Here is a 287570-nt window from a genome sequence, read left to right on the forward strand (position 1 = left end):
TCCGTAAGCTCCAGGAACAGCTTTATCATCTGCGCTGGAGCACAAAGGATGTGGCTGAGCAGGCTCTGCAGGAAGGCGTGAAGCAGGCAAAGGTCCCAGGCTTTACCGGATGGGTAAGGGCACAAGGCAGAAGGATCTGCTCAAGGGTTTTATCCTCCCTCCGGCACGTATCCTGCTCCATTCCCTGTCACAGCCAGCAGGCTGGTGCTGCTGGAACAAATGCTGTCATGGCCACACTTCCTTTTGGGGAAGAGAGAGCGTGACGGGAATGACAGCTGTCTGAGTCGAACCTTCCTCTGCGCCCAGATCTCAGGTCCTCCTCAAGGGAGGGTTGGAAAGAAGGAATGGTCTCAGAGGTCCAGAGTTAAGCCAGGCCTATCTCATGCCCAGAAGGCTTGTCTGTCCGTGCTGCCTGGCCTGGGGCCTCTCCACAGGCAAAGCCCCTTCCCACAGCTCCAGCACTCAGAGCAGTGGAGTGAGCAGCCCCCCATTTCTGATCCCATCAATCACAGCAGAGCAAACCTGGGAGGCTTCCAGGCAATGTGGGCGTTCCTTCCGTCTGAGATGGGCCTTGTCCCCTTCACCTTGGCTGGCCTTGCAGGGGAGCTGCTTGCCCCGTTCCTTTCCCTTCTAACAGGTGCTCTCCTTTGTGTTCCTTCCCAGGCTGTTCAGGAGATCATCAATCAAGCCCTGGAGAAGCTGGAGGAAATCCAGGTCCCGATGCCGGATTACGCCCTGAAATCAGCAGGTGCCGTGACATTGTACAAACAAACCAGTTCCAAAGCGCTTCCTGTCCAGATTGACAAGATGGGCATTGGAATGTGCCCAGGGGTAGGAGAGAAGGGGCGAGAAGTCAAGGGTCACCTCATGCCCTAAAAGTGTCCCCACTGACAGAGCCTGTAACGGGCCAGACCCCATGGGAAGAACAGAAAGGCTGGTTCATAGTCTTGCCTATTTCCACGGCCAGATATGACAGCTTGATGACTCACTACTGTGTGTTCCAGAGGGGTCGTGCAAAGGGGAACCCACTGTAGGACATGGATGACAACTGAGAAACCTTTTCCAAGTCAACAGTGCAATATTCCTCCTGACACTGCCTGGTGATCATGCTCATGTTTGAATTTCCAGGGGCAGCCATCATTCGGTCCAAGACTTCTCCATCCCTCCGGGATGCTAAAGCAAAGGTGTTCTTGTACTCCCTTCCGGTGATGGATTACATGAGGTCCCCTGAGCTGATTCTGGAGGTAGGAGCACCAAGCAGCAGTAAAACAAAGGTCAGGAGAATGAACCACACACGCTGCTCAGAGTTGCCTTTCTCCCTGTCTTTGCTCCTGGAAGCTTCTTCTCCTGTCCCATTCTCACATGGACCTGCTCTCCTCCTGTGTCTCCCTGCTGAGTATTTCTTGTCCTTTCAGGCAGAAAATCATCCTGGCAACTGCTGGCCCTTCCCAGGGAGTCAGGGACACGTGTTCATCAAGCTGTCCGTGCCAGTCGTTCCCAGAGCCGTCACCATGGACCATGTCTCAGGGACAGCGTTCCATGGAGAAAGTCTCTCCGGAGCTCCCAAGGACTTCGCTGTCTATGTAAGTGATTTCTCTAGAGTCGGGGGCAGGGGGTTGCACAGCATTTCTAAGCAGAGGATGAAGATGGGTCAAAGATTCTGGTGGCCCAAAGCTTCCTCCTGGCTCTCAGAACAAACAGGCTCCTTGGTGTTGCTTCCTTCCCATTGTATTCCTCTTTTATTCAACGTACCACTCAAAGTTTCTGGGGCAAGATGCTACTCCAGGAGCCACAGGGAAAAGGAGCTGGACAGTGCATGGTCCTAAACCTTCTTGGCTTCCAACCCCAGTGGCATTTGTGATCCTCAGGTCACCTCCCTCTCACTGGGAGCATCTGCTCCTTTTCTGACTGCCAGCTTGGACTCGTCGAGTGGGCAAGTGTGGTGTGCTGCCCACCTGCAGCTTCTCGTCTTTCTCTTTTGCTCATTGTCCTTGGACTACATAGCTGAAATAACCCTGTACTTCACCGGCTGAAGTTCAGTATTCCATGGTGCACCAGACGCTCTTGTTTTCTCCACCCATCTTTCTGTAGGGCTTCAAGGAAGAACACGAGGAGCAGGGAACGTTCCTGGGACAGTTCACTTTCCTGGCGGCGCTGAATCCCAGTCAGACCTTCCAGCTGAAGGTATGGGGACACAGAGGGAGGAGAACTGTAGGAGAGGAGGAGAAATGCAGCTGGATGGGGAGAGGCTTCCCTGCCAAAGGGCACAGGCAGGCCTGTCCTTGAGCATGTGCCACACTGGCCTTTCTTCTGCTTTAACTTCCTGGTGGCGGATGCCTGCGCTGCCGCTCTTCTCTTTCATTTTGGGTTTAAGCTTCAGTACTTAGTAGCACCACAGTTGAAGCTGGAATCAGAAGGCCACAAGACATGTTGGGGCTGCCCATTGGGATAAAAGCCATTTTTGGAGTTCCGCATTGGGATTAAAAGGCATTTTGGGGCTCCCCATTGGGATTAAAGACAGTTTTAAGGTTCCCCATTGATCCCCATTAAACCTCATTGACTCCAATTGACTCCCATTGACTCCCATTGATCCCCACTGACTCCCATTGACTCCCATTGACCCCCATTGACTCCCATTGACTATCACAGAACCCCATTGACCCCCATTGAGAAATTTGTTGGTTTCAAGTCTCCCCAGAGCAAAATTTGTCAAATACGAGGTGAAATTTGTCAGTTTTGAGTCTCCCCAGAGAAAAAAAAAAGTCAGTTTTGAGGTGAAATTGTACACCAGCACTGGGTCTTCTGACTGTGAAAGCCTGTGCCCCAAAGCAGGCGAGAACTTTCCAGTGTATTTGCTGAGGCATCTGGTCGCTGCTTCTTCCTGTGCTGTTCTCATGGCCTGATGGGGTTGAGCAGGATAAGAATGTCTGCACCAGGACAGGTCAAAAGCCCCCGCGGGGCAGCAGGAAGGAAACTGTTGATGGAGCCCATCGCCGCAGTGCTTCTGTCAGTGCTCACGGGCCAGAGAGGAAAAGGTGACTCATTTCTTCTTGTCATTGCAGAACGAGCTCCCTGGGGTCGTGAATTACATCAGGCTGGAAGTGCTGAGCAACTGGGGCCACCCGGACTACACCTGCCTGTATCGGTTCAGGGTGCACGGTGATCCGCCCAAAGACGGGGGAGACACCGCAGTTTCATCTGTCAATAAATTCCATTAATGTTCACCCAGTCGAGTTCCTGTCTGCTTTGCCTGTGATGGTGCCTGGTCCTCCCTGAGCTCACTGGAGCTCCCCATCCTTCTCTAAATCCACCAGTTTATGGGAGACTTCAGGAGTCCACAGCAAGATTGTCCTTGTTAGGGAAAACAGGAAAACTCAGTCACAAATCTGCAGAAAGCCTGACATCCACACACTTGCTGCGACACAGGAACATCAGCAAGGCCCTGCCTGTACACCAAAGATTAAATTAATGGACAGGTTTCCTGTGCAGGAAGCAACTAAGGATGAGCTGAGTGTCACCATCTTTTGTTACCTGTTTTCACAAGAGGCAGATGCTGCTTCAGCTGCCGTCTTCCAGTCTGTTGCCGATAAGAAAATGGAAGTGTGGGTTTTTGTAAGAAGGAATCCTTAATTGGAAAGTCGGTTCATGGACTTATTTGCCTCTCTGGGCACATATCGAGTTAATAGCCAGGAGCTGTTACAGAGTCATTAGCAAAGCAATCCCAGGACACTTAAGAGATCCCATACCCACACCAGTCTGTCTTTCCTTTTCACCCGAGTTCCCCAAGCCCCAAGGCCATAGAGACTCATAGGGACCCATAGAGACCCATGGAGACCATAGAGACCCCTAGAGACCCACAGAGATCATAGATGAATGAGACAGGTAAACTGAGGCAGTCTGTAAACCTTCCAGTACCCAACCACACGATCCAACACGTCCTCACCAACCACCGCTCCCCTTCCCGCCCGTTGATGTCACACACAGACAGTTCCCCTCAGTCCATGCGCAGCCCCTGTGAAACGTCCATGAAATGTCACAACAGCCTGTTGAGCTCCCGGTGTCCTTGGCTTTGGGCTCCGTCTGTTCCGTGGCCGCTCTGGACAGCACAGGTGTCGTTCCGTGGGGTCACGGGCACCAAACCCAGCTCGGGTGGGAGCCAAGAGGGTCCCCTCGTGTGCAGGGCCCAAAGCCCCATCTGTAGCATCTGCCCGTCCTTCTGAGTGCCCAGAGCCTCCTCCTTGGGGCCAAATCCTCATGTTTAGGGTCCCAACGTGTCTTTTATCACCCACGGCCTCTGTCCAGAGCCCACAGACTCATTTCTAGATGGAGCTCGTTGCCTGGCAACGACCACCCAGAAGTCTATGGGGAGTCAGTGGACCCAGGACAGCCAATCACATTTGAGGAGGCGGGGCAAGTCAAGTGATTGATATGTAACGAGCCAATCAAGCTTTGAGGTCTGCAGGAAAGGTAGGAAGAGGTGAATGAACTGGGCAGCGTTTAGGGGCAGGCTGTGCTGGCTGTGCCAATCACGCGTGGTGGGAGTGAAGCACATGGATGATTGACAAGTGGCCTGACCAATCACTGGATGGGAGGAGCTGGGGGAAATCCTGGCCAGCCAATCAGAGGAAACATCACCTCAGGGCAGGGTGGGCCCCAAACCAGGGCAGAGTGACAGCCCAGGCAGCCAATCCCAGGCAGTATCACCTGAGGGCGGGAGACTGACAGCCCTCCCAACCAATGGTGGTGAGGAGTGATGAGAGCAGAAGGCGGCTCCGCGGGCGCCCAGGCCGAGCTCTGACATGGCGCACGTCAGGCTGCCCCGAGCTCCCCTTCCTCTCTGCCACCCTCCCCGTCCCTCCCGTCCCCCCAGCCGCCCCCCTGTTCCAGACCCCGCGTCTCCATGGCACCACCCGCTCACACAGTCAGGATCCCGGGCCGTGCCGCTGGAACGCAGCCGGGGCCATCCGGCTAATTGCCACCGCCGCCGACCGCGTCCAACCATCGTGGCCCTGCTGTACCGTGGGCCACAGCCCCCGCCGTGGGGCAGAGGCCCCGCCAGACCCAGCACCCGCCATCCTGACAGGGCCTGAAGAGGGCCCAGCATCGAAGAAGCTCCATCTCTGCTCTCTCACGGATGGTGGGAAATGCCCCGTGGCGCTGGTTCCAGCAGTGGAAGCGGAGCCGCTGGCAGCGCAGAGCCCAACCCATCTGGGCTGCTGAATCATGGAGATATTGCTGCCCGCTGGAGAACCTGCCTGTGAGAGTTTACCACGGAGAACCCACGTGCCCGAGAGTCGGTCCAGTGAAGAACCCGATCGAACAACCAGCGGGGGGATCGAGCTGCCCAGGTTAAAGTGGCTGAGATAGATTTGCATGGGCAAGATGAAGGTGAATTATTGGTGGCCCATTGGGCCCACGATGCCCCAGGTCATCGAGGAAGGGATGCAACATATACATGGGCTCATGGTCGAGGGGTGGACTCGACCACAGATGCTGCTGTTCATGTTATTCACCACTGTGAAACATGCGCTACGATCAAGCAAGACAAGCGGTCAAAGCCTGTGTGGTATGGGGGCGACGACTGGAGTGTCTGTATCACAGCGCCACAAACCTGCCACGGCAAGAGCTCCGTGCTTACAATGGTGGAAGCCACCACTTGATGGCTGGAAACATGCACTGTGCCCCACGGCACCGCCCGCAGCACTGTCCTGGGCCTTGAACAGCAAGTTCTGTGGCGATGCGGTGTCGCTGGGGAGTAATTTAGGGTTCTGCTCAGTGCAGAACAACACTTGGATTTCTTAAAGACAAGTGAAACTTCAAGAATTCAGTGGCAGGTTCACTCTATTATTTACTCCATGGGGGAAATACACCAAGCCGAATGCTGCTGGCCTTCTCTGCAGGTGCCTGTACCCGGTCACGGAGCAAACTGCCAGGATTCTTGCCTCCCTGAAAACCGTTCGCACTGGGGTCCATGCTTAAAGCTCCAGTGGCAAACTTCTCTGATTCCACGTGGGCTTTGTTGTGTTGAGCTGTAGACATCGTTTATTGTCCATAACCTTGCAGGTGCTGTTTTGCCTGGACGCAAATTCCTTTCTTCTCAGCAAAGTGCAATATAGGCCTTATCTTGAAAGTGTTCAGTGTAGTTTGTAGTTGCTTTTGGTAGATATGAGCAGAAGTTTACAGCTTAAAATTTTAGCAAATCCAGCCTACCAAGTAACATGAAGCAAAGAGTATATTAAAAATCATACAACCTTATGTCCCTAAATAATTCATTATATTTAGTGTGCATCTACTTAAGGTAAATGATTACTATTAAACTTAAATTGGGCTCATCCATTGACCTCTGAGTAGTAAAACCCTTGCCACACAGCTCACTTATTTAGCTGGGAGAGCTCAAAGCGGGCTGCTCCAGGCTGTCGCATTTATGGAGTGAAGTGGTTGATTCGTAGTCAAATTGCACACAGCAGGAAAAGTCTGCATGAGACTCCCTGTGCTCACAAGTTCCCGGCGTTCAGTTGCCGTTCTGCTTCCTTGTGGGTCTCCTGGCAGGAGTTCTTGGCCTGGTTACAGCTCAGCCCCTTCCCTCCTCTGCATTCTGGACCAAACTGCTGCGGGTTTGGCTGGGGGTGATTGGGGGGTCGAGTGCATCTGCCACACATGGCAACCCAGAGAGAACTGAGCCAGCCAACGGGATCCTTTCCGCAACATCCTCATAGACACCTGGAGCAAGGAGCGTGGCATTGAGTGTGTCTGTGACACCCCCATCGTGCACCAGCCGCTGGGAACATGGAGCGGTGCAGCAGACTGTTCAAGACTTTGCTCAGAGCAATGGGTGCTGGAGCTTTTAGAAACTGGGATGGAAACTCAGCAGCCAGGTGCGCAGGGCTGAGCTGGCCTGTGCCTCCCAAGGGACATCCTGACCCTCCCTGCCCAGGCACAGGGTCACAGTGGGGCCCTTTGTGACGTCACTTGGTGACACCCACTGCCCCGCATGTGCTCAGCGCCGCTGCGGGCCCAGCCCACACTGTCCGACAGGACGGTGACGGGACAGGGTGCGAGCACGGAGCTGGCGAGAGCCCCGAGCGTAGCCCACGTCTCTCAGAGAATCAGAGAATCTTCTTGGTTGGAAGCGACCCTTAAGATCATCGAGCCCAACCACAACCCGGCTCTAGCTGCCCCGGCAGACTCTGCTGCCCCCGGCAGACTTGGAGCAGGGAGATCCTGAGCTCAGCTCCCGTCTTTCCCCGACGAGGAGCACACGGGCGCATCCCACACCTTTCACCGCTGCCTCTGGCAGAGCTGCAGCACCGAGGAGTTTTGAGGAAGCATCCGCCTTCCCCATCCATAGTCCTTCCGTTTGTCTGCAAAATGGCGGAGAGGCCCCCCATCCAACCTAGGCTGGCCTGGCAGGAGGAGGTTGGGGGTCCCCAGGAGGTCAGATCTCCACCAGAGCCCAACCAGGTGGACGTGGTCCAGCCACTGCAGATCGGTGAGTGAGGGGCCCTGATTGTCTGGGCGGGGTGGGGCCCAGCGATCGCTCCCCGCTCCACACCAGGATCACGATTCCCCACACGCTGGCAGGGGGTTCCCATGGGTGGTGATGATGCTGCCTGAAGCCCAGGGCTGCTCCGAGCTGGGAGCCGGCCCCAGCAAAGCTTCTGCGGGCAGAGGGGACCCAGCTCCTGCTGCAGGGCACGGGCAGCGAGAGGCAGCTGGGCGGGCAGGAGGCACCGTGCTGCGGGACGGGGACCTTTCCTGCCCGTCTGAAGCGAGTTCCTCACCCACTGCACTGGGGGCTTTCCCCGTCCTGCCTGGCTCCAGCATCTCAGCCCGTCTGCCGGGCACCCTCCAGCCCCACACGCACGGGGAGACTGTGCCGGGGCAGCGGGCACCGGGATGGACGTGGGGCAGAGCTCCTTCCTCTGCTCTCTCCTGCCTGCAAACCCTCTCTGCAGCCCTCCCTGCTCTCCTCCTTTATTAGATGCTGGCTGGTTACCTGTCTACCAATTCGAAAGGAGACGCGTGGACTCCATCGTGTCCTTCGTCAGCAGCCCAGAAAAGGTAACCGTGGCCGTTTGGAGGGCGGCTGAGCCGGTGTCTGCTGACAGGGGCTCTGCTGCGGGGCTGCTGGAGGGAGCTGGCTGGGCAGAGCTGCTGCTCCCAGGTCTCCAGTTGTCACTGGATCCCCGTGCTGTGGTGCCGCTGGCTCTGTGTCCCCATCTCACACTCCCTGTTTGTCTCTCTGTCCCCTGGCTGCCAGGAGGAGAGTCAGAAGATTCCATTTCTTCAGAACATTTGTGACCTGTGCTACAAAAGCAAGCGCCACGGCCTCCCACAGGGCCTAGATCTCTTCTGCCAGAGATACGAGCTGGCAGAGAATATCAAGGTGAGGGGACACCTGGCGTCTCTGTTGAAGGGGACGATGCCCCCGGCACCCTGTGAAGACAGCGTTGGGCAGGGCCGGGGGCTGGTGGCGCTGGGTGCTGGTGGCACTGGGTGCTGGTGGCGCTGGGTGCTGGCAGCTGCCAGGTCCCATCCCGGCTGTGTTCTGCAGGTGCTGCTGGAAGAGGAGCCCAGAAACAAAGTGCGCACGGCGGTGCGGTGGAACGCCATGCTTGCCATTGCCGAATTGAGGTACCTGCCCATCCCTCCCGCGGACCCCTGCACAAGATCTCAAGGCACTGCTCCAAATACCAAAGTGTGACTGGCTCCCCTCTCTCTGCAGCGCGGTGGAGAGGGCGCTGGAGGGCAAGGAGGCAAGCCTCCTCCAAGCCTGCTTCTCTAGTGTCTTCTTGCTTCCTCCAGAAGAGAAAATGCAGGATATGGGCCGTTATCTCTTCTTAAAAGTAAGTGCTTGGTGAACTACGGGAGCCCACAGTCCCTCTGGCTGCTCCCTGTTCACCCCGTGCTGATATATAACCAGAGATACAAGGCAGGGTTGGTCTCAGCTCTGCTTTCACACCCTCGTGCCTTCGTCCGCTGCCAGTTGTCCTGGCCACATCCAGTGCCAATTGCTGCTCTGCCTGTAGCAGATTATTTGCCCCTGAGTCTCTCCCAGGCACAGCAAATCAGCACAGGAGTTGCCTCTTGCCACTGAGAGTTCAGATCAGTCCCCCGTGTGTGAAACAGATGGCAGGAAACACGGCCAAAACTCGTTGTCTTCTTGCAGGCCATGGAAGCCATGGACAACATGCTGCAGGCATTGGTGCTCGGCTCTTCAGCCTCCAGAGTCAGCGAGCTGCTCCAGAATATCTTCCAGGTCTGGCGTGTGCAAAGAGTGGGCTTCACAAGGGCTGTTCCTCACTCTGGAGGTGACAGTGCCACCCGTGCCGTGCAGAGAGCGCTGCCGGAAGGGTGCCCACCTCCCCGGGGAGCCAGGGGCTGCCCGCCAGGCTCTTCCGCAGCGCAGTGGCCACAGAGGGTGGCATCTGCCTTCCTGCCTGGCCACGGGGCTGGCCCGGGGCGTTTGTCCCAAGCCTGCGAGGGGTCCGAGGGCAGGAACCCCACTACAGGCTTTGCTCGAGAACAGAGTCCAGCCCAGGAGTTGGGCGGTGCTGCTTCTGCTGAGTGCTGGCTGCTCCCAGGGCTCACCAGCAGCTTCTCTCTTCCCAGATGCTCTTGACATACACCAGCTCTGAGAGAGAATGTGTGCAGGAGAGGGCTGTGGGGAGGATAGAGAAGATGAGCTCTGCGCTATTCAGACATCCCACGCTGGCGGTAAGGAGCCAGGCACCCTCCAGCCGGGCCGTCTCCCCATCCCTGCAGCCCAGAGCGGCCTGCAGCTCTCCCCATGCGGGGCTGCTGCCCAGGCAGCTGCTTTGGGAGCTGTGGCCGGCACGGGCCTGCAGAGCCCTGACGGCCCACAGAGCCAGCCCTGGACACGCGCTTGGGTTCAGGGCTTTGGCACCAGTATCCCAGCAGCAGCCCCAGTCCCGCTGGCCGCCAGCAAGCCCTGGTTCACGGCAGGGCCAGCACCCTGTGCCCATGAGTCCAACCCTCCTCCCTCACCCCGGGCCTCTCTTCTCATCCTCCCTGTGCAGCCACTGCCGCCCCTGCTGCCAGTTTTGCTGCGGGCTCTGCCACCAGCACCGTCGGGCATCTCTGCAGGGCTGCTGGCACTGCCTGGCTAAGCAGCAGCATCAGGGCACTCGGTGTGACTTGGCTTCACTTCCTTCCTTTCTTTCCTTTCTCCCATAGTCCTGTGCGATACACCTCAGAACTTCTGAGAGGACAGACATCGTCCTTGTGTTCATCGAGGCGATGAGAGACGCCAGCATCTTTGACAAGAAGCGGGCAACAGACTTGCTGGACATGGTCATGGAATTCCCTGACTTCTGGCTGGTGGATGTAAGTGGCCTGTGGCTGGATTGCCCTGCCAGGCTGGATTGCCCTGCCCTTCAGCCCTGTCAGGCCTTGTTCCTCCCTCCATCCCTCCCCCGCAAGCCCTGGTGTCTCAGGAATCTGAAGCCACACGAAGGTGGCAGAGAGGGATGGAAGGGGCAGCTGAGGAAGTGGCTGCACTCCAGTGGCAGTGCCATCCTGACCTCTGTCTCCTCCAGCTGCCAAAGATCATGAGATGCATCCACAAAAACCTGGACAGCATCAGCACAGCACCAGCCCGGCAGAGCGTGGCGTCCCTGCTTCTCCTCATGGCTGACAGGAGACCTGGGGAGGTGCTCACAACGCTGCTGAGGATCGCTCCACCAGGAGACAGGTACTGGCCCCAGAAGCCATGAGGGCTTGTTCACTGTGGGGACAGGGGCACAGAGCCAAGGAATCCTGCAGGACACCCCCGAGGAGCAGGACCCTCCATCCCACCACGCTTTCCAGCGCTGGGGGTCAGCCAGGCCCGCAGCAGCCACAGCTGAGCGAGCCAGCCCTGAGCCCCCCACGCTCTGCCAGCCCCACAGGAGCACCAGCTCAGCCTCTGCTGCTGCCCAGGGCATCCAACCATCCTGCAGCGCTGAGCCCGGACACGCTGCTGTGGCCCAGGCTGCCCTGCTGACAGCGCTCTCCTGCAGGACTGCCCTGGACATGTGGGACATGATGATCTCCACACCCCAGCCTCTGAAGAAGATCTTAAAGAACTTGCGTGAAAGACTCCTGGCCATAGACTCCACGTTTCCCGGAGGCGTCATCAGTGGGTCAGAAAGAGCTGACATGGTGAGCAGGGCAGCATCAAGAGGAGCAATGTTGGCAGCTGGGGCTGGGGCATTGGGGGAGGCGGTGGCTTGGCCTTGGCTGGGGGTCAGGCGGTGGCTGACAGCTCCAAATGCCCTCCCTGCCGTGCTGGGGCCTGATGGCTGCCTGGGGAGCTTTCCAGGCACGGAGTCTCTCCAAGACATCTGCCCACGGGGGCCTGTGGGAAAAGGGGCGGCTGAGCAGGGCACAGGGAGTCACTGCTTTTCTTCCCTCTCTGCCCTGGCCCTGCTCTCCTGTATCTCCGTGGCTGTGCCCATGGCCACCACCTGCCAGGAGGCTGCCACAGAGATTCCTGTGCCACCACCTGCCACGGAGCTGGACAGGAGGCTGGTGCTCAGTGACCGGCTTTTTTTGCCAGGGTGGTCTTTGACCCTTTCACAAAAACGAAACTGTTTTTCATACAGGAAAGAAAAATACAATCCCTCCTGCCACAAGTTGTGGGGTTGCTCGACTACGGCAACACAGAAATGAAAAGGAAAGTCCTGGCGTTCTTCCGCAGCGTGATGGGACATCTGAAGAGGGAAGAGGCCAGACCCGCTGTCGAGCAGCTGGAGGAAAAGCTCCTGCCCCTCTTTGATGATGTAAGGCTGATGACGGAGCCTGAGCCCTGCGGGTGGGCAGCCTGCAGTGCCAGCTGCCCTCCGGCCCAGCCCCGTGGGCAGCACTGGGAGCAGGCTCTGCTCCCCGGGACTCTCGTGGGATGGCTTCTGGGCTTTGCAGCCCAGCACAGCTCCCTGCTGCACAACCTGACCATGGAGCATCTCCCCTCATGTCAGCCCCGATACTGCCACTGCTCACCATGGGCAGAGAGCTGCTGGGATTGAAGTCCGCCTTTCTTCCTTCCTCCCAGGAGTCCAGCCAGCTGCGAGAGCTCTCCATCCGCCTCTTCCGAGAGCGGGTGCAGTCCGTGATGGCGCACGACAAGAAGAGGATGAAGAGCTACGTGCACCGTGCGCTGCTCCCCCTCTTCTTTCGTTTGAGCGACCAGAGCAACAACGTGGCCAAGGTACAGATCTGCACGCTGAGCACTGAGGCACAGAAGGGTGTGCTGGCAGCACACGGGTGGCCTGGGCACCAGGGGACAGGGCTGCTGGCAACTGGCAGCTTCCTCCAGCCCATAGGAAGGGTCCCTACAGACCCAGCACGAGTAGCAGTAGAGAAGCTGCCATGGCCACTTCCATCACCTGCCATACCTGGTCCCACAGGGCTCAGCAGCAGCCCGTGGCCACTGAGGCCTAAACAGGCGCATCCCTACGGGCTCCTCAGCTGTCCCTGCAGGCGCTGGGTCTCGAGCTTTGAGCCTCAGTCCCTGTCCCCCAGGGCTGTGCACAAGAGAGCCCCAGATGTTTGGGCCAGGGCAAGTCGCTGGCCCCAAAGGGCAGGTGTTCCAGGAACAAAGCCAAGAATAGGGGGACACCAGGTCTCCTTACGCAGACGGTGGGTGCCATGTCCCATCTTCTGCTGTCCCGCAGGCCGCCAGGGAAGCCCTCCTTGGTGCAGCAGAGCTCCTGGAATGGAAACAGCTCCAACACCTGGTGCGGACTCGGCAGACATGGAGGACTGGAGAGAGCTTGGTGAGAACAGCTAAGGCCCAGGCTGGCTGAGGGCTGCCCCACATGTCTGGGCTGTGGGCTCTGCAGATGTGCATCGCCCGCCCTGCTGCAGCCCCGAGCTGCACCCTTGTTCCCTGTCCTCAAGAACAGAGCCCCCAAGGGCTCTCCCCTCTGCCCCATGTCCGGCGGGAAGGAGGGCGCTCAGCACCCCTGGGACCACTCTGCCTGTGTCTGCCTCTCAGCCTCAGCCCTACAGGGCTCCTGGCTGGGGGGCAGGAGAGGCCTGCGGGGAAAGGGGAACCTGGGTTACTGGGAGGAGGGACTGGTCCAGCCAGCTCGGGGTGGGGTGCAGACAATGACATGCTCACACCTTTGTGCCCTCTCCAGGTGGAGCAGGACAGGAGCAGGGCTCAAGAGTTCTTGAGTCAGAGCCTGCCATACTTGAGGGATGCTCAGGCCAGCTTGCGAGAGGCGGCCGTGAGGTTCATCGGTGAGTCACAGCCCCCGGGTCCCTCTTTCAGCAGCCTGACCCCAGTCCCCGCCGCTGCCCTGGCGCAAGGAGCAGCCCTGTGGCTGCCAGAGCCCCGGCCGCCCCGTGCAGGGCCTTGGCCTCCCCTCCCAGCCCTGCCCACGTGGGTGGCCTTGGTGGCCGCCTTGCTCGGTCCCGCTATGTCAGCTCTGGGCTATCCCCTGGGGCCAGCTCTGGTGAGGGGGAGGCAACAGGGCTCTGACGGAACTCTGTGCCCAGGGCTGGCTGCGCGGCCCCTGAGGGACGGAAGGGAGGAGGAGAAGCTGGCTGAGATCTGCAGTGGTGAGTAGGGAGCTTGCTCAGGAGGGGATGCCTGGGGGTCTCTGCAGATGTGGGAGATCATCTGGGCTCTGCTCCTTTCTGTTGCAGCCCTTCAGCCCTTGGAGAAGGACAGTAAACCCTCCACCCGCTCCCTCGCTACTCAGACCATCCTCATCCTGAGCAGCCCAAGGGAGCAGCCACGATCGCGATGGTCCCTGCAGGCCCTGTGCTGCTGGCGTCGCTGACCCAGGTGGAGGAGCAGCTCTCCTTGCGGAAAAACGGCTGGATTTTAATAAAGAGCCCTTCTTGAAGCTGGGTTGGATGTCTGCCTTTCCCAAGGACCCCAGAACCTCTCTGATTGCTGTGGCACTTTTGAGAGCACAGCCCGGCATCACGGGCAAGGGTGACAGAGCAGACAGGAGCACTTGCAATGAGGGCAGCTGAGACGAATCTCACTGGGCCAGTGGGGTTTGTTCCTGGAGTCACACACAGAAATGTCAGGGTCTGCCAGGCACCCACATCTGAGCTGGCATCCTGGACTCCTTCTGCACCCAGAGATGAGCAGAGACAGAGTCTGTCCCTTTTACACACGGAGGCACGAGCCGCAGTGTCCGTCTGGCCTCCTGTTGCCACTCCCAAGGGACGGGCGGCACCTCAGCCCTGTGGTGCGTCACCCTGCTCTGCACCCGTCTGACATGTCCCACATCATGAGGAGTGGACACGCGGACACTGCTTAAAGGAACCACAACCCAGCGCTGATTTTAGGCAGTTTGCATGGGATGTTACTCCCAGCGCCAAGCGACAGTCACCTTCCTTGTCTGGCTGGCAATGCTGTGCTGGATGCACCCAGGATACGGGTCCTTCTCTGCTGCCAGGACACACTGTTGGTTCATTGTCAAGGTTTAAGGCAAGGTGACAATAAACCATGGCAGACGCTCCCTGTTATCCCCTCGTTTCCCGCGACCCCTTCCTTTAGATCAGAAAGATGATTGGGAAGAGGAAGAGAGACTTAGACTTCAAGTTGGAGAGTTTTAAAGGGTTAATACATACAAAATATACAAACCAAATGTCAAGTGCTGGATGTGGAGCTGGGTCACTCAGCAGAGCTGGGTGTGCGGGGCTGGCGGCTCCAGCAGCTGCAGGCCAGGCGCCCCGAAGTCATGGGTGGGACTGCACAGTAACCAGAACCTGGGTGCAGGGTGCCTGTAGATCTCAGGCAGACAGACAGACAGGGTCCTCTCCAGATGCCAGCCATGGCCGAAGAGAGCGTGACCCTCGTGATCACCCTCTGATATAGGGGGTATGACGATTACGGGATGGAATACTTCCATTGGTCAGTTCTAGTAAGCTGTTCATCCACCCCTCCTCAAACACGCCCCTCTCACAACAGAACGTGGGAAAACTTATCAGTCTTTTCTAGCTACCACAGTAATAAATCTAAACACGAGCTTCTTCAGCATTCTGTTGCTCTCTTATCAGCACTGAGTGCAGCATCCTAGGAAAAATATGCAGGCTAAAACTCATAAAAGTGCAGCCACCTAGAAGAAGTGAGCTGAAAGAAAAAATCACTGAGAGAGAACTGGTCTGGTTTTTAATGAAATGAGGACACCTCCCTATCTGGTTATAGTCATCAATGTCCCATTGTCATAGCAGCCAAAACCCTTAGGACACCACCAGCCACAAAGCGTGGAGTTTATGTGCATTATACATCTATTTCACAGAATCACAGAATCCCAGAATGTCAGGGGTTGAAGGGACCTGGAAAGCTCATCCAGTGCAATCCCCCCATGGAGCAGGAACACCCAGCTGAGGTTCCACAGGAAGGGGTCCAGGCGGGTTTGAATGTCTGCAGAGAAGGAGACTCCACAACCTCCCTGGGCAGCCTGGGCCAGGCTCTGCCACCCTCACCAGGAACAAGTTGCTTCTCAAATTCAAGTGGAACCTCCTGTGTTCCAGTTTGCACCCATTGCCCCTTGTCCTGTCACTGGTTGTCACCGAGAAGAGCCTGGCTCCATCCTCCTGACACTGCCCCTTTCCATATTGATCACCATGAATGAGTGCCCCCTCAGTCTCCTCTTCTCCAGCTCCAGAGCCCCAGCTCCCTCAGCCTTTCCTCACACGGGAGATGCTCCACTCCCTCCAGCATCTTGGTGGCTGCGCTGGACTCTCTGCAGCAGTTCCCTGTCCTTCTGGAGCTGAGGGGCCACAACTGGACACAATATTCCAGGTGTGGTCTCCCCAGGGCAGAGCAGAGGGGCAGGAGAACCTCTCTGACCTACTGACCACCCCCTTCTAACCCACCCCAGGTCCCATTGGCTTCCTGGCCACAAGGGCCCAGTGCTGGCTCATGGTCACCCTGCTGTCCCCAGGACCCCCAGCTCCCTTTCCCCTACACTGCTCTCTAATAGCTCATTCCCCAACTTACACTGGAACCTGGGGTTGTTCCTACCCAGATTCAAGACTCCACACTTGCCCTTGTTATATTTCAGTAAATATTTCCCACCCAACTCTCCAGCCTGTCCAGGTCTCTGATGGCAGCACAGCTTCCAGTGTCACCACTGCTCTCAGCTTGGTGTCACCAACAAACTCGCTGACAGTCACTCTGTTCCCTTATCCAAGTCATTGATGAATACATTGAACAATACAGGCCCCAGCACTGACCCCTGGGGCACTGCACTGGATCCAGGTCTCAACTGGACTCTGCCCATTGACCACGACTCTCTGGCTTCTTCCCTTCAGCCAGTTCCCAGTCCACCTCACCACCCACTCATCCAGACTGCACTCCTCAGTTCAGCTGTGAGGATGCTGTGCAGACTGTGTCCAATGCCTCACTCAAGTCAAGGGAGATCACGTCCACCGCTCTGCCATCATCCATCCACCTCGTTACGTCTTCATAAAAGTCAGTGAGGTTGGTCAAGCACGATTTCCCCTTGGTGAAGCCATGTTGACTGCCCCTAATGACCCTCTTATCCCTGGTATGACTTGAGATGGTACCAAGGATAAGTTGTTCCATCATCTTCCCAGGGGTGGAGGTGAGGCTGGCCGGTCTATAGATACCTGGATCCTCCTTCTTGCCCTTTTTGCAGACTGCAGTGACATTTGCTTTCCTCCAGGCCTCAGGCACCTCTCCTGTTTCCCACGACTTAGCAAAGATCATGGACAGTGGCCTAAAGTGACCTCAGCCAGCTCCCTCAGCACCCGCAGGTGGATCCTATCTGGACCCATGGATTTATGGATGTCCAGATTGTTTAACTGGTCCATAACCCAGTCCTCATGAACCAGCCTCCTCCAGCCTCATGGGGGAACACTCCACTTTCCCCTAATCTGCCCGAATCTGGGGGCACATGGCAGGTGGGAAGGAGGTGTCGTTTACAGTGACACCCCAGATGTCTGGGCTCCCTCAGTCACTCCGCTCATGGCCATGGTGTGGCCAGAGAGGACCCAGGTGTCCGAGTGCTGGCACAGCAGTGGGAGCATGGACACGGACACACATCCACACGCAGGCGTAGCTTTGCTGAAGGGATTTACTGATTAGGAGAGGGAAATGGCCCAGGGCTCCCATGGGGTCAGATGGGGTCATCCAGGGATGATCATCTCCTCATGCCGCTGGAGGGGGACAGGACACGGCTGTTGCCATCAGTTTCAGTTCTGAAATCAGAGCCCAAAATGAGACCTCCAGTGTCAGCTGGGACACGAGGGGAGGCTTCTCCCCACCGTCTCTCTCTGCAGAGACCCAGGGAAGGAGAGAAGAGTTGGAGCCCTCAATCAGCCCAGGACAAGACTTGGTTCTCCTGAGATCCATGTGGCACCCAGAGCTCCTTGGCCAGTGTGTCATTAGCCCCGGATGCCCCTACATCTCCCAGAACCCTGCCCAGCCCTCAGGGTGATCCTTGGGGTCTGTAAGGCCCCAGAGCCCCAGCCCGGCCTGCACGGTGACCCTCTGGGTCCGTAGAGCCCCGCTGGGTGCACCAAAAGTCATGGGGGCAGCTCTGTCCAGCGTGGCCTGGGACACAGGGCATGGACAGTCTCCTCTGTTTTCTTCTCCTAGATCCAGGTTCTGCCCACCCAGGACCCTTTGTGGGGCTGGAGATGCCCTGATGCTGCTCACCAGCAATGGAGGAGATGGGTGCACTAGCACTTCAGCATCTGGAAGATCTGGAACCTGGTGTTTCTGCTGCAAAACATCATCCACCCTGAGAGACAGAGGGAGCTGGGGAGAAAGGTTGGGTGAGGGACACACTTGGGTGCACTGGGAGGCAGGGGAAAGCGATGGGGTCCTTGGGGAAGGTGACTCCAGGGAAAATGGGGTGCGTGAGCTTGTGTGGTGGGGCACAGAAAGCAGTGGAGGTCCTGGGGAAGGGGCTGTGTCCTGGGGTATCCTGGGGTGCACTGGGCTGTAGTGGGTTGTGATGGGATGGAAGGGAATGCAATGGGAGCCCTGGGCAATGGGGCATCCCTGGGAAAACACTGGGGAGCAGGGATGTTCTGTGGGGCTGCAGGGGGTGCATGGGAGTGTACTGGGGCACACTGGCATGTTCTGGGGCACACTGGGATGCCCTGGAGTTTCGTGGCCGTGGGAGGGAGGGTGTGGGGCAGCAGAACTTGTGACACCTACCGCAGCCCTCTTCACTCGCCCCAGTTTGAGTCCCTCCTGTAGAGAGACCATGAGACCTCACTGGTCACTGGGATGTCCCAGCCCCAGCAAGGGAGGGGAGGACCAAGGTGCCCTCCAGTTCCCAGACTGGATGTCCTCCAAGTCCGCCCCACTACTCACATGCAGGAGAGACCGTCCACTTGCTTCCAGCAATGTTCCTGGAAATGCCTATGAAAGAAGAGAAAGGGGTTGGAGACAAATGGGGCTGTGGGTGGGGCACAGGTGTCCCCAGCCCCACCAAGGCCCCTGGATTCTCCCTCATCTGAGCGTGAAAATCCCTTCTGCTCCCCCCAACCTCGTTCCTCCAAGTTTCACCTGGGATACCTGTTCATGGCGGACCAGGGCTTAGGTTGGAGAAAAGGATAACATGGGAATTTGGGGCCTCCAAGGAGGACGGTGGCTGGGGGGGACCCAGAGGCAGGGCACTGTTGTGAACTCGCAGAACCCAAGGGACCGGGCTGGGGGTGCTGGAGGGACAGGACTGCATGGGATGCAAGTGAGGGGTAAAGAATTCAAGGGGAGGGGACACGGGGAATTCAGGTGAGGTTGTTGGTGGGGGCAGGAGGAAGAGGACAGCAGAGGAACAAAACGCGGGGATCGGGAAAGTGTTTGGGAGGGGGTGTTCAAGGAGGGGGATCTGGGGGCACTACCGCAGGGGACAGGGTGAAAGGCAAAGGGCGGAGTGGAAAGATGGAAAGAAAGGCGTTGGCATCCATCAAAGGGAGAGCATTTGGGGACCCTCTATAGGACACAGAGGAGATCCTGAGCAGGAGATACCTGAGGGGTCTTAAAGGATGGAATGGGGAGGCCCAAAGAAGAGGGGTGTGGGGGCACCAAGACAAGAAACCGGGAGGGGCCCTCACTGGAGCCTCACCTGCGCATCCTCTGGGGTGCACAGCAGGATGGTGAAGAGCAGGGCCACGCTGAGCACTGCGACCTTCATCTTCCTCTGCAGTGCAGCGAGTCCTGGGTGATGCCAGAAAAGGTGAGGGCACCTTTATCCCTCCCAGGAGGACTCCCTGCCCCTCCCCACGCCTCCAGACCCCAGGGCAAAGCTTGGCAGAGACACCCGCCCTGGCAACCCAGCCTTGGCACAGAGTCACTCCCACCTTGAGCACTGATCCAGCTGCCTTCCCTGGCATCAGTGCCGCTTCCTGCATGGGGCAGCTGCACGGGGAAGGGCCCAGGCATCCACAGTGGTGAGGGGGGACAGCAGTGTGTCCCTGACAGCCAGACACCCTATGGTGATGACCCACTGCTCCAACTCGAAACCATCCTGCAACAACCCCAAAAGCCTGATCCCCCCACCTGCCAGTGCCCCTCACCTCCCAGCACCACCATCTCCCAGTGCCCCTCAACTCCCAGGCCAGTCTTTCCCTATGGAACCCCCCCTAGAGATGACACCAGCCTCAAATCTGGGGTCTCTAAGCACAATTATCTCTGAGCCCTTTCCAGCCCCTTAAATAAATGAGGGGCTGGGAGTCACTCCTCTTCTTGGGGCACCAGGGACCCCAGGATTAGGGAACTCTGGGAGGTGGGAGGACAGCTGGGGCAATGTGGACAGCTGGTGACTGGGATCCTCAGTCACTGGTGGCGCTGCCAATGGGGAGCACTGGTGAATCCTGGGCTCTGGGAGAGGAGGGCTGGGCTTGGGGGAAGTGCTGGGGTGGTGTCAGTGCCCAGCTCCAGCCCCCCCCATTTCCCTTGCACCGCCAGCCCCCAACTGGTCCAGTCTGCAGCCACAGCTGAGAACAGAGCAGAGGGAACATCCCCTGCCCTGGCTCTCACCTGTCCCTGCCTGGGGTCACTGTGCCCTCCCAGACAACCCGGGTCCTGCCCTGTAGAGCTGATCCCACATGGTGGGTCCCAGTGTCCCTGTCCCCAACAAGGCTCTGGCTCCAGCCCTGTCCCTTCCTGGGACTTGGCCACAGCTCACCAAAGGCCCTTGTCCCCACCGAGTGTCCCTTCAATGCCCCCATCCTCGGCCCAGTCCAGCGCTGTCCCTGAGCAGGACGTGGCCATCCAGAGGGACGTGATGAAGCGGGCTCTTGTTCCCAGGCAGCCGCTCGGAGCTCATTGCAGGACAGAGCTCCCCTGGCACGAGGAGGGATGTTTGCTCCCACAGCGGCTCTGATAAGCTCTGTTTGCCCGGGGCCCATGGCACAAGAAGCCCGTTCACCAAGATCGGTGCCTCACAGAGTGACCGATCAGGGGATCCAGGGCAGTTAAAGCAGCCTGGAAGCCTGGGCTCCCCCAGCCCTGGCAGCGGGCAGAGCCCACAGAGAAGGGCAGTGCTGGGGCAGCGGGGAGGAGCAGGTCCTGGGGCACCCGCACGCCTGGGGCTCCCTGGCTGCCCTGGGCACAGGCTGGAGCCCAGAGGCCGGGGGGTCCCAGGGGAGCAGCTGGACAGCCGGGGTGCCGCTCTGCTTCGGGACAGCCTGGGGAGTCCTGCCGGAGTGGGGCTCAGAGCAGCTGGGGGATGGAGCTGTGTCCCCAGGGGCACGGCCTCCCCTGCCCTCTCCCCCGCCCGCCTTGCAGCTCTCCCTGGCTTTTTGCGGGGCGCGGGGTTCCCTTCACTGCACCCCTGGCCCAAACATCCCCATCCTGGGGGCCCTGGTCAGCATCCTCTGGGCACTGTGGGGCAGTGTGACAGTGGGGGAATCAATGGGTTTATAACTCCAGTCTCAGTGGCTGCTGCCCGGGCGACCTGGATGTTGAGCGGTTTCCAGCACCAGTCTGTGCTCACTGACTGGAGCAGAAGAGGGATCTCAGATTCCCAAGACCCGATTTCTGTCCCTGCAGAGCTGGCAGCCCTTCAGGGACATACCTGTGTTTGCTTTGATATTCTTCAGTGGCTGACTCTGGGCTGTGTGAGCATCTCCATGATGTACTTTTACAACCATGTTCTCCGTACAGACAGCAACACCTTGCCACAGTTCAGCAGCCTCTTGGAAAGTAAATGTGGAAAAGCAAGATGTGCGGTTCCAGCCACCTGGATGATAAAGGAAGATCAATACTAACATGACCATCTGGACAGTCAAAGACATAATACTAACATAATAACATAGAAAGGGCCTTGGACAGAGTACTTTGCAGTACGTTTCTCATAACTGTAAAAAGTTATAGCCCAGACTCGTGAGAATGGTATCTCGGGCCAGATAACCGCCCCCAAGTACATGGGATTTGTGATGTCCTTGGGCCTGGTCTGTGAACGAGTGGGAACGTAACTGAAATAAACATCACATGAGTTTAGTGTGTTTTTAATAACAATTACTGGAAAAACATCTTATGTACCATCTTAGTCCAGGCCCATATCTGTCCCCCAAGGAACGTATTTTGGTGTTGGGGCAGGGGAGGAGCACAGACAGGCAGCCCGGACCCCTGGGTCCTCTGCCCTGCTCGGGGAGGGGAGGTCGTTCCCTGTATGATGGGCTCAGCACTCCTGGGCTCACAGGAGATGTCACCCCCTCCAGAAGCCATCTGCTGTTCACAAGGCCACCAGTGCAGCAAGTCAACATTTATTTGATGCAACCAGTCTGTTAGAGCCAGTAATCCTGTGTAAAATTGATGCAAAATTACCACTGTGCTTAACTACAATGTGCCATGGAACAACCAGGCACTGACAATCTCTCTGTTTTCCCTGGGAAATCACATTTGTGGCACTTTCACCCCCAAATCTCAGCAGCAGCGTCTGTTAACACCGGTTAACAGCTTTGGGTACCCAGAGCTGCCTTCAGCTCACGTGAAAACGTCTCCTCACGCCCAGTGTGAGCCCAAGAACGACGCCTCCCCAACGCCCAAACTGAGGAACCTCAAGCAGTGCCCCCTTCTCCAAGGGCTGCGTTACAATCTGTGACAGAAAGGGGCTTCCACAGCCTGGAAAAGCTCCACAAGGAACTGGAGATTCCTGGGTCTCAGAGTAATTCTAGAGCTCAAGTGGTGACAGCCATCAGCTCCAGCTCAGACAATACATGCCAACGCCCATCACTGACCCAGGAAGGCAGCTCTTCCTGTCCTGCCCAACGCCTTCAAATCCAGCACACTTTGTCCCTCCAACAGGAGGCAGCTGATTGATTTCTAACACCACTCTTCTCTGTCTACTTCGAGATGAACCAGACATACGTTATACAAGCAACCAAGTCCCCGCCTGGAAGCACCGGAGCCTTTTGCCTTCTCCTTCCCACCCCACTTTGCAGGAGAAGGAAAACAAACGGCAGAAGAGACGCTGAGAAATTCAACCACCAAATGGAGAGGAAACCTTTGAGAGCGGGAAAACTTATCCGTACAATGGAGAGAGCTACGCTGAATGAATAACACTGAAAATGAACCCTTCTTGCAGGGTAAAGTGCACAGCAATTCAAGACCTGCTGAACAGACCCCTGCCATTCTCAGCAATAAACAACCCCCAAGGCTCAACCAGCCAGCCAGGGTCACTGCTCTAAATCCAAGCGCAGCTGCACCGACCTGAGCCAACACGGACACAGCCGCCTCCCTTGGCCCACACGAAGCTGCACAGGCCACGCGCTGCTCCAACAGGAACGTGCTGGGGACACCCGGGTTTCTCATGGCGGCCTCTGCGCTGTCACCTGCACAAAGCACCAAGAGACCGGCAGCTGTGGGCTCAGCTCCGGGGGTTCCCGGGACCGGGGTCTCCAAGGGCCCGTTCGCACACGGATCCTTGTGCGCGCGCCCCGACCGCGGGCGCCTCTCCCGCCCCCATCCCGACCCGCCGCTCGCTCCCCCGGACCCGCCGCTCGCCCCCCCGGACCCGCCGCTCTCTCCCCCGGACCCGCCGCTCGCCCCCCCGGACCCGCCGCTCGCCACCCCGGACCGGCCGCTCGCCCCCCCGGACCCGCCGCTCTCTCCCCAGGACCCGCCGCTCTCTCCCCCGGACCCGCCGCTCTCTCCCCCGGACCCGCCGCTCGCCCCCCCGGACCCGCCGCTCGCTCCCCCGGACCCGCCGCTCTCTCCCCCGGACCCGCCGCTCTCTCCCCCGGACCCGCCGCTCGCCCCCCCCGGACCCGCCGCTCGCCCCCCCGGACCCGCCGCTCGCCCCCCCGGACCCGCCGCTCTCTCCCCCGGACCCGCCGCTCGCCCCTCTGGACCCGCCGCTCGCCCCCCCGGACCCGCTCAGCAGCCTCCGCTCGCCCCAGCCCTGTAGCCGGAAATTGCGTCACCGGGAGGGGCGAGCCGAGCGGCGCTGCCGGCAGGACCCCGACAGAGCTGTCCGATTATTCGCCTGACCCGCCAAATTTTTATACGAAATGTGAATGAGTTGAACAGTTATTAAAATAACAAAGTCTCTGGCAGCCGTGCCGTCATGGTGGCTCAGTGCAGTGGGAAACCCCCTGAACTGCAGGTCAGCCTCAGCTCTCAGATGAGCTCCTCCCCGCCCTCCGCACCGCTGACCCCGCAGCACAAAGCGCGACCGGCGCGTCCCGCGGGCGGACTCGGTGTCCGCGCTCGTTCGTCGCCTCCTCGCTGGCTGCAGCGGGACTGAGGGGCTGTGGGTTCCAAACCTGCGGTTTGCTGCCCTTGCACAGAGGAGAAGGCTCGGCTGCTGAGAACAGGTTCCGTGTTAAACTCGGCTGAAGAGAAGTTTCTCCTCCTGGGATCTCAGAACAGCAGCAGCTCCAAGGAACTGACAGAGCATGGGCCGCGGGCATTTCTCAGTGTCTGTGCTGAGAGGTTTGATCTGGGCGTTGTTAATGCCAGAAAGAGGTGGAAAGATAGAGAGATAAAGATGAGGGGTCGTGCTGCACAGAGTTACAGCATTTTTGCAAATGAGGAACTGAAATACGTAGCTTACGCTTTTTCTATGGATAAACAACATTTAATCCAATTCCTTAACTGTATTCCTTGAACACGTGTTCGTTAGAGCACAAGCCAAACAGCGCTGGGTGCACGGGCGATTCACTCTCTGTACTGGACATTCACATTAACAGTGCTGATAGTGGTTACATCACCAATCCCGTGTCCATTTCCATTTCAATTTCAATTCCCCTGGTCCTTGGGTTACTCCCCAGGTTCTTTCTCCCGTCCGTGGTCCTTTAACTCAAGAGCCGTGTGTCCACCCTTTCTCTGCAGTCCGAACGGCTGGTTCTGTAGTTAATAAGGCAAGAAAAGGTCCTTCCCATCGTGGGGTCAGAGTTTCCTCTTTCCAGGTTTTAATTAGTACTTTATCCCCAGGTTGTATTTTATGAATCGGAAACCCTAAAGGCAGAGTCTGATTTAAAATCTCTTTCTCCCTTCATTTAGTTCCTGCGACTATAAACTTCATATGCAATTTCAATTAGCTGAGCAATAGTTACATCCCTCAGCTCCTCCCTTTTGTAGTTTCTTACACTAATTTCAGACCCAGATCAGTCTGTGCGCAGAACAACACTGACTGCAACACAGCTAACCCAGAATTTCACATTCACATCGCTTCCCCCTCTCATTTACTCTCATGTGTACAGATGCATCTGAACGGGGAGCGCGGTGGCACTTTAATAATGGAACCGGTTCTCATTTTGTAATTATCTCCCCAAACAAAATTCTTTTGGTACCAAATATAAACGTGCGAAGTAAAAGGCTGAGCTCAGACACGCAAACCGCACGCCAAGCTCAAATATACAAACAGATCACAATTACATTCATTGAAGACAATATCTCGATTTTAGCCTTGCGCCTTTGGGCCGCTCGCTGCTCAGCCGGGTGGAGGCACCGCTGGGGCTCCTGACAAACAGGGCAGTGCGGCTGGAGCCCCATCGGCACCCGCCCCACTGCTCCAGCGAGCTGGGCTGGGCAAGGCTTTGATTGGTGTCCATCTGGGTGATACAACTGTTATCCCAAAACCAGGGGTCTGTACTCGGTGTGCACACGGAAGAAAAGCCACATTTAGTACACCGAGATGAGACACAGCCTGTCAAAAGCAGCACGAAAAACACACGTTCTCACTGTTTTCCCTACACACTACACTGAATTCTAAACAATGTAGCCTTGTATTAACTTTCCAAACATTAACATAATGTGTTTTCCAGTAAAACATAGGCTGTGTTGTAAATCCAAAGCGAGTAATGCCATGGTTTGCACAGTTCTGATGTGAATATTGGTGTTTGTGCCCAGCAACACATTGTATTTCATTGTGAATGCGCCAGAATATTTCCGGTCTGACTTTGTGTTGTACAGATAATGGCAGATTGGTTTTAGATCGTGTGGGTTCAAGGTTTGCACAGCTGAACGTGCTGCCGTGGTGTGCGTCTGTCTGTCCAGAGCTGGTAACGTGTATGTTTGTACAGCTTGTGTGTGATTTCTGTTTCTTGCAATAACAATTGTTTGGAGTGTGGTTTTTGCCATTTTCACATTGTATCACTCAGCTCTTGTTTTTCAATGCTTTTTTTTTTTGCCTAATGGTTTTTGGAAAAGTTACCAAAAACCACTGAGAAACCATTATTGTTAAACTTGGTGCTGTTTCTTACTTGTGACTTGGGGCTTCAAAGAAATACCCAAACCAATACATCCCATATGTTTGGAAGACAGTTCTGTGCAGCTAAATGATTCCTTTTCTTGTCCTTAAATACTTGGGCATTTGTGCTAGAACTGTGTAACAGGAGTGATATTGTTGGGGCACCTCTGAGTGCAAGTTTGTCTTGGATAGATTGCCATGAATGTAGACACTGCTGCTCCACAAAGTGATGTTCTGAAGTTCTGCATTTGATCTTTTCACTTCATCTGATGAAGCAGTGGAGTTTAATCGTTTGTCTGCAAATGAAACTCCCTAAAAGGCAGTGTACGGGGAACCTGCGGCAGGGAGCTCCTGATTCCCACCTGACTCCTCCAAAGGCCTCTCTTAAAAGTGAACAAAAGTCAACAAAAGCTGCGGCCCCTCCCTCCTGGGCCACTGCGGTGGGCGCCTCCCCTGAGACCACAGGAAGGTCCAGGCTCCTTGTCCTGAGTGGTCAGGGCATCGCTGGCAGGTGGCACCTGCTCGCCTGCTCAGGGCCACTCTTGGGTGCCTTCATGGCCCAAAATCCCCGGGGATGCCACAGGGCCACCCACTTTTTCCTCGCAGAGGGCACCAGTGCCCAGGAGGCCTGGACATAGAGGTGGGCAGGGAAATGGAGATAGGCTGGTGTCGAGGGTTAAGATTGCGGGGTGACAATCAAACCCTGGCAGATGTGTTGTCAACCTCCTCTCCCCCCCACTTCCCCCTTTTGCCCCTCCCTCTCCCCCCTTCCCACTCAGCACAGGTGATTGAGAGGGAAAGAAGGACAGAGAGAAGAGAGTTGGAAAAGTTAAAGATGTTTTACTAATGCTACTGATAAGAATAGAGAAAATAATACAAATATACAAAACCAATCTTGAAAGTCTCAGCAACTGCAGGGCAGGCACCCAAAGTCCTGGATTAGACTCTGTAGCCAACCGGAGCTGGATTCAGTCTCTCACTGGCCTCAGTTCGCAGGGACGACCAGCAAGGTCCTCTCCTAATGTCGGCCATAAGCAGAAGGGAAGGAAAAAGGCAAAAGGGAAGGAAAAGGGACGAGATCCTCGTGATCTCCCGCTTTTATATGAAGTATTCACGTGAATGGAATGTTATACACAGTTGGTCATCAGTTTCTCGTTGCCCCTCTTGCGAGATGTCCATCCGTGTTTATCAATAAGTTTTCATTCCATTGCTAGGTTTATGTCCTGGTTTTGTTAAAAACAAGTTTCTCTTTTAGTGAATTTGCCTGTCAGCTCAAGCCTTCATATCAGCTGCATTTTCCTGGAGAACCCAACACATGTTTTGGTTAAACCTAGTCACTGGATAAGAACTGGACAACAGTTGTGTGACAGATCAGATCAGCTATTAGCGAGTGAATCCAACAGTCGGCAATGCAGTCATGGTGACCGTGACGAGAAAGGGGGGCTCCTGGGGACTCAGGTTATACGAATAATTCTGATGTTAGAAAGTATTGGTGAGAATGTGCACTGTTCTGAACCCCCCTGTTACTAATGATTCTCCAACACCACTCAAGTCCACGTTATCTGATGACTCGGATGAGGATGGGGATTTGCAGCGTTTTCTTCAAAAGTTAACAGGAAAAAAAGTATGTGTATATGTTGCCCCGAGATCAGATAAAAACTATGAAAGACTCAAGCAGAATTAGACCTATGCAACGTCACAGCTCTAGATCATTTAGGACGGACCGATGGGGGACTCGTTGAAAGGGGCAAGTACCCCAGCTCTTGGAAGAAACACTAATTGATACACCACGATTACAGGTGCTATTAGTTTCTGAAATCCTGAGGCAGTCAACAGACCTTGCATATCAAGCTATAGTAGAGCTATCTGAAACCAACAAAGCAGCCAAATCTTTTATAACTACTATCAGGGTCCCAGTGAGAATTACGTGCAATTTATTGATCATCTTCAAGAGACCATCAATAAGCAGGTTGAAAACTTAGAAGTTAAGGAAGCACTGGTGTTGAAATTAGCAGTGGAGAATGCTAACGTTTGCTATCAACGTGTTATCTGCGGGTTTTACAGCACATATTACGTGCTTCTGTGTATTACCCCTCTGAAAATCAAGCAGGTTGTCAGGAATGTGAGTTCATTGTTTCACTGCTTGTTGTTAGAATTGTTTCTTTGTGGTATAAGTGCACCGTAAAACTTTCTCCCCCCTTTTCCCACTCGCGCTTCAAGCAACCCTGTGCTTCCCCCCCAGCTCCCTCCATCCCTCCCTCTTCTCATGGTTATTACTTACGAGGTGGGGTCAGAAATTACTGTGTTCAGAAATCGGTATTGGGAGGTGTTTTAAAACATAGGAAAGCACTTGGAAATATGAGGAAGGAAGATCTTGTAAAATATTGTAATTAATGGTGGCTGGTGTGTAAGTTAAATGATTGGGAAAAGTGTCTGGAGAATACAATCTTGAAATATAACACTTGCAATTAATGGTTTTTTAAGGTGTTAAGAGTAGGACAAAATAAATCCCTACAAGAGATCGTTAAATCATTTCAGACAGTTTTACAGGCAGAACGGCTTGAACTTCAACAAACTGAGAGCGAGTTAACTGATAACACACAGGTCACAGTAAACTTGCCGAAGTCTGCAAGATGCTTTCCTTATTAACCTGTTTTCTTTCTAGGTATCTGTTTAAGAATATTACAGTTTAATAGGTCTTTGTCTGTTATATGGTACAGTAAGTTCACAGACTGCTACATCATGAGAATCCGTTGACTTAAAATGTGCGGTTTATGATATTACAGAAGATCACGAGTAATTTAGTTCTTTACTGCGTGAATGTGATGATAAGATTTTGTGTGTAATAGCTGTTACTTTTCTTTCTAGCACGCTAGCTTTATTCCAATATCCAGACTTGCACAACTCTGTGACAGGCTGTGTCTCGTCTCGGTGTGCTGGATTTGGCCCTTTTTGTATGCACATCAAGTAAAGAATCCTGGTTTTGGGATAACAGTTGTAGCACATCAGATGAGACACTATTAAAAGCCTTGCCCAGTCCAGCTTGCTGCGGCGGCGGGGGGGCGGGTGCCGATTGGGCTCCAGCACGCACTGACCTGTTTTGTCAGGGAGACCCAGAGGTGCCTCTACCCAGCTGAGCAGTGAGCGGCCCAAAGCTCCAATGCAAAAATTGAGATATTGTCTTGAATAAGTGTAACTCTGATCTATCTGCATATTTGAACTTGGTGTTTGTTTTTCATATCTGTATTTTAATTTGCATATTTATATTTGGTACCAAAAGAATTTTGTTTGGGGAGATAATTACAGAATGGGAACCGGTTTTACTGCTAAAATTCCACCTTGCCCACCCTTAGGATGCATCCTTATGCATTAGAGTAATTGCTTATATTGTTATCTAGTAATATTGTTATCTAGTAATTTTGAGACCAGAAAAGGATTTAAATTATTAAACTCTGCTTTGCGTTGGGGGGAAAAAAAAAAAAGAAAGAAAGAAAGAAAAAAAAACACAACAACAACAACAACAAAACCCCACAAACCACCTAAATGCTATGATGGATGTGAACTTGGTATTGTATGAGGTTGTCTTTAAAAGTTACTGGAATGTGAACTGATTTGGATCTAGGAAAATGGAATAATGGATTCATGTTTAATATTCTGTATTTTGACATCTGTAAATTGCGAAAGGTAAACGGGGCTGAGGAATGTAACAACTGTTGAGCTAATTGGAATGGTGTATAAAACTCAGCTCATTGTAACCGAGGAGTTTGCCAGAGCCTCCCACTTCGTACCAGCGATTCCGCCAGCTGCGTGGCCTTGGCTGCATCTGAACTGCAGCAAGAAGAGAAAGAAGAAGAAAAATAAAATGGAAAAGCCTCTTTTCCCACTGCTAAGCAGAGAAAGGGGGGCTTTACTCCCCCCGCTCTGTTTTTTTTCTCCTGGAGTATTGTCATCCATCCTTGTTGTGGCGCTGTGTTGCTTCTTGGCTTTGAATCAGGGGTTGTTGGTGATGTTTCTTTTTGCTTCTGTCTTGCCTCCTAGGTTTTGGTACATCTGGGGAAAGAGCTCATCATTTTACCTCCTTGCTGAAGTTGGTCCTTTCACACTGGTCAGCTTTTGGGGGTCAGAGTGCTCAGTGCTGCTCTGGGTCAGACTGGTACTGATTTGGGTGTGGAGTGCAGTCAGGTTGGTTTGATGTGGAGTTGAACTGATTTGTTTTCATGCTGGGCTGGAGATTTTGCCATCGCAGATGGGGGTGAGAGGGAGGTGTTATTCCCCCCCCAGCAATGTTACTGCTAGAGAACTGTAATACTGCATCAAGGAGTCTGAGGGTTGAAATTTAAAGGCATTACCAGTGGGTCCATAGTTCTAATGAAGCTGGGAAATTACACCAAAATATTTTTAATAGACTTATTCTGTGGTAAATGGTTGTAAGAGACTTCTTAGTAAATTCACCATGCTAGTTTTTGAGATCATGGGAGAGAATGAAAGAAAGATTGTTTTTTGAGACCAATAGAATGCCAAATTTGGAACAAAGTTTTAACACATGAATTCTTGTAGTTGCCAGAAAGCCCGACACCTCTCTTGGGTCAAGATTTGTTAAGTAAATTGTAAGCTCAAATAATGTTTTCTGAGAGTTCTGTTTAGTTGCATGTCTTACAAGAAGCTGCTTGGATGGTGCAGATCTGCTTGCTGCAAGTGAGAAATCTCCAAGGAAATTTTGAATGCTGTATTTCCACTGGTATTAACAGCCAATGTTTCGATAAAGCAAATACTACGCTGATAGATCTGAAACGGAACTTCGATCCGGTAAGGGAAAACAATATCCAATAAATATGACAGCTAAAATGGAGTTGGAAACTTTGAGGACTAAATTTATGACAACCTTGCAGGCTGACTGCATTCAGTCGGATTTACAGATTTGTCTGTTTATAGCTACAACATAGAAACAACCTGTGGCTATTGTGGGACAGTATGATGAGATTGCTAACACTGATATACCAATTGTTATTCTGATCAAGAAATGCGGGGAATTAATTTAGGTCTTAATAGGGTATGATCCTTTTGTCATACATGTACCATTTGTGAAATTTAATTTTGATTTTTTATTTGCAATCTACATCCTTGTAAATTGCACTAGCTGTTTTTTTTTTAACAGCACAGCTTTTGGCATGCCTAAATGTAAATTGATGCAGAACCTGCAAGTCTTTAACATCAGGCCACAGACCATACTTGTATCTGGTCTGATCCTTCATACTTGTACAGTTTTTGTTGATGATTCTGGGACGTCTCATAAAGCTGAAGCGGTCTGGTGTGAAGATAACAAACGGCATCATTCTGTACAAATTATTGCAGGTTCAACCCAATGAGCAGAACTTGGCACAGCTTTACATTACTTAGAGCTTTTTAAGGAGGAACCTCTGAATTTGATTTGTGATTCTGAGTACGTAGTCAAGGTCCAATGCACGTATCTGATTCTGAACTGTTTCGGTTTTGTTTTTAAACAAAAAGAGGGGAGAAGTAGGCAAAACACCACAAAACCAATTGTCAAAAGCGTTGTATGGGATGAATCACTTATATCTAAGTGGTGCAGCCTAAATTTGCCCTGTGATGGAACACTTTGCAAGTATGACCCAAAACCATGCTACATCAGAAAGAACCTACATTAGTTATGGTCAAATCACTAGTTAATGGTTAATGGAAAAGACCACATCCATTGATAACCTGGGGAAAAGGTTATGCTTGTGTCATTACAGGCCGAGGATTGAAGTGGATTCAACAAAGATCCAACGGATGCAGACGGACAGGAGGAGATAAGCTGTGAGGACTGTTTCAAATGTAGACCATGGATCCTAATTCAGTGTTATAGATGCTCACAGAGCTGGTGGTCTAGAAGCCCGTTAGCAGCAGGTGGTGTACCTTCAGTGGAGAATGGCAATTTGAGCAAACAGCAGGAGAACCAAAAGGGCGATATTACACTTAGATAGTCAATGCAAAAATGAGGTAAAATTATGAGACATTCCTACCATAGTATCTCTAGTATCTAGTGTTCTCCCTAGTCTAGCGGCTGGTAAAGCTTTAGGAGACATATCAAAGTTAAGCTATTGGTCTTTTAAACAGGCTAATCTAACTTCTGGGACACTAAATTAATAGTAGATGTTGATGGTATTAGGCATGTTATACTTCAAAATAGTGTTGCTATAGATTTTTGTTGTTATCGTAAGGACATGGTTGTGAGGAACTTAAGAGAAAGATGTATTAACTTGTTTAATCATTCTGGATCTATTCATAATACTTTAGACAAACCAAAACAGCGCGCTAATAAGATTGTCATAGTAGAATTAAGGTTTGACAAATGGTTTAAAAGCCTGGAAATAGGTGGGTAGTTGTTTAATCTTATTATGTAAGGCTTAGCTACATTATATGTAACTGTAATCGTTGTTAATCATATGTTGTATGCTACACTGTATTTCAAAGATGATTCTGCGCGTTGTAAACAAGGCCTGGCTGGTTCAAAAACAAAAAGGCGGAATTGTGGGAGATTTAAGGGAATTTCTTAAGGTTGTTGTGTGGATGGGTTTCTGTTAGATAGAGATTTATTTCTGAACTAGACAAAGCAACCGCAAGGCCGGCACGAAGGCTGAAAAACAACACCTGTTATGAGAGCGAGGTAATTCTATAATAACAAGACCTGAACATGGACAATATCCAATCAGCCAATGTGTGTTTGGAACGTGGATGCGTGATCAAGAAATAACTGCGTATATAAGGAGGCTTGTGTTTGTAATAAAGGACTTTGCTTGAATTCATATTGAATTGTGTGGAGTCCATGAGTTTTCGCCCTCGCAAGAGGGTCCATTCTGAACCTGGTGACTCAACGGAAAGGCCTCCTCCTGCCCTTTTGGATCTCCTGTCACATAAAAATAATTCAAAACCAATTCTTACGCAATTGTCCTTGACATATTCTGTCCATTAAACAGACCTTGCTGGCGAGCTCTGTTCATTCGCATTTTTCTTTGCCTTCTAAACACGAATAGGACCCCAAATTGCTTGTCCACAACACCAGGTGAAGGCCACGGAGTCCCGGGATGGTTGGGGTTGGAAGGGACCTCTGGAGATCATCCAGTCCAACCCATCTGCTAAAGGAGGTTCATCTAGAGTGAATCGCATAGCATTGTGTCCAAGTGGGTTTGAATGTCTCCAGAGAAGGAGACTACACACTGGTGTCTACTGTCTACCTTTGAAAGGTCTTGGGAAGTGGCAGAGGTTCCTGAAGACAGGGAGGAGCAAATGTTGCTCCTGTCCTCAAGAATTAAGATCCAGGGAACCGCAGGTAGGTCGACCTGACCTCCACTCTAAGAAGATGATGCAGAAACCTCCCCTGAAAACATTTCCTGAGGCATGGAAGACGAGAAGGTGGTGGGAGTGGTCATCGTAGCTTGGAGACGAGCACATTGTGCTTAACCACCAGTTTGCACCAGCTGGAGAGGAGTTTCACTGGGAAGGACCTTGGTTGTGGTGGACACAAGGTTGAACCTGAGCCAGTGTTGTGGTGAAGGCAGCCAATGCTGTCCAGGGCTGCGGTGGGCAGAGTCTTGCCAGAATCACAGAATCATTTTGGTTGGAAAAGACCCCAAAGCCCATCGAGTCCAACTGTTAACCAACCCCATCACTAACCCATGTCCCTGAGAACCTCATCTCCACATCTATTCAACCCCTCCAGGGATGGTGACTCCACCACTGCCCTGGGCAGCCTGTTCCAATGCCTGATAACCATTTTGTGAAGAAATTATCCCAAATTTCCCACCTCAACCTCCCCTGACACAACTTGAGGCCGTTCCCTCTCGTCCTATCAAAATGTTGAGGGACGTGATGCTTCTCCTCTGCTCAGTACTGGAGAAGCCATGGAGTTATGTCCATTTCTGGGGTCCCCAGTACAAGAGGGACACAGGGATACTGGAGAACATCCAACAAAGGACCATTAGGATGATGAAGGGCCAGGAGCATCTGTCCTGTGAAGAGAGGCTGAGGGAAATGAGAAGAGAGAGCTCAGGGGAGCCCATGGATGTGCAGAAACACCTGGTGGGAAGTGATGAAGAAGATGGACCCAGGGTCTTCTCAGCGGATCCCTAGAACCGGAGGCAAGTGGGCACAAATTAAATCGCACTAAATTCCCAGTTTCTGAGTTTCACAGAGTCCCACAGGCACCCCCCAAATAACCCAAATTCTCATGGTTCTCTCAGTTCCTCCCCATCAGGTGCAAGGTTCAGCTTGGCTTCTCCAGTGCTCCACCCAGAAATGTCCCTCTGACCCACCTGTTAATCACTGAAGACCTTTGATCCCTGTCATTGAATCTGTTATCAGTGGGCTATCGAGTCTGCGTCCCTTGGTGGTTTAATTTATTGCTGCCGGTTTTATTTGTTATCACTCTTGGTAGGCTGAAAAGGTCTTTGACGAGATAACGTTCGTGCAGCAGATGGTGACACCTTCCACATACTTTTCCACCAACCACTATCACAAAGCTCTACCAAAACTCCTGCCACTGATCCTTACCCAGTCCCCAACCCTGAAATCACGAGGCTGAAGCCCAAAACCACCAACCCTTCCTGTGTCCCTTGTCCTGATTGCTCCACCCTAAACTGGGAGCCAGTTCTTGTCTCAAGACCCACAGAGTCACAGGATCATTTTGGTTGGAAGAGACGCTCAAGATCGTCAAGTCCAGCCATTAACCCAGCCCCATCACTAACCCATGTGCCTGAGAACCTCATCTCCATGTCTGTTCAACCTCTCCAGCCTGGTTGGGGTTGAAAGGACCTCTGGAGATCATCCAGTCCAACCCACCCGCTAAAGCAGGGTCACCAGAGCAGATCACACAGGATCACATCTTGTTTGAATGTCTCTGGAGAAGGAGACTCCACACCCACTCTGGGCAGCCTGTTCCAGGGCTCTGGCACCTCAAACTAAAGAAGTTTCTCCTCATGTTCAGATGTAACCTCCTGTATTTCAGTCTGGGATTGGGTTAGAACTGGGTTAGGGAGCAATTAGGCAATCTGGACATCCATAAATCCATGGGTCCATATGGGATTCACCCATGGGTGCTGAGGGAGCTGGCTGAGATCATTGCTGGACCACTCTCCATCATCTTTGCCAAGTCTTGGGAAATGGGAGAGGTGCCTGAGGACTGGAGGAAAGTAAAATGTCACTCCAGTCTTCAAAAAGGGCAAGAAGGAGGACCCGGGTAATTATAGACCGGTCAGCATCACCTCCATCCCTGAGAAACTGGTGAAATGACTTCTCCTTGGTGCCATCTCAAGTCATACCAGGGATAAGAGGGTCATTAGGGGCAGTCAACATGGCTTCACCAAGGGGAAGTTGTGCTTGACCAACCTCATTGACTTTTATGAGGACATAACAAGGTGGATGGATGATGGCAGAGCGGTGGACGTGATCTACCTTGACTTGAGTGAGGCGTTGGACACAGTCTGCACAGCATCCTCACAGCTGAACTGAGGAGTGCGGTCTGGATGAGCAGGTGGTGAGGTGGACTGGGAACTGGCTGAAGGGAAGAAGCCAGAGAGTCGTGGTCAATGGGCAGAGTCCAGTTGAGACCTGGATCCAGTGCAGTGCCCCAGGGGTCAGTGCTGGGGCCTGTATTGTTCAATGTATTCATCAATGACTTGGATAAGGGAACAGAGTGACTGTCAGCGAGTTTGTTGGTGACACCAAGCTGAGAGCAGTGGTGACACTGGAAGCTGTGCTGCCATCAGAGACCTGGACAGGCTGGAGAGTTGGGCGGGAAATATTTACTGAAATATAACAAGGGCAAGTGTGGAGTCTTGAATCTGGGTAGGAACAACCCCAGGTTCCAGTGTAAGTTGGGGAATGAGCTATTAGAGAGCAGTGTAGGGGAAAGGGAGCTGGGGGTCCTGGGGACAGCAGGGTGACCATGAGCCAGCACTGGGCCCTTGTGGCCAGGAAGGCCAATGGTACCTGGGGTGGGTTAGAAGGGGGTGGTCAGTAGGTCAGAGAGGTTCTCCTGCCCCTCTGCTCTGCCCTGGGGAGACCACACCTGGAATATTGTGTCCAGTTGTGGCCCCTCAGTTCCAGAAGGACAGGGAACTGCTGGAGAGGGTCCAGCGTAGGGCAACAAAGATGCTGAAGGGAGTGGAGCATCTCCCGTGTGAGGAAAGGCTGAGGGAGCTGGGGCTCTGGAGCTGGAGAAGAGGAAACTGAGGGGTGACCTCATTAATGTTTACAAATACATAAAGGGTGAGTGTCAGGAGGATGGAGCCAGGCTCTTCTTGATGACAACCCATGATAGGACAAGGGGTAATGGGTTCAAACTGAAACACAAGAGGTTCCACTTAAATTTGAGAAGAAACTTCTTCTCAGTGAGGGTAACAGAGCACTGGAACAGGCTGCCCAGGGAGGTTGTGGAGTCTCCTTCTCTGCAGACATTCAAACCCGCCTGGACACCTTCCTGTGGAACCTCAGCTGGGTGTTCCTGCTCCAGCAGGGGGATTGGACTGGATGAGCTTTCAGTGACCCTTTCAATCCCTGACATTCTGTGATTCTGTGCCCATTGCCCCTCATCCTATCATTAGGCACCACTGGAGAGTCTGGTCCATCCTCTTGACGTCCATCCTGGAGATATTTATCACATCAATCAGATCCCTCTCAGTTTCTCCAGCTGAACAACCCCAGTTTCCTCATCCTTTCCTCATCAGAAAGATGCTCCAAATCCCCCAGCATCTTTGTGTCCCTCCACTGGATTCTCTCCAGTAATTCCTTGTTCTTCTCAAACTGGGGAGCCCAGAACTGCACCCAGTAACTCCAGACGTGGCCTCCTTCCTTGACCTGCTGCTCACACTCTTCTCAATGCCCCCCAGGAACCATTGGCCTCTTGGCCACAAAGGCACATTGTTGACTCATGGCCAACCTGTTGTCCACCAGAATTCCCAGGTTCTTCTCCGCAGAGCTGCTTTCCAGCAGGTAGACCCAACTCAATCTCCTCATGCAGGAAGCTCATTGGTAGCCCAAGTGCTCCATGGAAACCCTGAGCAAAAGAACATCAGTGCTTAATTAGCAAACACAAGCAACTGTTCAACATTCTGCAGTTCAGACCATCATGAAACTTCCTCCTACATCATATGACACCACTTCAGTTTCTGTTTGTACTCTCACTAGCAATAAAATAGATTATTATTTATTTTTTTCCACGCGCGGTAATATAAAATTCACGTTTTCTTGTCGTGTCTGCAGCGAGGTCTCCAGCACCCACCGTTATCTTTATAGCTTCATGACGAGTGGTTCCTTCAGTTCCTTCTCTGATTTGGTTGGGAATGCGGTCAATTGGTGCAATAAATCAAACTAACAAAGAAGTGTAAAAGAACCACTGAGATTCCGGTTCAGATATTGACTCTCCTAACTATAATTCTCCAGATTTGGCCCCAAAAATGCTATTTTGGCCCATTTTAAAACCCACTAAGATGCAGCTTCAGACCGTTGTTATCCTATATACGGTTATTCATATTTTGCCTAGAAAATGCTATTTTGACCCATTTTCAAAACTGCCAAGATTCAGTTTCAAACCATGGCCCTGCCATCTACAGTTCTTCAAACTTGGCCCCAAAAATGCAATTTTGGCCCATTTTAAGAACTACCAATATTCCATTGCAGACCGTGGTTGTTTTATCTATGGTTCCTCCTATTTGACCGCAAAATGCTATTTTGGCCATTTTAAAACCCACCAGCACCCCTTTTCAGACTGTGGTCCTTCTCTCTGCGGTTCTTCAAACTTGGCCCAAAAAGAGCAATTTTGACCCATTTTTAAACACACAGAGGCTTAAATTTTGGTTGAAATTTCAAGACCCAACTAGGAAAACAAATTGAAATTTCTTGGTGTAAAATTGTTCTAGAATGAAAAATCCTGATTTTTGAGCCCGGCTTCACTGTGGGATAAACCATTTTCAGGGTGAGCTGTGGGTTGGGATTAAGCCAGGCTTAATGGGCTTCTGTTTCCTTGTGTGGAAAATTAAAAAAGCAAAGTAAAAACAAGGGGAAAAAAGGATTTTCTGAAGTTTTCATCTGTGTCAGCAGGATCATTGAGTAGCTCTGTAATTAAACACATGGGAACATATCATGGTTTCTCCTCCTTGCTCTTTGCACAAGGAGGAGCCGCAAGTGTTGGGACTTTGAGTCGGGACTTTGTTCCCCACTTTTAACAGAAAAGCAGAAAATTAACCCCGAAAGTACCCGCAAAACAAAAAAAACCAGCCAAACAAAACAAATAGAAAAAGAAGATAACTATTCCATAAAGGGGGGAGTGCAGAAATAGTTTATATTTTCCTTTTTCTTTCTAATTTTATTTCTTTTTACTTTCTGAATGAAGCTTTTCAATAAAAACTGACATTTGTAATTCATTTTTTGTCGATAGAGTTTCTGAACGAGGCTTTTCGATGTGAATTGACTTTTTCTTTTAGTTTCTGCGTGAATCTTTTCAACACTAATTGACTTCTGTAATACAATTTTTAAAATTCTGTCTTTAGCTTTATTTTTTCCCTTTTTCTCCCTGGATGCCCGGGGAAGGCATTGAGTCATTTTGGTGTGAGAAAGGCAGATTTTGGGGGTAGGTGCATTGTTCCTAGTGCCTGATTTTTCTCTTGGAGGGTGGAGTTTGACCCAGGGAGGTCCCAGGAAATTTTGCTGAGTTGAAATCAAATTTTCACAGATTTGCCAGGATACTCTTGCCTCCAATTGACCATTTTTCAGGGCATAACTAATAATGATTAAGAATAAATGATTAATAATTAACAATTAATTCCTGCAAATTGAATCAGGATACAAGAAAATACCTTGGATTTTATAGCCTTTTAACTTGATTTCACAATCCCTGACTTTTTCATTCCTGAATTTTGAATGTGCAGGATTTTGATTTTGCAGGAAATTTGCGACGGGAAGAAAAGAGAACTAAAGAAAAACTCTGTTTCTGGTGACTCTGCTGAATCTGCAAAACGAAGTCGTAAATCCTTCAAAAAAACAATCACATGGCTGCCATTGGCCGATGTCGTTAGCAAGTGACGTACCTGGGTGATAACGAGATGGAATAAAAGGTGCATTTACAGCCAAGTGCAAATGCCAGAAAAGGGCAAAAGGGCCGTGAGGTATGTAGGTTATTTTACTGGTTTTCTAGGAATTTCTGTTATTTTTGCTGCCTATTTGCCCAGTGGTCAAAGAGACATTTGTAAGTCAAACATCCTTTTTTTTTAGTATTTAAGTATTTGGAAAGGAAAGAATGGAAAATTGTATTTTGTGGTGGTTTGGGGTGTGCGCTGTGGGCGAGAAAAATTGTGATAATAAAAGAAAAATAAAGATATAATAGTAAAAATGAAATAAAAATAATAAAATGAAGAACAGCAAATAACAACAATTAGAATAAAAATAAAAATAAAAACATGAAAACAACAACAGCAATAATAATATTTTAACACTTATCTTTGTCATTAATTACAGTTATAATCATTATTATTTCATTTTTCTTCCCAAATTAATGTTAATTCTTAGGGGTCCTCGTCAATATTCAGGCATTGCAGAGAAGCAGAGCCTTTTTTTTTAAATTTATATTTTATTTTTCCTTTACTTTACAAATAACTTTCTCACCCTGTAGATATAGATAGATATAGATAGATAGATCTGTATCGATCTATATGTATATGTATAGATATAGATAGATACAGATTTATATATTAGGGCCAATTAATATTCTCATTTATACAATAGGATTTTGTTTTGTTTGGAAAAAAAATCAAGCTTACAAACCCAAAATGTGCAGATCGATTCACTTTTAGTTTGGGTGTTTCAGGAAAATGAAAAAAAAAATGTTCATAATTAGAGTGGAACGACAATTTTGTTTTGTGACTATTTAAATGGATTTTGCAGAAAAGGAAAGGAAATGTTTGCACTTGGCCCTCCTGGTAATAGGGGTGTAATTTAAGATTGAAATAATTTCTAGATTTTCCCAAAATTGTAAATTTTTTTGTTTCCTCCGTCTGGACAGAGATGGAAAAGAGGAAATTTAACAAGTTGGAAATTGTATTTATCGTCCTCTTCTGCCTGGTGGTGGCTGTGGCCTGTGTCCTCATTGGGATTTTAGCGACGAGGGAACCTGCGTCCCAGAGCACCCGTAAGTGCCAAATTAAAAAAGAAATCAAATTATCTCTTTGATAGCATAAAATTACATATAAAAATACTATATTAAAATATAGTTACATATAATAGATAATAAACTACATAAATGCATATATCATTTTAATTTTACTTTTATACGTGTCTCTAAAATTATGTAGAAATGTAAATATTATAGATATAAATACAATTATAATATATATATAAATAAAATCTAAAAATTCTTTTAAATTTTAAAATTATTTTATAAACTGCAGAAATTTGGCACAGTCCCCAGGATCTGATGGGGATTATTTATATGTATGTTATACAAATAAAACTAATATGGATTAAAATACAAATACAAGAGGTATAATAGATAGAAATACAATTTAAAATTTTAACAATATTTTAAAAAAGTATTTTATAACCTGTGGAAATTGGATGCTGCCCCCAGGATCTGATTATTTTAATGCACATTGTGATCTAGGTCTTCAGGAATGTGGAAAAATCACCAACTCCTAAAAAACAAAAAAGGACAACGAACATTTTTCTTCTGCCGTTTGCAGAATTTTTTATGGCTCTTGATGTTTTATCATTAACCAAAGTTGAACTGGAGTCACGTGCCAATAACAAGGATGTTGAACTGTGGAAATAAATGAGTTACAGTGTAATTAAAGGCAAATTTTATTGTGTAATAAAATAATATTCCCCCTAAAGCTCCATTTCCTTCTGCTTCAAATTGGCAAAAGAGGAGGATGAGAAACCATTTGGGAAAATCATTAAAAGGACACCGTATAATAATAAAAATAAGAAAATAGAATAACAATAAAATAATATCAGGATTACAATTAAAAGTAAAAATAGTAGTAAAATTAAAATTAAAAGTAAAAATAGTAGTAAGACTAAAATTAAAATTAAAAATAAGATTATAATTAAAATTAGTTGTAGTAACATTTAAATTAAGATTAAAAAATAGTAGTAGTAACAGTAATAGTAAGAATAATAAAAAAATTAATTTAAAGTCTTGAGTTTAATCTCTTAATTTCTTTCCTTCACAGAATTTTCCCCAAATTGCCCCAGTGTGGAAATAACAGAGCGCATCGACTGCATCCCGGATGAAATTGCCACCAAGGTCTGAAAAATGAGAAAAATCTGTAAAAAATAATCCCACTATAGGCTATAAAACATGGGATTAATTACTCCAATAATAACAAAAGAATATCAACTTTTTAATACCAGAAAAGGGATTTTTTTAAACCATTTTTTTGGTGAGGTGCAGCCATCAACAGTCACCAGTTTAACCAATTTCAACCCAAGCTGGATTCTTCTCCTCGGAGAAATTTCCCGCAATTGGAGCAGAGACAAAAATCTATGTGTTGATTTAAATTTAAATTGTAGGCAGAAATATTGCAATATTTTCTGAAGCAAATTTTATGTGCATTGGTAGCAGAGATCAGAACTTAGACAATCGAGCATTATTTAGGTTTTCCAGCAAAAACCATTATCATACTATCATAAAATAACATTTAATACAATTTGGCTGCTGAATTCATTGATGTTTTTGAACTGTACCAAGTGACCCACATTAAATATTAACTAATAAATAAAGTTATAACAATATAATAATAGTAATAGTAATAATAATAATAATAATAATAGTAATAATTGTAATAATTGTAACAATAGTAGTAATAATAATAATAGTAATAGTAATAGTAATAGTAATAATAATAATAATAATAATAATAATAATAATAATGGTGATTTACTACTGCTTGTTTTACTGCTAAGTGGATTCCAGCTTAAATACTCCCTGGGAAAATGACGATTTATTTAAATGACATGTAAGCTCATTCCATGCAATTTATTTAAATAATTATTTTAAAATACATATAAACGACATTGAAAAAATACATTTAAATAACACTTTAAAAGACACTTAAATTACATTTTAAAATTACATTTTAAATTATTTTTTCTTTTTTTTGGGGGGGATGCAGTAGCTGTTGGGTGGGTTATATGGGTTTTATGGGTGTTTTATGGTTTTTATAGCCCGAAGAGAGTTAATGATTATTTATACAAGGTGATAAATCCTGTCAAAGCCCAGGTTATCAAAGACAGGGTAATAAAAAATAAAATTAAAATAAAATAAAATAAAATAAAATAAAATAAAATAAAATAAAATAAAATAATAAAATAAAAGAAAAGAAAAGAAAATAAAATAAGATATCCAGCTTTTATCCTGCCTTCAGCACATGACTTTTTTTCATATTTTTGCCTCTGTTACCACAATAATTCCCCAATTTCACTCATTTCTTCACCAGATTCATGTCACCTGTGGTCTTAAGAAAGACCAAATGTCCAAAATTTTCATTTTATTTTCAGAACTAATTAACAATTTTCCACTTCAATTCCCCAAACATCTCCATGCTCTTTGCCACCTGAAAAACCCATTTGAAGCTGGAGTCGAAATACGGAAATGTTACAAATATTTGATATATTTGGAGTGGGTGGGCGTTATTGTGGCATTTCTCTGTACAAAATGGGGTTTTCATCCCCAAATCTGTGTGTGCAAATGTATAGAGATATTATAAAAACTGTGGGTGGGTGTTATTCTGGTATTATTTGTCCCAAAATGTGGGTATTTTTTCCCCAGGCGGTGTGCACACGCCGTGGTTGCTGCTGGAGCCCCCTCAGTGACACCAGCGTCCCCTGGTGCTTCTTCTCCTCTGACCACGGCTACAGGGTGGACACAGGGCCACGGGACACGCAGCAAGGTGAGTCCACACCAAAACTGCTCTGCTCCGCTTTATTTCATTTTATTTTATTTTATTTTATTTTATTTTATTTTATTTTATTTTATTTTATTTTATTTTATTTTATTTTATTTTAATTATTTTTTTATTTTGTTTTGTTTTGGTTTGTTTTGTTTTGGTTTGGTTTGGTTTGGTTTGGTTTGGTTTGTTCTGGTTTGTTTTATTTTTATTTTGTTTTGTTTTATTTTGTTCTGTTTTGTTTAATTTAATTTAATTTTATTTTGTTTTATTTATTTTAAACTTCATCTCATTTCATTTCATTTCATTCTTGTATTTAATTCCATTTCTTATTTTATTTCTTCCCTTCCCTTCCCTTCCCTTCCCTTCCCTTCCCTTCCCTTCCCTTCCCTTCCCTTCCCTTCCCTTCCCTTCCCTTCCCTTCCCTTCCCTTCCCTTCCCTTCCCTTCCCTTCCCTTCCCTTCCCTTCCCTTCCCTTCCCTTCCCTTCCCTTCCCTCCCCTTCCCTCCCCTCCCCTCCCCTCCCCTCCCCTCCCCTCCCCTCCCCTCCCCTCCCCTCCCCTCCCCTCCCCTCCCCTCCCCTCCCCTCCCCTCCCTTCCCCTCCCTTCCCCTCCCTTCCCCTCCCTTCCCTTCCCTTCCCTTCCCTTCCCTTCCCTTCCCTTCCCTTCCCTTCCCTTCCCTTCCCTTCCCTTCCCTTCCCTTCCCTTCCCTTCCCTTCCCTTCCCTTCCCTTCCCTTCCCTTCCCTTCCCATTTTCAATTGGTTTTCATTTCTTTCACACTTCTTTTATTTCAGTTTCACGTTATTTTACCTTATTTTAACATCATTATTCCCCCGCCAGGGCTGGAGGTGACGCTGGCTCGTCTCCCATCGCCATCGCTCTTTGGCCAGGATGTCAGCTCTGTCCTGCTGAGCGTGCAGTTCCAGACGCAGACCCGGTTGCGCTTCACGGTGATTTGGGCACCAGTTGGAGCAGATTCGGGACTGTGGCAGAAGGGAGTGCTGGGGGGTGTATAAAGGCCAATAATTCCTCTTCTTTGCGAGAAAAATTGCAAATCCATTTCAAAAAAGATCTGATTTTGTCTTCCATTTTTTTAAACTGTCTTTTATTTATAATTTCTTGTCTTCCTGTTTCTTTTTTTCTTTCTTTACTGTTTTTTCCTTATATTTTTCTCTTTTTAAATATTTTTCTTTCTTTCCTTCTCCTTCTCCTTCTCCTTCTCCTTCTCCTTCTCCTTCTCCTTCTCCTTCTCCTTCTCCTTCTCCTTCTCCTTCTCCATTTCCTTCTCCTTTTCCATTTCCTTCTCCTTCTCCATTTCCTTCTCCTTCTCCTTTTCCATTTCCTTCTCCTTCTCCTTCTCCTTCTCCTTCTCCTCCTCCTCCTCCTCCTCCTTCTCCTTCTCCTTCTCCATTTCTTTCTCCTTCTCCTTCTCCTTCTCCTTCTCCATTTCCTTCTCCTTCTCCTTCTCCTTCTCCTTCTCCTTCTCCTTCTCCTTCTCCTTCTCCTTCTCCTTCTCCTTCTCCTTCTCCTTCTCCTTCTCCTTCTCCTTCTCCTTTTCCATTTCCTTCTCCTCCTTCTCCTTCTCCTTCTCCTTCTCCTTCTCCTTCTCCTTCTCCTTCTCCTTCTCCTTCTCCTTCTCCTTCTCCTTCTCCTTCTCCTTCTCCTTCTCCTTCTCCTTTTCTTCTCCTTCTCCTTTTCCTTTTCTTTTTCCTTTTCCTTTTTCTCTTCCTTTTCCTTTTTTCTCTTCCTTTTCCTTTTTTCCTCTTCCTCTTCCTTTCCTTTTTCTTTTTCCTTTTCCTCTTTCTTTTCATAGTTTTCTTTCATATTTTTCTTTTTCCTTTTTCCTTTTTTCTTTTCCTTCATTTTTTTCTTCTTCTTCTTTTTTTTTTTCCCCTTTCTCTAATCTCCAAATTTCCAATTTTGTTCGCTAAACCTCCTTCGTCCTTTAACCCTGCACAGCTCACGGACCCACAGAAACAACGGTTTGAAGTTCCCCACGAGCATGTGGGCCCATTCACAGCTCCGGCCGCCTCCGCCCTGACCTACGCTGTGACCATCCAGGAAAACCCCTTCGGCCTCCGGGTGACCCGGGCCAGCAGTGGAAAAGTCGTGTGAGTCATTTGGGGGCTTTTTTCTCCAAAAAACTGTGACACCAGTTGTTCACACTGGAGGTCGGTTGCCTCCGGTGCCCTTTTCTTTTGCAAACAGCTTCTTCTCCTCTTTGATAGACGGACACAACGGAAAGAAAAACAACTGGGGGTTTTAGGAGCTCCATCTCACTGGGTTTGAGTTTCACCATCTTCTTCTGATGGATGAACAGGATGGAAAAGCTCTTTCCGCATAAAATCTGGGATTTCAGCAGCTGTTTCTCATGAGTTTTGGATTTTAGCATCTTATTTTCCGCTTAAATTTTTTAATCTCTTTGTTTTCTAAAGAAAACCCAACCGCAAACCTCAAGAAATCAAAGTTGGATGAACAGCGCCAAAACCTACCAAAAGGTGGAAGCGTCAGGAGGAAATATTTATTAAATACTTTTAAAAACTGATTACTTATCTGACTGCTATAAATCCTTCAAATTTTAGTAATTAGGATTTTCTTTTTTGTTTTCCTCGTTATTTGCTTTCTTAATAGCCTCTTTACCAAGCATGGGAAAGAAGCAGTGGGTGCTCAAGACCGATTTATTTGGCACATGAATTTTTAAATGTAGTGGGATCTGTTCGAAACAGTGCTCTAAAAATTCCTCAAATTTTCCATGGGTTTTCATTGAATTTGGCAAAATAATTTGCGACCTATTTGAAAAAACGTTGGGCTGTTTGGAGATTGCTTAAATTTCCCTTAGATTTTCATTTATTTGGGGAAAAAAACAAAACAAATATTGCATTTCGTGGTTCACGATTAATAATTCACAAATAATACATTACTATTAAAAACACCCCGTATTTTCACATGAATTTGGCCAGATTAGGAGATGCAGATGACAAAAATTAGTAGTGGCTCGTGATACAAATTCTTAAATAAAAATTTGGGGTTCTGGGAGAGGGCAGTTTAACAATATGAATGAATAAAATAAAAAATTTTACACAATATTTTAACTTTTTTGAATTTTTTTTTCCCCAGGTTTGACACCACCATTGGGCCCCTTATCTACTCCGAACAATTTTTACAAATTTCCATCAGACTCCCCAGTGACAACATCTATGGGGTGGGCGAGCACGTGCACAAGCAATTCCGACACGATGTCAACTGGAAAACGTGGCCCATGTTCAGCCGAGACACCGCCCCTTCCGCTGTAAGAACTTAACTTTTTTAGATTTTCCTCCTTTTTGGGTAAATTTTGGAACTCAGCCATAGTTGGCACATCAACATCCACCAAGTTCTTTCTCTTAGATGCTCATAGAATGTGACAAAAATGTGAGATACTGCTGAAAAAAAATCCCGTTGGAGTAGACTTTTGGGAAGATTTGGATTGAATTGGTTGGAGTTTGCGGTAAATCAACAAATTGATATTCCAGCAAATTGCTGCATCAATATCCACTGAGTTTCTTTTCCTGTAAATGCTCTCCAAGTGTCGCAAAAATGTGAGATAACACAAAAAGAAAAGCCTGTTGGAATAGATTTTTTGATATATTTATATTGAATTTGTTGGGTCTTTCCTACCCATGCACTGCCACGTGCAAAATTCAGTAGATTTAGGATTTTTCCTTTTGTTGTCTTGTGTCTTAAGAAATAACCCAAACGTGCCCTTAGCAGCAATTACTTTTTTCTCCGTTTTCTCCTTTTTTCCCCCGGTGATTTCTAGGGCACGCACTTTCCAAAAAGTGTAAATGCATATTCTTCCATCTGCAATGAGACGTTTTACCCCAAATCTGCGTGTGTTTGGCAAAATATCGCTCTATCACTCCGTCAGTGTGCAAACTTTTGTGATTTAAAATCAATATTGGATTTGTGGTTGAAAGCCAGTATTTGATTTCGCATTTGTGATTTCATTCGAGTCTTTATTTCAAATCAGCTTTTATATTATTTTTCTTCGCTTATTCCTTTTTCTGACTCGGATTCGCGACAGTTTTTAGGGGGATACACTGAATTTTGAGTGATACGAATGCGATTCAGCGAGCAGCTTGACATTAATTAATGTCAGCAGCTCAGTTAATTAATATTTTAGAATTGTCTTTTGAGGCATCGTCTGTGAGCTGCAACATCTATTCTGTATTTTGAACCAAAAATTGGAACTTACCTTGAGAAAACTTGTAGAAAAGTTCTCCTTTGTTTTCTTTCCATCTTTACTCGAGATGAAATTTATAAATCTTAACTTGGAAATAATTTGTTTTCCTCAAATTTGGGCTTTTGATTTTAAGCAACTTGAAAGCATTCCCCAAAATAAGAGGAAAATAAAAATAATGAAACTCATGCCAGCGATTTAATTTTGATTTCCTTTTGACACATTGAACTTCACACGTGGGATATTTTTGAGACACCACAGCGTGCATGAATTTTGATTAAAAATGAAAAAAAGTCGTATTTTCTGTTTTCCTTTAGAACATGGATAATTTATACGGTGTTCAAACTTTCTTCATGTGTTTGGAAGACACCAGCGGCGCCTCGCTTGGCGTTTTCTTGATGAACAGCAATGCCATGGGTAAGGACATTTTCTCCATGAATATTTTTTAAAAAAAGTTGTTCAAATGATCTGCAGCACCATGGATAAGGATGTTTGCTCATAAAATATTGAAAAAAACTTAAATATATTGTGTAAATGACAATTTTTAAGGGAAAAAAAACACCTTGAAACTTCCCACCTGTGTTTAAAGTTCCAGTAACGGGTTTGGGTTTCCTTCAATATTTTTGTTAGATATTTTCTGTAATTTTTCAATCTTTCATTTCAGTATCACGGTTATTTGAGATTTAGGTAACATCCCAAATTAATTTTGTTGCGTTTTTTCGCTCTCAGAGTTTGCCCTGCAGCCGGCACCAGCTGTCACCTACCGAACAATTGGCGGAATTCTTGATTTTTACGTCTTTTTGGGTGACACCCCTGAGCAGGTGGTGCAGGAGTACGTGACGGTACGTTAGAGAATCGCTCCAGAATTTACACGTAATGAATAATCTTAGAATTTAGAATTACAGAATTATAGAAGCATTTTGGAATTTAGAAATATAGAATTACTTTTAGAATTTATAGACTCACGGAATCATTATAGAAATTATAATTTTAGAATTACAGGATCATTTTAGAATTTAGAATTAATAGAATCATTTTCAAACTCACAATTCTAGAATTACAGAACCATTTTAGAATTTAGACATATAGAATAATTTTAGGATTTAGGATTGCAGAATTATAGAATCATTTTAGAATTTAGAATTATGGAATCATTTTCAAACTCACAATTCTAGAATTACAGAACCAATTTAGAATTTAGACATATAGAATAATTTTAGGATTTAGGATTGCAGAATTATAGAATCATTTTAGAATTTAGAATTATAGAATCATTTTCAAACTTACAATTCTAGAATTACAGAACCATTTTAGAATTTAGACACATAGAATAATTTTAGGATTTAGGATTACAGAATTACAGAATCATTTTAATACTTACAATTCTAGAATTACAGAACCCTTTTAGAATTTAGATATATAGAATAATTTTTGGATTTAGGATTACGGAATTATAGAATCATTTTAGAATTTAGAATTATGGAATCATTTTCAAACTTACAATTCTAGAATTACAGAACCATTTTAGAATTTAGACACATAGAATAATTTTAGGATTTAGGATTACAGAATTATAGAATCATTTTAGAATTTAGAATTATAGAATCATTTTCAAACTCACAATTCTAGAATTACAGAACCATTTTAGAATTTAGACATATAGAATAATTTTAGGATTACAGAATTATAGAATCATTTTAGAATTTAGAATTATAGCATCATTGTCAAACTTACAATTCTAGAATTACAGAACCATTTTAGAATTTAGACACATAGAATAATTTTAGGATTTAGGATTACAGAATTATAGAATCATTTTAGAATTTAGAATTATAGAATCATTTTCAAACTCACAATTCTAGAATTACAGAACCATTTTAGAATTTAGACATATAGAATAATTTTAGGATTACAGAATTATAGAATCATTTTAGAATTTAGAATTATAGCATCATTGTCAAACTTACAATTCTAGAATTACAGAACCATTTTAGAATTTAGACACATAGAATAATTTTAGGATTTAGGATTACAGAATTATAGAATCATTTTAGAATTTAGAATTATAGAATCATTTTCAAACTCACAATTCTAGAATTACAGAACCATTTTAGAATTTAGACATATAGAATAATTTTAGGATTTAGGATCACAGAATTATAGAATCATTTTAGAATTTAGACATATAGAATAATTTTAGGATTTAGGATTACAGAATTACAGAATCATTTTAGAATTTAGAATTCTAGAATCATTTTAAAACTCACAATTCTAGAATTACAGAACCATTTTAGAATTTAGACATATAGAAGAATTTTAGGATTTAGGATTGCAGAATTATAGAATCATTTTAGAATTTAGAATTATAGAATCATTTTCAAACTTACAATTCTAGAATTACAGAACCATTTTAGAATTTAGACACATAGAATAATTTTAGGATTTAGGATTACAGAATTACAGAATCATTTTAATACTTACAATTCTAGAATTACAGAACCATTTTAGAATTTAGACATATAGAATAATTTTAGGATTTAGGATTGCAGAATTATAGAATCATTTTAGAATTTAGAATTATAGAATCATTTTCAAACTTACAATTCTAGAATTACAGAACCAATTTAGAATTTAGACATATAGAATAATTTTAGGATTTAGGATTACGGAATTATAGAATCATTTTAGAATTTAGAATTATAGAATCATTTTCAAACTCACAATTCTAGAATTATAGAACCATTTTAGAATTTAGACATATAGAATAATTTTAGGATTTAGGATTACAGAATTATAGAATCATTTTAGAATTTAGACATGTAGAATAATTTTTGGATTTAGGATTGCAGAATTATAGAATCATTTTAGAATTTAGAATTATAGAATCATTTTCAAACTCACAGTTCTAGAATTACAGAACCATTTTAGAATTTAGACATGTAGAATAATTTTAGGATTTAGGATTACAGAATTACAGAATCATTTTAGAATTTAGAATTATAGAATCATTTTCAAACTTACAATTCTAGAATTACAGAACCATTTTAGAATTTAGACATATAGAATAATTTTAGGATTTAGGATTATGGAATTATAGAATCATTTCAGAATTTAGAATTATAGGATGATTATAGAATCATTTGAATCAGAGAATTTTGTGTTATCAAACCGCCACCACTCACTATTTTGGGGTTGAATTTCCAGTTTATCGGGCTGCCGGCACTCCCGTCCTATTGGACGCTGGGTTTCCATCTCAGCCGCTACGGCTACGAGTCGCTGGAGGAGGTAAAGGCCGTTGTGGAGCGCAACCGGGCCGTCGGCCTCCCATACGTGAGTAAATATCAGGGGTTTTTTCCTCTTTTTTCACTTTTCTGTACAAATTTTAAATTTTGAACCATCTCCTCCCAGGACATCCAGTACGCAGGTATTTGTAGCTAAATTTTCCCCAATTCAGCAATGGATAGCAGTTTAAAAAAATTCTATAGGTGACCATATCCAGCTACTTTTCTGAGAATTTTTATCCCCATTTTTCACCGATTTTTAATCACAATTTTAAACAAAATTTGTAACCACAATTTTGAACCATCTCCTTCCAAGGAGTACATGGATATTTCTTGCTATTTTCTTTTCCCCAATTTAGGAACTGATAGCAGTTAAAAAAAATCCCGTGGATGTCCACATCCTTCTGCTTTTCTGGGAATTTTTAATCCAAATTTTCACCGATTTTTAACCAAAATTTCTTACTGTCTCCTTGCAGGATGTCCAGTACACAGACATCGACTACATGGAGGCCAGAAAAGATTTTACTTATGACAAAGTGAATTACAAAGACCTCCCCAGTTTCCAAAGCTTTCTGCATGATTATGGGCAAAAATACATCCTCATCCTGGTAAGAATTTAAAAATTAATTTTTCCATTTTAAATCGCATTACTTAATTTTAAATAGTATTATTATCAGTCTATATAGTTCAGATATAGCTATATTTTAATATGTATGTTGTGACATGAGACATCTTTCCATGTGGGTGCTGGGTGCTACAGAAACAGTGTCGCAAATCAAAAGTTGATGTAGAGAACAATTACATATTAAAAATATTAATATAACATGATGTAATGTAATATAATATAATGTAATGTAATGTAATGTAATGTAATGTAATGTAATATGATATAATATGATATGATATGATATAATATAACATAACATAATATAACATAACATAATATAACATAACATAATATAACATAATATAACATAACATAACATAACAAACATAACATAACATAACATAACATAACATAACATAACATAACATAACATAACATAACATAACATAACATAACATAACATAACATAACATAATGTAATATGATGTGATATAACGTGATATAACGTGATATAACGTGATATAACATAATGTGATATAACGTAATATAACGTAATATAACGTAATATAATATAACGTAATATAACGTAATATAATATAACGTAATATAATATAACGTAATATAATATAATATAATATAATATAATATAATATAATATAATATAATATAATATAATATAATATAATATAATATAATATAATATAATATAATATAATATAATATAATATAATATAATATAATATAATATAATATAATATAATATAATATAATATAATATAACCATTGCATATATTTGATATGTTTCTAATAATTTATTTTAATATTATTTTAATAAGCATAGATAATAAGTAATTATATATTATTAATTGTTTATTTTATTCCTTTTTTCTTATTATTTATTGATTTATTATTATCTGAAATTATTTCTAGGGTTTTTATTTATATATTTTTATCCCTGCTATTAACATAATACCATATATGTTGTAACATGAGACATCTTTCTGTGTTGTTGCTGGGCTCTGCATAATCAGTGGACGTTCTTTATTATTTGATGTTCATTTTCATGTTCGGACTCGCTGTAGAGAACCAATAACCAAGAGAAACCTCTTCTTTTGGGGGTGATTTTTCCCATTTTAGGATCCTGCCATTAGTACTGAGGCTCTGGCCGATGGTTCCCCCTACCTGGCCTACGAGAGGGGCCAAAACCGGAACATTTGGATTAACGAGTCAGATGGAGTCACACCATTAGTTGGAGAGGTAAAAAAAATCCATTCAATTTGAGCCATTTTTTTGCTATTTTCAAAATTTTGCAGCTTTTCGTGTTTGTTTGGAATTTTTTAATAAACTTTCTTAATATTTTGTTTGGTCTTTTTTCAAAAGGGAAAGAGATTGTGGAGTTTAGGAGACACGGGTGGTCAATATCTTTTAATTTTCTATTTCCTGCTTTGAAAATCTCTTTAGAAAAAGAGGAAAAATTTGGAAAATTTTCATAACTTCAAAATAATTTTTGATTTGAAAGCTGAATTTGGAGTTTAGAACTCATCAGTTACTGAAGCTGCTTTCTGCCTTGTTTCTGTGTGTAAATTTAAGGTTAATTTAGGGTCAGGGTTAATAACGATAACTCGTATTAATTAGAATGATAATTCATATATTAAAATGATAGATAATATTAATAATGATAATTCATATTAATTGATAATGTTAGTGGTTCACAGCTCAAAAACCTTTTTCCAGTCATGGTATCAAAGTTGTCCTACAAAATTAGTAATTTTATTCCCAAATGTTTCTCCGGTAGAACAATGCCCGGAATTTTGAAGGAAATCCGAGAATTTCAATCTTTCTGCAAGTTCATTTTTTAAATGAATTTATTTCTTTCCACTTTTTTCTTGGCAGGTGTGGCCAGGAAGAACCGTGTTCCCCGACTTCACCAACCCCGAGTGCACCAACTGGTGGGTGGAGGAATGCGAAATGTTTTACAGCCAGGTTCCCTACGACGGGATCTGGATTGTGAGTAATTCCCCCCAAATTTTCACATTTTGCAAAAAAAAAAAAAGAAAAAAACAAGGCAAATTAGTCTGGATTGATTCAAGGGAAAATTTCCTGCAAATAGCCTGAAATCCATGTGGAATTTGCGTATTTTCTGTTCAATGTGTTTGGTAAAATTCTTGGTTTTCTGGAGTCGGATGGATTTGTTAGAAATTTAATTTGAGGCTTCTTGCAGTAATTTAAAGCAATTGACTGTAATTCAATTTATCCAAGAACTGAGTCCAGGATGATAATTGCTGATTTAGCTTTTAGTTTTAATAAATACCACCTTTTGGGAGAAATTATTTCCCTCCAGAAAATAATTACAATACAATAATATATTTTATTATATACTTTAATTATAATGTATAATTATAATATATTAATTATAATAATTTCCAGGCCAGAACAAATAACATTTGGCCATAACGCAGGATTCGGGAACAATTATTTTACTTAATTTCTCCAGTTTGGATGGAGTGGTCGTTGCCACTTAAAATCAGCTTTTTGACATTCAGAAAGATTTAGTAGTAGTAGTTTAGTAGTAATTAGTAATAATTAGTAATAAGTAGCAATGTTTATTTTTATTCTTATTTTTATTTTCATTTTCACTTTAATCTATTTTATCGTTAATTTTATTGTTAATTTTGATTTTAATTATTTTAATTTATCTTTTTAGATTTAATTTATATATATTTTTTAATTATTTTGCAAATTCATGTCCTCCTTGCTGGATGACATCCCCAAATCGCTACTGGGTTTGTAACTGTATATTTGGCTGAAAGCACAGGAATTATTGTTACGCATAAATGTGATATTTGAAATTTGCAATTTACAATTTTTTCAGGATATGAATGAAGTAGCCAGCTTTGTTCCAGGCTCAACTAGGGGCTGTGAGCAAAATGACCTGAATTATCCTCCTTTCACGCCCCGTAAGGCCCTCGTTTTTAGCTGTGGAGTAAAAAAAAAATTAGAAATCAAAATAATTGTGAATTATCATCCAATCAGCTAAAAAATGTAAATTCTTTCTCAAGAAATTGAAATTTGGCACGACATGGTCAGATCAAACTGTTCGGAAATTTGGGGGTGTAGTTGTCTTGGGTAAATAATTCTTCGTAGGCAAAATGCATCTGGAAGCTGGATTTAAGTTTATTAAATCGAAAAAAATAATTAAATTCCGAAAATTAGAAACCTGTAATTAAATTTAATTTTTTTTAAGAAAAAAAAGGCAATTATATCAATTTCAACACACTGCAGATATTGTTGACAGACTCCTGTACGCCCAGACGCTCTGCATGGACGCGGTGCAGCAGTGGGGGCGACAATACGACGTTCACAACCTCTTCGGCTACTCCATGACCCTCTCGACACAACGGTGAGGAATCTGCCTGAAAATCTGGGCGAAATTTTTGTAGTTGTTCTTATCGCCATCCTTGTTGTCGTGTTTTAATTTTTCAATTGAATTTCGTTTAATTTTATTCATTTTAATGTTTGTGGTTTTGCTTTAGCTGATTATTTTGATTAATTTCCCTAACCCCGATCTCTTTCTCTTCCAGTGCCATTGAACGTCTCTTTCCAGGCAAGCGGAGCTTCCTGCTCTCACGATCAACGTTCGCGGGCTCAGGGAAATTTGCCGGGCACTGGTTGGGGGACAACACGGCCACCTGGGAGCACCTGCACTGGGCCATTCCCGGCATTCTGGAATTTGGCCTCTTCGGCATCCCATATGTATGGGAACCCCAAAACTCTTTAGAAATCGATCTCTAAAAAAATCTGAATGGGAAAAAAAAAAAAAAATCTTGAAAGGGTTGAAAAAATTTATAAATTGAAATATAAATTTATAAATTTACGATTTAGATGATTGTATGAATGGACGATGGATTAATACAGCGAAATAGAATATAGAAAGACAAAGAAAGATGCGTAGAGGAAAAAGACACAGAAAAATGAAGTCTCGGTAAATGCCTGAATAAATTATATGAATAAATATAAATTAAAATAAGATATAAAAATGCAAATAAAAAGTGCAGATAAATATATATAAAAATATAAATATAAATAAATATAAATAAAAATATAAATAAAAATTAAAAATAAAATAAAAATAACTATAACTATAACTATAACTATAACTATAACTATAACTATAACTATAACTATAACTATGACTATAAATATAAATACATATTAAAATACAAATACAAATAAAAATATAAATATATAAATATATAAATATATAAATATAAATATAAATATAAATATAAATATAAATATAAATATAAATATAAATATAAATATAAATAATCTTACAAATAAGTAATTTAATTAAAAGAAATTAGTTAATATACATCAAAATAGAATATTGAATAAAATTAAATAAAACTGTAAATACAAATAATTATATAAAACATTAAAATACATAGATGCCTACATAAATTGAAAGAATTAATATTAATTAAAATACGATCATATCAAGTAATTTATTTTTATTTTATTATTGATTTCATTATTTGCTACAGTATTGATTTTTTAATTGATCTCAGTCCATCTCAATTATTGATTTAATTACTTATCTAATCGTTGATTTTATTACTTATTTCATTCTTAGTATTTATTTTAGTATCATTTTCGTTATTCATTACTTCTGTAATTTATTTTTCTTTATAAAATATATTGGTTTTTAGATTTCCAGGCACTGGTACCTCTGATATTTGTCATTTAATGATGACTGAAGTGAGGCTCATTAAATACTCATTTAACTTTTCAGAATTCGAATTTATGTCACTTTTGGACTGCTTTGTGAATGAATAGTCAGTTTAATTCTAAATTCAATTTCAGTTCTTAAGTACAAATTATTCCAATTCCCGTTGCCGAGATAGTGTGGCTGTAAAATTAATTTCAGACCTTGGAGGCAGAAAAAAAACACAGAAAAATCTACTTCTGTTGGAAAATAATCAGAAATTCTGTGCTTCAACTAGAGGAAAATACAATGGGAAAATGTAGGTACAGACAAATGATTTGGAAGAAGGGTAGAAAGGAAAAATTGTAGAAATGAAAAATCGTAGAAATCAGATTTGGCAGAAATTAATTTTGCAGAAACGAAATTTTGTAGAAATAAAATTCGGTAGAAATGCGATTTGGCGAAAATGTGGTCGGCAAGTAGGGATAAATTGAAAAAAGATGTGCCAGACATTTCTTCTTTTTATTGTTGAGGTGGGAGCAGATATTTGCGGTTTCTTTGAGGATGTATCAGAAGAACTTTGCAGGCGGTGGATGCAAGTGGGAGCGTTTTACCCCTTTGCCAGGAACCACAACACTGAGAAATGCATCGTAAGTGGTAAATCCCGCCGCCAAAATTTCCTATTCTGAAAATCAAATTAAATTCTGGTAGTTCAATTTCAATCCCTGCTGTTTACACTGGTTCAAAATTACGTTTTGGGAAATCCTTGCTCCGGAAGGTTCGGCTTTGTCAGGTTAATTTTTGGTATCAGGAGGCGCGTTTGGCGTCATTTCAGTTTTTGAAATTCCGAAATCCTCACGTGACGACGGATTTCGAGCTGATGGTGTTTCCAACCAACAGCGAGTGCCTCATGCTTTCGGAACCACCCGCCGCTGTCGTTTCCTGAATGCGCAAGAGCAATGATAATTTTTATTCTTATTTTTCAATAATTTTAAAATTATTTTTATTTTATTTTATTTTATTTTCATTCCTTATTTTTACTTTTTTTTATTTTTATTATAGTAATATTTTTACTTTATTAATATTTTTATTACATTAATATTTTTACTTTATTAATATTTTTATTATATTAATATTTTTACTTTATTATTATGTATATTTATATTTTATTTTTAGTTATGCTTACATTTACTTTTAAATTCCAGATTCTTATAGTTTTATTTTTTCATTTTTAGTCTTGTGTTTACTTTATTTTTACTTTATTATTATTCGCTATTTTTACTTTGTTTTTATTTGTATTTTTATTTGTATTTTTATTTGTATTTGTATTTTTATTTGTATTTGTATTTTTATTTGTATTTGTATTTTTATCTGTATTTGTATTTTTATTTGTATTTGTATTTGATTTTTATTTGTATTTGTATTTTTATTTGTATTTGTATTTTTATTTTTATTTGTATTTTATTTTTATTTGTATTTGTATTTGTATTTTTATTTGTATTTTATTTTTATTTTTATTTGTATTTTTATCTGTATTTGTATTTGTATTTTTATTTGTATTTTTATTTGTATTTTATTTGTATTTTTATTTGTATTTTTATTTGTATTTTATTTGTATTTTTATTTGTATTTTATTTTTATTTTTATTTTTATTTTTATTTTTATTTTTATTTGTATTTTATTTTTATTTGTATTTGTATTTTTATTTTTATTTGTATTTGTATTTTATTTTTATTTTTATTTGTATTTTTATTTGTATTTGTATTTGTATTTTTATTTGTATTTGTATTTGTATTTTATTTGTATTTTTATTTGTATTTTATTTTTATTTTTATTTTTATTTTTATTTTTATTTGTATTTTATTTTTATTTGTATTTGTATTTTTATTTGTATTTGTATTTGTATTTTTATTTGTATTTTTATTTGTATTTGTATTTTATTTGTATTTTTATTTGTATTTTATTTGTATTTTTATTTGTATTTGTATTTGTATTTGTATTTGTATTTGTATTTTTATTTGTATTTGTATTTGTATTTTATTTGTATTTTTATTTGTATTTTATTTTTATTTTTATTTTTATTTTTATTTTTATTTGTATTTTATTTTTATTTTTATTTGTATTTGTATTTTTATTTTTATTTGTATTTTATTTTTATTTTTATTTGTATTTTATTTTTATTTTTATTTTTATTTTTGTTTGTATTTTTATTTTTATTTGTATTTTTATTTGTATTTGTATTTGTATTTGTATTTGTATTTTTATGTCTTTATTAATTTTTAATTCCCTATTTGATTTCTTCCCTTGATTTTCCCTCTATTTTATGTGTGTCTCCGTCTCTCTCTTCCCAGCCCCAGGATCCTGCCGTTTTCGGTGCCGATTCCATCCTGGTGAACTCCTCCAAGCTCTACCTGAGCATCCGCTACGCGCTGCTGCCCTATCTGTACACGCTCTTCTACCGCGCCCACACCCGCGGCGACACGGTGGCACGGCCGCTGCTCCACGAGTGCGAACCGCAAATTCACGGCAACTCCCAGAATTTCCCCGGAAATCACAAATTTACAATTTCCCCATTTTGTATTAACAGAATTATCGAATCATTTTGGTTTAAGAGACCCTCGGGGTCTCATCGAGCCCAGTCACAACCTAAATCTAGCAATCCAAATGTTAATTAAACTTAATTAAATTAAAAATCAAAATCATATTCACTTTCCAGCAGTGATTTTAGACAACCATGACCCTGAAACATTAGAATTGCTTCTGATGATATTAATTGATCTGTTATTATATAAGTGCAATTAATGCTGCTCATTTCCTATATTTTTAACAGGTTTTATTCTGATGAAGTGACATGGGATGTAGATAAACAATTCCTCTGGGGTCCTGGGCTCCTCATCACCCCTGTGCTTGAGCCGGTAATTCTCAATTAATGATTTGTAATTAATTAACCAAGACAACGCAAATTATTCCCTCTGTTTGAAACTACCTGTGGATTTTCTCGCTTATTCAGACCAGGGGTGATGTTTTTATTTGGTTTAAGAATCTGAATTCCCCTATTTTGTGCAGATGTATTTCCCTGAACCCACACTCCTGGTCTATTTTTAAAACTGGGAAATAAAATCAAAATTTTACTATAAAAACTTCGATAAGTTTTCCCTGTTGAACCCAACAAATTGCTCTGGTCATTATCTAGCCCGATTTGTCTTGGTGACAATAGGAAAGAGAATTCATGAGGTTTTACATGTATTTGTATTCATATTTTTTTCATGACCTTTCATACATCTCCAGGGGAAACACGTCTTAATATAAACTTTAATTATATCTTTCTTTCACGCATATTAAACGCCATTTTCTCCAAATTCATTACCCTTTAAATTCAATTTTTTTCTAAATTTAACACTCTCCTTGAACTTCATTTTCTTTTTAAATTTATGCATTATATACTTTTATAATATCACGTGTGGTTTTATATTTTCTTTTTATCTCTTTACATTCGTATATGTTTAAGCACATTAAACACATGCTTGTCTTTGAACTCCTTTTTTTACTTTATTTTCTACTCGCTATGAATTCACTGTTGAATTAGAAAATGTTGCCCTTTTGTACCACTAAATTTTATATTCAATTATTTCTGCTTTCTTGCCCTTTACCACATCTTCCTCTCCCTTTGCAAAACTCTGCATTTTATTTCTCACCTGATTTCACTTCTTCCCCGTGGTTCACCAAGAGAAATATATAAATTACAAATTGATGCTTTTCCCGTTGCAAAATCTTGTCCAAAATCCACATTAATTTTTGCTTTGAAAAACAAAACGTGTTGGGTTTCTTTTAATATCTGAAAAGAACCAACACGGAATAAAGAAAACTAAGATTTTACAATGTTTGCGAATAGTAATAATAAAATCAACAACGATATAAAGAATAATATTAATAGTTATAGCAATAATATTAAGAAGGAATATAATTAATGTATTAATATATCATAGTATAGCTGATAATATTAGTGATATGAATAACATCATCAACAATAACAATAACGGTTAAAGAATTTGCTGAAATTAAGGCTTGAATTTCTGGTTTGCACTGGTAGGGGGTGGAAGTGATCCAGGCCTACATCCCTGATGCGGTCTGGTACGATTACCATTCGGTGAGTAACTGGGATTAATTAGTGGGTAACGAGGGCGACGGAGCTGGGGATTGAGGAGCAACGGCTTGAATGAAACATTAAAATTAGTAATTACCAAAATATTCATTATAATATTCAAATATATTAATGATGTAAATCACATTAAATATAGCAAATATTTCAAACTCTACAAAAAACTCTATAAGAATAAATAAATAAATAGAAATTAACATATTAATAGGTCCATATTATTAATAATGCACAAAATGTTGCTTATCTCCTTTCTGGAAATGTATAGAATGTATAACACATGCATTTTGTAGATATTAAATATGTATTTAAGATTTAGATATTGAATATCTAATATCTACACATACATGAAGAAATATATTAATGTATTAAGTATATCGTTAATGTATAATATATTATATTGAATGTGTAATTAATATATAATTATGATATTAAACAATATATAGTATATATTCATAGTATTACCAATGCACAGAGTGTTGCTGTTGAAAATCCATTTCCCACCCCATGGTGGTGTTTTCAGTGAGTGGGAAAGGGCCCTGGTTCATTAGAGGCTGTCAACAGGTTGCTCATTAATTAAATAATAAGCTAGAATGAGGAGAATTAATAAGGTGAAATTCAATCGTTAGCCTTATTTATAGACAGAATTTCGTAGTTTCGTGGTCTCTGCTGGTCGGACGTTCGTGGTCGTTGGTGACACAGATGTTGCAAAAGGGCAAATGAAGAAAGAAGCGACACCTGCGGAGGGAAGCTTAATTATTTCCCCTGTTAATTAGGGCGGGCGGCTGTGGGTGCGGCGGCAGCACTGGGATCTGTACCTGCCCGCAGACCGGCTGGGGCTGCACCTGCGTGGTGGCCACATCTTCCCCATCCAGAGCCCGGCCAGCACGACTACAGCCAGGTAAGCCCTGTCGGACTGAGCTGCTGGGTAAACTTGCCCTGAATGGAGTAAATGTGATCTGAACTGGGTAAACCCAGCCTAAACTCCTGGGTAAACCCAGCCTGAACTGCTGGGGAGTGAGGGACAGGAAGGCACTGATGGCTGAGCTGCTGGGTAAACTTGCCCTGAATGGAGTAAATGTGATCTGAATTGGGTAAACCCAGCCTCAACCCCTGAGTAAACCCGACCTGAACAGCTGGGGAGTGAGGGACAGGAAGGAACTCATGGCTGAGCTGCTGGGTAAACTTGCCCTGAATGGAGTAAATGTGATCTGAACTGGGTAAACCCAGCCTAAACTCCTGGCTAAACCCGGCCTGAATGACTGGGGACTGAGGGGCAGGAAGGCACTGATGGCTGAGCTGCTGGGTAAACTCGCCCTGAATGGAGTAAATGTGATCTGAACTGGGTAAACCCAGCCTAAACTCTTGGGTAAACCCGGCCTGAACTGCTGGGGAGTGAGGGGCAGGAAGGCACTCATGGCTGAGCTGCTGGGTAAACTTGCCCTGAATGGAGTAAATGTGATCTGAACTGGATAAACCCAGCCTAAACTCTTGGGTAAACCCAGCCTAAACTCTTGGGTAAACCCAGCCTGAACTGCTGGGGAGTGAGGGGCAGGAAGGCACTCATGGCTGAGCTGCTGGGTAAACTTGCCCTGAATGGAGTAAATGTGATCTGAACTGGGTAAACCCAGCCTAAACTCTTGGGTAAACCCGGCCTGAACGGCTGGGGAGTGAGGGGCAGGAAGGCACTGATGGCTGAGCTGCTGGGTAAACTTGCCCTGAATGGAGTAAATGTGATCTGAACTGGATAAACCCAGCCTAAACTCTTGGGTAAACCCAGCCTAAACTCTTGGGTAAACCCAGCCTGAACTGCTGGGGAGTGAGGGGCAGGAAGGCACTCATGGCTGAGCTGCTGGGTAAACTTGCCCTGAATGGAGTAAATGTGATCTGAACTGGGTAAACCCAGCCTAAACTCTTGGGTAAACCCGGCCTGAACGGCTGGGGAGTGAGGGGCAGGAAGGCACTCATGGCTGAGCTGCTGGGTAAACTTGCCCTGAATGGAGTAAATGTGATCTGAACTGAGTAAACCCAGCCTAAACTCTTGGGTAAACCCGGCCTGAACGGCTGGGGAGTGAGGGGCAGGAAGGCACTCATGGCTGAGCTGCTGGGTAAACTTGCCCTGAATGGAGTAAATGTGATCTGAACTGGGTAAACCCAGCCTAAACTCCTGGGTAAACCCGGCCTGAACTGCTGGGGAGTGAGGGACAGGAAGGCACTCATGGCTGAGCTGCTGGGTAAACTTGCCCTGAATGGAGTAAATGTGATCTGAACTGAGTAAACCCAGCCTAAACTCTTGGGTAAACCCAGCCTGAACAGCTGGGGAGTGAGGGACAGGAAGGCACTCATGGCTGAGCTGCTGGGTAAACTTGCCCTGAATGGAGTAAATGTGATCTGAACTGGGTAAACCCAGCCTAAACTCTTGAGTAAACCCGGCCTGAACGGATGGGGAGTGAGGGGCAGGAAGGCACTCATGGCTGAGCTGCTGGGTAAACTTGCCCTGAATGGAGTAAATGTGATCTGAACTGAGTAAACCCAGCCTAAACTCTTGGGTAAACCCGGCCTGAACGGCTGGGGAGTGAGGGGCAGGAAGGCACTCATGGTCACCTGATGGCGTTCCTCTCATTTTCATCCTTTCTAGGTTTGCTTTTATATTTTGGAAAGTTTTTAATTTTTTTTTTATTTTAATTTTTGTTTTCTTTTTAATTTTTAGTTTATTTTCATTTTTCTTTTCCTTTTCTTGTTGTTTGAATTTTTACTTTTCATTTTTATGTTTTTATTTTTTGTTGATTATTTTGTTTTATTTTCACTTTATAGTTGAATGTTTATTTTTTATGTTAATTTCGATATTTAGTATTTTAAGTACTGTTTCTCTTCTTTGTTGTTTGGTTTCTATTTCTGATTTTTAAACTTTTTAAATTTTATTTTAATTTGGGGGTAAATATTTCATTTTAGTTTTGTTTTTAAGTAAATTTTATTTTTAAGTAAGTTTTAGTTTTAAGTTTTAGTTTTAAGTTTTAGTTTTAAGTTTTAGTTTTAAGTTTTAGTTTTAAGTTTTAGTTTTAAGTTTTAGTTTTAAGTTTTAGTTTTAAGTTTTAGTTTTAAGTTTTAGTTTTAAGTTTTAGTTTTAAGTTTTAGTTTTAAGTTTTAGTTTTAAGTTTTAGTTTTAAGTTTTAGTTTTAAGTTTTAGTTTTAAGTTTTAGTTTTAAGTTTTAGTTTTAAGTTTTAGTTTTAAGTTTTAGTTTTAAGTTGCATTTTTATTTTATATTTCTCCTTGGTTGTGTTTTCTTTATTTTTAATTTGAGGGCGTTATTTTATTTTCCCTTTTAATGTGCGTTTATTTTTTTTTAATTAGAACGATCATTAATATCATCATCCATATTAACACTAGCAGTATTATCAGTAATACCAGTTTTATTATCAGCATTACTGTGAACATTACCCCACATCACAACATCACATTATTACCAGTAGCAGTATTTATTATATACTTTAATTTAAATTAATCATGATTTATTATATTAAATTGGTTTTTTCCCTCACAGCCGTAAGAATCCCCTGGGACTCATCATCGCACTGGATGACGCTAACGAAGCCATTGGGGAATTATTCTGGGATGATGGAGAATCGACAGGTGAGTCGATGATTTGGATGAGGGAATAGAGTGCACTGTCAGCAGGTTTGCTGGTGACACCGAACTGGGAGCAGTGGTGACACTGGAAGCTGTGCTGCCATCAGAGACCTGGACAGGCTGGAGAGTTGGGCGGGGAGAAATTTAATGAAATAGAACAAGGGCAAGTGTAGAGTCTTGAATCTGGGTAGGAACAACCCCAGGTTCCTGTATAGATTGGGAAATTATATATTAGAGAGCAGTGTAGGGGAAAGGGAGCTGGGGGTCCTGGGGACAGCAGGGTGACCATGAGCCAGCACTGGGCCCTTGTGGCCAGGAAGCCAATGGTACCTGGGGTGGGTTAGAAGGGGGTGGTCAGTAGGTCAGAGAGGTTCTCCTGCCCCTCTGCTCTGCCCTGGGGAGACCACACCTGGAATCTTGTGTCCAGTTGTGGCCCCTCAGCTCCAGAAGGACAGGGAACTGCTGGAGAGAGTCCAGCGCAGCCACCAAGATGCTGGAGGGAGTGGAGCATCTCCCGTGTGAGGAAAGGCTGAGGGAGCTGGGGCTCTGGAGCTGGACAAGAGGAGACTGAGGGGGGACTCATTCATGGGGATCAATATGGAAAGGGGCAGTGTCAGGAGGATGGAGCCAGGCTCTTCTGGGTGACAACCAGTGACAGGACAAGGGGTAATGGGTACAAACTGGAACACAAGAGGTTCCACTTAAATTTGAGAAGAAACTTCTTCATGGTGAGGGTGTCAGAGCCTGGCCCAGGCTGCCCAGGGAGGTTGTGGAGTCTCCTTCTCTGCAGACATTCAAACCCGCCTGGACCCCTTCCTGTGGAACCTCAGCTGGGTGTTCCTGCTCCATGGGGGGATTGCACTGGATGAGCTTTACAGGTCCCTTCCAATCCCAAACATACCCTGATACTGTAAAATGTCAAGATGAAGGGATTATGATAATCCAAATACTAATACTTGCAAATTGAATCGTTGATCTGATTTCATGGGAGGAGCAAAATTTAAAAAATTGAAATCACTTCTTAAGCTTTAAAAGGGATTTGTTTAATTTAAAAATATTTTAAAATTAATTCATTTTAAATTTAATTATATTTTCTTTACTAGAGTTACAACAAGCTGTTATTACTACATATAGAAAGATGCAATCTTCTTCATTTCTTAAATTTTTGTTTTAGGCCAAATCATTATCATTATCATTATCATTATCATTATCATTATCATTATCATTATCATTATCATTATCATTATCATTATCATTATTTAATTGTACAAACGCACCTCAGAATGCAGGTGTTTCCAGAGCAGCAACACCAAGCAAAATATTATTTCAATTTTGAGGCAAAGAAATTTTTGGAAAATGAAGAACCTTGAATTTCTGAGGATTTGCATCCATTTTTTCCATGAGATTTAATCCGCTTTAGATATTTAAATCCTTCGGGTGCCTCTTGAAGTTTTGTCCTTTGAGATACATTCTCTAGAAAAGATCGAATATTTATATTTATTTGGATTTTATAATATGGATAATTTATTCATTTCAATTTAAGTATTACATTACATAAAGTAAATTATATATATTATAAAACCCAATTAAATTTATCATTTAATAAGTTTATAATATCTATAACTCAATTGGGTTTAATTGGAGTATTCTGTCCTTCACCTAAGAGAATTTATTGAAAGATTTGTATTGGTAGGAAGTTCATTTATTTTCTCTTCAAACGATGTTGTAAGCTGTTGCAGTCTGTCCCACAGTGGGGTGGTTTGGAGGTAGCAGGAAGGATAATAATATTAATTATAATGATATAAATAATTAATTATTAATAATAACATTAATGATTTTTTTCCTCTTCTCACTTTATTTCATACCATCTCATCCTGCCCTGGAAATACATATTTTTTCCCCACATTTTAGGCACGGTTACCAGCCAAAACTACATTTTCTATGACTTCAAAGTGTCCGGTGTAAGTATAAATATTTTTTTAAAGGATTTAATTTTAGTTTAAAATTGTAATCACTAATACTTTCTGTTGGTATTACCTTTTTTTCCTCTCCCTATTTTTCCTATTTTTTTTATTAAAAGCGAAGTACCTGAAATATTGCCATTTCAAAATATTGTCGCTCGATCAAGGAGGAAATATAAAATTTGTCTTCCTTTATTTTTTTTTTTAATATCTGGAGATTCCAAACTTTCTCCAGAACTGAAAAAAAAAACCCAAAAGAAAACAAACCAAAACCCCAGAACAGCTTTATAGAGTTTATAACAGTTTATAGAGCAGAAAAATTGTAAAGCATAAGTGGTAGCTGGGATAAGGAAGGAAATGAACGGATTGTTTGATCTCAAAAATTAGAAAATTTGACCAAAATTCTGGTCTATTTTAAAAAAATCTAGCTGAATGTCTACGAGTGAGATGAAGAATATGAATTTATTATATGCATACATATATTATGCATATAATACAGAAACATCTATAATTCACGTAAGAATTTTATATATATAACCCAGAAAAATAATGTTGCTCGCCGACTTAAATCGGGAGAAATTTTGGCAATTCGACAAAATTATTTCATTATTCCTCAGAACGTTCTAGAAATGAACGTCATGCACAACAACTACGTGGATCCCAACAACCTGATGTTCGAGGAAATCAAAATTTTGGGATTGCTCCAGGAACCAGCATCCATCACCGTGTTGCAGAACAACAATGTGCAGAGTTCGTCACATAATTTCACCTACGATCCTGTAAATAAGGTAAAAAATAGGAGAATTGGACTGATGTATTTCTGTATTTTATATATTGGAAAGGAGATTGCTTGATACTACGGCAAATGCCGCAGTGTAGGTGAGGTATTTTACTAAAATGTAAAATTATGATATTTACCTGAATAATAATAATGTTAATTATATTATTATATTAATTATATTATTAATAATATACATGATTTATTTTACTGATATACACTTTTGTTTTAATAATATACATAATAACATACAAAAGGATCTCCCCAAACATTGCATGCAACACAACTTTAATTTTTGCATTCATTTACATTCATTTATAAGGCGAGCGGCAGCCATAGGATTGTAGTCACTATTATAGGAGGGTAAATAGTATTGACATTTTTCAGCAATTATTAATTGGAAAAACGAAACACTTAACTTAAAAATTTTAAAAATTCAAATTAAAAAATAAAACACACAAAATTTAAGCTTTAAAAAAATCGGAATTTGTTTTTCCGAAGAGCACGCTCATCAGATCTTTTTCAGATGTTCCAGACAGGAATTTCAAATAGGTACGTTTGTAAAAATGAAGGTTTCTCTGTAGAGGTCCTAAGGTTTGTGTAGGGAAATTTCTTGCTTTTAAGTATCTGAAAAAACCAACCAAACAAACAATTAATAATGTTTTATCGTTTAACATTTATAGGTTACTCTCATACAAGGGCTCCAGCTGGAACTTGGAAAATCGTACTCGTTAAGTTGGACACTGGGAATCAGCAATAATGAGAAATTCGATTGTGATCCCAACCCAAGCGCATCCAAGGAAAACTGCGAACAGCTCGGCTGCATTTGGGAAGTAAGAACGTTTTCTGAAAACGAATTGGGACTCTTTGGGTTTTTTACAACAAAAGAAACCGTCCCGTTTGTCCTTTCAAGGACCTTTTCTGAAAATAACGCGATTTTCAGCAACTTCTGGTCTTCTGTAGTATGAGAAAAATAGAGGAAAAACTTGGCATTTTTGAAGTTGGTGACAAATTCGTAAAAAGCCGAATAGACTTGAGATCTCCAAGGCTTATACTCATTGAAAAATAAATAAATCCAAGTAAATAATAAATGAGCAAATAAATAACGATATTTAAACGACACAGGTTCCTCTGGAATCGAGGTTCTCAGAAGTAATCCTTGAATATTCATCCACCCTCATTGTAAAAAAGTCCCCCTGCTGAATCTTCTTTAAACCTCTATTTTTTATAAATCCAGATATTTATATGAGTTAATTTGGGGCACATTCTCTTGAAGGTGTACAAAATGGCCAGACAATAGAGATTTAAAGTTGTTTTTTAGTATTTGTTTTGGGGGTTTTTTTTTGAGGTGAAATTCACAGATAGAGGGAATATCAAATCATTGACACTTTGTGATGGGACTGAACAGACTTGAACTAATTAATTATAATTAAAATAGTCTAGAGATCAGCGGGTTCAGCACCACTTCTTCGTTGTTTCACAATAACGTGAAAATTTTGGGGCCAAATTCAAAATTAATTAGTTACCCTGTTAAAAACCAAGGGTTTGGAATTCTTGCTGCTAAATAAAAATAAGAACAAAAGGTACTTCCAAAAAGTCATCGCATCAGAAAGTTTAAATTAATTGAAATAGTCGTCAGTTAATTTATATTAATTGAAATATTGTTTTATGTTTTTATTAATTTATTTTGTTTCTATTAATTTAAATAATTAAATGAGTCATTCCCAGCCCAAAATAGAGATTCTTGATTTCTCGACCCAAATATTTTGAAGGAATTTGAGAAAGCGAATATAAATTAAAAGGAAATCATCTCATCCCGTTTCCATCTGCAGGAAGTCACCTCTGATTTTAGCATTCCCTACTGCTACTACAACGGCCCCGACAACGGTTATTCCGTTGCTGATGTCACGTATGCGTCGTCTGGTGTGACGGCCAATGTCACCTTCACGCAAGAGGACCTCAAAGCGTCCCAGAAATCCACGTCACCGATCAGCACCCTGCGCCTGGAGGTGATATATCACACCAACCACATGCTGCAATTTAAGGTGAATTTCTCCAAATTTACATTCTTCCACCGGTCAAAATAACGCGATTTCCAGAAGTAATGTTTTTGGTCAATTTTTTGTCATCTAAAGGAATTTCTCATTTTAACCAAACCGTTTTTATTACTCCTAGTTTTGAATTGACTCTCGCCAATTTCTACGATGCCGGAAGAAAATTCTCTTAAATCTGGCTAAAAATTCAACCCCGAAGTCGAAATTTATCTACCACACACAAAAATACATTTAAATCGATATATCTAAGTATTTAAACAAGCCATTTCAGGCCCAAAATAAAGGTTCGTAATTTCCCAACCCAAATATTTTAAAGGAATTCGAGAAAGTACATATTGAAAGAAAATGCTTATTTCAGGTAGTGTCATCAACCATAATTCAGTAATTCAGACGTTTTACTGTTATTGGTGAGAAAATTCAGTAATTCAAGATTTTTTATTGTTATTGGTAAGAGAAAATGGAACAATTTTCTGCGTCTGTCTCAAAGTCTTTCAGTCCGTAGATTGATTTGTATCAGCCAATAGGAGTATCTAGTGGAGTCCCTCAAGGGTTGGCACTGGGACCAGCACTATTGGAAATATTCATCAATGACTTGGATGAGGGAATAGAGTGACTGTCAGCAAGTTTGCTGGTGACACCAAGCTGGGAGGAGTGGTGACACTGGAAGCTGTGCTGCCATCAGAGACCTGGACAGGATGGAGAGTTGGGCAGGGAAATGTTTAATGAAATATAACAAGGGCAAGTGTGGAGTCTTGAATCTGGGTAGGAACGACCGCAGGTTCTGGTATAAGTTGGGGAACAACCCAGAGAAGCATAGGGGAAAGGGACCTGGGGGTCCTGGGGACAGCAGGGTGACCATGAGCCAGCACTGGGCCCTTGTGGCCAGGAAGCCAATGGTACCTGGGGTGGGTTAGAAGGGGGTGGTCAGTAGGTCAGAGAGGTTCTCCTGCCCCTCTGCTCTGCCCTGGGGAGACCACACCTGGAATATTGTGTCCAGTTGTGGCCCCTCAGCTCCAGAAGGACAGGGAACTGCTGGAGAGGGTCCAGCGCAGGGCAACGAAGATGATTAAGGGAGTGGAGATGGGAAGAACATAATGCTGTTGTCATAGGATGTAGGGAAGCAATTATGAAAGTTCCCTTCCGTTACGAGGAAAGGCTGAAGGAGCTGGGAGTCTTTAGCTTGGAGGAGACTGAGGGGTGACCTCATTCATGGGGATCAATATGGAAAGGGGCAGTGTCAGGAGGATGGAGCCAGGCTCTTCTGGGTGACAACCAGTGACAGGACAAGGGGTAATGGGTGCAAACTGGAACACAAGAGGTTCCACTCCAATTTGAGAAGAAACTTGTTCCTGGTGAGGGTGGCAGAGCCTGGCCCAGGCTGCCCAGGGAGGTTGTGGAGTCTCCTTCTCTGCAGACATTCAAACCCGCCTGGACCCCTTCCTGTGGAACCTCAGCTGGGTGTTCCTGCTCCTGGATGAGCTTTCCAGGTCCCTTCCAACCCCTGGGATTCTGGGATTCTGTGATTACAAGAAAACATTTTCACTATTTTTATCGTGAATTCTCAAAAGCGTAACTTGCTGATTTATCCATATTCTATGTGCGTTTTCCACGTATAGATTTATGATTATGCAAATAAACGGTACGAGGTGCCGGTTCCGATAAATCTCCCCACGGCCCCCGAGAGCACAGTCGAGAATCGACTTTATGATGTGGTGGTTCAGGACAAACCATTTGGCATCCAGGTCCGACGCCGAAGCACAGGGATGGTGATGTAAGCCACACTCATTTCATTCCATTTCATTTTTTAATGTAGTTTTACTAATTCTATTTTTCCTTTTGTATTTTTTTGTTTAAATTTTTAATTTTGTTTTGTTAATTTCATTTTTCTTCTATTTATAAATTTACTTTAATTTCACCTCATTATTTCATTATTTCTTCCTCTTCCCTTTTCTTTCTCCACCTTTTTCCTTTATTTTTCAATTTTCCAGCCAAAATATTTTATTGTCCCGTCTGTTCTAAATGCCACACGGCAAGCTTTTGTGTCTGTCCCGTAAAACAACCCCACCTGTCAAATATTAAACTCTTCTTTAAAATAATAAAAAATGAATTGCAAATTGACCCACTTTTTGCCAACCAGAGTAGATTATTTATTTCACAATTCAGCCTCCCACATCTATGGCAGTTGCTGGAAGAACTATCAGAGCGTGACTTAGTTTCTAACAGAAATAAATATATATTTACACCCAAGATTTCAACCTAATCTGTGCAAAAAATACTTTAAACTCTTAAAAATGTCCTAACGTTGGGAAAGTTTTCTTGATAACCATAAAAGCTTTATTCCAAATTGGGGAATAATGAGATTTTTTTAGACACTTTCTACCATTTTGTTCTATTTCCCCCCGTTTCAGCTGGGATTCTCAGCTCCCGACCTTCACCTTCAGTGACATGTTCATCCAGATTTCGACACGTTTGGCTTCCCAGTATCTGTACGGATTTGGTGAAACCGAACACACCACATTTCGCCGCGACATGAACTGGCACACCTGGGGGATGTTCACCAGGGACCAACCTCCCGGAGTATGTGGAATTTTGCTTTCTTACCTGGAATTTCTGCTTTTTTATGTGTGTTTTGAGGTGATTTTGGTGCCCCAGTGCCACCATTTCATGTTTGGAGGTGGTTCTGGCGATACCATTTTGTGTTTCGAAGTGATTTCGGTGCTCCTGGTGCCACCATTTTGTGTGCTGAGGTGATCCTGCCACCTCTGGTGCTGCCATTTTGAGCCCTGAGGTCCTGCAACTCTAGGATTGAATTCTTACTGATGAATTTAAACAAATAAATAGTCTCAGCATACCCGTGTATTGGTTTTTAATAGAATCATAAAATCATAGAAACATTTAGGTTGGAAGAGACCCTCAGGGTCACTGAGTTCAACCATAACCTGGCTCTAGCACTAATACATAATCCAAATATTGACAGTTTGCAAGGGATGGATCACGGAATAGCTGTGCATTATTACAGCTGTTATTTGTAAATGGAAACATTTTGAGTAAATGAAAAATAAGAGAAAGTCACCAGCTTGTCTTGATGATAACAGCTGACTAGGAATACTGGAAAACAACATTTTCTCCCAGGGAAGCTCTTTCAAATTGGCAATTTGAGAATCTAGAAATACATTTTCTCCCCTCCACACCTTGAGTGATCTGATACACATCGACCTCAAAATTTGAAGCTGAAAATGTTTTCTCCTGATCAATGCTTTCCAATGCATGCTCAACGTTCAACCGCCTCCGCTGCGTGCCCGACCGTTGTGTATCAGATCATTTATTAACCTTGTTATTGACAATGGATAATTTCTTGTCAGGTGTAAATAACCGGACGCTTAGGATGTCATTCCAACTGAAGATACTTTATTTCCTTGCAGTACAAGTTGAATTCTTATGGTTTCCAGCCATTCTACATGGGTCTTGAAGAAGACGGCAATGCCCACGGTGTTCTCTTGCTTAACAGCAACGCAATGGGTAAAAATAATAATAGAATTTTGCTTTATTTTCTCCATGTGTTTCACTCCAGTGTTCAGTTTTTTGCCTTACACAGGCATTCGTTGCCTTCTCACACTTTTCCAGATGTGACCTTCCAGCCCACGCCTGCTCTGACCTATCGCACAACTGGGGGAATTCTGGACTTTTACATGGTTTTGGGGCCCACGCCAGAGCTCGTCGTTCAGGAATACACCGCGGTACTGTTCTACTTTCGCAAATTCAAAGGGTTTGGGGGTTCTTTTGGTTTGGTTTGGTTCAGTTCACCTTTTCCCTTCTTCCTCCCTTCCCCCTTCTTCTTCCTCCCTTCCCCCTTCTTCTTCCTCCCTTCCCCCTTCTTCTTCCTCCCTTCCCCCTTCTTCTTCCTCCCTTCCCCCTTCTTCTTCCTCCCTTCCCCCTTCTTCTTCCTCCCTTCCCCCTTCTTCTTCCTCCCTTCCCCCTTCTTCTTCCTCCCTTCCCCCTTCTTCTTCCTCCCTTCCCCCTTCTTCTTCCTCCCTTCCCCCTTCTTCTTCCTCCCTTCCCCCTTCTTCTTCCTCCCTTCCCCCTTCTTCTTCCTCCCTTCCCCCTTCTTCTTCCTCCCTTCCCCCTTCTTCTTCCTCCCTTCCCCCTTCTTCTTCCTCCCTTCCCCCTTCTTCTTCCTCCCTTCCCCCTTCTTCTTCCTCCCTTCCCCCTTCTTCTTCCTCCCTTCCCCCTTCTTCTTCCTCCCTTCCCCCTTCTTCTTCCTCCCTTCCCCCTTCTTCTTCCTCCCTTCCCCCTTCTTCTTCCTCCCTTCCCCCTTCTTCTTCCTCCCTTCCCCCTTCTTCTTCCTCCCTTCCCCCTTCTTCTTCCTCCCTTCCCCCTTCTTCTTCCTCCCTTCCCCCTTCTTCTTCCTCCCTTCCCCCTTCTTCTTCCTCCCTTCCCCCTTCTTCTTCCTCCCTTCCCCCTTCTTCTTCCTCCCTTCCCCCTTCTTCTTCCTCCCTTCCCCCTTCTTCTTCCTCCCTTCCCCCTTCTTCTTCCTCCCTTCCCCCTTTCTTTTCCATTTTTTCTCCTTTTTCTATTTTTGCTTTTTCTTATTCTTTATTCTTAGTTTCATTTTTATTGTCTTTTTTAATCTCTTATTCTTTAATGTTTGCTTTATTTTTAATTTATTTGATTTTTCTGATCTTTTCTTTCTCCTTTGTTCGAATTTTCATATTTACTTTTTTAACCGTCGTCGTTGTTTTCCTCTGTTTTCACCTATTTGCAGTAATTACGACGATTTCTCTTCCATTTTCAGCTGATTGGGCGACCTGTCATGCCACCCTACTGGGCACTGGGATTCCAGTTGTGCCGCTATGGGTACGAAAACGACGCCGAAATCGCCACGTTGGTGGAAGACATGAAAGCAGCCGGGATACCCTATGTACGTTGAGAGTCATTACATATTGCAGCGCCGCTAGAATTTCCGGTTTTGGGGTATTATCTAACTTAAAATAGTAAAAGAAAGATTACGCTTCATGAAATGCGATTGTGATCCCAACCCAAGCGCATCCAAGGAAAACTGCGAACAGCTCGGCTGCATTTGGGAAGTAAGAACGTTTTCTGAAAACGAATTGGGACTCTTTGGGTTTTTTACAATAAAAGAAACCGTCCCATTTGTCCTTTCAAGGACCTTTTCTGAAAATAACGCAATTTTCAGCAACTTCTGGTCTTCTGTAGTATGAGAAAAATAGAGGAAAAACTTGGCGTTTTTTAAGTTGGTGACAAATTCGTAAAAAGCCGAATAGACTTGAGATCTCCAAGGCTTAAACTCATTGAAAAATAAATAAATCCAAGTAAATAATAAATGAGCAAATAAATAACGATATTTAAACGACACAGGTTCCTCTGGAATCGAGGTTCTCAGAAGTAATCCTTGAATATTCATCCACCCTCATTGTAAAAAAGTCCCCCTGCTGAATCTTCTTTAAACCTCTATTTTTTATAAATCCAGATATTTATATGAGTTAATTTGGGGCACATTCTCTTGAAGGTGTACAAAATGGCCAGACAATAGAGATTTAAAGTTGTTTTTTAGTATTTGTTCTGGGATTTTTTTTGAGGTGAAGTTCACAGATAGAGGGAATATCAAATCATTGACACTTTGTGATGATACAGATGGGACTGAACAGCCTTGAACTAATTAATTATAATTAAAATAGTCTAGAGATCAGTGGGTTCAGCACCACTTCTTTGTTGTTTCACAATAACGTGAAAATTTTGGGGCCAAATTCATAATTAATTAGTTACACAGTTCAACTTTTCCATGCACTTTGCAGGGAAACAAAATAAAAGCAATTCTGTTTGTTATACATTGTCCTGTGCTGAAAAAGCTACATTTTGGTGTGTTTTGGGGAAAATTACAAAAGCTACCCAAAGTAAGCATGGCTTTAATTTCACAAACATCAGACTTCAATGTTTTAAAAACACCCAATTATTTTGGTATGGAGTGATTCCCTTGTTTCCGAACAGCGTGTAGCAACACAAACGCGGGCAACATCTACATCAATATATATTTATACATCTGCACAAATATTTTTTGGCTCACATGTATGAATTTCTGGTTTTTTCCACCATAAATACGGTGGTGAAAGTTGAATTTCTGATTGAATGGGTTGTGGGAATTTGTTCATCTGATAACCTGAGCCTTAAGCTGCAGAAGAATCCAATTTTACACAAAAATATATATTAAAAAAAATCAGTAGCTTGCCTATTTTTGCAAATGGATGATGAACTTGCTGATGGATCGTGTCGTTCAGGAAATGACCAAAACAAGCCCTGTTTTTGTGTGTAAACTACAGGATATCCAGTATGCGGATATCGACTACATGGAACGGCAGCTGGACTTCACCCTCAGCCCGCATTTCGCCGGCTTACCCGCTCTAGTTAACAAAATCCGAGAGGAAGGAATGAGGTTTATCCTGATCCTGGTGAGCGTCTAATTCTTGTTTTAAATTACAGCTTTAAATTCCAGTTGAACTCTGGTTTTAAGGTACAGTACAGCACTGCAGAATACAGATCGTATTTAATGGTGTTTTTTTGTCTTTCGAGCATAAGAATTGTGTTTGGTTTTAAATTATTTTATTAATAAATACATTATTCTTTATTATTTAAAAATATTTTTTATTCATTAATGAATCCTTTAATTTTAGGACCCAGCCATATCTGCTAACGAAACCGATTACCTCGCCTTCACAAGAGCTTTGGAGAAGGACGTATTCATCAAATGGCCCAATACTGATGACATCATATACGCAAAGGTGGGGTTCTTAAAAAAAGAGGATTATTTAACTAAATAAACATAGTGCAAGGTCAGATGTTGGGGAGAAGACGTCTAATTTCACGTACATTCCCGAATTTAGATGACACGTTGAATGCTGCGAATGGAAATATCCTTGGTTTGCGTCACCATTGGACGACGTGGAAGTGAAGCTTTATTGCTGTTGGTCCTCATCTTTTCATCCGGTTTAATTTGATCGTTTTATTGTCTCTTTCCTCCTCCCAGGTGTGGCCGGATCTTCCCAACGTCATCGTCAACGACTCACTGGATTGGGACACCCAAGTGGAGGTAAATGCTGATTTCTTTGAGGACCGACACAAATAGAGAGGGAGCAGCAAATTCGTTAAGATTTATAGAAGTTAAATGTCCAGTTAAACTTCCTCTGCAAAGTCAGATGCAGAAAGTGCCCAGTTTTTCTACCAGAATATCCAAAAAACCTAAGTAACATCGGAGTGAGGTTAATAATGTAAATAAAATCAGAGGTCAGACTCCAACCTTTCTGTCAGAACATCTAAAAACCGTCGCAAACCCATGAATTACTTAAGAAAAAAATAAATCTGTGTTTTTTAAATAACTAAACTAACCACAACATTTTAGTAGTAGGACACTCCTGTGTCTGTGCTTCAATGACTCTTTTTTCTTTTCCAGATCTACCGTGCTTACACCGCTTTCCCAGATTTCTTCCGCAATTCCACCACCGAATGGTGGACGAGAGAAATCGCCGAAGTCTACGACAACCCCCGCAACGCGTCGCAAAGCTTGAAGTTCGACGGCATCTGGATAGTAAGTGTGGAAAATTGTTCTATTTTGGAGATTTTTCCGCATCTTTTTATTCCAGGGTTGACTCTCAACGCCTCAAAACCCTCTTCTGATGCCTTCAAGGAAGGAAGGAAATAGACGTTTAATGCTAAATATAATTTCAAATGTCTAAACACCCTTCTTTTGAACAGCATCGTTATTTCCCCTTTGTTTTCCACGTTGAAAGATTTTACTTTCTCAGATCTTCGTTATTTACTTGTGGCTCACCCAAAGGCTCTTTTGCAGTGGTGATGTTGTTCCGTGACTTCTTAAAATTGGATTTTGGTTTAGGTTTTTGTGTGTGTGCGTGCTGGTTTTTTTTAAATTTTGGGTTTGGGTTATTTTTTTCCTATTTTATTATATAGTTTTATTTCCTTTTATTTTGTTTTATTGGCAGTGAGAGACTATTTTTTTACCATTATGACTTCTGCAAGGTAAAGCGAGAGAAACAGGTTTAGCTTCCTTCTTAAATGACATGGAGTTGCAATAGCTGTAAAATCTATTAAATCATATTATATTCGATTATTAAATAATATTTCTATAGAAAACCACAAAACATCTAGAAACCCAGGAGAATATTTAGAGTTTCATGTGTCATGGCTGCAACCAGAGGATCATGGGCACCGAGGACAAGCGCCGTCATTACCAAATTCAGAGATTTTAGGAATTCATGTATCTGTAGCAATATTTTCTGTATTGATTTCACTTTTCACAGGGGAAAACCTGCCCTTTTCTGGAAATATAATTGAGAAATAAGAAACGGAAGCATCTGCCTTAAATTAATCTCCATGAATTTTGTGCTTTACTCTCTCTGGGAAATGAGAAATTGAGAATTTGCCTATGAAGTGAATTTCTCATCAGAAAAAAATACCTGTTGAACCAGTGGTTTTTACTAATGGAGAAATGCAATGAGTAGTCCTAAAAATCTGCATTTCCCTGTTCATTCAATGTACTTGGTCAGCCCGCGGGCAAAGACAATTAAATATTCAGGGCACAACTAAAATACCTGAGAGGAACTAATGTATTAAATTTAAGAGGAATGTGTTAATCTGACATTTCACTTTCTGTTTTCAGGACATGAACGAACCTTCGAGCTTCGTTAACGGTGCCGTTGGCGGCTGCAGGAACCAAGAGCTCAACTTTCCACCATATGTGCCCCGTGAGTCTGATCAATGCCGTAAAATTTTAAGCATTTTAAAATCTTTTCTTTTTTTTTTTGGCCAGATTTTTGTACCTATTTTGTATCTTGGGACTTTGCTTCGGGCACAGTCCATACTGTGCCTGTCAGGGTTTTGAAAATTAAAAAATGCAGTTAATGACTAAAACTTTCAAAAATATCCTTGTGCCTCCGCTGCTGAGTTGTTGTGATACGTGAAATTTTAAGGTCTAATTCGAGGAACGATCTTGAAATCCTTGCTCTTCTCAGAAGGGCTTTACTACTCACGTAAATTGGTATTAATTAGCAATAACTCACTGCTGCTTGGTTAGAATCCTCCCATTGCCTCCTGATGTGTTGCAAAGTAATTTCTCATGAAGCAGAATATTCAGAACGGACTTTCCTCCCAAGTTCTCTGTGTGTATGGTCTTGGTACAAAAAATTTGCGGTATTTTCTCACTCAGGATAAATTCTGTTTACTCTTTATCCTCTTCAGTCTAGAACTGAGTTGCTATTAATACGTCTCTCATGGGCCCAGGTGCTTGCATGGCATCAGAAATTTCAGAATTGCCTAAGGTTTTGCAATAGAATTCCAGAATTTCCTACGTTTCTGAAATGGAATTGCAGAACTTCCTAAACGTCTGAAATCCAATTTCAGAATTTCCTAAACTTCTGAAATCCAATTTCAGAACTTCCTACACGTCTGAAATCCAATTTCAGAACTTCCTAAACGTCTGAAATCCAATTTCAGAACTTCCTAAACGTCTGAAATCCAATTTCAGAATTTTCTAAACTTCTGAAATCCAATTTCAGAATTTCCTAAACTTCTGAAATGGAATTTCAGAACTTCCTAAACGTCTGAAATGGAATTTCAGAACTTCCTAAACGTCTGAAATGGAATTTCAGAACTTCCTAAACGTCTGAAATCCAATTTCAGAACTTCCTAAACGTCTGAAATCCAATTTCAGAACTTCCTAAACGTCTGAAATCCAATTTCAGAATTTTGTAAACGTCTGAAATCCAATTTCAGAATTTTGTAAACGTCTGAAATCCAATTTCAGAATTTTGTAAACGTCTGAAATCCAATTTCAGAACTTCCTAAACGTCTGAAATCCAATTTCAGAACTTCCTAAACGTCTGAAATCCAATTTCAGAATTTTCTAAACGTCTGAAATCCAATTTCAGAATTTCCTAAACTTCTGAAATCCAATTTCAGAACTTCCTAAACGTCTGAAATCCAATTTCAGAACTTCCTAAACGTCTGAAATGGAATTTCAGAACTTCCTAAACGTCTGAAATCCGATTTCAGAACTTCCTAAACGTCTGAAATCCGATTTCAGAACTTCCTAAACGTCTGAAATCCGATTTCAGAATTTCCTAAACGTCTGAAATCCGATTTCAGAACTTCCTAAACGTCTGAAATGGAATTTCAGAACTTCCTAAACGTCTGAAATCCAATTTCAGAAAGGCAAAAACGCCGTTTTCATTAAAATAAAATAAATGACCATGTAAATACTTCGAAGGGAAGTAAATGCTATCAAAAACAAGCAAACAGACAAGCAAAACCAAGAGAAACCACTTGTTAAAATTCTCCCTGCGTGCAAATGATTGAAACACGCGCGTTTTCATTCCATTTCTGCTAGAGCTGGGGTCACGGTCGGAGGGCTTGGCTTTCAAGACGCTCTGCATGGAGGGGCAGCAATTCCTCCCCGATGGTTCCCCTGTCCTTCACTACGACGTCCACAACCTTTACGGGTGGTCACAAACAAAACCGACCCTCGAGTAAGTAATTTTGTCATTCTTTCCAAAAAACGTTGCAAATTAATATTTGGTGTCTCTGTTCTCGTGCCAAAAAGCTTCAGAGTTATTTACTGGAAATGTATTTTTTTTCCTCATAATTTTTCTATTCATCTGAGTATCTTCGGTTCTTCAATTCAGTTGCTTGCAGGTAATTTGATTCGAGTAGTTCAAGTACACAACGTTTTTTATTTCTGCGAAAAATTGGTTTATTGTAGGGTTGATCTTCTTTTGGTCTTGCATCACAGGAAGGAAAATGAACATAGATTTTAAAATATAGCCTACAATCCAACCGTACTTATGTGAATTTCATTGAAATGGCGTTGAAAAGGGAAAATTCACTTCTGTTTTTAGCTGTTGCTGCAAATTGTAATTATTATTGTGATAATGGACTAATGTGCCCTGGGCCAGGTCGTGTAACCCTTAAAAAAATGCGTAAGTTGGGCCACATTTGTGTTTTCCCGTGAAGTCTTCAGTGGAAATCCCTAATTTAGTGACACCTGGTTTTGAAAATCCATTTTCTAACAACAACTTAGTTGCCACTTAATGGCATCGGGAATTTCAGAAATGCCTGAAGTTTTGCAATAGAATTCCAGAATTTCTTACATTTCTGGGATGGAATTTCAGAATTTCCTAAACTTCTGGAATGGAATTTCAGAATTTCCTAAACTTCTGAAATCCAATTTCAGAAAAGCAAAAACGCCATTTTCATTAAAATAAAATAAATGGCCGTGTAAATACTTCAAAGGGAAGTAAATACTATTAAAAACAAACAAACAGACAAACAAAATTCCGGAGATGCGTGGCTCATAATTGCAATTAAAAAACCATACATTTGGTTTACGGCTGCTCCTGGTCACAGGCAGAACTTCCCTACAGGAGGATGAGCCGTCAGTTTTATTTTCGGGGTCACGAGTGAGACTTTTTACCGTTATTTTTGGTTCTCATCCCGTTGGTTTCTCCTCCCAGCGCCTTGCGGAGCATCACGGGGGAGCGAGGAATCGTGGTCACCCGCTCGACCTTCCCCAGCAGCGGGAAGTGGTCGGGACATTGGCTGGGGGACAACACGGCTGCCTGGAACCAGCTGGATAAATCCATCATCGGTACCTTAGTGACAATGCCATTTATAAAAATTAATACATTTAATGAAATAAAATGAATGGAATAATTAAAAAATAATCAATAACTAATTTATTCCATGTTTCGTCTCGATTTCCTTCAATTTTTTTTTAGCCGAAATAGGCTACCCACTCAAGCAACTGGAATTTACAGCCAATTTCTACTTGACCTCTTTCTTTTCGCCTTTTAGGAAAGTTCACGGTTTCTAAGGGCACTGGGTTTGATTTGTGGGTTTGAGCAACACGTCGTCCTCAAACTCCTCATCTCCTTTTTACCCAAAATCTGCTGCTTTGCTTCTGAAGAAATAGGGGAATTCTGGAAATTATTTTCCTTTTCTCATCCTGAGAAACCCTCACTATACCAAAAAAAAGAAAAGTGTAGTTGTTATTGTAGAGTTATTTTTTATTATTGAATTATTTTCTATTTCATTGCAGGCATGTTGGAGTTTAGTCTCTTCGGAATATCTTACGTAAGCTCCCGATTTATTACCTTATATTTGTTATCTTTATTAACGAAATAGTATTGCCATTGCATTTCATTTGATTTAATTTTCAGACAGGAGCTGATATCTGTGGCTTCTTCGGAGACTCGGAGTACGAGCTGTGCGCTCGGTGGATGGAGCTCGGGGCCTTTTACCCGTATTCAAGGAATCACAATGGCGAAGGATCAAAGGTGGGAAACTTCTGTTGTTTGGTTGGTTTTATTTTTTCTCATATTTTCCCCATTTCCTTTATTTTTTAGATTATTATTTATGCCATTTTCATGTCAACACACCACACCTATAAGCATAAAATTGTTATTTTTCACGTGTTCCAATTCACAGTATCAGGGTATGTTTGGGATTGGAAGGGCCCTGGAAAGCTCATCCAGTGCAATCCCCCCATGGAGCAGGAACACCCAGCTGAGGTTCCACAGGAAGGGGTCCAGGGGGTTTGAATGTCTGCAGAGAAGGAGACTCCACAACCCCCATGGGCAGCCTGGGCCAGGCTCTGACACCCTCACCATGAAGTTTCTTCTCAAATTTAAGTGGAACCTCTTGTGTTCCAGCTTGATCCCATCACCCCTTGTCCTATCATTGTTTGCCACTGAGAAGAGCCTGGCTCCATCCTCGTGGCACTCACCCTTTATATATTTATAAACATTAATGAGGTCACCCCTCAGTCTCCTCTTCTCCAAACCAAAGAGCCCCAGCTCCCTCAGCCTTTCCTCACACGGGAGATGCTCCACTCCCTTAATCATCTTTGGTGCCCTACGCTGGACCCTCTCCAGCAGTTCCCTGTCCTTCTGGAACTGAGGGGCCCAGAACTGGACACAATATTCCAGATGGGGTCTCACCAGGGCGGAGTAGAGGGGAAGGAGGACCTCTCTGACCTACTGACCACCCCCCTTGTTATACACCCCAGGATGCCATTGGCCTTCCTGGCCACAAGGGCCCAGTGCTGGCTCATGGGCATCCTGTTGTCCACCAGGACCCCCAGGTCCCTTTCCCCTACACTGCTCTCTAATAGCTCATTCCCCAACCTATACTGGAACCTGGGGTTGTTCCTGCCCAGATGCAGGACTCTACACTTTCCCTTGTTAAATTCCATCAGGTTATCCCCCGCCCAACTCTCCAGCCTGTCCAGGTCTCTGATGGCAGCACAGCTTCCAGTGTCACCACTGCTCTCAGCTTGGTGTCACCAGCAAACTTGCTGACAGTGCACTCAATTCCCTCATCCAAATCGTTAATGAGTATATTGAATAATATCGGCCCCTGAGGCACTGCACTGGGTTCAGGTCTCCAACTGGACTCCGCACCATTGACCACCACTCTCTGGCTTCTCTCCTTAAGCCAGTTTGCGACCCACCTCACTTAAACCTACCAACTCTACAAGGTGAAAAGAGTTACTTTTAAAATGTAGTTGATTTTTAGTTCCATGTGCCACACTTACAAGACCGAAATAATCTGATGACTACACAGATTTAAAGGGGCAACACTGACCTTAGTATCGTCATACCTAATTATTAATGATTTTCCAGCAAATTAGAAAAGGGACCAGTACAATGAGACAGCTGAGTATCTAAAATTCCTGTACTTTGCCCACTTCATGCTCTAAAATATTTTATTTATTCTAAGAATAAAAGAAAATCATTGCGTACTGTGGACTGTGCTGCGGAGCGTATGATAGAAAGTTGTAAAACTGGGAAAATGGCAATAAGGGAAATAATGTTTTTATTCACATTAGAGCGTTAGGTTGAGCAGAGCTGCTTGGTTTTCATTAAAGAACAGAGAAATAGATGAAAGTACTTGGAATTGAAGGAATTGGCAAAGCTCCACCCAGATCTCCTCAGCTGTGCTTTGCTGTGTTGATTTTAAGCCATGTTTGACAATTACTGCCGCTAAATTATATGAATTGATGGGTAATAAGATGAAAACAAAAAGATGCTGAAGTTGTTTTTTCCCCCATCGCTTCCTAACAAAATAATCCTGGTGAATAACAAGAGATTATTCTGTTTAGAGGCAAGATCCCGTTGCCTGGAATTCCACGTTTGAAGGCATTTCGAGGAGCGTGCTGAATATCCGATATTCTCTCCTGCCCTACCTGTACACGTTGATGTACGAAGCCAATGCCCACGGCAGCACTGTGGTCCGGCCCCTGCTGCACGAGTACGTGTCCTGCTGTCCGTCCCCCGTGTTCTCCCAGGGAAATCCACCGGATCCCAGCCGGGGATCGACTGAACCCCAGGGAGCTGTGGATGATGCCACGTTGGGCGGGAGTGTCAATCTGCTGGGGGTGGGAAGGATCTATGGACGGATCGGGACCGGGGGACTCAGGGCTCAGAATGATGGCACCAGAATCAGCTCAGGGCTCAGAATGGTGGCACCAGAATCAGCTCAGGGCTCGGAACGGTGGCTCCAGAATCAGCTCAGGGCTCAGAATGGTGGCACCAGAATCAGCTCAGGGCTCAGAACGGTGGCACCAGAATCAGCTCAGGGCTCAGAACGGTGGCACCAGAATCAGCTCAGGGCTCAGAATGGTGGCACCAGAATCAGCTCAGGGCTCAGAATGGTGGCACCAGAATCAGCTCAGGGCTCAGAATGGTGGCACCAGAATCAGCTCAGGGCTCAGAACGGTGGCACCAGAATCAGCTCAAGGCTCAGAATGGCACCAGAATCAGCTCAGGGCTCGGAACGGGGGCACCAGAATCAGCTCAGGGCTCGGAACGGTGGCGCCAGAATCAGCTCAGGGCTCGGAACGGTGGCGCCAGAATCAGCTCAGGGCTCGGAACGGTGGCGCCAGAATCAGCTCAGGGCTCGGAACGGTGGAACCAGAATCAGCTCAGGGCTCAGAACGGTGGCACCAGAACCACCTCAGGGCTCAGAATGGCACCAGAATCAGCTCAGGGCTCAGAACGGTGGCACCAGAATCAGCTCAGGGCTCAGAACGGTGGCACCAGAATCAGCTCAAGGCTCAGAATGGCACCAGAATCAGCTCAGGGCTCAGAATGGTGGCACCAGAATCAGCTCAAGGCTCAGAATGGCACCAGAATCAGCTCAGGGCTCAGAATGGCACCAGAATCAGCTCAGGGCTCAGAATGGCACCAGAATCAGCTCAGGGCTCAGAACGGTGGCACCAGAATCAGCTCAGGGCTCAGAACGGTGGCACCAGAATCAGCTCAAGGCTCAGAATGGCACCAGAATCAGCTCAGGGCTCAGAATGGTGGCACCAGAATCAGCTCAGGGCTCAGAACGGTGGCACCGGAATCAGCTCAGGGCTCAGAACGGTGGCACCAGAATCAGCTCAGGGCTCAGAACGGTGGCACCAGAATCAGCTCAGGGCTCGGAATGGTGGCACCAGAATCAGCTCAGGGCTCAGAACGGTGGCACCAGAATCAGCTCAGGGCTCGGAATGGGGCACCAGAATCAGCTCAGGGCTCAGAATGGGGCACCAGAATCAGCTCAGGGCTCGGAACGGTGGCACCAGAATCAGCTCAGGGCTCGGAACGGTGGCGCCAGAATCAGCTCAGGGCTCGGAACGGTGGCGCCAGAATCAGCTCAGGGCTCGGAACGGTGGCGCCAGAATCAGCTCAGGGCTCAGAATGTTGGCACCAGAATCAGCTCAAGGCTCAGAATGTTGGCACCAGAATCAGCTCAGGGCTCAGAACGGTGGCACCAGAATCAGCTCAAGGCTCAGAATGGCACCAGAATCAGCTCAGGGCTCGGAACGGGGGCACCAGAATCAGCTCAGGGCTAAGAATGTTGGCGCCAGAATCATCTCTGGGCTCGGAACGGTGGCACCAGAATCAGCTCAGGGCTCGGAACGGTGGCAACAGAATCAGCTCAGGGCTCGGAACGGTGGCGCCAGAATCAGCTCAGGGCTCAGAACGGTGGCACCAGAATCAGCTCAGGGCTCAGAACGGTGGCGCCAGAATCAGCTCAGGGCTCGGAACGGTGGCGCCAGAATCAGCTCAGGGCTCGGAACGGTGGCGCCAGAATCAGCTCAGGGCTCGGAACGGTGGCGCCAGAATCAGCTCAGGGCTCGGAACGGTGGCGCCAGAATCAGCTCAGGGCTCGGAACGGTGGCGCCAGAATCAGCTCAGGGCTCGGAACGGTGGCACCAGAATCAGCTCAGGGCTCGGAACGGTGGCACCAGAATCAGCTCAGGGCTCAGAACGGTGGCACCAGAACCACCTCAGGGCTCAGAATGGCACCAGAATCAGCTCAGGGCTCAGAATGGTGGCACCAGAATCAGCTCAGGGCTCAGAACGATGGCACCAGAATCAGCTCAGGGCTCAGAATGGCACCAGAATCAGCTCAGGGCTCGGAACGGTGGCACCAGAATCAGCTCAGGGCTCAGAACGGTGGCACCAGAATCAGCTCAGGGCTCAGAACGATGGCACCAGAATCAGCTCAGGGCTCAGAATGGCACCAGAATCAGCTCAGGGCTCGGAACGGTGGCACCAGAATCAGCTCAGGGCTCAGAACGATGGCACCAGAATCAGCTCAGGGCTCAGAATGGCACCAGAATCAGCTCAGGGCTCGGAACGGTGGCACCAGAATCAGCTCAGGGCTCAGAACGATGGCACCAGAATCAGCTCAGGGCTCAGAATGGCACCAGAATCAGCTCAGGGCTCGGAACGGTGGCACCAGAATCAGCTCAGGGCTCAGAACGGGGGCACCAGAATCAGCTCAGGGCTCAGAATGGCACCAGAATCAGCTCAGGGCTCAGAATGGCACCAGAATCAGCTCAGGGCTCAGAATGGGGCACCAGAATCAGCTCAGGGCTCAGAACGGGGCACCAGAATCAGCTCAGGGCTCAGAATGGCACCAGAATCAGCTCAGGGCTCAGAACGGTGGCACCAGAATCAGCTCAGGGCTCAGAATGGTGGCACCAGAATCAGCTCAGGGCTCAGAACGGGGGCACCAGAATCAGCTCAGGGCTCAGAATGGGGCACCAGAACCAGCTCAAGGCTCAGAACGGTGGCACCACAGGTGGCAGTGTCACCTCAGGGCTCAAAACGGAGCCCAGCATTTTGTTCTTTCCCTACAAATAAACTTAATATATTCATTTGAAAGCTCATTCTCCTCATCCAGAGTGATATTACTGATACAGGTGTTTTGTTGGTTGGTTGGGGTTTTTTTTCTTTGTCTGTTTTAAGCATATTTTGAGAGTCATAAGACTTTATTTGTACCTGCTCCGAAGGGGCAATATGTGCCAAAATCTGTTCAATTCCTGAACGGTAAAATCTAATATTTACAAATTCTTATGTTCCCCTAAATAACACTGAATTGCCAATGTGGAATCCCAGCCTAATTTTCCCTAATTTAAGACCTAAGACTTACAAACTACCTGCAAAAGAAAGAAAACAACGGTTCAAATCGGAAAGTAACTGGGCCGATACTTTATTTTTGCTCTTGCTAATAGCATTAAGATTGGGTTTTTTTTGTTAAGTTTTGTGCTTTAAAATATCCTAAGTAAAAAAATTAATGTATATATGTAGATAGGCCAGCAAGGCTAAAGAAATAGCAGAAATGAAAGTTAATAAGTGGTGTTTCCCTAATGACTTTCACACGAAGATCTCAACGCACGTTTTCGCATTAGGCTGAACCCAATTTCAAAGCTCCATCTTTTTGAAATAACCTGTCTAATAATAAAATTTTATGCTATATAAAACGTATACTACGTAAGAGTATATAATATAGAGAGAATATGCAAGCATACAGTGTATATTTATAATATATACTACTTATTACATATGCACTACTTATTGTTTGCTATGTCTTATATTATTTATATTCTATTATGTATCCTACTACGTAATATTTCTTTATAATTATCACCTATTATTCTATTATAATTATGACATAATTACATTATTATATACGTCATATAATGTATTATTTTATATATTATACACTGTGAATATAATAATTACTATATGATAAAATTATATATGTCATATAATGTAGTATTTTATATATTATACACTGTGAATATAATAATTACTATATGATAAAATTATATATGTCATATAATGTAGTATTTTATATATTATACACTGTGAATATAATAATTACTATATGATAAAATTATATATGTCATATAATGTAGTATTTTATATATTATACACTGTGAATATAATAATTACTATATGATAAAATTATATATGTCATATAATGTAGTATTTTATATATTATACACTGTGAATATAATAATTACTATATGATAAAATTATATATGTCATAATGTATTATTTTATATATTATACACTGTGAATATAATAATTACTATATGATAAAATTATATATATAATATAATGTATTATTTTATATATTATACACTGTGAATATAATAATTACTATATGATAAAATTATATATGTCATAATGTATTATTTTATATATTATACACTGTGAATATAATAATTGCTATATGATAGAATTATAGATAAGCGATAACAGCAATAACGATAGATCGATTTTTATATATTATTATTAATTATAGATAATTAGAAATTAATAATCATAACTAAATATTAAGTATTATTATTGGGAGCACGCTTATAGTTGAGGAATAGGCAGGGGTTTTGAGAACAAATGCTTCAAGGAGGAAATATTTGGGGAAATGCTGATACTGAGGGTTCCATCACTTCTTGTTCTACAGGTTTGTGGATGACAAAGTGACATGGGACATCTACAAACAATTCCTGTGGGGACCAGCACTGCTCATCAGCCCTGTCCTGGAACAGGTTGAGTTATGGAAAGAGGGGAAAAAAAAGGGTGTAAAATTTAGACAAGATTAGAAATGGATGAAAATATTAGGAGCGACTTGAGCTGGATGTTATTTTGGGGCTTTAATAGATTTAAACCCAAAATGTTGTATTTCAGGGTGCTGAGGTGGTGAACGCTTACCTGCCCAACGCCCGCTGGTACGATTATCACACAGTAAGTAATCTTAAAGAATACATTTCTTAAACCCTTCCATGAAAATTATAGTTAATTTTCCAAAAATGGAGGGGAAGAAAACAAAATTGGAAATTGGAAATTGGTCTCTAAATGTAACATTTCAGGTTTTCTATTGAAAACAGGTAGTTCTGCATTAAAAAGGATTCGCAGTAACAACTTCTTTAGGATGTATTTATGTTTCTTTTGTGTTTGTTATATATTCGTGATGTATTTATTTTCTACGTTATTATGCATGTATCATATATTTATTTATTGCTATATTGTATATTTATTAAATATGTATAATATAAATAACATATAATATATATAATATTTTTAGTCTGTATTTACAACCTTTCACTCAAAACAAATTGTAACGGGCAATTCAACAAAGAGGGTATCTTTATAAAAATTCTTTTTTAAAATTGTTTTTAACTTATTAATCATAAATAGGACGAATATATTGGCTTTAGGGGACAATTTAGAGATTTATCGGCTCCTTTGGGACATATCAACCTGCACATCCGAGGCGGCTACATCCTCGCTCAGCAAAGTCCTGCTAATACCACATTTTACAGGTGGTTATTATTATTTTCCTTTTCCAAACGAGATATTTAATTAGTGGCAAATGATTTGTGTCTTAATCACACAGCGAGGGCATTTTCTTGCGCTCCTTAATTTCAACCTGGGAAAAATCAAATTTTCTGCTTTCACGTCTCCCGTTTCGTGGGAACGTTCGCAGTCCTGAGATAATAAACCTTAATTATATGATAGCTTTTATTTTCTCTTCTTCGTTTTCCTTGCTGTGGTCACATTTAAATGTTCTGGATTGGGGAAGGTTGGTACCAGCGATTGTGTAAAACGTCTAGAAAAATAATGTCTAGAGTATATAGCACCTGAAAACCATAAAATGTGATTTCCCAATAATGTTATTATTATTGTTATTATCATTATTATTTCTGTTTCTGTTTCTATTTCTATTTCTATTATTTCTATTTCTGTTTCTATTTCTATTATTTCTGTTTCTCTTTCTATTATTTCTGTTTCTGTTTCTGTTTCTATTTCTATCTATCATTTCTCTTTCTATCATTTCTCTTTCTATCATTTCTCTTTCTATCATTTCTCTTTCTATCATTTCTCTTTCTATCATTTCTCTTTCTATCATTTCTCTTTCTGTTTCTATTTCTATTGTTTCTATTTCTATTGTTTCTATTTCTATTGTTTCTATTTCTATTGTTTCTATTTCTATTGTTTCTATTTCTATTGTTTCTATTTCTATTGTTTCTATTTCTATTGTTTCTATTTCTATTGTTTCTATTTCTATTGTTTCTATTTCTATTGTTTCTATTTCTATCTTTTCTGTTTCTGTTTCTATTTCTATCATTTCTGTTTCTATTTCTATCATTTCTGTTTCTATTTCTATCATTTCTGTTTCTATCATTATTTCTGTTTCTATCATTATTTCTGTTTCTATCATTATTTCTGTTTCTATCATTATTTCTGTTTCTATCATTATTTCTGTTTCTATCATTATTTCTGTTTCTATCATTATTTCTGTTTCTATCATTATTTCTGTTTCTATCATTTCTATTATTTCTATTTCTATTATTTCTATTTCTATTATTTCTATTTCTATTATTTCTATTTCTGTTTCTCTTTCTATCATTTCTCTTTCTATCATTTCTCTTTCTATCATTTCTCTTTCTATCATTTCTCTTTCTATCATTTCTCTTTCTATCATTTCTCTTTCTATCGTTTCTATTTCTGTTTCTATTTCTATTATTTCTATTTCTATTATTTCTATTTCTATCTTTTCTATTTCTATTATTTCTGTTTCTGTTTCTCTTTCTATCATTTCTCTTTCTATCATTTCTGTTTCTGTTTCTATTTCTATCATTTCTATTTCTATCATTTCTGTTTCTATCATTTCTATTTCTATCATTTCTGTTTCTATTATTTCTATTTCTATTATTTCTGTTTCTGTTTCTATATCTATCTTTTCTGTTTCTATTTCTATCTATCGTTTCTGTTTCTATCGTTTCTGTTTCTATCGTTTCTGTTTCTATCGTTTCTGTTTCTATCGTTTCTGTTTCTATCGTTTCTGTTTCTATCGTTTCTGTTTCTATCGTTTCTGTTTCTATCGTTTCTGTTTCTATCGTTTCTGTTTCTATCGTTTCTGTTTCTATCGTTTCTGTTTCTATCGTTTCTGTTTCTATCGTTTCTGTTTCTATCGTTTCTGTTTCTATCGTTTCTGTTTCTATCGTTTCTGTTTCTATCGTTTCTGTTTCTATCGTTTCTGTTTCTATCGTTTCTGTTTCTATCGTTTCTGTTTCTATCGTTTCTGTTTCTATTTCTATTATTTCTATTTCTTATTATTTTCTTTCATTCCACAGCCGGAAAAACCCGCTGGCACTCATTGTTGCACTGAATGACAGTTCAGCCGCGGAAGGGCAGCTCTATTGGGACGACGGGGTGAGCATCGGTGAGCACCACACCCCCTTTCCACCTGCTAAATAAATTCACCTTCGACAGTGAATAAATTCCACCGTTTTTCCAACAAGAGCAGTGAACTCTCATTCTGGGATTATTGTGTGATTGCAAAACATGGCGTAAGAAGCACGAGCACAAATCAGAAAACACATTACAATACAATGATTTAACTTAGTTAATGAAACTAAAAAAAACCCACTTCACTTGTAATAATTGTGATTATTCTAGATTTACAGTAAAATGTAAAATTAAAAAAAAAAATTAAATGTAAAATGAATGCAGTGATGGTAAAATAATAATTATAGAACATATATTTTCCATAAATTAAATTGTGCCCTGGACATAAATGTTTATAATAACAATTTATTTTCAAACTTGCGGGGAATGTATCCATAGATGAATTTAACTACTTTCCTTTCTATTAATAAATTCAAATTATCTTCAGATAACACCTACCTAGGAGTCTCATAATGACTATAAATGATTCCCTGAGATTATCACGAGTAATACACAGAACTGTGATTGGTTTTTTTTAACATACGAAATGTTGAAGGCTCTGCAAAACACACATATATGTGCATATATACGTTCTTCTATTTAATTAAAAGTTCTATTTAATCGAAAAGATGAAGGTGACCAGCAAATCCATTTTGTTTTGCTGTGTGTTTGACCAGAGGCGTACGAAGCTGGGCGGTACCTGCTGACGTCATTTACGGCTCGTCAGGTAACGAATACCCAGGGTGGTTACCCCGGTATCTTTAATTAAAACGTTCTAATTTAGCATTTTAAAACTGTGTTAATATCCCAATGTGCTGCTGATCGTGTGCGATGGACGGGCTATTACCAGTGTCCTGGAAATGGTTGCAGGGGTTTTGGTTTTATTATTTTATTTTGTTTCATTTCTTTAATTTAATCTGTTTTATTTTGCTCTATTTTGTTTTCTTTTGGTTTCCTTTCTTTTCTTTTGTTTGGGTTTGTTTCCTTTTTTAAATTGTATTTCCTTTCGCTTTATTTTTGGTTTTATTTTACTTTGATTTGGTTTCTTTTTTATTTTGTTCTTGGTTGGTTGGTTGGTTTCGGTTTTTAATTTAATTTTCTTTTCGTAATTTTCTTAATTTTGGAATGAAAAAATTGTGAGCCACAAGTGGAAAAGCATTTTCTGACGAATACCTGCCCAAGCGAAAAATCACGGATCTGGTTTTATTTCGTTTCCCTCAGGACGTTTTAGAGATAAAGGTTTTGCACCAAGGTTACGCCGATCCAAATAATCTGAGGTTCACCCAAATTAAAGTTTTGGGGCTGAGCTCGACGGTCCGGAGGGCGATGGTGTCGCAGGATGGGCAAGAAATTCCATCTCCTCACGTCGTGTCCTACAACAGTGAAAAACAGGTATATCCGTTTAGTTTTCCTCCAGAATTAACGATTCTACTCACAAATCATGGTCGTGCTGTTCAGTGAGACCCCCGGTGTTAAAATCCATTGATTGTTTAATTTAACGGACTGTTGTTCAGTTACGGATTTAGGGCTCAGTGTTCTGTTGAGCTGTGTTTCCGTCTGCTTTTCAGCCAAAAGATGATGTGTTCGTATATTAAAATTCAGTGCTAGAATAAGAAAGGAGTATTGATAATAGGAATATAAGATGTAAAATCAACAGGAGCATAGCTTCATATGCTATAATATAATGTCATAATATAATATGCTATTATGGAACATAATATATTATATAATTAATGTAATTAATATAGTATAATAGGGTAGAATATAATAGGATGTAAGATAAGATGATAGGATAGGATATGATTGATGTGATGTGATATAATGCGATAGGATAGGGTAGGATAGGGTAGGATAGGATACGATATGATAGGGTAGGATAGGATGTGATGTGATGTGATGTGATGTGATGTGATGTGATGTGATGTGATGTGATGTGATGTGATGTGATGTGATGTGATGTGATGTGATGTGATGTGATAGGATTAGGATAGGGTAGGGTGGGGTAGGATAGGATATGATATGATATGATTGATATGATTGATATGATATGATAGATATGATATGATACGATATAATACAATATAATAGGATAGGATAGGATATAATATGATGTAATATAATACTATATTATATTATATTATAGTATAGTATAGTATAGTATATATTATATTATATTATATTATATTATATTATATTATATTATATTATATTATATTATATTATATTATATTATATTATATTATATTATATTATATTATATTATATTATATTATATTATATTATATTGGATAGGATTAGGGTACGGTAGGGTAGGGTAGGATATAATATGATATGATATGATGATGAGATATGATATGATGAGATATGATATGATGAGATATGATACGATATGATATGATACGATATGATATGATACGATATGATATGATACGATATGATATGATATGATATATGATATGATATGATATATGATACGATATGATACGATACGATATGATACGATACGATACGATATGATACGATACGATATGATACGATACGATATGATACGATACGATATGATACGATACGATATGATATGATACGATATGGTACAATATAATACGATAGGATAGGGTAGGGTAGGATATAATATGATGTGATAGTGTAATATAGTGTAATATAGTGTAATATAGTGTAATATAGTGTAATATAGTGTAATATAGTGTAATATAGTGTAATATAGTGTAATATAGTGTAATATAGTGTAATATAGTGTAATATAGTGTAATATAGTGTAATATAGTGTAATATAGTGTAATATAAATCATATCATATCATAAAAGATAAATTAAGAAGGTAACAAGAAGCAATCTGAAATGAGAACTGTCGATTTTTTACAACACGGCTTTTTTGTTAATTTGTTTTCCCAAGGTGCTGGAAATCACCGGCCTGGAACTTCAGTTAGGCCAAGGCTACACATTGCGGTGGAGCTAAAACCCCGCCAGTCCCACGGAGCCTCCTCATCTTCACAAATTCTTTCGGAATTCTTCGGACATTTTGTGGTAAAACCACGGACCGGGGGGTTGTTTGAAGTCATTTTGTGCGGAACAGAGCTGTGGGTTTGTGTTGGCCTCGTAATGCGGGATTTTTAAACGAATTTGACGAACTTGGTCTTTTCAAACGAAGAGATGAACGGGAAATGAGGTGATTGCCCTAAGTCAAGTTTTGTTTTGTTTTAGTTTAGTTTAGTTTAGTTTAGTTTAGTTTAGTCTATTTTAGCTTAATTTAGTTTAGTCTATTTTAGCTTAATTTAGTTTAGTTTAGTCTATTTTAGCTTAATTTAGTTTAGTTTAGTCTATTTTAGTTTAATTTAGTTTAGTTTCGTTTAGTCTAGTTTAGTTTAGTTTAGTCTATTCTAGTTTAGTTTAGTTCAATTTAGTTTAGTTTAGTTTAGTTCAATTTAGTTTAGTCTATTTTAGTTTAGTTTAGTCTATTTTAGTTTAGTTTAGTCTATTTTAGTTTAGTTTAGTCTAGTTTAGTCTAGTTGTTTAGTCTAGTTTAGTTTAGTCTAGTTTAGTTTAATTTTAGTATAGTTTAGTTTAGTTTAGTCTATTTTAGTTTAGTTTAGTCTATTTTAGTTTAGTTTAGTCTAGTTTAGTCTAGTTGTTTAGTCTAGTTTAGTTTAGTCTAGTTTAGTTTAATTTTAGTCTAGTTCAATTTAGTTTAGTCTAGTTTAGTTCAATTTAGTTTAGCCTAGTTTAGTTTAGCCTAGTTTAGTTTAGCCTAGTTTAGTTTAGCCTAGTTTAGTTTAGCCTAGTTTAGTTTAGCCTAGTTTAGTTTAGTCTAGTTTAGTTTAGTCTAGTTTAGTCTAGTTTAGTTTAGTCTAGTTTAGTTTAGTCTAGTTTAGTTTAGTCTAGTTGTTTAGTCTAGTTTAGTTTAATTTTAGTCTAGTTTAGTTTAGTCTAGTTTAGTTTAGTCTAGTTTAGTTTAGTCTAGTTTAGTCTATTTTAGTTTCGTTTAGTTTAGTCTATTTTAGTTTAATTTTAGTCTAGTTTAGTCTAGTTTAGTTTAGTCTACTCTAGTTTAGTCTAGTTTAGTTTAATTTAGTTTAGTTTAGTCTATTTTAGTTCAGTTTAGTTCAGTTCAGTTTAGTCTATGCTATTTTATAAAGATATCGGCACGAACTGAGGGCCTGTGGGGCAGCAAATCCGCCCACATTTTCCTTCCCTGCTCGTTTATGAGTTGAGACTACAGATAATTATTTACGGCCAATCACGTGGACACTTAAATGTAAAAGATTCTGCAGTTGTTGATCTCTAAAATATTAAATCGGAAGATTTGCCCGGCCTTAGGGACTCACTCAAGCGCTCCAACACCTCGATCCGCAAGTTGTGTAAAATTAAACACGACATTTGAACGTTAATTAAGAAGAAAAAAAACACAAAAAATATGAAGTTTTATCGAGGTTTTGGTTGAATTTTTATTTCACGGGAGGTGATGTTGTTGTAAATTTACCGGAATTAGCGTTTCACGCAACAGCAGGTGGGAGAGAGGAGGGAGATGTGATAGGAAAGCATTGTAGACACCAAGGTCATGTCCCATAGGACCCAAGCAGGTCCCTCAGCAGGGCAAAGCTTGTTCTCCTCAAATCCTGCTCTTGGCCTTGTGATCATCTCCCAGGAGCCTCAGCTCCACTTTCCCATCCCTAACGGTTCCATCCTGACCAACTCTTTGTAGTTTGTAAGTCTGAAGTCCCACAGGGCACCTCACCTCACTGACTCCTCAGTCACCCGTCTCAGGAAGATGTCAATGAGCTCCAACCCCTCCTGGATGATGGAGCCTTGCAGATATTCGGATATCTCAGGTCTGCTGTGAGGAAACCACCTTGGAAACGTGAGGCTTCTTTCACTTATCCGAAAGAGGCCTCATCTCACTCCTCTTCCTCATCAGTGAGCCCGTAGCTGATGTCCGGTGACAACACTGCCCATGATGTTCTGCCTTCTCATGTTGGCTCCTCAACCTTCAGCTGACATTGTCCCCAGGCAGAGCTCCACACATTGCTGCTCTCCCCTGTGACTCCAAACCTCTGACATTCTGAATATCAGACATCCAAGACCCCAAATTTCCTCCAGGAGGTGGTATTTGTAGTGTCCTGTAACTCCTCACGCTGTCCTCTTGGGAGAGACGCCCTCATCAGGATAAACCATCTCCATGCAAACATTAACAGCTGAGCAAACGGAGCTTGAGCCCAAGGAGAGTCCAGACCCTGAGAAATTCTGGTATTCACCCATCAGGAAGGTCTGAAATTTGACAAGTTGAAGTGTCCGCTTCTGTATCAGGGTGGGACAATAACCTCATCCGTCAGGACAGAGCAGGACCTGACACGCTGAGCAGAGCTTGAAGGGTGGTTTCAGAGATGATGGAGGTTTCTTCATAGTGGGAAAGAGGGTGAGAAAGAAATGATGGCCCAAAGTGCAGCTGGGGAGGTCCAGGCTGGACATGAGCAGGAAGGAATGTGACTGGAAGGGCAGTGCTGTGGTGGAGCAGGTCAGCAGAGGGAGTCTGCATCAGCCCAAGGCTTTGTGCTTCAAGGGACAGCTGGGGAGGATGGAGCCCTAACCCTAACCCTAACCCTAACCCTAACCCTAACCCTAACCCTAACCCTAACCCTAACCCTAACCCTAACCCTAACCCTAACCCTAACCCTAACCCTAACCCTAACCCTAACCCTAACCCTAACCCTGACCTAACCCTAACCCTAACCCAACCCTGACCTAACTCTGACCCTAACCCTAACCCTAACCCTAACCCTGACCCAACCCTAACCTTAACCCAAACCCAACCCTAACCTTAACCCAAACCCAACCCTAACCTTAACCCAAACCCAACCCTAACCCTAACCCTGACCCTAACCTAACCCTGACCCTAACCTAACCCTGACCCTGACCCTAACCCTGACCCTAACCTTAACCCTAACCCTAACCCGACCCCGACCCTAACCCTGACCCAGACCCTAACCCTGACCTAACCCCGACCCTAACCCTAACCCTAACCCCAACCCTAACCCAACCCCGACCCTAACCCTAACCCTAACCCTGACCCTAACCCTAACCTAACCCTAACCCTAACCTAATGCTAACCCTGACCCTGACCATAACCCTTACCCAACCCTAACCCAACCATGACCCTAACCCTGACCTAACCCTACCCTGACCTAACCCTGACCCTGACCCTAACCCTGACCCTAACCTAATCCTAACCCAACCCTAACCCTAATCTAACCCCAACCTCAACCCCGACCCTGACCCCAACCTAACCCTAACCCTAACCCTAACCCCAACCCTAACCCTGACCCTAACCTAACCCTGACCCTAACCCTAACCCGACCCAGACCCTAACCCTGACCTAACCCCGACCCTAACCCCAACCCTGACCCTAACCCTAACCCTAACCCCAACCCTAACCCAACCCTGACCCTAACCCTAACCCCAACCCTAACCCTAACCCTAACCTAACCCTAACCCTAACCTAACGCTAACCCTGACCCTGACCATAACCCTTACCCAACCCTAACCCAACCATGACCCTAACCCTGACCTAACCCTACCCTGACCTAACCCTGACCCTGACCCTAACCCTGACCCTAACCTAATCCTAACCCAACCCTAACCCTAATCTAACCCCAACCTCAACCCCGACCCTGACCCCAACCTAACCCTAACCCTAACCTGACGCTGACCCTAACCCTAACCCAACCCTAACCCTAACCCTAACCTAACCGTAACTCAACCCTAACCCTAACCCTATCCCTAACCCTAAGTCTAACCCTAAACTTAACCCTAACCTAATCCTAACCCTAACCTAACCCTAATCATAACCTAACCTTACCCTAACCCAACCCTAACCCTAACGTAACCCTAACCCTGACCCCTTGGAGCAGTTCTGGGTCCCTCCCGGACTCCTTGGTCCCTACTGAACTCCTGGTTCTCTCCCAAACTCCTGGGTTCTTTCCGAACCCCTGGATCCCTTGGGACACTGCTCAGTCCCTCTTGGACTCCTGGGTCCGTCCCGAACTCCTTGGTCCCTTAGGGCACTCCTGGGTCCCTCGTGAACTCCTGGATCCCTTTCCCTTTTGAACTCCTGGATCCCTTTCCCTTTTGAACTCCTGGATCCCTTTCCCTTTTGAATTCCTGGGTCCCTCCTGAACTCTTGGGTCCCTCCCAAACTTTTGGTTCTCTTCCCAAAGTCCTTGGTCTCTTGGGGCACTCCTGAGTCCCTCCCTGAACTCCTGGGTCCCTCCCTAAATCCTGGAACCCTTGGGGCACTCCTGGGTCCCTTGTCGAACTCCTGGGTCCCTTGGGGACTCCTGGGTCCTTTGGGGAACTCCTGAGTCCCTCCCTGAACTCCTGGGTCCCTTGGGGCACTCCTGGGTCCCTCCCTAAATCCTGGAACCCTTGGGGCACTCCTGGGTCCCTTGTCGAACTCCTGGGTCCTTCCCTAACTCCTGGGTCCTTTGGGGAACTCTTGGGTCCCTCTTGAACTCCTGGGTCCCTCTTGAACTCCTGGGTCCCTCTTGAACTCCTGGGGCCCTCTTGAACTCCTGGGGCCCTCTTGAACTCCTGGGGCCCTTGGGGCACTCCTGGGTCCCTCCCGAACTCCTGAGACCATCACGAACTCCTGGGTCCCCCCAAAAAACTCCTGGGTCCCTCCCGAACTCCTGGGTCCCTTTGGGCACTCCTGGGTCCGTCCTGAACTCTTGGGTCTCCCCCGAACTCCTGGGTCCCTTCCAAACTCCTGGGTCCCTCCCGAACTCCTGGGTCCCTCCCGAACTCCTGGGTCCCTCGTTGAACTCCTGGGTCCCTCGTTGAACTCCTGGGTCCCTCGTTGAACTCCTGGGTCCCTCCCGAACTCCTGGGTCCCCCCAAAAAACTCCAGGGTACCTCCCGAACTTCTGGGTCCCTTGGGGCACTCCTGGGTCCGTCGCGAACTCCTGGGTCCCTTGGGGCACTCCTGGGTCCCTCCCGAAATCCTGGTTGCCTCCCAAACTCCTGGGTCCCTCCCTGAACTCCTGGGTCCCTCCTGAAATCCTGGGTCCCTCCCGAACTCCTGGGTCCCTTGGGGCACTCCTGAGTCCCTCCCTGAACTCCTGGGTCCCTCCCTAAATCCTGGAACCCTTGGGGCACTCCTGGGTCCCTTGTCGAACTCCTGGGTCCCTTGGGGACTCCTGGGTCCTTTGGGGAACTCCTGAGTCCCTCCCTGAACTCCTGGGTCCCTTGGGGCACTCCTGGGTCCCTCCCTAAATCCTGGAACCCTTGGGGCACTCCTGGGTCCCTTGTCGAACTCCTGGGTCCTTCCCTAACTCCTGGGTCCTTTGGGGAACTCCTGGGTCCCTCGGGGCACTCCTGGGTCCCTCGGGGCACTCCTGGGTTCCTCCCGAACTTCTGGGTCCCGTGGGACACTCCTGGGGCCCTCCCAGAGCCCTGGGTCCTTTAAGGAACTCCTGGGTCCCTTGGGGCACTCCTGAGTCCCTCCCGAACTCCTGGGTTCCTTGGGGCACTCCTGGGTTCCTCCCAAACTCCAGGATCCCTTGCAGTACTCCTGGGTCCCTCCTGAACTCCTGGGTCCCATGGGGCACTCCTGGGTCCCTGCCAAACTCCAGGATCCCTTGCAGTACTCCTGGGTCCCTCTCGAACTCCTGGGTCCCATGGGGCACTCCTGGGTCCCTCCCAAACTCCAGGATCCCTTGCAGTACTCCTGGGTCCCATGGGGCACTCCTGGGTCCATCCCAAATTCCTGGGTCCCCCCCCCCGAACTCCTGTGTCCCTCCGGCACTCCTGGGTCCCATGGGGCACTCCTGGGTCCCTCCCTGAACTCCTGAGTCACCCTGAACTCCTTGGTCCCTCCCAAATTCCTGGGTCCCTCCCGATCTCCTGGGTCCCTCCCCAAATATGGGACCCAGGCATCCGGGATGGACCTGAATAGACCACCCAGGTGCTTGGGAGGGACCCAGGAGTTCAGGGGGACCCAGGAGTGCAGGGGAGAACCCAGGAGTTCAGGAGGGACCCAGGCGTCCGAGTTTCCCACATCTTTCCCCCCCCAAAAAAGGACCCAGGCATCCAGGTTCCTCCCCATCCCCCAAAAAGGACCCAGGCGTCCGAGCGTCCCCCATTCCCCCCCATAGGGGACCCAGGCATCCGGGTGTCCACCATCCTGCCCCCCCCCCCACAAAAATGGACCCAGGCGTCCGGGTGTCCCACATCTTCCCCTCCCCAAAACAGGGGACCCAGGTGTCCGAGTGCCTCCCCCAAAAAAGGGACCCAGGCATCCGAGTATCCCCCTCTAACAGGGAACCCATTTGTTCCCCACCCCCCAATAGGGGGACCCAGGCATTTGGGTTCCTCCCCATCCCCAAAAAGGGGTCCAGGCGTTCGGGGCCCCTCGTGTCGTGTCCGCCCCCCTTCCCCCCCGCGGCTCCACCCAAATCTCTCGATTCATTCACTAAATCGCCTCATTCCTTGATTCATTCATTGATTTCCCGCTTCATTCATTCATTGATTTCCCGCTTCATTCATTCATCTCAGGCCACGCCCCCTCCGCGCCTTCCCATTGGCGGAGGCGTGTGTGGTCGCGCTCTGATTGGTCCGCGCTAGCCGGTGGGCGGGGTCGGGGCTCTAAGGTTCTTCCCGCGCCTCCGTGGGTCCGTCCGTGTGTCCGCGCGTCCCTCAGTCGCTCTGTCCGTCCCTCAAACACCATTCACACGCGTTCTGGAACATTCTCACCCACGGGCCCGGCCCGGTTCGGTCCTTCCCCCAATCCTGGGGCCACCAGGGCCATTGCCAAGCCCGGACCCCCCGCTCTGGATGCGGCATCATCGCCAAGTGGCGACCGCAGGGCGAGCAGAGGGCGGCGGTGGCGGCCTGGGCGCCGCTGGGGTTCTGCGGGTAGCGGGACGCGGGTTCGCCGCCATCGGCCGCGTAGCGGAGCGGGACCAGCCCGGCGGCCATGGCGGAGCTGAGGAGAGCGGGAGAGCGGAACTGGAAGCGGCCTGGGGGGGGGGAATGGGCGGAGAGACGGGAGTCAGGACACGGGAGGCAATGGGGAGGGGGAACTGGGCACCCCCGCGGGCGGAATGGAAGCGGCCGCGGCGGGAACGTGAAGAGCGCGAATGGGAACGGAGAGACCGCGGTTCGATCCCCCGGTGCTCCCAGTCTGTTCCCAGTGATCCCAGCCACCTCCCAGTGCTCCCAGTCACTTCCCAGTGCTCCCAGTATCCTCCCAGTCTGCTCTCAGTGTCTTCCCAGTGCTGCCAGTCCCTCCCAGGAGCAAAATGGAACCGGCTTGGAAGAGGGGGGCGGGAAGAACAGACGCAGAGACTGCGGTTCGATCCCCCAGTGCTCCCAGTAACATCCCGTTGTTCCAAATATACTCCCAGTGCTCTCTGTCTGTTCCCAGTGTCCTCCCAGTGTCACCCAGTCCCCCTGGAACCCCAGCACTGAACTGGGATCAGCCCGGTGGCCACGGGGGAGCTGGGGAGAGCGTGAGAGCGGAACTGGAAGCGGCCTGGGGGGGGGGAATGGGCGGAGAGACGGGAGTCAGGACACGGGAGGCAATGGGGAGGGGGAACTGGGCACCCCCGCGGGCGGAATGGAAGCGGCCGCGGCGGGAACGTGAAGAGCGCGAATGGGAACGGAGAGACCGCGGTTCGATCCCCCGGTGCTCCCAGTCTGTTCCCAGTGATCCCAGCCACCTCCCAGTGCTCCCAGTCACTTCCCAGTGCTCCCAGTATCCTCCCAGTCTGCTCTCAGTGTCTTCCCAGTGCTGCCAGTCCCTCCCAGGAGCAAAATGGAACCGGCTTGGTGGAAGAGGGGCGGGGGGGGGGAAGAACAGACGGAGAGCCTGCGGTTCGATCCCCCAGTGCTCGCAGTATCCTCCCAGTATCATCCCATTGTTCCAAATATACTCCCAGTGCTCTCTGTCTGTTCCCAGTGTCCTCCCAGTGTCACCCAGTGTCCTCCCAGTGTCACCCAGTCCCCCTGGAACCCCAGCACTGAACTGGGATCAGCCCGGTGGCCACGGGGGAGCTGGGGAGAACGGGAGAGCGGAACTGGAAGCGGCCTGGGGGGGGGAATGGGCGGAGAGACGGGAGTCAGGACACGGGGGGCAATGGGGAGGGGGAACTGGGCACCCCCGCGGGCGGAATGGAAGCGGCCGCGGCGGGAACGTGAAGAGCGCGAATGGGAACGGAGAGACCGCGGTTCGATCCCCCGGTGCTCCCAGTCTGTTCCCAGTGATCCCAGTCACCTCCCAGTGCTCCCAGTCTGCTCCAAGTGATCCCAGTCGGCTCCCAGTATCCTACCAGTCACCTCCCAGTGCTCCCAATATACTCCCAGTGCTCTCAGTATCTTCCCAGTCACCTCCCAGGAGCAAAATGGAACCGGCTTGCGGGGGATGGAGAGATCGCGGTTCTGATCCCCCCGTGCTCCCGGTCACCTCCCAGTGCTCCCAGTCACCTCCCAGTGCTCCCAGTCACCTCCCAGTGCCCTCTCAGTGCTCACAGTCACTCCCAGTAACATCCCATTGCTCCCACAACAGGGGGGGCAATAGGGAGGGAAAGCAGAACCCCCCTCTGCATAGAATGGAAGCGGCCGTGGCGGGAACGTGAAGAGCGCGAACGGAGAGGCGGGAATGGGAATGGAGAGACTCCGGTTCGATCCCCCGGTGCTCCCAGTTTGTTCCCAGTGCTCCCAGTGCCCCCGACCCGTCCCTCCCAGTTCCCCCAGTCTCACCCTCGCCGTGGGCCACCCAGACCCCCATTCGTGTCCCCTCCATCCCCCGCAGCATCAGGGCCGGTCCCGGTTCCACCCGCACGGTGACGAATCGCGACTCGAAGCGGCCGGACGTGTTGGGACAAAGAGCCACGGCGGGGGGGTCACCAGGATCTGGGGGGGGGACACATGGGGTCACCATGGGGGGGGGACACAGGGGACACCCCCAGGGACCCCCCCAGTGACCCCCGTCCATAGGGGACACACGGGGACCCCAAAAAGGGGACACAATGGGGACACATGGGGGACACCCCAAGCGGACACAGTGTCATGTTGGGGAGGTCACACGGGCCTGGGGGGTCACATGGGGTCACCATGGGGGGGGGACATAAGGGACACCCCCAGGGACCCCCCCGGTGACCCCTGTCCATAAGGGACACACGGGGACCCCTCAACCCCCCTCCCACCTCCCAGCACCCATAGGGACCCAAATAGCACCCAGAGGACCCCTATGGGAGCCCCCAGGGCCCCATAGCACCCATGGGACCCCCCAAGCCCCCCATAGCACCAATGGGACCCCCAGAACCCATAGGGACCCCCATAGCACCATTGGCCCCCCCCATAGCACCAATGGGACCCCCATGGGAGCCACCAGCACCTATAGGACCTCCCAGCACCCATAAGGACCCAAATAGCACCCAGAGGACCCCCATGGGAGCCCTCAGCACCTATAGCACCCCCCAGCACCCATAAGGACCCAAATAGCACCCAGAGGACCTGCAGCACCCTAGGGACCCAAATAGCACCCAGTGGATCCCCAGCACTCATAGGGACCCCTCAGTCTCCCCATAGCACCCATAGGAACCCCCATAGCACCCACCTGTGTCCATCCCCACCCACCCCATCCATTGACACCCATTGCAAACCCTGGGTGCGAGCGCCCCCTACGGGACCCCCTCACGTCCCTGTGACCCCCCAGCACCCACGGGACCCCCATAGCACCCATAGGACCCCCATAGCACCCATAGGAACCCCCATAGCACCCACCTGTGTCCATCCCCACTCACCCCATCCATTGACACCCATTGCAAACCCTGGGTGCGAGCACCCCCTACGGGACCCCCTCACATCCCTGTGACCCCCCAGCACCCATGGGACCCCCATAGCACCCATAGGACCCCCATAGCACCCATAGGACCCCCCATAGCACCCACCTGTGTCCATCCCCACCCACCCCATCCATTGACACCCATTGCAGAATCCAGGTGCAAGCACCCCCTACGGGATCCCCTCGCATCCCTGTGACCCCCCAGCACCCACGGGACCCCCATAGCACCCACAGGACCCCCATAGCACCCATAGGAACCCCTATAGCACCCACCTGTGTCCATCCCCACCCACCCCATCCATTGACACTCATTGCAAACCCCGGGTGCGAGCGCCCCCTTCGGGACCCCCTCACATCCCTGTGACCCCCCAGCACCCATGGGACCCCCATAGCACCCATAGAAACCCCCATAGCACCCACCTGTGTCCATCCCCACCCACCCCATCCATTGACACCCATTGCAAACCCTGGGTGCGAGCGCCCCCTACGGGACCCCCTCACGTCCCTGTGACCCCCCAGCACCCATGGGACCCCCATAGCACCCATAGAAACCCCCATAGCACCCACCTGTGTCCATCCCCACCCACCCCATCCATTGACACTCATTGCAAACCCCGGGTGCGAGCGCCCCCTACGGGACCCCCTCACGTCCCTGTGACCCCCCAGCACCCATGGGACCCCCATAGCACCCATAGGACCCCCATAGCACCCATAGAAACCCCCATAGCACCCATCTGTGTCCATCCCCACCCACCCCATCCATTGACACCCATTGCAAACCCCGGGTGCGAGCGCCCCCTACGGGACCCCCTCACATCCCTGTGACCCCCCAGCACCCATGGGACCCCCATAGCACCCATAGGAACCCCTATAGCACCCATAGGAACCCCTATAGCACCCATCTGTGTCCATCCCCACCCACCCCATCCATTGACACCCATTGCAAACTCTGGGTGCGAGCGCCCCCTATGGGACCCCCTCACATCCCTGTGACCCCCCAGCACCCACGGGACCCCCATAGCACCCATAGGACCCCCATAGTACCCATAGGAACCCCCATAGCACCCACCTGTGTCCATCCCCACCCACCCCATCCATTGACACCCATTGCAAACCCCGGGTGCGAGCACCCCCTATGGGACCCCCTCACATCCCTGTGACCCCCCAGCACCCATGGGACCCCCATAGCACCCATGGGAACCCCATAGCACCCATAGGGACCCCCAGAGCTCCCATGGGACCTTCATAGCGCCCATGGGACCCAAATAATACCCATGCGACCCCCACATCCTCCTGTCCGGAACGTCACCCATCCCACCCACCCCATCCATTGACACCCATTGCAAACCCCGGGTGCGAGCGCCCCCTACGGGACCCCCTTGCATCCCTGTGACCCCCCAGCACCCATGGGACCCCCATAGCACCCATAGGACCCCCACAGCACCCATAGGAACCCCCATAGCACCCACCTGTGTCCATCCCCACCCACCCCATCCATTGACACTCATTGCAAACCCCGGATGCGAGCGCCCCCTACGGGACCCCCTCACATCCCTGTGACCCCCCAGCACCCATAGGACCCCCATAGCACCCATGGGCCCCCGCACCCACCTGTTTCGGGCCCCACCCAGCCCAGCAGCGCCAGGAGCTGACACCCATTGCAGACCCCCAGGCTGAAGGTGTCGGGGCGGGAGCGGAAGCGCCGCAGCGCCTCCTGCAGGGGCCCGGGGAACAGCGCCCCCGCCGCCCAGCCTGGGGGGCAACGGGAATGGGGGTTAATGGGGGGACTGGGGATAATGGGGGGCTGGGGGTAATGGGGGGCTGGGAGTGAATGGGAGGACTGGGGATGATGGGGGGATTGGGGGTCAATGGGGGGATGGGGATAATGGGGGGACTGGGAATGGGGGGACTGGGAATGGGGGGTGGGGATAATGGGGGGACTGGGAATGGGGGGTGGGGATAATGGGGGGACTGGGAATGGGGGGACTGGGAATGGGGGGTGGGGATAATGGGGGGACTGGGAATGGGGGGTGGGGATAATGGGGGGACTGGGAAGGGGGGACTGGGGATAATGGGGGGACTGGGAAGGGGGGGACTGGGAATGGGGACTGGGGATAATGGGGGGACTGGGAATGGGGGGACTGGGAATGGGGGGTGGGGATAATGAGGGGACTGGGAATGGGGGGACTGGGAATGGGGGCTGGGGATAATGGGGGGACTGGGAAGGGGGGAGTGGGGATAATGGGGGGACTGGGAATGGGGAGACTGGGAATGGGGGGCTGGGGATAATGGGGGGACTGGGAAGGGGGGACTGGGGATAATGGGGGGACTGGGAAGGGGGGGACTGGGAATGGGGGGCGGGATAATGGGGGGACTGGGAAGGGGGGACTGGGGATAATGGGGGGACTGGGAATGGGGGGACTGGGAAGGGGGGGACTGGGAATCGGGACTGGGGATAATGGGGGGACTGGGAATGGGGGGACTGGGAATGGGGGCTGGGGATAATGGGGGGACTGGGAATGGGGAGACTGGGAATGGGGGGCTGGGGATAATGGGGGGACTGGAAATGGGGGGACTGGGAATGGGGGGCTGGGAATGGGGGGCTGGGGATAATGGGGGGACTGGAAATGGGAGGACTGGGAATGGGGGGACTGGGAGTGATGGGGGGACTGGGGATAATGGGGGGACTGGGAATGGGGGGCTGGGGTTAATGGGGGGACACAGAAATGGTCGGACTGGGGCTAATGGGAGACCCTAAAACCTGGGGACACTCAAAACAGGGGAATCCCCAAACCAGGGGGACCCCAAAACAAGGACACCCAAAAACAGGGGAACCCCAAAACCTGGGGACACTCAAAACAGGGGAATCCCCAAACCATGGGGACCCCAAAACAAGGACTCACAAAAACAGGGGTACCCCAAAACCTGGGGGACCCCAGAAATGGGGAACCCTAAAATCTGGGGGACCCTAAAAATGGGGACACCCCAAAACCTGGGGACACTCAAAACAGGGGGACCCCAAAACAAGGACACCCAGAAACAGGGGAACCCCAAAACCTGGGGGACCCCAGAAATTGGGAACCCCAAAACCTGGAGGACCCAAAAAACGGGGACCCCCCCAAACAAGGGGGACCCCAAAATAAGGACACCCAAAACCAGAGGAACCCCAAAACCTGGGGGACCCCAAAAATGGGGAACCCCAAATCCTGGGGACACTAAAAACAGGGGAACCCCCAAACCATGGGGACTCCAAAACCTGGGGACACACAAAACCAGGGGAACCCCAAAACCTGGGGGACCCCAGAAATGGGGAACCCTAAAATTTGGGGGACCCTTAAATGGGGAACCCTAAAATCTGGGGCACCCTAAAAATGGGGACACCCCAAAACCTGGGAACATTCAAAAATGGAGGACCTTAAAATCTGGGGGACCCCAAAACAAGGACACCCAAACCAGGGGGAACCCCAAAACAAGGACACCCAAAATGGGAACCCCAAAACCTGTGGGACCCCAAAAATGGGGACACCCCAAAATATGGGGGACCCTAAAAATGGGGACACCCCAAAACCTGGGGACACTCAAAACAGGGGAACCCCAAAAACAGGGGAACCCCAAAAATGGAGAACCTTAAAATCTGGGGGACCCCAAAAATGGGGACCCCCAACCCAGGGACAGTTTGGGGACCCCCCCCGAACCCCAACTCACCCTTGGCGGAGCCCAGCGCGTCCCCATAGCTGAACCCCCCGACGAACGCTGCCCCCCGGAACCCGTCCAGGGGGGCCCCCTTGCGCAGCTCCTGCGTCGTCACGTCCCACACCTGCGGGACACACGGACGCCTGGGTCCCTCCCGGACGCCTGGGTCCCTCCCGGACACCTGGGTCCCTTTCTGGATACCTGGGTCTCTCCCAGACACCTGGGTCTTTTCCTAGACACACGGGTCCTTCCCGGACGCCTGGGTCCCTCCCGGACGCCTGGGTCCCTTTCTGGACACCTGGGTCTCTCCCAGACACCTGGGTCTTTTCCTAGACACACGGGTCCTTCCCGGACGCCTGGGTCCCTCCCGGACACCTGGGTCCCTTTCTGGACACCTGGGTCTCTCCCAGACACTTGGGTCTTTTTCTAGACACACGGGTCCTTCCCGAATGCCTGGGTCCCTCCCGGACGCCTGGGTCCCTCCCGGATGCCTGGGTCCCTTTCTGGACACCTGGGTCTCTCCCAGACACTTGGGTCTTTTCCTAGACACACGGGTCCTTCTCGGACGCCTGGGTCCCTCCCGGACGCCTGGGTCCCTCCTGGACGCCTGGGTCCCTTTCTGGATACCTGGGTCTTTTTCTAGACACATGGGTCCTTCCCGGACGCCTGGGTCCTTCCCGGACGCCTGGGTCCTTTCCTGGACACCTGGGATCCTTCTGGATGCCTGGGTCCTCTCCTAGACACTGCGGTCTCTCCCGGACGCCTGGGTCCCTTCCTGGACCCCTGGGTCCCTCCCGGACGCCTGGGTCCTTTCCTAGACGCTGGGGTCTCTCCCGGACGCCTGGGTCCCTTCCTGGACGCCTGGGTCTCTCCCAGACACCTGGGTCTTTTTCTGGACACACGGGTCCTTCCCGGACGCCTGGGTCCCTCCCGGATGCCTGGGTCCCTCCCAGATGCCTGGGTCCCTTTCCGGACACCTGGGTCTCTTCCTAGACACACGGGTCCCTCCCGGACGCCTGGGTCCCTCCCGGACGCCTGGGTCCCTTTCTGGATACCTGGGTCTCTCCCAGACACCTGGGTCTTTTACTAGACACACGGGTCCTTCCCGGACGCCTGGGTCCCTTCCTGGACTCCTGGGACCCTTCTGGACGCCTGGGTCCTTTCCTAGACACCCGGGTCTCTCCCGGACGCCTGGGTCCCTTCCTGGACCCCTGGGTCCCTCCCGGACGCCTGGGTCCTTTCCTAGACACCGGGGTCTCTCCCGGACGCCTGGGTCCCTTTCTGGATACCTGGGTCTCTCCCAGACACCTGGGTCTTTTTTTTGGACACACGGGTCCTTCTCGGACGCCTGGGTCCCTCCCGGACGCCTGGGTCCCTCCCGGACGCCTGGGTCCCTTTCTGGACACCTGGGTCTCTCCCAGACACCTGGGTCTTTTTCTGGACACACGGGTCCTTCCCGGACGCCTGGGTCCCTCCCGGACGCCTGGGTCCCTCCCAGATGCCTGGGTCCCTTTCTGGACACCTGGGTCTCTTCCTAGACACACGGGTCCTTCCCGGATGCCTGGGTCCCTCCCGGACGCCTGGGTCCCTTTCTGGACACCTGGGTCTCTCCCAGACACTTGGGTCTTTTCCTAGACACACGGGTCCTTCTCGGACGCCTGGGTCCCTCCCGGACGCCTGGGTCCCTTTCTGGACGCCTGGGTCCTTTCCTAGACACTGGGGTCTCTCCCGGACACCTGGGTCCCTTCCTGGACTCCTGGGTCCCTCCCAGACATCTGGGTCCATCCCCGGATGCCTGGGTCCCTTCCCGGACACCTGGGTCCCTTCCCGGACACCTGGGTCCATCCCCGGACGCCTGGGTCCCTGCCGGATGTCTGGGTCCCCCAGAAAATGACCCCCCTGGACACCGGGGTCCTCTGAACCACCCATCCCCGGATGCCTGGGTCCCTTCACAGGCACCTGAGTCCCCCCCGGATGCCTGGGTCCCTTCCCGGACGCCTGGGTCCGTCCCGGACGCCTGGGTCCCTTCCCGGACGCCTGGGTTCCTCACCTCGAAGCCGGCCATGGCGAACGCATCCGCCATCTCCCGGTCCCCGTTGCTGCCCTCCTCCCGCACCACGGCCACACGGGGGCCCGGGGACGCTGGGGACACCGAGTGACACCGTGTGACCCTGTGTCCCTGTCCCCACATCCCCCTGTCTCCCTGTCCCCATATCCCCCTGTCCCCATATCCTCACGTCCCCCCGTCCCATATCCCCATGTCCCTCTGTCCCATGTCCCCATGTCCCATATCCCCATGTCCCCCTGTCCCCATGTCCCCCAGTCCCCATATCCCCCTGTCCCCATATCCCCATGCCCCCTGTCCCAAGTCCCCATATCCCCCTGTCCCCATATCCCCATGTCCCCCTGTCCCATATCCCGATGTCCCTCTGTCCCATGTCCCCATGTCCCATATCCCCATGTCCCCCTGTCCCCATGTCCCCCTGTCCCATGTCCCCATGTCCCCCTGTCCCCATATCCCCCTGTCCCATGTCCCCATGTCCCCCTGTCCCACGTCCCCATATCCTCATGGCCCCATGTCCCCCTATCCCCATGTCCCCTGTCCCAAGTCCCCATATCCCCATGTCCCCATGTCCCCCTGTCCCCATATCCCCCTGTCCCATATCCCCATGTCCCTCTGCCCCATGGCCCCTGTCCCCATGTCCCATATCCCTATGTCCCCCTGTCGCCATATCTCCATGTCCCCACATCCCCCTGTCCCCATATCTCAATGTCCCCTTGTCCCCATATCCCCCTGTCCCATGTCCCCCTGGCCCCATATCCCCAGGTCCCCATATCCCCATGTCCCCTGTCCCAAGTCCCCATATCCCCCTGTTCCCATATCCCCCTGTCCCCTTGTCCCCAGGTCCCCATGTCCCCATATCCCCATGCCCCCTGTCCCCAGGTCCCCATGTCCCCATATCCCCATGCCCCCTGTCCCAAGTCCCCATATCCCCATGTCCCCACAACCCCATGTCCCCCTGTCCCCATATCTCCCTGTCCCCATGTTCCCCTGTCCCCATATCCCCATGTCCCCATGTCCCCCTGTCCCCATGTCCCCGTCCCCGCGGTGTCCCCATGTCCCTCACCCATGTTCCGGAGCAGCGGGGGCAGCTCCCGTGGGTCGAAGGTGAGGTGATATGTGGGTCCCCAGCGGTGGGACAGGTCACCCTCCTCCTGGGTGACACACTCGGGTGACGCCTGTTCCCGCTCCAGCCGGAAGCTGGTGGCTTCCCAGAGTCCCCGAAGGTCCCCAACGGGGGCACGGAGCAGGGGCTGACCCCCCACAGTCACTGTCACCTGGGATGGGGGACAGGATATGGGACATGGGATATGGGGACAGGGGGATATGGGGATATGGGGATACGGGGACAAGGGGGATATGGTATGGGGACAGGGGGACATGGGGATGTGGGGACATGGGAACGTGGGGACAGGGGGATATGGGGACAGGGGGATATGGGGACATGGGGATATGGGGACATGGGGATATGGGGACAAGGGGGATATGGGGACAGGGGGACATGGGGATGTGGGGACATGGGAACGTGGGGACAGGGGAATATGGGGACAGGGGGATATGGGGACAGGGGGACATGGGGATGTGGGGACATGGGAACGTGGGGACAGGGGGATATGGGGACATGGGGACAAGGGGGATGTGGGGACAGGGGGACATGGGGATGTGGGGACAGGGGCACATGGGGATAGGGGGACATGGGGATGTGGGGACATGGGAATGTGGGGACAGGGGGATATGGGGACAGGGGGATATGGGATATGGGATATGGGGACATGGGGAGAGGGGGACATGGGGACATGGGACATGGGGACAGGGGGACAGGGGGATATAGGAACAGGGGGAAATGGGGACATGGGGATATGGGGACAGGGGGATATGGGGACATGGGGACATGGGACATAGGGGGATATGGGGACATGGGGACAGGGAATATGAGGACATGGGGATACGTGGACATAGGGACATGGGGATATGGGGACATGGGGACAGGGGGACATGGGGATAGGGGGACAGGGGGATATGGGGACAGGGGGATATGGGGACATGGAGACATGGCCACCACCATGGTTGTCCCCATGGATGCCACCACCATGGCCACCTCCACTTCCCATGGGGACACTGGGGACACCAGGGCAATGGGGACACGGCCACCACCACGAGACCACCATGGGGACACAACCACCTCCTGTCCCACCCTGGGGACATCTCCCCTGTCCCCCCTATGTCTCCATGTCCCCACATCCCCATATCGCCCCATGTCCCCATTGTCCCCATGTCCCCTCACCTCGGCGTTGGGGCCGTAGGGGCCGCTGTGACCCACAGGGACGCAGGTGACACCGGCGTCCTGGTAACGGCGGCAAATGTCACCACTGGAGGCCATTGTCACCTCCAGCACCAGCCCCGGCTCCTCGGCGAACAGCACGGACAGAGCTGGGGACACAGGGGACGTGGGACATGGGACAGGGGACATGGGGATAAGGGACATGGGGATAGGGGGACACGGGGATATGGGACATGGGGACAGGGGGATATGGGGACAGGGGGACATGGGGACATGGGGACAGGGGGACAGGGGGACAGGGGACATGGGGACACGGGGACATGGGGACGGGGATATGGGGACATTGGGACAGGGGGACATGGGAATATGGGGACAGAGGGATATGGGACATGTGGACATGGGGACACGGGGACATGGGGACAGGGGAATATGGGGACAGAGGGATATGGGACATGGGGATATGGGGACAGGGGGACAGGGGGATATGGGGACAGTGGACATGGGGACACAGGGACATGGGGACAGGGGGATATTGGGACATTGGGACAGGGGGACATGGGAATATGGGGACAGAGGGATATGGGACATGGGGATATGGGGACAGGGGGACAGGGGGATATGGGGATATGGGGATATGGGGACATGGGGACAGGGGGACATGGGGATATGGGGACAGGTGGACATTGGGACAGGGGGATATGGGGATATGGGGACAGGGGGACAGGTGGACATTGGTACAGGGGACATGGGGACAGGGGGACATGGGGACATTGGTACATGGGGACATGGGGACAGGAGGATATGGGGACATGGGGATAGAGGGATATGGGACATGGGGACAGGGGACATGGGGACAGGGGTCATGGGGACAGGGGACATGGGACGTGACCCACGTGGCGCGTCCTCTGTGTCCATTGTGACCCTGAGGCCGCAGTTCCCAGCAAACGCCATTTCCAGCAGGGCCACCAGCAAACCCCCGTCACTGATGTCATGGCCAGCGCACAGGGACCCCTCTGGGGACACGGGGACATTGTCACCCTGTCACCCCTCTGGGGACACGGGGACATTGTCACCCTGTCACCCCTCTGGGGACACGGGGGCATTGTCACCCTGTCACCCACTATGGGGACACGGGGACATTGTCACCCCATCACCCCCTTTGGGGACACGGGGGCATTGTCACCCTGTCACCCCTCTGGGGACACGGGGACATTGTCACCCCATCACCCCCTTTGGGGACACGGGGGCATTGTCACTCTGTCACCCCTCTGGGGACACGGGGACATTGTCACCCCATCACCCCCTCTGGGGACACGGGGACATTGTCACCCCATCACCCCCTTTGGGGACACGGGGACATTGTCACCCCGTCACCCCCTATGGGGACATGGGGGCATTGTCACCCCATCACCCCTCTGGGGACACGGGGACATTGTCACCCCATCACCCACTATGGGGACATGGGGGCATTGTCACCCTGTCACCCCTCTGGGGACATGGGGGCATTGTCACCCCATCACCCACTATGGGGACACGGGGACATTGTCACCCCATCACCCACTATGGGGACACGGGGACATTGTCACCCCATCACCCACTATGGGGACACAGGGGCATTGTCACCCCATCACCCCCTCTGGGGACACGGGGACATTGTCACCCCATCACCCCCTTTGGGGACACGGGGACATTGTCACCCCGTCACCCCCTATGGGGACATGGGGGCATTGTCACCCCATCACCCCTCTGGGGACACGGGGACATTGTCACCCCATCACCCACTATGGGGACATGGGGGCATTGTCACCCTGTCACCCCTCTGGGGACATGGGGGCATTGTCACCCCATCACCCACTATGGGGACACGGGGACATTGTCACCCCATCACCCACTATGGGGACACGGGGACATTGTCACCCCATCACCCACTATGGGGACACAGGGGCATTGTCACCCTGTCACCCCTCTGGGGACACGGGGACATTGTCACCCATCACCCACTATGGGGACACCAGGTCACTGTCACCCCTATCACCCCAGCTGGGGACATCGGGTCATGTCACCCCTGTCACCCCCTCTGGGGACACCCCCCATTTTTTGCCCCAAATTCCCCCTTTTTCACCCCAAAACCCCACCCCCAAACCCCCCATTTTTAGCCCCAAATCCCCCCTTTTCACCCCCAAAATCCCCCATTTTTTGCCCCAAATCTCCCCTTGTCCCCCCAAATCTTCACACCCCAAATCCCCCCTTTTCACCCCAAATCCCCTTGTACCCAAACCCCCCATTTTTATCCCCAAATCCCCCCTTTTCACCCCCAAAATCCCCCATTTTTTGCCCCAAATCTCCCCTTGTCCCCCCAAATCTTCACACCCCAAATCCCCCCTTGTCACCCCAAACTTCCGCTCGTCCCCCCAAATCTTCACACCCCAAATCCCCCCTTTTCACCCCAAATCCCCTTGTCCCCAAACCCCCCATTTTTCACCCCAAATCCCCCCTTTTCACCCCAAATCTGCTTGTCCCCAAACCCCCCCTTTTTCACCCCAAATCCCCCTTTTTCACCCCAAAACCGCACCCCCAAACCCCCCATTTTTAGCCCCAAATCCCCCCTTTTCACCCCAAAACCCCACACCCCAAATCCCCCCTTTTCACCCCAAATCTCCCCTTATCCCCCCAAATCTTCACACCCCAAATCCCCTCTTTTCACCCCAAAATCCCCTTGTCCCCAAACCCCCCATTTTTAGCCCCAAATCCCCCCTTTTCACCCCAAATCTCCCCTTATCCCCCCAAATCTTCACACCCCAAACCCCCCTTTTCACCCTAAAATCCCCTTGTCCCCAAAACCCCCATTTTTCACCCCAAATCCCCCCTTTTCACCCCAAAACCCCACCCCCAAACCCCCCATTTTTATCCCCAAATCCCCCCTTTTCACCCCCAAAATCCCCCATTTTTCGCCCCAAATCTCCCCTTGTCTCCCCAAATCTTCACACCCCAAATCCCCCCTTTTCACCCCAAATCCCCTTGTCCCCAAACCCCCCATTTTTCACCCCAAATCCCCCCTTTTCACCCCAAAACCCCACCCCCAAACCCCCATTTTTATCCCCAAATCCCCCCTTTTCACCCCCAAAATCCCGCATTTTTTGCCCCAAATCTCCCCTTGTCCCCCCAAATCTTCACACCCCAAATCCCCCCTTTTCACCCCAAATCCCCTTGTCCCCAAACCCCCCATTTTTCACCCCAAATCCCCCCTTTTCACCCCAAAATCCCACCCCAAACCCCCCATTTTTAGCCCCAAATCCCCCCTTTTCACCCCAAAACCCCACACCCCAAATCCCCCCTTTTCACCCCAAATCTCCCCTTATCCCCACAAATCTTCACACCCCAAATCCCCCCTTTTCACCCCAAATCCCCTTGTCCCCAAACCCCCCATTTTTCACCCCAAATCCCCCCTTTTCACCCCCAAAATCCCCCATTTTTTGCCCCAAATCTCCCCTTGTCCCCCCAAATCTTCACTCCCCAAATCCCCCCTTTTCACCCCAAATCTCCCCTCGTCCCCCCAAATCTTCACACCCCAAATCCCCCTTTTCACCCCAAATCCCCTTGTCCCCAAACCCCCCATTTTTCACCCCAAATCCCCCCTTTTCACCCCAAAACCCCACCCCCAAACCCCCCATTTTTATCCCCAAATCCCCCCTTTTCACCCCCAAAATCCCCTATTTTTTGCCCCAAATCTCCCCTTGTCCCCCCAAATCTTCACACCCCAAATCCTCCCTTTTCACCCCAAACTTCCCCTCGTCCCCCCAAATCTTCACACCCCAAATCCCCCTTTTCACCCCAAATCCCCTTGTCCCCAAACCCCCCATTTTTCACCCCAAATCCCCCCTTTTCACCCCAAATCCGCTTGTCCCCAAACCCCCCATTTTTCACCCCAAATCCCCCCTTTTCACCCCAAAACCCCACACCCCAAATCCCCCCTTTTCACCCCAAATCTCCCCTTATCCCCCCAAATCTTCACACCCCAAACCCCCCTTTTCACCCCAAATCCCCTTGTCCCCAAACCCATTTTTCACCCCAAATCCCCCCTTTTCACCCCAAAACCCCACCCCCAAATCCCCCATTTTTCACCCCAAATCCCCCCTTTTCTCCACAAATCTCCCCTTGTCCCCCCAAATCTTCACACCCCAAATCCCCCCTTTTCACCCCAAATCCCCCTTGTCCCCAATTCCCCCCTCTTCTCCCCAAACCCCCCCTTTTCCCCCCAAAACCCCACCCCCAAACCCCCCATTTTTCACCCCAATTCCCCCTTTTCCCCTCAAACCCCCACCCCCAAACCCCCCACTTTTTGCCCCAAATCCCCCCTTTTCCCCCAAAAACGCACCTTGGATGAGGCTCTGGGTGACCCCAAAAGCCGCCTCCAGGTTTTTGGGGTCCTCCAGGTCGGGACTCGTGTCCCCCAATTGGCCAAAGACCTGGGCCAGGGCGCTGCCCCCCAACCGGTGACACCCGGGGCTCAACGGGACCCACAGCAGCACCCCTGGGGACCCCAAAACATAGGGGAGGTCACGGGACCCATAGGGACCCCCCAAATCCATCCCCAGCCCTCCCGGGGGTCCCAGTGTCCCAAAATGTCCCCAAATGTCCCCAGGACGTCACCACCCCCTGGTTCAAGTATTGGAGACCCCAAAGTCTAGGGGGAGGTCCCTGCACCCCAAAACTTCTTGGGAGACACCAAAATATATGGGGGGTTATGGAACCCACAGGGACCCCCCAAATCCACCCCCAGCCCTCTTGGGGGTCCCAGCGCCCCAAAATGTCCCCAGAACGCCCCAAATGTCCCCAGGGTTCATGGGGGACACCAAAATCTATGGGGAGTGTTGGGGGGCCCCAAAACATCTTGGGGGACCCCAAAATACATGGGGGGGTTATGGAACCCATAGGGACCCCCCAAATCCACCCCCAGGCCTCCCGGGGGTCCCAGTGTCCCAAACTGTCCCCAAATGTCCCCAGGACGTCACCACCCCCTGGTTCAAGTATTGGAGACCCCAAAGTCTAGGGGGAGGTCCCTGCACCCCAAAACTTCTTGGGAGACCCCAAAATATATGGGGGGGTTATGGAACCCACAGGGACCCCCCAAATCCACCCCCAGGCCTCTCGGGGGTCCCAGTACCCCAAAATGTCCCCAGAACCCCCCAAATGTCCCCAGGGTTCTTGGGGGACCCCAAAACCTCTTGGGGGACCTCAAAATATATGGGGGGTCATGGGACTCATAGGGAGCCCCAAATCCACCCCCAGCAATCCCGGGGGTCCCAGCGCCCCAAAATGTCCCCAGATGTCCCCAGGGCTCTTGGGGGACCCCAAAATCTATGGGGGGGATACCAGCACCCCAAAACTTCTTGGTGGACCCCAAAATATATGGGGGGTCATGAGACCCACAGGGACCCCCCCAAATCCACCCCCAGCCCTCCTGGGGGACACAGTGCCCCAAAATGTCCCCAGAACCCCCCAAATGTCCACAGGGTTCATGGGGGACACCAAAGTCCACTGGGGGACCCAGGACCCCAAAACTTCTTGGGGGACCCCAAAATATATGGGGGGGTTATGGAACCCATAGGGACCCCCCAAATCCACCCCCAGCCCTCCCGGGGGTCCCAGTGTCCCAAAATGTCCCCAAATGTCCCCAAGACGTCACCAACCCCTGGTTCAAGTATTGGAGACCCCAAAGTCTAGGGGGAGGTCCCTGCACCCCAAAACTTCTTGGGAGACCCCAAAATATATGGGGGGGTTATGGAACCCACAGGGACCCCCCAAATCCACCCCCAGCCCTCTTGGGGGTCCCAGCGCCCCAAAATGTCCCCAGAACCCCCCAAATGTCCCCAGGGTTCATGGGGAACACCAAAATCTATGGGGAGTGTTGGGGGGCCCCAAAACATCTTGGGGGACCCCAAAATATATGGGGGGGTTATGGAACCCATAGGGACCCCCCAAATCCACCCCCAGACCTCCCGGGGGTCCCAGTGTCCCAAAATGTCCCCAAATGTCCCCAAGACGTCACCACCCCCTGGTTCAAGTATTGGAGACCCCAAACTCTAGGGGGGGGGTCCCTGCACCCCAAAACTTCTTGGTGGACCCCAAAATATATGGGGGGGTTATGGAACCCACAGGGACCCCCCAAATCCACCCCCAGGCCTCTCGGGGGTCCCAGTACCCCAAAATGTCCCCAGAACCCCCCAAATGTCCCCAGGGTTCTTGGGGGACCCCAAAACCTCTTGGGGGACCTCAAAATATATGGGGGGTCATGGGACTCATAGGGACCCCCAAATCCACCCCCAGCTCTCCCGGGGGTCCCAGCGCCCCAAAATGACCCCAGATGTCCCCAGGGCTCTTGGGGGACCCCAAAATCTATGGGGGGGATCCCAGCACCCCAAAACTTCTTGGTGGACCCCAAAATATATGGGGGGTCATGAGACCCACAGGGACCCCCCCAAATCCACCCCCAGCCCTCCCGGGGGACCCAGTGCCCCAAAATGTCCCCAGAACCCCCCAAATGTCCACAGGGTTCATGGGGGACACCAAAGTCCACTGGGGGACCCAGGACCCCAAAACTTCTTGGGGGACCCCAAAATATATGGGGGGTCATGGGACCCATAGGGAACCCCCAAATCCACCCCCAGGCCTCCCGGGGGTCCCAGTGTCCCAAAATGTCCCCAAATGTCCCCAGGACGTCATCACCCCCTGGTTCAAGTATTGGAGATCCCAAAGTCTAGGGGGAGGTCCCTGCACCCCAAAACTTCTTGGGAGACCCCAAAATATATGGGGGGGTTATGGAACCCATAGGGACCCCCCAAATCCACCCCCAGGCCTCTCGGGGGTCCCAGTACCCCAAAATGTCCCCAGAACCCCCCAAATGTCCCCAGGGTTCTTGGGGGACCCCAAAACCTCTTGGGGGACCTCAAAATATATGGGGGGTCATGGGACTCATAGGGACCCCCCAATCCACTCCCAGCTCTCCCGGGGGTCCCAGCGCCCCAAAATGTCCCCAGATGTCCCCAGGGCTCTTGGGGGACCCCAAAATCTATGGGGGGGATCCCAGCACCCCAAAACTTCTTGGTGGACCCCAAAATATATGGGGGGTCATGAGACCCACAGGGACCCCCCCAAATCCACCCCCAGCCCTCCCGGGGGACCCAGTGCCCCAAAATGTCCCCAGAACCCCCCAAATGTCCACAGGGTTCATGGGGGACACCAAAGTCCACTGGGGGACCCAGGACCCCAAAACTTCTTGGGGGACCCCAAAATATATGGGGGGTCATGGACCCATAGGGAACCCCCAAATCCACCCCCAGCCCTCCCGGGGGTCCCAGTGTCCCAAAATGTCCCCAAATGTCCCCAGGACGTCACCACCCCCTGGTTCAAGTATTGGAGACCCCAAAGTCTAGGGGGGGGTCCCTGCACCCCAAAACTTCTTGGGAGACCCCAAAATATATGGGGGGGTTATGGAACCCACAGGGACCCCCCAAATCCACCCCCAGCCCTCCCAGGGGACCCAGTGCCCCAAAATGTCCCCAGAACCCCCCAAATGTCCACAGGGTTCATGGGGGACCCCAAAGTCCACTGGGGGACCCAGGATCCCAAAACTTCTTGGGGGACCCCAAAATATATGGGGGGTCATGGGACCCATAGGGACCCCCCAAATCCACCCCCAGCTGTCCTGGGGGTCCCAGCACCCCAAAACGTCTTGGGGGACCCCAAAGCCCATGGGGGGGTCCCAGTACCCCCAGGACACCCCAAAACCCCCCAGGACACCCCAAAACCCCCCTTGGGGTCACTGACCTTGGCCTTGGGGACACTTGAGGTCGGGGGTGACGGTGGCCGTGATGTCGGGACACACGGCGTAGGCCGAGATCACCAGGGTGCCTGGGGGTCAAAGGTCACGAGGGTCACTTGGGGTCAACAGGGGTCATGGGGGGTCACATGGGGGCACCCATGGGGATTGGTGGTGGCATTGGGAGCCATCATCACGGTGGTGGCACCCATGGGTCCCGTTGATGTCGCCCATGACCCATCTCCTGGTGGTGTCACCCATGGGTCCTGTAGATGCCACCCAAGCCCCATCCCATGGTGGTGCCACCCATGGGTCCTGTTGATGTCACCCAAGCCCCATCTCATGGTGGTGCCACCCATGGGTCCTGTTGGTGTCACCCAAGCCCCATCCCATGGTGGTGCCACCCATGGGTCCCATTGATGTCACCCATGACCCACCATCATGGTGGTGTCACCCATAACCCATCTCATGGTGGTGCCACCCATGGGTCCCGCTGATGTCACCCAAGCCCCATCTCGTGGTGGTGCCACCCATGGGTCCCGTTGATGTCACCCATGACCTGTCATCATGGTGGTGTCATCCATAACCCATCTCATGGTGGTGTCACCCATGGGTCCTGTTGATGTCACCCAAGCCCCATCTCATGGTGGTGTCACCCATGGGTCCTGTTGATGTCACCCAAGACCCACCATCATGGTGGTGTCATCCATAACCCATCTCATGGTGGTGTCACCCATGGGTCCTGTTGATGTCACCCATGACCCACCATCATGGTGGTGTCACCCATAACCCATCCCATGGTGGTGTCACCCATGGGTCCCGTTGATGTCACCCAAGCCCCATCTCATGCTGGTGTCACCCATGGGTCCTGTTGATGTCACCCATGACCCATCTCATGGTGATGTCACCCATGGGTCCTGTTGATGCCACCCATGACCCAACATCATGGTGGTGGCACCCATGGGTCACAGCACCATGGTGGTGGCACCTACAGGTGGTGATGTCACCCATGACCCATCATCATGGTAGTATCACCCATGACCCATCAACATGATGGTGTCACCCATGACCCAACATCATGGTGGTGCCACCCATGGGTCCCGTTGATGTCACCCAAGCCCCATCTCATGGTGGTGTCACCCATGGGTCCCGTTGATGTCACCCATGACCCAACATCATGGTGGTGTCACCCATAACCCATCTCATGGTGGTGTCACCCATGCGTCCCGTTGATGTCACCCAAGCCCCATCTCATGGTGGTGTCACCCATGGGTCCCGTTGATGTCACCCATGACCCAACATCATGGTGGTGTCACCCATAACCCATCTCATGGTGGTGCCACCCATGGGTCCCGTTGATGTCACCCAAGCCCCATCTCATGGTGGTGTCACCCATGGGTCCTGTTGATGTCACCCATGACCCATCTCATGGTGGTGTCACCCATGGGTCCTGTTGATGTCACCCATGACCCAACATCATGGTGGTGTCACCCATAACCCATCCCATGGTGGTGCCATCCATGGGTCCTGTTGATGTCACCCAAGCCCCATCTCATGGTGGTGTCACCCATGCGTCCCGTTGATGTCACCCAAGCCCCATCTCATGGTGGTGTCACCCATGCGTCCCGTTGATGTCACCCATGACCCAACATCATGGTGGTGTCACCCATAACCCATCTCATGGTGGTGCCACCCATGGGTCCCATTGATGTCACCCATGACCCAACATCATGGTAGTGTCACCCATAACCCATCTCATGGTGGTGTCACCCATGGGTCCTGTTGATGCCACCCATGACCCATCTCATGGTGATGTCACCCATGGGTCCTGTTGATGCCACCCATGACCCAACATCATGGTGGTGGCACCCATGGGTCACAGCACCATGGTGGTGGCACCTACAGGTGGTGATGTCACCCATGACCCATCATCATGGTAGTATCACCCATGACCCATCAACATGATGGTGGCACCTATAGGGCCTGGTGGTGACACCCAAGACCCATCTCATGGCGGTGCCACCCATGGGTCCCGTTGATGTCACCCAAGCCCCATCTCATGGTGGTGTCACCCATGGGTCCTGTTGATGTCACCCATGACTCAACATCATGGTGGTGGCATCCATGGGTCCTGTTGATGTCACCCATGACCCAACATGACGGCGGTGTCACCCATGACCCATCATTGTGTTGATGACACCCATGGGTCACAGCACCATGGTGGTAGCACCTACAGGTGGTGATGTCACCCATGACCCATCATCATGGTAGTGTCACCCATAACCCATCATCATGGTGGTGTCACCATGGGTCCTGTTGATGTCACCCAAGCCCCATCCCATGGTGGTGTCACCATGGGTCCCCCCACGTCCCCGTCCCGTGTCCCCAGGTCTCACCGGGCGCCATGACGGTGTCACCTCCCACGCGGGCGGCCATGCTGAGCGAGTCCTTCCCGCCGTCGATGGCCACGCCCAGCTGGTGCAGCAGTGTCACCAGTGCCCCGCACGCGGCCACCAGGGACCCCCCCTCCGAGCCGGATTTGGCCGCCCACATCCAGTTACCCGAGCACTTGACGTCCTGGGACAGGGGACAGGGGGACATGGGGATATGGGGACAGGGGGACATGGGGATAGGGGGATATGGGACATGGGGACACAGGAGATGGGGACATGAGGATATGGGGACAAGGGGAATATGGGGACATGGGGATATGGGGACATGGGGACAGGGGGACATGGGGATATGGGACATGGGGACATTGGGACAGGGGGATATGGGGACAGGGCGACACAGGAGATGGGGACATGGGGGCAGAAGATGAGGACAGGGGGACACAGAAAAAAGACGGGACATGGGGACACAAGATGGGGACACCAGGGACATGGGGACACAGAAGATGGGGACAGGGGGACATGGGGACACAGAAGATGGGGACAGGGGGACATGGGGACAGCAGAACATGGGTAAATGGGGACATGGAAATGAGGACATAGGGACATGAGATGGGGACAAAGGGACACAGGAGATGGGGACACAAGATGGGAAACAAGATGGGGACATGGGGACACAGAAAGTAGGGAGATGGGGACACCAAAGATGGGGACACAGAATATGGGACATGGGGACACAGGGAACAAGGAGACACCAGAGCCATGGAGGTGGCAAACAGAGATGGAGGGGACAGAGGGGACATGGGGACACAAAAAGAACACGTCAGAGCCACCCAATGTCCCCATCCCCTCCTGCCACCCACCCCACCCCAGATTGTCCCCAGGTTGTCCCCAAACTCCCCTAGCACCCCCCGCCACCCCCTGGTGGTGACACGTCCCCCATGGCCTGGTGACCCCATAAGGACAGCAGTGTCCCAATTGTCACATCAAGGTCTTGTCATCGTGATGACACGTCCCCATTGACCCAGTCACCCCATAACCGCGTCACTGTCCCCACTGTCACGTCATGGTCTTGCCATGGTGGTGGCACCTCCCATAACCACGTCAATGTCCCCATTGTCATCTCATGGCCTTGTCATCATGATGACACGTCCCCCATTGACCCAATCACCCCATAACCACGTCAATGTCCCCATTGTCATCTCATGGCCTTGCCACCGTGGTGGCACCTCCCTAACGTCCTTGTCACCCCATAACCATGTCACTGTCGCCACTGTCACATCACGGCCTTGCCACGGTGGTGACACCTCCCATAACCATGTCACCACCGTGTCACTGTCCCCATCGTCATGTTACGGTCTTGGCATGGTGGTGGCACCTCCCATAACTACATCAGTGTCCCCATTGTCACATCAAGGCCTTGTCATCGTGATGACACATCCCCCATTGACCCAATCACCCCATACCCATGTCATCCCCTTATCCCATCAACGCCAAACCCCCCACGTCCCCCACGTCCCCCATGTCCCCCGTGTCCCCTGTGTCCCCAGGGTTGTCCCCACTCACCCGCAGGTGGGTGATGCGGGCAAACACCAGGTTGGTCAAGGCCTCGGTCAGGGCCATGCGGGCTCCGGCCTCCGGGGCCACCAAGCCCTTGAGGGGCTGCTCGCCCAGCGCCGTGGCCGCCCCCACCGTGTCCCCGTGGGTCAGGGCCACCACGGCCACGTCGGCCAGCGGCGTGTGCAGGGGACCCACGCATTGCTGCTGGGCCACCAGCCCGGTCACCGAGCGGTCAACCTGTGGGGACAGAGATGTCACCAAGGGTCACCAGCCCGGTCACTGAGCGGTCAACCTGTGGGGACAGAGATGTCACCAAGGGTCACCAGCCCAGTCATCGAGTGGTCAACCTGTGGGGACACAGATGGCATCAAGGGCCACTAGGTCGGTCACTGAGCGGTCAACCTGTGGGGACAGAGATGTCACCAAGGGTCACCAGCCCAGTCATCGAGCGGTCAACCTGTGGGGACAGAGATGTCACCAAGGGTCACCAGCCCAGTCATCGAGTGGTCAACCTGTGGGGACACAGATGGCATCAAGGGCCACTAGGTCGGTCACTGAGCGGTCAACCTGTGGGGACACAGATGGCATCAAGGGCCACTAGGTCGGTCACCGAGCGGTCAACCTGCGGGGACAGAGATGTCACCAAGGGCCACCAGCCCAGTCACCAAGCGGTCAACCTGTGGGGACAGAGGTGTCACCAAGGGCCACCAGCCCAGTCACTGAGCGGTCAACCTATGGGGACAGAGGTGTCACCAAGGACCACCAGCTCGGTCACCGAGCGGTCAACCTGTGGGGACAGAGATGGCATCAAGGGCCACTAGGTCGGTCACTGAGCGGTCAACCTGTGGGGACAGAGATGTCACCAAGGGCCACCAGCCCAGTCACCAAGCGGTCAACCTGTGGGGACAGAGGTGTCACCAAGGGCCACCAGGCCTGGCATTGAGTGGTCAATGCGTGGGGACAATTGGGGCCCCATGACCACCAGGCCTGTGATTGAGTGGTCAACGTGTGGGGACAACTGGGGACCCATGGCCACCAGGCCTGGCATTGAGTGGTCAACGTGTGGGGACAATTGTGTCACTAAGGGCCATTAGGGACATTTGTGTCACCAAGGGCCACCAGGACTGGCATTGAGTGGTCAATCTGTGGGGACAGAGAGGTCACCAAGGGCCACCAGGCCTGTGATTGAGTGGTCAACCTGCGGGGACAGAGATGTCACCAAGGGCCACCAGGTCCACCAACAAGCGGTGAACCTGTGGGGACAATTGTGTCACTGCCATCAGGGACATTTGTGTCACCAAGGGCCACCAGGCCTGTGATTGAATGGTCAACCTATGGGGACAATTGTGTCACCAAGGGCCACCAGGTCTGGCATTGAGTGGTCAACCTGTGGGGACAGAGATGTCACCAAGGGCCACCAGGCCAGTCATTGAGTGGTCAACATGTGGGGACAATTGTGTCACCAAGGGCCACCAGGTCTGGCATTGAGTGGTCAACCTGTGGGGACAGAGATGTCACCAAGGGCCACCAGGCCAGTCATTGAGTGGTCAATGTGTGGGGACAATTGAGGCCCCATGGCCACCAGGCCTGGCATTGAGTGGCCAACGTGTGGGGACAATTGTGTCACTAAGGGCCATCAGGGACACTTGTGTCACCAAGGGCCACCAGGCCCACCAACAAGTGGTCAATGTGTGGGGACAATTGTGTCACCAAGGGCCACCACGCCTGGCATTGAGTGGTCAACCTGGGATGCTGGGTTGGGGACACTGGTGACACAGGGGGATGTGGGGGGCCACAGGGTGACACGGGGTGACCCAGGTGACACCGAGGTGACAGCAAGGTGACACGGGGACCCACCTGGTTGGTGAGTCACCTCTTGCTGGTCATGGTTGGGCTGGGGACATGGGTGACACAGGACATAGAGGGCACAGGAGGATATGGGATGACATGGGGTGACATGGGGAGACCCAGGTGACACCGAGATGACACCGAGGTGACACGGGGACCCACCTTGTTGGTGAGCCACCTCTTGCTGGCCACGGCGGGCAGGCGCAGCACCCGGTCCAGCGCCGTCCCCAGGGCCAGCGCGGGTGGCAGGGACAGGGGACGCAGCGTTGGGGACACTCGCTGCAGAGCAAACTCCTGGGGACACGAGGACAGCGTCACCGGGGGGACACAACCCCATGGGTGGCCCCATTGGGTGTCCCCATTGGCCTGGGTGTCCCCAACTCTATTTGGTGTCCCCAAGCACTTGGGTGGCCCCATTGGGTGTCCCCATTGGCATGGGTGTCCCTAATACCATTGGGTGTTCCCAAGCCCATTGGGTGTCCCCATCCCCATTGGGTGTCCCCATCCCAACTGGGGTGTCCCCAATACCTTGGGTGTCCCCAACCCCTTGGGTGTCCCCAGTCACACTGGGTGTCCCCATCCCAACTGGGGTGTCCCCGTTGGATGTCCCCAACCCCATGGGTGTCCCCATTGTGTATCCCCATTTCCATGGGTGTCCCCATTGTCACGGGTGTCCCTAACACCATTGGGTGTCCCCTGTCCCATGGATGTCCTCATTGGGCATCCCCATTGGCATGGGTGTCCCCAAACCCTTGGGCATCCCCATTGGCATGGGTGTCCCCAACTCTATCTGGTGTCCCCAAGCCCTTGGGTGTCCCCATTGGCATGGGTGTCCCCAACTCCCTTGGGTGTCCCCATTGGGAGTCCCCATCACCATGGGTGTCCCCACTCCACTGGGTGGTCCAAAGCCCTTGGGCATCCCCATTGGGTGTTGCCATCCCAACTGGGGTGTCCCCAGTCCCTTGGGTGACCCCATGGGGTGTCCCCAACTCCTTGGGTGTCCCCAAGCCCATGGGTGTCCCCATTGGAGTGTCCCCAACCCCACTGGATGTCCCCATCCCAACTGGGGTGTCTCCAACCCCATGGGTGTCCCCACTGGGTGTCCCCATTGGAATGGGTGTCCCTAACCCCACTGGCAGTCCCCAACCCCATTGGGTGTCCCCAAGCCCTTGGGTGTCCCCATTGGGTGTCTCCAACTCCATTGGGTGTCCCCAAGCCCTTGGATGTCCCCATTGGGTGTCCCCAACCCCATGGGTGTCCCCATCCCTACTGGGTGTCCCCATTTCCATTGGATGTCCCCATGCCCATGGGTGTCCCCATTGGGATGGGTGTCCCCAACCCCATGGGTGTCCCCATTGGGTGTTCCCATTGGCATGGGTGTCCCCAACCACATTGGGTATCCCCATTGGGTGTCCCCATCCCAACTGGGGTGTCCTCAACCCCACTGGGTGTCCCCAAGCCCTTGGGTGACCCCATTGGGTGTCCCCAACCTCACTGGGGGGATCCCCATTGTCATGGGTGTCCCCAACTCCCTTGGGTGTCCCTAAGTCCCTGGCTGTCCCCAAGCCCATGGATGTCCCCATTGGGTGTCCCCAACGCCCTTGGGTGTCCCCATCGGATGTCCCCATTGGCATGGGTGTCCCTAACCCCACTGGGTGTCCCCAACCCCATGGGTGTCCCCATTGGGTGTCTCCCTTGGGTGTCCCCATTGTCATGGGTGTCTCCAATCCCATGGGTGTCCCCACCCCAACTGGGGTGTCCCCATTGGGTGTCCCCATCCCAACTGGGGTGTCCCCATTGGGTGTCCCCATCCCAACTGGAGTGTCCCCAAGCTCATTGGGTGTCCCCTCCCCACCCGGTGTCCCCATTGTCACCTTCTGCGGCACGTGGCCCAGCACCCACTTCAGGTCCAGGTTGACGGGGGTGGGGAGCCCCTCATGGGACCCCCCCTCCCCCACCGGCGTCGCCAGGTCATCCACCAGCACAATCTGGGTGACACCGGGTGACATTGGATGACATGGGGTGACACAGGTCAACCCAAAGCACCCCCAGCCCCAGGGACACCAAATGTCCCCTGGGAACCCCCCTAAGTGTCCCCTTGACCAATAGGGACCCCCGAAAGCCACCTCCAGCATCCCCAAGTGTCCCCAGGGGCCTCCAGGTCCCTTGTGCTGGTCCCGTGGGCCAATGGCCCTGCATGTCCCCATGTCCCCCTGTCCCCATATCCCCATGTCCCCCTGTCCCCATGTCCCCATATCCCCCTGTTCCCATATCCCCCTGTCCCCATATCCCCCTGTTCCCATGTCCCCATATCCCCCTGTTCCCATGTCCCCCTGTCCCCATGTCCCCATATCCCCTTGTCCCCATATGCCCCTGTCCCTCTGTCCCCATATTCTCATGTCCCCATGTCCCATGTCCCCCTGTCCCCATATCCCCCTGTTCCCATGTCCCCATGTCCCCATATCCCCCTGTCCCCATATTCCCATATCCCCATGTCCCCATATTCCCCTGTCCCTCAGTCCCTCTGTTCCCATACCCTCATGTCCCCATGTCCCATGTCCCCATATCCCCCTGTCCCCATATCCCCCTGTCCCCATATCCCCATGTCCTCATATCCCCATGTCCCCATATCCCCTGTCCCCATGTCCCCATATCCCCATGTCCCCATATCCCCATGTCCCCATGTCCCCTGTCCCTCACCTTCCCGTCCCCCGTCACTGTCCCCACCACGCTCAGGGGACATTTCTCCCTCTCCGCCAGCTTCCTCAGCAGCTCCAGCCCCTCGGGCCGCACCAGCAGCGCGTTGGACTCCTGGTACTCGGCCGCCCAGAGCTCCAGGACACTCAGTGTGGGGTCCCCAAGCTGTCCCCAATGTCACCAAGTGTCACCAAGGGCCACCGACCCATCACTATGGCTGGGGACACCCCAGGGAACCAGGGGACAAGGGAACATGGGCGACGTAGTGGGAAGGGACTTGGAGGTCAAGAGCTCCAGGACACTCAGCGTGGGGTCCCCGAGCTGTCCCCAACGTCACCAAGTGTCACCAAGGGTCACTAACCCACCACCATGGCTGGGGACACCCCAGGGACCCAAGGGATGGGGGGGACAAGGGGACATTGGTGACGTAGTGGGCAGGGACTTGGAGGTCAAGAGCTCCAGGACACTCAGTGTTGGGTCACCAAGTATCCCCAAATGTCACCATGACTGGGGACACCCCAGGGACCCAGGGGACACAGGGAAAGGGGACACCCAGGGGACATTTGGGACAATGGGGACTCGGTGGCCCAGAGCTCTAGGACACTCATCATTGGGTCACCAAGTTGCCCCCAATGTCCCCAAGTGTCACCAAGGGTCACCGACCCATTGCTACGGCTGGGGACACCCCAGAGACCTAGGGGACACAGGGACAGGGGGACATTGGTGATGTAGTGGGCAAGGACTTGGAGGTCAAGACCTCCAGGACACTCAGTGTTGGGTCCCCAAGTGTCCCCAAGGGTCACCAACCCATCAACATGGCTGGGGACTCCCCAAAGACCCAGGGGACACAAGGATGGGGACACCCAGGGGACATTGGGGACTACGCAGACTCGGCCGTCCAGAGCTCCAGGACACTCAGCGTGGGGTCCCCAAGCTGTCCCCAATGTCACCAAGTGTCACCAAGGGCCACTGACCTACCACTATGGATGGGGACATCCCAGGGACCCAGGGGAATGGGGGGAAACAATGGGGACATTGGGGACAGAGGGACATTGGGGACATTGGGGACACTGGGGACAGGGGCAGTTGGGTGGGGGGTCCCACGGGGGTGTCCCCAAGAAGGTGGCACCTGGAAGCGACTGGCGTAGATGACAGCGCCCGCGGGGTCACAGAGCTCCTTGAGCACGTTCCCTGGGGACAATGGTGACAATAGTGACAATGGGGACAATGGGGACAGACCCAGGGTGACAGGACCCCCCCTATATCCCAGTGTCCCCCCATATCCCCATGTCCCCAATGTCCTATGTTCCCCCATGTCCCTCTGTTGTCCCCATTGCCCCCAATGTCCCCATTGTCCTCATTACTCCCATTGCCCCCAATGTCCCCATTGCCCCCAATGCTCCCATTGTCCCCGATGTCCCCAGTGTCCCCAAAGTCCCCACTGCCCCCAATGTACCCACTGTCCCCATTGACCCCAATGACCCCGTTGTCCCCAATGTCCCCATGGTCCCCATTGCCCCAATGTCCCCATTGCCCCCAATGTCCCCATTGCCCCCAATGTCCCCATTGTCCCCAATATCCCCACTGTCCCCAATGTCCCCACTGTCCCCATTGTCCCAATGTCCCCAATGTCCCTGCTGTCCCCACTGTCCTCATTGTCCCCACGTCCCCAATGTCCCCTATGTCCCCTATGTCCCCAATGTCCCCTATGTCCCCATTGCCCCCATTGTCCCCATTGCCCCCAATGTCCCCATTGTCCCAATGTCCCCAATGTCCCCACTGTCCCCACTGTCCCCAATGTCTCCATGTCCCCAATGTCCCCTATGTCCCCAATGTCCCCATTGTCCCCATTGCCGCCTGTCCCCAATGCCCCCAATGTCCCCTATGTCCCCAATGTCCCCATTGTCCCCATTGCCCCCTATGTCCCCATTGTCCCCATTGCCGCCTGTCCCCAATGCCCCCAATGCCCCCAATGTCCCCTATGTCCCCAATGTCCCCATTGTCCCCATTGCCCCCTATGTCCCCATTGTCCCCATTGCCGCCTGTCCCCATTGCCCCCAATGTCCCCATTGTCCCCAATGTCCCTATTGCCCCCATTGCCCCCAGTGTCTCCAATGTCCCCATTACTCCCATTGCCCCCAATGCCCCCATTGTCCCCATTGCCCCCATTGTCCCCAATGTCCCCAGTGTCCCCAAAGTCCCCACTGCCCCCAATGTACCCACTGTCCCCGTTGTCCCCAATGACCCCAATGTCCCCATGTGCCCATTGTCCCCAATGTCCCCAATGTCCCCATTAATCCCATTGCCCCCAATGTCCCCATTGCCCCCAATGTCCCCATTGTCCCCAATGTCCCCTCACCGTTCCCGCCGGCCCCCTGGTCGTGGATGCTCTCAATGGGGTTCCTCGCCCCCCCCTCATTTTCCAGGCACCCCCGGAGCACCCGGTTCAGCTTCTGCTCCATCTCGGGGTCCCCGCGTTGGACGGCACCCAAGTCCCTGTCGCTGGCGTTGTCACCTTGAACCTGGTGGGGACACAGGGACACCATGGTCAGACCACCCCCCGTGTCCCCAAAGCCCCCGAAACCCAAAAAATTCCATCAAAATAGCCCCAAATTCCATCAAAATAGCCCAAAATTGCACTGAAATAGCCCCAAATTGCCACCCAATCGCCAACCCCATCGTGTCCCTGTCCCCCCGTTGTCAGCGTCATTTGGGGGGGGACATTGAGGGGTCACATTGGTGACAACCCCATGGACACCCCTGAACCTCAAAATGCCCCGAATTCCCCAAAATTCCCCCCCAAATGTCCCCAAAATTGCCCCAAAAATTCCACAAAATTTCCACCCAAATTTCACACACATTTCCCCAAAATTTGCCCCCAAATTTCCCAAAATTGCCCCCAAATTGCCCCCAAATTTTCCCAAAATTTGCTCTCAAATTTCCCCAAATTCCCCCCAAATTTCCCCCAAAGTTTCCCCAAATTTCCAGAAAAAATCCACAAAATTCCCCCCAAACTTCAAATTCCCCCAAATTCCCCCCAAATCTCACCCCAAAACTCCCCCCAAATTCCCACAAAAACTCACAAAATTCCCACCCAAATTTCCCAAAATTCCCCCAAATTCCACCAAAATTCTCACCAAATTCCCCCCAAAATTTCCCCAAATTTCAAAAAAAATCCCCAAAATTCCCACAAAAATTCCATCTCCCCCCAAATTTCAAAAAATTCCCCCAAATTTCCCACAAAATTTTTAAAAATGCTACAAAATTCCCCAAGTTTCCCAAAAATTCCACAAAATTTCCCCCATATTTCACACAAATTTCCCCAAAATTTCCCCCAAAATCCCAATAAATTCCCAAGTTCCCCCAAATTTCAAAAAAATTCCCCTAAAATTCCCCCAAACTCTCCACAATTTTCCCCAAAATTTCCCCAAATTCCCCCAATGTCCCAAAACATTCCCCGAAAATTCCCTGAAAATTCCCCAAAAATTCCCCCAAATTCCCCCAATTTCCCAAAAATCCTCCAAATTACCCCCCAAACTTCCCCAAATTTTCGCAAAATTACTCCCAAATTTCCCCCAAATTCCCCCAAAATTCCCCACAAATTTCCCACAAATTCCCCCAAATTCTCCCAAATTCCCCAAAATTTCCTAGAAATCTCCCACAAATTTCCCCAAAATTCCCCACAGATTTCCCCAAAAGTCCCCCAAATTTCCCCAAAAGTTCCACAAAATTCCCCCAAAATTCCCCAAGATTCACCCCAAATTTCCCCAAATTCCCCCCAATTTCCCCAAAAATTCCCCCAAATTCCTCCAAATTCCCCCCCCCCCACCAGATCTCAAAATCCCCCCCAGGGGTCCCCACTTTTGGGAACAGAATTTGGGGGTTTTAGGGTTTTTTGGGGATGTCAGATTTTGGGGACCCCCCCCCATTACCTGGATGGACGAGGCCGCCCCTCCCCCCACGCCGATGCGGTAAACGGGGCCCCCCAGCTTCACCACCAGCAGCCCTGGGGGCGCCCCAAGAACGGGCTCAGGATTTGGGGGTGCAGGGAGGATTTGGGGGCTCAAGGGGGTTTGGGGGTGCAGGGGGGGGAATGGGGGTCCCAGGAGGATTTGGGGGTTCAGGGGATATTGGGGTCTCTGGGGGGATTTGGGGGTTCAGGGGAGATATTGGGGTGTTGGGGGGGATTTGGGGGTCCCAGGAGGATTTGGGGGTTCAGGGGGATATTGGAGTCTCGGGGGGGATTTGGAGGTTCAGTGGAGATATTGGGGTGTTGGGGGGGAATTGGGGGTTCATGGGGGGATTTGGGGGTTCAGGGGGATATTGGGGTCTCTGGGGGGATTTGGGGGTTCAGGGGAGATATTGGGGATTTGGGGGTCCCAGAAGGATTTGGGGGTTCAGGGGGATATTGGGGTCTCTGGGGTGATTTGGGGGTTCAGGGGAGATATTGGGGTGTTGGGGAAGATTTGGGGGTTCATGGGGGGATTTGAGGGTTCAGGGGATATTGGGGTCTCAGGGGGGAATTGGGGGTTCAGGGGAGATATTGGGGTGTTGGGGGGGATTTGGGGGTCCCAGGAGGATTTGGGGGTTCAGGGAATATTGGGGTCTCGGGGGGGAATTGGGGGTTCAGGGGAGATATTGGGGATTTGGGGGTCCCAGGAGGATTTGGGGGTTCAGGGGGATATTGGGGTCTCAGGGGGGATTTGGGGGTTCAGGGGAGATATTGGGGTGTTGGGGGGGATTTGGGGGTTCATGGGGGGATTTGAGGGTTCAGGGGATATTGGGGTCTCAGGGGGGATTTGGGGTTCAGGGGAGATATTGGGGATTTGGGGGTCCCAGAAGGATTTGGGGGTTCAGGAGATATTGGGGTCTCAGGGGGGATTTGGGGTTCAGGGGAGATATTGGGGTGTTGGGGAAGATTTGGGGGTCCCAGGAGGATTTGGGGGTTCAGGAGATATTGGGGTCTCAGGGGGGATTTGGGGGTTCAGGGGAGATATTGGGGTGTCAGGGAGGGATTTGGGGATCTAAGGAGGATTTGGGGGTTCAGGGGGGTTCTTAGGGGGGATTTGGGGGTTCATGAGGGGATCTGGGGGTTCAGGGGGATATTGGGGTGTCGGGGGGTGATTTGGGGATTCAAGGGGGGATTTGGGGGTTCAGGGGAGATATTGGGGTGTTGGGGGGGATTTGGGGGTCCCAGGAGGATTTGGGGGTTCTGGGGGGGATTTGGGGGTTCAGGGGAGATATCGGGGTGTCAGGGAGGGATGTGGGGGTCCAAGGACGATTTGGGGGTTCAGGGGGGTCCCGGGGGGGATTTGGGGTTCAGAGGGGGTTCCTATGGGGTTCTATGGGTTCCTATGGGGTTCTGTGGGGTTTTGGGGTTCCTATGGGGTTCTATGGGGTTCCCATGGGATTTCAGGTGAGATTTGGGGTTCTATGGGGTCCTATGGGTTCCTATAGAGATCTATGGGTTCCTATGGGTCCCTATGTGTTCTATGGGGTCTTGGGGGTCTCACCGGGCCACGGTGGATTTGGGGGTTCCTATGGGGTTCTATGCAGTTCTATGGGGGTTTTGGGGTCCTATGGGTTCTATGGGTTCCTACGGGTCCCTATGGGGCTCTATGGGGTCTCAGGGGTCTCACTGGGCCAGGGTGGATTTGGGGGTTCTTATGGTGTTCTCTGGGTTCCTATGGTGTTCTATGGGTCCCTATGGGTTCCTATGGGGTTCTATGGGGTCTATGAGGTTTTGGGTGGGATTTGGTTTCCTATGGGCTTCTATCGGTTCTATGGGTTCCTAAGGGGTTCTATGGGTCCCTATTCGGTTCTATGGGTTCCATGGGTCCCTATTGGGTTCTACGGGTTCCTATGGAGTTCTATGGGTTCCTATGGGGGTTTTGGTGTCCCTATGGGGTCCTATGGGATTCTATGGAGTTCTATGAGGTTCTATGGGGTTTTGGGTGGGATTTGAGGTTCTGTGGGGTTCTATGGGTTCCTATGGGATTCTACGGAGTTCTATGGGGTTCCTATGACTTCCTATGGGTTCCTATGGGTCCCTATGGGGTCTCGGGGTCTCACCGGGCCGCGGTGGCTCCTTGCCCACGTGCTGCTGGCTGATGACGCCTATGGGGTTCTATGGGGTTCCTATGGAGTTCTATTGGTTCTACGGGTTCCGATGGGTTCCTATGGGATTCTATGGGGTCCTATTGGTTCTATGGAGTTCTATGTGTTCCTATGGAGTTCTATGGGTTCCTATGGAGTTCTATTTGTTCTACGGGTTCCGATGGGTTCCTATGGGATTCTATGGGGTCCTATTGGTTCTGTGGAGTTCTATGGGTTCCTATGGGTTTCTATGGGGTCCTATTGGTTCTATGGAGTTCTATGTGTTCCTATGGAGTTCTATGGGTTCCTATGGAGTTCTATTGGTTCTACGGGTTCCGATGGGTTCCTATGGGATTCTATGGGGTCCTATTGGTTCTGTGGAGTTCTATGGGTTCCTATGGGTTTCTATGGGGTCCTATTGGTTCTATGGAGTTCTATGGGTTCCTATGGGGTCCTATGAGGTTCTACAGGTTCCTATGGAGTTCTGTGGGTCCCTATGGGGTTCCTATGGGTTTCTATGGGTTCCTATGTGTTCTATGGAATTCTATGGGTCCCTATGGGTTCCTATGGGTCCCTATGTGTTCTATGGGGTCTCAGGGGTCTCACCGGGCCGGGATGGATTTGGGGGTTCCTATGAGGTCCTATGGGTTCCTATGGAGTTCTACGGGGTTCTATGGGTTCCTATGGAGTTCGATGGGTCCCTATGACTTCCTATGGGTCCCTATGGGCTCTATGGGGTCTCACCGGGCCGCGGCGGTTCCTTGCGCACGTGCCGCTCGTCAATGGCGCCGATGCCACCGCTGAACATGATTGGCTTGAGCCACTCGCGGCGCTGCCCACACGGCGTCACCTGCCCGAAGGACCTCACGAAACCTGGGGACACGTCACCAGGGTCACCAGTGTCACCCATGGCCACCAACGGGGGACAACGGGCACCCCAGGGTGGCCACAGGGACCTGGGGACCCGTTGGGAAGAGGTCAAATGGCTTTGGGGTCCCCAAGGCCATAGGGTGTCCCCAAGAGTCCCCAAAGTGTCCCCAAGGCCATTGGGTGTCACCAAGAGCTTTGGGTGTCATCAAGAGGGTCCCCAAGTGTCCCCAAGAGCTTTGGGTATCACCAAAAGCTTTGGGTGTCACCAAGAGTCCCCAAGAGCTTTGGGTGTCCCCAGGAGTCCCTAAGAGTCCCCAAGGCCATTGGGTGTCCCCAAGGCCATTGGGTGTCCCCAAGAGTCCCCAAAGTGTCCCCAAGGCCATTGGGTGTCACCAAGAGCTTTGGGTGTCATCAAGAGGGTCCCCAAGTGTCCCCAAGAGCTTTGGGTATCACTAAAAGCTTTGGGTGTCACCAAGAGTCCCCAAGAGCTTTGGGTGTCCCCAGGAGTCCCTAAGAGTCCCCAAGGCCATTGGGTGTCCCCAAGGCCATTGGGTGTCCCCAAGAGTCCCCAAAGTGTCCCCAAGGCCATTGGGTGTCACCAAGAGCTTTGGGTGTCATCAAGAGGGTCCCCAAGGGTCCCCAAGAGTCCCCAAGAGCTTTGGGTATCACCAAGAACTTTGGGTGTCACCAAGAGTCCCCAAGGCCACTGGGTGTCCCCAAGAGTCACCAAAGTGTCCCCAATGCCATTGGGTGTTACTAAGAGCTTTGGGTGTCATCAAGAGGGTCCCCAAGAGCTTTGAGTATCAAGAGCTTTGGGTGTCACCAAGAGGGTCCCCAAAGGTCCCCAAGAGCTTTGGGTGTCCCCAAGAGCTTTGGGTGTCACCAAGAGGGTCCTCAAAGCCATAGGGTGTCCCCAAGAGTCCACAAGGTCATGGAGGTCCTTGAGAGTCATTGGAAGGTCCCCAAAGTCCTTGGGGTCCTCCAGACCATAGGGCAGCCCCAAGGGTCCCCAAGACCATGGAGGTCTTTGGGTGTCACCTTGAGGGTCCCCAATGTCCCCAAAGAGTCCCCAAGAGTTTTGGGTGTCCCCAAGAGTCACCAAGAGTCCCCAAGGCCATCGGGTGTCCCCAAGAGCTTTGGGTGTCACCAAGAGGGTCCCCAAGAGTCCTCAAGACCATTGGGTGTCACTAAGAGCTTCAGGTGTCCCCAAGAGCTTTGGGTGTCCCCAAGGTGTCCCCAAGGCCATTGGGTGTCCGCAAGAGCTTTGGGTGTCCCCAAGGTGTCCCCAAGGCCATTGGGTGTCCGCAAGAGCTTTGGGTGTCCCCAAGAGGGTCCCCAATGTCCTCAAAGAGTCCCCAAGTCCATAGGATGTCCCCAAGAGTCCCCAAGACCCTGAAGGTCTTTGGGTGTCACCTGGAGGGTCCCCAAATGTCCCCAAGACCTTTGGGTGTCACCAAGAGTCCCCAAGGGTCCCCATGTCCATAGGGTGTCCCCAAGACCATGGAGGTCTTTGGGTGTCATTGGAAGGTCCCCAAATGTCCCCAAGAGTCCCCAAGTCCATAGGATGTCTCCAAGACCATGGAAGTCTTTGGGTGTCACCAAGAGGGCCCCCAAAGGTCCCCAAGAGTCCCCAAGTCCATAGGGTGTCTCCAAGAGTCCCCAAGACCCCAGAGGTCTTTGGTCAACCCCAAACGTCCCCAAATGTCCCCAATGTCCTCACCGGCCACCAGCGGCTCCCCGAATTTGTTGCCGTAGTCGCTGGCGCCATCGCTGGCGCCGATCGCCACCTCCAGGGGGCGCGCGAAGGTTTTGGGGTACGGCAGCGCCACATCCTCCCAGGGCAGCGCGTAACCTGGGGACCCCGAGGGGGGGCGTCAGAGAGATTTGGGGGTTCACAAGGTTTGGGGAGACCCTGGGGTGGGGGGAACCCGGGTTTGGGGGGAAATGGGGAGATCTGGGGGTTCACAAGGTTTGGGGGTTCAGGGGGGATTTGGGCGCACCCTGGGGTGGGGGAACGCAGATTTGGGGGGAAATGGGGAGATGTGGGGGTTCACAAGGTTTGGGGGGACCCTGGGGTGGGGGAACCCAGATTTGGGGGGGAATGGGGAGATTTGGGGGTTCACAAGGTTTGGGGAGACCCTGGGGTGGGGGGAACCCGGGTTTGGGGGGAAATGGGGAGATTTGGGGGTTCACAAGGTTTGGGGGTTCAGGGGGGATTTGGAGGGACCCTGGGGTGGGGGAAACCCGGGTTTGGGGGGAAATGGGGAGATTTGGGGGTTCACAAGGTTTGGGGGTTCAGGGGGGATTTGGGGGCACCCTGGGGTGGGGGAAACCCGGGTTTGGGGGGAAATGGGGAGATTTGGGGGTTCACAAGGTTTGGGGGGACCCTGGGGTGGGGGAACCCAGATTTGGGGGGGAATGGGGAGATTTGGGGGTTCACAAGGTTTGGGGAGACCCTGGGGTGGGGGGAACCCGGGTTTGGGGGGAAATGGGGAGATTTGGGGGTTCACAAGGTTTGGGGGTTCAGGGGGGATTTGGAGGGACCCTGGGGTGGGGGAAACCCGGTTTGGGGGGAAATGGGGAGATTTGGGGGTTCACAAGGTTTGGGGGTTCAGGGGTTGGGGGAACCCAGATTTGGGGGGAAATGGGGATATTTGGGGGTTCAGGGGGGATTTGGGGAGACCCTGGGGTGGGGGGAACCCGGGTTTGGGGGGAAATGGGGAGATCTGGGGGTTCACAAGGTTTGGGGGTTCAGGGGGGATTTGGGGGGGTCCTGGGGTGGGAGGAACCCAAGTTTGGGGGAAAATGGGGAGATTTGGGGGTTCACAAGGTTTGGGGAGACCCTGGGGTGGGGGAAACCCGGTTTGGGGGGAAATGGGGAGATTTGGGGGTTCACAAGGTTTGGGGGGTCCCTGTAGGTTTTGGGGTCCCCAGGAGCTTTGGGGAGATGTTGGGGGTCCCCTGGGTGAAATCTGGGGTCCCACTGAGTTTTGGGGTCCCATTGGGTTTTGGGGTCCCGTTGGGTTTTGGCATCTCCAGGAGATTTGGGACAACTTGTGGTCTCGCCACTAAATTTTGGGGTGAATTTAAGGCGATTTTGGGGTCCCCTGTAGGTTTTGGGGTGCCCAGGAGCTTTGGGGAGATACTGGGGTGTCCCTGGGTGGGAATTTGAGGTCCCATTGAGTTTCGGGGTCCCATTAGGTTTTGGGGTCCCTGGGTGGGATTTTGGGGTCTCCAGGAGCTTTGGGAAGATATTGGGGGGTCTCTGGGTGACCATTTGGGGTCCCATTGAGTTTTGGGGTCCCACTGGGTTTTGGGATCCCTGGGTGGGAATTTGGGGTCCCATTGAGTTTCATGGTCCCGTTGGGTTTTGGGGTCCCATTGGGTTTTGGGATCCCTGGGTGGGAATTTGGGGTCCCATTGAGTTTCATGGTCCCGTTGGGTTTTGGGGTCCCGTTGGGTTTTGGGATCCCATTGGGTTTTGGGATCCCTGGGTGGGAATTTGGGGTCCCATTGAGTTTCATGGTCTCGTTGGGTTTTGGGGTCCCATTGGGTTTTGGGATCCCTGGGTGGGAATTTGGGGTCCCATTGAGTTTCATGGTCCCGTTGGGTTTTGGGGTCCCGTTGGGTTTTGGGATCCCATTGGGTTTTGGGATCCCTGGGTGGGAATTTGGGGTCCCATTGAGTTTCATGGTCGAGTTGGGTTTTGGGGTCCCATTGGGTTTTGGGATCCCTGGGTGGGAATTTGGGGTCCCATTGAGTTTCATGGTCCCGTTGGGTTTTGGGGTCCCATTGGGTTTTGGGATCCCTGCGTGGGAATTTGGGGTCCCATTGAGTTTCATGGTCCCGTTGGGTTTTGGGGTCCCATTGGGTTTTGGGATCCCTGGGTGGGAATTTGGGGTCCCATTGAGTTTCATGGTCTCGTTGGGTTTTGGGGTCCCATTGGGTTTTGGGATCCCTGGGTGGGAATTTGGGGTCCCATTGAGTTTCATGGTCCCGTTGGGTTTTGGGGTCCCGTTGGGTTTTGGGATCCCATTGGGTTTTGGGATCCCTGGGTGGGAATTTGGGGTCCCATTGAGTTTCATGGTCCCGTTGGGTTTTGGGGTCCCGTTGGGTTTTGGGATCCCATTGGGTTTTGGGATCCCTGGGTGGGAATTTGGGGTCCCATTGAGTTTCATGGTCCCGTTGGGTTTTGGGGTCCCATTGGGTTTTGGGATCCCTGGGTGGGAATTTGGGGTCCCATTGAGTTTCATGGTCGAGTTGGGTTTTGGGGTCCCATTGGGTTTTGGGATCCCTGGGTGGGAATTTGGGGTCCCATTGAGTTTCATGGTCCCGTTGGGTTTTGGGGTCCCATTGGGTTTTGGGATCCCTGGGTGGGAATTTGGGGTCCCATTGAGTTTCATGGTCCCGTTGGGTTTTGGGGTCCCATTGGGTTTTGGGATCCCTGGGTGGGAATTTGGGGTCCCATTGAGTTTCATGGTCCCGTTGGGTTTTGGGGTCCCATTGGGTTTTGGGATCCCTGGGTGGGAATTTGGGGTCCCATTGAGTTTCATGGTCCCGTTGGGTTTTGGGGTCCCATTGGGTTTTGGGATCCCTGGGTGGGAATTTGGGGTCCCATTGAGTTTCATGGTCCCGTTGGGTTTTGGGGTCCCATTGGGTTTTGGGATCCCTGGGTGGGAATTTGGGGTCCCATTGAGTTTCATGGTCCCGTTGGGTTTTGGGGTCCCACTGGGTTTTGGCATCTCCAGGAGCTTTGGGACAACTTGGGTTCTCCCCATTGGATTTTGGGTGAATTTAAGGGGATTTTGGGGTCCGGGGCAGTTTTGGGGTCCCCCCCGGGGTGTGTTTTGGGGTCCCCTCACCCGGCAGCAGCAGTTGGCCGAAGCTGTACCCCGCCGTCCCGGCGATGACGTGGGCGCCGCGCCCGGCGCATTGGACATCGCGGATGCGCCCGCCCGTCCCGGTGGTGGCGCCGGCGAATGGGGCGACGGCTACAAAGATGGGGGGGCGGGGTCTCATCAGGACACGCCCACCTGCTGGCCACGCCCATATCACCCAAGCCCCGCCCACTCGGCACCCACCGGTGGGGAAGTTGTGGGTCTCGGCGGTGAAGGTGACGTGGCGGGTGGAGGTGACCGGGACCATGGGGCTGGGTCGGGTGGGGTCGCGGGGGCACAAGGTGGTGACGGTGACACCGCGGATGGCGCTGGGGGCACAATGGGAGTCAATGGGGGGTGATGGCACCAACCAAACTCAATGTTATGGTCAACAAGGGTGGTGGCATCACCCAAACTTCATGTCATGGTCACCCATGGGTGACAGGATCACCCAATGTCTAGGTCATGGTCAACAGGGGTGGTGGCATCAACCAAACTCGATGTCATGGTCAACTGGGGTTGGTGGAACCACCCAAAGTTCATGTCATGGTCAATGGGGGTGGTGGCATCACCCAAACTCAATGTCATGGTCACCTACGGGTGATGCCACCACCCAACCCCCATGGGCAATGTTACCACCCAATGTCTATGTCATAGTCAGCCATGGGTGGTGGCATCACCCAAAGTCCATGTCATGGTCAACGGGGGTGGTGGCATCACCCAAAGTCCATGTCATGGTCAATGGGGGTGGTGGCATCACCCAAACTCAATGGCATGGCCACCCATGGGTGATGTCACCACCCAACGTCTATGTCATGGTCAACTGGGGTTGGTGGCATCACCCAAAGTTCATGTCATCGTCAACTATGGGTGGGGGTATCACCCAATGTCTATTTCATGGTCAACAGGGGTTGGTGGCATCACCCAGTGTCTATGTCATGGTCAACCATGAGTGGTGGCATCACCTGAAGTTCATGTCATGGTCAACTGGGGTTGGTGACATCACCCAAACTCAATGTCATGGTCAACGGGGATGGTGGCATCAACCAAACTCAATGTCATGGTCAACAGCGGTGGTGGCTTCACCCAAACTCAACGGCCTGACCACCCATGGGTGGTGGCATCACCCAAAGTCCATGTCATGGTCAACAGGGGTGGTGGCGTCACCCAAAGTCCATGTCATGGTCAACAGGGGTGGTGGCGTCACCCAAAGTTCATGTCATGGTCAATGGGGGTGGTGGCATCACCCAAACTCAATGGCATGGCCACCCATGGGTGATGTCACCACACAACTCTATGTCATTGTCAACCATGGGTGGTGGCATCACCCGGAGCTCATGTCATGGTCAACTATGGGTTGGGGTATCACCCAACGTCTATTTCATGGCCAACAGGGGTTGGTGGCATCACCCAGTGTCTATGTCATGGTCAACCATGGGTGGTGGCATCACCTGAAGTTCATGTCATGGTCAACTGCGGTTGGTGACATCACCCAAACTCAATGTCGTGGTCAACGGGGATGGTGGCATCAACCAAACTCAATGTCATGGTCAACAGGGGTGGTGGCTTCACCCAAACTCAACGGCCTGACCACCCATGGGTGGTGGCATCACCCAAAGTCCATGTCATGGTCAACAGGGGTGGTGGCGTCACCCAAAGTCCATGTCATGGTCAACAGGGGTGGTGGCGTCACCCAAAGTTCATGTCATGGTCAATGGGGGTGGTAGCATCACCCAAACTCAATGGCATGGCCACCCATGGGTGATGTCACCACACAACTCTATGTCATTGTCAACCATGGGTGGTGGCATCACCCGGAGCTCATGTCATGGTCAACTATGGGTTGGGGTATCACCCAACGTCTATTTCATGGCCAACAGGGGTTGGTGGCATCACCCAGTGTCTATGTCATGGTCAACCATGGGTGGTGGCATCACCTGAAGTTCATGTCATGGTCAACTGCGGTTGGTGACATCACCCAAACTCAATGTCGTGGTCAACGGGGATGGTGGCATCAACCAAACTCAATGTCATGGTCAACAGGGGTGGTGGCTTCACCCAAACTCAACGGCCTGACCACCCATGGGTGGTGGCATCACCCAAAGTCCATGTCATGGTCAACAGGGGTGGTGGCGTCACCCAAAGTTCATGTCATGGTCAATGGGGGTGGTGGCATCACCCAAACTCAATGACCTGACCACCCATGGGTGATGTCACCACCCAACATCTATGTCATGGTCAACGGGGGTGGTGGCATCACCCAAACTCAATGGTTGGTCACCCATGGGTGATGTCACCACCCAACGTCTATGTCATGGTCAACTGGGGTTGGTGGCACCATCTGAAGTTCATGTCATGGTCAACTGGGGTTGGTGGCATCACCCAAAGTCAATGGTTTGGTCACCCACGGGTGATGTCACCACCCAACATCTACGTCATGGTCACCCATGGGTGGTGTCATCACCCAAACTCAATGTCATGGTCAACGGGGGTGGTGTCATCACCCAAACTCAATGTCATGGTCCCCTATGGGTGGTGGCATCACCCAAAGTCCATGTCATGGCCACCCATGGGTGATGTCACCACCCAACGTCTATGTCATGGTCAACTGGGGTTGGTGGCATCACCCGAAGTTCATGTCATGGTCAACTATGCGTGGCGGTATCACCCAATGTCTATGTCATGGCCAACAGGGGTTGGTGGCATCACCCAAAGTTCATGTCATGGTCAACTATGGGTGGGGATATCACCCAATGTCTATTTCATGGCCAACAGGGGTTGGTGGCATCACCCAGTGTCTATGTCATGGTCAACCATGGGGGGTGGCATCACCTGAAGTTCATGTCATGGTCAGCTGGGGTTGGTGACATCACCCAAACTCAATGTCATGGTCAACAGGGGTGGTGGCTTCACCCAAACTCAACGGCCTGACCACCCATGGGTGGTGGCATCACCCAAAGTCCATGTCATGGTCAACAGGGGTGGTGGCGTCACCCAAAGTTCATGTCATGGTCAATGGGGGTGGTAGCATCACCCAAACTCAATGACCTGACCACCCATGGGTGATGTCACCACCCAACATCTATGTCATGGTCAACGGGGGTGGTGGCATCACCCAAACTCAATGGTTGGTCACCCATGGGTGATGTCACCACCCAACGTCTATGTCATGGTCAACTGGGGTTGGTGGCACCATCTGAAGTTCATGTCATGGTCAACTGGGGTTGGTGGCATCACCCAAAGTCAATGGTTTGGTCACCCACGGGTGATGTCACCACCCAACATCTACGTCATGGTCACCCATGGGTGGTGTCATCACCCAAACTCAATGTCATGGTCAACGGGGGTGGTGTCATCACCCAAACTCAATGTCATGGTCAACTGGGGGTGGTGGCATCACCCAATGTCTACATCATGGTCACCCATGGGTGACGCCACCCCCCACCCCGTGCCGTGGTCCCCATGGGTGGTGTCCCCGGGTGTCACCTGCTGTTGTCACAGAACTTGATGACGTTGTTGGGGTTGGACGAGTGCTGGGTTCCCATGATGCTCTGGAACAGCGTCTGGGGCTCCGCCCGCCCGTCAACCACCAAGCGCCCCTTGAAGAACCAATGGCGGCTGTGCTCGCTGGGACAGGGGACATGGGGACAGGGACGTCAGCGGGGACATGGGGACAGGGGACATGGGATATGGGAACATGAGGACATGGGGATATGGGATGTGGGGACAGGGGGACAGGGGATATAGGGACATGGGACATGGGGATATGGGGAAAGGGGACATGGGGACAGGGGGACATGAGGATACGGGGACTGGGGATATGGGGACAGAGGACATGGGACATGGGGAATTGGGGACATGGGGACAGGGGGACACAGGGACAGGGGGATATGGGGACATGGGGATATGGGGACAGGGGGACATGGACAGGGGGATATGGGGATATGGGGATTTGGGGACATGGGACATGGGGACATGGGGGTATGGGGATTTGGGGACATGGGGACAGGGGACATGGGGGTATGGGGATTTGGGGACATGGGGACAGGGGACACGGGGACAGGGGGACACAGGGGTATGGGGATTTGGGGACATGGGGACATGGAGACAGGGGGACATGGAGACAGGGGGACATGGGGACAGGGGGACATGGGATATGGGGATTTGGGGACAGGGGGACAGGGGGACATTGGCATATGGGGACATGGGGACATGGGACATGGGGATAAGGTGCTATGGGGACATGGGGACATGCGGGTTACATGTTCAGGATGGTTTGGGGTTCAGGGGGGCTGGGGACCCTTGGGCACCCTTGGGGACACTTGGGGACCCTTGGGGACGCCTGGGGACGCCTGGGGACACCTGTTGGACTGCGCCAGGTCGAACAGCTCCACCGAGGTGGGGTCCCTCCCGGCCTCGCGGAACAGGCGGGTGTAGAACTGCAGGTCCCAGGGGTCGAACGCCAGACCTGGGACAGGGGACACAAGGGGACAGTGTGGGACACCCCCATGGCCCAAATCCCCCTGTCCCCATATCCCCATGTCCCCCTGTCCCCATATCCCCATGTCCCCATATCCCATATCTCCATGTCCCCCTGTCCCCATAGCACCATCTACCCCGTCCCCATATCCCACTGTCCACATGTCCCCAGGTCCCCAAGTCCCCATAACCCCATGTCCCCATATATCCCTGTCCTCATGTCCCACATCCCCGTGTCCCCTGTCCCCCTGTCCCCATATCCCCATGTCCCATGTCCCCATGTCCTCATGTCCCCATATCCCCGTCCCCATATCTCCCTGTCCCCTTGTCCCCATATCCCCCTGTCCCCATGTCCCCCTGTCCCCATATCCCCCCTGTCCCCATGTCCCCTGTCCCCATATCCCCATGTCCCCCTGTCCCCATATCTCCCCATGTCCCCCTGTCCCCATATCTCCCCTGTCCCCCTGTCCCCATGTCCCCTGTCCCCATATTCCCCTGTCCCCATATCCCCCTGTCCCCATGTCCCCCTGTCCCCATATCTCCCCTGTCCCCCTGTCCCCATGTCCCCCTGTCCCCATGTCCCCTGTCCCCATATCCCCCTGTCCCCATATCCCCCTGTCCCCATATCTCCCCTGTCCCCATATCCCCATGTCCCCCTGTCCCCCTGTCCCCATATCCCCCTGTCCCCATGTCCCCATGTCCCCCTGTCCCCCTGTCCCCATATCCCCCTGTCCCCCTGTCCCCATATCCCCATGTCCCCCTGTCCCCATATTCCCCTGTCCCCATATCCCCCTGTCCCCCTGTCCCCCTGTCCCCATATCCCCCTGTCCCCATATCCCCCTGTCCCCATGTCCCCAACGTCCCCTCACCCAGTTCCCGATTGGCCTCCTCCAGCGCCTTCTCCCCCCTGCCCAGGACGTCGATGACGGTGACGGGGACGGGGGACACGGGGACGTCGAAGGTGACAAGTGGCTCCGGGTACAGCTGCTCTGTCACCGGGTCCATCAGCGCCCGGCCCAGCGCCACCTCCGCCCCCGCCGGGGGGGGACCCGCGAACTGGGGACGGGGACACGGTCACTGTCACCCCCTGTGTGGAGGGGACACCAGGGGACACCCCAGGGACACAAGGGACATGGGGACAGACAGGGATGGGGGATAATGGGAGCCCAAGGGACAGTTGGGGACATAGGGACTGTTGGGGACATGGGGACCCTTGGGGACATGGGGTCCGTTGGGGACATGGGCACAGATGGGGATGGGGGAGCCATTGGGGACAACAGGAGCACAAGGGACAGCTGGGGACATAGGGACTGTTGGGGACATGGGGATCCTTGGGGAAATGAGGGACACAAAGGACATGGGGACACCCATGGACAGTTGGGGACACCAGGGACACCAGGGACATGGGGACACCCAAGGACAGCTGGGGATACCAGGACATGGGGACACCAGGGACATGGGGACACCCATGGACAGTTGGGGACACCAGGACATGGGGACACCAGGACATGGGGACACCAGGGACATGGGGACACCCATGGACAGTTGGGGACACCAGGGACACCAGGGACATGGGGACACCCACAGACAGTTGGGGACACCAGGGACATGGGGACGGGGGAGCCCTTGGGGACACCAGGGGACACTGGGACCCTCTGGGAGTGTTGGGGACACCAGGGACATGGGGACACCAGGGGACACCAGGGGACAGATGGGGATGGGGGAACCCTTGGGGACAACGGGAGCCCAAGAGACAGTTGGGGACACAGGGAGTGTTGGGAACATGGGGATTCTTGGGGACATGAGGACACCAGGGACATGGGGACACCCACAGACAGTTGGGGACACCAGGGACATGGGGACACCAGGGACAGTTGGGGACACAAGAGACATGGGGACACTGGGACATGGGGACACCAGGGAACAGACAGGGACAGGGGGACAGCAGAGACAGAGGGACAGCAGTGACAGACAAGGACAGGGAGCTCTTGGGGACACCAGGACCCCCAGGGACAGTTGGGGACAGGGGGACCCCCAGGACAGCCCATGTCCCCATGTCCCCCTGTTCCTGTCCCCATATCCCCTTGTCCCCATGTCCCATGTCCCCCTGTCCCCATATCCCATGTCCCCATATCCCCATGTCCCATATCCCCCTGTCCCCATGTCCCATATCCCCATGTCCCCATGTCCCCCTGTCCCCATGTCCCCATGTCCCCAAATCCCCATGTCCCCATATCTCCCTGTCCCATGTCCCCATGTCCCCCTGTCCCCATACCCCGATGTCCCATATCCCCCTGTCCCCATATCCCATGTCCCCATATCCCCATGTCCCATATCCCCCTGTCCCCATGTCCCCATACCCCGATGTCCCATATCCCCCTGTCCCCATGTCCCCATATCCCCCTGTCCCCAAATCCCCATGTCCCCGTGTCCCCATATCTCCCTGTCCCATGTCCTCATGTCCCCCTGTCCCCATACCCCCATGTCCCATATCCCCCTGTCCCCATGTCCCCATATCCCCATGTCCCCCTGTCCCCAAATCCCCATGTCCTCATGTCCCCATATCTCCCTGTCCCATGTCCCCATGTCCTCCTGTCCCCATGTCCCATGTCCCCATGTCTCCCTGTCCCCAAATCCCCATGTCCCCGTGTCCCCATATCTCCCTGTCCCATGTCCCCATGTCCTCCTGTCCCCATGTCCCATGTCCCCATGTCTCCCTGTCCCCAAATCCCCATGTCCCCGTGTCCCCATATCTCCCTGTCCCATGTCCCCATGTCCCCATGTCCCCCTGTCCCCATGTCCCTGTCCCTGTCCCTGTCCCCTCCCGTCACCTCCAGCAGGACCCTGCGGCTCCGTTCCAGTCTCTGCACTGGTTCCAGTCCGGCCGCCCGGCACAGGGACACGGCGTTGGTGGAGGCGGCCGTGGTGACACCCAGCCTGGGGACACGGGCACCCATGGGACCCCCATGGCACCCATGGGACCCTCATAGCACCCACAGGACCCCCATTGTACCAATGGGACACCCACAGCACCAAGGGGACCCCCATGGTATCCACAGGACCCCCATAGTACCAATGGGACACCCATAGCACCGATGGGACCCCCATGGCACCCATGGGACCCCCTAACACCCACAGGACTTCCATAGAACCCACAGGACACCCATAGCACCCACGGGACCCCCATAGCACCCACGGGACCCCCATGGCACCCATGGGACCCCCCATAGCAACCATAGCTCCCCCATAGCAATCATAGCCCCCCATAGCACCCATAGACCCTCGTAGCACCCATAGCCCCTCAGAGCACCCATAGACCTCCCATAGCACCCAAGGGCCCCCCCTAGCACCCATGGGACCCCCATAGCACCCACAGCCCCCCATAGCACCCATGGGACTCCCATAGCACCCATAGACCCCCCACAGCAACCATAGCTCCCCCATAGCAACCATAGCCCCCCATAGCACCCATAGACCTCCCATAGCACACATAGACCCTTGTAGCACCCACAGCCCCCCATAGCACCCACAGACCTCCCATAGCACCCATAGCACCCATGGGACCCCCATATCACCCATAGACCCCCCATAGCAACCATAGCTCCCCCATAGCAATCATAGCCCCCCATAGCACCCATGGGACCCCCATAGCACCCACAGCCCCCCATAGCACCCATGGGACCCCCATATCAACCATAGACCCCCCATAGCAACCATAGCTCCCCCATAGCACCCATAGCCCCCCATAACACCCACAGACCTCCCATAGCACCCATAGCCCCCCAGAGCATCCAAAGGCCCCCCATAGCACCCATAGCCCCCCATAGCACCCACAGATCTCCCATAGCACCCATAACCCCCCATAGCATCCAAAGGCCCCCCATAGCACCCATAGCACCCACAGACCTCCCATAGCACCCATAGCCCCCCATAGCATCCAAAGGCCCCCCATAGCACCCATAGCCCCCCATAGCACCCACAGACCTCCCATAGCACCCATGGGACTCTCATAGCACCCACAGCCCCCCATAGTACCCATAGACCCCCCATAGCACCCATAGCCTCCTATAGCACCCATAGTCCTCCATAGCACCCATGGGACCCCCATAGCACCCATAGACCCCCCATAGCAACCATAGCTCCCCCATAGCACTCACAGCCCCCCATAGCACCCATAGCCTCCTATAGCACCCATAGTCCTCCATAGCACCCATAGACCTCCATAGCACCCATAGCCCCCCAGACCACCCACAGCCCCCCATACCACCCACAGACCTCCCATAGCACCCATAGCACCCATGGGACCCCCATATCACCCATAGACCCCCCATAGCAACCATAGCTCCCCCATAGCAATCATAGCCCCCCATAGCACCCATGGGACCCCCATAGCACCCACAGCGCCCCATAGCACCCATGGGACCCCCATATCAACCATAGACCCCCCATAGCAACCATAGCTCCCCCATAGCACCCATAGCCCCCCATAACACCCACAGACCTCCCATAGCACCCATAGCCCCCCATAGCATCCAAAGGCCCCCCATAGCACCCATAGCCCCCCATAGCACCCACAGATCTCCCATAGCACCCATAGACCCCCCATAGCATCCAAAGGCCCCCCATAGCACCCATAGCCCCCCATAGCACCCACAGACCTCCCATAGCACCCATAGCCCCCCATAGCATCCAAAGGCCCCCCATAGCACCCATAGCCCCCCATAGCACCCACAGACCTCCCATAGCACCCATAGCCCCCCATAGCATCCAAAGGCCCCCCATAGCACCCATAGCCCCCCATAGCACCCACAGACCTCCCATAGCACCCATGGGACTCTCATAGCACCCACAGCCCCCCATAGTACCCATAGACCCCCCATAGCACCCATAGCCTCCTATAGCACCCATAGTCCTCCATAGCACCCATGGGACCCCCATAGCACCCATAGACCCCCCATAGCAACCATAGCTCCCCCATAGCACTCACAGCCCCCCATAGCACCCATAGCCTCCTATAGCACCCATAGACCTCCATAGCACCCATAGACCTCCATAGCACCCATAGCCCCCCAGACCACCCAAAGGCCCCCATAGCACCCACAGACCTCCTATAGCACCCATAGTCCCCCATAGGACCCCCATAGCACCCATAGACCCCCCATAGCAACCATAGCTCCCCCATAGCAATCGTAGCCCCCCATAGCCCCCATGGGACCCCCACAGGGACCCTCTCCCACCCATAGGGACCCCCCATAGCACCCATGGGACCCCAGAGCCCCCTTACCGGGGCCCGATCTCCAGGAGCAGTTGGCGGCCGTGGGGCCGCAGGTGACTTTGGGGGGACACATCGGCCCCGCCCCCCAAAGGGGACCCCAGCAGCCAGCGCAGCACCCGCAGTTGGGGGGCGCCGGGGGGCGCGGGGTCTGCACCCCAAAAACGGCACATTCAGGGACCCGAAACACCCCAAAAACACCCCAAAATAGCCATGTCCCCTGTCCCCATGTCACCCAAAACACACCCTGACACCCCAAAACCCACCCAGAGACCCCAAAACCCGCCCTGACACCCCAAAACCCACCCAGAGACCCCAAAAGCCACCCAGGGGATCCCCAGGGTCCTAAAACCCACATCCCCCTGTCCCCATGTCCCCCGCATTGTCCCCAATGTCCCCCCATTATCCCTGCAATGTCCCCCCATTGTCCCCCATTGTCCCCCCATTGCCCTCCCAATGTCCCCCATTGTCCCCATTGCTCCCTCAATGTCCCCCCATTGTCCCCCCTTTATCCCCCCAATGTCCCCCCATTGTCCCCTATTGTTCCCCCATTGCTCTCCCAATGTCCCCCATTGTCCCCCTATTGTCCCCATTGTCCCCCCACTGCCCTCCCAATATCCCCCCATTGTCCCCAATGTCCTCAATGTCCCCCCAAATGTCCCCCCATTGCTCCCCCAATGTCCCCCCATTGTCCCCCCAATGTCCCCCCAATGTCCCATCAATGTCCCCCTAATGTCCCCCCATTGCCCCCAATGTCCCCCCATTGTTCCCAATGTCCCCCCAATGCCCTCCATTATCCCCCCAATGTCCCCCCAATGTCCCCCCATTGCCCCCCCAATGTCCCCCATTGTCCCCAATGTCCCTCCATTGTCCCCATTGTCCCCAATGTCCACCCCAATATCCCCCCATTGCCCCCCCAATGTCCCACCATTGTCCCCAATTTCCCCCCCCAATATCCCCCCATTGTCCTCCCATTGCCCTCCCAATGTTCTCCCATTGTCCCCAATATCCCCCCATTGTCCCCCTATTGTCCCCATTGTCCCCAACGTCCCCCCCAATGTCCCCCCATTGCCCTCCCAATATCCCCCCATTGTCCCCAATGTCCTCAATGTCCTCCCAATGTCCCCCCACTGCCCTCCCAATATCCCCCCATTGTCCCCAATGTCCTCAATGTCCCCCCCAATGTCCCCCCATTGCTCCCCCAATGTCCCCCCATTGTCCCCCCAATGTCCCCCCAATGTCCCATCAATGTCCCCCCAATGTCCCCCCATTGCCCCCAATGTCCCCCCATTGTCCCCCTATTGTCCCCCCATTGTCCCCAATATCCCCCCATTGCCCACAATGTCCCCCAATTGTCCCCATTGTCCCCAATGTTCCCCCATTGTCCCCCCATTGCCCTTCCAATGTCCCCCTATTGTCCCCATTGTCCCCCCATTGTCCCCATTGTCCCCAATGTTCCCCCATTATCCCCCCAATGTCCCCCCATTGTCCCCCATTGCCCTCCCAATGTCCCCCCATTGTCCCCCCAATGTCCCCCCATTGCCCCCCCAATGTCCCCCCATTGTCCCCATTGTCCCCAATGTTGCCCCATTATCCCCCCAATGTCCCCCCATTGTCCCCCATTGCCCTCCCAATGTCCCCCCATTGTCCCCCTATTGTCCCCATTGTCCTCCCATTGTCCCCATTGTCCCCAATGTCCCCCCATTGTCCCCCATTGTCCCCCCATTGCCCTTCCAATGTCCCCCCATTATGCCCCCATTGCCCTCCCAATATCCCCCTATTGTCCCCATTGTCCCCCCATTGTCCCCATTGTCCCCAATGTTCCCCCATTATCCCCCCATTGTCTCCCCATTGCCCCCCAAAGTCCCTCCATTGTCTCCCCTTTATCCCCCCAATGTCCCCCCTTTATCCCCCCATTGTCCTCCCAATGTCCCCCCATTGTCCCCAAGATCCCCCCATTGTCCCCCCACTGTCCCCCATTGTCCCCCCATTGTCCCCCCTTTATCCCCCCAATGTCCCCCCCAATGTCCCCCATTGCCCTCCCAATGTCCCCCCATTGTCCCCAATGTTCCCTCATTGTCCCCCTATTGTCCCCATTGTCCCCCAATTGTCCCCATTGTCCCCAATGTTCCCCCATTGTCCCCCCATTGTCCTCCCAATGTCTCCCCATTGTCCCCAAGATCCCCCCATTGTCCCCCCACTGTCCCCCATTGTCCCCCCATTGTCCCCCCTTTATCCCCCCAATGTCCCCCCCAATGTCCCCCATTGCCCTCCCAATGTCCCCCCATTGTCCCCAATGTTCCCTCATTGTCCCCCTATTGTCCCCATTGTCCCCCAATTGTCCCCATTGTCCCCAATGTTCCCCCATTATCCCCCCATTGTCCTCCCAATGTCCCCCCATTGTCCCCAAGATCCCCCCATTGTCCCCCCACCGTCCCCATTGTCCCCCCATTGGCCCCCATTGTCCCCCCATTGCCCTTCCAATGTCCCCTCATTATCCCCCCATTGCCCTCCCAATATCCCCCTATTGTCCCCATTGTCCCCCCATTGTCCCCATTGTCCCCAATGTTCCCCCATTATCCCCCCATTGTCTCCCCATTGCCCCCCAAAGTCCCTCCATTGTCTCCCCTTTATCCCCCCAATGTCCCCCCTTTATCCCCCCATTGTCCTCCCAATGTCCCCCCATTGTCCCCAAGATCCCCCCATTGTCCCCCCACTGTCCCCCATTGTCCCCCCATTGTCCCCCCTTTATCCCCCCAATGTCCCCCCCAATGTCCCCCCATTGCCCTCCCAATGTCCCCCCATTGTCCCCAATGTTCCCTCATTGTCCCCCTATTGTCCCCATTGTCCCCCAATTGTCCCCATTGTCCCCAATGTTCCCCCATTGTCCCCCCATTGTCCTCCCAATGTCTCCCCATTGTCCCCAATGTCCCCTCATTGTCCCCATTGTCCCCAATGTTGCCCCATTATCCCCCCAATGTCCCCCCATTGTCCCCCATTGCCCTCCCAATGTCCCCCTCAATGTCCCCCCATTGCCCCCCCAATGTCCCCCCATTGTCCCCAATGTCCCCCCCCAATATCCCCCCAATGTCCCCCCATTGCCCTCCCAATGTCCCCCCATTGTCCCCAATGTTCCCTCATTGTCCCCCTATTGTCCCCATTGTCCCCCAATTGTCCCCATTGTCCCCAATGTTCCCCCATTATCCCCCCATTGTCCCCAAGATCCCCCCATTGTCCCCCCACTGTCCCCATTGTCCCCGCATTGCCCCCCCAAAGTCCCCCCATTGTCTCCCCTTTATCCCCCCATTGTCCCCCATTGTCCCTCCATTGCCCCCCCAATGTCCCCCCATTGTCCCCCCAATGTCCCCCCCACTGTCCCCATTGTCCCCACTGTCCCCTCACCGTCCCAGCCCACGTAGTAGCAGATCTCGCAGGTGACACAGGTGACACTCGGCTCCGCCTCCCGCGCCACCCGCAGGGGGGACCCCAAACCCAAGGCCGGGGGGGTCCCCTCGCCCCCCAAGACGTAGAAACGCAGCACCTGCATCTGGGGACACCCCAAAATTGGGGACACCCCCAAAATGTGGGGACACCGCCCCCGGAGACCCCAGACATGGGGACACCCCAAAATTGGGGACACCCCCAAAATGTGGGGACACCACCCCCAGAGACCCCAAACATGGGGACACCCCAAAAAACGGGGACAACCCCCTGACATGGGGACACCCCCAAAATTGGGGACACCCCAAACATTGGGGACACCCCAGGGACCCCCCCAAAACCTCATAGACCCCCATGGGGACCCCAAAACCCTCTGGGACCCCCAAACTGGGACTCCCCCCAAACCCTTGGGACCCCAAACCTTGGGGACACCCCAGGGACCCCCCCAAAACCTCATAGACCCCCATGGGGACCCCAAAACCTCTTGGGACCCCCAAACTGGGACCCCCCCCAAACCCCCTGGGACCCCAAACATTGGGGACACCCCAGGGACCCCCAAAACCTCATAGACCCCCATGGGGACCCCAAAACCTCTTGGGACCCCCCCCAAACCCCCAGGGACCCCAAACCTTGGGGACACCCCAGGGACCCCCAAAACCTCATAGACCCCCATGGGGACCCCAAAACTTCTTGGGACCCCCAAACTGGGACCCCCCCCAAACCCCCTGGGACCCCAAACATTGGGGACACCCCAGGGACCCCCAAAACCTCATAGACCCCCATGGGGACCCCAAAACCTCATGGGACCCCCCCCCCCCCCCATGGGGACCCCAAACACTGGGGACACCCCAGGGACCCCCAAAACCTCATAGAGCCCCATAGGGACCCCAAAACCCTCTGGGACCCCCAAACTGGGACTCCCCCCCAAACCCCCATGGGGACCCCAAACCTTGGGGACACCCCAGGGACCCCCAAAACCTCATAGACCCCCATGGGGACCCCAAAACCTCTTGGGACCACCCCCAAACCCCCAGGGACCCCAAACCTTGGGGACACCCCAGGGACCCCCCCAAAACCTCTTAGACCCCCATGGGGACCCCAAAACCTGTTGGGACCCCCAAACTGGGACCCCCCCCCAAACCCTTGGGACCCCAAACCTTGGGGACACCCCAGGGATCCCCAAAACCTCATAGACCCCCATGGGGACCCCAAAACCCTCTGGGACCCCCAAACTGGGACTCCCCCCAAACCCTTGGGACCCCAAACCTTGGGGACACCCCAGGGACCCCTCCCAAAACCTCATAGACCCCCATGGGGACCCCAAAACCTCATGGGACCCCCCCCCCCAAACCCCCATGGGGACCCCAAACACTGGGGACACCCCAGGGACCCCCAAAACCTCATAGAGCCCCATAGGGACCCCAAAACTCTCTGGGACCCCCAAACTGGGACCCCCCCCCAAACCCCAGGGACCCCAAACCTTGGGGACACCCCAGGGACCCCCAAAACCTCATAGAGCCCCATGGGGACCCCAAAACCTCTTGGGACCACCCCCAAACCCCCAGGGACCCCAAACCTTGGGGACACCCCAGGGACCCCCCCAAAACCTCTTAGACCCCCATGGGGACCCCAAAACCTGTTGGGACCCCCAAACTGGGACCCCCCCCCAAACCCTTGGGACCCCAAACCTTGGGGACACCCCAGGGATCCCCAAAACCTCATAGACCCCCATGGGGACCCCAAAACCCTCTGGGACCCCCAAACTGGGACCCCCCCCCAAACCCTTGGGACCCCAAACCTTGGGGACACCCCAGGGACCCCCCCAAAACCTCTTAGACCCCCATGGGGACCCCAAAACCTCTTGGGACCCCCCCCCCCAAAACCCCCTGGGACCCCAAACCTTGGGGACACCCCAGGGACCCCCAAAACCTCATAGAGCCCCATGGGGACCCCAAAACCCTCTGGGACCCCCAAACTGGGACCCCCCCCCAAACCCCAGGGACCCCAAACCTTGGGGACACCCGAGGACCCCGAAAACCCCAGAGACCCCCATGGGGACCCCAAAACCTCTTGGGATCCCCTCCCCCAAACCCCCATGGGGACCCCAAACCTTGGGGACCCAACAAGGATCCCCAAAACCTCATAGAGCCCCATAGGGACCCCAAAACCCTCTGGGACCCCCAAACTGGGACTCCCCCCAAACCCCAGGGACCCCAAACCTTGGGGACACCCCAGGGACCCCCCCAAAACCTCTTAGACCCCCATGGGGACCCCAAAACCTCTTGGGAACCCCCCCCCCCAAAACCCCCTGGGACCCCAAACATTGGGGACACCCCAGGGACCCCCAAAACCTCATAGACCCCCATGGGGACCCCAAAACCTCTTGGGACCCCCCCAAACCCCCAGGGACCCCAAACCTTGGGGACACCCCAGGGACCCCTCCCAAAACCTCATAGATCCCCATGGGGACCCCAAAACCCTCTGGGACCCCCAAACTGGGACTCCCCCCAAACCCTTGGGACCCCAAACCTTGGGGACACCCCAGGGACCCCCAAAACCTCTTAGACCCCCATGGGGACCCCAAAACCCTCTGGGACCCCCAAACTGGGACTCCCCCCCAAACCCCCATGGGGACCCCAAACCTTGGGGACACCCCAGGGACCCCCCCAAAACCTCATAGACCCCCAAGGGGACCCCAAAACCTCTTGGGACCCCCCCCAAACCCCCAGGGACCCCAAACCTTGGGGACACCCCAGGGACCCCCAAAACCTCATAGACCCCCATAGGGACCCCAAAACCCTCTGGGACCCCCAAACTGGGACCCCCCCCCAAAGCCCAGAGACCCCAAACCTTGGGGACACCCCAGGGACCCCCAAAACCTCATAGACCCCCATGGGGACCCCAAAACCCTCTGGGACCCCCAAACTGGGACTCCCCCCAAACCCTTGGGACCCCAAACCTTGGGGACACCCCAGGGACCCCCAAAACCTCATAGAGCCCCATGGGGACCCCAAAACCTCTTGGGACCCCCCCCCCCCCGAACCCCCATGGGGACCCCAAACATTGGGGACACCCCAGGGACCCCCAAAGCCTCATAGACCCCCATAGGGACCCCAAAACCCTCTGGGGCCCCCAAACTGGGACTCCCCTCAAACCCTTGGGACCCCAAACCTTGGGGACACCCCAGGGACCCCCAAAACCTCATAGATCCCCAAACTGGGACCCCAAAACCTCTTGGGACTCCCCCCCAAACCCCCAGGGACCCCAAACCTTGGGGACACCCCAGGGAACCCCCCCAAAACCTCATAGACCCCCATGGGGACCCCAAAACCCTCTGGGACCCCCAAACTGGGACTCCCCCCAAACCCTTGGGACCCCAAACCTTGGGGACACCCCAGGGACCCCCCCAAAACCTCTTAGACCCCCATGGGGACCCCAAAACCTGTTGGGACCCCCAAACTGGGACCCCCCCCAAACCCCCAGGGACCCCAAACCTTGGGGACACCCCAGGGAACCCCCCCAAAACCTCATAGACCCCCATGGGGACCCCAAAACCCTCTGGGACCCCCAAACTGGGACTCCCCCCAAACCCTTGGGACCCCAAACCTTGGGGACACCCCAGGGACCCCCCCAAAACCTCTTAGACCCCCATGGGGACCCCAAAACCTGTTGGGACCCCCAAACTGGGACCCCCCCCCAAACCCTTGGGACCCCAAACCTTGGGGACACCCCAGGGACCCCCAAAACCTCATAGACCCCCATGGGGACCCCAAAACGTCTTGGGACCCCCAAACTGGGACCCCCCCCAAACCCCCTGGGACCCCAAACCTTGGGGACACCCCAGGGAGCCCCCCAAAACCTCATAGACCCCCATGGGGACCCCAAAACCTCTTGGGACCCCGCCCCCTAACCCCCCTGGGACCCCAAACCTTGGGGACACCCCAGGGACCCCCAAAACCTCATAGAGCCCCATGGGGACCCCAAAACCCTCTGGGACCCCCAAACTGGGACTCCCCGCCAAACCCCCATGGGGACCCCAAACCTTGGGGACACCCCAGGGACCCCCAAAACCTCATAGAGCCCCATGGGGACCCCAAAACCCTCTGAGACCCCCAAACCTGGGCCCCCCCCAAACCTCCTGGGACCCCAAAACCCCCCGATTTCCCCCCCCCAAAAGAACCACGTGGCCCCCCATGACGTCATCACCCCCTCCCGCCACGTGCTTCCCCCCTTATAGATTCTTGGGGGGTTCCCGTGTGACGTCAGGTGACGTCACGCGTGACGTGGATCGTCTGCCCCCCCCCCCCCCAACGTACCACGCGCCGCTCGGAGCGTCTGAGGCTGCGGCGGCCGCGCGGGGACCCAGGAGTTCGGGGGTGGCCCCGCCCCCACCAATAAGGAACCCAGGAGGTCGGGGGCGGAGCTTCTACCCAATAAGGGACCCAGGAGTTCGGGTGATGTCCCTCCCCCCCCCCCAACTCCTCCCCTTTTAGGACGCGCGGGAGTCCGGGTGATGGCCCCGCCCCCACCATAGAGGACCCAGGAGTTCGGGAGATGCCCCCACCCCCCTTCGCCAAAATGGGACCCAGGAGTTCGGGTGCGGACTCTCTACCCAATAGGGGACCCAGGAGTTCGGGGGTGGACCCTCCCCCACAATGGAGGACCCGGGAGTTCGGGGGCGGACCCGCTACCCAATAGGGGACCCAGGAGTTCGGGGACGGACCCTCTACCCAATAGGGGACCCAGGAGTTCGGGTGATTCCTCCAATAGGGGACCCAGGAGTTCGGGTGGTCCCCCCAATAGGGGACCCAGGAGTTCGGGTGATTCCCCCAATAGGGGACCCAGGAGTTCGGGAGATGCTCTTCCCCCCCCCCGCTCCTTTTAGGGGACCCAGGAGTTCGGGGACAGACCCTCCCCCACAATATGGGACCCAGGAGTTCGGGGACCGAGCACCCGCACAATGGGGGACCCAGGAGTTCGGGTGATGTCCCTCCCCCCATTCCTCCCCTTTTAGGGGACCCAGGAGTTCGGGAGATGCCCCCCCCCCCCCCCCCTCCACAATGGGGGACCCAGGAGTTCGGGGACGGACCCTCCCCCCAAGAGGGGACCCAGGAGTTCGGGGACCGAGTCCCCACACAATGGGGGACCCAGGAGTTCGGGTGCATCCCCTCCCCCCAATAGGGGACCCAAGCGTTCGGGTGCAGCCCCTCCCCCTTCCCCCCCCGGACACCTGGGTCCCCTAAGATGGGGGGAGGGGCCGCATCCAACCAGGTGAGCCCATCCCTGCCCCTCCCCCCCCCCACCCCGGGGAGGGACCCAGGAGTTCGGGAGGTGGGGGAGGGGCGGGGTTACCCAGAGGCCTTTGCGGGGCCCTCCCCCCCACTCCCCTCCCCCCGCGTGGCCTTGGGGGGGTGGGGGGAGGGGCGGGCGCGGGGCCAGGGGGGGAGGGGAAGGTCACGGGTGACATCAGCGGTGACGTCAGCGGTGACATCGGGTGGCCTTGGAGCAGCCGGATTGTGGCCACACAGGGGACCCAGGCGTCCGGGGATCAAGGGACCCAGGCGTCCGGGTGGTCCCAAGCCCCCCATAGAGGACCAGGGGACCCAGGCGTCCGGGTGGCCCCAAGCCCCCCATAGAGGACCTAGGGACCAGGGGACCCAGGCGTCCGGGTGGTCCCAAGCCCCCCATAGAGGACCAGGGGACCCAGGCGTCCAGTTGGCCCCAAGCCCCCCATAGAGGACCTAGGGACCAGGGGACCCAGGCGTCCGGGTGGCCCCAAGCCCCCCATAGAGGACCAGGGGACCCAGGCATCCGGGTGGCCCCAAACCCCCCATAGAGGACCAGGGGACCCAGGCGTCCGGGTGGCCCCAAGCCCCCCATAGAGGACCTAGGGACCAGGGGACCCAGGCGTCCGGGTGGCCCCAAACCCCCCCATAGAGGACCTAGGGACCAGGGGACCCAGGCGTCCGGGTGGCCCCAAGCCCCCCATAGAGGACCAGGGGACCCAGGCGTCCGGGTGGCCCCAAGCCCCCCATAGAGGACCAGGGGACCCAGGCGTCCGGTTGGCCCCAAGCCCCCCATAGAGGACCTAGGGACCAGGGGACCCAGGCGTCCGGGTGGCCCCAAGCCCCCCATAGAGGACCAGGGGACCCAGGCGTCCGGGTGGCCCCAAGCCCCCCATAGAGGACCAGGGGACCCAGGCGTCCGGGTGGCCCCAAGCCCCCCATAGAGGACCAGGGGACCCAGGCGTCCGGGTGGCCCCAAGCCCCCCATAGAGGACCTAGGGACCAGGGGACCCAGGCGTCCGGGTGGCCCCAAGCCCCCCATAGAGGACCTATAGACCAGGGGACCCAGGCGTCCGAGTGGCCCCAAGCCCCCCATAGAGGACCAGGGGACCCAGGCATCCGGGTGGCCCCGAGTCCCCCATAGAGGACCTAGGGACCAGGGGACCCAGGCGTCCGGGTGGCCCAGGCTCCTCCAGAGGGGACCCAGGCATCCGGGCCTGGACCAGGGTGTCCCCATTGTCATTGTGTCCCTTTTCCCCATGTCACGACGTCCCCACGGTCACCATGTCCCTTGTCCCCAAACTCAGTCCATGCCGTGCAGAGGAGCTGCGTTTATTGCCCGTGTCACCCCCTGGGGACATTGGGGACAGTGCGGGTATTGGGGTCATTGGGGGTATTGGGGTCATTGGGACATTGGGGACATTGGGGGTATTGGAGTCATTGGGGGTATTGGGGTCATTGGGACATTGGGGACATTGGGGGCATTGGGGACATTGGGGGTATTGGAGTCATTGGGAGCATTGGGGACACTGGGGGCATTGGGGTCAATGGGGACACTGGGGACATTGGGAGGGTTTGGGGACACCTGGAGGGGTTGTGGACACCATGGGGACATTGGGGATGGTCAAAGGGTCTTGGGGACACATTGGTTGGGGTTGGGATGGAGAGTTGGGGACACCATGGGGACATTGGGGGCGATCCAATGGGGTTGGGGACGCATTGGTTGGGGTTGGGATGAGGGGTTGTGGACACCATGGGGACATTGGGGGTGATCCAATGGGGTTGGGGACACATTGGTTGAGGTTGGGATGGAGACTTGGGGACACCACGGGGACATTGGGGATGGTCAAAGGGTCTTTGGGACACATTGGTTGGGGTTGGGATGAGGGGTTGGGGACACCATGGGGACATTGGGGGTGATCCAATGGGGTTGGGGACACATTGGTTGGGGTTGGGGACACCATGGGGACATTGGGGATGGTCAAAGGGTCTTGGGGACACATTGGTTGGGGTTGGGATGGAGACTTGGGGACACCATGGGGACATTGAGGGTGATCCAATGGGGTTGGGGACACATTGGTTGGGGCTGGGATGACGGGTTGGGGACACCATGGGGACATTGGGGGTGATCCAATGGGGTTGGGGACACATTGGTTGGGGTTGGGATGATGGGTTGGGGACACCATGGGGACATTGGGGGTGATCCAATGGGGTTGGGGACACATTGGTTGGGGTTGGGATGACGGGTTGGGGACACCATGGGGACATTGGGGATGGTCAAAGGGTCTTGGGGACACATTGGTTGGGGTTGGGATGGAGACTTGGGGACACCATGGGGACATTGGGGGTGATCCAATAGGGTTGGGGACACATTGGTTGGGGTTGGGATGATGGGTTGGGGACACCATGGGGACATTGGGGGTGATCCAATGGGGTTGGGGACACATTGGTTGAGGTTGGGATGATGGGTTGGGGACACCATGGGGACATTGGGGGTGATCCAATGGGGTTGGGGACACATTGGTTGGGGTTGGGATGATGGGTTGGGGACACCATGGGGACATTGGGGGTGATCCAATGGGGTTGGGGACACATTGGTTGGGGTTGGGATGATGGGTTGGGGACACCATGGGGACATTGGGGGTGATCCAATGGGGTTGGGGACGCATTGGTTGGGGTTGGGATGGAGACTTGGGGACACCATGGGGACATTGGGGGTGATCCAATGGGGTTGGGGACACATTGGTTGGGGTTGGGATGATGGGTTGGGGACACCATGGGGACATTGGGGGTGATCCAATGGGGTTGGGGACGCATTGGTTGGGGTTGGGATGGAGACTTGGGGACACCATGGGGACATTGGGGGTGATCCAATGGGGTTGGGGACACATTGGTTGGGGTTGGGGACACCATGGGGACATTGGGGATGGTCAAAGGGTCTTGGGGACACATTGGTTGGGGTTGGGATGAAGGGGTTGGGGACACCATGGGGACATTGGGGGTGATCCAATGGGGTTGGGGACACATTGGTTGGGGTTGGGGACACCATGGGGACATTGGGGGCGATCCAAAGGGGGTTGACTGGGGCCATTCTCGGGGTGCGTTGGGGACACCACGGGGCCATTGTGGCCACCGGGGGGTGCCGTGTCCCCTCAGATGGCGACGCTCTCGGTGACGCGCGTGGGGTCCAGGTAGGGGTACGGCAGCTCCAGCCGCCGGTTCCGGTCCCCGATGCGGCGAGAAATGGCGGCCAAGCGGCGGCGGAAGCGACCAATCAGGCGCTGGGCGGCGGCCCCCGCCAGCAGCTCCGGGCAGCGGGACCCCAGGGGGCGCTGTGGGGCATGGGGGGTGGGTTATGGGGGGCCCGGATGCCTGGGTCCCTTTGGGGTCCAATTGGATGCCTGGGTCCCTTTGGGCTCCACCCAGACGCCTGGGTCCCATGGGGGTACACCCGAACGCCTGGGTCCCTCCCGAACGCCTGGGTCCCCTTCCTGAACTCCGGGGTCCCTCCCGAACTCCTGGGTCCTCCCTGAACTCCTGGGTCCCCCGAACTCCTGGGTCCCTCCCGAACTCCTGGGTCCCTCCAGACTCCTGGGTCCCCTCCCGAACTCCTGGGTCCCTCCCAAACTCCTGGGTCCCTCCCGAACTCCTGGGTCCCCTCCTGAACTCCGGGGTCCCTCCCGAACTCCTGGGTCCCCTCCTGAACTCCGGGGTCCCCTCCCGAACTCCTGGGTCCCCCCGAACTCCTGGGTCCCTCCCGAACTCCTGGGTCCCCCCGAACTCCTGGGTCCCTCCCTGAACTCCTGGGTCCCTCCCTGAACTCCTGGGTCCCCCCCAAACTCCTGGGTCCCTCGCGAACTCCTGGGTCCCTCCTGAACTCCTGGGTCCTCCCGAACTCCTGGGTCCCCTCCCGAACTCCTGGGTCCCCCCTGAACTCCTGGGTTCCCCCTGAACTCCTGGGTCCCTCCTGAACTCCTGGGTCCCTCCCAAACTCCTGGGTCCCTCCCGAACTCCTGGGTCCCCCCTGAACTCCTGGGTCCCTCCCGAACTCCTGGGTCCCTCCCGAACTCCTGGGTCCCCCCCGAACTCCTGGGTCCCTCCCGAACTCCTGGGTCCCTCCCGAACTCCTGGGTCCCCCCCGAACTCCTGGGTCCCCCTTGAACTCCTGGGTCCCTCCCGAACTCCTGGGTCCCCCTTGAAGTCCTGGGTCCCTCCCGAACTCCTGGGTCCCTCGCGAACTCCTGGGTCCCCTCCATGAACTCCTGGGTCCCCCCGAACTCCTGGGTCCCTCCCGAACTCCTGGGTCCCCTCCCAAACTCCTGGGTCCCCTCCCGAACCCCTGGGTCCCTCCCGAACTCCTGGGTCCCTCCCGAACTCCTGGGTCCCCCCTGAACTCCTGGGTCCCTCCCGAACTCCTGGGTCCCCTCCCAAACTCCTGGGTCCCCTCCCGAACCCCTGGGTCCCTCCCGAACTCCTGGGTCCCTCCCGAACTCCTGGGTCCCCCCCGAACTCCTGGGTCCCTCGCGAACTCCTGGGTCCCTTCCCGCACTCCATTGTCCCCTCCTGAACTCCTGGGTCCCCCTGAACTCCTGGGTCCCTCCCGAACTCCTGGGTCCCTCCCGAACTCCTGGGTCCCCCCTGAACTCCTGGGTCCCTCCCGAACTCCTGGGTCCCCCCCGAACTCCTGGGTCCCTCCCAAACTCCTGGGTCCCCCCTGAACTCCTGGGTCCTCCCTGAACTCCTGGGTCCCTCCCGAACTCCTGGGTCCCCCCGAACTCCTGGGTCCCTCCCGAACTCCTGTGTCCCCCCCCGAACTCCTGGGTCCCCCGGACGCCTGGGTCCCTCACCGGCTGCCCCCCCTCGTAGCTGACGACGCTCAGCAGGGCCAGCAGGGCGCCGGTGGCCGCGGGTGACGGGAGCGTCCCCAGGAAGCGCTGCTCGGTGGCCTCGGCCTTTGTCACCGGGGGGTCCCCCTGCAGGGTCCCCGGAGTGTTGGGCATCCAGGCGGCGAAGTCGTACTGGGGGACAACGGGGGGGGTCAGAGGGGACCCAGGCGTCCGGGTGTCCCCAACACCCACCACACGGCCCCGGCTCGATGTCACTCGGGTGCCACCAGGGTCACCCGGGGGTGTTGTCACCCCAACAAGTGGCTCCATGACCTCCATGGGGTCCCTTCACCCTCCGTGTGTCCCCAATGCCCCCATGGCCCTATGACCCCAAAGTCCCCAATGTCCCCAACAACCCCAATGCCCCCAATGACCCCAATGTCCCCAACAACCCCAATGTCCCCAATGCCCCCATTGACCCCAATGTCCCCATTGCCCCCAATGACCCCAATGCCCCCATTGCCCTCATTGCCCCCAATGTCCCCACTGTCCCCAATGTCCCAAACACCCCCAATGTCCCCAATGTCCCCAGTGTCCCCAATGCCCCCAATGCCCCCGTTGCCCCCAATGCCCTCATTGACCCCAATGTCCCCAATGTCCCCATCGACCTCACTGACCCCAATGCCCCCATTGACCCCATTGACCCCAATGCCCCCAATGTCCCCAGTGTCCCCAATGCCCCCAATATCCCCAATGCCCCCACTGCCCCCAATGCCCCCAATTTCCCCAATGTCACCAATGTCCCCAATGTCCCCATCGACCTCACTGACCCCAATGTCCCCAATGCCCCCATTGACCCCAATGCCCCCAATGTCCCCATCGACCCCACTGACCCCAATGCCCCCAATATCCCCAATGTCCCCATCGACCCCACTGACCCCAATGCCCCCAATATCCCCAATGTCACCAATGTCCCCAATGCCCCCATTGCCCCCAACGCCCCCAGTGTCCCCATTGCCCCCAATGTCCCCAATGCCCCCAATGTCCCCATTGCCCCCAATGTCCCCATTGACTCCAATGTCCCCAATGTCCCCATCAACCCCACTGACCCCAATTTTCCCAATGTCCCCAATGTCCCCAATGCCCCCATTGCCCTCAATGCCCCCAGTGTCCCCGTTGTCCCCAATGTCCCCAGTGTCCCCAATGTCCCCAACACCCCCAATGTTCCCCATTGTCCCCAATGTCCCCAGTGCCCCCAATGTCCCCATTGTCCCCAATGTTCCCCATTGCCCCCAATGTCCCCAATGCCCCCAATGTTCCCCATTGTCCCCAATGTCCCCAGTGCCCCCAATGTCCCCAATGTCCCCACCTGGCCGCTGTTCACAGCCGAGTGCCGGGCGGAGCAGCAGAACATGATCATGGTCGTGAACTTGACCAGGTCAGCGCGGGTCAGGAGCTGGGACGGGAAACCTGGTGACGTCACGATGACATCAGCGATGGCGTCAGCGGTGACATCACCCACGTGGGGTCCCCCACCCCACCCCCCCATGGTGTGAGCGGGGTCATCACGTTGTCAACTTGTGACGGGACCTTGACCGTGACCACGACGTGACCGTGATGACAGCCCCGATGTCACCGGGATGTCACCGCCACCGTCCCCATGGCCGCCCCCATCCCCATCGTGTGCCCTGATGGCCCCATGTCCCCAGATCCCCAAATCCCTATGTCCCCTTGTCCCCCGTCTCCACATCCCCATGTCCACCTGTCCCTACATCCCCATATCCCCATGTCCCCATATCCCCATGTCCCCATATCCCCCTGTACCCATGTCCCCATGTCCTCCTGTCCCCATATCCCCATGTCCCTATGTCCCCCTGTCCCCATGTCCCCATATCCCCAAGTCCCCATGTCCCCATATCCCCCTGTCCCCATATCCCCCTGTACCCATGTCCCCATGTCCCCCTGTCCCCATATCCCCCTGTCCCCATGTCCCCATATCCCCATAAGATCCTCCTGTCCCCATGTCCCCATGTCCTCCTGTCCCCATATCCCCATGTCTCTATGTCCCCCTGTCCCCATGTCCCTATATCCCTCTGTACCCATGTCCCCATGTCCCCCTGTCCCCATATCCCCCTGTCCCCATATCCCCATAAGATCCTCCTGTCCCCATGTCCCCATATCCCCATGTCCCCATGTCCCCATGTCCTCCTGTCCCCATATCCCCATGTCCCTATGTCCCCCTTTCCCCATGTCCCCATATCCCCATGTCCCCATGTCCCCATATCCCCCTGTCCCCATATCCCCAAGTCCCCATGTCCCCATATCCCCCTGTACCCATATCCCCCTGTCCTCATATCCTCATATCCCCATGTCCCCATATCCCCATATCCCCCTGTCCCCATGTCCCCATATCCCCCTGTCCCCATGTCCCCGTATCCCCATGTCCCCGTGTCCCCATATCCCCCCGATGTCCCCATGTCCCCTGTCCCCTACCTGACTGCTGGTTCCCCAGCACCGCGTATGTGAAGATGTCCCCCACCCAGCTCTGCAGCTCCTCGTCCTCGGCCACCTCCTTGTCACCGGGGTAGTGAAGTGACACCACCCCCTGCACCAGGCTGGGGACATGGGGACAGAGTGACACCAGCACTGTGCTCCCTGTCCCCAGTCCACCTGTCCCCATGTTCCCATATCCCCATGTCCCCCTGTCCCCATATTCCCATGTTCCCATATCCCATGTCCCCCTGTCCCCATGTCCCATGTCCCCATATCCCCCCATCCCCACATCTCCATGTCCCCCTGTCCCCATATCCCCCGTCCCCATATCCCAATGTCCCCATGTCCTCATGTCCCCCTGTCCCCATGTCCCATGTCCCCGTATCCCCCCATCCCCACATCCCCCTGTCCCCATATCCCCATGTTCAGATATCCAATGTCCCCCTGTCCCCATGTCCCCCTGTCCCCATGTCCCCATATCCCCATATCCCCCTGTCCCCCCATCCCCATGTCCCCCTGTCCCCATATCCCCCGTCCCCATATCCCCCGTCCCCATATCCCCATATCCCCATGTCCCCATGTCCCCATATCCCCCTGTCCCCCTGTCCCCATGTCCCATGTCCCCATATCCCCCTGTCTCCATGTCCCAATATCCCCATATTCCCCTGTCCCCACGTCCCCCTGTCCCCATATCCCATGTCCCACATCCCCATGTCCCATGTCCCCTGTCCCCACCTCTCCATGGCCGCCCAGATCTCCAGCGCGTCATCGCGATAGTGGTAGTTGGGGACAAGTGCCACCCCCCTGTCCTCGATGTCCTCGGGGACACACAGCTCCCGGTAGGTCAAGGACGCCGTCCCCCGGGCCACCAGCTCCAGTGTCCCCTCCCGCCCCACGGCCGTGGCCTGGGGACGTCACCACCCCCTCAGTGTCCCCTGTGGCCACCGGGGGCCACCCAGGGGACGAGGGGGTCACCAAGGGGACCCAGGTGCCATTGAGGGGACATGGGTGTCACCAAGGGGACCCAGGGGTGTCACCAAGGGGACACGAGGGTCTGGGTGTCACCAAGGGGACCCAGGTGTCCGGGTGCCACCATCAGGGGACCCAGGGGTTTGGGTGTCACCAAGGGGACATGGGGGTCTGGGTGTCACCAAGGGGGTCCCAGGGGTATAGGGGACATTGAGGGGACACGGGTGTCACCAAGGGGACGCAGGGGTGTCACCAAGGGGACCCAGGTGTCCGGGTGCCACCATCAGGGGACCCAGGGGTTTGGGTGTCACCAAGGGGACCCAGAGGTGTCACCAAGGGGACATGGGGGTCTGGGTGTCACCAAGGGGACCCAGGGGTATGGGGGACATTGAGGGGACACGAGTGTCACCAAGGGGACCCAGGGGTGTCACCAAGGGGACATGTGGGTCTGGGTGTCACCAAGGGGGCCACAGTGTCACCAAGGGTGACCCAGGGGTGTCCCCAAGTGGACATGGGGATCTGGGTGTCACCAAGGGGACCCAAGGGTGTCACCAAGGGGACATGAGGGTCTGGGTGTCACCAAGAGCACCCAAGGGTGTCACCAAGGGTGACCCAGGGGTGTCCTCAAGTGGACATGGGGGTCTGGGTGTCACTAAGGGGGATGTGAGTGCCATTGAGGGGACAGGGGTGTCACCAAGGGGACCTAGGGGTGTCACCAAAGGGGACCCAGGTGTCCAGGTGCCACAAAGGGGGTCCCGGGGATATTTGGGACATTGAGGGGACACGGGTGTCACCAAGGGGATCCAGGGTACAGGGGACATTGAGGGGACACGGGTGTCACCGAGGGGACCCAGGGTACAGGGGACATTGAGGGGACAGGGGTGTCACCAAGGGGAACCAGGGTACAGGGGACATTGAGGGGACACGGGTGTCACCAAGGGGAACCAGGGTACAGGGGACATTGAGGGGACACGGGTGTCACCAAGGGGACCCAGGGTACAGGGGACATTGAGGGGACACGGGTGTCACCGAGGGGACCCAGGGTACAGGGGACATTGAGGGGACACGGGTGTCACCGAGGGGACCCAGGGTACAGGGGACATTGAGGGGACAGGGGTGTCACCAAGGGGACCCAGGGTACAGGGGACATTGAGGGGACACGGGTGTCACCAAGGGGACCCAGGGTACAGGGGACATTGAGGGGACACGGGTGTCACCAAGGGGACCCAGGGTACAGGGGACATTGAGGGGACACGGGTGTCACCTGGTCAATGATGCCCCCGGGGTTGAGCAGCGACTCCCGCGCCAGGATGTTGATGTGGAAGGTGAAGCGGAAGTGGGGCAGGAGCAGCTGGGGACACAACGGGGACATAGGGGGCAATGGGGGTATTGGGGGCATTGGGGGCATTGGGGGCACTGGGGGCAATTGGGGACATTGGGGATGTTGGGATCAATGGGGGCATTTGGGGCATTGGGGGCAATGGGGGTATTGGGGGCATTGGGGTCAATGGGGGCATTGGGGGCATTGCGGCCATTGGGGGCAATGGAGACATTGGGGTCAATGGGGACATTGGGGACATCGAGGGCACTGAAGGCAATGGGGACATTGGGGACATCGGGGTCAATGGGGACATTGGGGGCATTGGAGGCAATGGGGACACTGGGGGCATTGGGGTCATTGAGGACAATGGGGGCAATGGGGGCAATGGGGATTTTAGGGACATTTGGGACATTGGGGACATTGGGGGCAATGGGGACATTGGGGGCATTGGAGGCAATGGGGACACTGGGGGCATTGGGGTCATTGAGGACAATGGGGGCAATGGGGGCAATGGGGATTTTAGGGACATTTGGGACATTGGGGGCAATGGGGACATTGGGGTTATTGGGGGCAATGGGGGCATTGGGGGCATTGGGGGCATTGAGGACAATGGGGGCAATGGGGGCAATGGGGATTTTAGGGGCATTTGGGACATTTGGGACATTGGGGGCAATGGGGACATTGGGGTCATCAGGGGCAATGGGGACAATGGGGATATTGGGGTCAATGGGGTCAATGGGGCCATTGGGTTCAGTGTGGGCACTGGGGACATTGGGGGCAATGGGGAACTTGGGGACAATGGGGGCATTGGGGTCAATGGGGTCAATAGGGTCATTGGGGTCAATGGGGACTTTAGGGGCATTTGGGATATTGGGGGCAACAGGGACATTGGGGTCATTGGGGGCAATGGGGGCATTGGGGGCATTGGGGTCAATGGGGGCATTGGGGGCATTGGGGTCAATGGGGTCAATAGGGGCATTGGGGACATTGGGGGCATTGGGGACATTGGGGGCATTGAGGACACTGGGGGCAATGGGGACATTGGGGACATTGGGGACATTGGGGTGCAGGATTTAGGGTGCGATTTTTGGGGTGCAATTTCAAGGTGCCGATTCTGGGGTGCACTTTGGGGTGCACCTTTCGGGTTGCAGTTTTCGGGGTTCACGTTTCGGGGTGCGCATTCGGGGGGCAGCTCGGGGTACCTGGTGTACGGGGTGAGCCCCGGGCAGGCGCTGGGTGGCCACGGCGAAGGTCTCGGCCAGGAAGTGGGTGCTGAGCAGGTGGGTGACGAGCTCGTGCTGCGTGAAGTGGGCGCCGCGCACCCACAGCTTGGCCAGCGCCCAGCACCAGGGGGCGTCCTGCGGCGTGAAGATGGGGACGCCGGGGTCCTGGGACAGCTGGGGGGACACGGGGACGTTGGGGTCAATGGGGGCGTTGGGGGCAATGGGGGCGTTGGGGACATTGGGGGCGTTGGGGTATTGGGGGCATTGGGGGTATTGGGGACATTGGGGTCATTGGGGGTATTGGAGACATTGGGGGCAATGGGGGCATTGGGGTCAATGGGGACAGTGGGGACATTGGGGTCATTGGGGGTATTGGAGACATTGGGGGCAATGGGGGCATTGGGGACTTTGGGAACATTGGGGTCATTGGAGACATTGGGGGCAGTGGGGACATGGGGACATTGGGGACATTGGGGTCAATGGGGACAGTGGGGACAATGGGGGCATGGGGGGCATTGGGGACGTTGGGGACATTGGGGTCAATGGGGGCAATGGGGCATTGGGGAAATCGGGGACATTGGGAGCATTGGGGGCAATGGGGACATTGGGGCAATGGGGACATTGAGAACACCGGGGGCATTGGGGGCAATGGGGGCAATGGGGACATTGGGGACGTTGGGGTCAATGGGGACACTGGGGTCAATGGGGGCGTTGGGGTCAATGGGAGCCAATGGGGCCAATGGGGGTGTTGGGGGCATTGGGGGCAATGGGGGCATCAGGGGGAATGGGGACATTGGGGTCAATGGGGGCGCTGGGGACATTGGGGTCATTGGGGGTATTGGAGTCATTGGGGGCAATGGGGGCATTGGGGACATTGGGGTCAATGGGGACAGTGAGGACATTGGGGTCAATGGGGGCACTGGGGCCAATGGGGACAGTGGGGACATTGGGGTCAATGGGGACATTGGGGTCAATGGGGGCGCTGGGGACATTGGGGTCATTGGGGGCATTGGGGTCAATGGGGACATTGGGGTCAAAGGGGGCGCTGGGGACATTGGGGTCATTGGGGGTATTGGAGACATTGGGGGCAATGGGGACATGGGGACATTGGGGACGTTGGGGTCAATGGGGACAGTGGGGATATTGGGGTCAATGGGGGCACTGGGGCCAATGGGGGCATTGGGGGCATTGGGGGCAATGGGGGCGTTGGGGGGAATGGGGACACTGGGGTCAATGGGGGCGCTGAGGACATTGGGGTCATTGGGGGTATTGGAGTCATTGGGGGCAATGGGGACATGGGGACATTGGGGACATTGGGGTCAATGGGGACATGGGGACATTGGGGACGTTGGGGTCAATGGGGACACTGGGGTCAACGGGGGCCAATGGGGCCAATGGGGGCGTTGGGGGCATTGGGGGCAATGGGGGCATCAGGGGGAATGGGGATATTGGGGTCAATGGGGGCGCTGGGGACATTGGGGTCATTGGGGGTATTGGAGTCATTGGGGGCAATGGGGGCATTGGGGACATTGGGGTCAATGGGGACAGTGGGGACATTGGGGTCAATGGGGGCACTGGGGCCAATGGGGACAGTGGGGACATTGGGGTCAATGGGGGCGCTGGGGACATTGGGGTCATTGGGGGCATTGGGGGGAATGGGGACATTGGGGTCAATGGGGGTGCTGGGGACATTGGGGTCATTGGGGGTATTGGAGACATTGGGTGCAATGGGGACATGGGGACATTGGGGACGTTGGGGTCAATGGGGACAGTGGGGATATTGGGGTCAATGGGGGCACTGGGGCCAATGGGGGCATTGGGGGCGTTGGGGGCAATGGGGGCATTGGGGACATTGGGGTCAATGGCGGTACTGGGGCCAATGGGGGCATTGGGGGTATTGGGGGCAATGGGGGCATCAGGGGGAATGGGGACATTGGGGTCAATGGGGGCACTGGGGACATTGGGGTCATTGGGGGTATTGGAGTCATTGGGGGCAATGGGGGCATTGGGACATTGGGGACATTGAGGTCAATGGGGACATTGGGGGCAATGGGGACATGGGGACATTGGGGACATTGAGGTCAATGGGGACGTTGGGGTCAATGGGGACACTGGGGTCAATGGGGGCACTGGGGCCAATGGGGGCATTGGGGTCAATGGGGGCAATGAGGACATTGGGGGCAATGGGGACATTGGGGGCATTGGTGACATTGAGGACATTGGGGGCATTGGGGAAATTGAGGGCAATGGGGTCAATGGGGGCATTGAGGACATTGGGGACATTGGGGACATTGGGGTCAATGGGGTCAATGGGGTTGTTGGTGACATTGGGGGCATGGGGGGCAATGGGGACATTGGGGACACTATGGGGATATAGAGGTACTGCGGGACATGGGGACAGGGGGACAGGGGGACAGGGGGACGGGGGACAGGGGGACATGGGGACATGGGGACATGAGGACACGTGGCCACGTGACCGGTACCTGGATGGCGATTGGCCGCAGCTCCCCTTGCGGGTTCAGCCACAGGAGACAAATGGCGGGGGCCACGTTCTGGGGGGCGCCCCCCAGAGGCCGCGTGTGGACACCGCGCAGCATGGCGTAGTCGGCAAGGAACAAGCGGCCCCCCTGCGCCGCCGGACGCCTGGGTCCCTCGGACGCCTGGGTCCCTCCCAGGGTCCAGGGATCCCCCACAAGACCCTCCCCAAACGCCTGGGTCCCCCACTCGAACTCCTGGGTCCTTCCCGAACTCCTGGGTCCCTCGGACACCTGGGTCCCTCCCAGGGTCCGGGGATCCCCCGCGAGATCCTCCCCTGATGCCTGGGTCCCTCCCGAACTCCTGGGTCCCTCCCGAACTCCTGGGTCCCTCCCCGAACTCCTGGGTCCCTCCCGAACTCCTGGGTCTCTCCTGAACTCCTGGGTCCCCTCCCGAACTCCTGGGTCCCCTCCCGAACTCCTGGGTCCCTCCCAAACTCCTGGGTCCCCCCCAAACTCCTGGATCCACCCGAACTCCTGGATCCACCCGAACTCCTGGGTCCCTCCCGAACTCCTGGGTCCCCCAGGCACCTGGGTCCCCCATGACCTCTATGAGCCCCCCACCCCATCCCAGACACTTGGGACCCCCCGAAACCCTTGGGGCCCCCACCCCTCCCCAAACTCCTGGGTCCCTCTTGAACTCCTGGGTCCCTCCCGAACTCCTGGGTCCCCCCCCGAACTCCTGGGTCCCTCCCGAACTCCTGGGTCCCTCCCGAACTCCTGGGTCCCTCCTTGACTCCTGGGTCCCTCCCAAACTCCTGGGTCCCCCCCGAACTCCTGGGTCCCCCCCGAACTCCTGGGTCCCCCCCCGAACTCCTGGGTCCCTCCCGAACTCCTGGGTCCCCCCCGAACTCCTGGGTCCCCCCAGACTCCTGGGTCCCTCCCAAACTCCTGGGTCCCTCCTTGACTCCTGGGTCCCCCCCCGAACTCCTGGGTCCCCCCCGAACTCCTGGGTCCCTCCTTGACTCCTGGGTCCCCCCCAAACTCCTGGGTCCCCTCCTGAACTCCTGGGTCCTTCCGGAACTCCTGGGTCCCTCCTTGACTCCTGGGTCCCCCTCCAAACTCCTGGGTCCACCCCTCGAACTCCTGGGTCCTCCCAGACTCCTGGGTCTCCCCTCCCGAACTCCTGGGTCCCTCCCGAACTCCTGGGTCCCTCCTTGATTCCTGGGTCCCCCGCCCAAACTCCTGGGTCCCCCCAGACTCCTGGGTCCCTCCCGAACTCCTGGGTCCCTCCCGAACTCCTGGGTCCCCCTGGAACTCCTGGGTCCCCCCCGAACTCCTGGGTCCCCCCTCACCTCCATCTCCCCCTGCAGGGAGGTGTGTGGCCCCAGGCTGGGCGCCACCATGCGTGGGGTGACGGGGAAGTTGGGGGGCAGGCGGTGGCAGCGGCGCAGCAGGACGGGGTTCACCCCGCTCAGGTACTGCGCCCCGAAAAACGCGTCGTCCCGCCAGTGCTGCAGCACGTACTCTGCGGGCCCGGACGCCTGGGTCCCTCGGACGCCTGGGTCCCTTTTGTCCCACCGCGGCGCCTCCCGGACGCCTGGGTCCCTCCCATGTTCCTCCCGAACTCTTGGGTCCCTCCCATGTTCCTCCCGAACTCCTGGGTCCCCCCATAGCCCCCCATGTTCCTCCTGGACTCCTGGGTCCCATGAATGCCTTTTGTCCCACCGTGGTCCCTCCCGAACTCCTGGGTCCCTCGGACGCCTGGGTCCCTTTCGTCCCACTGTGGCGCCTCCCGGACGCCTGGGTCCCTCCCATGTTCCTCCCGAACTCCTGGGTCCCCCCAGAGCCCCCCATGTTCCTCCCTAACTCCTGGGTCCCCCCATAGCTCCCCATGTTCCTCCCGAACTCCTGGGTCCCCCCATAGCTCCCCATGTTCCTCCCGAACTCCTGGGTCCCCCCATAGCCTCCCATGTTCCTCCCGAACTCCTGGGTCCCCCCATAGCCCGCCATGTTCCTCCCGAACTCCTGGGTCCCCCCATAGCCCCCCATGTTCCTCCCGAACTCCTGGGTCCCCCCATAGCCCCCCATGTTCCTCCCGAACTCCTGGGTCCCCCCATAGCTCCCCATGTTCCTCCCGAACTCCTGGGTCCCCCCATAGCCCCCCATGTTCCTCCCGAACTCCTGGGTCCCCCCATAGCCCCCCATGTTCCTCCCGAACTCCTGGGTCCCCCCATAGCCCCCCATGTTCCTCCCGAACTCCTGGGTCCCCCCATAGCCCCCCATGTTCCTCCCGAACTCCTGGGTCCCCCCATAGCCCCCCATGTTCCTCCCGAACTCCTGGGTCCCCCCATAGCCCCCCATGTTCCTCCCGAACTCCTGGGTCCCCCCATAGCTCCCCATGTTCCTCCCAAACTCCTGGGTCCCCCCATAGCCCCCCATGTTCCTCCCGAACTCCTGGGTCCCCCCATAGCCCCCCATGTTCCTCCCGAACTCCTGGGTCCCCCCATAGCCCCCCATGTTCCTCCCGAACTCCTGGGTCCCCCCATAGCCCCCCATGTTCCTCCCGAACTCCTGGGTCCCCCCATAGCCCCCCATGTTCCTCCCGAACTCCTGGGTCCCCCCATAGCCCCTCATGTTCCTCCCGAACTCCTGGGTCCCCCCATAGCCCCCCATGTTCCTCCCGAACTCCTGGGTCCCCCCATAGCCCCCCATGTTCCTCCCGAACTCCTGGGTCCCCCCATAGCCCCCCATGTTCCTCCCGAACTCCTGGGTCCCCTCATAGCTCCCCATGTTCCTCCCGAACTCCTGGGTCCCCCCATAGCCCCCCATGTTCCTCCCGAACTCCTGGGTCCCCCCATAGCCCCCCATGTTCCTCCCGAACTCCTGGGTCCCCTCATAGCTCCCCATGTTCCTCCCGAACTCCTGGGTCCCCCCATAGCCCCCCATGTTCCTCCCGAACTCCTGGGTCCCCCCATAGCCCCCCATGTTCCTCCCGAACTCCTGGGTCCCCCCATAGGCCCCCATGTTCCTCCCGAACTCCTGGGTCCCCCCATAGCCCCCCATGTTCCTCCCGAACTCCTGGGTCCCCTCATAGCTCCCCATGTTCCTCCCGAACTCCTGGGTCCCCCCATAGCCCCCCATGTTCCTCCCGAACTCCTGGGTCCCCCCATAGCCCCCCATGTTCCTCCCGAACTCCTGGGTCCCCCCATAGCCCCCCATGTTCCTCCCGAACTCCTGGGTCCCCTCATAGCTCCCCATGTTCCTCCCGAACTCCTGGGTCCCCCCATAGCCCCCCATGTTCCTCCCGAACTCCTGGGTCCCCCCATAGCCCCCCATGTTCCTCCCGAACTCCTGGGTCCCCCCATAGCCCCCCATGTTCCTCCCGAACTCCTGGGTCCCCCCATAGCCCCCCATGTTCCTCCCGAACGCCTGGGTCCCCCCATAGCCCCCCATGTTCCTCCCGAACTCCTGGGTCCCCCCATAGCCCCCCATGTTCCTCCCGAACTCCTGGGTCCCCCCATAGCCCCCCATGTTCCTCCCGAACTCCTGGGTCCCCCCATAGCCCCCCATGTTCCTCCCGGACTCCTGGGTCCCCCCATAGCCCCCCATGTTCCTCCCGAACTCCTGGGTCCCCCCCATAGCCCCCCATGTTCCTCCCGAACTCCTGGGTCCCCCCATAGCCCCCCATGTTCCTCCCGAACTCCTGGGTCCCCCCATAGCCCCCCATGTTCCTCCCGAACTCCTGGGTCCCCCCCATAGCCCCCCATGTTCCTCCCGAACTCCTGGGTCCCCCCATAGCCCCCCATGTTCCTCCCGAACTCCTGGGTCCCCCCATAGCCCCCCATGTTCCTCCCGAACTCCTGGGTCCCCCCATAGCCCCCCATGTTCCTCCCGAACTCCTGGGTCCCCCCATAGCCCCCTATGTTCCTCCCGAACTCCTGGGTCCCCCCATAGCCCCCCATGTTCCTCCCGAACTCCTGGGTCCCCCATAGCCCCCCATGTTCCTCCCGAACTCCTGGGTCCCCCCATAGCCCCCCATGTTCCTCCCGAACTCCTGGGTCCCCCCATAGCCCCCCATGTTCCTCCCGAACTCCTGGGTCCCCCCATAGCCCCCCATGTTCCTCCCGAACTCCTGGGTCCCCCCATAGCCCCCCATGTTCCTCCCGAACTCCTGGGTCCCCCCATAGCCCCCCATGTTCCTCCCGAACTCCTGGGTCCCCCCATAGCCCCCCATGTTCCTCCCGAACTCCTGGGTCCCCCCATAGCCCCCCATGTTCCTCCCGGACTCCTGGGTCCCCCCATAGCCCCCCATGTTCCTCCCGAACTCCTGGGTCCCCCCATAGCCCCCCATGTTCCTCCCGAACGCCTGGGTCCCCCCATAGCCCCCCATGTTCCTCCCGGACTCCTGGGTCCCCCCCATGTACCTCCCACTCGGATGCCTGGGTCCCTCGGACGCCTGGGTCCCTTTTGTCCCACTGTGGCCCCTCCCGGACGCCTGGGTCCCTCCCATGTTCCTCTCGAACTCCTGGGTTCCCCCCCAACACCTCAGTCCCCCAGGTCCTGAACACCTGGGTCCCTCGGACGCCTGGGTCCCTCGGACGCCTGGGTCCCTCCCGGACGCCTGGGTCCCTCCTGCACCCACCTGCTATGGGGGTCCCGGGTTTCCCCAACGCTTCATGAAGCTCCTCAAAGCTCTTCCAGGAGGCGCCGCAGCGACGGAACCGGAATTGCCTGGGGACATTGGGGACATTGGGGACATTGGGGACATTGGGGGCATTGGGGACATTGGGGACATTGGGGTCAATGGGGGCATTGGGGACATTGGGGGCAATGGGGGCATTGGGGTCAATGGGGGCATTGGGGACATTGGGGGCAATGGGCTCATTTGGGACATGGGGACATTGGGACATTGGGGGCACTGGGGGCAACGGGGTCAATGGGGGCATTGGGGACATTGGGGACATTGGGGGCATTGGGGTCAATGGGGGCATTGGGGACATTGGGACATTGTGGGCAATGGGGACATTGGGGGCATTGGGGGCATTTGGGACATTGGGACATTGGGACATTGGGGGCACTGGGGGCAATGGGGTCAATGGAGGCATTGGGGACATTGGGGACATTGGGGTCATTGGGGGCATTGGTGGCACTGGGAACACTTGGGACAATGGGGACATTGGTGGCATTGGGGACATCGGGGACATTGGGGGCAATGGGGACATTGGGACATGGGGACAGGGGGACAGGGGTACAGGGGGACATGGGGACAGGGGGACATGGGGACATGGGGACAGGGGTACAGGGGGACATGGGGACAGGGGGACATGGGGACATGGGGACAGGGGGACAGGGGGACAGGGAGACAGGGGTACAGGGGGACATGGGGACATGGGGACATGGGGACATGGGGATATGGGGACAGGGGGACATGGGGATATGGGGACAGGGGGACACGGGGACATCGGTGACACTGACGCCGCAGCCGCCCGGGCGATGATGTTGACGCGGTGGCCGATGGGAAAGGCCAAACTGGGCGGCAACTGGGGCCAAACTGGTGAAACTGGTGCGGGCGGGGGGCGGGGCCAGGGGCAGAGGGCGGGGCGGAGCGCGCGGAGCCGCCAGGGCCAGCAGGGGGCGTACGAGGCAAACCTGCAACCAGTATAAACCAGTATGAACTAGTACGAACCAGTGTGAACCAGTATAAACCAGTATAAACACATATAAACCAGTATGAACCCATATAAACCAATTTGAACCCATATATACCAGTATGGAGCACTACAGACCATTATGGACCAGTATGGACCAGTGGGCCCCCCCCTCTAGTGCTCCCAGTATAAACCACTATGAACCAGTATAAACCAGTATGGAGCACTACGGACCATTATGGGCCAGTATGAACCCATATAAACCAGTATGGAGCACTACGGACCATTATGGACCAGTATGGGCCAGTGGACCCTCCCCTCTACTGCTCCCAGTATAAACCAGTATGAACCAGTATAAACCCATATAAACCAGTATGGAGCACTACGGACCATTATGGACCAGTATGGGCCAGTGGACCCTCCCCTCTACTGCTCCCAGTATAAACCAGTATGAACCAGTATAAACCCATATAAACCAGTTTGGGGCACTACAGACCATTATGGAGCACTACGGACCATTATGGACCAGTATGGACCAGGGAACCCACCCCTTCCAGTGCTCCCAGTACAAACCAATATGAACCAGTATAAACCAGTATGAACCAGTATAAACCCATATAAACCAGTATAAGCCCATATAAACCAGTATAACCCCACATAAACCACTACAAACCCATATAAACCAGTATGGAGCACTACAGACCATTATGGACCAGTATGGACCAGTGGACCCCCCCCTCCAGTGCTCCCAGTACAAACCAGTTACCCCCAGTGACCACCCAGTTCCTCCCAGTTCCCCCCCAGTCCCTCCAAATCCCTTTCCAGTCCCCTCCAGTTCCCTCCCAGCCCTTCCCAGTATATCCCAGTCCCCTCCCACCCCCTCCCAGTATAAACCAGTATAAACCAGTATAAACCAGTATAACGCACTGGAATGCCTCCCTCCGCTCCTCTCGCTCCTTCTGTCTCAGCTGCAGCAGCTGCGGGATCCGCGCGGCCTCCAGGGGGGTCCGGGCTGGGGAGATACTGGGATGTACTGGGATGTACTGGGATGTACTGGGATGGACTGGGAGGGACTGGGAGAGAACTGGGAGGAGAGTGGGAGGGACTGAGAGGCACTGGGAGAGACTGGGAGGTAACTGGGGGGAATTGGGAGGGACTGGGATATACTGGGAGGGAACTGGGGTGGGACTGGTTTATACTGGGATATACTGGGAGGGACTGGGATGGGACTGGGGAGGTCACTGGGAGGTAACTGGGGGGAACTGGGAGGGACTGGGATATACTGGGAGGGAAGTGGGGCAGGACTGGTTTATACTGGGAGATACTGGGATGGACTGGGAGGGACTGGGGGAACTGGGATGCACTGGGAGGGACTGGGGGAACTGGGGAGGACTGGGAGGGACTGGGATGCACTGGGAGGGAATGGAAGGGAACTGGGGGGGGAATGATTTATACTGGGATACACTGGGAGGGACTGGGGTGTCACTGGGAGGGAATGGGAGGGAACTGGAGGGGACTGGTTTATACTGGGAGGGATTGGGAGGGAAGTGGAGGGGGAATGATTTATACTGGGATATACTGGGAGGGACTGGGGGGTAACTGGGGGGAATTGGGAGGGACTGGGATATACTGGGAGGGAATGGAAAGGAACTGGGGTGGGACTGGTTTATACTGGGATGTACTGGGAGGGACTGGGAGGGACTGGAGGGGAACTGGGGGATCACTGGGAGGTAACTGAAGGGAATTGGGAGGGACTGGGATATACTGGGAGGGAACTGGAGGGGGACTGGTTTATACTGGGATATACTGGGAGGGACTGGGAGGGAACTGGGAGGGGTTGGGAGGGACTGGGATGCACTGGGAGGGAATGGAAGGGAACTGGGGTGGGACTGGTTTATACTGGGATATACTGGGAGGGACTGGGATGGAATGGGAGGGAACTGGGAGGGACTGGGATGGACTGGGAGGAACTGGAAGAGAGTGGGATGGAACTGGGAGGGACTGGAGGGAACTGGGAAGGACTGGGAGGGACTGGGATATACTGGGAGGGACTGGGAGGGAACTGGGAGGGACTGGGGGGCACTGGTTTATACTGGGATATACTGGGAGGGACTGGGATGGAATGGGAGGGAACTGGGAGGGACTGGGATGGACTGGGAGGAACTGGAAGAGAGTGGGATGGAACTGGGAGGGAACTGGGAGGGACTGGAGGGAACTGGGAAGGACTGGGAGGGACTGGGATATACTGGGAGGGACTGGGAGGGAACTGGGAGGGACTGGGGGGCACTGGGAGGGACTGGGAGGGACTGGGAGGGAACTGGGAGGGACTGGGGGACACTGGGAGGGACTGGGAGGGACTGGGGGGCACTGGGATGAACTGGGATGGACTGGGGGAACTGGGAGGGACTGGGATGCGCTGGAAAGGACTGGGAGGGACTGGGGGGCACTGGGAGGCACTGGGAAGGACTGGGAGTCCCCATTGTCCCCATTGTCACCTGTCCCCTCGTGCAGGTCGGTGCAGCCACTGCCCAGCCAGCGGTGACAGGGGAAGGTGGCGCTGGGGACGTCACTGGTGTCCCCAGTGGTGTCACCATCGGTGTCCCCAACGGTGTCACCAGTGTCCCCAATGGTGTCTCCAGTGGTGTCATTGGTGTCCCCAATGGTGTCCACAGTGTCCCCAGTGGTGTCACTGGTGTCCCCAGTGGTGTCATTGGTGTCCCCAGTGGTGTCATTGGTGTCCCCAGTGTCACCATCATTGTCCCCAGTGGTGTCATTGGTGTCCCCAGTGGTGTCATTGGTGTCCCCAGTGTCACCATCATTGTCCCCAGTGGTGTCATTGGTGTCCCCAGTGTTCCCAGTGCTCCCAATGTCCCCAATGCCCCCAATGTCCCCAGTATTACCAGTGTCCCCAATGCCCCCATTGCCCCCAATGTCCCCAATGTCCCCAATGTCCCCAATGCCCCCATTGCCCCCATTGCCCCCATTGCCCCCAATGTCCCCAATGCCCCCATTGCCCCCATTGCCCCCAATGTCCCCAATGCCCCCATTGCCCCCATTGCCCCCAATGTCCCCAATGCCCCCAATGACCTCAATGCCCCCATTGTCCCCATTGTCCCCAAGGGGCCCGGTGACAGTGACCCGTTCCAGGAGCCAATGGTCGGGCACCAGTGACACCAGCGGCTCCGTGTGGACGCGCAGCAGCAGGAGGGGACCCAGGGGACACGGGGACGTCACCGAGGCCACCAGGGTCTGTGGGACACAGGGACAGGGGTCACCCCAGTGGCAACCAGTGTAAACCAGTATAAACCAGTCACCCCCAGTGTCAACCAGCGTCAACCAGTCCCTACCAGCCCATCCCAGTATCAACCAGTACCAACCAGTATCAACCAATAGTCCCTCCCAGTATCAACCAGTGTCAACCAGTCCATCCCAGTATCAACCAGTACCAACCAGTATCAACCAGTATCAACCAGTCCCTCCCAGTATCAACCAGTGTCAACCAGTCCCTCCCAGTGTCAACCAGTGCCTCCAAGTATCAAACGGTCACTCCCAGTATAAACCGGTCCCTTCCAGTCCATCCCAGTCCCTCCCAGTATAAACCAATCCCGTCCAGTCCCTCCCAGTATATACCAGTCCCTCCCAGTGCCCCCAGTCCCTCCCGGTCTGTCCCAATATAAACCAGTCCCCCCCAGTCCCTCCCAGTATGAATCAGACCCTCCCAGTTTCCCTCAGTCCATTCCAGTCCCTCCCAGTCCGTCCCAATATAAACCAGTCCCTCCCAGTATAAACCAGTCCCTCCCACTTCCTCTCCCAGTCCCTTCCAGTACCTTCCAGTCCATCCCAGTCCCCTCCCAGTATCCCCCACTTTGATTCCAGTCCCATCCCAATCCATCCCAGTTCCCTCCCAATCCCTTCCCAGTCCTTCCCAGTCCATCCCAGTCCCTCCCACTTCCTCTCCCAGTCCCCTCCCAGTTCCCTCCCAGTCCCTCCCAGTCCATCCCAGTTCCCTCCCAGTCCATCCCAGTCCCTCCGAGTCCCCCCCCAGTCCCTCCCAATCCCATCCCAGTATATCCCATTCCCCTTAGTCCCATCCCAGTCCCTCCCAGTCTCCCCCAGTCCCTCCCAGTTTCCTCCCAGTCCCTCCCAGTTCCTCCCAGTCCCTCCGAGTCCCTCCCAGTCAATCCCAGTCCAACCCAGTTCCTTCCAGTCCATCCCAGTCCCCCCCAGTCTCTCCCAATCCCTCACAGTCCCCCCCAGTCCCTCCCAGTATATCCCAGTCCCCCCAGTCCTCTCCCAGTCCCTCCCAGTCTCCCCCAGTCCCTCCCAGTTCCCTCCCAGTCTCCCCCAGTCCCTCCCAGTCCATCCCAGTCCCTCCCAGTCCCTCCCAGTCCCCCCCAGTCCCTCCCAGTCCCTCCCAGTTCCTCCCAGTCCATCCCAGCCTCCCCCCAGTCCCTCCCAGTATATCCCAGTATATCCCAGTCCCTCCCAGTCCCCCCAGTTCCCCTCACTCACCGTCCCCGGGCGCAGCTGCTGCTGGGGCCAGCGCAGGTGACAGGGGCCGCTTTGTCCCTCTGTCCCCACCAAGGTCAAGGTCACGGTCGCCAGGGTCCCCCCGCCCCACTCCGTCCCCGTTGTCACCCGCAGCCGGTACCGCACCGGCCCCTCCCCGGACGCCTGGGTCCCCTTGGGGACATCGGGGTCACCCGCGGGTGACGGGGTCCCCGAGGGGACAACGGGAGGTGATGGGGATGCCAGGGTCCTTCTGGGGTACTCCTGGGTCCTTTGGGGCACTCCTGGGTTCCTGGGGTACTCCCGGGTCCTTTGGGGTGCTCCTGGGTCTCTGGGGTACTCCTGGGTCCTTCTGGGGTACTCTGGGGTTCCTGGGGAACTCCTGGGTTCCTGGGGTACTCCTGGGTCCTTTGGGGCACTCCTGGGTTCCTGGGGAACTCCTGGGTTCCTGGGGAACTCCTGGGTCCTTGGGGAGCTCCTGGGTCCTTCTGGGGCACTCCTGGGTCCTTCTGGGGCACTCCTGGGTTCCTGGGGAACTCCTGGGTTCCTGGGGCACTCCTGGGTTCCTGGGGTACTCCTGGGTCCTTTGGGGTGCTCCTGGGTCTCTGGGGTACTCCTGGGTCCTTCTGGGGTACTCCTGGGTCCTTTGGGGCACTCCTGGGTCTCTGGGGTACTCCTGGGTCCTTCTGGGGCACTCCTGGGTTCCTGGGCAACTCCTGGGTTCCTGGGGTACTCCTGGGTTTCTGGGGCACTCCTGGGTCCTTGGGGAGCTCCTGGGTCCCTTGAATTCTTTGGGGCACTCCTGGGTCCCTCAGGGTCTTCTGGGGTACTCCCAGGTCCTTGGGGTACTCCTGGGTCCCTTGAAGTCTTTGGGGCACTCCTGGGTCTTCTGGGGTACTCCTGGGTCCCTTGGGGCACTCCTGGGTCCTTTGGAGTCTTTGGGTCACTCTTGGGTCTTCTGGGGCACTCCTGGGTCCCTTGGGGTACTCTTGGGTCCTCTGGACACTCCTGGGTCCCAGTCCCGCCCCAGTACTTCCCAGTTCCTCCCAGTTCCCAGCCTGAGCATTCCTGGGTTCCCTCCCAGTTACACCAGTAAGACCAGTTCCAGCTGCTGGTGGCGCGACCCTTGGCCCAATTACAGCCCAGTTGCATCCCAGTTGCATCCCAGTTGCACAACTGGGGTCGGGCCCCGCCCCAGCTCCATCCCAGTTCAGTCCCAGTTACATCCCAGTTGCACAACTGGGGTTGGGGCCCCACCCCAGTTCCATCCCAGTTCACCCCAGTTCAATCCCAGTTCATCTCAATTCACCCCAGTTCCATCCCAGTTCACCCCAGTTCAATCCCAGTTACATTCCAGTTCATCCCAATTCACCCCAGTTCACCCCAGTTTCATCCCAGTTCAATCCCGGTTCACCCCAGTTCCATCCCAGTTGCACAACTGGGGTTGGGACCCCACCCCAGTTCAGCCCAGTTCAGCCCAGTTCATACCAGTTACATTCCAGTCACATTCCAGTCACATCCCAGTTCATCCCAGTTCACCCCATTCAATTCCAGTTCCATCCCAGTTCAATCCCAGTTACATTCCAGTTCACCCCAGTTCATCCCAATTCACCCGAGTTTCATTCCAGTTCCATCCCAGTTCACCCCAGTTCCATCCCAGTTGCACAACGGGGGTTGGGCCCCCACCCCAGTACATCCCAGTTCACCCCAGTTCCATCCCAGTTCATCCCAATTCATCCCAATTCACCCCCGTTCCACCCCAGTTTATCCCAGTTCACCCCAGTTCCATCCCAGTTCACCCCAATTCACCACAGCTCCATCCCAGTTGCACAACTGGGGTTGGGCCCCCACCCCAGTTCACCCCAGTTCACCCCAGTTCATACCAGTTACATTCCAGTCATACCCCAGTTCCATCCCAGTTGCAACACTGGGGCTGGGCCCCCACCCCAGTACATCCCAGTCCATCCCAGTTCACCCCAACCACATCCCAGTTCATCCCAGTTCCATTCCAGTCCCATCCCAGTTCACCCCAGTCCCATCCCAGTTCACCCCAGTTCCGCCCCAGCTCCATCCCAGTTCATCTCAGTTCACCCCAATTCATCCCAGTTCCATCCCAGTTCATCCCAGTTCACCCCAGTTCCATCCCAGTTCATCCCAGTTCACCCCAGTCCACCCCAATTCATCCCAGTTCACCCCAATTCACCTCAGTTCACCCCAGTCCATCCCAGTTCATCCCAGTTCCATCCCAGTTCACCCCAGCCCGCCCCAATTCACCCCAGTTCACCCCAGTTCACCCCAATTCACCCCAGTTCACCCCAGTCCACCCCAGTTCACCCCAATTCACCTCAGTTCACCCCAGTCCATCCCAGTTCACCCCAGTTCACCCCAGTCCACCCCAATTCATCCCAGTTCACCCCAATTCACCCCAGTTCACCCCAGTCCACCCCAATTCATCCCAGTTCACCCCAATTCACCCCAGTTCACCCCAGTCCATCCCAGTTCACCCCAGTTCACTCCAATTCACCCCAGTTCACCCCAGTCCATCCCAGTTCACCCCAGTTCACTCCAATTCACCCCAGTTCACCCCAGTCCATCCCAGTTCACCCCAGTTCACTCCAATTCACCCCAGTTCACCCCAGTCCATCCCAGTTCACCCCAGTGCCATCCCAGTTCCATCCCAGTTCCATCCCAATCCAACCCAGTTCATCCCAGTTCACCCCAGGTCCATCCCAGTTCATCCCAGTTCACACCACTTCACCCCAATTCACCGCAGTTCACCCCAGTCCATCCCAGTTCACCCCAGTTCACACCAGTCCACCCCAATTCATCCCAGTTCACCCCAGTTCACCCCAATTCACCCCAGTCCATCCCAGTTCACCCCAGTTCCATCCCAGTCCATCCCAGTTCACCCCAGTCCGTCCCAGTTCACCCCAGTTCCATCCCAGCTCCATCCCAGTTCACCCCAGTTCCATCCCAGTTCATCCCAATCCAACCCAGTTCCATCCCAACCATGATCCACTTTGGGGGTGGAGCTTATCCATCTGCCCAATCAGCTTCCACTTGGGGGGCGGAGCCAATTCCAGCCGCCCAATCAGCGGCCGTTCCCACCCGGGGGCGGGTTCTTTTTTGCATTGGACCATTTCCCATAGTGACCAAACCAAGCCTTTATTTCATTGGCTGCTGCCTCTAAGGGGGCGTGGCCTATCCCAGGGGGGCGTGGCTTATTGGGGGCGTGGCCTAAAGGGTGCTGCTCTTATTTGGGGGGGTCCGGGCGAGCTTTTCGGGGTGATCGGACGCCAATAGGGAGATGTCACGGAATACGTCCAAATAGGTCTCATCACCTGGGGGGGGGGGACACCCCCAAATTAATGGGGACACCCCAAAAATGGGGACCCCCCCCCCATAACCCCAAAATCCAAGGGTTTCACCCCAAAATTCCCATTGGACACCCCAAAATCCATCACCCCCCCCACAGACCCCCCCTTGGAGGTCAAGGCAAAATCAACCCGATATATATTGGGACCCCCCCCCCCCCAAATCATGGACCCCCCCAAAACCCTTGACCCCCCAAAACCCTTCACCCCCCCAAAAACCCTGGAACCCCCAAATCTTGGATCCCCTTGACCCCCCCAAATCATGGACCCCCCCCAAAACCCTTGACCCCCCCAAATCTTGGACCCCCCCCAAATCTTGGACCGCCCCCCAACCCCCAGACCCCCCCCAAATCATGGACCCCCCAAAACCCTTGAGCCCCCCAAACCCTGGAACCCCCAAATTTTGGATCCCGTTGACCCCCCCAAATCTTGGACCACCCCCCAACTCCTGGACCCCCCCCAAATCATGGACCCCCCAAAACCCTTCACCCCCCCAAAAACCCTGGAACCCCCAAATCTTGGATCCCCTTGACCCCCCCAAATCTTGGACCCCCCTCCCCCCCCAACTCCTGGACCCCCCCCAAATCATGGACCTCCCCCAAAACCCTTGACCCCCCCAAATCTTGGACCCCCCCCAAATCTTGGACCGCCCCTCAACCCCCAGACCCCCCCCAAATCATGGACCCCCCAAAACCCTTGAGCCCCCCAAACCCTGGAACCCCCAAATCTTGGATCCCCTTGACCCCCCCAAATCATGGACCCCCCCAAAACCCTTGACCCCCCCTAAATCTTGGACCCCCCCGACCCCTCTACACCCCCCAAATCTTGGACCCCCCAAAACCCTTGACCCCCCAAATCATGGACCCCCCCAAAACCCTTCACCCCCCCATAAACCCTGGAACCCCCAAATCTCGGATCCCCTTGACCCCCCCAAATCTTGGACCCCCCCCCCAACTCCTGGACACCCCACAAATCATGGACCCCCCCCCAAAACCCTTGACCCCCCCAAATCTTGGACCCCCCCCCAAATCTTGGACCACCCCTCAACCCCCAGACCCCCCCCAAATCATGGACCCCCCAAAACCCTTGAGCCCCCCAAACCCTGGAACCCCCAAATTTTGGATCCTCTTGACCCCCCCAAATCATGGACCCCCCCAAAACCCTTGACCCCCCCAAAATCTTGGACCCCTCCCCAACCCGCAGACACCCCCCAACCCCTTGACCCCCCAAAAAACCCTGGAACCCCCAAATCTTGGACCCCCTTGACCCCCCCAAATCCTTGATCCCCCCAAATCTTGGACCACCCCCCAACCCCCGGACACCCCCCAAATCATGGACCCCCCCAACCCCTTGACCCCCCCAAACCCTGGAACCCCCCAAACCCTGGAACCCCCCCCAAGCCCCGGACACCCCCCAAATCACAGACCCCCCAAAACCCTTGACCCCCCAAAAAACCGTGGAACCCCCAAATCTTGGACCCCTTGACCCCCCCAAATCTTGGACCACCCCCCAACCCCCGGACACCCCCCAAATCATGGACCCCCCCCAACCCCTTGACCCCCCCAAAAACCCTGGAACCCCCAAATATTCCACCCCCTTAAACCCCAAATCATTGATCCCCCCAACCCCTTGACCCCCCCAAACTCTTGACCCCCCCCAAAATCCTGGACCCCCCCCCCCAAATTCTGGGTGTCCCCCCCAACCTCACCCGCCTGCCCCTGGGCCACCTCCAGCTCCCGCATCTTGGCCAAGCGCAACCTGCAGGGGGTGACAATGGGGGGGTCACCGCCACCCAAAGGTGACCCCTCCCCCCGCCCCCACCCAAGGGTGCCCCCCACCCACAGGGTCACGATGTCCCCGTTGGCCGTTTCCATGGCGATGCTCAGCGGGTCCCTCCCCTCGGCGTCCAGCGCGTTGACGTCGGCCCCGCGTTTGAGGAGCAGGCACGTCAGCCTGGGGACATCGGGGACGTTGGGGACATTGGGGTCAAGGGGGGCATTGGGGGTATTGGGGGCAATGGGGGCATGAGGGGCATTGAGGGCAATGAGGGCATTGGGGGCATTGGGGGCAATGGGGGCATTGGGGGCATTGGGGGCAATGGGGGCATTGGGGGCATTGGGGGCAATGGGGGCATTGGGGGCATTGGGGTCAATGGGGGCATTGGGGGCAATGGGGGCATTGGGGACGTTGGGATCAATGGGGGTAATGGGGACATTGGGGGCATTGGGGGCAATGGGGGCATTGGGGTCAATGGGGGCATTGGGGGATTTGGGGGACATTGGGGACATTGGGGGCATTGGGGTCAATGGGGTCAACAGGGTCATTCGGGGCAATGGGGACATTGGGGGCATTGGGGACATTGGGGATATTGGGGGCATTGGGGGTAATGGGGGTAATGGGGGCATTGGGGTCAATGGGGACATCGGGGACGTTGGGGACGTTGGGGTCAAGGGGGGCATTGGGGGTACTGGGGGCAATGGGGGCATTGGGGGCAATGGGGGCATTGGGGGCATTGGGGGCATTGGGGTCAATGGGGGCATTGGGGGCATTGGGGACGTTGGGATCAATGGGGGTAATGGGGACATTGGGGGCATTGGGGGCAATGGGGACATTGGGGACATTGGGGTCAATGGGGGTATTGTGGGCATTGGGGGCAATGGGGACACTGGGGGCATTGGGGGCAATGAGGGTAATGGGGGCATTGGGGGCATTGGGGTCAATGGGGGTATTGGGGACATTGGGGGCAATGGGGTCAATGGGGGCACTGGGGACATTGGGGACATTGGGGGCATTGGGGGCAATGGGGGTAATGGGGGCATTGGGGGAATGGGGACATTGGGGACATTGGGGGCATTGGGGTCAATGGGGTCAACAGGGTCATTCGGGGCAATGGGGACATTGGGGGCAATGGGGACATTGGGGACGTTGGGGTCAATGGGGTTATTGGGGGCAATGGGGGCATTGGGGTCAATGGGGGCATTGGGGGATTTGGGGGACATTGGGGACATTGGGGGCATTGGGGTCAATGGGGTCAACAGGGTCATTCGGGGCAATGGGGACATTGGGGGCATTGGGGACATTGGGGATATTGGGGGCATTGGGGGCAATGGGGTCAATGGGGGCATTGGGGGCATTGGGGACAATGGGGGTAATGGGGGCACTGGGGGCATGGGGGGCATTGGGGGCATTGGGGACACTGGGGTCAATGGGGACATTGGGGGCATTGGGGGCATTGGGGTCAATGGGGTCAACAGGGTAATTCAGGGCAATGGGGACATTGGGGGCATTGGGGACATTGCGGATATTGGGGGCATTGGGGGCAATGGGGTCAATGGGGGCATTGGGGGCATTGGGGACATTGGGGCATTGTGGTCAATGGGGGCACTGGAGACATTGGGGGCATTGGGGTCAATGGGGGTAATGGGGGCATTGGGGTAATGGGGGCATTGGGGGAATGGGGACATTGGGGACGTTGGGGTCAATGGGGGCATTGGGGGCATTGGGGGCAATGGGGGTAATGGGGGCATTGGGGGCAATGGGGACATTGGGGACGTTGGGGACATTGGGGTCAATGGGGGCATTGGGGGCAATGGGGACATTGGGGTCAATGGGGTCAATGGGGGCATTGGGGGCAATGGGGACATTGGGGACGTTGGGGTCAATGGGGGCATTGGGGGCAATGGGGACATTGGGGACATTGGGGACAATGGGGGCATTGGGGGCAATGGGGACATTGGGGTCAATGGGGTCAATGGGGGCATTGGGGGCAATGGGGACATTGGGGACGTTGGGGTCAATGGGGGTATTGGGGGCATTGGGGGCAATGGGGACATTGGGGGCTTTGGGGGACATTGGGGACATTGGGGTCAATGGGGACATTGGGGGCTTTGGGGGACATTGGGGACATTGGGGTCAATGGGGAACATGGGGGGACATGGAAATCCATTCCCTCCTCACAGTACCTCCCAGTTCATCCAGCACTTCCTTCAGTGCCTCCCAGTGCCCCCCAGTGTCCCCCAGCGTCCCCAGTGTCCCCAGCCTCCCCTGCCAGTACCTCCCAGTACCTCCCAGCACCTCCCAGTGCCTCCCAGTGCCTCCCAGTGTCTCCCAGTGTCTCCCAGTGTCCCCAGCCCCCACTCCCAGTGCCTCCCAGTGCCTCCCAGTGCCTCCCAGTGTCTCCCAGTGTCCCCAGCCCCCGTCTCCCAGTACCTCCCAGTGCCCCCCAGTGTCCCCAGCCCCACTCCCAGTACCTCCCAGTGCCCCCCAGTGTCCCCAGCCCCACTCCCAGTGCCTCCCAGTGCCTCCCAGTGTCCCCAGCCCCACTCCCAGTGCCTCCCAGTGTCTTCCAGCCTGTACTCCCAGTGCCTCCCAGTGCCTCCCAGTGTCCCCAGCCCTGTCTCCCAGTACCTCCCAGTGCCCCCCAGTGTCCCCAGCCCCACTCCCAGTACCTCCCAGTGCCTCCCAGTGTCCCTAGCCCCACTCCCAGTGCCTCCCAGTGCCTCCCAGTGTCCCCAGCCCTGTCTCCCAGTACCTCCCAGTGCCCCCCAGTGTCCCCAGCCCCACTCCCAGTGCCTCCCAGTGCCCCCCAGTGTCCCCAGCCCCACTCCCAGTACCTCCCAGTGCCCCCCAGTGTCCCCAGCCCCACTCCCAGTGCCTCCCAGTGCCCCCCAGTGTCCCCAGCCCCGTCTCCCCGTACCTCCCAGTGCCCCCCAGTGTCCCCAGCCCCACTCCCAGTGCCTCCCAGTGCCCCCCAGTGTCCCCAGCCCCCACTCCCAGTGCCTCCCAGTGCCTCCCAGTGTCCCCAGCCCCACTCCCAGTGCCTCCCAGTGCCTCCCAGTGTCCCCAGCCCCACTCCCAGTGCCTCCCAGTGTCTCCCAGCCTGTACTCCCAGTGCCTCCCAGTGCCCCCCAGTGTCCCCAGCCCCCACTCCCAGTGCCTCCCAGTGCCTCCCAGTGTCCCCAGCCCCACTCCCAGTGCCTCCCAGTGCCCCCCAGTGTCCCCAGCCCCACTCCCAGTGCCTCCCAGTGCCTCCCAGTGTCCCCAGCCCCACTCCCAGTACCTCCCAGTGTCTCCCAGCCCGTACTCCCAGTGCCTCCCAGTGCCTCCCAGTGTCTCCCAGTTCCCACTCCCAGTACCTCCCAGTGCCTCCCAGTGTCTCCCAGTGCTCCCCAGTATCCCCTCCCAGTACCTCCCAGTGCCTCCCAGTGCCTCCCAGTGTCTCCCAGCCCCTACTCCCAGTGCCTCCCAGTGCCTCCCAGTGTCTCCCAGCCCCACTCCCAGTGCCTCCCAGTGCCTCCCAGTGTCTCCCAGCCCCACTCCCAGTGCCTCCCAGTGTCTCCCAGTTCCCACTCCCAGTGCCTCCCAGTGCCTCCCAGTGTCTCCCAGTGCTCCCCAGTATCCCCTCCCAGTACCTCCCAGTGCCTCCCAGTGTCTCCCAGTTCCCACTCCCAGTACCTCCCAGTGCCTCCCAGTGTCTCCCAGTTCCCACTCCCAGTACCTCCCAGTGCCTCCCAGTGCCTCCCAGTGCCTCCCAGTGTCTCCCAGTGCTCCCCAGTACCCCCTCCCAGTACCTCCCAGTGCCCCCCAGTGTCCCCAGCCCCCCTCCCCGTGTCCCCCAGTGTCTCCCAGTGCTCCCCAGTACCTCCCAGTGCCCCCCAGTGTCCCCAGCCCCCCTCCCAGTGCCTCCCAGTGCTCCCAGTGCCCCCAGCTCACCCAGTGTGCCCCAGTCTGGTCGCGTGGTGCAGGGGCGCCCCCCCCCGCCCGTCCCCCTGGTTCACGCTGGCCCCGTTCTGCAGCAGGAACTCACAGCCCAGCAGCGAGTTCTGGGGGGGGGGGGCACAATTTGGGGGGGGTCCCTGCACCCCCAGCCCCCCTTTGCACTCCCAAAATTCCCCCCATACCCCTAATCCCCCCCCAAACCCCCCAACATCCCCCCAGGACCCCAATAACCCCCCCAGATCCCAATGACCCCCAGTATCCCAAATGGCCCCCCCCAGGACCCCCAATATCCCCAATACCCCCCAATGGCCCCCCCCAGGCCCCCAATAACCCCAATGACCCCCCCAGCCCCTCAATAACCCCAATGACCCCCTCCCAGCCCCCCAATATCCCCAATACCCCCCCAACAGCCACCCCAGCCCCCCAATAACCCCCCAATACCCTCCAGCCACCCAATAACCCCAGTGACCCCCCCAGGACCCCCAATATCTCCAATACCCCACAATGGCCCCCCCAGCCCCCCAATAACTCCAATGACCCCCCCAGCCCCCCAGTAACCCCAATGACCCCCTCCCAGCCCCCCAATATCCCCAATACCCCCCAATGGCCACCCCAGCCCCCCAATAACCCCCCAATAACCCCCCAATACCCTCCAGACACCCAATAACCCCAGTGACCCCCCCAGGACCCCCAATATCTCCAATACCCCAAAATGGCCCCCCCAGCCCCCCAATAACTCCAATGACCCCCCCAGCCCCCCAATAACCCCAATGACCCCCTCCCAGCCCCCCAATATTCCCAATATCCCCCAATGGCCACCCCAGCCCCCCAATAACCCCCCTATACCCCCCAGACACCCAATAACCCCAGTGACCCCCCCAGGACCCCCAATATCTCCAATACCCCACAATGGCCCCTCCAGCCCCCCAATAACTCCAATGACCCCCCCAGCCCCCCAATAACCCCAATGACCCCCTCCCAGCCCCCCAATATCCCCCAATGGCCACCCCAGCCCCCCAATAACCCCCCAATACCCTCCAGCCACCCAATAACCCCAGTGACCCCCCCCAGCCCCCCAATACCCACAATGACCCCTCCAGCCCTCCCCAGCCCCCCAATATCCCCAATAACCCCAGTGACCCCTCCCAGCCCCCCAATAACCCCAATGACCCCCTCCCAGCCCCCCAATATCCCCAATACCCCCCAATGGCCATCCCAGCCCCCCAATAACCCCCCAATGACCCCCCAATACCCTCCAGACACCCAATAACCCCAGTGACCCCCCCCAGCCCCCCAATATCCACAATGACCCCCCCAGCCGTCCCCAGCCCCCCAATATCCCCAATACCCCCCAATGGCCACCCCAGCCCTCTCCAGCCCCCCAATAACCCCAATGACCCCCCCCCAGCCCCCCAATATCCCCTAATGGCCCCCCAGAACCCCCCAGTCCCCCAATAACCCCAGTGACCCCCCAATACCCCCAATATCCCCAATACCCCCCAGTGACCCCCCCCAGCCACCCAATAACTCCAATGACCCCCCCAATATCCCCCAGCCACCCAATGACCCCCCCAATATTCCCAGTGACTCCCCCAGACCCCCTTAGACCCCCAAAGCCCCCAATGCCCCCATTGCCCCCAATGTCCCAAATGACCCCAATGCCCCCCATGCCCCCAATGCCCCCATTACCCCCATTGTCCCCAATGTCCCCATTGCCCCCAATGCCCCCAATGCCCCCATTGACCCCAATGTCCCCAATGCCGCCATTGACCCCAATGTCCCCAATGCCCCCAATGTCCCCATTGACCCCAGTGTCCCCATTGACCCCAATGCCCCCATTGCCCCCATTGACCCCATGACCCCAATGTCCCAAATGCCCCCAATGCCCCCAATGTCCCCGTTGACCCCAATGCCCCCGATATCCTCAATGCCCCTATTGACCCCAATGTCCCCATTGACCTCAATGTCCCCAATGCCCCCATTGTCCCCATTGCCCCCATTGACCTCAATGTCCCCATTGTCCCCATTGACCCCAATGCCCCCGATATCCCCAATACCCCTATTGACCCCAATGTCCCCATTGACCTCAGTGTCCCCAATGACCCCAATGCCCCCAATGTCCCCAATGCCCCCATTGACCCCAATGTCCCCACTGACCTCAATGTCCCCAATGACCCCAATGTCCCCATTGACCCCAATGTCCCATTGCCCCTAATGCCCCCAATGCCCCCATTGCCGCCAATGTCCCCATTGCCCCCATTGCCCCCAATATCCCCAATGCCCCCATTGACCCCAATGTCCCCATTGACCTCAATGTCCCCAATGACCCCCATGCCCCCATTGACCCCAATGTCCCATTGCCCCTAATGCCCCCAATGCCCCCATTGCCCCCAATGCCCCCAATGTCCCCATTGCCCCCAATGCCTCCAATATCCCCAGTGTCCCCATTGACTCCAATGTCCCCATTGCCCCCATTACCCCAATATCCCCAGTGCCCCCAGTGCCCCCAATGTCCCCATTGCCCCCATTGCCCCCCATTGACCCCTATGCCCCCAATGTCCCCAGTGTCCCCGTGCCCCTCATGTCCCCAATGTCCCCGTTACCACGGCGACCGCCTGCAGCAGGGGGGTCCTGTGCCCCTCGCCCACGTTGACCCATCCCGGGTCGGCCCCGTGGGCCAGCGCGTCGGCCATGACGGGCAGACGCTGGTGCTGGGCCGCCCAGTACAGCAGTGCCCCGGGGTGCAGGTCGGGGGGGTCCTCGGGGTCTGGGGGGGCCGGAGGAGGAGCCTCAGGACACGCCCATCTCGCCCAGGCCACACCCACCCGCGCCAAGCCACGCCCACCCATCCGCAATTCCCCCTATGGCACCATTCAGCGTCTGATACCCCTATGGGGTCATAAGCCACGCCCACTTGGCGGGGAGGACACGCCCACAATGCGCGGACCACGCCCACCTCGCTCAGGACACGCCCACCCACGTCAAGCCCCGCCCACCCGTCGCTTTCCCCACCGTTCTTCAGGCGAATAGGAGAGTATTGGTGGATAAGCCCCGCCCATCTGGCAGGGAGACCACGCCCACCTCCGCTATGGTCACGCCCACCCGCCCCAAGCCACGCCCACCCATCCCCATAGCATTGTTCAGCTTCCTATAGGAAGTTATTGGTCAATAAGCCCCGCCCACTTGGCTGGCAGGACACGCCCACCCCCCAACCTGCTTTTCCCTATAAGCCCCGCCCCTTTCTCCCAAGCCCCACCCCACCATGAGCTCCATCCAATGAGAGCACCACCTGCCACAAGCCCCGCCCCTCCATCCCAAGTCCCGCCCCATTACCGCAATCCCCGCCCCTACACTCTAAGCCCCGCCCATTGCCTCAAGCCACGCCCCCAGGCCACACCCCTGCATTCTAAACCCCGCCCCTCCACCCAAACCCCACCTCTCATTCCCAAACCCCGCCCCTTCCCCATTCCCCTAAGCCCGGCCCCCCTGGCTACACCCCTATATTCTAAGCCCCGCCCCTTAACCCCAAACCCCGCCCCTTTCTCAAGCCCCTCCTCATTATCCCAAACCCTTCCCTTCCACCCCAAGCCCATCACCACAAGCTCCGCCCCTCATTCTCAAGCCCCACCCCATTGCTCCAAGCCCCACCCCCTGGCCCTACCCCTCCACCCCAAGCTCCGCCCCATTCCCCCAAGCCCCGCCCCCTGGCCCCGCCCTTACACGCTATGCCCCGCCCATTCCCCCAAGCCTTCCCCCCCCGGCCCCTCCTCTCCTACCCTCGCTATGTCGCCCCAGGTGGGCGGAGCCTGGCGGGTGGGCGTGGCCGGGGTGGGCGTGGCCCGCGAGTGGGCGGGGCCGGCGGCTCAGGAATCGCTTCTCCACGTACTTGGCCCGAATCCAGCGCTCCCGCTGTGCCCTGCAGGGGGCGCCAGGGGGTCAGGGGGGGTTGGGGGGTCTGGGAGGGGGGCCTGGGGAGGTCCCCATTGCCACCAATGTCCCCAATGCCCCCCAGTGACCACACAGCCCCCCAATAACCCCAATGTCCCCAAAGTCCCCAATGCCCCAAATGTCCCAACGCCCCCAATGACCCAATGCCCCCAATGACCCCAGTGTCCCAGTGCCCCTAATTTCCCAATGTCCCCAATGTCCCCACTGATCCCAATGTCCCAATGCCCCCAATGCCCCCAATGTCCTCTATGTCCCAATGCCCCCAATGACCCCAATGTCCCAATGCCCCCAATGCCCCCAATGTCCCCTATGTCCCAATGCCCCTATTGACCCCATTGACCCCAACGTCCCAATGTCCTCTATGTCCCAATGTCCCCAATGTACCCAACGCCCCCAATGCCCCCAATGTCCCCTATGTCCCAATGCCCCCAATGACCCCATTGACCCCAATGTCCCTATGTCCCCTATGTCCCAATGTCCCCAATGTCCCCAACGCCCCCAATGTCCCCTATGTCCCAATGCCCCAAATGTCCCATTGACCCCAATGCCCCCAATGCCCCCAATGACCCCAATGACCCCATTGACCCCAATGTCCCAATGTCCCAATGCCCCCAATGACCCCAATGTCCCGATGTCCCCTATGTCCCAATGACCCCAATGTCCCCATTGCCCCCAATGTCCCCAATGCCCCCATTGTCCCCAATGCCCCCAATGTCCCCAATGTCCCCATTGTCCCCAATGTCACAATGCGCCCAATTTCCCCAGTGCCCCCAATGACCCCAATGTCCCCTATGTCCCAATGGCCCCCCCAATGCCCCCATTGTCCCCAATGCCCTCAATGCCCCCAATGTCCCCTATGTCCCAATACCCCCAATGTCCCAATGACCCCAATGCCTCCAATGTCCCAAATGTCCCCATTGTCCCCAATGCCTTCAGTGTCCCCAATGCCCCCAATGTCCCCATTGTCCCCAATGCCCTCAATGCCCCCAATGCCCCCAATGTCCCCAATGCTCCCAATGACCCAAATGACCCCAATGTCCCCTATGTCCCAACGTCCCCAATACCCCCAATGCCCCCAATGTCCCCACTGTCCCCATTGCTCCCAATGTCCCCAATGTCCCCAATGTCAAGGGGGTTTTGGGGGTTCGGGAAGGTCCTGGGGGGTTTTGGGGGGTCCTGATGGTGTTTGGGGGTGTCTGGGGGATCATGGGGTCCTGGGGGTGTTAGGGGTCCTGGGGGGGGATCTGGGGGTCTCGGGGGGTCCTGGGGGGTTTTGGGGTGCCCACCTGTTTTTGGGGGGCCCCTGGTCAAAGGACCCTGGGGATGCTCTGGGTGGGTTTTGGGGTCTCTGGGACTATTGGGGGGGTCCTGGTTCACCCCCCCCCCAAATTTTTGGGGTGCCCCGTGGGGGGGTTTCCCCAAGACCACCCAGGGGGAATTTGGGGGGGGTTGATGGGACTTTGGGGGGACCCCAGAACTTAGGGGGGGGGGTCATGAGGGTCTGGGGGTGCTGGAGCCCCCCCCGAATTTTTGGGGTGCCCCTTGGGGGGTCTCCCCAAGACCACCCAGGGGGGGTTTGGGGGGGGTTGATGGGACTTTGGGGGGACCCCAGAAATTAGGGGGGGGTCTTGAGGGTCTGGGGGTGCTGGAGCCCCCCCCAAATTTTTGGGGTGCCCCTTGGGGGGTCTCCCCAAGACCACCCAGGGGGGGTTTGGGGGGGGTTGATGGGACTTTGGGGGGACCCCAGAAATTAGGGGGGGGGGGGTCTTGAGGGTCTGGGGGTGCTGGAGCCCCCCCCAAATTTTTGGGGTGCCCCTTGGGGGGTCTCCCCAAGACCACCCAGGGGGGGTTTGGGGGGGGTTGATGGGACTTTGGGGGGACCCCAGAAATTAGGGGGGGGGTCCTGAGGGTCTGGGGGTGCTGGGGGGGGGGTTGGTTCATTTTTGGGGTGCATTTTGGGGGGGGTCTCACCGGGAACATCCGGGGGGGGGTCTCCGCACCCCCATTTCCTCCACTCGCGCCTCATAGATGCGGTTGAGGGTTCGATTCCCCAATTCGCACATCACCTTGTGGGGGGGGGGGGTCACCCCAAAATTGTCACTTTGGGGGGGGTCACCCCAAAATTGTCACTTTGGGGGGGTCACAGGGGCCCCCCAAACCCTCCCAGTGCTCCCAGTTACCTTCACCAGTTCGGGTTCCCATGAATCCAATGTCAGCGAACGCACCTTGGAGAAGTGAACCCCCAAACTCCTGGGGGGGGACATGGAATTTGGGGGGGGTCTTGAGGGTTTTGGGGGTGCCCTGGTGGGTCCTGAAGGTCTTGGGGGGGTTGTGGGGCATCCCTGGGAGTTTTGGGGGGGCCCTGAGGGTTTTGGGGGGGGTCTTGGGGGGTCCTGAAGTGTTTGGGGGGACCCTGGGGGTTTGGGGGAGTCCTGGGGGGTCCTGAAGTGTTTGGGGGGACCCTGAGGATATTGGGGGTCCCTGGGAGTTTTGGGGGGCCCTGAGGGGTCTTGGGGGACCCTGAGGATTTTGGGGGTTCCCTGGAGGTCCTGAAGTGTTTGGGGGGACCCTGAGGGGTTTGGGGGGTCCCTGGGAGTTTTGGGGGGACCCCGAAGGTTTTGGGGGGGGTCCTGAAGTGTTTGGGGGGCCCTGAGGATATTGGGGTTCCCTGGGGGTCCTGAAGTGTTTGGGGGGACCCTGGGGGTTTGGGGGGTCCCTGGGAGTTTTGGGGGGTCCGGAGGGTTTAGGGGGACCCTGAGGGTTTTGGGGGTGCCCTGGGGGGTCCTGAAGGTCTTGGGGGGGTTGTGGGGCATCCCTGGGAGTTTTGGGGGGGCCCTGAGGGTTTTGGGGGGGGTCTTGGGGGGTCCTGAAGTGTTTGGGGGGACCCTGAGGATATTGGGGGTCCCTGGGAGTTTTGGGGGGCCCTGAGGGTTTAGGGGTCCCTGGGGGTTTGGGGGTTCCCTGGGGGGTCCTGAAGGTCTTGGGGGGGTTGTGGGGCATCCCTGGGAGTTTTGGGGGGGCCTGAGGGTTTTGGGGGGGTCTTGGGGGGTCCTGAAGTGTTTGGGGGGACCCTGAGGATATTGGGGGTCCCTGGGAGTTTTGGGGGGTCCTGAGGGTTTAGGGGGACCCTGGGGGTTTGGGGGTTCCCTGGGGGGTCCTGAAGGTCTTGGGGGGGTTGTGGGGCATCCCTGGGAGTTTTGGGGGGGCCTGAGGGTTTTGGGGGGGTCTTGGGGGGTCCTGAAGTGTTTGGGGGGACCCTGGGGGTTTGGGGGGTCACTGGGAGTTTTGGGGGGTCCTGAGGGTTTAGGGGGTCCCTGGGGGTTTGGGGGTGCCCTGGGGGGCCCTGAAGGTTTGGGGGGGTCTTGGGGGGCCCTGAGGGTTCTGGGGGAGTTTTGGGGGCCCTGGAGGGGTCTTGGGGGACCCTGAGGATTTTGGGGGTTCCCTGGGGGTCCTGAAGTGTTTGGGGGGATCCTGAGGGGTTTGGGGGGTCCCTGGGAGTTTTGGGGGGCCCTGAGGGTTTAGGGGGACCCTGAGGGTTTTGGGGGTGCCCTGGGGGGTCCTGAAGGTCTTGGGGGGGTTGTGGGGCATCCCTGGGAGTTTTGGGGGGACCCTGAGGGTTTTGGGGGGGGTCTTGGGGGGTCCTGAAGTGTTTGGGGGGACCCTGGGGATTTGGGGGAGTTCTGGGGGGTCCTGAAGTGTTTGGGGGGTCCCTGGGCGTTTGGGTGGTCCTTAGTAGTTTTGGGGGGCCCTGAGGGTTTAGGGGTTCCCTGGGGGTTTGGGGGTTCACTGAGGGTCCCTGAGGGATTTGGGGGTTCTTGGGGGGCCCTGAGGGTTCTGGGGGAGTTTTAAGGGTCCTGGGTGGGTTTTGGGGTCCCCCATTTCCGGGGTGCTCACCGGTGGGTGCCCGAGCACTGGATGCACAGGGTGACCCCCAGGTTGACGCTGGGGATGCTCTGGGTGGGCTTTAGGACCCTGAGGATGCTCGGAGTGGGCTTTAGGACCCTGGGGATGCTCGGGGTGGGTTTTAGGACCCTGAGGATGCTCGGGGCGGGCTTTAGGACCCTGGGGATGCTCGGGGTGGGCTTTAGGACCCTGGGGATGCTCGGGGTGGGCTTTAGGACCCTGAGGATGCTCGGAGTGGGCTTTAGGACCCTGAGGATGCTCGGAGTGGGCTTTAGGACCCTGGGGATGCTCGGGGTGGGCTTTAGGACCCTGAGGATGCTCGGGGCGGGCTTTAGGACCCTGGGGATGCTCGGGGTGGGCTTTAGGACCCTGAGGATGCTCGGGGCGGGCTTTAGGACCCTGGGGATGCCACGGGCGGGCTTTAGGACCCTGGGGATGCTCTGGGTGGGCTTTAGGACCCTGAGGATGCTCTGGGTGGGCTTTAGGACCCTGGGGATGCTCGGGGTGGGTTTTAGGACCCTGGGGATGCCACGGGTGGGCTTTAGGACCCTGGGGATGCTCTGGATGGGCTTTAGGACCCTGGGGATGCTCGGGGTGGGTTTTAGGACCCTGGGGATGCTCGGGGTGGGCTTTAGGACCCTGAGGATGCTCGGAGTGGGCTTTAGGACCCTGGGGATGCTCAGGGTGGGCTTTAGGACCCTGAGGATGCTCGGGGTGGGCTTTAGGACCCTGGGGATGCTCTGGGTGGGCTTTAGGACCCTGGGGATGCTCGGGGCGGGCTTTAGGACCCTGGGGATGCTCGGGGCGGGCTTTAGGACCCTGGGGATGCTCGGGGTGGGTTTTAGGACCCTGGGGATGAATTTTGGGGTCCCAGGGCGGGTTTTGGGGTTCGGGGTGCTCACCGGTGGATGCCCGAGCACTGGATGCACAGGGTGACCCCCAGGTTGACGCTGGGGATGCTCTGGGTGGGCTTTAGGACCCTGGGGATGCTCGGAGTGGGCTTTAGGACCCTGGGGATGCCACGGGCGGGCTTTAGGACCCTGGGGATGCTCGGGGTGGGCTTTAGGACCCTGAGGATGCTCGGAGTGGGCTTTAGGACCCTGGGGATGCTCTGGATGGGTTTTAGGACCCTGGGGATGCTCTGGGCGGGCTTTAGGACCCTGGGGATGCCACGGGCGGGCTTTAGGACCCTGGGGATGCTCGGGGTGGGTTTTAGGACCCTGCGGATGAGTTTTGGGGTCCCAGGGCGGGTTTTGGGGTTCGGGGTGCTCACCGGTGGATGCCCGAGCACTGGATGCACAGGGTGACCCCCAGGTTGACGCTGGCCCAGCGCGGGTTCGAGTCCCCGCAGTCGCAGCAGCTCCCGTTGCCCAGCACCCCCAGCACCGGCCCCAGCACCTCGGCCTCGGGGGGACCCCCCCGGCACCCCAAAACCTCCGAGCCCTCCTGCAGGGGCTGTGGGGAACGGGGGGGGGACCCATGGGGGTGGGAAGGGGGTCCCCATGTCCCCCCATTGGAGATTGGGGGTCCCCAAGTCCCCCCCAGTTGGACCCTGGGGGTGCTCCGGGTGGGCTTTAGGACCCTGGGGATGGTTTTGGGGGTCCCAGGGGTTGGGGGGGGGTCCCAAGGGTTTTAGGGGGTCCTGGGGGGGGGTTACAGGGGGGTCCCAGGGGATCCCAGGGGGTTTTGGGGGGTCCCAAGGGTTTTGGGGGGTCCTGGGGGTTTTGGGGGGGTCCCAGGGGGTTTTGGGGGCTTTAGGACCCTGGGGATGGTTTTGGGGGTCTCAGGGGGTTTTTGGGGGGCCCCAAGGGTTTTGGGGGGTCCTGGGAGTTTTGGGGGATCCCAGGGGGTTTTGGGGGGGGTCCCAAGGGTTTTGAGGGGTCCTGGGGGGTCCCAGGGGGTTCAGAGGCCTTGGGGGGTCCCAGGGGGTTTTGGGGGGTCCCAGGGGGTCCTGGGGGTTTGGGGGGGTCCTGGGGGGTTTTGGGGATCCCAGGGGTTTTGGGGGGGGTCCCAAGGGTTTTGGGGCATCCCAGGGGGTCCTGGGGGGGTTACAGGGGGGTCCCAGGGGATCCCAGGGGGTTTTGGGGGGTCCTGGGGGGTTTTAGGGGGGTCCCAGGGGGTTTGGGGGGCTTTAGGACCCTGGGGATGGTTTTGGGGGTCTCAGGGGGTTTTTGGGGGGTCCCAAGGGTTTTGGGGGGTCCTGGGGGTTTGGGGGGGTCCCAAGGGTTTTGGGGGGTCCCAGGGGGTTTGGGGGGCTTTAGGACCCTGGGGATGGTTTTGGGGGTCTCAGGGGGTTTTTGGGGGGGTCCCAAGGGTTTTGGGGGGTCCTGGGGGTTTGGGGGGGTCCCAGGGGGTTTTGGGGGGTCCCAAGGGTTTTGGGGGTTCCTGGGGGTTTGGGGGGGTCCCAGGGGGTTTTGGGGGTGTCCCAAGGGTTTTGAGGGGTCCTGGGGGGTCCCAGGGGGTTCAGAGGCCTTGGGGGGTCCCAGGGGGTTTTGGGGGGTCCCAGGGGGTCCTGGGGGTTTGGGGGGGTCCTGGGGGATTTTGGGGGTCCCAGGGGTTTTGGGGGGGGTCCCAAGGGTTTTGGGGCATCCCAGGGGGTCCTGGGGGGGTTACAGGGGGGTCCCAGGGGATCCCAGGGGGTTTTGGGGGGTCCTGGGGGGTTTTAGGGGGGTCCCAGGGGGTTTGGGGGGCTTTAGGACCCTGGGGGTGGTTTTGGGGGTCTCAGGGGGTTTTTGGGGGGTCCCAAGGGTTTTGGGGGGTCCTGGGGGGTCCCAGGGGGTTCAGAGGCCTTGGGGGGTCCCAGGGGGTTTTGGGGGGTCCCAGGGGGTCCTGGGGGTTTGGGGGGTCCTGGGGGGTTTTGGGGGTCCCAGGGGTTTTGGGGGGGGTCCCAAGGGTTTTGGAGCATCCCAGGGGGTCCTGGGGGGGTTATAGGGGGGTCCCAGGGGATCCCAGGGGGTTTTGGGGGGTCCTGGGGGATTTTAGGGGCGTCCCAGGGGGTTTGGGGGGCTTTAGGACCCTGGGGATGGTTTTGGGGGTCTCAGGGGGTTTTTGGGGGGTCCCAAGGGTTTTGGGGGGTCCTGGGAGTTTTGGGGGATCCCAGGGGGTTTTGGGGGCTCCCAAGGGTTTTGAGGGGTCCTGTGGGGTCCCAGGGGATTCAGAGGCCTTGGGGGGTCCCAGGGGGTTTTGGGGGGTCCCAGGGGGTCCTGGGGGGTTTTGGGGAGTCCCAGGGGCTTTGAGGGGTCCTGGGGGGTGTTGGGGTGCCCACCTGGTTTTGCGGGGTTTATGGGGATCCCAGGGGGTTTTGGGGGGTCCCAGGGGGTTTTGGGGGGTCCCTTGGGGTTTGGGGGGTTTTGGGGGGTCCTGGGGGGGTTTGGGGTCCCCACCTGTTTTTTGGGGGGGTTATGGGGATCCCAGGGGGTTTTGGGGATCCTGGGGCATTTGGGGGGGTCCCAGGGGGTCCTGGGGGCTTTAGGACCCTGGGGATGGTTTTGGGGGGTCCCAGGGGGTTCAGGGGGTTTTGGGGGGGTCCCAGGGGTTTTTGGGGTGCCCACCTGGTTTTGGGGCGGTTATGGGGATCCCAGGGGGGTTTGGGAGGTCCCAGGGAGTTTGGAAGGGTCCCAAGGGTTTTGGGGGGTCCAAGGGGGTTTGGGGGTCCCATGGATTTTGGGGGGGTCCTGGGGGGTTTTGGGGGGGTTTTGGGGGGTCCCAGGGGGTTTTGGGGGTCCTGTTGGGTTTGGGGGGGTCCCAAGGGTTTTGGGGGGTCCCAGGGGGTTTGGGGGTCCCAGGGGTTTTGGGGGGGTCCTGGGGGGTTTGGGGGGTCCCAGGGGTTTTGGGGGGTCCTGGGGGGTCCCAGGGGATTTTGGGGGTCCCAGGGGGTTTTGGGGAATCCCAGGGGGTCCTGGGGGGGTCCCAGGGGGGGTTTTGGGGGCTTTAGGACCCTGGGGATGGTTTTGGGGGGTCCCAGGGGGTTTTGGGGGGTCCCAGGGGGTTTGGGGGGTCTTGGGGGCTTTAGGACCCTGGGGATGGTTTTGGGGGGTCCCAGGGGATTCAGGGGGTTTTGGGGGGTCCTGGGGGGATTTGGGGGGTCCCAGAGGGTTTTGGGGGGTCCCAGAGGGTTTTGGGGGGTCCCAGAGGGTTCAAGGGGTCCTGGGGGGTCCTGGGGGGTCCTGGGGGGTGTTGGGGTGCCCACCTGGTTGTGGGGGGGCCCCTGGTCGAAGGCGCAGGCGATGCCGCTCTGGACGGCGCTGACCCAGCGGGACTGGGAGTGCTGGGAATCGGCCTGGAGGACACAGCACCTGGGGACAGGGGACAGGGGACAGGGGACATGGGGACATTGGGGACATTGGGGACAGGGGGACAGGGGGACACTGGGACAGGGGGACAGGGGGACATGGGGACAGGGGGACATGGGGACAGGGGGATAGGGGGATAGGGGGACATGGGGACATTTGGGACATTGGGGACAGGGGAACATGGGGACACTGGGGACATGGGGACATGGGGACGGGGGTCAGGGGGATATGGGGACTTGCGGACAAGGGGTTATGGGGACAGGGGGACATTGGGGACATTGGGGACATTGGGACATGGGGACAGGGGACATTGGGACATTGGGGACATTGGGGACACGGGGACAGGGGGACATGGGGATAGGGGGATAGGGGGATAGGGGGACAGGGGGATATGGGGACATGGGGACATGGGGATATGAGGACATGGGGACATGGGACATGGGGACAGGGGGACAGGGGGATATGGGGACAGGGGGATATGGGGACAGGGGGACATGGGGATGGGGGGACAGGGGGATAGGGGGACAGGGGGATATGGGGACATGGGGACAGGGGGACAGGGGGACATGGGGACACTGGGGACATGGGGACATGGGGACGGGGGACAGGGGGATATGGGGACTTGCGGACAAGGGGTTATGGGGACAGGGGGACATTGGGGACATTGGGACATGGGGACATGGGGATATGGGGACAGGGGGACATGGGGACATGAGGACATGGGGATATGGGGACAGGGGGATATGGGGACATTGGACACAGGGACATTGGGGACATGGGGACATGGGGACACAGGAGATGCAGATGGGGGACAGGAGGATATGCGGACATTGGGGACATGGGGACAGGGGGATATGGGGACATTGGGGACAGGGGGACACTGGGACAGGGGGACATGGGGATATGGGGACATTTGGGATGTCGGGGACATTGGGGACAGGGGGATATGGGGACATTGGGGACATTGGGGACAGGGGGACATAGAGACAGGGGGACATGGGGATATGGGGATATGGGGACAAGGGGACATGGGGATATGGGGACATTTGGGACATTGGGGACAGGGGCATATGTGGACATGGGGACATTGGGGACACGGGGCAAGGGGACAGGGGGACATGGGGATATGGGGACATTGGGGACATTTGGGACAGGGGGATATGGGGACAGGGGTGGATATTTGGGGATCTCCCCCTGGGTTTTAGGGACCTCCCCCCCAAAGCTTTGGGGACCCCGCCCCTTAATTGGGGACCCCCCACCTATTGGGACACTCGGTTGGGGACCCAATGGGTTTTGGTGCCTCCCCTTGGGTTTTAGGGACCCCCGTTGGGTTTTAGGGCCCCCCCCAGATTTTAGGGACCCCCCTTGGGTTTTGGGGACCCTCCCAGATTTTGGGACCCCCCGGATTTTGGGGACCCCCCACCTATTGGGACACTCGGTTTGGACCTCAATGGGTTTTGGTGCCTCCCCTTGGGTTTTAGGGACCCCCCCCTTGGGTTTTGGGGACCCTCCCAGATTTTGGGACCCCCCAGATTTTGGGGACCCCCCCTTAGTTGGGGACCCCCCACCTATTGGGACACTCGGTTGGGGACCCAATGGGTTTTGGTGCCTCCCCTTGGGTTTTAGGGACCCCCCCCTTGGGTTTTGGGGACCCCCCCAGACTTTGGGGACCCCCCACAGTTTCGGGAACCTCCCCCAGATTTTGGGGTTCCCCCCTTAGTTGGGGACCCCCCACCTATTGGGACACTCGGTTGGGGGTTTTGGTGCCTCCCCTTGGGTTTAGGGACCCCCGTTGGGTTTTAGGGCCCCCCCCCAGATTTTAGGGACCCCCCCTTGGGTTTTGGGGACCCCCCCAGATTTGGGGACCCTCCCAGATTTTGGGGACCCCCCCTTAATTGGGGACCCTCCACCTATTGGGACACTCGGTTTGGACCTCAATGGGTTTTGGTGCCTCCCCTTGGGTTTTAGGGACCCCCCCTTGGGTTTTGGGGACCCTCCCAGATTTTGGGACCCCCCAGATTTTGGGGACCCCCCCTTAATTGGGGACCCCCCACCTATTGGGACACTCGGTTGGGGGTTTTGGTGCCTCCCCTTGGGTTTTAGGGACCCCCGTTGGGTTTTAGGGCCCCCCCCAGATTTTAGGGACCCCCCCCTTGGGTTTTGGGGTCCCCCCCAGATTTTGGGGACCCCCCCTTAGTTGGGGACCCCCACCTATTGGGACACTCAGTTGGGGACCCAATGGGTTTTGGTGCCTCCCCTTGGGTTTTAGGGACCCCCGTTGGGTTTTAGGGCCCCCCCCAGATTTTAGGGACCCCCCCCTTGGGTTTTGGGGTCCCCCCCATTTTTGGGGTGCACCCACTTATTGGGGGACAGGAGCTGGAAGCAGAAGCGCCGCTCCAGGTCGGGACACAGGCGCACGGTGCAGAGCCGCAAATCGGGGATCAGCACCCGGGGGGGGTCCTGGGGGGGACCCCAAAAATGAGATGGGGGGGGGGGCACCCCAAAAATTGCCCCCCCCAAATGTGACCCCACCCCCAAAAGCTGAACCCCCCAATTCAACCCCGTAAAGTGGCCCCCAAATTTGATCCCAAAGGGACACCCCCAAATTTGCACCCCAAATGTGCCCCCCCCATGACACCCCCAAATTTGCACCCCAAAACTTGACACCCCATAATAACCCCGGGGGGGACCCCAAAATATGACCCCCCCCAATTTGCACCCCCAAATGTGATCCCCCCCCCCCCAAAACTGACACCCCCATAATCAGACCTGGGGGGACCCCAAAACCTGAACCCCCAAATAACCCCATGGGGGACCCCAAAATGTGACCCCCCCCCCAAAACTGACACCCCCATAATCAGACCCGGGGGGACCCCAAAACCTGAACCCCCAAATAACCCCATGGGGGACCCCAAAATGTGACCCCCCCCCCCAAAACTGACACCCCCATAATCAGACCCAGGGGGACCCCAAAACCTGAACCCCCAAATAACCCCATGGGGGACCCCAAAATGTGACCCCCCCCCAAACCTGACACCCCCATAATCAGACCCGGGGGACCCCAAAACCTGAACCCCCAAATAACCCCATGGGGGACCCCAAAATATGACCCCCCCCCCCCAAAACTGACACCCCCATAATCAGACCCGGGGGGACCCCAAAACCTGAACCCCCAAATAACCCCATGGGGGACCCCAAAATATGACCCCCCCCCCCCAAAACTGACACCCCCATAATCAGACCCAGGGGGACCCCAAAACCTGAACCCCCAAATAACCCCATGGGGGACCCCAAAATATGACCCCCCCCCCAAAACTGACACCCCCATAATCAGACCCAGGGGGACCCCAAAACCTGAACCCCCAAATAACCCCAAGGGGGACCCCAAAATGTGACCCCCCCCCAAAACTGACACCCCCATAATCAGACCCAGGGGGACCCCAAAACCTGAACCCCCAAATAACCCCAAGGGGGACCCCAAAATATGACCCCCCCCCCAAAACTGACACCCCCATAATCAGACCCGGGGGGACCCCAAAACCTGAACCCCCAAATAACCCCATGGGGGACCCCAAAATGTGACCCCCCCCCCAAAACTGACACCCCCATAATCAGACCCAGGGGGACCCCAAAGTCTGAACCCCCAAATAACCCCATGGGGGACCCCAAAATGTGACCCCCCCCCAAAACTGACACCCCCATAATCAGACCCGGGGGGACCCCAAAACCTGAACCCCCAAATAACCCCATGGGGGACCCCAAAATGTGACCCCCCCCCAAAACTGACACCCCCATAATCAGACCCAGGGGGACCCCAAAGTCTGAACCCCCAAATAACCCCAAGGGGGGGGACACCCCAAAATCTGAACCCCCAAATTTGCCCCTAAATGTGACCCCCCCCAAATTTGCACCCCCAAAACCTGACCCCCCATAATAACCCCGGGTGACCCCCCCCCAAAATTCACCCCCCCGCCCCCCCAAAATAAAGGGGGGTCCCCCAAACCTGGGCCCGTTTGACATAAACCAGTTGGTTGTTCTGGATGGAAAACCAGCGCCTGGGGGGGGAACCCCAAAAATGGGGGTCAGGGGGGGACCCCAAAACCCCCCCAGGGGAAAGGGGGGACCCCAAAACCCCACCCAGAAAACTGGAAGGTGGGGGGACCCCAATTTTGGGGTATGGGGGGGTATTTGGGGTCACTGGGGGGTGTTATGGGGGGGGTCAGGTTTGGGGGTACAGGGGGTTAATTTGGGGGGGGTCCATTTTTGGGGTGCAGGGGGTTAATATGGGTGGGGGGTTGGGGTGAGGGGTTATTTGGGGGGGTCCATTTTTGGGGTGCAGGGGGTTAATTTGGGGTATGGAGGGGTTAATATGGGGGGTTGGGGTGGGGGGTTATTTGGGGGGGTCCATTTTTGGGGTACAGGGGGTTAATATGGGGTTGGGGGGTGGGTTTGGGGGTACAGGGGGTTAATTTGGGGGGGTCCATTTTTGGGGTGCAGGGGGGTAATTTGGGTGGGGGGGTTGGGGTGGGGGGTTACTTGGGGGGGTCCATTTTTGGGGGTGCAGGGGGTTAATATGGGGTATGGAGGGGTTAATATGGGGGGGTTGGGGTGGGGGGTTATTTGAGGGGGTCCATTTTTGGGGTGCAGGGGGTTAATGTGGGGGGTGGGGGGGGTTGGGGGTACAGGGGGTTAATTTGGGTGGGGGGGTTGGGGTGGGGGGGTTACTTGGGGGGGTCCATTTTTGGGGGTGCAGGGGGTAATGTGGGGGGTGGGGGGTGGGTTTGGGGGTACAGGGGTTAATTTGTGGGGGTCCATTTTTGGGGTGCAGGGGGGTAATTTGGGTGGGGGGTTGGGGTGGGGGGTTATTTGGGGGGGGTCCATTTTTGGGGTGCAGAGGGTTAATGTGGGGGGTGGGGGGGGTTGGGGGTACAGGGGGTTAATTTGGGTGGGGGGGTTGGGGTGGGGGGGTTACTTGGGGGGGTCCATTTTTGGGGGTGCAGGGGGTAATGTGGGGGGTGGGGGGTGGGTTTGGGGGTACAGGGGTTAATTTGTGGGGGTCCATTTTTGGGGTGCAGGGGGGTAATTTGGGTGGGGGGTTGGGGTGGGGGGTTATTTGGGGGGGTCCATTTTTGGGGTACAGGGGGTTAATATGGGGTTGGGGGGTGGGTTTGGGGGTACAGGGGGTTAATTTGGGGGGGTCCATTTTTGGGGTGCAGGGGGTAATTTGGGTGGGGGATTGGGGTGGGGGGGGTAACTTGGGGGGGTCCATTTTTGGGGTGCAGGGGGTTAATGTGGGGGGTGGGGGGGGTTGGGGGTACAGGGGGTTAATTTGGGTGGGGGGGTTGGGGTGGGGGGGTTACTTGGGGGGGGTCCATTTTTGGGGGTGCAGGGGGTAATGTGGGGGGTGGGGGGTGGGTTTGGGGGTACAGGGGTTAATTTGTGGGGGTCCATTTTTGGGGTGCAGGGGGGTAATTTGGGTGGGGGGTTGGGGTGGGGGGTTATTTGGGGGGGGTCCATTTTTGGGGTGCAGAGGGTTAATATGGGGGGTGGGGGGTGGGTTTGGGGGTGCAGGGGTTAATTTGGGGGGGTCCATTTTTGGGGTTCTGGGGTTAATATGGGTGGGGGGGTTGGGGGTACAGGGGGTTAATTTGGGGGGGGTCCATTTTTGGGGTTCAGGGGGTTAATTTGGGGAGGTGGGTATTGGGGTGGGGTGGGGGGCTATATGGGGGGGTCGGGGGGTTTCGGGGTACGCGAGGGTTGGGGTTCGGGGGTGATTTTGGGGTTCGGGGGTGATTTGGGGGGTGATTTTGGGGGTACCGGCTCCAGGTGCGGAAGGCGTTGCTGCCCCGTTTGTACAGATAACCCTCGATGGGCGGAGCCTCCGGCCCCGCCTCCTCCGCGGCCCCGCCCACCATCTCCTCTGATAGGTCCTGGGGGGCGGGGTCCATCAGTTTGGCCACGCCCACTGCCTTCAAAGCCCCGCCCACCCCATCCCCAGGTCCCTAAAACACCTCCAGGCCACGCCCAGCCGCCCCAGGCCACGCCCACCACTCCAAGCTCCGCCCACTCGTTGGTCTCAGGAAGTGGTTGTTCAGGGCCCGCCCACCCCAGCTGTCAGTCAAAGCTGCCCCAGCCCAAGCTGTCAATCAAAGGCAAAGCCCAGGGCTGTCAATCATAGCTGACCCCAAGACAACTCAGCTCCACCTGTCAATCAAAGCTGAGTCAGCCCCAGCTGTCAATCAAAGCTGACCCCAAACCGACTGCCAATCAAAGCTGAAGCTGAACCAAATGTCAATCAAAGCTGACCCCAAGCTAACTGTCAATCAAAGCTGACCCAGCCCCATCTGTCAATCAAACCTGAGCCTGAACCAACTGTCAATCAAAGCTGAACCCAAACCAGCTGTCTATCAAAGCCAAGCCTGCTCCACCTGTCAATCAAAGCTGACTCCAAACCAACTGTCACTCGAAGCTGAACATGAACCAAGTGTCAATCAAACCTGAGCCTGAACCAACTGTCAATCAAAGTCTGACCCCAAACGAACTGTCAATCAAGGCTGACCCCTCCCTACCTGTCAATCAAAGCCAGCCAAGCTCCTCCTGTCAATCAAACCTGACCCCGCCCCACCTGTCATTCTAAGGGAGTCCACCCCTCCCTGCTGCCCATTGACTAAGCCCCTCCCAGTGACTGTAGCCCCGCCCCTTTGAGCTGGCTCCACCCACACCCCATGCCCCAATGCCACGCCCCCCGCTCAGGCCACGCCCCCTCGGCTGCACTCCCCTCCATGGCTTTGGGCTCAGGTCCCAACCCCTCTGCGGTTTTGACCCCGCCCCCTGTGTTTGACCACGCCCCTCCCAGCCAGGCCCCGCCCACGGCCCCGCCCACCTGCTGCACGAGCTGGGCGTGGCGCTGCTCCAGCTCCCGCTGCCGCCGGGCGCCCTCCAGCACCAACTGGTCCAGCTGGGAACCGCACGCATGGGTCCCCCGGACGCCTGGGTCCCCCCGAACGCCTGGGTCCCCTTCCCGAACTCCTGGGTCCCCCCGAACGCCTGGGTCCCCTTCCCGAACTCCTGGGTCCCTCCCAAACTCCTGGGTCCCCCCGAATTCCTGGGTCCCCCCCGAACTCCTGGGTCCCTCCCGAACTCCTGGGTCCCCCCCGAACTCCTGGGTCCCTCCCGAACTCCTGGGTCCCCCCCGAACTCCTGGGTCCCTCCCGAACTCCTGGGTCCCCCCCCGAACTCCTGGGTCCCCCCGAACTCCAGGGTCCCTCCTGAACTCCTGGGTTCCCCCCGAACTCCTGGGTCCCTCCCGAACTCCTGGGTCCCCCCCCGAACTCCTGGGTCCCTCCCGAACTCCTGGGTCCCCCCCGAACTCCTGGGTCCCCCCCCGAACTCCTGGGTCCCCCCGAACTCCTGGGTCCCCCCCGAACTCCTGGGTCCCCCCCGAACTCCTTGGTCCCCCCCCGAACTCCTGGGTCCCCCCGAACTCCTGGGTCCCCCCCCGAACTCCTGGGTCCCCACCTGCGCCCCCAGCTGCCCCCGATACTCCTGGGTGCTCATCGCCCCCTGGTGGCCGCGGCTGAAGAACGCGGCCTGAGCCCCCAACAGGGACAGAACCTGGAGGGGGGGGGAAGGGAACACGGGTGGGGGGGTCAAATTGTCCCCTCCCCCCCTCAGGGACACCCCAAACCCCTCCCCCCAGACCCCCAGACCCCCACCGCCACACAGGGACCCCCCAAAGGCCTCACCGCCCCCCCCCCGTAGTTCACCCTGGGGGCACCCACAGACCCCCCCTACCCCCCCCACCCAAGGGACCCCCCGAGACCCCCCCCCCAAAAGCCCCGCCCCCCCCGCCCCTCCCCCACTCACAAACTGCAGGATTTCGGTTTTTTTCTTGTCCTGCAGAATCAGCATCTGGGGGGGGGGGGAGGGGAGGGGAGAAGAGGCCACGCCCCCTTTAAGCCCCACCCCATCCAGCCCCGCCTTTTCAAGCCCCGCCCCCTCCATCCCCATTCAAGTCTATGTATTCTCCTAGAACTAAGCCCCACCCCCTCAAGCTCCGCCCCTGAAAGCCCCGCCCACCTGCAGCACGCAGTCCACACCCCTCCCTAAACCACGCCCCTAAACGAAGCCACGCCCCCTCTAGCCCCCATCAACCCCTATTCATGATGCACAAGCCAGCACCACAAGCTCCGCCCCCTCGCAACCCCGCCCCTGGAAGCCCCGCCCACCTGCAGCACGTAGTCCAACCCGCGGGGCCCTGACCACGCCCCCAAATAAACCACGCCCCCTCCAGCCCCATTCAAACCCTGTTTATTACCCCAACCGGTGCCGCAAGCCCCGCCCCCTTAAAAACGTCACCCCTTGCAGCCACGCCCCCTTCAACATATAGCCTACGCCCCCAACGAAGCCACGCCCCCTCCAGCCTCATTCAACCCCCATTCATTACCCACTCAACCCCATCCGAAGCCCCGCCCCCTCGACGCCCCGCCCACCTGCACACGTAGCCCACGCCCCCAACGAAGCCACGCCCCCTCCAGCCCCATTCAACCCCCATTCATTACGCACTCAACCCCAACCAAAACCCCGCCCCCTGGAAGCCCCGCCCACCTGCAGCACGTAGTCCAATCCGCGGGCTCTGGCCCCGCCCCCAAGTAAGCCCCGCCCCCGCCGGTCGCATTCAACCCCCATTCATTACGCACTCAACCCCAATTCAAAGCCCCGCCCCCTGGAAGCCCCGCCCACCTGCAGCACGTAGTCCAATCCCCGGGCTCTGGCCACGCCCCTGGCCACGCCCACGGCGGCGGCGGCCTCGCGCGCCTCCTGGGGGCGGCGCCGCGGGACCTCGGCGTGGAGCAGCACAGCGCCCCCCAGCGCCTCGGCGGACCGGGCCCAGCCCCGCTGGGAACCACGCAGCCCCCGCACCTGCCTGGGGCGCCCCACACATGGAGCGCTCTGACCCACACATTGACCCACACATTGACCCACACATGGACCCACAGTGACCCACACATTGACCGCTCTGACCCACACATTGACCCACACATTGACCCACAGTGACCCACACATTGACCCACACATTGACCGCTCTGACCCACACATTGACCCACACATTGACCCACAGTGACCCACACATTGACCCACACATGGACCCACAGTGACCCACACATTGACCGCTCTGACCCACACATTGACCCACACATTGACCCACACCGACCCACACATTGACTGCACTGACCCACACATTGATCGCACTGACCCACACATTGACCCACACATTGACCCACACATTGACCCACACATTGACCCACACATTGACCGCACTGACCCACACATTGACCCACAGTGACCCACACACTGACCGCTCTGACCCACACATTGACCCACACATTGACCCACACATGGACCCACAGTGACCCACACATTGACCGCTCTGACCCACACATTGACCCACACCGACCCACACACTGACCCACACTGACCCACACATTGATCGCACTGACCCACACACTGACCCACACATTGACCCACACATGGAGCGCACTGACCCACACATTGACCGCACTGACCCACACTGACCCACACATTGACTGCACTAACCCACACACTGACCCACACTGACCCACACATTGACCCACACTGACCCACAGTGACCCACACATTGACCGCACTGACCCGCACTGACCCACACATTGACTGCACTAACCCACACACTGACCCACACTGACCCACACATTGACCCACACATTGACCCACACATTGACTCACACATTGACCCACAGTGACCCACACATTGACCGCTCTGACCCACACATTGACCCACACATGGACCCACAGTGACCCACACATGGAGCCACACTGACCCACACATTGACCGCTCTGACCCACACATTGACCCACACAGTGACCCACAGTGACCCACACATTGACCCACACATTGACCCACACACTGACCCACACATTAACCCACACATGGAACGCACTGACCCACACATTGACCCACACACTGACCCACACTGACCCACACACTGACCCACACTGACCCACACATTGACCGCTCTGACCCACACATTGACCCACACATGGACCCACAGCGACCCACACATTGACCACTCTGACCCACACAGTGACCCACACATGGAGCCACACTGACCCACACATTGACCGCTCTGACCCACACATTGACCCACACATTGACCCACATTGACCCACACATTGACCGCACTGACCCACACATTGACCCACACTGACCCACAGTGACCCACACATTGACCGCTCTGACCCACACATTGACCCACACATTGACCCACAGTGACCCACACATTGACCCACACATTGACCGCTCTGACCCACACATTGACCCACACATTGACCCACACACTGACCCACATTGACCCACACACTGACCCACACATTGATCCACACACTGACCCACACATTGACCCACACATTGACCCACACATTGACCCACACTGACCCACACATTGACCCACACATTGACCCACACATTGAGCCACACATGGACACACACTGACCCACACATTGACCCACACATTGACCCACAGTGACCCACACATTGACCCACACACTGACCCACACACTGACCCACACTGACCCACACATTGACCCACACACTGACCCACAGTGACCCACACATTGACCGCACTGACCCACACATTGACCCACACATGGACCGCCCTGACCCACACATTGACCCACACATTGACCCACACATCGAGCCACACATTGACCCACACATTGACCCACACATTGACCCACACATCGAGCCACACATTGACCCACACATTGACCCACACACTGACCCACACACTGACCCACACTGACCCACACATGGACCGCACTGACCCACACATTGACCCACACATGGACCCACACACTGACCCACAGTGACCCACACATTGACCGCACTGACCCACACATTGACCCACACATTGACCCACACATTGACCCACACATCATTGACCCACACATTGACCCACACACTGACCCACACATGGACCGCTCTGACCCACACATTGACCCACACATTGACCCACAGTGACCCACACATGGAGCCACACATTGACCCACACATTGACCCACACACTGACCCACACACTGACCCACACATGGACCGCTCTGACCCACACATTGACCCACACATTGACCCACAGTGACCCACACATTGACCGCTCTGACCCACACATTGACCCACACATGGACCCACACATTGACCCACAGTGACCCACACATTGACTGCACTGACCCACACATTGATCGCACTGACCCACACATTGACCCACACATTGACCCACACATGGACCGCACTGACCCACACATTGACCCACACTGACCCACACATTGACCCACACATTGACCCACACATTGAGCCACACATGGACCCACACTGACCCACATTGACCCACACATTGACCGCTCTGACCCACACATGGACCCACACATTGACCCACACACTGACCCACACATTGACCCACACATGGACCCACACACTGACCCACACATTGACCGCTCTGACCCACACATTGACCCACACATTGACCCACACATTGACCCACACACTGACCCACATTGACCCACACACTGACCCACACATTGACCCACACACTGACCCACACATTGACCCACACATTGACCCACACATTGACCCACACTGACCCACACATTGACCCACACATTGACCCACACATTGAGCCACACATGGACACACACTGACCCACACATTGACCCACACATTGACCCACAGTGACCCACACATTGACCCACACACTGACCCACACATTGACCCACACACTGACCCACACACTGACCCACACTGACCCACACATTGACCCACACACTGACCCACAGTGACCCACACATTGACCGCACTGACCCACACATTGACCCACACATGGACCGCCCTGACCCACACATTGACCCACACATTGACCCACACATCGAGCCACACATTGACCCACACATTGACCCACACATTGACCCACACATCGAGCCACACATTGACCCACACATTGACCCACACATCGAGCCACACATTGACCCACACATTGACCCACACACTGACCCACACACTGACCCACACTGACCCACACATGGACCGCACTGACCCACACATTGACCCACACATGGACCCACACACTGACCCACAGTGACCCACACATTGACCACACTGACCCACACATTGACCCACACATTGACCCACACATTGACCCACACATCATTGACCCACACATTGACCCACACACTGACCCACACATGGACCGCTCTGACCCACACATTGACCCACACATTGACCCACAGTGACCCACACATTGACCGCTCTGACCCACACATTGACCCACACATGGACCCACACATTGACCCACAGTGACCCACACATTGACTGCACTGACCCACACATTGATCGCACTGACCCACACATTGACCCACACTTTGACCCACACATTGACCACACTGACCCACACATTGACCCACACATTGACCCACACATTAACCCACACTGACCCACACTGACCCACACATTGACTGCACTGACCCACACATTGACCCACACATTGACCCACACACTGACCCACACATTGACCCACAGTGACCCACACACTGACCCACACATTGACCCACACATTGACCGCATTGACCCACACATTGCCCCACACATTGACTGCACTGACCCACACATTGACCCACACATTGACCCACACATTGAGCCACACACTGACCCACACACTGACCCACACATTGACCCACACACTGACCCACACATTGACCCACACATTGACCGCACTGACCCACACATTGACCCACACACTGACCCACACATTGACCCACACATTGACCCACACATTGACCCACACTGACCCACACATTGACCCACACACTGACCCACACATTGACCCACACATGGACCGCACTGACCCACACATTGACCCACACACTGACCCACACACTGACCCACACACTGACCCACACATGGACTGCACTGACCCACACATTGACCCACACATTGACCCACACTGACCCACACATTGACCCACACATTGAGCCACACATTGACCGCACTGACCCACAGTGACCCACACATTGACCCACACATTGACCCACACATTGAGCCACACACTGACCCACACACTGACCCACACATGGACCGCACTGACCCACACATTGACCCACACATGGACCCACACACTGACCCACAGTGACCCACACATTGACCACACTGACCCACACATTGACCCACACATTGACCCACACATGGACCGCACTGACCCACACATTGACCCACACATTGACCGCACTGACCCACACATTGACCCACACATTGACCCACACTGACCCACACATTGACCCACACATTGACCCACACTGACCCACACATGGAGCCACACATTGACCCACACACTGGCCCACACATTGACCCACACACTGACCCACACATTGACCCACACATTGACCACCCTGACCCACACTGACCCACACTGACCCACACATTGACCGCACTGACCCACACATTGACCCACACATGGACCCACACATTGACCCACACACTGACCCACACATTGACCCACACATTGACCGCTCTGACCCACACATGGACCCACACATGGACCCACACATGGACTGCACTGACCCACACATTGACCCACACTGACCCACACATTGACCCACACATTGAGCCACACACTGACCCACACATTGACCCACACATCGACCGCACTGACCCACACATTGACCCACACATTGACCCACACTGACCCACACATTGACCCACACACTGACCCACACATTGACCGCACTGACCCACACATTGACCGCACTGACCCACACTGACCGACACATTGACCCACACACTGACCCACACATTGACCCACACACTGACCCACACTGACCCACACCCTGACCCACACATTGACCCACACTGACCCACACCCTGACCCACACATTGACCCACACATTGACACACTGACCCACACATTGACCCACACATGGACCCACACATTGACCCACACATGGACCGCACTGACCCACACATTGACCCACACATTGACCCACACATGGACCCACACACTGACCCACAGTGACCCACACATTGACCACACTGACCCACACATTGACCCACACACTGACCCACACATGGACCCACACATTAACCCATACTGAGCCACACATTGACCCACACATTGAGCCACATATTGACCCACACATTGATACACTGACGCACACATTGACCCACACATTGAGCCACACATGGACACACACTGACCCACACATTGACCCACACACTGACCCACACATTGACCCACACATTGACCCACACTGACCCACACACTGACCCACACATTGACCCACACATTTACCCACACATTGACCGCACTGACCCACACATTGACCCACACATTGACCCACACACTGACCCACACATTGACCCACACATTGACCCACACTGACCCACACACTGACCCACACATTGACCCACACATTGACCCACACATTGACCGCACTGACCCACACATTGACCCGCACATTGACCCACACACTGACCCACACATTGACCCACACATGGACCGCACACATTGACCCACACATTGAGCCACACATGGACACACACTGACCCACATTGACCCACACATTGACCGCTCTGACCCACACATGGACCCACACATTGACCCACACATGGACTGCACTGACCCACACATTGACCCACACTGACCCACACTGACCCATACATGGACCGCACTGACCCACACATTGACCCACACATGGACCCACACATAGACCCACACATTGACCCACACATTGACCCACACACTGACCCACACATTGACCCACACATGGACTGCACTGACCCACACATTGACCCACACTGACCCACACTGACCCATACATGGACCGCACTGACCCACACATTGACCCACACATGGACCCACACATAGACCCACACATGGACCGCACTGACCCACAGTGACCCACACATTGACCCACACATTGACCCACACATTGACCCACACACTGACCCACACATTGACCCACACATTGACCCACACATGGACCGCACTGACCCACACATTGACCCACACATTGACCCACACACTGACCCACACATTGACCCACACATTGACCCACACTGACCCACACATTGATCCACACACTGACCCACACATTGACCCACACATTGATCCATAGGAACCCCCCAGCACCCATGGGACCCCCCCAGCACCCACAGGAACCCCCAGCACCCATGGGCCCCCCCAGCACCCATAGGAACCCTCAGGACCCATAGGAACCCCCCAGCACCCATAGGAACCCCCCAGCACCCATAGGAACCCCCAGCACCCATAGGAACCCTCAGGACCCATAGGAACCCCCCAGCACCCATAGGAACCCCCCAGCACCCATGGGACCCCCAGCACCCACAGGACCCCCAGCACCCATAGGAACCCCCCAGCACCCATAGGACCCCCAGCACCCATAGGAACCCCCCAGCACCCATGAGACCCCCAGCACCCATAGGAACCCCCCAGCAACCATAGGAACCCCCAGCACCCATGGGACCCCCAGCACCCATGGGACCCCCCCAGCACCCATGGGACCCCCAGCACCCATAGGAACCCCCAGCACCCATGGGACCCCCAGCACCCATGGGACCCCCCCAGCACCCATGGGACCCCCCAGCACCCATGGGACCCCCCCAGCACCCATAGGAACCCCCCAGCACCCATAGGAACCCCCAGCACCCATAGGAACCCTCAGCACCCATGGGAACCCCCCAGCACCCATAGGAACCCCCAGCACCCATAGGAACCCCCCAGCACCCATAGGACCCCCAGCACCCATAGGAACCCCCCAGCACCCATGAGACCCCCAGCACCCATAGGAACCCCCCAGCACCCATAGGAACCCCCAGCACCCATGGGACCCCCAGCACCCATGGGACCCCCCCAGCACCCATGGGACCCCCAGCACCCATAGGAACCCCCAGCACCCATGGGACCCCCAGCACCCACAGGACCCCCAGCACCCATAGGAACCCCCCAGCACCCATAGGACCCCCAGCACCCATAGGAACCCCCCAGCACCCATGAGACCCCCAGCACCCATAGGAACCCCCCAGCACCCATAGGAACCCCCAGCACCCATGGGACCCCCAGCACCCATGGGACCCCCCCAGCACCCATGGGACCCCCAGCACCCATAGGAACCCCCAGCACCCATGGGACCCCCAGCACCCATGGGACCCCCCCAGCACCCATGGGACCCCCCAGCACCCATGGGACCCCCAGCACCCATAGGAACCCCCCAGCACCCATGAGACCCCCAGCACCCATAGGAACCCCCCAGCACCCATAGGAACCCCCAGCACCCATGGGACCCCCAGCACCCATGGGACCCCCCCAGCACCCATGGAACCCCCCAGCACCCATAGGACCCCCAGCACCCATAGGAACCCCCCAGCACCCATGAGACCCCCAGCACCCATAGGAACCCCCAGCACCCATGAGACCCCCAGCACCCATAGGAACCCCCCAGCACCCATAGGAACCCCCAGCACCCATGGGACCCCCAGCACCCATGGGACCCCCCCAGCACCCATGGGACCCCCAGCACCCATAGGAACCCCCAGCACCCATGGGACCCCCAGCACCCATGGGACCCCCCCAGCACCCATGGGACCCCCCAGCACCCATGGGACCCCCCCAGCACCCATAGGAACCCCCCAGCACCCATGGGACCCCCAGCACCCACAGGACCCCCAGCACCCATAGGAACCCCCCAGCACCCATAGGACCCCCAGCACCCATAGGAACCCCCCAGCACCCATGAGACCCCCAGCACCCATAGGAACCCCCCAGCACCCATAGGAACCCCCAGCACCCATGGGACCCCCAGCACCCATGGGACCCCCCCAGCACCCATGGGACCCCCAGCACCCATAGGAACCCCCAGCACCCATGGGACCCCCAGCACCCATGGGACCCCCCCAGCACCCATGGGACCCCCCAGCACCCATGGGACCCCCAGCACCCATAGGAACCCCCCAGCACCCATGAGACCCCCAGCACCCATAGGAACCCCCCAGCACCCATAGGAACCCCCAGCACCCATGGGACCCCCAGCACCCATGGGACCCCCCCAGCACCCATGGAACCCCCCAGCACCCATAGGACCCCCAGCACCCATAGGAACCCCCCAGCACCCATGAGACCCCCAGCACCCATAGGAACCCCCAGCACCCATGAGACCCCCAGCACCCATAGGAACCCCCCAGCACCCATGGGACCCCCAGCACCCATAGGAACCCCCCAGCACCCATGAGACCCCCAGCACCCATAGGAACCCCCAGCACCCATGAGACCCCCAGCACCCATAGGAACCCCCAGCACCCATGGGACCCCCAGCACCCATAGGAACCCCCAGCACCCATGGGACCCCCAGCACCCATGGGACCCCCCCAGCACCCATGGGACCCCCAGCACCCATAGGAACCCCCAGCACCCATGGGACCCCCAGCACCCATGGGACCCCCCCAGCACCCATGGGACCCCCCAGCACCCATGGGACCCCCCCAGCACCCATAGGAACCCCCCAGCACCCATAGGAACCCCCAGCACCCATAGGAACCCTCAGCACCCATGGGACCCCCCCAGCACCATAGGAACCCCCAGCACCCATAGGAACCCCCCAGCACCCATAGGACCCCCCAGCACCCATAGGAACCCCCAGCACCCATAGGAACCCCCAGCACCCATGGGACCCCCCAGCACCCATAGGACCCCCCAGCACCCATAGGAACCCCCCAGCACCCATGGGACCCCCCAGCACCCATAGGAACCCCCCAGCACCCCTAGGAAGCCCCCAGCACCCATGGGACCCCCCCAGCACCCATAGGACCCCCCAGCACCCATGGGACCCCCCCAGCACCCATAGGACCCCCCAGCACCCATGGGACCCCCCCAGCACCCATAGGAACCCTCAGCACCCATGGGACCCCCAGCACCCATGGGACCCCCCAGCACCCATAGGAACCCCCAGCACCCATGGGACCCCCCAGCACCCATGGGACCCCCCCAGCACCCATGGGACCCCCCCAGCACCCATAGGACCCCCCCAGCACCCATGGGACCCCCCAGCACCCATAGGAACCCCCAGCACCCATAGGAACCCCCAGCACCCATAGGAACCCACAGCACCCATGGGACCCCCAGCACCCATAGGAACCCCCAGCACCCATAGGAACCCCCAGCACCCATAGGAACCCCCAGCACCCATAGGAACCCACAGCACCCATAGGAACCCCCAGCACCCATAGGAACCCACAGCACCCATGGGACCCCCAGCACCCCTAGGACCCCCCAGCACCCACAGGACCCCCAGCACCCATGGGACCCCCCAGCACCCATAGGAACCCCCAGTACCCATGGGACCCCCAGCACCCATAGGAACCCCCAGCACCCATAGGAACCCCCAGCACCCCTAGGACCCCCCAGCACCCACAGGACCCCCAGCACCCCTAGGACCCCCCAGCACCCATGGGACCCCCCAGCACCCATAGGAACCCCCAGCACCCATGGGACCCCCCAGCACCCATAGGAACCCCCAGCACCCATAGGAACCCTCAGCACCCATGGGACCCCCCCAGCACCCATAGGAACCCCCAGCACCCATAGGAACCCCCCAGCACCCATGGGACCCCCCAGCACCCATAGGAACCCCCAGCACCCATAGGAACCCCCAGCACCCATGGGACCCCCAGCACCCATAGGAACCCCCAGCACCCATAGGAACCCCCAGCACCCATAGGAACCCCCCAGCACCCATAGGACCCCCAGCACCCATAGGACCCCCCAGCACCCATAGGACCCCCAGCACCCATAGGAACCCCCCAGCACCCATAGGAACCCCCAGCACCCATGGGACCCCCCCAGCACCCATGGGACCCCCCAGCACCCATAGGACCCCCAGCACCCATAGGAACCCCCCAGCACCCATAGGAACCCCCAGCACCCATGGGACCCCCCAGCACCCATAGGACCCCCCAGCACCCATAGGAACCCCCAGCACCCATGGGACCCCCCCCCAGCACCCATGGGACCCCCAGCACCCATGGGACCCCCCCAGCACCCATGGGACCCCCCAACTCACTCCTTGAGCAGCGTGTGCAGGTGACGCTGCAGAGAGACCTGGGTGGTGTCCTGGAGCTCCTGGGGACACGGGGACAGCAATGGGGACATCGGAGGGACAGCAGGGGACAGCATGGGGACAGCAGGGGACAGCAGGGGACAGCAGGGGGACAGCAATGGGGACATCGGAGGGACAGCATGGGACAGCAGGGGGACAGCAGGGGACAGCATGGGACAGCAGGGGACAGCAGGGGGACAGCAGGGGACAGCAGGGGACAGCAGGGGACAGCAGGGGGACAGCATGGGGACAGCATGGGGACAGCAGGGGGACAGCAGGGGGACAGCATGGGGACAGCATGGGGACAGCAGGGGGACAGCAGGGGACAGCATGGGGACAGCATGGGGACAGCAGGGGGACAGCAGGGGACAGCATGGGGACAGCATGGGGACAGCATGGGGACAGCATGGGGACAGCAGGGGACAGCATGGGGACAGCATGGGGACAGCAGGGGACAGCATGGGGACAGCAGGGGGACAGCATGGGGACAGCAGGGGACAGCAGGGGGACAGCAGGGGGACAGCATGGGGACAGCATGGGGACAGCAGGGGGACAGCAGGGGACAGCAGGGGACAGCATGGGGACAGCAGGGGACAGCAGGGGGACAGCATGGGGACAGCATGGGGACAGCAGGGGACAGCAGGGGGACAGCAGGGGACAGCATGGGGACAGCAGGGGACAGCATGGGGACAGCAGGGGACAGCAGGGGACAGCATGGGGACAGCAGGGGGACAGCAGGGGACAGCAGGGGACAGCAGGGGGACAGCATGGGGACAGCAGGGGACAGCAGGGGGACAGCAGGGGACAGCAGGGGACAGCAGGGGGACAGCAGGGGACAGCATGGGGAGAGCAGGGGGACAGCAGGGGGACAGCAGGGGACAGCAGGGGACAGCAGGGGGACAGCAGGGGACAGCATGGGGACAGCATGGGGACAGCAGGGGGACAGCATGGGGACAGCAGGGGACAGCATGGGGACAGCAGGGGGACAGCATGGGGACAGCAGGGGACAGCATGGGGACAGCAGGGGGACAGCAGGGGACAGCAGGGGACAGCAATGGGGACAGCAGGGGGACAGCAGGGAACAGCATGGGGACAGCAGGGGGACAGCAGGGGACAGCAGGGGGACAGCAGGGGACAGCATGGGGACAGCAGGGGGACAGCAGGGGACAGCATGGGGACAGCAGGGGACAGCAGGGGACAGCAGGGGGACAGCATGGGGACAGCAGGGGACAGCATGGGGACAGCAGGGGACAGCAGGGGACAGCAGGGGGACAGCATGGGGACAGCATGGGGACAGCAGGGGGACAGCAGGGGACAGCATGGGGACAGCATGGGGACAGCATGGGGACAGCAGGGGGACAGCAGGGGGACAGCAGGGGACAGCAGGGGGACAGCAGGGGACAGCAATGGGGACAGCATGGGGACAGCAGGGGACAGCATGGGGACAGCAGGGAACAGCAGGGGGACAGCAGGGGGACAGCAGGGGGACAGCAGGGGACAGCATGGGGACAGCAGGGGACAGCAATGGGGACAGCATGGGGACAGCAGGGGGACAGCATGGGGACAGCAGGGGACAGCAGGGGGACAGCAGGGGACAGCAGGGGACAGCAGGGGACAGCATGGGGACAGCAGGGGGACAGCAGGGGGACAGCAATGGGGACATCGGAGGGACAGCAATGGGGACAGCATGGGGACAGCAGGGGACAGCAGGGGACAGCAGGGGGACAGCATGGGGACAGCAGGGGACAGCAGGGGGACAGCAGGGGACAGCAGGGGACAGCAGGGGACAGCAGGGGGACAGCAGGGGGACAGCAATGGGGACATCGGAGGGACAGCAATGGGGACAGCATGGGGACAGCAGGGGACAGCAGGGGACAGCAGGGGGACAGCATGGGGACAGCAGGGGACAGCAGGGGGACAGCAGGGGGACAGCAGGGGACAGCAGGGGACAGCAGGGGACAGCAGGGGGACAGCAGGGGACAGCATGGGGACAGCAGGGGGACAGCAGGGGGACAGCAGGGGACAGCAGGGGGACAGCAGGGGACAGCATGGGGACAGCAGGGGGACAGCATGGGGACAGCAGGGGACAGCAGGGGGACAGCAGGGGGACAGCAGGGGACAGCAGGGGACAGCAGGGGGACAGCAGGGGGACAGCAGGGGACAGCACGGGACAGCAGGGGACAGCAGGGGGACAGCATGGGGACAGCAGGGGGACAGCAGGGGACAGCAGGGGACAGCATGGGGACAGCAGGGGGACAGCAGGGGACAGCATGGGGACAGCAGGGGGACAATGGGGTATGGGACGGGGGACATGGGGACATCGGGTATGGGACATTGGGACATGGGGACATGGGAACAGGGGGATATGGGACATGGGACATGGGGACAGGGGGATATGGGGACAGGGGGACATGGGGATATGGGGACATGGGACATTGGGACATGGGGACATGGGGTATGGGGACAGGGGGATATGGGGACATGGGGACATGGGTTTTGGGGACAGGGGGATCATGGGACATTGGGACATATGGACAGGAGGACAGGGGGACATGGGGACATGGGAACAGGGGGACATAGGGACCTGGGGACATTGGGGGACACGGGAGTTGGGGACCCGGGGGGGCTGTGGGTCCTTCACTGACCCCTGGGGGCGTGGCCAGACAGCGGAGGGGGCGTGACCAACGCGGGGAGGTATGGCCAATCAGGGGAAAGGGGCGTGGCCACGCTGGGGAACGGGGTTTTGCAGCCAAGGGGCGTGGCCTGAGGAGCGAGGGGCGTGGCTTGGGGAGGAGGGGGCGTGGCCTGCGCACCTCGTGGCTGTCAATCATCTGCTCTAGGGACTCGCAGAGCTTCTCCAGCGCCTCCTGGGGGGAAATTGGGGGTCACGGGGGGGCAGAGGGGTCAAGGGGGGGGGCAGGACCCCCATCCCACTCCCCATTGCACCCCCAGACCTCCCCCCTCATTTTTGGGGTGCTCACCCCCCCATTGTACCCCCATTTTGGGGGTGTTCCCCCCTATTTTCGGGGCGCTCCCCCCCCATTTCTGGGGCGCTCCCCCTCCCCATTTTTGGGGTCCTCCCCCCCATTTTTCGGGGCGCTCCCCCCCCCCTTTTGGGGTCCGCCCCCCCATTTCTGGGGCGCTCCCCCCCCCATTTTGGGGTGCTACCCCCCATTTTTGGGGTGCTCCCCCCCCATTTTGGGCCCTTCCCCCCCATTTTTGGGGCGCTCCCCCCCATTTTGGGGCGCCCTGCCCCACCTTTGTGGGGCGCTTCCCCCCCATTTTTGGGGCGCTCCCCCCTATTTTTGGGGCGCTCCCCCTCCCCCCATTTTGGGGTCCTCCCCCCCCATTTTGGGGCGCTCCCCCCCCATTTTTAGGGCGTTCCCCCCCCCATTTTTGGGCCGCTCCCCCCCCATTTTGGGGCGCTCCCCCCTATTTTTGGGGCACTCCTCCCCCCTCTTTGGGGTGCTCCCCCTCATTTTGAGGGTGTTCCCCCCTATTCTCAGGGTGCTCCACCACCCCATTTTTGGGGCGCTCCCCCCCCATTTTGGGCCCTTCTCCCCCATTTTTGGGGTGCCTCCCCCGCCCCATTTTGGGCGCTCCCCCCCATTTTTGGGGTGCTCTCCCCCTATTTTTGGGGCGCTCCCCCCCCCATTTGGGATGCTTCCCCCCCCCTATTTTCGGGGCGCTCCACCCCCCATTTTTGGGGTGCTCCCCCGGCCCATTTCGGGCCCTTCTCCCCCATTTTCGGGGTGCTCCCCCCACCCCATTTCGGGCGCTCCCCCTCCCCCCATTTTTGGGCCGCTCCCCCCCCATTTTGGGGCGCTCCCCCCCCCATTTTTGGGCCGCTCCCCCCCCATTTTGGGGCGCTCCCCCCCCATTTTTGGGGCGCTCACCCTCACCGGGGGCTCCCCCCGCAGCGCCCGCAGCCCCCGCACCAGGGCCCGGCTGCTCCCCAGCAGCTGCTGCCCCGCGGCCACCACGGCCGAGCCCAACTTCAGCACCTGGGGGGGGACGGGACGGGCTGGGGGGGCCAATGCAGCCCCGGGACCCCCCGGGACCCCCACACCCCGACAAACACCCCCAGATCCCAACACCCACCCCCAGATCCCAATAAACACCCCCAGATCCCAAGAACCACCCCCAGATCCCAACAAACACCCCCAGATCCCAACAACCCCCCCCAGATCCCAACACCCACCCCCAGATCCCAACAACCACCCCCAGATCCCAACAAACACCCCCAGATCCCAACAACCCCCCCCAGATCCCAACAAACACCCCCAGATCCCAACAAACACCCCCACATCCCAACAGACACCCCCAGATCCCAACAAACACCCCCAGATTCCAACACTCACCCCCAGATCCCAACAATCACCCCCAGATCCCAACGATCACCCCCAGATCCCAACACCCACCCCCATATCCCAACAACCACCCCCAGATCCCAACAACCACCCCCACATCCCAACGATCACCCCCAGATCCCAACAATCACCCCCACATCCCAACAAACACCCCCAGATCCCAACGATCACCCCCAGATCCCAACAAACACCCCCACATCCCAACAAACACCCCCAGATCCCAACAAACACCCCCAGATCCCAACAATCACCCTCAGATCCCAACAAACACCCCCAGATCCCAACAACCACCCCCAGATCCCAACGATCACCGCCAGATCCCAACAATCACCCCCAGATCCCAACACCCACCCCCAGATCCCAACAACCACCCCCAGATCCCAATAAACACCCCCAGATCCCAACAACCACCCCCAGATCCCAACGATCACCCCCAGATCCCAACAAACACCCCCAGATCCCAACACCCACCCCCAGATCCCAACACCCACCCCCAGATCCCAACAATCACCCCCAGATCCCAACAACCACCCCCAGATCCCAACGATCACCCCCAGATCCCAACAAACACCTGCAGATCCCAACAATCACCCCCAGATCCCAACAATCACCCCCAGATCCAAACAATCACCCCCACATCCCAACAAACACCCCCAGATCCCTACACCCACCCCCAGATCCCAACAACCACCCTCAGATCCCAACAAACACCCCCACATCCCAACAACCACCCCCAGATCCCAACAAACACCCCCACATCCCAACAACCACCCCCAGATCCCAACAAACACCCCCACATCCCAACAACCACCCCCAGATCCCAACAATCACCCCCAGATCCCAACACCCACCCCCAGATCCCAACAACCACCCCAGATCCCAACAATCACCCCCAGATCCCAACAACCACCCCCAGATCCCAACAAACACCCCCAGATCCCAACGATCACCCCCAGATCCCAACAAACACCCCCACATCCCAACAATCACCCCCAGATCCCAACAATCACCCCCAGATCCCAACAAACACCCCCAGATCCCAACAACCACCCCCAGATCCCAACAATCACCCCCACATCCCAACAAACACCCCCAGATCCCAACAAACACCCCCAGATCCCAACACCCACCCCCAGATCCCAATAAACACCCCCAGATCCCAACAACCACCCCCAGATCCCAACAACCACCCCCAGATCCCAACAAACACCCCCAGATCCCAATGATCACCGCCAGATCCCAACGATCACCCCCAGATCCCAACAATCACCCCCAGATCCCAACAAACACCCCCAGATCCCAACACCCACCCCCAGATCCCAATAAACACCCCCAGATCCCAACAACCACCCCCAGATCCCAACAAACACCCCCAGATCCCAACAAACACCCCCAGATCCAAACAATCACCCCCAGATCCCAACAAACACCCCCAGATCCCAACACCCACCCCCAGATCCCAACAACCACCCCCAGATCCCAATGATCACCGCCAGATCCCAACGATCACCCCCAGATCCCAACAATCACCCCCAGATCCCAACAATCACCCCCAGATCCCGACAACCACCCCCAGATCGCAACAATCACCCCCAGATCCCAACGATCACCCCCAGATCCAAACAACCCCCCCCACATCCCAACAACCACCCCCAGATCCCAACAACCACCCCCAGATCCCAACAAACACCCCCAGATCCCAACACCCACCCCTAGATCCCAACGATCACCGCCACATCCCAACAGACACCCCCACATCCCAACAATCACCCCCAGATCCCAACGATCACCCCCAGATCCCAACAAACACCCCCAGATCCCAACAAACACCCCCAGATCCCAACACCCACCCCCAGATCCCAATAAACACCCCCAGATCCCAACAACCACCCCCAGATCCCAACAACCACCCCCAGATCCCAACAAACACCCCCAGATCCCAATGATCACCGCCAGATCCCAACGATCACCCCCAGATCCCAACAATCACCCCCAGATCCCAACAAACACCCCCAGATCCCAACACCCACCCCCAGATCCCAATAAACACCCCCAGATCCCAACAACCACCCCCAGATCCCAACAAACACCCCCAGATCCCAACAAACACCCCCAGATCCAAACAATCACCCCCAGATCCCAACAAACACCCCCAGATCCCAACACCCACCCCCAGATCCCAACAACCACCCCCAGATCCCAATGATCACCGCCAGATCCCAACGATCACCCCCAGATCCCAACAATCACCCCCAGATCCCAACAATCACCCCCAGATCCCGACAACCACCCCCAGATCGCAACAATCACCCCCAGATCCCAACGATCACCCCCAGATCCAAACAACCCCCCCCACATCCCAACAACCACCCCCAGATCCCAACAACCACCCCCAGATCCCAACAAACACCCCCAGATCCCAACACCCACCCCTAGATCCCAACGATCACCGCCACATCCCAACAGACACCCCCACATCCCAACAATCACCCCCAGATCCCAACGATCACCCCCAGATCCCAACAACCACCCCCAGATCCCAACAATCACCCCCAGATCCCAACGATCACCCCCAAATCCCAACGATCACCGCCAGATCCCAACAATCACCCCCAGATCCCAACAAACACCCCCAGATCCCAACACCCACCCCAGATCCCAACAAACACCCCCAGATCCCAACGATCACCCCCAGATCCCAACGATCACCCCCAGATCCCAACAACCACCCCCACATCCCACCAATCACCCCCAGATCCCGACAATCACCCCCAGATCCCAACAACCACCCCCAGATCCCAACAAACACCCCCACATCCCAACAACCACCCCCAGATCCCAACAAACACCCCCAGATCCCAACAACCACCCCCAGATCCCGACAATCACCCCCAGATCCCAACAGACACCCCTAGATCCCAACAAACACCCCCAGATCCCAACAACCACCCCCACATCCCAACAAACACCCCCAGATCCCAACGATCACCCCCAGATCCCAACAAACACCCCCAGATCCCAACGATCACCCCCACATCCCAACAGACACCCCCAGATCCCAACAAACACCCCCACATCCCAACAACCACCCCCAGATCCCAACAATCACCCCCAGATCCCCTCAGATCCCTCCAGATCCCACCAGATCCCCCTGGAGCTCACTGATCATCCCCAGATCCCCCCGGATCCCCCCAGATCCCCTGATCCCAATGGATCACACCCCCCCAATCCCACCGATCACCCCCAGATCCCCTCGGGTCCCACTGATCACCCCCAGATCCCAACAATCACCCCCAGATCCCCTGATCCCAATGGATCACACACCCCCCAATCCCACTGATCACCCCCAGATTCCCCAATCCCTCCAGATCCCACCAGATCCCCTGGGATCCCTCCTCGATCCCTCTGATCCCCCCCCCCCCCCGGATCCCCACTGATCACCCCCAGATCCCCCAATCCCCCCAAATCCCAACAATCCCCCCCAGATCCCCCCAGATCCCACTGATCACCCCCAGACCCCCCACTCCCCCCAGATCCCACCCTATTGCACCAGATTCCCCCGATCCCTCCCGGACACCTGGGTCCCCCCCCCCCAAAGTTGGGGTCCCCCCTCAGATGTTGGGGTCCCCTCCAGATTTTTGGACACCCCCCCCGATTTTGGGGTCCCCTCCCGGCTCCCTGGGTCCCCCCCATATTTTGGGGTCCCCCCCGATTTTGGGGACCCCTCCCGGCCCCTGGATCCCCCCCATATTTTGGGGTCCCCCCCGATTTTGGGGTCCCCTCCCGGCCCCCTGGGTCCCCCCCATATTTTGGGGTCCCCCCCGATTTTGGGGTCCCCTCCCGGCCCCTGGGTCCCCCCCATATTTTGGGGGCCCCCCCGATTTTGGGGTCCCCTCCCGGCCCCCTGGGTCCCCCCCATATTTTGGGGTCCCCCCCGATTTTGGGGTCCCCTCCCGGCCCCCTGGGTCCCCCCCATATTTTGGGGTCCCCCCCGATTTTGGGGTCCCCTCCCGGCCCCCTGGGTCCCCCCCATACTTTGGGGTCCCCTCCCAATTTTGGGGTCCCCTCCCGGCCCCCTGGGTCCCCCCCATATTTTGGGGTCCCCCCCGATTTTGGGGTGTCCCCCCCGATTTTGGGGTCCCCTCCCGGCCCCTGGATCCCCCCCATATTTTGTGGTCCCCCCCGATTTTGGGGTCCCCTCCCGGCCCCTGGGTCCCCCCCATATTTTGGGGTCCCCCCCCGATTTTGGGGTCCCCTCCTGGCCCCTGGGTCCCCCCCATATTTTGGGGTCCCCCCCACCTTCTCCAGCTGCGTCTCCAGTTCGGCCACATCGGCCTCGGCCTCTTCAACGGCCGCCCTGGGGTGCAGGGGGTTTTGGGGTTCAGGGGGGGTTTGGGGGTTCAGGGGGGGTTTTGGGGTTCAGGAGGGTTTGGGGGTTCAGGGGCGTTTGGGGGTCACGGGGGGTTTTGGGGTTCAGGGGGGGTTGGGGGTTCACAAAGGGGTTTGGGGGTCACAAAGGGATTATGGGGGTAATGGGGTACAGGGGGGTTTTGGGGGTCACAAAGGGGGTTTTGGGGGTCACAAGGGGTTTTGGGGTTCAGGGGGTTTTGGGGTTCAGGGGGTTGGGGGTTCACAAAGGGGTTATGGGGGGAATGGGGTACAGGGGGGTTTTGGGGGTCACAAAGGGGTTTTGGGGGTCACAAGGGGTTTTGGGGTTCAGGGGGGTTTGGGGGTTCAGGGGGTTGGGGGTCACAAAGGGGTTATGGGGGAATGGGGGTACAGGGGGGTTTTGGGGGTCATGGGGGGTTTTGGGGGTCACAAAGGGGTTTTGGGGTTCAGGGGGGTTTGGGGGTTCAGGGGGTTGGGGGTTCACAAAGGGGTTATAGGGGAAAGGGGTACAGGGGGGTTTTGGGGGTCATGGGGGGTTTTGGGGGTCACAAAGGGGTTTTGGGGTTCAGGGGGGTTTGGGGGTTCAGGGGGTTGGGGGTCACAAAGGGGTTATGGGGGGAATGGGGTACAGGGGGGTTTTGGGGGTCACCAGGGGTTTTGGGGTTCAGGGGGGTTTGGGGGTTCAGGGGGGTTTGGGGGTCACGGGGGTTTTGGGGTTCAGGGGGGGCTGGGGGTTCACAAAGGGGTTTGGGGGTCACAAAGGGGTTATGGGGGTAATGGGGTACAGGGGGGTTTTGGGGGTCACAAAGGGGTTTTGGGGTTCAGGGGGGTTTTGGGGTTCAGGGGGGTTTGGGGGTTCAGGGGGGTTTGGGGGTCATGGGGGTTTGGGGTTCACAAAGGGGTTATGGGGGGAATGGGGGTACAGGGGGGTTTTGGGGGTCACAAAGGGGTTTTGGGGGTCATGAGGGGGTTTTGGGGTTCACCAGGGGTTTTGGGAGGGTTATGGGGGTACAGGGGGTTTGGGGGTCACAAAGGGGTTATGGGGGTAATGGGGTACAGGGGGGTTTTGGGGGTACAGGGGGGTTTTGGGGGTCATGAGGGGGTTTTGGGGTTCAGGGGGGTTTGGGGGTTCAGGGGGTTGGGGGTTCACAAAGGGGTTATGGGGGAATGGGGGTACAGGGGAGTTTTGGGGGTCATGGGGGGTTTTGGGGGTCACAAGGGGTTTTGGGGTTCGGGGGGTTGGGGTTCACAAAGGGGTTTGGGGGTCACAAAGGGGTTATGGGGGAATGGGGGTACAGGGGGGTTTTGGGGGTCACAAAGGGGTTTTGGGGGTCACAAGGGGGTTTTGGGGTTCAGGGGGGTTTGGGGGTTCAGGGGGTTGGGGGTTCACAAAGGGGTTATGGGGGTAATGGGGTACAGGGGGGTTTTGGGGGTCACAAAGGGGTTTTGGGGGTCACAAGGGATTTTGGGGTTCAGGGGGGTTTGGGGGTTCAGGGGGTTGGGGGTTCACAAAGGGGTTATGGGGGGAATGGGGTACAGGGGGGTTTTGGGGGTCATGGGGGGTTTTGGGGGTCACAAAGGGGTTTTGGGGGTCATGGGGGGTTTTGGGGGTCATGAGGGGGTTTTGGGGTTCACCAGGGGGTTTGGGAGGGTTATGGGGGTACAGGGGGGTTTGGGCGTCACAAGGGGGTTTGGGGGTGGTTTTGGGGGTCACCAGGGGGTTTGGGGGGGTTATGGGGGTACAGGGGGTTTTGGGGTTCACAAAGGAGTTATGGGGGTCACAAGGGGTTTTGGGGTTCATGAGGGGGTTTGGGGGTCACAAGGGGGTTTTGGGGTTCGGGGGGGTTGGGGTTCACAAAGGGGTTTGGGGGTCACAAAGGGGTTTGGGGGTAATGGGGTACAGGGGGGTTTTGGGGGTCATGGGGGGTTTTGGGGTCACGGGGGGGTTTTGGGGTTCAGGGGGGTTTGGGGGTTCAGGGGGTTGGGGGTTCACAAAGGGGTTTGGGGGTCACAAAGGGGTTATGGGGGTAATGGGGTACAGGGGGGTTTTGGGGGTCACAAAGGGGGTTTTGGGGGTCACAAGTGGTTTTGGGGTTCAGGGGGGTTTGGGGGTTCAGGGGGTTGGGGGTTCACAAAGGGGTTTGGGGTTCACAAAGGGGTTTGGGGGTCACAAAGGGGTTATGGGGGTAATGGGGTTCAGGGGGGTTTTGGGGGTCATGGGGGGTTTTGGGGGTCACAAGGGGTTTTGGGGTTCAGGGGGGTTTGGGGGTTCAGGGGGTTGGGGGTTCACAAAGGGGTTATGGGGGGAATGGGGGTACAGGGGGGTTTTGGGGGTCACAAAGGGGTTTTGGGGGTCACAAGGGGGTTTTGGGGTTCAGGGGGGTTTGGGGGTCACAAAGGGGTTGGGGGTTCACAAAGGGGTTATGGGGGGAATGGGGGTACAGGGGGGTTTTGGGGGTCACAAAGGGGTTTTGGGGTTCAGGGGGGTTTTGGGGTTCAGGGGGGTTTGGGGGTCACAAAGGGGTTGGGGGTTCACAAAGGGGTTATGGGGGGAATGGGGGTACAGGGGGGTTTTGGGGGTCACAAAGGGGTTTTGGGGGTCACAAGGGGTTTTGGGGTTCAGGGGGGTTTGGGGGTTCAGGGGGTTGGGGGTTCACAAAGGGGTTATGGGGGTAATGGGGTACAGGGGGGTTTTGGGGGTCACAAAGGGGTTTTGGGGGTCATGGGGGGTTTTGGGGGGTCATGAGGGGGTTTTGGGGTTCACCAGGGGGTTTGGGAGGGTTATGGGGGTACAGGGGGGTTTGGGGGTCACAAGGGGGTTTGGGGGTGGTTTTGAGGGTCACCAGGGGGTTTGGGGGGGTTATGGGGGTACAGGGGGTTTTGGGGTTCACAAAGGAGTTATGGGGGGTCACAAGGGGTTTTGGGGTTCATGAGGGGGTTTGGGGGTCACAAGGGGGTTTTGGGGGTCACAAGGGGTTTTGGGGTTCACAAAGGGGTTTTGGGGGTCACAAGGGGGTTTTGGGGTTCAGGGGGGTCTGGGGGTTCACAAAGGGGTTTGGGGGTCACAAAGGGGTTTGGGGGTAATGGGGTACAGGGGGGTTTTGGGGGTCACAAAGGGGTTTTGGGGTTCAGGGGGGTTTGGGGGTTCAGGGGGTTGGGGGATCACAAAGGGGTTATGGGGGGAATGGGGTACAGGGGGGTTTTGGGGGTCATGGGGGGTTTTGGGGTTCAGGGGGGTTTGGGGGTTCAGGGGGTTGGGGGTTCACAAAGGGGTTATGGGGGGAATGGGGGTACAGGGGGGTTTTGGGGGTCATGGGGGGTTTTGGGGTTCAGGGGGGTTTGGGGGTTCAGGGGGTTGGGGGTTCACAAAGGGGTTATGGGGGGAATGGGGGTACAGGGGGGTTTTGGGGGTCACAAAGGGGTTTTGGGGGGTCATGAGGGGGTTTTGGGGTTCACCAGGGGGTTTGGGAGGGTTATGGGGGTACAGGGGGGTTTGGGGGTCACAAGGGGTTATGTGGGGTCATGAGGGGTTTTGGGGGTCACAAAAGGGTTTTGGGGGTCATGGGGGGGTTTGGGGGTCATGAGGGGTTTTTGGGGGTCACAGGGGGTTATGTGGGGTCATGAGGGGTTTTGGGGGTCACAAAAGGGTTTTGGGGGTCATGGGGGGGTTTGGGGGTCACGAGGGGGTTTTGGGGTCTCTGGGAAGGTTTGGGGGTCACAAAGAGGTTTGGGGGGTCAGGGGGATCATGGGGGGGTCACTGGGGGGTTTGGGGGTCACTGGGGGGCGATGGGGGTTGGGGGTCACAAGGGGGATTTGGGGGCTCATGGGTGGCTTGGGGGGCATGGGGGGGGTTGGGGTCATTTGGGGAGGTTTTGGGGTGATTTGGGGAGTTTTGGGGGTGATTTGGGGCGGTTTTGGGGGTGATTTGGGGCAGTTGTTGGGGTGATTTGGGGCAAATTTTGGGGTGATTTCAGGAGTTTTTGGGGTGATTTGGGGAGGTTTTGGGGGTGATTTGGGGCAGTTTTTGGGGTGATTTGAGGCAGATTTGGGGGTGATTTGGGGCAAATTTGGGGGTGATTTGGGGCAGATTTGGGGGCGATTCGGGGCAGTTTTTGGGGTGATTTGGGGCGGTTTTTGGGGTGATTTGGGGCAAATTTTGGGGTGATTTGGGGCGGTTTTTGGGGTGATTTGGGGCAAATTTGGGGGTGATTTGGGGTAGATTTGGGGGTGATTTGGGGCGGTTTTTGGGGTGATTTGGGGCAGATTTGGGGGCGATTCGGGGCAGTTTTTGGGGTGATTTGGGGCAGATTTGGGGGTGATTTGGGGTGGTTTTTGGGGTGATTTGGGGCGGTTTTTGGGGTGATTTCCGGGGATTTTGGGGCCCCACGGTGACATTTCCGGTGGCGCCGTCACCGCGGTGACATCATGGGGGGGGGGGGGGATGGGGCGCCCCGAAATGGCGGGAAACGCCCCCCCCACCTCCTCCTCGTGCAAGGACCCCCCCCCCCCCTTCGTGCAAGGGACCCCCTGGTGCAAGCTCCGCCCCCTCGTGCAAAACCCCCTCGTGCAAGAGCCCCCCCGTGCAAGAGCCAAATGCTTGTGCAAGAGCCCCCTCGTGCAAGAGCCAAATGCTTGTGCAAGACCCCCCCCTCGTGCAAGAGCCAAACGCTTGTGCAAGACCCCCCCCTCGTGCAAGAGCCCCCTCGTGCAAGAACCAGCTCACACGTGCAAGCCCCCCCCGTGCAAGCCCCGCCCCTTCCCACAAGCCCCCTCGTGCAAGACCCCCCCCACGTGCAAGAGCCACCTGCTTGTGCAAGGCCCAACCGGTCACGTGAAGCCCCCTCGTGCAAGACCCCCCCCTTGTGCAAAACCCCCCCCTCGTGCAAGACCCCCCCCTTGTGCAAAAGCCCCCTTGTGCAAACCCCCTTGTGCAAACCCCCCCATGCAAACCCCCCCGTGCAAACCCCCCCGTGCAAAACCCCCCCGTGCAAACCCCCCCGTGCAAAACCCCCCTTGTGCAAAACCCCCCCGTGCAAACCCCCCCGTGCAAACCCCCCCGTACAAACCCCCCTTGTGCAACCCCCCCGTGCAAAAACCCCCCCGTGCAAACCCCCCCGTGCAAACCCCCCCGTACAAACCCCCCCCGTGCAAACCCCCCCGTGCAAACCCCCCCGTGCAAACCCCCCCCGTGCAAAACCCCCCTTGTGCAAACCCCCCCGTGCAACCCCCCCGTGCAAAACCCCCCCGTGCAAAACCCCCTTGTGCAAACCCCCCCGTGCAAACCCCCCTTGTGCAAACCCCCCCGTGCAACCCCCCCGTGCAAAACCCCCCCGTGCAACCCCCCCCCGTGCAAAAACCCCCTTGTGCAAACCCCCCCGTGCAAACCCCCCCGTGCAAACCCCCCCGTGCAAAACCCCCTTGTGCAAACCCCCCCGTGCAAAACCCCCCCGTGCAAACCCCTCCTTGTGCAAACCCCCCCGTGCAAAACCCCCCCGTGCAAACCCCCCCGTGCAAACCCCCCCGTGCAAAACCCCCCCGTGCAAAACCCCCCCGTGCAAAAACCCCCTTGTGCAAACCCCCCCGTGCAAACCCCCCCGTGTAACCCCCCCCAATCACACGCGTGTGCAAGGCCCCCCCGCCCCTCCCCCACTCTCTATCCCCTCCCCTCCCCCCCCCGCGGTTTCCTGCCCCTCCCCCCCCCCCCCCCACCTTGTGCACCCACGTGCGAAACCGCTTCCTGTCCACGGGGGGGGGCGGGGGGGGGGTGGGGGTTCCTTGGGGGGGGGTCACAGTTTGGGGGGGGTCAGGGGGTGATGGGGGGGGGCTGGTTATGGGGACATTGGGGGGGTCCCTGGGGGGGTCCCCAAGTGTCCCAAGGGGGGGTCCTGGTTATGGGGACATTGGGGGGTCCCTGGGGGGGTCCCCAAGTGTCCCAAGGGGGGGTCCTGGTTATGGGGACATTGGGGGGGGTTTGGGGGGTCCCCAAATGTCCCAAGGGGGGGTCCTGGTTATGGGGACATTGGGGGGTCCATAATGGGGGGGTGTCGGGGGGGGTCCCCAAGGGTCCTAAGGGGGGGTCCTGGTTATGGGGACATTGGGGGGGGTCTGGGGGGTCCCCAAGTGTCTCTGGGGGGGTCCCAGACACGGGGGGGGGACACAAGGGGATTCGGGGTGCTGGGGGGGGGGGTCCTGGTTATGGGGACATTGGGGGGGGCCTGGGGGGTCCCCAAGGGTCCCAAGGGGGGGTCCCGGTACCTGAACCAGGGGGAGTCCCGCAGACACTCCTCGAAGTTCAAGTTCAACGTCATCGTGGGGGGGGACACGAGGGGACACGGGGGGGGACACTGGGGGACACGGGGGGGGGCACTGGGACACGGGGGGGACACTGGGGGGGACACTGGGGGACACGGGGGGGGCACTGGGACACTGGGGGGGACACTGGGGGTGACACTGGGGGACACGGGGGGGGCACTGGGACACGGGGGGGACACTGGGGGGGACACTGGGGGACACGGGGGGGGCACTGGGACACGGGGGGGACACTGGGGGTGACACTGGGGGACACGGGGGGGGGCACTGGGACACGGGGGGGACACTGAGGGTGACACTGGGGGACACGGGGGGGGGCACTGGGACACGGGGGGGACACTGGGGGGGACACTGGGGGACACGGGGGGGATGACAAAGGGGGGCACGGGGGTTGACAAAGGGGGGGTGACAAAGGGGGACGCGTGGGGACACTGGGGGGGACACTGGGGGGGACAAAGGGGGTGATGGGGGGTGGCAAAGGGGGGGCACTGGGGTGACAAGGGGGTGATGGGGGGTGGCAAAGGGGGGACACTGGGGTGACAAGGGGGGGGACACGGGGCGGTGAGAAAGGGGGGCACGGGGGGTGAGAAAGGGGGTGATAAGGGGGGACACTGGGGGTCACGGGGGGTGACAGGGGGGGTGACAAGGGGGGTGACGAGGGGGGCACAGGCGGGGGGGCCCGGGGGGGTCCCGGAGCCGGCGGTGCCGGGAGGCGGCTGGCGCCACGGGGTGGAGCAGAGCGGGCTCCGCCCACGGGGCGGGGCGACGGGGGGGTGGGGGGGGGCAAGGGAGGGGGGAGGGATGGGGGAGGGATGGGGGAGGGATGGGGGGTAAGGGGTGGGGGGTGGGATGGGGGGTGGGATGGGGGGTGGGATGGGGGGCAAGGGGTGGGGGGTATGGGATGGGGGGTAAGGGATGGGGGGTAAGGGATGGGGGGTGGGATGGGGGGGCAGAATGGGTGGTAAGGGATGGGGGGCGGGATGGGGGGCAAGGGATGGGGGGGCAAGGGATGGGGGGGCAAGGGATGGGGGAGGGATGGGGGGGCCAAGGGATGGGGGGTGGGATGGGGGTGGGATGGGGGGGGCAAGGGATGGGGGTGGGATGGGGGGCAAGGGATGGGGGGTGGGATGGGGGGGGCAAGGGATGGGGGTGGGATGGGGGGCAAGGGATGGGGGGTAAGGGATGGGGGGTGGGATGGGGGGTGGGATGGGGGGGCAAGGGATGGGGGGTGGGATGGGGGGTAAGGGGTGGGGGGTGGGATGGGGGGTAAGGGATGGGGGGTGGGATGGGGGGTGGGATGGGGGGTAAGGGGTGGGGGGTAAGGGGTGGGGGTTAAGGGATGGGGGGCAAGGGATGGGGGGTGGGATGGGGGGCAAGGGATGGGGGGTGGGATGGGGGTGGGATGGGGGGGGCAAGGGATGGGGGGTGGGATGGGGGGTGGGATGGGGGGGCAAGGGGTGGGGGGTATGGGATGGGGGTGGGATGGGGGGTAAGGGATGGGGGGTAAGGGATGGGGGGTGGGATGGGGGGTAAGGGATGGGGGGTGGGATGGGGGGGGCAAGGGATGGGGGGTGGGATGGGGGGTAAGGGATGGGGGGTAAGGGATGGGGGGTGGGATGGGGGGTGGGATGGGGGGCAGGATGGGGGAGGGATGGGGGGCAAGGGATGGGGGGTACGGGGGGGGGGCAAGGGATGGGGGGCAAGGGGTGGGGGGGAAGGGATAGGGGGTGGGATGGGGGGTGGGATGGGGGTGGGATGGGGGGCAAGGGATGCGGGGTAAGGGATGGGGGGTGGGATGGGGGGTAAGGGATGGGGGGGCAAGGGATGCGGGGTAAAGGATGGGGGGTGGGATGGGGGGTGGGATGGGGGGCAAGGGATGGGGGGCAGGATGGGGGGCAAGGGATGGGGGGTAAGGGATGGGGGGTGGGATGGGGGGTAAGGGATGGGGGGGTAAGGGATGGGGGGTGGGATGGGGGGTGGGATGGGGGGCAAGGGATGGGGGGTAAGGGATGGGGGGTAAGGGGTGGGGGGTGGGATGGGGGGTGGGATGGGGGGTAAGGGGTGGGGGGAAGGGATGGGGGGTGGGATGGGGGGGCAAGGGATAAGGGGTGGAATGGGGGGTGGAATGGGGGGTGGGATGGGGGGGGTGGGATGGGGGGTAAGGGATGGGGGGTAAGGGATGGGGGGTGGGATGGGGGGTGGGATGGGGGGTAAGGGATGGGGGGTAAGGGGTGGGGGGTGGGATGGGGGGTGGGATGGGGGTGGGATGGGGGGTAAGGGGTGGGGGGGAAGGGATGGGGGGTGGGATGGGGGGTGGGATGGGGGGGCAAGGGATGGGGGGTGGGATGGGGGGTGGGATGGGGGGTGGGATGGGGGGTGGGATGAGGGGGTGGGATGGGGGGTGGGATGGGGGGGCAAGGGATGGGGGGTGGGATGGGGGGTGGGATGGGGGGTAAGGGATGGGGGTGGGATGGGGGGGGCAAGGGATGGGGGGTGGGATGGGGGGTAAGGGATGGGGGGTAAGGGGTGGGGGGTGGGATGGGGGGTAAGGGATGGGGGGTAAGGGGTGGGGGGTGGGATGGGGGCTGGGATGGGGGGTAAGGGGTGGGGGGTGGGATGGGGGGTGGGATGGGGGGGGCAAGGGATGGGGGGTGGGATGGGGGTGGGATGGGGGGTAAGGGGTGGGGGGTGGGATGGGGGGCAGGATGGGGGGGCAAGGGATGGGGGGTGGGATGGGGGGTGGGATGGGGGGTAAGGGGTGGGGGGTGGGATGGGGGGTGGGATGAGGGGGGAAGAATGGGGGGGCAAGGGATGGGGGGCAAGGGATGGGGGGTGGGATGGGGGGGCAGAATGGGTGGTAAGGGATGGGGGGGCAAGGGATGGGGGGCAAGGGATGGGGGAGGGATGGGGGGCAAGGAGTGGGGGGTAAGGGATGAGGGGTGGGTGGGGGGGGCAAGGGATGGGGGGTGGGATGGGGGGTGGGATGGGGGGGCAGAATGGGGGGGCAAGGGATGGGGGGCAAGGGATGGGGGGCAAGGGATGGGGGGTGGGATGGGGGGGCAGAATGGGTGGTAAGGGATGGGGGGGCAAGGGATGGGGGAGGGATGGGGGGCAAGGAGTGGGGGGTAAGGGATGAGGGGTGGGTGGGGGGGGCAAGGGATGAGGGGGCAAGGGATGGGGGGGGCAGGATGGGGGGCAAGGGATGAGGAAGGGATGGGGGGCAAGGGGTGGGGGGGATTTGGGGGGCAGAATGGGGGGTATTTGGGAGCAGAATGGAAGGCAATGGGGGGCGGGATGGGGGGAATTAGGGGGCAGGATGGGGGGGATTCGGGGGGCATCGGGGGGAGCACTGGGGGGTGGGATGGGGGGATGGGGGGAATTAGTGGGCAGAATGGGGGGGGATAGAGGGCGCGATGGGGGGGATTAGGGGGCAGGATGGGGGGCGGAATGGGGGGGAATTGGGGGCAGAATTGGGGGGAATTAGGGGGCAGAATGGGGGGCAGAGTGGGGGGGATTTGGGGGGCAGAATGGGGGATTTGGGGGGCAGAATGGGGGGGATTAGGGGCGGGATGGGGAGGAATTAGGGAGGGGGATGGGGGGGTTGGGGGATGTTGGGGGGCACTGGGGGGAGGGACTGGGGAGATTTGGGGGCGGGATGGGGGGGAATAGGGGGCAGAATGGGGGGGATGTTGGGGGGCACCGGGGGGGGACTGGGGGGGATTTGGGGGGCGCTGGGGGGCGGGATGGGGGGGATTTGGGGGGCAGGATGGGGGGGGTGGGGGCAGCTTGGGGGGGGGCAGGATGGGGGGGTCCGGGATGGGGGGGCGGGGCTTGGAAGGGCGGGGGTTGGAAGGGGCGGGGCTTGGAAGGGGCGGGGGTTGGAAGGGGCGGGGCTTGGAATGAAGGGGCGGGGCTTGGAAGGGGCGGGGCTTGAAATGAAGGGGCGGGGCTTGGAATGAAGGGGCGGGGCTTGGAAGGGGCGGGGCGATGGGGTCGTGAATATAATTGGGCAAACACTCAAGGCAAACGTTAATTAAACACTTAATGAGGTAACTGATGAAGTAATCGATCATGTAATTGACGATGTAATTGGCACCATCATTAACGGATACCCGCTAAAATAATTAGTGAGATAATTAATAAAATAATTAATGAGATAATCAAATAATGAAGAGATTAAGGAAAAAATTGCCTAATTAATGGCATCACTAACGAAATAATTGATTAAGGCCTCGATGAAATAATTCGTGCAAATACTGATGAAAAACTTGATGGAATAATCAATGAAGTAATTGGCGGGTGATTAATGGACTAATTAATGAGTGAATTGATCGACCCCTTGGTGAAACAATTAATGAAGGGGTTAATGAAACAATGGGGGAAATAATTAATGAAGCAATTAATGAATCAATTAATGAACCCATTAATGAATTAATTAATGGATCAGTTAACCGAACAATTAATTAAATCGTTAACGGTATGATTGATGAAATAGTTAATTAAAGAATTAACGAAATAGTCGATTAAAATGCTGATTAAAGTATCAATGACGTGTTCAATAAAATACTTGATAAAATAATTAAAAAGCTATTTAATGGGCTAATTAATACAGCACTTAACGCCGTTAATTTACCGCTAATTAAGCCACAAACCCCCTCTAATCATCATATAACAACAAATTAATTACGGCGTATTAAGAAGCAGCAACTTGCAAACGCTTTATCTGCCTGATTAATGACCTCCCGGCGCTAATTAACCCGCTCCGAGCCCCGTAATTAACGCAGTTTCGTTACGGCGCTTTAATTAACGGCGGCTCCCCCGCGTTGCCGGGCAGGGCTGGGTCGCCATGGCAACCGTGAAGCGCCGCTGTGCGGTGGTTGCCACACTGCCGTAAAGCGACGGGGGGGGTGCCACACTGCCGTAAAGCTCGAGGTGGGGGGGGGTGCCACACTGCCGTAAAGCGCCGCAAAACAACCGCTCGCTAATCACGATACCACATTAATTACAGCGTGTTAATAAACAACGCCATGGAAGCGCTTTATTAGCCTTATTAATGACCTCCCGGCGCTAATTAACCCCCTCCAAGCCTCGTAATTAAGGCAGCTTCGTTGCGGCGCTTTAATTAACGGCGGCTCCCCCGCGTTGCCGGGCAGGGCCGGGTCGCCATGGCAACCGTTGCCCGGGCGTGAAGCGCCGCGGTATGGGGGGGTGCCACACTGCCGTAAAGCGCCGCAAAATCCACTCGGCGCTCGGCGTGGGGGAGGGGGAAGGGAGGGAAAGTGGGGGGAGGGCGTGGGGGTCGCATGGGGAAAGGGGGGAAGGGGAAATAGGGGGGAAATGAGGGGGAAATAGGGGGGGAAAAGGGGGAAATGGTGTGGCGCCACACCGCCGTAAAGCGCGGCCGCGCAGGCGCGGCGGGAAGCGTCGCGCGGGTGTCGCGCTGAAGGGGAAGGGGCCGCGGCCCGATGGCGATGGCGGCGCCGGGAGGCGATGGGGCCGGTTCGGAACCGGGGGGGCCCCGTTCGGAACCTGGGGGGCCCCGTTCGGAACCCGGGGGGCCCGGGGAGCTGCACCCCCGCACCGGGAAGCTGGTGTCGCTGTCCCAGGGCGGCCGGAGCGCGGCCCGGGCCCAACCGGGCCAGGAGTTCAACCACGGGCTGGTGCTGAGCCGGGAGCCGCTGCGGCCCGGCCGGGTCTTCACCGTGCGCATCGATAGGAAGGTGGGGGGGGCACTGGGAGGGACTGGTTTGGGCTGGGAGGGGATTGGGAGGGACTGGGAGGGGATTGGGAGGGGATTGGGGGGGACTGGGAGGGGAATGGGGGGGGCTGGGATGGACTGGAAGGGGATTGGGGGGGGCTGGTTTATACTGGGAGGGGATTGGGGGGGACTGGGTTGGACTGGGAAGGGAATGGGGGGGACTGGTTTATACTGGGAGGGGATTGGGGGGGACTGGGTTGGACTGGGAAGGGAATGGGGGGGACTGGTTTATGCTGGGAGGGGAAGGGGGGGGACTGGTTTATGCTGGGAGGGGAAGGGGGGGGACTGGTTTATACTGGGAGGGGATTGGGATGGACTGGGAGGGGATTGGGGGGGACTGGTTTATACTGGGAGGGGATTGGGAGGGACTGAGATGGGAATGGGGGGGTCCGGTTTATACTGGGAGGGGAATGGGGGGATCCGGTTTATACTGGGAGGGGAATGGAAGGGACTGGTTTATACTGGAAGGGGAAGGGGGGGACTGGTTTATACTGGGAGGGGAATGGGGGGAACTGGGATGGACTGGGAGGGGAATGGGGGGTCCGGTTTATACTGGGAGAGGATTGGGGGGGACTGGGGTGGACTGGGAGGGGAATGGAGGGGTCTGGTTTATACTGGGAGGCGAATGGGGGGGATTGGGATGGACTGGGAAGGGAATGGGGGGGAACTGGTTTATACTGGGAGGGGATTGGGGGGGACTGGGATGGACTGGGAGGGGAATGGGGGGGAACTGGTTTATAGTGGGAGGGGATTGGGAGGGACTGGGAGGGGATTGGGGAGGACTGGTTTATACTGGGAGGGGAATGGGGGGGAGTGGTTTATACTGGGAGGGGAATGGGGGGACTGGTTTATACTGGGAGGGGAAGGGGGGGGACTGGTTTATGCTGGGAGGGAAATGGGGGGGACTGGTTTATACTGGGAGGGGATTGGGGGGGACTGGTTTATACTGGGAAGGTAATGGAGGGACCCGGTTTATACTGGGAGGGGAATGGAGAGGAGTGGTTTATACTGGGAGGGGAATGGAGAGGAGTGGTTTATACTGGGAGGGGGATGGAAAAGGCTCATTTATACTGGGAGGGGAATGGAGGGGACTGGTTTATACTGGGAGGGGAATGGGGCGAACTGGGATGGATTGGGAGGGGAATGGGGGGGGACTGGTTTATACTGGGAGGGGACTGGAAGGGCAATGGAGGGGACTGGTTTATACTGGGAGGGGAATGGGGGGGACTGGGATGGACTGGGAGGGGAGTGGGGGGCACTGGTTTATACTGGCAGGGGAGTGGACGGGACTGGTTTATACTGGGAGAGGAATAGGGAGCAGTGGTTTATACTGGGGGGACACTGGGAGGGGATTTAGGGGGCGCTGGGCTGGACTGGGAGGGGAATGGGGGGCACTGGTTTATACTGGGAGGGGAATGGGGGTGACTGGTTTGGACCGGGAGGGGAATGGAGGGGACTGGAGAGGAATGGGAGGGGAATGGGGGGCACTGGTTTATACTGGGAGGGGGTTGGGAGAGACTAGAGAGCACTGGGAGGGGATTTGAGGGGCGCTGGGATGAACTGGGAGAGGAATGGGGACACTGGTTTATACTGGGGGGCACTGGGAGGGGATTTGGGGAGCACTGGGGAGGAACTGGTTTGTACTGGGAGAGGAATGGGGGGCACTGGGGGAACTGGGAGAGATATGGGAGGGACTGGGATGGACTGGGAGGGGAATGGGGGAGACTGGTTTATACTGGGAGGGGAATGGGCACTGGTTTGGACTGGGAGGGGATTTGGGAGGCACTGGGAGGGGAATTGGGGGCACTGGTTTATACTGGGGGGGAACTGGGAGGGGATTTGGGGAGCACTGGGATGGACTGGGAGGGGCCTGGTTTATACTGGGAGGGACTGGGATGGGACTGGAGAGGCCTGAGGGGAACTGGGAGGGACTGGTTTATACTGGGAGGGTGTTTGGGGGGCACTGGGATGGATTGGGAGGGGAATGGGGGGGACTGGTTTATACTGGGAGGGGACTGGGGGGCTACTGGGAGGGAGTGGGAGGCAATTTGGGGGGCACTGGGATGGAATGGGGGGAACTGGGAGAGGATTTGGGGAGCACTGGGGGAGATTGGGGGGTACTGGGATAACTGGGGGGGTACTGGGGTGGAACTGGGGAAGGGGGTACTGGGGATACTGGGGGGACTGGGAAGGGGGTACTGGGGATACTGGGGGGACCATCACATCAGGGTCCCCCAGTGGGGGGGTGACACCCTTGACCTCCCATTCATCCCCCAATTTCTTTATCGGAGACACCCCCCCCGCCCATTTTATTCCCCCCCCCCCCATTTTATTCCCCCCCTCCCATTTTATTCCCCCCCCCCCCATTTTATTCCCCCCTCCCATTTCCCCCATAACCCCATTTCTTACCCCCCTGACCCCCAATTGTATTTGTGCCCCCCCCAGATCAACTCATGGAGTGGTTGCACCCCCCATTCATTCATCCATTCCCCCCCATTCATTCATTCATTCATTCCCCCCTATTTCTCCCCATTAATCCCCATCAGGGACCCCTTTAACCCCCCATTTCTCACCCCCCTGGCCCCCCCATTTCATTCTTGTCCCCCCCCAGGTGAATTCATGGAGCAGCTCCATTCATCCATTCCCCCTCATTCATTCATTCATTCCCCTCATTTCCCCCATTCATTCATCCATTGTCCCCCATTGCCCCCCCCATTCGTTCATCCATTGCCCCCCATTCATTCATCCATTGCCCCCCATTCCCCCCATTCATTCATCCATTGCACCCCATTCCCCCCATTCATTCATCCATTGCCCCCCATTCCCCCCATTCATTCATCCATTGCCCCCCATTCCCCCCATTCATTCATCCATTGCCCCCCATTCCCCCCATTCATTCATCCATTGCCCCCATTCATTCATCCATTGCCCCCCATTCATTCATCCATTGACCCCCATTGCCCCCCATTCATCCATTCATTGCCCCCCATTCCCCCCATTCATTCATCCATTCCACCCCATTCATTCATCCATTGCCCCCCATTCATTCATCCATTGCCCCCCATTTCCCCCCCATTCATTCATCCTTTCATTGCCCTCCATTTCCCCCCATTCATTCATTCATTCCCCCCCATTCATCCATTCATTGCCCCCCGTTGCCCCCCATTCATTCATCCATTGCCCCCCATTCCACCCTATTCATTCATTCCCCGCATTCATTCATCCATTCCCCCCATTCATTCATCCATTGCCCCCATTCATTCATCCATTGCCCCCCATTCATTCATTCCCCCCATTCATTCATCCATTGCCCCCATTCCCCACCCATTCATTGCCCCCCATTCCCCCCATTCATCCATTCATTGCTGCTCATTCCCCCCCATTCATCCATCCATTGCCCCCCATTCCCCACCCATTCATTCATCCATTGCCCCCCATTTATTCATCTATGCCCCCCCATTCATGCATCCATTCCCCTCATTCCCCCCCATTCGTTCATCCATTCCCCCCATTCTCCTCCATTCATTCATCCATCCATTCCCCCCCATTCATCCATCCATTCCCCCCCATTCTTCCATCCATTCCCCCCCATTCATTCATTGCCCTGAATTTCCCCACCAGGCGCCCCTTTACCCCCCAATTCCCCCCCTTTAACCCCCCCATTTCCTTCTTGCCCCCCAGGTGAACTCGTGGAGCGGCTCCCTGGAGGTGGGGGTCACGTCCCTGGACCAATAACCCCCCCATTCACCCCATTACTCCCCACCAGGCACCCCTCTAACCCCCCAGTTCCCCCCTTTAGCCCCCTATATTTTCATCCCCCCCAGGTGAACTCATGGAGCAGCTCCATCCCCCATTGCCCCCATTCATTCATCCATTGCCCCCCATTCCCCCCATTCATTCATCCATTGCCCCCCATTCCCCCCATTCATTCATCCATTGCCTTCCATTCCCCCCCATTCATTCATCCATTGCCCCCCATTCATTCATCCATTGACCCCTATTGCCCCCCATTCATCCATTCATTGCCCCCCATTCCCCCCCATTCATTCATCCATTACCCCCATTCATTCATCCATTGCCCCCCATTCATCCATTCATTGCCCCACATTCCCCCCATTCATCCATCCATTGACCCCCATTGCCCCCCATTCATCCATTCATTGCCCCCCATTCCCCCCATTCATTTATTCCCCCCCATTCATTCATCCATTGCCCCACATTGCCCCCCATTCATTCATCCATTCCACCCCATTCATTCATCCATTGCCCCCCATTCATTCATCCATTGCCCCCCATTCCCCCCATTCATTCATCCATTGCCCCCCATTCCCCCCATTCATCCATCCATTGACCTCCATTGCCCCCCATTCATCCATTCATTGCCCCCCATTCCCCCCCATTCATTCATCCATTGCCCCCATTCATTCATCCATTGCCCCCCATTCATTCATCCATTGCCCCCCATTCATTCATCCATTCCCCCCCATTCATTCATCCATTGCCCCCCATTCATTCATCCATTCCCCCCCATTCATTCATCCATTCCCCCCCATTCCCCCCCATTCATTCATCCATTGCCCCCCATTCATTCATCCTTTCATTGCCCCCCACTGCCCCCCATTCCCCCCCATTCATTCATCCATTGCCCCCCATTTCCCCCCCATTCATCCATCCATTCCCCCCCATTCGTTCATTCATTGCCCCCTTATTCTCCCCCATTTCCCCACCAGGCGCCCCTTTACCCCCCAATTCCCCCCCTTTAACCCCCCCATTTCCTTCTTGCCCCCCAGGTGAACTCGTGGAGCGGCTCCCTGGAGGTGGGGGTCACCTCCCTGGACCAATAACCCCCCCATTCACCCCATTACTCCCCACCAGGCACCCCTCTAACCCCCCAGTTCCCCCCTTTAACCCCCTATATTTTCATCCCCCCCAGGTGAACTCATGGAGCAGCTCCATCCCCCATTGCCCCCATTCATTCATCCATTGCCCCCCATTCCCCCCATTCATTCATCCATTGCCCCCCATTTCCCCCATTCATTCATCCATTGCCCCCCATTCATTCATCCATTGCCCCCCATTCCCCCCATTCATTCATCCATTGCCCCCCATTCATTCATCCATTGCACCCCATTCCCCCCATTCATTCATCCATTGCCCCCCATTCCCCCCATTCATTCATCCATTGCCCCCCATTCCCCCCATTCATTCATCCATTGCCCCCCATTCATTCATCCATTGCCCCCCATTCCCCCCATTCATTCATCCATTGCCCCCCATTTCCCCCATTCATTCATCCATTCCCCCCATTCATTCATCCATTGCCCCCCATTACCCCCCATTCATCCATTCATTGCCCCCCATTCCCCCCCATTCATTCATCCATTGCCCCCCATTCATTCATCCATTGCCCCCCATTCCCCCCATTCATTCATCCATTGCCCCCCATTTCCCCCATTCATTCATCCATTGCCCCCCATTCATTCATCCATTGTCCCCCATTCCCCACCCATTCATTCATCCATTGCACCCCATTCCCCCCATTCATTCATCCATTGCCCCCCATTTCCCCCATTCATTCATCCATTGCCCCCCATTCATTCATCCATTGCCCCCCATTTCCCCCATTCATTCATCCATTGCCCCCCATTCATTCATCCATTGCCCCCCATTCCCCCCATTCATTCATCCATTGCCCCCCATTCCCCCCCATTCATTCATCCATTGCCCCCCATTCCCCCCATTCATTCATCCATTGTCCCCCATTCCCCACCCATTCATTCATCCATTGCCCCCCATTCCCCCCATTCATTCATCCATTGCCCCCCATTCCCCCCATTCATTCATCCATTGCCCCCCATTCCCCCCATTCATCCATCCATTGCCCCCCATTCCCCCCATTCATTCATCCATTCCCCCCATTCATTCATCCATTGCCCCCCATTACCCCCCATTCATCCATTCATTGCCCCCCATTCCCCCCCATTCATTCATCCATTACCCCCATTCATTCATCCATTGCCCCCCATTCATTCATCCATTGCCCCCCATTCATTCATCCATTGCCCCCCATTTCCCCCATTCATTCATCCATTGCCCCCCATTCATTCATCCATTGCCCCCCATTCCCCCCATTCATTCATCCATTGCCCCCCATTCCCCCCCATTCATTCATCCATTGCCCCCCATTCCCCCCATTCATTCATCCATTGTCCCCCATTCCCCACCCATTCATTCATCCATTGCCCCCCATTCCCCCCATTCATTCATCCATTGCACCCCATTCCCCCCATTCATTCATCCATTGCCCCCCATTCCCCCCATTCATCCATCCATTGCCCCCCATTCCCCCCATTCATTCATCCATTGCCCCCCATTCCCCCCATTCATTCATCCATTCCCCCCATTCATTCATCCATTGCCCCCCATTACCCCCCATTCATCCATTCATTGCCCCCCATTCCCCCCCATTCATTCATCCATTACCCCCATTCATTCATCCATTGCCCCCCATTCATTCATCCATTACCCCCCATTGCCCCCCATTCATTCATCCATTGCCCCCCATTCCCCCCATTCATTCATCCATTGCCCCCCATTCATTCATCCATTGACCCCCATTCCCCCCCATTCATCCATTCATTGCCCCCCATTCCCCCCCATTCATTCATCCATTACCCCCATTCATTCATCCATTACCTCCCATTCCCCCCCATTCATTCATCCATTCCCCCCCATTCATTCATCCATTCCCCCCCATTCATTCATCCATTCCCCCTCATTCATTCATCCATTACCCCCATTCATTCATCCATTACCCCCCATTGCCCCCCATTCATTCATCCATTGCCCCCCATTCATTCATCCATTGCCCCCCATTCATTCATCCTTTCATTGCCCCCCATTCCCCCCCATTCATTCATCCATTGCCCCCCATTCATTCATCCTTTCATTGCCCCCCATTCCCCCCATTCATTCATCCATTCCCCCCATTCTCCTCCATTCATTCATCCATCCATTCCCCCCATTCTTCCATCCATTCCCCCCCATTCATTCATTGCCCTGAATTTCCCCACCAGGCGCCCCTTTACCCCCCAATTCCCCCCCTTTAGCCCCCCCATTTCCTTCTTGCCCCCCAGGTGAACTCGTGGAGCGGCTCCCTGGAGGTGGGGGTCACGTCCCTGGACCAATAACCCCCCCATTCACCCCATTACTCCCCACCAGGCACCCCTCTAACCCCCCAGTTCCCCCCTTTAGCCCCCTATATTTTCATCCCCCCCAGGTGAACTCATGGAGCAGCTCCATCCCCCATTGCCCCCATTCATTCATCCATTGCCCCCCATTCCCCCCATTCATTCATCCATTGTCCCCCATTCCCCCCCATTCATTCATCCATTTCCCCCCCATTCATTCATCCGTTGACCCCCATTGCCCCCCATTCATTCATCCATTGCCCCCCATTCCCCCCATTCATTCATCCATTGCCCCCCATTCATTCATCCATTGCCCCCCATTCCACCCCATTCATTCATCCATTGCCCCCCATTCATTCATCCATTGATCTCCATTGCCCCCCATTCATCCATTCATTGCCCCCCATTCCCCCCATTCATTCATCCATTCCCCCCCATTCATTCATCCATTGCCCCCCATTCATTCATCCATTGCCCCCCATTCCCCCCATTCATTCATCCATTGCCCCCCATTCCCCCCATTCATTCATCCATTGCCCCCCATTCCCCCCATTCATTCATCCATTGCCCCCCATTCCCCCCATTCATTCATCCATTGACCCCCATTCCCCCCATTCATTCATCCATTGACCCCCATTGCCCCCCATTCATCCATTCATTGCCCCCCATTCCCCCCATTCATTCATTCCCCCCCATTCATTCATCCATTGCCCCACATTCCCCCCCATTGATTCATCCATTGCCCCCCATTCTCCCCCATTCATTCATCCATTGCCCCCCATTCTCCCCCATTCATTCATCCATTGCCCCCATTCCCCACCCATTCATTGCCCCCCATTGCCCCCCATTCATTCATCCATTGCCCCCCATTCATTCATCCATTGCCCCCCCATTCATTCATTGCCCCCCATTCCCCCCCATTCATTCTTTCATTGCCCCCCATTCTTTCATTCCCCCCCATTCATTTATCCATTCCCCCCCATTCATTCTTTCATTCCTCCCCATTCATTTATCCATTCCCCCCCATTCCTCCATCCATTCCCCCCCATTCATTCATTCATTGCCCCCTTATTCTCCCCCATTTCCCCACCAGGCGCCCCTTTACCCCCCAATTCCCCCCCTTTAACCCCCCCATTTCCTTCTTGCCCCCCAGGTGAACTCGTGGAGCGGCTCCCTGGAGGTGGGGGTCACCTCCCTGGACCCCGCCGCCCTTCAATTCCCCAGCAGCGCCACGGGGCTCCGGGGGGGCTCCTGGGTGGTCTCGGGGTGCTCGGTGCTGCGCGACGGCCGCTCCCTCCGCGAGGATTTCGGACCGGACCTGGACGTTTTGGGGGAGGGGGACAGGGTGGGGGTGCAGGTGACGACGGGGGGGGAGCTTCGCCTTTGGGTGAACGGGCGCGATTGGGGGGTGGCGGCCTCCGGCGTCCCCCCCCGCGTTTGGGCCGTGGTTGATCTCTATGGGAAGTGCACCCAGGTGACCGTGGTGCCGCACGAGGGGGGGGACGATGGCGATGGGGGGGCGGGGGGGGCAGATGGGGACAACGGCGGCGAGGACGACGGTGACAACGCCACCCCCCCCGCGCCGCCCCCCCCGCCGCCTGTGATGGCCGGGGGGAATAATCTGCCTGGTAAGGGGGGGGGTTGAGGGTTATTGGGGGTGGGTTTGGGGGTTATTGGAGGGGATTTGGGGGGCTGGGGGTGATGGGGAGGGGGTTTTGGGGCATTTTGGGGGGGGGGAGGGGGGTCTGGGGGTGTTGAGGGGGATTTGGGGGGGGTGGGAGGGGGAATATGAGGGATTTGGGGGGTGGGGGAGGGGGATTATGGGGGGGTTTGGGGAGCTGGGGGTGGTGGGGAGGGGGTTTTGGGGGGGATTTGGGGGGCTGGGGGTGATGGGGAGGGGGATATTGGGGGGGATTTGGGGGGCTGGGGGTGATGGGGAGGGGGTTTTGGGGGGGATTTGGGGATAATTGGGGGGCTGGGGAGGGGGATTGGGGGGCGATTTGGGGGTGGGTTTGGGGGGTTGGGGGTGGGGAGGGGGATTTGGGGGGGTGGGAGGGGGGATATGAGGGATTTGGGGGGTGGGGAGGGGGATTATGGGGGGGTTTGGGGGGCTGGGGGTGATGGGGAGGGGGATTATGGGGGGGATTTGGGGATATTTGGGGGGCTGGGGAGGGGGATTGGGGGCGATTTGGGGGGTGGGGAGGGGGATTTTGGGGGGGATTTGGGGGGCTGGGGGTGATGGGGAGGGGGTTTTGGGGGATATTGGGGGTTATTTAGGGGTGGGAGGGGGTCTGGGGGTGTTGAGGGGGATTTGGGGGGGTGGGAGGGGGGATATGAGGGATTTGGGGGGTGGGAGGGGGATTATGGGGGGGTTTGGGGGGCTGGGGGTGGTGGGGAGGGGGATTATGGGGGGGATTTGGGGATATTTGGGGGGCTGGGGAGGGGGATTGGGGGCGATTTGGGGGTGGGTTTGGGGGGTTGGGGGTGGGGAGGGGGATTTGGGGGGTGGGAGGGGGGATTTGGGGGGTGGGGAGGGGGATTTTGGGGGGGATTTGGGGGGCTGGGGGTGATGGGGAGGGGGTTTTGGGGGATATTGGGGGTTATTTAGGGGGTGGGAGGGGGTCTGGGGGTGTTGAGGGGGATTTGGGGGGGGTGGGAGGGGGAATATGAGGGATTTGGGGGGTGGGGAGGGGGATTATGGGGGGGTTTGGGGGGCTGGGGGTGGTGGGGAGGGGGATTATGGGGGGGTTTGGGGGGCTGGGGGTGATGGGGAGGGGATTTTGGGGGATATTGGGGTTATTTAGGGGGTGGGAGGGGGTCTGGGGGTGTTGAGGGGGATTTGGGGGGGGTGGGAGGGGGAATATGAGGGATTTGGGGGGTGGGGAGGGGATTATGGGGGGGTTTGGGGGGCTGGGGGTGGTGGGGAGGGGGATATTGGGGGGGATTTGGGGATATTTGGGGGGCTGGGGAGGGGGATTGGGGGCGATTTGGGGGTGGGTCTGGGGGGTTGGGGGTGGGGAGGGGGATTTGGGGGGTGGGAGGGGGGATTTGGGGGGTGGGGAGGGGGATTATGGGGGGGATTTGGGGGGCTGGGGGTGATGGGGAGGGGGGTTTGGGGGATATTGGGGGTTATTTAGGGGGTGGGAGGGGGTCTGGGGGTGTTGAGGGGGATTTGGGGGGGGTGGGAGGGGGAATATGAGGGATTTGGGGGGTGGGGAGGGGGATTATGGGGGGGTTTGGGGGGCTGGGGGTGATGGGGAGGGGGATTATGGGGGGGATTTGGGGATATTTGGGGGGCTGGGGAGGGGGATTGGGGGGCGATTTGGGGGTGGGTTTGGGGGGTTGGGGGTGGGGAGGGGGATTTGGGGGGGTGGGAGGGGGATTATGGGGGGGTTTGGGGGGCTGGGGGTGATGGGGAGGGGGTTTTGGGGGATATTGAGGGTTATTTAGGGGGTGGGAGGGGGTCTGGGGGTGTTGAGGGGGATTTGGGGGGGGTGGGAGGGGGAATATGAGGGATTTGGGGGGTGGGGAGGGGGATTATGGGGGGGTTTGGGGGGCTGGGGGTGGTGGGGAGGGGGATTATGGGGGGGTTTGGGGGGCTGGGGGTGATGGGGAGGGGGATTGGGGGGCGATTTGGGGGTGGGTTTGGGGGGTTGGGGGTGGGTTTGGGGGGTTGGGGGTGGGGAGGGGGATTTGGGGGGGGTGGGAGGGGGATTATGGGGGGGTTTGGGGGGCTGGGGGTGATGGGGAGGGGGATTTTGGGGGTGCTGGGGGGGTTACTGGGAGCACTGGGGTGTTACTGGGGGGTCACTGGGGTGTTACTGGGGTTACTGAGAGGGCACTGGGGGGTCACTGGGGGCTCACTGGTGTTGTTGAGAGGGCACTGGGGTGTTACTGGTGTTACTGGGAGGGCACTGGGGGGTCACTGGGGTTACTGGGAGCACTGGGGGGTCACTGGGGGTTATTGGGAGGGCACTGGGGGGATGCTGGGGGGTTACTGGGAGCGCACTGGGGTGTTATTGGGGTGTTACTGGGAGGGCACTGGGGGGTCACTGGGGTTACTGGGAGCACTGGGGTGTTACTGGGGGGTCAATGGGATGTTACTGGGATTACTGGGAGGGCACTGGGGGGTCACTGGGGTTACTGGGAGCACTGGGGTGTTACTGGGGGGTCACTGGTGTTATTGAGAGGGCACTGGGGTGTTATTGGGAGGGCAGTGGGGGGTCACTGGTGTTACTGGGAGCACTGGGGTGTTACTGGGGGGTCACTGGGGTTACTGGGAGCACTGGGGTGTTACTGAGTGGGTCACTGGTGTTACTGGGAGCACTGGGAGGGCACTGGGGTGTTATTGGGGTGTTACTGGGAGGGTACTGGGGGATCACTGGGGTGTTACAGGGAGGGCACTGGGGGGTCACTGGGGTTACTGGGAGCACTGGGGTGTTACTGGGGGGTCACTGGTGTTACTGGGAGGGCACTGGGGTGTTGCTGGGGTTACTGGGAGGGCACTGGGGGGTCACTGGGAGCACTGGGGGGTTATTGGGAGGGCACTGGGGGGACACTGGGGGGTTACTGGGGGCTCACTGGTGTTACTGGGAGGGCACTGGGGGGTCACTGGGAGCACTGGGGGGTTATTGGGAGGGCACTGGGGGGTTACTGGGGGCTCACTGGTGTTACTGGGAGGGCACTGGGGGGTCACTGGGGTTACTGGGAGCACTGGGGTGTTACTGGGGGCTCACTGGTGTTACTGGGAGGGCACTGGGGGGTCACTGGTCCCACTGCCCCCCCCCAGCGCTGCCCCCGGCCCCGCCCCGGCCCCGCCCGGACAAGTTTCCCGACAGCCTGGACACGCCCGAGGGTGAGTGACAGGGGGCGGGGCCTAAAGTGGGCGGGGCCTCCACGGGGGCGGGGCCACGCTCAGCCCCGCCTGCAGCTGGGAGGGGGTGGGGCTCTCAGAGGGGGTGGAGCTTTGTGGGTGGGGTGTCTTATGGGGGCGTGGTCTTGGCCAGAGTGGGCGTGGCCAACATTGGGGGTGGGGCTTTGCCATAAAAAGGGTAGGGGGCGTGGCCTGCCCCAGGGGGCGGAGCTTCAGCTCCCTTGCCATAATGATTGAATGGGGAGGACTCCTGGTGGGTGTGGCTTATTCAAGGGGGCGTGGCCTACAAGGGGCGGAGCTTTCCCTCCTCTTACAATGATTGGAAGGGGGGGTGTGGTGGTGTTCCCTGGTGGGCGTGGCCTGTTCAAGGGGCGTGGCCTGTCCCAGGGGGCGTGGCCTTCCCGGGGAGGCTGGAGCTTCTCCTCCCCTTGCCATAATGATTGAATGGGGGTGGGCGTGGCCTATTCAAGGGGGCGTGTCCTACCGCAGGGGGGCGGAGCTTCCCCTCCTCTTAGCACAATGATTGAAGGGGGCTCTATGTTTCCTGGTGGGTGTGGCCTATTCGAGGGGGCGGAGCTTCCCCTCCTCTTAGCATAATGATTGAAGGGGGCTGTGTGTCCCACGGTGGGCGTGGCCTATTTGAGGGGGCGTGGCCTACTCCAGGGGGCGGAGCCTCCGTTTCTCTTACCGTAGTGACTCAATACCTTATTTTAGAGTGGGCTTAGACTGTGGGGGGGCGTGGCCTATAAGGGGGCGGGGCTTCCCCTCCCTTGCCACAATGATTGAATGGGGGGGTGTTCCCGGGGGGGCGTGGCCTATTCAAGGGGTGTGTCCTATAAGGGCCACTCGGGGCGGAGCTTCCGCTTCCTTCCCATAATGATTGAATGGGGTGACCTTGGTGGGCGTGGTTTATCCAAGGGGGCGTGACCTACCCAAGGGGGCGTGGCCTACCCCAGGGGGCGTGGCCTCCCGCAGGGGGCAGAGCTTCCCTTCCTCACCATAAGGACCCAATAGGGGGTTCTTGGGTGGGTGTGTGCCTATGGTGGGCGTGGCCTCTTGGAGGGGGCGTGTCCCTGAGGTGGCCCCGCCCCCTCTCCCCATCAGGCGCGGCGTGGGCGGGGCCGGCGCTGTCCAATGAGGCGCTGCTGTTCCACGAGAAGTGCGGGGCGCTGATCAAGCTGAGCAACGGGCACAAGACGGCGGAGAGGAGGCGCCCGCTGGACGAGTTCAACAACGGCGTGGTGCTCACCAACCGGCCCCTGCGCGACGGGGAGATGTTCGAGGTGGGGTCCTGGGGGGGGTTATGGGGGTCCTGGGGGTCACTATGGGGGTCCTAGGGGGGTCCTGGTGGGAGTTATGGGCGTCCTCGGGGGGGTTATGGGGGTCCTTGGGGTCACTGTGGGGTCCTAGGGGGGGTTATGGGGGTCGTGGGGGTCACTATGGGGATCCTAGGGGGGGTTATGGGGCTCTTAGGAGGTCACTATGGGGATCCTAGGGGGGGTTATGGGGGTCCTGGGGGTCACTATGGGGGTCCTAGGGGGGTCCTGGTGGGAGTTATGGGGGTCCTAGGGGGGGTTATGGGGGTCTTAGGGGGGGTTATGGGGGTCATTGGGGTCACTATCGGAGTCCTAGGGGCGGTTATGGGGGTCCTGGGGGTCACTATGGGGGTCCTAGGGGGGTCCTGGTGGGAGTTATGGGCGTCCTCGGGGGGGTTATGGGGGTCCTTGGGGTCACTGTGGGGTCCTAGGGGGGGTTATGGGGGTCGTGGGGGTCACTATGGGGATCCTAGGGGGGGTTATGGGGGTCTTAGGAGGTCACTATGGGGGTCCTAGGGGGGGTTATGGGGGTCCTAGGGGGGGTTATGGGGGTCCTAGGGGGGTCCTGGTGGGAGTTATGGGGGTCCTAGGGGGGGTTATGGGGGTCTTAGGGGGGTTATGGGGGTCATTGGGGTCACTGTGGGGCCCTAGGGGGGTTATGGGGGTCCTGGGGGTCACTATGGGGGTCCTATGGGGGTCCTGGTGGGAGTTATGGGGGACCTAGGGGGGGTTATGGGGGTCTTAGGGGGGGCTATGGGGGTCCTGGGGGTCACTATGGGGGTCCTAGGGGGGTCCTGGTGGGAGTTATGGGGGACCTAGGGGGGGTTATGGGGGTCTTAGCGAGGGTTATGGGGGTCATTGGGGTCACTGTGGGGTCCTATGGGGGTTATGGGGGTCCTGGGGGTCACTAGAAGGGCCCTAGGGGGGGTTATGGGGGTCCTATGGGGGTCCTGTGGGGGGTTATGGGGGTCCTGGGGGTCACTATGGGGGTCCTAGGGGGTCTTATGGGGGTCCTGGGGGTCACTATGGGGGTCCTATGGGGGTCCGGTGGGAGTTATGGGGGTCCTAGGGGGGGTTATGGGGGTCTTAGGGGGGGTTATGGGGGTCCTGGGGGTCACTATGGGGGTCCTATGGGGGTCCTGGTGGGAGTTATGGGGGACCTAGGGGGGGTTATGGGGGTCTTAGCGAGGGTTATGGGGGTCATTGGGGTCACTATGGGAGTCCTAGGGGCGGTTATGGGGGTCGTGGGGGTCACTATGGGGATCCTATGGGGGGTTATGGGGCTCTTAGGAGGTCACTATGGGGATCCTAGGGGGGGTTATGGGGGTCCTGGGGGTCACTATGGGGGTCCTAGGGGGGTCCTGGTGGGAGTTATGGGGGTCCTAGGGGGTGGTTATGGGGGTCTTAGGGGGGGTTATGGGGGTCATTGGGGTCACTATCGGAGTCCTAGGGGCGGTTATGGGGGTCCTGGGGGTCACTATGGGGGTCCTATGGGGGTCCTGGTGGGAGTTATGGGCGTCCTCGGGGGGGTTATGGGGGTCTTAAGGGGGGTTATGGGGGTCCTGGGGGTCACTATGGGGGTCCTAGGGGGGTCCTGGTGGGAGTTATGGGGGACCTAGGGGGGGTTATGGGGGTCTTAGGGGGGTTATGGGGGTCATTGGGGTCACTGTGGGGCCCTAGGGGGGTTATGGGGGTCCTGGGGGTCACTATGGGAGTCCTAGGGGGGGTTATGGGGGTCCTGGGGGTCACTATGGGGGTCCTGTGGGGGTCCTGGTGGGAGTTATGGGGGACCTAGGGGGGGTTATGGGGGTCTTAGGGCGGGTTATGGGGGTCCTGGGGGTCACTATGGGGGTCCCAGGGGAGGTCCTGGGGGTCACTAGGGGGGTCCTATGGGGGGTTATGGGGGTCCTGGGGGTCACTATGGGGGTCCTAGGGGCGGTTATGGGGGTCCTAGGGGGTTATGGGGGTCCTTGGGGTCACTATGGGGGTCCTAGGGTGGATTATGGGGGTCCCTATGGGGGTCCTGTGGGGGGTTATGGGGGTCGTGGTGGTCCTATGGGAGTCCTGAGGGTCACTATGGGGGTCCTATGGGGGCTTATGGGGGTCCTAGGGGGGGTTATGGGGGTCCTGGGGGTCACTATGGGGGTCCTATGGGGGCTTATGGGGGTCCTAGGGGGGGGTTATGGGGGTCCTGGGTGTCACTATGGGGGTCCTATGGGGGCTTATGGGGGTCCTAGGGGGGCTTATGGGGGTCCTGGGGGTCACTATGGGGGTCCCAGGGGGGGTCCTGGGGTCACTATGGGGGTCCTATGGGGGTTTATGGGGGTCCTAGGGGGGCTTATGGGGGTCCTGGGGGTCACTATAGGGGTCCTAGGGGGGGTTATGGGGGTCCTGGGGGTCACTATGGGGAGTTATGGGGGTCCTGGGGGTCACTATGGGGGTCCTAGAGGGGGTTATGGTGGTCATAGGGGGTCACTTTAGGGGTCCTGGGGGGTTATGGGGGTCATTATGGGGGTCCTATGGGGGATTTATGGGGGTCCTGGGGGAAGTTATGGGGATCCTATGGGGGGATTTATGGGAGTCCTATGGGGGGAATTGGGGGTTTATGGGGGTGTTATGGGGGAATTGGGGTGGTTTATGGGGGTCCCGTAGTGTTTATGGGGGTCCTAGGGGGGTTATGGGGGTCCTGGGGATCACTGTGGGGGTCCTGGAGGGGGGTTATGGGATCCTATGGGGGGTTATGGGGGTCCTGGGGGGCTTATGGGGGTCCTATGGGGGTTATGGGGTTTCTGGGGGGTGTTACGGGGATCCTATGGGGGGGTTATGGGGGTCATTATAGGGGGTTATGGGGGTCCTAGGGGGGGTTATGGGGGTCCTGGGGGTCACTATGGGGGTCCTAGGGGGGGAATTGGGGTGTCCTGGGGGATTTATGGGGGGTGCTATGGGGGAATTGGGGTGGTCTATGGGGATCCTGGGGGGAGTTATGGGGGTCCTGGGGGGGTTGGGGGGGTCCTGGGGGAGTATCGGGGTCCTTATGGGGGTCCTGGGGGGATTTATGGGGATTCTATGGGGGTCCTAAGGGGGGTTTATGGGGGTCGGGGGGGGTTTATGGGGGTCCTGAGGGTCATTATGGGGGTGCTATGAGGTTCCTAGGGGGATTTTTGGGGGTCCTATGGGGGTCCTGGGGGTCATTATGGGGGTCCTGGGGAGAGTTATGGGGGTCCTGGGATAATTTAGGGGTTCATAGGGGGGTCCTGGGTTAATTTGGGGGTTCAGGGGGTCCCTGGTTCATTGGGGGGGTCCCTGGGTTAATTTGGGGGTTCAGGGGGTCCCTGGTTCATTGGGGGGGTCCCTGGGTTAATTTGGGGGTTCAGGGGGTCCCTGGTTCATTGGGGGGGTCCCTGGGTTAATTTGGGGGTTCAGGGGGTCCCTGGTTCATTGGGGGGGTCCTGGGTTAATTTGGGGGTTCAGGGGGTCCCTGGTTCATTGGAGGGGTCCTGGGTTAATTTGGGGGTTCAGGGGGTCCCTGGTTCATTGGGGGGGTCCCTGGGTTAATTTGGGGGTTCAGGGGGTCCCTGGTTCATTGGGGGGGTCCCTGGGTTAATTTGGGGGTTCAGGGGGTCCCTGGTTCATTGGGGGTGTCCCTGGGTTAATTTGGGGGTTCAGGGGGTCCCTGGTTCATTGGGGGGGTCCTGGGTTAATTTGGGGGTTCAGGGGGTCCCTGGTTCATTGGGGGGGTCCTGGGTTAATTTGGGGGTTCAGGGGGTCCCTGGTTCATTGGGGGGGTCCTGGGTTAATTTGGGGGTTCAGGGGGTCCCTGGTTCATTGGGGGGGTCCTGGGTTAATTTGGGGGTTCAGGGGGTCCCTGGTTCATTGGGGGGGTCCCTGGGTTAATTTGGGGGTTCAGGGGGTCCCTGGTTCATTGGGGGGTCCCTGGGTTAATTTGGGGGTTCAGGGGGTCCCTGGTTCATTGGGGGGGTCCCTGGGTTAATTTGGGGGTTCAGGGGGTCCCTGGTTCATTGGGGGGGTCCCTGGGTTAATTTGGGGGTTCAGGGGGTCCCTGGTACATTGGGGGGGTCCCTGGGTTAATTTGGGGGTTCAGGGGGTCCCTGGTTCATTGGGGGGGTCCCTGGGTTAATTTGGGGGTTCAGGGGGTCCCTGGTTCATAGGGGGGTCCTGGGTTAATTTGGGGGTTCAGGGGGTCCCTGGTTCATTGGGGGGGTCCTGGGTTAATTTGGGGGTTCAGGGGGTCCCTGGTTCATTGGGGGGGTCCCTGGGTTAATTTGGGGGTTCAGGGGGTCCCTGGTTCATTGGGGGTCCCTGGGTTAATTTGGGGGTTCCGGGGGGGTAATTTGGGGGTTCAGGGGGTCCCTGACCCCCCCGTCCCCCCCAGATCCGCATCGACAAGCTGGTGGACAAATGGTCGGGGTCCATCGAAATTGGGGTGACCGCCCATAACCCCAATAGCCTGGAGTACCCGGCCACCATGACCAACCTGCGCTCCGGTCAGAGCCCCCCCAAAATGGGGGGGACCCCCCCAAATTATAGGGACCCCACCGAACTTGGGGTGCCCCCCACACCCCCCCAAAAGACCTTTGGGATGCTCCAAATATGCTTAGAATAGGAGGTTGGGGGGCTCCCCGGACGCCTGGGTCCCTTCCCAAGACCCCCCCCAAAAACCCTGGGACCACCCCCAAAATTATGGGGACCCCCCCAAACTTTGGGTCCCCCCATAACCTCTTGGGACTCCCCATATACCCTTAAAAAAGGGGTGGTTGGGGCTTCCCGGACGCCTGGGTCCCTTCCCAAGACCCCCCCTAAACCCCTGGGACCCCCCCCTAAATTATGGGGACGCCCCCTAAATTATGAGGACCCCCCCCAAACTTGGGGTGCCCCCAAAACCCCCTGGGACTCCCCATATACCCTTAAAAGGGGGTTGGTGGGGGCTTCCCGGACGCCTGGGTCCCTTCCCAAGATCCCCCCCTAAACCCCTGGGACCCCCCCCCCAAAATTATGGGGACCCCCCCAAACTTGGGGTCCCCCCATAACCTCTTGGGACTCCCCATATATTCTTAAAAAAGGGGTGGTTGGGGCTTCCCGGACGCCTGGGTCCCTTCCCAAGACCCCCCCCTAAAAACCCTGGGACCCCCCCCAAAATTATGGGGACCCCCCCTAAATTATGGGGACCCCCCCCAAACTTGGGGTGCCCCCAAAACCCCTTGGGACTCCCCATATACCCTTAAAAGGGGGTTGGGGGGGGCTTCCCGGACGCCTGGGTCCCTCCCCGGACGCCTGGGTCCCCCCCGGACGCCTGGGTCCCTTCCAAGTGGGGGTCAGGACCCCCCCAAAATAACCCTGGGACTCCCCAAATAGCTTTAGAAAAGGGGGTGGGGGGGGCTCCCCGGACGCCTGGGTCCCTCCCCGGACGCCTGGGTCCCCCCCGGACGCCTGGGTCCCTTCCAAGTGGCGATCAGGACCCCTCAAAATAACCCTGGGACTCCCTAAATCCCCTTCAAAAAGTGGCTTGGGGGGGGGGTTCCCCGGACTCCTGGGTCCCCCCCGGACGCCTGGGTCCCCTCAGAGTGGGGGTGGGGCCCCCCCGGACGCCTGGGTCCCCCGGTTTATCCCCCCTCCCCCCCCCCAGGTACCATCATGATGAGCGGCTGTGGGATCCTGACCAATGGGAAGGGGACGAGACGCGAATATTGCGAGTTCAGCCTCGACGAGCTGCAGGTGACCCCCCCCGCACCCCCAAAATCATGGGGACCCCCCCCGGGACCCCCCCACATCATGGGGACCCCCCCCAGAAAACCCCAAATCCAAGGGACCCACTCAAAACCCCTTGGGACCCCCAAATGCAAGGGACCCCCCCCAGAACCCCTTGGGACCCCTAAATCCAAGGGACCCCCCCAAAACACCTGGGGACCCCCCAAATCATGGGGACCCCCCCCCGGGACCTCCCAAATCATGGGGACCCCCCAGGACCCCCCAAAATCGAAAGGACCCCCCCCAGAAATCCCCAAATCCAAGGGACCCCCCTCTAAAACCCCTTGGGACCCCTAAATCCGAGGGGAAGCCCCCAAACTCTCCCAGGACCCCCCCAGAAACCCCTAAATCAAGGGGACCCCCCCAGAAATCCCCAAATCCAAGGGACCCCCCCCAAAACCCCTTGGGACCCCCAAATCCAAGGGACCCCCCCAAAACACCTGGGGACCCCCAAATCCAAGGGACCCCCCTCCAGGACCCCCCAAATCAAGGGGACCCCCCAGGACCCCCCAAAATGCAAAGGACCCCCCCAGAAACCCCCAAATCCAAGGGACCCCCCCCAAACCCCTTGGGACCCCCAAATGCAAGGGACCCCCCCAAAGCACCTGGGGACCCCCCAAATCATGGGGACCCCCCCCCCCCGGGACCTCCCAAATCAAGGGGACCCCCAGGACCCCCCAAAATGCAAAGGACCCCCCCAGAAACCCCGAAATCCAAGGGACCCCCCCCCAAAACCCCTTGGGACCCCCAAATCCAAGGGACCCCCCCAAAGCACCTGGGGGCCCCCAAAATCATGGGGACCCCCCCAGGGACCCCCCCACATCATGGGGACCCCCCCCAGAAAACCCTAAATCCAAGGGACCCTCCCCCAAAACCCTTTGGGACCCCCAAATCCAAGGGACCCTCCCCCAAAACACCTGGGGACCCCCAAATCATGGGGACCCCTCCCCGGGACCTCCCAAATCAAGGGGACCCCCCAGGACCCCCCAAAATGCAAAGGACCCCCCCAGAAACCCCCAAATCCAAGGGACCCCCCCCAAACCCCTTGGGACCCCCAAATGCAAGGGACCCCCCCAAAGCACCTGGGGACCCCCCAAATCATGGGGACCCCCCCAGGACCCCCCAAAATCCAAAGGACCCCCCCAGAAACCCCCAAATCTAAGGCACCCCCCCCAAAACCCCTTGGGACCCCTAAATCCGAGGGACCCCCCCAGAACACCTGGGGACCCCCAAAGTCATAGGGACCCCCCCAGGACCCCCCAAAATCCAAAGGACCCCTCCAGGACCCCCCCAAAATTCAGGGGACCCCTAAAACCCCCCAGGACCCCCCAAAATTGAGGGGATCCCCCAAATCCCCCTGGGACTCCCCAAAATAAAGGGGACCCCCCCAAAACCCCCCTAAATTCAGGGGACCCCTAAAACCCCCCGGGACCCCCCAAAATTGAGGGGGACCCCCAAATCCTTCTGGGACCCCCCAAAATCAAGGGGACCCCCCCAGGACCCCCCAAATCCAAAGGAACCCCCCAAAACCCCTTGGGACCCCCAAAATCCAGGGGACCCCCCCATATTGTTCCAGGACCCCCCAAAATAAAAGGGACCCCCCCCAGGACCTCCCCCAAAATTTAGGGGTCCCCTAAAACACCCTGGGACCCCCCAAAATTGAAGGGATCCCCTAAATCCCTCTGGGACCCCCCAAATCCAAGGCACCCCCCCAAAACCCCTTGGAACCCCCAAAATTGAGGGGACCCCCCCAAACCGTCCCAAGACCCCCCCAAAATTGAGGGGACCCCCCAGAAACCCCCAAATCCAAGGGACCTCCCCAAAACACCTGGGGATCCCCAAATCATGGAGACCCCTCCCAGGACCCCCCCAAAATTTAGGAGACCCCTAAACCCCCCCAAAACACCCCAAAATCAAGGGGACCCCCCAAATTCCCCCGGGACCCCCAAAATCAAGGGGACCCCCCTATATTGTCCCAGGACCCCCCAAAATTGAGGGGACCCCTCAGGAACCCCCAAGCCCAATTTGCTTAGAAAAGGAGGATGGGGGGGCTCCCCGGACGCCTGGGTCCCCTCCCAGAGCCATCCGGGGGTTTGGGGGGGCCCCTTGTCACCTGTGTCCCCCCCCGTGTCCCCAAAACAGGAGGGGGATCACATTGGGCTGACCCGGAAAGCGAACAATGCACTGCACTTCTACATCAACGGCGTGGACCAGGGTGGGGACATTGGGGACATCGGGGACATTGGGGTCAATGGGGGCGTTGGGGTCAATGGGGACATTGGGGTCAATGGGGACATTGGGACATTGGGGTCATTGGGGACAATGGGGGCATTGGGGTCAATGGGGGCATTGGGGTCAATGGGGGCATCGGGGTCGGTGGGGGCGTTGGGTTCAATGGGAACATTGGGATCAATGGGGGCTTTGGGACATTGGGGACATTGGGGACATCGGGGTCATTGGGGTCAATGGAGGTATTGGGGTCAATGGGGACATTGGGGTCAATGGGGGCATTGGGACATTGGGGTCATTGGGGACAATGGGGGCATTGGGGTTAATGTGGACATTGGGGTCAATGGGGACATTGGGGTCAATGGGGGCATCGGGGTCAATGGGGGCATTGGGACATTGGGGTCATTGGGGACGTCGGGGTCAATGAGGTCATTGGGGACATTGGGGACATTGGGGTTAATGGGGACATTGGGGTCAATGGGGGCATTGGGGTCAATGGGGGCATTGGGACATTGGGGTCATTGGGGACGTCGGGGTCAATGAGGTCATTGGGGACATTGGGGACATTGGGGTTAATGGGGACATTGGGGTCAATGGAGGCATTGGGGTCAATGGGGGCGTTGGGGGCATCGGGGCATTGGGGTCAATGGGGTCAATGGGGGCAATGGGGGCATTGGGGTCAATGGGGGCATTGGGGTCAATGGGGGCGTTGGGGTCAATGGGGGCATCGGGGCATTGGGGTCAATGGGGACATTGGGGTCAATGGGGGCATTGGGAGCATTGGGGTCAATGGGGTCAATGGGGACATTGGGGTCAATGGGGGCATTGGGAGCATTGGGGTCAATGGGGGCATTGGGGACATCGGGGACATTGGGGGCGTTGAGGGCATTGTGGGCAATGGGGTCATTGGGGGCGTTGGGTCAATGGGGACATTGGGGACAATGAGGTCAGTGGGGACATTGGGGGCAATGGGGGCAATGGGGGCGTTGGGGACATTGCGGGCATTGAGGTCATGGGTGACATTGGGGTCAATGGGGACATTAAGGTCATTGGGGACATTGGGGTCAATGCGGACATTGGGGACATTGGGGTCAATGGGGGCATTGGGGGCAATGGGGGCATTGGGGTCAATGGGGGCATTGGGGACATTGGAGACATTGGGGGCAATGAGGACATGGGGACAAGGGGACATGGGGTGAATCCCTGCAGTGTCCCCACGTGTGCCACCCCATGACCTTGAGGGACCCCAGGGTGGCTTTTGGTGACCTCTCTGTCTATGGGACATCTCCCCATGATCGGGGTGTCCCTGGTACCCCGAGTGTCCCCATGTCCCCAGGGGTGGCCACCACGCTGACCCTGCAGGTGGCAACCAGGGTGTCCCCATAATGACAGCGGTGTCCCTGTCCCCAGGGGGACATGGGGACAGTGGGACATGGGGACAGGGGTACAAGGGGACATGGGGACAGTGGGACATGGGGACAGGGGTACAAGGGGACATGGGGACAGGGGGACATGGGGACAATGGTGACTTGGGGACAGGGGGATATGGGGACATGGGGGTGAACCCGTTGCCACCCCATGGCTTTGAGGTGACATGAAATGTCCCCATGTTGTCCCCCCATGCCCAGGGGGTGAACCGGGTGTCCCCACATCCCCCCGGTGACACAAGTGTCCCCATGTCCCCAGGGGTGGCCACCACGCTGACCCCGCAGGTGGTGACCCAGGTGTCCCCACATCCCCCCGGTGACCCGAGTGTCCCCATGTCCCCAGGGGTGGCCACCACGCTGACCCCGCAGGTGGCAACCAGGGTGTCCCCATAATTACAGCGGTGTCCCTGTCCCCAGGGGGACATGGGGACAGTGGGACATGGGGACAGGGGTACAAGGGGACATGGGGACAAGGGGAGAGGGGGATATGGGGACATGGGGACATGGGGACAGGGGTACAAGGGGACATGGGGACATGGGGACAATGGTGACTTGGGGACAGGGGGATATGGGGACATGGGGGTGAATCTGTTGCCACCCCATGGCTTTGAGGTGACATGAAATGTCCCCATGTTGTCCCCCCATGCCCGGGGTGTCCCTGGTGACACAAGTGTCCCCATGTCCCCAGGGGTGGCCACCACGCTGACCCCGCAGGTGGTGACCCAGGTGTCCCCACATCCCCCCGGTGACACAAGTGTCCCCATGTCCCCAGGGGTGGCCACCACGCTGACCCCGCAGGTGGCAACCAGGGTGTCCCCATAATGACAGCGGTGTCCCTGTCCCCAGGGGGACATGGGGACAGGAGGACATGGGGACTTGGGGATATGGGGACAGTGGGACATGGGGACAGGGGTACAAGGGGACACGGGGACATGGGGACAGGGGGATATGGGGACAGTGGGACATGGGGACAGGGGTACAAGGGGACATGGGGACAAGGGGAGAGGGGGACATGGGGACAGGGGGATATGGGGACATGGGGGTGAATCTGTTGCCACCCCATGGCTTTGAGGTGACATGAAATGTCCCCATGTTGTCCCCCCATGCCCGGGGTGTCCCTGGTGACACAAGTGTCCCCATGTCCCCAGGGGTGGCCACCAAGCTGACCCCGCAGGTGGTGACCCAGGTGTCCCCATATGCCCTTGGTGACACAAGTGTCCCCATGTCCCCAGGGGTGGCCACCACGCTGACCCCTCAGGTGGTGACCCAGGTGTCCCCACATGCCCCCGGTGACCCGAGTGTCCCCATGTCCCCAGGAGTGGCCACCACGCTGACCCCTCAGGTGGTGACCCAGGTGTCCCCACATGCCCCCGGTGACACAAGTGTCCCCATGTCCCCAGGGGTGGCCACCACGCTGACCCCGCAGGTGGCAACCAGGGTGTCCCCATAATTACAGCGGTGTCCCTGTCCCCAAGGGGACATGGGGACAGTGGGACATGGGGACAGGGGTACAAGGGGACATGGGGACAAGGGGAGAGGGGGATATGGGGACATGGGGACAGGGGTACAAGGGGACATGGGGACAGGGGTACAAGGGGACATGGGGACAGGGGGACATGGGGACAATGGTGACTTGGGGACAGGGGGATATGGGGACATGGGGGTGAACCCGTTGCCACCCCATGGCTTTGAGGTGACATGAAATGTCCCCATGTTGTCCCCCCATGCCCGGGGTGTCCCTGGTGACACAAGTGTCCCCATGTCCCCAGGGGTGGCCACCACGCTGACCCCGCAGGTGGTGACCCAGGTGTCCCCACATTCCCCCGGTGACCCAAGTGTCCCCATGTCCCCAGGGGTGGCCACCACGCTGACCCCGCAGGTGGCAACCAGGGTGTCCCCATAATGACAGCGGTGTCCCTGTCCCCAGGGGGACATGGGGACAGTGGGACATGGGGACAGGGGTACAAGGGGACATGGGGATATGGGGACAGGGGGATATGGGGACAGTGGGACATGGGGACAGGGCTACAAGGGGACATGGGGACAGTGGGACATGGGGACAGGGGTACAAGGGGACATGGGGACAAGGGGAGAGGGGGATATGGGGACAGGGGGACATGGGGACAATGGTGACTTGGGGACAGGGGGATATGGGGACATGGGGGTGAACCCGTTGCCACCCCATGGCTTTGAGGTGACATGAAATGTCCCCATGTTGTCCCCCCATGCCCGGGGTGTCCCCGGTGACACAAGTGTCCCCATGTCCCCAGGGGTGGCCACCACGCTGACCCCTCAGGTGGTGACCCAGGTGTCCCCACATCCCCCCGGTGACCCAAGTGTCCCCATGTCCCCAGGGGTGGCCACCACGCTGACCCCGCAGGTGGTGACCCAGGTGTCCCCACATTCCCCCGGTGACACAAGTGTCTCCATGTCCCCAGGGGTGGCCACCACGCTGACCCCGCAGGTGGCAACCAGGGTGTCCCCATAATGACAGCGGTGTCCCTGTCCCCAAGGGGACATGGGGACAGTGGGACATGGGGACAGTGGGACATGGGGACAGGGGTACCAGGGGACATGGGGACAGTGGGACATGGGGACAGGGGTACAAGGGGACATGGGGACATGGGGACAGTGGGACATGGGGACGGGTACAAGGGGACATGGGGACAAGGGGAGAGGGGGATATGGGGACAGGGGGACATGGGGACAATGGTGACTTGGGGACAGGGGGATATGGGGACATGGGGGTGAATCTGTTGCCACCCCATGGCTTTGAGGTGACATGAAATGTCCCCATGTTGTCCCCCCATGCCCGGGGTGTCCCTGGTGACCCGAGTGTCCCCATGTCCCCAGGGGTGGCCACCATGCTGACCCCACAGGTGGTGACCCAGGTGTCCCCACATGCCCTTGGTGACACAAGTGTCCCCATGTCCCCAGGGGTGGCCACCACGCTGACCCCGCAGGTGGTGACCCAGGTGTCCCCACATGCCCTTGGTGACCCGAGTGTCCCCATGTCCCCAGGGGTGGCCACCACGCTGACCCCGCAGGTGGTGACCCAGGTGTCCCCACATCCCCCCGGTGACCCGAGTGTCCCCATGTCCCCAGGGGTGGCCACCACGCTGACCCCTCAGGTGGTGACCCAGGTGTCCCCACATCCCCCCGGTGACCCGAGTGTCCCCATGTCCCCAGGGGTGGCCACCACGCTGACCCCGCAGGTGGTGACCCAGGTGTCCCCACATCCCCCCGGTGACACAAGTGTCCCCATGTCCCCAGGGGTGGCCACCACGCTGACCCCGCAGGTGGTGACCCAGGTGTCCCCACATCCCCCCGGTGACCCGAGTGTCCCCATGTCCCCAGGGGTGGCCACCACGCTGACCCCGCAGGTGGCAACCAGGGTGTCCCCATAATGACAGCGGTGTCCCTGTCCCCAGGGGGACATGGGGACAGTGGGACATGGGGACAGTGGGACATGGGGACAGGGGTACCAGGGGACATGGGGACAGTGGGACATGGGGACAGGGGTACAAGGGGACATGGGGACAGGGGTACAAGGGGACAGGGGTACAAGGGGACATGGGGACAAGGGGAGAGGGGGATATGGGGACAGGGGGACATGGGGACAATGGTGACTTGGGGACAGGGGGATATGGGGACATGGGGGTGAACCCGTTGCCACCCCATGGCTTTGAGGTGACATGAAATGTCCCCATGTTGTCCCCCCATGCCCGGGGTGTCCCTGGTGACACAAGTGTCCCCATGTCCCCAGGGGTGGCCACCACGCTGACCCCGCAGGTGGTGTACGGGGTGGTGGACCTGTACGGGATGGCCGTGAAGGTGACAATCGTCCACAGCCACAACCCCAGCGACCGGCTGCGGCGTCACAACGCCATCCTGCGCGCCATGTCCCCCGAGGGACCCAGGCGTGCCCCGCCGGCCGCCCCGCCCCCCGCCGCGCCCCCCGCCCTCCCCAGGCTGCTGTTCCATCCCAACTGCGGGCAGAAGGCGGCCGTGGTCAACGAGGGACGCACGGCGCTGCGGCCACAGTGAGGGACATTGGGGACATCGGGGACATTGGGGACATCGGGGGCATCGGGGACGTTGGGGGCATTGGGGACATTGGGGTTGTGGGGGACATGGGGGGATATGGGGACATGGGGGGATATGGGGACAGGGGGACATGGGGACATGGGGATATGGGTCAATGAGGGGCAGATGGTGCTGCGGCCACAGTGAGGGACATTGGGGACATCGGGGACATTGGGGGTATTGGGGACATCGGGGGTATTGGGGGCATTGGGATTGTGGGGGACATGGGGGGACAGGGGGATATGGGGACAGGGGGACATGGGGACATGGGGATATGGGTCAATGAGGGACGGATGGTGCTGTGGCCACAGTGAGGGACACGGGGACGTTGGGGACATTGGGGACATTGGGGGCATTGAGGGCATTGGGGTTGTGGGGGACATGGGGGGATATGGGGACATGGGGGGATATGGGGACAGGGGGATATGGGGATAGGGGTCAATGAGGGACGGATGGTGCTGCGGCCACAGTGAGGGACATTGGGGACATCGGGGACATTGGGGGTATTGGGGACATCGGGGGTATTGGGGGCATTGGGATTGTGGGGGACATGGGGGGACAGGGGGATATGGGGACAGGGGGACATGGGGACATGGGGACAGGGGGATATGGGGACATGGGGATATGGGTCAATGAGGGGCGGATGGTGCTGCAGCCACAGTGAGGGACACGGGGACGTTGGGGACATCAGGGACGTTGGGGGCATTGGGGACATTGGGGTTGTGGGGGACATGGGGGGATATGGGGACATGGGGGGATATGGGGACAGGGGGATATGGGGACATGGGGATAGGGGTCAATGAGGGACGGATGGTGCTGCGGCCACAGTGAGGGACATTGGGGACATCGGGGGCATTGGGGGTATTGGGGACATCGGGGGTATTGGGGGCATTGGGATTGTGGGGGACATGGGGGGACAGGGGGATATGGGGACATGGGGACATGGGGATAGGGGTCAATGAGGGACGGATGGTGCTGCGGCCACAGTGAGGGACACGGGGACATCGGGGGCATTGGGGACATTGGGGGCATTGGGGACATTGGGGGCATTGGGGGCATTGGGGTTGTGGGGGACATGGGGGGACAGGGGGATATGGGGACAGGGGGACATGGGGACATGGGGATAGGGGTCAATGAGGGACGGATGGTGCTGTGGCCACAGTGAGGGACACGGGGACATCGGGGGCATTGGGGACGTTGGGGGCATTGGGGACATCGGGGACGTTGGGGGCATTGGGGACATTGGGGTTGTGGGGGATATGGGGGGACAGGGGGATATGGGGACAGGGGGACATGGGGACATGGGGATAGGGGTCAATGAGGGACGGATGGTGCTGTGGCCACAGTGAGGGACACGGGGACATCGGGGGCATTGGGGACGTTGGGGGCATTGGGGACATCGGGGACGTTGGGGGCATTGGGGACATTGGGGTTGTGGGGGATATGGGGGGACAGGGGGATATGGGGACAGGGGGACATGGGGATATGGGGACATAGGGATATGGGTCAATGAGGGACGGATGGTGCTGCGGCCACAGTGAGGGACACGGGGACATTGGGGGCATTGGGGACGTTGGGGGCATTGAGGTTGTGGGGGACATGGGGGGACATGGGGACATGGGGATATGGGGACATGGGGATATGGGGACATCGGGGATATGGGGACATCGGGGACGGATGGTGCTGTGGCCACAGTGAGGGACATGGGGACATCGGGGATGTTGGGGGCATTGGGGGCGTTGGGGACATCATGGGGTTGTGGGGGACAGGGGGATGTGGGGACTTTGTGTGTTTGTGTCCCCATCCTTGTCCCCATTGACCTGATGTCCCCATTGACTTTGTGTCCTGGTGTCCCCAACCTTGGTGTCCCCATTGACCTGATGTCCCCGTTGACCTGATGTCCCTATTGACTGTGTCCTGGTGTCCCCAACCCTGGTGTCCCCATTGACCTGATGTCCCCATTGACCTTGTGTCCTGGTGTCCCCAACCTTGATGTCCCCATTGACCTGATGTCCCTATTGACTGTGTCCTGGTGTCCCCATCCCGGATGTCCCCATTGACTTCGAGTCCTTGTGTCCCCGTCCTTGGTGTCCCCATTGACCTGATGTCCCCGTCCCTGATGTCCCCATTGACTTTGTGTCCTTGTGTCCCCATTGACCTGATGTCCCCTTTGACTTTGAGTCCTTGTGTCCCCATCCTTGGTGTCCCCATTGACTTGATGCCCCCAACCCTGATGTCCCCATTGACTTTGTGTCCTTGTGTCCCCATCCCTGGTGTCCCCATCCCTGATGTCCCCATTGACCTGGTGTCCCCATTGACTTTGTGTCCTTCTGTCCGCATCCCTGATGTCCCCATTGACCTGATGTCCCTAACCATGATGTCCCCATTGACTTTGTGTCTTGGTGTCCCCATTGACCTGGTGTCCCCATTGACCTGGTGTCCCCATCCCTGATGTCCCCATTGACCTGGTGTCCCCATTGACCTGGTGTCCCCATTGACCTGATGTCCCCATTGACTTTGTGTCCTTGGTGTCCCCATCCCTGGTGTCCCCATTGACCTGATGTCCCTAACCATGATGTCCCCATTGACTTTGTGTCCTGTTGTCCCCAACCCTGATGTTCCCATTGACGTTGTGTCCTTGTGTCCCCATTGACCTGATGTCCCCATTGACTTTGTGTCCTTGGTGTCCCCATCCCTGATGTCCCCATTGACCTGATGGCCCCATCCCTGGCGTTTCTATTGACCTGATGTCCCCATTGACTTTGTGTCTTGGTGTCCCCATTGACCTGGTGTCCCCATCCCTGATGTCCCCGTTGACCTGGTGTCCCCATCCCTGATGTCCCCATTGACCTAATGTCCCCATTGACGTTGTGTCCTTGTGTCCCCATTGACCTGGTGTCCCCATCCCTGATGTCCCCATTGACCTGATGTCCCCATTGACGTTGTGTCCTTGTGTCCCCATTGACCTGGTGTCCCCATTGACCTGGTGTCCCCATTGACCTGATGTCCCCATTGACGTTGTGTCCTTGGTGTCCCCATCCCTGATGTCCCCATTGACCTGATGGCCCCATCCCTGGCGTCTCTATTGACCTGATGTCCCCATTGACTTTGTGTCCTTGGTGTCCCCATCCCTGGTGTCCCCATTGACCTGATGTCCCTAACCATGATGTCCCCATTGACTTTGTGTCCTGTTGTCCCCAACCCTGATGTTCCCATTGACGTTGTGTCCTTGTGTCCCCATTGACCTGATGTCCCCATTGACGTTGTGTCCTTGGTGTCCCCATCCCTGGTGTCCCCATTGACCTGATGTCCCTAACCATGATGTCCCCATTGACTTTGTGTCCTTTAGTCCCCAACCTTGGTGTCCCCATTGACTTTGTGTCCTTGGTGTCCCCATCCCTGGTGTCCCCATCGACCTGATGTCCCCATTGACCTGATGTCCCTATTGACTGTGTCCTGGTGTCCCCATCCCTGGTGTCCCCATCGACCTGATGTCTCCATTGACCTGATGTCCCCATCCCTGGTGTCCCCATCCCTGGCGTCCCCATTGACCTGATGTCCCTAACCATGATGTCCCCATTGACTTTGTGTCCTGTTGTCCCCAACCCTGATGTTCCCATTGACGTTGTGTCCTTGGTGTCCCCATTGACCTGATGTCCCCATTGACTTTGTGTCCTTGGTGTCCCCATCCCTGGTGTCCCCATTGACCTGATGTCCCTAACCATGATGTCCCCATTGACTTTGTGTCCTTTTGTCCCCAACCCTGATGTTCCCATTGACGTTGTGTCCTTGTGTCCCCATTGACCTGGTGTCCCCATTGACCTGGTGTCCCCATTGACCTGGTGTCCCCATCCCTGATGTCCCCATTGCCCTGGTGTCCCCATTGACCTGGTGTCCCCATCCCTGATGTCCCCATTGACCTGGTGTCCCCATTGACCCGATGCCCCCATTGACTTCGTGTCCTTGTGTCCTCATCCTTGGTGTCCCCAACCCCGATGTCCCCACTGACCTGATGTCCCCTCGCTGTCCCCATGTCCCCAGCGCCACCGACGACTTCAACCACGGGGTGGCGCTGAGCGCGCGGGCGCTGCGGGACAACGAGCTCTTCACCGTGCGCATCGACCGCATGGTGGACAAGTGGGCGGGGTCCATCGAGATCGGCGTCACCACCCACAGCCCCGCCCACCTGCAGCTGCCCTCCACCATGACCAACCTGCGCTCAGGTGGGTCCCCAACGTCCCCATGGGGTCCCCATGGGGTCCTCAACATCACCATGATGTCCCCATGGGGTCCCTGACATCTCCATGGGGTTCCTCAGCATCTCCATAGGGTCCTCAACATCACCATGATGTCCCCATGGGGTCCCCAACGTCCCCATGGTGTCCCCATGGGGTTCCTCAGCATCTCCATAGGGTCCTCAACATCCCCATGATGTCCCCATGGGGTCCCCAACGTCCCCATGATGTCCCCATGGGGTTCCTCAGCATCTCCGTAGGGTCCTCAACATCACCATGATGTCCCCATGGGGTCCCCAACGTCCCCATGGTGTCCCCATGGGGTTCCTCAGCATCTCCATGGGGTTCCTCAGCATCTCCATAGGGTCCTCAACATCACCATGATGTCCCCATGGGGTCCCCAACGTCCCCATGATGTCCCCATGGGGTTCCTCAGCATCTCCATGGGGTCCCCAACGTCCCCATGATGTCCCCATGGGGTCCCCAACATCCCCATGATGTCCCCATGGGGTTCCTCAGCATCTCCATGGGGTCCCCAACGTCCCCATGATGTCCCCATGGGGTTCCTCAGCATCTCCGTAGGGTCCTCAACATCACCATGATGTCCCCATGGGGTCCCCAACGTCCCCATGGTGTCCTCATGGGGTCCCCAACATCACCATGGGGTTCCTCAGCATCTCCATGGGGTCCCCAACGTCCCCATGGGGTCCCCATGGGGTCCTCAACATCACCATGATGTCCCCATGGGGTTCCTCAGCATCCCCATGGGGTTCCTCAGCATCTCCATGGGGTCCCCAACGTCCCCATGGTGTCCTCATGGGGTCCCCAACATCACCATGGGGTTCCTCAGCATCTCCATGGGGTCCCCAACGTCTCCATGGGGTCCTCAACATCACCATGATGTCCCCATGGGGTCCCCAACATCTCCATGGGGATCCTCAGCATCTCCGTAGGGTCCTCAACATCCCCATGATGTCCCCATGGGGTCCCCAACGTCCCCATGGTGTCCCCATGGGGTTCCTCAGCATCTCCATGGGGTCCCCAACGTCCCCATGATGTCCCCATGGGGTTCCTCAACATCTCCATGGGGTCCCCAACGTCCCCATGGTGTCCTCATGGGGTCCCCAACATCACCATGGGGTTCCTCAGCATCTCCATGGGGTCCCTAACGTCCCCATGATGTCCCCATGGGGTCCCCAACATCCCCATGATGTCCCCATGGGGTCCCCAACGTCCCCATGATGTCCCCATGGGGTTCCTCAACATCTCCATGGGGTCCCCAACGTCCCCATGGTGTCCTCATGGGGTCCCCAACATCACCATGGGGTTCCTCAGCATCTCCATGGGGTCCCTAACGTCCCCATGGGGTCCCCATGGGGTCCTCAACATCACCATGATGTCCCCATGGGGTTCCTCAGCATCCCCATGGGGTTCCTCAGCATCTCCATAGGGTCCTCAACATCACCATGATGTCCCCATGGGGTCCCCAACGTCCCCATGATGTCCCCATGGGGTTCCTCAGCATCTCCATAGGGTCCTCAACATCCCCATGGGGTCCCCAACGTCCCCATGATGTCCCCATGGGGTTCCTCAGCATCTCCATGGGGTCCCCAACCTCCCCATGGTGTCCCCATGGGGTCTCCAACATCACCATGGTGTCCCCATGGGGTCCCCAACATCACCATGATGTCCCCATGGGGTCCCCAACATCACCATGATGTCCCCATGGGGCCCCCAACATCTCCATGGGGTTCCTCAGCAATGTCCCCATGGGGTCCCCAACATCTCTATAGTGTCCCCATGGGGTCCCCGACATCTCCATGGGGTCCCCAACATTTCCATGGGGTTCCTCAATGTCCCCATGGTGTCCCCATGGGGTTCCTCAGCATCTCCATGGGGTCTCCAACGTCCCCATGGTGTCCCCATGGGGTCCCCAACATCACCATGATGTCCCCATGGGGTCCCCAACATCTCCATGGGGTTCCTCAGCATCTCCATAGGGTCCCCAACATCACCATGATGTCCCCATGGGGTCCCCAACATCTCCATGGGGTTCCTCAGCATCTCCATAGGGTCCTCAACATCCCCATGGTGTCCCCATGGGGTCCCCAGCGTCCCCATGATGTCCCCATGGGGTCCCCAACATCACCATGGGGTTCCTCAGCATCTCCATGGGGTCCCCAACATCACCATGATGTCCCCATGGGGTCCCCAACGTCCCCATGATGTCCCCATGGGGTCCCCAACATCTCCATGGGGTTCCTCAGCATCTCCATGGGGTCCCCAACATCCCCATGATGTCCCCATGGGGTCCCCAACGTCCCCATGATGTCCCCATGGGGTTCCTCAGCATCTCCATGGGGTCCCCAACATCCCCATGATGTCCCCATGGGGTCCCCAACGTCCCCATGATGTCCCCATGGGGTTCCTCAGCATCTCCATGGGGTCCCCAACGTCCCCATGGGGTCCCCATGGGGTCCTCAACATCACCATGATGTCCCCATGGGGTCACCAACATCTCCATGGGGTCCCCAACATCCCCATGGGGTCCTCAACATCACCATGATGTCCCCATGGGGTCCCCAATGTCCCCATGGGGTCCCCATGGGGTCCTCAACATCCCCATGATGTCCCCATGGGGTCCCCAACGTCCCCATGATGTCCCCATGGGGTTCCTCAGCATCTCCATGGGGTCCCCAACGTCCCCATGGGGTCCCCATGGGGTTCCTCAGCATCTCCATGGGGTCCTTATGGGGTCCCCAACATCTCCATGGGGTTCCTCAGCATCTCCGTAGGGTCCCCAACATCCCCATGATGTCCCCATGGGGTCCCCAACGTCCCCATGATGTCCCCATGGGGTTCCTCAGCATCTCCATGGGGTCCCCAACGTCCCCATGGTGTCCTTATGGGGTCCCCAACATCACCATGGGGTTCCTCAGCATCTCCATGGGGTCCCCAACGTCCCCATGGGGTCCCCATGGGTTCCTCAACATCACCATGGGGTTCCTCAGCATCTCCGTAGGGTCCTCAACATCCCCATGATGTCCCCATGGGGTCCCCAACGTCCCCATGGTGTCCCCATGGGGTTCCTCAGCATCTCCATGGGGTCCCCAACATCCCCATGATGTCCCCATGGGGTCCCCAACGTCCCCATGGTGTCCCCATGGGGTCCACAACATCTCCCCAACATCCCCATGGGGTCCCCAACATCACCATGATGTCCCCATGGGGTCCCCAACATCTCCATGGGGTTCCTCAATGTCCCCATGGGGTCCCCAATATCTCCATAGTGTCCCCATGGGGTCCCCGACATCTCCATGATGTCCCCATGGGGTCCCCAACATTTCCATGGGGTTCCTCAATGTCCCCATGGTGTCCCCATGGGGTTCCTCAGCATCTCCATGGGGTCTCCAACGTCCCCATGGTGTCCCCATGGGGTCCCCAACATCACCATGATGTTCCCATGGGGTCCTCAACATCTCCATGGGGTTCCTCAGTGTCCCCATGGTGTCCCCATGGTGTCCCCAACATCTCCATGGGGTTCCCCAATATCTCCATGGGATTCCTCAACATCACCATGATATCTCCATGGGGTTCCTCAATGTCCCCATGGGGTCCCCAACATCTCCATGGTGTCCCCATGGGGTCCCCAACATCTCCATGGGGTTCCTCAGTGTCCCCATGCTGTCCCCATGGGGTCCCCGACATCTCCCCAATGTCCCCATGGGGTCCTCAACATCTCCATGGGGTTCCTCAAGATCACCATGATGTCCCCATGGTGTCCCCAACATCTCCATGGGGTTCCTCAGTGTCCCCATAATGTCCCCATGGGGGTCCCCAACATCTCTCCAACGTCCCCATGGGGTCCCCAACATCACTATGATGTCCCCATGGTGTCCCCAACATCTCTATGGGGTTCCTCAACATCACCATGGTGTCCCCATGGTGTCCCCAACATCTCCCCAACATCTCCATGGGGTTCCTCAACATCACCATGAGGTTCCTCAACATCTTCATGATGTCCCCATGGTGTCCCCATGGTGTCCCCAGCATCTCTATGGGGTTCCTCAACATCACCATGGTGTCCCCAACATCTCCCCAACATCTCCATGGGGTTCCTCAACATCACCATGGGGTTCCTCAACATCTTCATGATGTCCCCATGGTGTCCCCAACATCTCTATGGGGTTCCTCAACATCACCATGGTGTCCCCATGGTGTCCCCGTGGTGTCCCCAACATCTCCATGGGGTTCCTCAACATCACCATGGGGTTCCTCAACATCTTCATGATGTCCCCATGGTGTCCCCAAAATCTCTGTGGGGTTCCTCAACATCACCGTGGTGTCCCCAACATCTCCCCAACATCTCCATGGGGTTCCTCAACATCACCATGAGGTTCCTCAACATCTTCATGATGTCCCCATGGTGTCCCCAACATCTCTATGGGGTTCCTCAACATCACCATGGTGTCCCCATGGTGTCCCCACCATCTCCCCAACATCTCCATGGGGTTCCTCAACATCACCATGAGGTTCCTCAACATCTTCATGATGTCCCCATGGTGTCCCCATGGTGTCCCCACCATCTCTATGGGGTTCCTCAACATCACCATGGTGTCCCCATGGTGTCCCCAACATCTCCCCAACATCACCATGAGGTTCCTCAACATCACCATGGTGTCCCCATGGTGTCCCCGTGGTGTCCCCAACATCTCCATGGGGTTCCTCAACATCACCATGAGGTTCCTCAACGTCTTCATGATGTCCCCATGGTGTCCCCGTGGTGTCCCCAACATCTCTATGGGGTTCCTCAACATCACCATGGTGTCCCCATGGTGTCCCCAACATCTCTATGGGGTTCCTCAACATCACCATGGTGTCCCCATGGTGTCCCCAACATCTCCCCAACATCACCATGAGGTTCCTCAACATCACCATGGTGTCCCCATGGTGTCCCCGTGGTGTCCCCAACATCTCCATGGGGTTCCTCAACATCACCATGAGGTTCCTCAACATCACCATGGTGTCCCCATGGTGTCCCCGTGGTGTCCCCAACATCTCTATGGGGTTCCTCAACATCACCATGGTGTCCCCATGGTGTCCCCAACATCTCCCCAACATCTCCATGGGGTTCCTCATCATCACCATGAGGTTCCTCAACATCTTCATGATGTCCCCATGGTGTCCCCATGGTGTCCCCAACATCTCTATGGGGTTCCTCAACATCACCATGGTGTCCCCATGGTGTCCCCAACATCTCCCCAACATCTCTATGGGGTTCCTCAACATCACCATGGTGTCCCCGTGGTGTCCCCAACATCTCTATGGGGTTCCTCAACATCACCATGGTGTCCCCATGGTGTCCCCAACATCTCCCCAACATCTCCATGGGGTTCCTCAACATCACCATGGGGTTCCTCAACATCTTCATGATGTCCCCATGGTGTCCCCAACATCTCTATGGGGTTCCTCAACATCTTCATGATGTCCCCATGGTGTCCCCGTGGTGTCCCCAACATCTCTATGGGGTTCCTCAACGTCACCATGGTGTCCCCATGGTGTCCCCAACATCTCTATGGGGTTCCTCAACATCACCATGGTGTCCCCATGGTGTCCCCATGGTGTCCCCAACATCTCCATGTGGTTCCTCAACATCACCATGTTGTCCCCATGTTGTCCCCATGGTGTCCCCATGGTGTCCCCATGGTGTCCCCATGTGTCCCCAGGCACGTGGATGATGACGGGGAACGGGGTGATGCACAACGGGACCACCGTGCTGGACGAGTACGGCCACAACCTGGATCGCCTCAAGGTGGGGACATGGGGACATCGCCAGGGGGGTGGGGACATTGGGGACATCAGGGGGTGGGTTTGGGGACATCGTGAGGTGGGTTTGGGGACACCAGGGTCTTGGTTTTGGGGACATTGGGGACGTCAGGGGGTGGGTTTGAGGGACCTGGGGACACCAGGATGTTGGCTTTGGGGACACTTGGGACATTGGGGGTGGGTTTGGGGACATTGGGGACATCACGAGGTGGGTTTGAGGGACCTGGGGACATCAGGGTGTTGGGTTTGGGGACATTGGGGACGTCAGAGGGTGGGTTTGGGGACATCGTGAGGTGGGTTTGGGGACACCAGGGTGTTGCTTTTGGGGACACTGGGGACATTGGGGGTGGGTTTGGGGACATTGGGGACATCAGAGAGTGGGTTTGAGGGACTTGGGGACACCAGGTTGTTGGCTTTGGGAACATTGGGGACACCGGGGACTTGGGGACAGCATGGTGTTGGGTTTGGGGACATTGGGGACACCAGAGTGTTGGCTTTGGGGACATTGGGGACACCAAGACCTGGACTGGAGGGACCTGGGGACACCAGGGGTTGGGTTTGTGACCCTTGGGGACACCAAGGGTTGGCTTTACAACCCTTGGGGACACGGTGTCATTGTCATTGTCCCCAGGCGGGGGACACGGTGGGCGTGCTGTGCTGGGACAATGGGACCCTGGGGACACTGGGAGTGGGATTGGGGACACTGGGGACCCTATGGGTGGGTTTGGGGACATCACCAGGTGGGTTTGGGGACATCATGAAGTGGGTTTGGGGACATTGGGGACATCATGGTGTTGGATTTGGAGCTCCTGGGGACACCAGGACATTGGGTTTGGGGACACTGGGGACACCAGGGGGTGGGTTTGGGGACACTGGGGTCATTGGTGTTGACTTTGGGGCCACCAAGGGATGGGTTTAATGACCCTTGGGGACATTGGGGTCATCATGGTGTTGGATTTGGAGCTCCTGGGGACACCAGGACGTTGGGTTTGGGGACATTGGAGACATTGGGTGTGGGTTTAATGACCCTTGGGGACATTGGGGACACCAGGTTGTTGGGTTTGGGGACACTGGGGACATTGGGGTTGACTTTGAGGCCACCAAGGGGTGACTTTGGGGCCACCAATGGGTGGATCTGTGACCTTTGGGGACACCAGAGAGTGGGTTTGAATGACCTGGGGACACCAGGGTGTTTGGTTTGGGGACATTGGGGACATCATGGTGTTGGATTTGGGGCTCCTGGGGACACCAGGACACTGGGTGTGGGGACACCACGAGCTGGATTGGAGGGACCTGGGGACATCAGGGTGCTGGATGTGGGGACATTGGGGACACCAGGGGGTGACTTCGGGGCCACCAAGGGGTGAGTTTGGGGCCACCAAGGGATGGGTTTATGACCCTTGGGGACTCCAAGGGGTGAGTTTGGGGACATAATGAGGTGGGTTTGAGGGACATGGGGACACCAGGACATTGGGTTTGGGGACATTGGGGACACCAATGGGTGGGTTTAATGACCCTTGGGGACACCAAGGGGTGGGTTTAATGACCCTTGGGGACATTGGGGACACTGGGGTGTTGAATCTGGGGACACTTGGGGCATTGGGGTTGACTTTGGGGCCACCAGGGCTGGGTTTATGACCTTTGAGGCCACCAAGGGCTGGATCCATGACCCTTGGGGACGCCGAGGGTTGGATCCATGACCCTTGGGGACACCAAGGGGTGGGTTTAATGACCCTTGGGGACACCGAGGGGTGGATTTAGTGACCCTTGGGGACATTGGGGACACTGGGGTGTTGAGTCTGGGGACACTTGGGGCATTGGGGTTGACTTTGGGGCCACCAAGGGGTGAGTTGGGGGCCACCATGGGTTGGATCCATGACCCTTGGGACCACCAATGGGTGGATCCATGACTCTTGGGGCCATCAAGGGTTGGATCCATGACCCCTGGGGACACTGGGGTGTTGGGTTTGAGGACACTGGGGACATTGGGGTTGACTTTGGGGCCACCAAGGGCTGGGTTTATGACCCTTGGGGCCACCAATGGGTGGATCCATGACCCTTGGGGCCACCATGGGTTGGATCCATGACCCTTGGGACCACCAATGGGTGGATCCATGACCCTTGGGGACCCCGAGGGTTGGATCCATGACCCTTGGGGCCACCAATGGGTTGGATCCATGACCCTTGGGGACACCGAGGGTTGGATCCATGACCCCTGGGGACACTGGGGTGTTGGGTTTGAGGACACTGGGGACATTGGGGTTGACTTTGGGGCCACCAAGGGCTGGGTTTATGACCTTTGGGGCCACCATGGGGTGAATCCATGACCCTTGGGGCCACCATGGTTTGGATCCATGACCCTTGGGGACACCAAGGGGTGGGTTTAATGACCCTTGGGGACACTGAGGGGTGGATTTAGTGACCCCTGGGGACATTGGGGACACTGGGGTGTTGAGTCTGGGGACACTTGGGGCATTGGGGTTGACTTTGGGGCCACCAAGGGGTGAGTTGGGGGCCACCAAGGGTTGGATCCATGACCCTTGGGGCCACCATGGGTTGGATCCATGACCCTTGGGACCACCAATGGGTTGGATCCATGACCCTTGGGGACACCAAGGGGTGGGTTTAATGACCCTTGGGGACACTGGGAACACTGGGGTGTTGAGTCTGGGGACACTTGGGGCATTGGGGTTGACTTTGGGGCCACCAAGGGGTGAGTTGGGGGCCACCAAGGATTGGATCCATGAACCTTGGGGCCACCAATGGGTGGATCCATGACCCTTGGGGCCACCAAGGGTTGGATCCATGACCCTTGGGGCCACCATGGGTTGGATCCATGACCCTTGGGGCCACCATGGGTTGGATCCATGACCCTTGGGGACACCAAGGGTTGGATCCATGACCCTTGGGGCCACCATGGGTTGGATCCATGACCCTTGGGACCACCAATGGGTGGATCCATGACCCTTGGGGCCACCATGGGTTGGATCCATGACCCTTGGGGCCACCATGGGTTGGATCCATGACCCTTGGGGCCACCATGGGTTGGATCCATGACCCTTGGGGACACCAAGGGTTGGATCCATGACCCTTGGGGCCACCATGGGTTGGATCCATGACCCTTGGGACCACCAATGGGTGGATCCATGACCCTTGGGACCACCAATGGGTGGATCCATGACCCTTGGGGCCACCATGGGTTGGATCCATGACCCTTGGGGCCACCATGGGTTGGATCCATGACCCTTGGGGCCACCATGGGTTGGATCCATGACCCTTGGGACCACCAATGGGTGGATCCATGACCCTTGGGGCCACCATGGGTTGGATCCATGACCCTTGGGGCCACCATGGGTTGGATCCATGACCCTTGGGACCACCAATGGGTGGATCCATGACCCTTGGGGCCACCATGGGTTGGATCCATGACCCTTGGGGCCACCATGGTTTGGATCCATGACCCTTGGGGACACCAAGGGGTGGGTTTAATGACCCTTGGGGACACTGAGGGGTGGATTTAGTGACCCCTGGGGACATTGGGGACACTGGGGTGTTGAGTCTGGGGACACTTGGGGCATTGGGGTTGACTTTGGGGCCACCAAGGGGTGAGTTGGGGGCCACCAAGGGTTGGATCCATGACCCTTGGGGCCACCATGGGTTGGATCCATGACCCTTGGGACCACCAATGGGTTGGATCCATGACCCTTGGGGACACCAAGGGGTGGGTTTAATGACCCTTGGGGACACTGGGAACACTGGGGTGTTGAGTCTGGGGACACTTGGGGCATTGGGGTTGACTTTGGGGCCACCAAGGGGTGAGTTGGGGGCCACCAAGGATTGGATCCATGAACCTTGGGGCCACCAATGGGTGGATCCATGACCCTTGGGGCCACCAAGGGTTGGATCCATGACCCTTGGGGCCACCATGGGTTGGATCCATGACCCTTGGGGCCACCATGGGTTGGATCCATGACCCTTGGGGACACCAAGGGTTGGATCCATGACCCTTGGGGCCACCATGGGTTGGATCCATGACCCTTGGGACCACCAATGGGTGGATCCATGACCCTTGGGGCCACCATGGGTTGGATCCATGACCCTTGGGGCCACCATGGGTTGGATCCATGACCCTTGGGGCCACCATGGGTTGGATCCATGACCCTTGGGGACACCAAGGGTTGGATCCATGACCCTTGGGGCCACCATGGGTTGGATCCATGACCCTTGGGACCACCAATGGGTGGATCCATGACCCTTGGGACCACCAATGGGTGGATCCATGACCCTTGGGGCCACCATGGGTTGGATCCATGACCCTTGGGGCCACCATGGGTTGGATCCATGACCCTTGGGGCCACCATGGGTTGGATCCATGACCCTTGGGACCACCAATGGGTGGATCCATGACCCTTGGGGCCACCATGGGTTGGATCCATGACCCTTGGGGCCACCATGGGTTGGATCCATGACCCTTGGGACCACCAATGGGTGGATCCATGACCCTTGGGGCCACCATGGGTTGGATCCATGACCCTTGGGGCCACCATGGGTTGGATCCATAACCCTTGGGGCCACCATGGGTTGGATCCATGACCCTTGGGGCCACCATGGGTTGGATCCATGACCCTTGGGACCACCAATGGGTGGATCCATGACCCTTGGGGCCACCAAGGGTTGGATCCATGACCCCTGGGGACACTGGGGTGTTGGATTTGGGGACACTTGGGGCATTGGGGTTGACTTTGGGGCCACCAAGGGGTGAGTTGGGGGCCACCAAGGGGTGGGTTTATGACCCTTGGGGCCACCAAGGGTTGGATCCATGACCCTTGGGACCACCAATGGGTGGATCCATGACCCTTGGGGACACCAAGGGTTGGATCCATGACCCTTGGGACCACCAATGGGTGGATCCATGACCCTTGGGGCCACCACGGGTTGGATCCATGACCCTTGGGGCCACCATGGGTTGGATCCATGACCCTTGGGGCCACCATGGGTGGATCCATGACCCTTGGGGCCACCATGGGTTGGATCCATGACCCTTGGGGCCACCAATGGGTGGATCCATGACCCTTGGGGACCCCGAGGGTTGGATCCATGACCCTTGGGGACCCCGCTGTCCCTGTCCCCAGGCGGGGGACACGGTGGGCGTGCTGCGCCGTGACGACGGGACGCTCCATTTCTTCGTGAACGGGGTGGCCCAGGGCCCGGCCGCCTGGAACGTCCCCCCCAACGTGTTCGCCGTGGTGGATCTGTACGGGCAGGCGGCGCAGGCCACCATCCTGGAGGAGGGCGGTGAGGGGACGTCGGGGACGTTTGGGGACATTGGGGACACTGGGGGACGTTGGGGACATCACCAGAGAGATGTAGGGTGGGAACATGGGGGGGGCTTGGGGACGTTCTAGGGTGGGTTTGGGGACATGGGGACGTCAAGGGTGAGGTTGGGGGAGTCTTGGGGACAGCCAGGAGTGGGTTTGGGGACACTTGGGGACATTGGGGACACTTGGGGACATGGGGGGGAGATGTAGGGAGGGAACAGGGGGAGGTTTGGGGGGCATTGGGGACACCAGAATTGGGTTTGGGGACATTCTAGGGTGGGTTTGGGGACACCACGGAGTGGGTTTGGTGACATTTGGGGACATTTGGGGACATTGGGGACACTTGGGGACATCAGAGAGACGTAGGGTGGGAACGTGGGGGGTGCTTGGGGACATTCTAGGGTGGGTTTGGGGACATGGGGACGTCAAGAGTGAGGTGGGGGGAGTCTTGGGGACAGCCAGGAGTGGGTTTGGGGACACTTGGGGACATTGGGGACACTTGGGGACATCAGGGGGGAAACGTAGGGAGGGAACAGGGAGAGGTTTGGGGGCACTTGGGGACATTCTAGGATGGGTTTGAGGACATTGGGGACACCAAGGAGTGGGTTTGGGGACGTTTGGGGCCACTGGGGCCACTTGGGGACATTGGGGACACTTGGGGACATCAGGGGGGAGACGTAGGGAGGGAACAGGGGGAGGTTTGGGGGGCATTGGGGACACCAGAATTGGGTTTGGGGACATTCTAGGGTGGGTTTGGGGACACCACGGGGTGGGTTTGGTGACATTTGGGGACATTTGGGGACATTGGGACACTTGGGGACATCACCAGAGAGACGTAGGGTGGGAACATGGGGGGGGCTTGGGGACATTCTAGGGTGGGTTTGGGGGCATGGGGACGTCAAGGGTGAGGTTGGGGGAGTCTTGGGGACAGCCAGGAGTGGGTTTGGGGACACTTGGGGACATTGGGGACACTTGGGGACATCAGCAGGGAGACGTAGGGTGGGAATATGGGGGTGCTTGGTGACACCAGAATTGGGTTTGGGGACATTCTAGGGTGGGTTTGATGGACCTGGGGACATCAAGGGTTGATTTTGAGGGGCTTGGGGACATTGGGGACACTTGGGGACATCACCAGGCAGATGTAGGGTGGGAACAGGGGAAGGTTTGGGGGGACTTGGGGACACCAGAATTGGGTTTGGGGATATCAAGAGTGAGGTTGGGGGAGTCTTGGGGACAGCCAGGAGTGGGTTTGGGGACACTTGGGGACATTGGGGACACTTGGGGACATCGGGGGGGAGACGTAGGGAGGGAACAGGGGGAAGTTTGGGGGGGCTTGGGGACACCAGAATTGGATTTGGGGACATTCTAGGGTGGGTTTGGTGACACTTGGGACATTTGGGGACACTGGGGGACATTGGGGACATCAGGGGGGAGACGTAGGGAGGGAACAGGGAGAGGTTTGGGGGCACTTGGGGACATTCTAGGGTGGGTTTGAGGACATTGGGGACACCAAGGAGTGGGTTTGGGGACGTTTGGGGCCATTGGGGCCACTTGGGGACATTGGGGACACTTGGGGACATCGGGGGGGAGACGTAGGAAGGGAACAGGGGGAGGTTTGGGGGGCATTGGGGACACCAGAATTGGGTTTGGGGACATTCTAGGGTGGGTTTGGGGACACCACGGGGTGGGTTTGGTGACATTTGGGGACATTTGGGGACATTGGGACACTTGGGGACATCACCAGAGAGATGTAGGGTGGGAACATGGGGGGGGCTTGGGGACATTCTAGGGTGGGTTTGGGGACATGGGGACGTCAAGGGTGAGGTTGGGGGAGTCTTGGGGACAGCCAGGAGTGGGTTTGGGGACACTTGGGGACATTGGGGACACTTGGGGACATCAGCAGGGAGATGTAGGGTGGGAACGTGGTGGGGCTTGGGGACATCAGAATTGGGTTTGGGGACATTCTAGGGTGGGTTTGATGGACCTGGGGACATCAAGGGTTGATTTTGAGGGGCTTGGGGACATTGGGGACACTTGGGGACATCACAAGGGAGCCATAGGGAGGGCACAGGGGGAGCTTTGGGGTCACTTGGGGCCACCAGGGGTGGCTTTGGGGCCATTCTAGGGTGGCTTTGGGGACGTGGGGACATCAGAGGGTGGGTCTGGGGACATTGGGGACATCACCAGGGAGCCATAGGGAGGGCACAGGGGGAGCTTTGGGGTCACTTGGGACCACCAGGGGTGTCTTTGCGGCCATTCTAGGGTGGCTTTGGGGACATGGGGACATCAGAGGGTGGCTTTGGGGACATTGGGGACATCACCAGGGAGCCATAGGGAGGGCACAGGGGGAGCTTTGGGGTCACTTGGGGCCACCAGGGGTGGCTTTGGGGCCATTCTAGGGTGGCTTTGGGGACATGGGGACATCACAGGGTGGGTCTGGGGACATTGGGGACACTTGGGGACATCACCAGGGAGCCATAGGGAGGGCACAGGGGGAGCTTTGGGGTCACTTGGGGCCACCAGGGGTGGCTTTGGGGCCATTCTAGGGTGGCTTTGGGGACATGGGGACATCACAGGGTGGGTCTGGGGACATTGGGGACACTTGGGGACATCACCAGGGAGCCATAGGGAGGGCACAGGGGGAGCTTTGGGGTCACTTGGGGCCACCAGGGGTGGCTTTGGGGCCATTCTAGGGTGGCTTTGGGGACATGGGGACATCAGAGGGTGGCTTTGGGGACATTGGGGACATCACCAGGGAGCCATAGGGAGGGCACAGGGGGAGCTTTGGGGTCACTTGGGGCCACCAGGGGTGGCTTTGGGGACATGGGGATAGCACAGGGTGGGTCTGGGGACATTGGGGACACTTGGGGACATCACCAGGGAGCCATAGGGAGGGCACAGGGGGAGCTTTGGGGTCACTTGGGGCCACCAGGGGTGGCTTTGGGGCCATTCTAGGGTGGCTTTGGGGACATGGGGACATCAGAGGGTGGCTTTGGGGACATTGGGGACATCACCAGGGAGCCATAGGGAGGGCACAGGGGGAGCTTTGGGGTCACTTGGGGCCACCAGGGGTGGCTTTGGGGACATGGGGATAGCACAGGGTGGGTCTGGGGACATTGGGGACACTTGGGGACATCACCAGGGAGCCATAGGGAGGGCACAGGGGGAGCTTTGGGGTCACTTGGGGCCACCAGGGGTGGCTTTGGGGCCATTCTAGGGTGGCTTTGGGGACATGGGGACATCAGAGGGTGGCTTTGGGGACATTGGGGACATCACCAGGGAGCCATAGGGAGGGCACAGGGGGAGCTTTGGGGTCACTTGGGGCCACCAGGGGTGGCTTTGGGGACATGGGGATAGCACAGGGTGGGTCTGGGGACATTGGGGACACTTGGGGACATCACCAGGGAGCCATAGGGAGGGCACAGGGGGAGCTTTGGGGTCACTTGGGGCCACCAGGGGTGGCTTTGGGGCCATTCTAGGGTGGCTTTGGGGACA

At 55.3% G+C, this 287570-nt stretch overlaps 6 protein-coding genes, 5 long non-coding RNA genes and 1 other non-coding gene across 16 annotated transcripts in view; 3 read left to right on the forward strand and 9 right to left on the reverse strand.

Annotated features, from left to right (window-relative positions):
* Positions 1 to 7653: 7653 nt before the first annotated feature.
* On the reverse strand, positions 7654 to 12121 carry LOC139825881 (uncharacterized). Its single transcript, XM_071800278.1, has 2 exons — positions 12001 to 12121; positions 7654 to 11714 (listed from the first exon to the last, which is right to left on the reverse strand). Exon 2 carries the CDS (start codon positions 11343 to 11345, stop codon positions 10407 to 10409), a length of 939 nt encoding a protein of 312 aa, XP_071656379.1. The 5' UTR covers positions 11346 to 11714; positions 12001 to 12121; the 3' UTR covers positions 7654 to 10406.
* A 3102-nt stretch (positions 12122 to 15223) lies between these two features.
* Positions 15224 to 19145, reverse strand: LOC139825883 (uncharacterized). Its single transcript, XR_011736042.1, has 3 exons — positions 19074 to 19145; positions 17654 to 18367; positions 15224 to 17193 (listed from the first exon to the last, which is right to left on the reverse strand). It is a non-coding gene; the product is annotated as an uncharacterized lncRNA (long non-coding RNA).
* Positions 19146 to 20846: 1701 nt separating this feature from the next.
* Positions 20847 to 22953, reverse strand: LOC139825882 (uncharacterized). The gene is made up of 2 exons (XR_011736041.1): positions 22664 to 22953; positions 20847 to 21191 (listed from the first exon to the last, which is right to left on the reverse strand). It is a non-coding gene; the product is annotated as an uncharacterized lncRNA (long non-coding RNA).
* On the reverse strand, positions 22108 to 22192 carry LOC136113902 (small nucleolar RNA SNORD45). Its single transcript, XR_010653051.1, has one exon. It is a non-coding gene; the product is annotated as a small nucleolar RNA SNORD45 (small nucleolar RNA).
* Positions 22954 to 28881: 5928 nt separating the features above from the next.
* Positions 28882 to 32452, forward strand: LOC139825827 (uncharacterized). Its single transcript, XR_011736006.1, has 2 exons — positions 28882 to 29828; positions 30327 to 32452. It is a non-coding gene; the product is annotated as an uncharacterized lncRNA (long non-coding RNA).
* LOC139825829 (uncharacterized) lies at positions 32340 to 40375 on the reverse strand. 2 transcript variants are annotated; one of them, XR_011736008.1, is made up of 3 exons: positions 40238 to 40375; positions 36583 to 36699; positions 32340 to 33772 (listed from the first exon to the last, which is right to left on the reverse strand). It is a non-coding gene; the product is annotated as an uncharacterized lncRNA (long non-coding RNA). The 2 variants fall into 2 exon arrangements; XR_011736009.1 differs by lacking the exon at positions 36583 to 36699 and adding an exon at positions 36925 to 37013.
* Positions 38419 to 93026, forward strand: LOC136113861 (maltase-glucoamylase-like). The gene is made up of 48 exons (XM_065859093.2): positions 38419 to 38806; positions 39700 to 39825; positions 40868 to 40941; positions 42466 to 42586; positions 43424 to 43533; positions 44543 to 44694; positions 45701 to 45872; positions 47120 to 47219; positions 47532 to 47644; positions 50007 to 50132; positions 50560 to 50691; positions 51828 to 51947; positions 52584 to 52697; positions 53563 to 53647; positions 53973 to 54090; positions 54272 to 54443; positions 55929 to 56045; positions 57747 to 57901; positions 58226 to 58310; positions 59486 to 59542; positions 60328 to 60452; positions 63094 to 63182; positions 65091 to 65140; positions 65758 to 65928; positions 66602 to 66751; positions 67751 to 67963; positions 69589 to 69743; positions 70381 to 70549; positions 71395 to 71491; positions 71597 to 71709; positions 72765 to 72890; positions 74308 to 74436; positions 74659 to 74766; positions 75012 to 75074; positions 75435 to 75569; positions 76659 to 76743; positions 78384 to 78522; positions 79507 to 79640; positions 80091 to 80125; positions 80212 to 80328; positions 82155 to 82303; positions 86801 to 86885; positions 87025 to 87081; positions 87535 to 87659; positions 89475 to 89563; positions 90246 to 90295; positions 90790 to 90960; positions 92482 to 93026. Exons 2-48 carry the CDS (start codon positions 39702 to 39704, stop codon positions 92542 to 92544), a joined length of 5439 nt encoding a protein of 1812 aa, XP_065715165.1. The 5' UTR covers positions 38419 to 38806; positions 39700 to 39701; the 3' UTR covers positions 92545 to 93026.
* On the reverse strand, positions 90753 to 95182 carry LOC139825828 (uncharacterized). The gene is made up of 3 exons (XR_011736007.1): positions 94321 to 95182; positions 91087 to 91172; positions 90753 to 90941 (listed from the first exon to the last, which is right to left on the reverse strand). It is a non-coding gene; the product is annotated as an uncharacterized lncRNA (long non-coding RNA).
* A 3879-nt stretch (positions 95183 to 99061) lies between these two features.
* Positions 99062 to 156226, reverse strand: PFAS (phosphoribosylformylglycinamidine synthase). Of its 2 annotated transcripts, none has more exons than XM_065859125.2 (29): positions 156125 to 156226; positions 151770 to 151914; positions 148380 to 148518; positions 145927 to 146032; positions 143965 to 144151; positions 142979 to 143084; positions 142103 to 142243; positions 138821 to 138945; positions 138602 to 138730; positions 135460 to 135591; positions 133614 to 133742; positions 130706 to 130779; positions 129133 to 129295; positions 127903 to 127964; positions 126777 to 126938; positions 125951 to 126064; positions 124239 to 124370; positions 122235 to 122465; positions 120675 to 120855; positions 118287 to 118370; positions 114835 to 114990; positions 111353 to 111472; positions 110463 to 110608; positions 109245 to 109455; positions 108167 to 108258; positions 106129 to 106240; positions 104035 to 104175; positions 101337 to 101489; positions 99062 to 99595 (listed from the first exon to the last, which is right to left on the reverse strand). In XM_065859125.2, exons 2-29 carry the CDS (start codon positions 151912 to 151914, stop codon positions 99273 to 99275), a joined length of 3996 nt encoding a protein of 1331 aa, XP_065715197.1. In that variant the 5' UTR covers positions 156125 to 156226; the 3' UTR covers positions 99062 to 99272. The 2 variants fall into 2 exon arrangements, with proteins under 2 accessions (XP_065715197.1, XP_071656247.1); XM_071800146.1 differs by lacking the exon at positions 99062 to 99595 and adding an exon at positions 100161 to 100665.
* A 4019-nt stretch (positions 156227 to 160245) lies between these two features.
* Positions 160246 to 183699, reverse strand: LOC136113836 (polyunsaturated fatty acid lipoxygenase ALOX8-like). The gene is made up of 14 exons (XM_071800113.1): positions 183553 to 183699; positions 180563 to 180733; positions 179189 to 179299; positions 175878 to 175942; positions 175045 to 175133; positions 171755 to 171999; positions 170409 to 170585; positions 167905 to 168099; positions 166646 to 166732; positions 165148 to 165317; positions 164413 to 164534; positions 163289 to 163389; positions 161941 to 162111; positions 160246 to 160425 (listed from the first exon to the last, which is right to left on the reverse strand). The coding sequence occupies exons 1-14, from the start codon at positions 183697 to 183699 to the stop codon at positions 160246 to 160248; spliced, it is 2031 nt and encodes a 676-aa protein (XP_071656214.1).
* Positions 183700 to 183705: 6 nt separating this feature from the next.
* Positions 183706 to 236075, reverse strand: ACAP1 (ArfGAP with coiled-coil, ankyrin repeat and PH domains 1). Of its 2 annotated transcripts, XM_071800142.1 has the most exons (22): positions 235998 to 236075; positions 229652 to 229709; positions 224879 to 224986; positions 223796 to 223849; positions 220947 to 221005; positions 210537 to 210720; positions 209661 to 209705; positions 209313 to 209408; positions 208678 to 208752; positions 207612 to 207724; positions 205798 to 205849; positions 204154 to 204254; positions 201692 to 201797; positions 198776 to 198957; positions 195780 to 195849; positions 195571 to 195665; positions 193428 to 193567; positions 192255 to 192418; positions 189646 to 189755; positions 185776 to 185886; positions 185642 to 185691; positions 183706 to 183900 (listed from the first exon to the last, which is right to left on the reverse strand). In XM_071800142.1, the coding sequence occupies exons 1-22, from the start codon at positions 236048 to 236050 to the stop codon at positions 183797 to 183799; spliced, it is 2130 nt and encodes a 709-aa protein (XP_071656243.1). In that variant the 5' UTR covers positions 236051 to 236075; the 3' UTR covers positions 183706 to 183796. The 2 variants fall into 2 exon arrangements, with proteins under 2 accessions (XP_071656243.1, XP_071656244.1); XM_071800143.1 differs by lacking the exon at positions 209313 to 209408.
* A 5421-nt stretch (positions 236076 to 241496) lies between these two features.
* NEURL4 (neuralized E3 ubiquitin protein ligase 4) overlaps positions 241497 to 287570 on the forward strand; it is a 79030-nt gene continuing 32956 nt past the window's right edge. For both annotated transcript variants that reach the window (XM_071800140.1, XM_071800141.1), the window contains exons 1-11: positions 241497 to 241771; positions 250153 to 250627; positions 253789 to 253854; positions 254977 to 255155; positions 259582 to 259693; positions 260833 to 260921; positions 263097 to 263169; positions 268377 to 268653; positions 272738 to 272919; positions 278658 to 278743; positions 283890 to 284052. In XM_071800140.1, the coding sequence (XP_071656241.1) occupies positions 241517 to 241771; positions 250153 to 250627; positions 253789 to 253854; positions 254977 to 255155; positions 259582 to 259693; positions 260833 to 260921; positions 263097 to 263169; positions 268377 to 268653; positions 272738 to 272919; positions 278658 to 278743; positions 283890 to 284052 (1957 nt within the window). In that variant the 5' untranslated portion in view covers positions 241497 to 241516. The remainder of the gene's footprint in view (positions 241772 to 250152; positions 250628 to 253788; positions 253855 to 254976; positions 255156 to 259581; positions 259694 to 260832; positions 260922 to 263096; positions 263170 to 268376; positions 268654 to 272737; positions 272920 to 278657; positions 278744 to 283889; positions 284053 to 287570) is intronic.

Source organism: Patagioenas fasciata, chromosome 29, assembly GCF_037038585.1.
Source record: "Patagioenas fasciata isolate bPatFas1 chromosome 29, bPatFas1.hap1, whole genome shotgun sequence".
NCBI classification, from domain to species: domain Eukaryota; kingdom Metazoa; phylum Chordata; class Aves; order Columbiformes; family Columbidae; genus Patagioenas; species Patagioenas fasciata.

Excerpts from the sequence above, each read along its gene's own strand:
- PFAS (XM_065859125.2), bottom strand. The coding sequence starts at position 151,914 with ATGCAGGTGCTGCGTTTCTACGTCTTGGGGGGCGAGGGGACCCCCCCG. Across the intron at positions 142,244-142,978 it reads GACCTGGCGCAGTCCAACAG|CGAGCACAGCCGCCATTGGT; the intron begins GTGTCCCCAGGC and ends CCCCTGTCCCAG. Across the intron at positions 126,939-127,902 it reads TCTACGCCAGTCGCTTCCAG|CTTGGGGACCCCACACTGAG; the intron begins GTGCCACCTTCT and ends CATTGGGGACAG.
- ACAP1 (XM_071800142.1), bottom strand. The coding sequence starts at position 236,050 with ATGACGTTGAACTTGAACTTCGAGGAGTGTCTGCGGGACTCCCCCTGG. Across the intron at positions 209,706-210,536 it reads GATTGGACTACGTGCTGCAG|ATGCTGATTCTGCAGGACAA; the intron begins GTGGGCGGGGCT and ends CCCCCCCCCCAG. Across the intron at positions 185,692-185,775 it reads AACGGGGACATCGTGACCCT|GTTGCGCTTGGCCAAGATGC; the intron begins GTGGGTGGGGGG and ends CACCCCCTGCAG.
- LOC136113861 (XM_065859093.2), top strand. The coding sequence starts at position 39,702 with ATGGAAAAGAGGAAATTTAACAAGTTGGAAATTGTATTTATCGTCCTC. Across the intron at positions 51,948-52,583 it reads TCACACCATTAGTTGGAGAG|GTGTGGCCAGGAAGAACCGT; the intron begins GTAAAAAAAATC and ends TTTTCTTGGCAG. Across the intron at positions 63,183-65,090 it reads GGATGATGGAGAATCGACAG|GCACGGTTACCAGCCAAAAC; the intron begins GTGAGTCGATGA and ends CCCACATTTTAG.
- LOC136113836 (XM_071800113.1), bottom strand. The coding sequence starts at position 183,699 with ATGGTCCAATGCAAAAAAGAACCCGCCCCCGGGTGGGAACGGCCGCTG. Across the intron at positions 170,586-171,754 it reads CCCTGCAGGGGGAGATGGAG|GCGTCCGAGGGACCCAGGCG; the intron begins GTGAGGGGGGAC and ends GGAGGGACCCAG. Across the intron at positions 165,318-166,645 it reads CCGGGGGCATCATTGACCAG|GCCACGGCCGTGGGGCGGGA; the intron begins GTGACACCCGTG and ends TGACGTCCCCAG.
- LOC139825881 (XM_071800278.1), bottom strand. The coding sequence starts at position 11,345 with ATGTCTTGGAGAGACTCCGTGCCTGGAAAGCTCCCCAGGCAGCCATCA.